Source organism: Balaenoptera musculus, chromosome 15 (genome assembly GCF_009873245.2).
Source record: "Balaenoptera musculus isolate JJ_BM4_2016_0621 chromosome 15, mBalMus1.pri.v3, whole genome shotgun sequence".
NCBI classification, from domain to species: Eukaryota; Metazoa; Chordata; class Mammalia; order Artiodactyla; family Balaenopteridae; genus Balaenoptera; species Balaenoptera musculus.
Window position 1 is genome coordinate 43,629,293 of NC_045799.1, and position 285,392 is coordinate 43,914,684.

The window sequence follows — 285,392 nt, forward strand, 5'->3', positions numbered from 1 at the left end:
CCCTTAACCCCATCGGTTAGGAAACGGCCACGGGATTCTTGGTGGGCCCCGCCTCGAGGTCAGACCGGACGTGAAAAGCTGGGACGGCTGGCGAGGACGCGGCGATGCAGACCCCAGAAGCCGCCGCCGGGATGGCGCGCTAGCTCGGACTCGCTGCGAAGCGCCTTGCAGCAACCCCCACCCCAGCGGCCGGAAGGGGCGGGATCCAAGTCACTTCCGCGCGCGGCCGAGGAGGGAGGCGGGGCCTGTTCGTCACTTCCGCGCGCCTGGCCGGAGGCAGGGGGGACGGGACCCAGGCAGCAAGGCGCGCGGGCGCCATGAGCGAGGCGGATGGGCTGCGGCAGCGCCGGGCCGTGCGGCCGCAGGTCGTCACGGACGATGCCCGGGTCCCGGAGGCCAAGGGCGGCAGGTAGGCCGGGCCCGGAGCGGGACCGTGACCCCGAGGCGGTGACAGCGGCGAGCGCCTCGTTTAGTCCCCGGGGACCTGGCTTCACGGGAGGAAGCGGGCTCTCGCCGCGCGGTGCACCTGCGGCCCTTCGGTCATTGCCCGGCTCCCGGGCCCCCCTTCCCCCGGCCCGGCCGCACTTTCCCGTGGGGACTTCTGCGGAGCAGCCCGGGGCGCGCGGAGAGGGCCTCCGCACCTGCCCTTCTTTCCGCGCCTTCAGGAAGAACGGGGAGCAGAAGGGACGTTGTTGGGCAGTTTTTGTGAGGGTCCAGCCTTGCACATTTTCCTGGTAGGGACGGAGATGCATAGGGTACTGTCGTTGTTGGTGCCTAATAAAGGAAATCTCAGGTCTTTGGTCTCGCTTCTTTTACCACCCTTCCGGAATTTAAATATGCTTTGCTTTGTTAGCTAAAAACTGAAGCATAAGCCTTTAAAATTCTTAAAATTCTCCTCTTAACTTTATGCCCTGAGTGTCCTAACTTTGGATTTTTAGGAAGAACCAAGAGGCCCCACACAGACCAAGCTCAAATTGTGGAACTGATTGACTTATATGTTGATAGAAATATTGGGACTATTTCTTGGAGTGCCAGCGGGTGTGGTACATACTGAATGCGGGACAGCTTTTGCCGAGAGAGACCGAATTTATTCCCTGATGATAATGAGAGGAACACATTTGAAGGAGAGACATAGCAGAGAGGAGCGTTTGGGCTCTAGAAAGGAGATTCATGGAGAGTTTTCAATAATATGAGTCTCGGGATCAGTGGAAAGGTCAGATATATGTTCTGTATATAGCCCTCACTGTAGGGCGATCAGCTTTCCTGGTTTGCCCTGGACTTTAGGACGTGGGACTCTAAGTGCTGACCCAGGGCAAACCAGGACAGGTTGGACGCCTTTTTGACTGTGGGTGTTGTGAAATCATCTGGTGATTACTTAGGAGCCTTTAGAGTAGACATGATCCGACTGGCAGTGCTGTGGTCCAGAAACTGTGCCAACACCGAGTCTCTACGCAGTCATGCCCAGGAGACCAGGAAGCAGCCAGCCCGGGTCTGTCTGGAGGTGCAGGGCATAGAGTGCCCGAGGGCACTCGTTCCATGGGCCCAACTCTCAGCTGGGCTCCCCCAGGCACTCCAGGCCCCAGGGCAGAGTTAATTCAATTGTTTTTCAGTTTCTCTGGGGGTTTCTTCCTTGATGGTAGGGTTAATCGAATGTTCCAAAGTCCTCACCTGTTGCTGGTCTTTCCCTGGGTGCCTTTTGCACTGTGTTGATTTAAGACATTTTCTTGGCTTTCCTGTGTTTCCCTCTTTCTCTTCTTTGCTCTTCTTCTGTATCTTTGTAACAGTCTCTTTCCTGTCACCCACCTTCTTTCCTATGTGTATATTGTAATTCTTTAGTTTTTTCTTATTTTTATCATGCAGTTCTTCTCTATTTTTCACTTCTTTGTGGTGGTTTCTAGTAGTTCATCTGATTGTCATCTTGAATTACCTTAAAAGTTGAGGGTTCACCCTAAGACGGGAAAACGTTGTGTATAATGGGTGAAATAAAGGAATCTGAAGGAAGTAGAAACGTGATGATGATAGAGTAAACTTTAGACGTGCTGAACAGAGTAAAGGAAGCCTTGAAGGACATACTGTTCAGTTAACAGAAGCAGGACAATAGATTTCGGTGGACAGGACATTGAATGATACCTTGCTCAGTCTCCTGACTCTTGGCATGAAAGGTGGCATTAGCTGTCTTTTCCTGATGAGGTCGTTGAGGTCTCTGTGAGTGACGTGGTTTATGTAAAGTTACAGAGGAATGGAGTCACAAGTGACATGAAAATGAATGAAGGACAGAATTGGCCGCTGGACAGTGAGAAGCATTGAGAAGAGTTGTGTGTGACTCTCAGGTTCCAGGTATCACCTTGGCACCTTGGGTTCCAGTCTCCCCTGGATTTGGGCCTAACAGGTTTTCCATAAAAATCACAGGTCTTTTTTGATCTCACTGAGTCTGTTGGTCAGGACTTCTTTCTGCGACTCAAGGCCCTGATGTCCTGTGTGCAGAAGTGGTTAGAGAACGCCCTCCGCCGCATTTGGCTGGTGCTGCAACAGGATTTTGTAAGTCGTGGCTGAGCCGATGGTAGTTGTCAAATCCTGTTGCGTCACTGTGATCGCTCTCTTGCCTTAGAGACTGTAGGAAATTTCAGGGTGCAGGTGTAGAGGTTGGGGCAAACAAGTTGATTTCCCAGATGGCACCTGGGAGGGAAGTTGCTGGCCTTCCGGATGTGTCAGCCCAGGTTGGGAAGGAGAGTAGGATGGGCACGTGCAGCACTTTGTCGGATGAATGGAGGGTCCTTTATTTGAGTGGACGCAGGGCAGGTGTGCGGTGGGGGCAGCCGTGCAGGAGAGGCAGAACTGGCTGACTGTGAGTTCACAGGAGCTGGCGGTGAGATGGACCTGCCAAAGAGTTAATGAACCTTGGGCTAAAACAACCATGTGCCCAGAGCCTGGGTGGGAAGCCCTCCGACCTCACCCCCAGGACCTGTGCACCCAGCAGTTACAGGCTCAGTGCCCAGGGGAGTGCAGCTCTCGCCTGTGCCGAGAGCTCGTTGAGTCCTGTGTTTCCTCGGCTGCATGGCTCTGCCCAGTGGTTTCTCCTGAAGTTTCTGGGCAGAGCTCATGGGTTTCGAGCCCTCCCCACCCTCTGCCCGACCTGCCGTACTGTTCCCCTGTGTGCTTGTCACTCCCTGGCGGGCCGTGTTTACACCAGGATGCACGGAGGGCGGGAACTTGATGGGGCCTGGCATGCCTGCCGTGTAGGGAGGTGGTCATTAAATGCTTGTGGGCTCCCAGGTGGTGCTGTCTGATGTGGCAGCCACTTGGCCACGTGTAGCTACTTAAGTCTAAATTAATTAAAATGAACCAAAATTAAAAATTTAGTCCCTTTTTGGTGTTATGGAGCGGGTTTGAGGGATACTGGGGCTGATGAAGGAAAGTGATGTGACTGTGGGGTGGCAGCAGCCCCATGAGCTTCGTGGGTGACACTGATGGGTTTGCGTGTGGGGGAATCTCACGGGGGAGGGGATGAGAGGCTCCCGGGTCAAGGCAGGTGGTCAGAGAGCTCCAAGGGCAGGAGTGGGGTGGGAGAGGCGAGGCTCTGTTTTATCGGTGGGTAATAGCTGTCTGGTGAGGTTTCACAGAGAATGCAAAGCAGGCAGGCTCTAAATGGCTAAAAATTTGTGTTTGGGCTATTTTTAAAGTAATTGGATACGTAAAGTTGGAGTTTGGCGCTGATGGGCCTTTTGAGCTAAGGTGTCTCAGCCTGCAGTGAGGAATTAAACTGCCTGGGGCCGAGCTGCTGTTTCTAAAACTTGACCCTGTGCAGAACTTTCCAAAGGGGCTGGCCGGCGGTCAGCCAGGGTGTTGATGGACTTCTTTCACTGGGGAGGGGTTTGGATCAGGTCAGCGGTGTCCGGCCGCACATCAGGCACAACTGGGGGGCTTGAACCTGCCAGACAGAATCTTGGGCCTTGTTTACAGCTGCCCCAGGGGAGGTGCCCCCCTCAGGAGCACTGGGCTGGGTGGCCTCCAAGTTCTTCTCCAGTTCTTTATACTCTCATTGTAAGAGGGGGCTGGCTGGGTCCCCAGCAGGGATGGGCTGTGTGGACACAGGCCTTTGTCTGAGTTCCGGCCGCCTTTCTAGCTGTATGCAGTTGCCTTCTGTCCTGGCTGGACTCCTCGTTTTCTCCGTCGTAGGAAGGGGCAACCAGGTCTTCAAGCACGCTGCCACAAACTCTAAATCACATTCCTAAATTAAGATTTTCAAATGTACACAACAGTGTAGAAAAGGAGAGTTAACAATATAGAGTCCGAGCTAGATGGGAAGGCTCTGTTTTATGTGGAATCGTGTTCGGCAAGGAAAAGGGGCGCTTTGGCCAGTGTCACCGTTTTCGTTGGTGAGTTTGCACAAGGCAGCTTCCCCTGAGGAGCAGGGGCCGGGGGTAGGGGGATTACATCAGCCCCCTTTGCAGGACGGCCCGTCCTTCTTTGTGGGGGCCCTGCGGAAGGGTTTGTGCGGTGCCGTGTGGCCCGCTCTTTGGGATTCCACTTTTAAAGGAACCACAGGACCAAGTCATTCCTGCCCTGCGCCCTTGCAGATGCCCTCTTGCTGTGCAGACACTGGCTGTGGCCATCACGCTGACAGACTGGGCACCGAGTGAGTGATGCATGTCCCAGCCTCTGAATGGGCGGTTTGCAGAGTTGGTCACTGACTTTGTTTACTTTCTTGACATCTTTGTTGAGGTGTAATTCACATACCATCAGTCACCAGTTTAGAATGTCCAATTCAGGGGTTTTTAGTTTATTCAGAGAGATTTGCAACAGTCATCACAGTCTAAGTTAAGAATATTTTCATCACCGTTAACTTTTTTTGAGGTGAAATTCACATAAAATAAAGGGAACCACCTCAGAGTGTACAGTTCAGTGATGTTTAGTGTTGGGCAACCACCACTCTGGTTTCAAAACTTTTCCTCATCCTATGAAACTCCTTGTTCCCATTAAGTAATCACTCCCCGTCTCCCCTCCCACCAAGTGTCCGTTAGCAGATGAGCGGATAAACTTTGGCAGGAGGTGCTGACACGTGCTGCAGCTTGGATGAAGCCGGGCACGTCGTGTTGAGCGCAGGGAGCGGCTCACAGAGGCCACACTGGTAGCTCCATTTACCCGAAACGCCCAGAAGGGCAGACACGGTCAGCTTGTGCAGAGTGTTTCAAACGCTACTCCAGGCTCCAGGTCAAGGCGTCTCCTCCTGTCCTCAGCAGGTGGCGTTGCTAGCAGTGACTGTGGGCTTGGGGTCAGACCTGGCCCTTGGTCTCGTCCTTCTGGCAGTGGGCCGTTCTCCGGCCACCGTGCCCCATCTGCTTCCCTCGTCCTGGAGCGGACGGTACAGTTCCGCCCGGTCACCCTCCTGAGCACGTTGCATGGCACCTCTTGTTTTCACTGTCTTTGTCGTCACCCTTTTCGGGGCCCTTGCTCCTTGCCCGTCGCAGGCCTCTCAGGTCGTGCCCACCTGCTGTTGTGTCTGGTGGTCAGTGCTGATCTGTGCCACGTGTGCACTGCATATTCTCTGTTCTTGTACCCTTGACCACGTGAGTCAGTCACGATAGAAGAAGGCTAATGGGGTTTCGAGACCGGCCTGGGAGGGAGGGGTTGCCTGATTTTCCCTTCCTGGTCACCTGTCTTCTGCCAGGAGCCTGGCAACTCGGCATTTCATCTGCTGGGGGTGCGTCCTCAACCCCATGCGAAAAGGGGGTTAGGAACAAAACTCGCTTTTTGGAGGTTATTAGAGGGAAAATAGGCGCAGTTTGGGACACTCATTAGCAGAAGGGAAGTGTCAAAGGTCAGCACTGTCTCCTGTGCATGAAGGTACAGGTGCATCTCAGTTCTGCTTGGAGGTGTCCCGGCTCGTCAGGTACAGGTGTGCTGTCCCCCTCACTGTGGGGCACAGTCAGCCCGGCTCTCTGCTGCCGCATGACAAGGTCTGCTTTCCTCCAGGTCTGGTCCTTGTCCTGGCATCCTCCTGAGGTCTCACCAGCGGTGCCTTCCGTGTCCGTGTTTCAGCTCACAGTCTGTTCTCACTTCGTCCTGAGCCCTTGCCAGCAGAGTCTTCAAGGTCCGTGTTTCTAACAACAGTCAGTTCGAAGAAATCTAGACCTTTTCTATCCTGCTCCTCACGATTCTTTCATCCTCCACCTACAGCTCGATTCCAGAGCTACTTCCTCATTTTTAGGTATTTGTTATAGCAGCGCCCCATTTCCAGGTAGCAGATTTAGTTTAATTAGAAAACTGTATTAGGACTTCCCTGGTGGCTCAGTGGTTAAGAATCCGCCTGCCAATGCAGGGGACACGGGTTCGAGCCGTGGTCCGGGAAGATCCCATATGCCGCGGAGCACCTAAGCCGTGTACCACAACTACTGAACCTGCGCTCTAGAGCTGGTGAGCCGCAGCTACTGAGCCCACATGCCACAACTACTGAAGCCCGCACGCCTGGAGCTTGTGCTCTGTAACAGAGACAAGCCACAGCAACGAGAAGCCCGCGCACCACAATGAAGAGTAGCACCCGCTCTCCGCAACTAAAGAAAGCCCGCACGCAGGAACGAAGACCCAACGCAGCCAAAAATAAATAATAATAAAAAAAAAAAAAAAACAAAACTGTATTAGTTTTCTGTGGCCGCCATGACAAGCAACCACACACTTAATGTAAACAACACAAATTGATTCTCTCACAGTTTTGGGCTCAGGAGTCATGCACAGTCTCACTTTGCTGAAACCAGGGTATCAGCAGGGCCACCACGTTCCTCCTGGCAGCTCTAAGGACAGTCTGTTCCTCCTGTTTAGACTGAGGGCAGGATTCAAGCACTTCAGCATGCTGTCCATGTGTCTGCAGGGGGCACTCTGTCATTCTTTCATTTCCACCTACCCCCAGTAGAAGCAGAACGATTTGTTTTCTGCTTTATTTGCTTATTAAAATCATGAGTGTTCAGAACCGGGTAGGACTTTGAGGTTACTCTGCCGCAAACCCCGAGTCACAGTGGGGAACCGTGGGCTTCGGGGTGCAGTAGCTCACCTGAAGTGGCGTGGCTGTAGTTGGGACAGTTGGGGCTGGCACCCAGGCCCCCACATTTCTGCATTCTACGTTGAAACCATCTTGTCAAAAGTCAAGTGAAACATTGCCCTCACGTCAAGTTGCTTTGTTAAGTGTGAGTCCTGATTTTTTTCAAGTCAACTTTTTTTTGGTAGAAAAAGATTTCCCACTTTAGGAGCTCATGGTTTTTTTTTTTTTTTAAATGTATTTATTTATTTATTTATTTATTTATTTATTTTGGCTGTGTTGGGTCTTCGTTTCTGTGCAAGGGCTCTCCAGTTGTGGCAAGCGGGGGCCACTCTTCATCGCGGTGCGCGGGCCTCTCACTATCGCGGCCTCTCCTGTTGCGGCCTCTCTTGTTGCGGAGCACAGGCTCCAGACGCGCAGGCTCAGCAATTGTGGCTCACGGGCCCAGCCGCTCCGCGGCATGTGGGATCCTCCCAGACCAGGGCTTGAACCCGTGTCCCCTGCACTGGCAGGCAGACTCTCAACCACTGCGCCACCAGGGAAGTCCCCAGGAGCTCATGATTTTAATTTGCTTTAAGTTACTCTTGATTTCAGGTGTTCAGTGAATTTGAATACCCTGATGCAAGGAAACAGTGATCCTGGTCAGTTTATTTCTTAGCAGGAGGCTTCACGTGCTCTCTGGTCCAGGGTGAGTGAGGATGTGTGTGAAGATTGTTGGAGAGGAGTTTCAGTCCCCAGTGGTCATTTGTCCCCACGCTTTGCTAGAGGTCCCAGGGCACTGTCAGGTCTCCCCACGACTTTCGCAGTAATGGCCTGGAGGTGTGATTTTGTAGGTTCTCTAACTGTCTGTATCTGTCAGGCTTCTCCCAGGCAGAAGAGCTGGGGTCACCTCTTGAGCTCTTAGAGGTGCGATGCCCAAAATGGATGGGGGTTGGATGCTCAGGATGTTCTGCTTCTGTTTCCTTTTTTTTTAATTACTTAATTAATTTTATTTATTTATTTATTATTTTTGGCTGTGTTGGGTCTTCGTTGCTGCACGTGGCCTTTCTCTGGTTGTGGCGAGGGAGGGCCGTTGCGGTGCGTGGGCTTCTTATTGCAGTGGCTTCTCTTGTTGCGGAGCACGGGCTCCAGGCGCGTGGGCTTTAGTAGTTGTGGCACTTGGGCTCAGTCGTTGTGGCGCGTGGGCTCTAGAGCGCAGGCTCAGTAGTTGTGGCGCACGGGCTTAGTTGCTCTGTGGCACATGGGATCTTCCCGGACCAGGGCTCGAACCTGTGTCCCCTGCATTGGCAGGCGGATTCTTAACCACCGCGCCACCAGGGAAGCCCTGTTTCCTTCTTGAGTTTGTCTCTGAGCGTTGCTTCTTTGAGTCCAGGTGGCCAGAGGTGGTGGCTCAGGGATGCTGTCTTCCCCGTGGATGAGGGTGGCTCCTCGCCTCAGTGCCACTCTCTCCTCTGTCACTTTGTGCCCATCAGTTCTTTGGGTTTGCCCACTTTTAACCTCTGCTAAAGGATCCAGGATACAGCTTAGCAGACTACCTGGGAAGTAACCGAGAAGAGTGTCCCACACGCTGAAAGGTTAACAAAAGAGCAAGGGCATGGAGTGCAGACACTGCTGACCTTCAGTCACTGGCATGGAGGTGGTGGCGGGCAGGCCGGGCGGGAGGGCTGCCCCTGCCCAGAGGGCCGAGACTGCGGCCACTCCGCCTGAGCCCTGCCCGGTGCCTTCGTGTGCTTTGTCTCTGGCAGCTCCTTCAGCGGCAGAGTGTTCCGAGCCACCTTCCTGATGCTGGCTGTGTTCCTCACCGTCCCCCTGCTCGGCGCCATGATGCTGCTGGACTCTCCCATAGACCCGCAGCCTCTCAGGTGAGCTGCTGCACAGCTTGGGGGGCTGGGGGTGCTGCTTGACAAAATATAGTAAACGGGCTGAAACGACTTCTCGACTGATAAACCAACCTGCTCTGAAAGGTAGGTTATTAGGGAAAATAGAGATCTGTGATTTCTTTAGTGCCTGTGTTTCATGTTAAGTTAGATGTTGTACAGTATTATCCGTGTTACTGTTTTAAAAACAAAACTGTACAAACCAAAATTAAAAACCAGAAAAATCCCAAACAAGAGAAGCTTAAGTGTTAGAGATGATTAACCTGAATTCATTTGAAGTGTCAAAAGCACACATAAACGAAGGTTAAGTTCAAGTTGCCTTCTTTAAATTTTTTAAGTAGCTGATTTTTTTTTTTTATTGATAAGTGCTGTTTGTTCAGCAGTCACAAGTATGTTTGCTGGAATAAGGATTTATAAGTAGCTGATTTTTAGTAAATCTTGTAATTACTGTTCTATTTTTCCTAACTTACCCTTTATCAGTGGGGATCTGTGGGTAATGCAGTCCGTTATAACTTGAAAAAATAGTATACACCTCAGGGTCTCGTGAATGTATTCACATTTGTAATTACAGTCACGCAGAGCCAGGCTCCTCTTGGTGTGATTATTTATGACATCAGGGGCTGTGCAGTCTGCTTCAGTAAGTTCCTTTTTCCCCTCCGAACCACCCAGGGTCATGAGGCTGTCTGAAGTTTACTGTGAGTGAGTTCATGTAAGACTTAAAAGCTTCAGATAAGAACCCTGTCTCAGTATAGAGAGAATCTAACAGGTACAACTGAATAACACGTTGGTGGTTTGTGAGTGAGAGTTGAGGCTTCATAGTGGGTGGTGTGTTGGGCGTCCTCTCCAACGGGCTCCCTCCTGCCGACCCCCTCACTGTGTAGAAGGATGCGGCTAAGCCTGCCCCAAATGCAGACTGCCTGGGCCTTTCTGGATAATCCAGTTGGCCAGGCGGGAGCGTGAATTGTGTCCACAGCTGGGGATCAAAACCTGGGCTGGGGAGCTGGCCTTGGAGAGAGGAGGCAGCGGGGAGCAGGTGAGCATCCGGCGTCTGAGGGGACGGGGAGGATTAGAGCTTCCGTGACCGAAGACCTGTGGTCTCAGTAGAGGTCATTTATTGTGCAGAGTGGTGAAGAAATTCGGGGAAAGAAGGTGTGAAGTCCTGACAGCCTGGAGGGGAGCGAGGTCAGGAAGGCTTTGAGGTTGTGCAGAGTGAGCCCTGTCTGTGGAGTAGATGTGCCGGGTGAGGAGAAACCCAGAGAAACTGGTGTGGCTGACGGGCCTCTCCAGGGCTCAGAGTTAGGGAATGACTGGCTCCCACATTGGGGGTGTGGGCCCCCAAAGCCAGAACGAAGGCAGAAGGCTGGCAGATGGTGAGAACGGGAACGATCTGAGGTTTGGGGAAAAGTGCTGATGACAGCAGCAAACAGGACTTTTGTAAAACTCCCTTCAGAGCAAAATGAGCAAGGAAGGGGGAGACCCACCGACTGGGGCGAGCGGTGCAGTCTCAGTGCTGGTGGGGCTCAGTTGGCGGAGGTGTCCTGGGGGCTCTGTCTGCAGGGGATTCAGGAAAACAGAGGACAGACAGACCCAGAGGGTGCAAGGCCAGGGGAGACCCTTCCAGGGTGGCTTGTTATGCAGTTGGTGGCAGTCCTTAGGGAGCAGAGTCACCGGGAAGGCTGCCAGACTTGGCCAGATCCTGCTGTGCACAGCAGCCTTCTTTTCCTCGTTAGGAAGACTGGGGACTAGTGGACACGACACACGTGACATCCCGATTCCTGGAGGGTGTTGCCCAGTGTCCGTCAGGGTACATTTTCCATGTGGAGAGATGGGAGCACAGTGGTTGTGGTCACCTGTGGTTGGCACGGGCGCAGGAAACTTGCATCAGCTCAGTGGTCCTCACGGCACAGGAGCGTCTGCTCGTGGAACCAGAGGGGTTGGGGTGGCTCAAAGGTTTCCTGAGCACCTCTGAGGAGCCCAGTGTGTCTCCCTACCGAAGGGGTCAGGGGGCATGGGACACTGTCTCTCTCCTTCCCCTGCAGGTCTCCCGTGGGCCTTGCCTGAGTTTTATTTTTTGTGTTTCTATTTGCTCCTCACATCCCTGACCACCTGTAGCACTTTGTTGCTACGATTTATTTATTATCTTTGAGTTTTACAGTTTCACCCTGCTAATAAAATACATACTTTTGACAGTAATGGTAATAGCTTTCAGTTGCTAGAAGAATTACTATTCCTGTTGGTTTTTTAAATCATAGCCACAAAAATCTCTTCTTTAAAACAGTGTTTTTTATGTTAAATTTTACAGGAACTGAAAAATATGGTTTAAATATGGCAGAAACAGTCCTATCCTTTTATGAAAAATAATGTTTCTGTTCCTTTCTGGATGGAAGCTGAGTCCTTCCACAAAGTGGTGGGTGGAGGCTGCGGTGACCACTGCTGAATTGGGGCCCATGGGCCGTGTCCTGGCCACATGCTTGTGAGACACATTCACAGCTCACAGTCGGGGGGACATTTCATCAGTTCGATCTCGGAAGGAAGACGAAAGAGTGATCCTGATCAGATGGAACCATGGGGAGAAACAGGATAAAATTGGAAACTGAGCGTAAGTGGTGACTGAAGTTAGGGGGAGTAGCACGAGTGAATAGGAGTTAACAATTAATGAGTCAATGCGAGTCCACGGGACCTGGGCCGGCCCGAGGTGCTGGGCTGGGCCTCCTGGTCTGCTGTTCCCTGATGCTTCTGCGCCCAGCGGCAGATTACTCAGGCTCCTTGGGGGCAGGGACAGCGCGTGATACACTGAGTAGTTTGATGCTGCAGCCGTTCCCTGAGGACTTCCTGAGTGTAGGGAACCCGGCAGCGTCCACGTGGGCAGAGGGAGGTTGAGTCTCAGGGGAGGCTTCTCTGCCACTGCTCTGTGTGCTTGTCTGTTGTTCCGTTTACACATGTACCTGCGCCTCGGGAGGTGTGACCTTCCCGGGCAGAGTTTGAAGCCAAGTGTGTTGCAGGTCATGGTCCTGCTCTCCCCCTTTGGAAATAAAACTCCTTAGTTAACCCAAGAGTGTATTTTTTTTTTTTTTTCCAAGAGTGTATTTTTGAAAAGCAGGTAGAAAGCCATAATTGGGAGGCAGCAGAGGGTGAAGCGGGGGGATTTAATTTGGGGGGAGTTGTGCTGTGTCTTGAGTAGGGGGCGGAAGGGAGTGAAGAGCTCTGCCTGGAGGGGGATGGGGGTGGAGAGTTCGCACATCGCCACCCCCCAGCCACCCACCCCCCCTTGGTTGTCCCACTCTGGTGGGCGAGGTGGGGGAGAAGTGGGAGCTCTCCCCCATTCTTCCCTCCCTCCCTCCCACGGTACTCCCTGGGAGCCTCCTGGGTGCCAGGTGTTCAGGATACAACAGGGAAAAAACACAACAAATTCCTGATCTCGTGTGTTCTTGTGGGGACAGACAGTCGACATAGAGAAGTGAGAGCTGAAAAGTGCTGCCAACAAAGTCGAGTGGGGTGGGGTCTGTGCTTCTGGGGGCGGTGTTGGGCGCTAAATTGGGTGGTGGGAGCAGGCTTCACTGAGAAGGTTATGGGGAGGAGGCAGCAGACTTAGGATGGGAGATGCCTGGTGCCCTCAGGGACCAGCAGGGAGGCAGAGTGAGGGGAGGAGAGGAGGCTGTGGCCGGACTTCAGGGCGAGGAGCTCATGGAAGACCTTGGCTCCGGGGGAGAGGGCCCGTTGCAGGGGTTTGAGGGGCGGATGCCGTGATCTGACTGTTTCCCAAGGTGCAGGGGGGCTGCTGGGTTGCGAGCAGACTGTGGAGGACAAGGGAGGAGGTGGGGAGGGAAGATGGTGGCATGGACCAGGCTGGCAGCAGAGGACCTGACTTGTACAGGCGCCATCAGCAAGAGTTGCTGACGGGTTGGGAGAAACGGCGTATTTGCCTGTGGATGGAGAGGGGAGAGCTCCTGGGGCTGCTTCTGCGTGCGGGGAGGGGTCCAGGCCACAGAGGGAGCTGGGGTCCCCCCGAGAGTGACAGGCGGGAGACAGGTGCGCGTGTGCGGACGCTGGGGCTGTGGCGCCAGGCCCAGCCGTCTTCTGTCCCCTCTGTGGAGTGGGAGGTGAGGCTGTCACTGTGAAATGTCCACTCCGCTCCCTCTGTCTCAGCGGGACCCAGATGGCCTGGCAGGCCGGGGGAGAATAAAGGCCTGGGTGTGTGAACCGGAAGGTGGAGCAGGTTGGATGGGTGGGCGGAGGCCCGGTGGCCTCGGGTGGCTGCGCGTGTGGAGTTCTTGCAATCAGCCACGCTTATGTTCTCAGTTCTCTTTTGTGCTATGACCTGTCCTGATATCCCAGGAAGTTCTTTTTCTTAACTTGTGCTTCTGGCAACTAAGGATGTTATTGGAACGTGTGCGCTTTGTCAAAGAATGGGGAGTTATGCGTGTAGGTCCTTGTAGGTCCTCTGTAAATACTTTCTTCATGTACTTTTATAGACAAATCCCTATAATTGCGTTATTTTACAGCTTCAAAGAACCCCCGCTCTTGCTTGGTGTCCTGCAACCAAATACGAAGTTACGACAGGCGGAAAGGCTTTTTGAAAATCAGCTTGTTGGGCCAGAGTCCATAGCACATATCGGGGGTAAGTAGACCCCTGGGACTTGGCGCTGTCTGTTGCCTGAGTGGGGTCCTGTGGGGGCAGCTCTGTGGGGAGCCCCGGGCAGCCTTCTTGGCTGCGGTCGTGTGCGTGTTTGTCTACCAGATGCCCTGCGGGAGCCTGTCACCTCTCCGAGTTGCAGGCCATTTTAGTGCTGGGTGATTTTGAGTTCATGTCTGTGAAGCATTTTATTCTGCTCAAACTGTTGGACCCTTTAAAATGAAAGGAGAAAGGAAAAAATGTGGACAAACATTGGTGTTTAGTTCATTTATCACATTGGGTAGGTGTTACTTGATAGGACATTCCTAGCACAGATTGTCTTTGTGTAGATTTCATTTTTGAAAAGAACAGGAACCATTCTCAATATTTCCACTTTTTTTTTAAAGCTCACTTTGGTGGGTACATTTAAGGGTAACCATCTGCTTCAAACTTGCCCAAACCTAAGAACTGGAATAGGGTCTGGTTCTAATTCTTGAGTCTGTAGCAACCTGGAACAGGTCTTTTCTGTCTGTTAGAGTGAGAATTAAGCTCAGGAATCAAAAAATATAGTTAATGAAAAGGTTGCTGAGGGTTGAGGCATGAGGATTTCCCAGCCACTTCTTACCTCGGCTCACTGGCCGTCTTTCCAAAGCACGGTGGAACGGCTGTGGGCATGGACGGCCAGTGTGCTTCTGTTTCCTTCCGAAGGCCTGTCAGGCCCACGCCTCCACCTCTGTTGCTGTGGACCAGCCCCTCTTTCCCAGCCCTACTGTTTGGCTGGCCCGAGGACTGGGTGTTTCTGCAGTTGGTGGTTTCTCTTTGGCAAAGTCAGAATTGTTCAGGAGGGATGGGCACTTCGTGATAGAGCTTCATATTTCTCTTAAAAAGATTTTGATGTTTATTAATTTCACAGATTTTGTGTTTTTGGTTAAAAAAACCAGTATTGACATTTAAAACTGGAACTTTGAGGAGTTATAGTGATTTTTAAAAAAATCTCTCAGAGGATGCTTTTCTTGTCTTTTCTACTTGGCCTGATGCCTCATCTTGCTCTGTCATCACGCCTCCCTTTTCTCTCTTAAAGGAGCTGCTTGTCCTTTGGTGATATTTCTGGTTACCCCCTGCAGGTGTGAACCGCACAAAGGCCCCGGGGACCCACTGCTACTGGCAGTGGAGGGAGGCACTAGCCTCAGGAGGTGCCGATGAACATCCTTTAATTTTTTAAATAGACTTTATGTTTTAGAGCAGTTTTGGAGTCACAGCAAAATTGAGGGGAAGGTACAGAGATTTACCGTGTATCCCCTACCCCCTACTTGCCCCATTATTATTATTTTTTAAAATTTATTTATTTTATTTGTTTATATTTTGCTGCATCGGGTCTTCGGTTGCTGTGCACGGGCTTTCTCTAGTTGCGCTGAGCGGGGGCTACTCTTCGTGCGGTATGTGGGCTTCTCATCCCAGTGGCTTCTCTTGTTGTGGAGCACGGGCTCTAGGCGCGGGGGCTTCAGTAGTTGTAACATGCGGGCTCAGTAGTTGTGGCTCACGGGCTCTAGAGCGCAGGCTCAAGTTGTGGTGCACAGGCTTAGTTGCTCCGCGGCATGTGGGATCTTCCTGGACCAGGGCTTGAACCTGTGTCCTGTGCATTGGCAGGCGGATTCTTAACCACTGCGCCACCAGGGAAGCCCCTTGCCCCGTTATTAACATCTCCCATGAGATGGTACATTTGTTTTAATTGATGACCCTCCATTGACACATCATCATAACCAGATTCCACAGTTTACATTAGGGTTCACTCGTGGTGTGTACGTTCTATGGGTTTGGACAAATGTTTAATGACATGCATTCATCATTATAGTATCATACAGAGAATTTTTACTGCCCCTCCAGAAATTCTCTGTGCTCCACCTCTTCATGCCTCTCTGCCCCCAGCCTCTGGCAACCACTGGTCTGTTTCCTGTCTCCTTAGTTTTGCCTTTTCCAAATGTCTTAGAGTTAGAATTATACAGCATATAGTCTTTTCAGATTGACTTCTTTTACTTAACTGATATGCATTTAAGGTTCCTCCATGTCTTTTCATGGCTTTATAGCTCATTCCTTTTTATTGCTGAATAATATTCCGTTGCCTGGATGTAGCATAGTTTATTTTTCCATTCACCTACTGGAGGACATTTTGGTTGCTTCCAAGGTTTGGAAATTATAAATAAACCTGCTGTAAACATCTGTGTGCAAATTATTTTGTGGACTTAAGTTTTCAGTTCATTTGGGCAAATACCAAAATAATTGCTGGATCATATAGTAAGAGTATGTTTAGTTTCATAAGAAACTGCCAAACTGCCTTTCAAAGTGGCTGTACCATTTTGCATTCCCCCCGAGCAATGAATGAGAGTTCCTGTTGCTCCACATCCTCGCCAGCATTTGGTGTTGTCAGTGTTCTGGATTTTGGCCATTTTAATAGGTGTGAAGTGGTATCTCATGGCTGTTTTAATTTGCAATTTCCTGCTGACATATGATGTGGAGCATCTTTTCATGTGCTTATTTGCCATCTGTATATCTTCTGTGGTGAGGTGTCTGTTTAAGTCTTTGGGATATTTTTAAAATTGGATTGTTCATTTTCTTATTGTTGAGTTTTAAGAGTTCTTCATATATTTTGGATACAAGTTCTTTATCAGATGCATCATTTGCAGATATTTTCTCCCAGTCTGTGGCTTATCTTCTTATTCTCTAGACGGTGTCTTTCTCAGAGCAGAAGTTTTTAGTTTTGATGAAGTCCAGCTTATAAATTCTTTCTTTCATGGATTATGTCTTTGGTTTTATATTTAAAATGTCATCACCACACCCAAAGTCAACTAAGTTTTCTCCTTTTTTATCTTCTAGGAGTTTTGTAGTTTTGTGTTTTACTTGATCTAGGTCTATGATCCATTTTGAGTTAATTTTTGTGAAGGGTGTGAGGTCTGTGTCTAGGTTCATCTTTTTGCAGGTGAATGTCCAGTTGTTCCAGCAACATTTGTTGAAGAGACCATCTATACCTCATTATATTGCCTTTGCTTCTTTGTTAGAGATGAGTTGTGGATCTATTTCTGGGCTCTGTATTCTGTTACTTTGATCTATTTGTCTGTTCTTTTGCTATTACCACACTGCCTTCATTATTGTAGCTTTATAGTAAGTCTTGAAGTCAGGTAGTGTCTGTCCTCCAGCTTTTTGTGTTGGCTATTCTGGGTCTTTTGCTTCTCCATATAAGCATTAGAATCATTTTGTGGATATCTACAAAATAGCTGCTTGGTATTGCTTTGAATCTATAGATCAAGTTGGGAAGAACCTCTTGACAATGTTGAATCTTCCAATCCATGAACATGGAATATCTCTCCTTTTATTTAGTTCTTTGATTTCTGTTATCAGAGTTCCATGGTTTTCCTCATCTAGATCTTGTACATATTTTGTTATATTTAAACCAAATACTTCATTCTTTTGGAAGCTAGTGTAAATGGTATTCTGATTTTAATTTCAAATTTCACTTGTTCATTGCTGGTATGTAGGAAACTGATTGACTTTTGTATATTATCTTTGTGTCCTGCAACCTTGCTATAATTGCTTATTAGTTCCAGGAATTTTTGTTGTTGTTGATCCTTTGGGATTTTTGACATAAACAATCATGTCATCTACAAGTGAAGATAGTTTTATTTTCTCCTTCCCAATAAGTATACCTTTTATGTCCTTTTCTGGTCTTATTGCTTTAGCTAGAACTTTCAGTCCAGTATTGTAAAGGAGTGATGAGAGCAGACATCCTTGCTTTGTTCCTGATTTTAGTGGGAAAGCATCTAGTTTTCACCATTAAGTATGATGTTAACTGTAGGTTTTTTGTAGATATTCTTTATCAAGTTGAGGAAGTTACCCTGTACTCCTAATTTGCTAAAAGTTTTTATCATGAAATGAGTGTTGGATTTTTGTCAATGCTTTTTCTGCATCTATTGATATGTTCATGTAGTTTTTCTTTAGTCTGTCGATATTGTGGATTACTTAACCGATTTCAAATGCTAAACTAGCCTCGCGTACTTGGGATAAATCCCACTTGGTTGGGGCGTATAATTCTTTTTATACATTGTTGGATTTGATTTGCTAATATTTTCTTGAGGATTTTTGCATCTTTGTACATGAGAGATGTCGGTCTGTAGTTTTCTTTTTTAATTTATTTTTATTTATTTATTTTTGGCTGCGTTGGGTCTTCGTTGCTGCGCGAGGGCTTTCTCTAGTTGCGGTGAGCGGGGGCTACTCTTCATTGCAGTGTGCGGGCTTCTCAGGTGGCTTCTCTTGTTACGGAGCATGGGCTCTAGGTGCGCGGGCTTCAGTAGTTGTGGCACGCAGGCTCAGTGGTTGTGGCTCGCTAACTCTAGAGCACAGGCTTGGTAGTTGTGGCGCACGGGCTTAGTTGCTCCGCGGCATGTGGGATCTTCCTGGACCAGGGCTCGAACCCATGTCCCCTGCATTGGCAGGCAGATTCTTAACCACTGCGCCACCAGGAAAGTCCGGTCTGTAGTTTTCTTGAAATGACTTTGTCTGGTTTTGGTATTAGGGTGATGCTGGCTTCATAGAATGAGTTAAGAAGTATTTCCTCTGCTTCTGTTTTCTGGAAGAGATTATAGAAAATTGGTATCATTTCTTCCTTAAATGTTTAGTAGAATTCATCAGTGAACCCATCTCAGCCTGGTACTGTTTTAGAAGGTTATTAATTATTGATGCATTTCCTCAATAGATAAAGACCTATTCAGATTGTTTCTTTTCTTCTTGTGTGAGTTTTGGCAGATTGTGTCTTTCAAGGAATTGGACCATTTCATCTACATTATCAAATTTGTGGACATAGAGTTGTTCATAGTGTTCCTTTATTATCCTTTTAATGTCCATGGGGTCTATAGTGATGTTCCCGCTTTCATTTCTGATATTGGTAATTTCTGTCTTTTCTCTTTTTTGTTAGCCTGGCTAGAGGATTATTTATTGGGTTGGCCAAAAAGTGTGTTTGGGTTTTCCGTAGCATCTTACGGAAAAACCCAAACAAACTTTTGGGCCAACCCAGTATTTTATTGATTTTTCAAAGAACCAGCTTTTGTTTTGGTGATTTTTCTCTATTGATTTCCTGTTTTCAGTTTCATTGATATATGCTCTAATTTTTATTATTTCTTTCTTCTGCTTACCTGGGGTTTCATTTGCTCTTCTTTTTCTAGTTTCCTAAGATGGAAGCTTAGATGATTGATTTTAGTTCTTTTTTCTTTTCTAATATATGCCTTTGATGCTACAACTTTCTTTCTAAGCCCTGCTTTCTCTGCAGCCAGAAAATTTTGATAAGTTGTATTTTCATTTTAATTTAGTTCAAAATGTTTTCTAATTTCTCTTGAGATTTCTTCTTTGACTTATGTGTTATTTAGAAGTTCACGTTGTTTAATCTCCAAGTATTTTGTGATTTTCCAACTCTCTTTCTGTTATTGATTTCTAGTTTAATTTCATTTTGGTCTGAGACCAGACGTTGTATGATTTTTATTCTTTTAAATTTGTTAAGGTGTGTGTTGTGGCCCAGAATATGGTCTGTCTTGGTGAATGTTCCATGTGAACTTGAGAAAAATATATATTCTGCTGTTGTTTGGATGAGGTAGTTGATATCCAGTTAATCAGTGATGCTGTTGAGTTCAACTGTGTCTTTACTAATTTTCTGTCTGTAGGATCTTTCCATTTCTTTTTATTTTTTTTATATCGAAGTATAGTTGATTTTCAACATTGTGTTAATTTCTGCTGTACAGCAAAGTGACTCAGTTACACATATGTATACTTTCTTTTTCATATTCTTTTTCATTATGGTTTATCCCAGGACATTGAATATAGTTCCCTGTGCTGTACAGTCAGACCTTGTTGTCCATCAGTATCTGTCCATTTCTGAGAGAGGTATGCTGAGGTCTCCTCCCCTAATCATGGATTCATCTGCTTCCTTACAGTTCTGTCAGTTTTGCCTCATGTATTTTGATGTTTGTTTTTAGGCACATACATGTTAAGGACTGTTATGTCTTCTCTACAGTTGACCCTTTGTCATTACGTGGAGGCCTTCTTTATCCCTGATTGTGTTCCTAGGTCTGCAGCTGCTCTGAGATTAATAGAGCTACTCCAGCTTTCTTTTGATTAGTGTTAGTGTAGTGTATCTTTCTCTGTCCCTTCATTTTTAATCTATATGTGTCTGTATATCTAAAGAGGGTTTCTTGTAGACTGCATATAGTTGGGTCTTGTTTTTTGATACACTCTGACAGTCTCTGTTTTTTAATTGGGGTTTTTCTACCATTGATGTTGAAAATGATAATTGATATACAGTTGACCCTTGAACAAGTCAGGTTTGAACTGTGTGGGTCCACTTACACGTGGATTTTTTTCCAGTAAATACATTCTGCAGCACTACTCGATCCGCAGTTGCTTAAATCCACGGGTGCGGAACCTTGTGATGCAGAACCTCTCGAATGCAGGACCTGGAGGGTGTGAGGGCTGACTATAAAGTTATACAGACTTTCGACTGTGCACAGGGTTGACACCCCTAACTCCCAGGTTGTTCAAGGGTTAACTGTAGTTGGATTACTATCTCCCATATTTGTTACTGTTTTCTATTCATTGCCTTTGTTTTTTTATTTCTTATTTTCTCTTCTACTTTCCTTCTGACTTTGTAGTTTCAGCTGAACATTTATGATTCTATTTTCTCTCCTTCACATATCAGTTATACTTATTTTAAAAACTTTTTTTAGTGGTTGCCCTAGAGTTTGCAATATACATTTAAAAATATGGAGCATTTCATGAATTTGCACATCATCTTTGTGGTTCCAGTTCTAGTGTATGTGCTGCTGAAGTGAGCACTTAATTTTACACCGAGGGCCTTCCTAGCAGTTCTTCCCCTTTGGTTGGGTGTAATCGGCTTCAGCAGCAGACACTGACATGAAGCAGACGTGAACAGCCCCAAGTGCTGAGTGTCAGCCCGAGGGTCCCCGCTTCTTTGAGGGTAGAAAATCCTGTTTTTATCCCTTACTGGTGTCTGCTGTGCCCTGGATCCAGCCTCAGGGTCATGACCATGCTGGTTCTGAGGCCCCCATGGGGTTTATCGCTGCACGTGTTAAGACTTTTGTCCCCAGACACCACTTGCCTTCATCTTCAAAACTGCCGTTTCCTCTCTGGAGATAAAAAGCACAGACTGGCCGCCTCTGTTGTAGAAGGTTGTGAGAGCACAGTTCTTAGGCTAACCCAGTAACACCCTTATTCCCTCCTATCTTTAAACAGATGTAATGTTCACTGGTACAGCAGATGGCCGAGTCGTAAAACTTGAAAACGGTGAAGTAGAGACCATCGCCCGGTTTGGCTCAGGCCCATGCAGTAAGTCAGTGACCCCTGACATGTGTCTCTTCCAGGCACCCAGGAGGGTGCCAGGAGGAGCTGAGTTCCCCAGAAGTCGGGTCCTTGGAGGAGGAGAGCCTGACGGCCCAGCTAGAGGCTGCCTGGGCTCCTCATTTGCCACCTGTGCTTGCAGTTTCCCATCCAGCTGTGGCCGTGGCCCTGCCGGGCCCCCACACCCCAGAGCTGCTGCAAGAGGTGTGGGCTTTGTTCCTCACGTGCTAGAGCGCATTCCTGCACTAGCCCCTCAGGAACCTCAGCCCTGCATCCAGAGTGAAATACCCTTAGGTCACTCAGCTTTTAGAAACTCACTGTTTAAAAACTGGTAGCTCCCAGACTTATTTGTTATCTTTTTTTAAGAGCTAGAATGTTTTTCTAAAAATGATGCATTTTTATGGTGAAATGCGAACAACGCGGAGAAGAAAGTAAAAATCACCTCAGAGTCTTCTCAGATGTAACTGTTAACAATTTAATGAATAACTTTTCAGATTTCTTTCTGTTCATGGATACTCACACCCACACATGGTTTTATGTGATGGAATCATACTCTACATTTGGGTATTTAACCTGCTTTTTCCCACTCCGTATTTTGCCTATAAGTGCCTCTGCAGTAAGTGCCCTGCAGTATACACCTTGAGGAGCACACCCTGCAGTAAGCACCCTGCGGTGAGCACCCTATAGTAAGCACTCTGCAGTAAGCACTCTGCAATAAGCACACTGCAGTAAGCACCCTGCAGTAAACACCCTGCGGTAAGCACCCTATAGTAAGTGCCCTGCAGTAAGCACTCTGCAGTAAGCACCCTGCAGTAAGCACTCTGCAATAAGCACACTGCAGTAAGCACCCTGCAGTAAACACCCTGTGGTAAGCACCCTATAGTAAGTGCCCTGCAGTAAGCACTCTGCAGTAAGCATCCTGCAGTAAGCACTCTGCAGTAAGCACCCTGCAGTAAGCACCCTATAGTAAGTGCCCTGCAGTAAGCACTCTGCAGGAAGCACCCTGCAGTAAGCACTCTGTGATAAGTGCCCTGCAGGGAGTGCCCAGCAATAAATATGCTCTGCCACAGGTTTAAAAAGAGTATAGGTAGTAGAACAGGAGAATGGATCTAAGCAGTAAAATAGGAGCTTTCCCTTTATGACGGGTGGAGGGACCCTGCCATGTCCCTGGATGGGCACAGCATTCAGGTCCAGCTGTTGGGCTTAAATCCCACTCCTGAGGTTCTGGGGGATTCAGGAGTGGGGCCTGTGTCTGCTGACGTCCCTGAGTTAACTGTTTGAGTCTCAGGATGCTGATGTGAACTTGATTCTTGGGTATCAGTTGCTGTGCTTATGTCCACATCCAGATTCTCGGGTGGTCCCTCTAGACATGCTGGACAATTGTCCTGAGCTCTAGGGGGGCTGGAACACGGGGGGCCGAGTCTGTCTCTGATGCCATGGTCTGTTTTGTTCTCTGCAGCATGATGCAGGTTTAGGACGGGGTGGAGGAGGTGTTTGGACACTGAGGGGCCACAAATCTTGGACCAGCCACTGATTCCTGTCTGTTTGTTTCCCTAGAAACCCGAGATGACGAGCCTGCTTGTGGGAGACCCCTGGGCATCCGGGCCGGGCCCAACGGGACCCTTTTTGTGGCTGATGCATACAAAGGGCTATTTGAAGTAAATCCCTGGAAACGTAAGTGACAGTAACTTGTTTCCTTCTATGATGATTGCCGATCTTTTAAACAATATGTGCATTTATTTATAAATGGATTTAGTAGAATTTGTTCAGTACAGTCTACTGGAGACCCTGATGTTTTTCTTACTCACTGAATGGAACTGAAAATATTACCTGCAGATACCAGCCAGTATTCACACCGTGTGGCTCCTCACTTATGCCTGCTTGTGGCGCATTCCCTCCTTTCCCCTGGCCTTTGTGTTTGAGCCACAGGATCTCAGCAGGACTCATTTTGAGGATGTTAGGCTCCTCTTCTTAACTTTACTTCTCTGTGTATTTCTCTGCTTCTGGTCTCGCTGTTTGTTTTCTGCCTCTCTGTCTTTTCATTTTTCCTTCCTCCAGCTCCTTCTCCTGTTTCTCTCCCCTGACTGGGCGTGATGTCACCTCGGTCAGTGCCACAGTATTGCTGTGTGCGCTTCAGCGGGAGGTTCATGCTGAGGGAGGAGTTGCCATCGGGGGTGGGGCACCGGGCCCCCGGGCGGCCCCTGCTCTGCTGGCTGTGTGAGAGTTACTCAGCCTCTCTGCCTGCTTTCCTCACCCACGGGGCAGGCATGACGGGAGTGCCTGCCATGTGGGATAGTTGGGGGGGGGTTAAATGGGATTATATGTGGGAAGCGCTGAGCGCTCCCTGAACGTTTGTGCTACAATCTAAAAAGATTTACTATGATTCCTGCTTTTTAAATTTAAAAGCAGATGAGGTGAACCTTCTATAATTCTCTCAAGCAAACAAATAGGAAATTGCCTTTTTAACCTAAGATTCTTAGCAGATTTTTAAGTCAGTTGGTCTTGATAAAAGGAGTTCCTCATCCTTAGAGGGGGGATTCTGCCTTTAGTGGAGCTGGTCTAAAAAAAATTCATCACCTAATAGAAAGAAAGGAAAACACTGATTTTTACTGTAAGAAGGAATAAATCTTCTGTCAGGACACGGAGAAGCTCATTTAGTTTCCTTTTAAATCAGTTAGGCCGATCGATATTTTGAAATTATTGAGATACACGTTCTTAGAATACAAGCAAGTGTCTCCCCTTCTTTCCTTTTCTTCCTCCCCCCCTTCCCTCAGGTGAAGTAAAACTGCTGCTGTCCTCCGAGACACCCATTGAGGGGAGGAAAATGTCCTTCGTGAACGATCTTACAGTAACTCGGGACGGGAGGAAGATTTATTTTACGGATTCTAGCAGCAAATGGCAAAGACGAGATTATCTGCTTCTGGTGATGGAGGGGACGGATGATGGTCGGTGAGTGTTCCTTCCGGATCTTCTCCTCAGGGAGGCCGTAGACAGGCAGGGTGACTTCGCAGAGCTTATTACATCCCGGAATTGTTGGGGTGTTTCTGAGCATAGTACTCAGCTTTTAAGGGAGGATCTTACTGTCTCCTGGAAACAGGTGGCGGACACAATGAAACAGCGAGATGTTCTCACTTTCTTCTTTGGAGTAATGAAGGTAGAATGGCCAGGCTGTCTGAGGGTGTGGTCTCGCAGCCGGGGGAGACCTCACAGGTGGCCTCTGAAGGGGACTCCTGTGAGGCTGCAGCCACGGTGGCCCTCCCTGGTGCTGAACTAGTGCTCAGGTCAGCGAGAGAACTGACCGTGGGCTTTTCTGGAGGAGGGTGCCTGGGTCTGCCCTGGACAGGGATGGGCCTGCAGGGCCAGCCTGGAACTGGTCTGAGCAGAGGATGGGGGCCCTGCTACTCTTGTGGAGGACGAGTCCCCCTCCATAGGCCCTGGCCCGAGGGCCCAGACCGGGAGCAGGGCTCCAGCCCAGCAGGGGCCCCCGGACACCCTGTGTGACCCTCCGCTGTTGGCTCCCGCAGCCTGCTGGAGTACGACACCGAGACCAAGGAGGTGAAGGTTTTGCTGGACCACCTGCGGTTCCCCAACGGGGTACAGCTCTCTCCTGCGGAGGACTTTGTCCTGGTGGCGGAATTGACCATGGCGAGGATCAGGAGGTGCGTGAGCTGATGTCAAGTCCACCGGGCTGTGGGCCGGGCGGGTGTGAGGTGTCAGCTGCAGAGCCTGCGACGCAGCGGGTGCCTGTCCTGTGTGAAGAGAGAGTCATCTTCCCTCTCCCTTCCTCAGCCTTCTTGCGCGTCATGGGCTGGGAGAGTCTTGATGGAATGCTGACTGCAATCCCGATCCTTTTCCCTGCTGGTGGGCCTGGTCCGGCCCTGCTTCCTGCACCTGCTTCTCGCTGGGCCCAGGGCTCTGAGGGCTTCTAGGAGCAGCCGTGACATCGTTCGTGATGGACGTGTTTACAGTTGTATCCATTCGGTTATTGGGACCAAGACCAATTTGGTGCTCGGCTAAAATTTTTCCTTCAATTGGGGGGCTGCCACTCATTGCCTGCTTGGGTGAATTTTTCAGGTTCTACGTGTCTGGCCTGATGAAGGGAGGGGCCGACCTGTTTGTGGAGAACTTGCCTGGATTCCCGGACAACATCCGAGCCAGCAGCTCCGGGGGTTACTGGGTCGGCATGTCGACCATTCGCTCCAATCCTGGGTTTTCCATGTTGGATTTCTTATCCGAGAGACCGTATCTTAAAAGAATGATTTTTAAGGTAACTGTGAAAACTATTGATTTCAAAAAACAAAATGAAAATGCATCTAATTATGGGTTTTTTGACCTTTATGGGAGCTCTGAAAATTCTAGTTCTGCTTATAGTATTTGGTGCTTTTAATGACTTCTTTAAAACACATTTTATTCTTCACCTTGTAATGTAAATGTAAACATTTGAGCCCTCTGATTTTTTCTCCTGGTTTCCTTGTCTGGGTATTTTTATCGTCACCCTCCCCATCATGACCTGTTGGGGCCTCTGCCCTGCCTGTCCCTCTTGCTCTCCGCTCTCCCCCAGACCCCGCCCCCAGCAAACTCAGCTCTTCCTTGAGTGGTTGCAGGTGCCCCTTCCTCCCGCCCCGCTTCCTCCTGCCTCCTCGGAGCCTCATCACCCCTTCATGGGATTCTGCCCGTGTCCTTAGTTGCAAATACTAAACTGTTTGAGACTTAAGGTCCTGGAAGGTGCTGGGCAGCAGTTGCTGAGTCTGTGCGGCACGTAGCCCTGTGTCTGTGCCCTGCCAAGGGCTGCGGGCACCTTCTCAGTGAGGCTGGCCCACGTCCTTCAGTGTTGTTCCGAGTTCGGCAGGTCACTGTTCAGAAATGACGCATCATCGGCTGCAGAGTTACATCTGTTCGCTGGGGCCTGGAGGGGGCAGAATGGCAGAGTGGGCAAGGAGAAGGGTTTTGAGGACGGCCTGACCAGCTGTGGGGCCCTGGGCAGGGGACGTGGTCTCTCTGCCTCAGTTTCTCCATCTGTCAAGTGGCAAGAATAATAGCACTTCATTAGGTGATGGAAAAATTTAATGAGAATATGCAGATGATGCCCTTAGCTGAGTGCTTGAAGCTGGTACCCATCAGAGGATGTGCTCTGTCCGTGGTGATCGCATCTCTCCCCTGGTTGATAGGATGCGTCTCTGCCCTGGTGGGACGTGTGCTCCATCAGAGCAGGTGCTTTTTCTGTTGAGTTCCCTCCTTTATCCTCAGCGCCTAGAACAGTGTCTGCATCAGGAGCCAAGACCGTGCGTGAGAAAGAGCCAGCGGGGTGGGCGTGTTCTCGGACATGGGCGTCCTGGGCAGGAGTGGCCCGGCGTCTTCATGTGGCTGGGAGATAGATGGTGGGTCTGGGGCAGGTGGGAGGTGGGAGAGGACCAGAGGCCTTGCAGACTTGAAAAGGAGGTTAGATTTTCTTCAGAATGTTGTTGAAGTCTTTGAGGATTTTCTTTTTTTAGTTTTGAGACAACATCAGACCTAAAAAGCAGCAGGAAGGGAACAGAGAACGTCTTTCCCTCAGCTGTTTGCAGGCAGGTGGCTGACCAGTCACCCTCGGACGCTCTAAGCACTGTTCCTATAGCAGGGACGACCCCCTTGGGACAGGATATCCCGCGGATACGGGTGACCCTCCGGTGCACAGACCCAGCTCAGGCTCGCCAGTGGCCCAGGGGTGTCCTTTGTAATGGGACTGTGCCCAGGGTCGGGCTGGCTTAGTCGCTGCCTCTCCTTGTCCCCTTCAGCCTGGAGCAGCTCCCAGACCTGACCTTCAGGATCCCAGGTCAGCTCTGCTGCAGAATGTCCCTGCCTTGGGCTGCCTGGTGTTTCTCACGGTCAGGTTCAGGCTGTGCCTCTCCGGTGCCCTCAGTGTGACCTGTCGGGAGGTGCCTGGTGTCCACTTGTCCCTGCAGTGCCCGTCACCTCATCCAGTGGTGGCTGCCGGGTTTCCACTGTGAAGTTACTCTTTATCATTTGTAATTAATCATTTGTAATTTATCATTTGTAATTAATTGTAGTGGGGATAGTTAGTAAGTGTCATTATGATCTCGGGGTTGATGGTTTTATCAGTGATTATGATCGGTTAACCATTGTTGCTTACTTTGACGCTCACATTGTCCGGCCGTGGCCAGTGGGAGCCCCATCCGTATGGCCCCTTGACCTTTGCATGTGTCCCAGTCGTTCTTGGAGTAGTTCCTGCTTCCTGGCCCTGCACATTGTTCACGCTCCTCTCGTTCTTTCCCTGCCCCGCTCTGGGATCAGCCGTTTCTCAGGGATCCTGGCTCCTCCGAGAGGGAACAGGTGCCAAGTGTGCTTACTGACGGGGTGTCGCTGCTCCCAGGCCCTCGTGACAGAGCTGGGGGTGTGTTTTAAGCTGCCAGTTTTCTTACCGTCTGTGTTTGTACTTCCCTTCTCTAAGGGTGAAAAACCTGGGTCTCATACTCCTTCATACCTATGTGATCAGATTCCCCAGTTGTCCCTGTCTGTAGCCATTGTCCCCTGTCACGTGGCCTCAGCTGTCATGTGGCCCCCGCATCACATGGCCCCGGCTAGGGCTCTAGCACCCATGCCAGCCCTTTTCCCTCCTCCCAGCCGTGTGCAGGGGCCTTACCTCTCAAGGGCTCATGGCCTGTGCCAGGTCACCCTGCTGCAGGACACCATCTGCCCTGCTTGGGCCCTGACACCCTGCTTGGAGCCATGGCCCTGTCTTTTCTCCAGCGTGGACTCTCCCTGCTCAGACCGACTCTCTGGTCTGGGCCGCCCCTGCACGCACCTACCCTGCTTGGCTCCACAAGCCACTTCTTGACTGAACTGTTCAGGTGTGGGGTGTGCCAATATTTTAAAAAGGCAGCTGCAGTGCCGTGTGGAAGCGAGCCGGTGGGGAGGTGGTCCAGCGGCCGGGAGAGGTGGGGGGCAGGGTGGGTGGGACGTGCACAGCAGGTGACGAGAGCCACGGTGCCCGGCCTGCGGGACTCCACGTGGCCCGCATCACGCTCCCCTCTCACTGTGCTTCCCTTTCAGCTGTTCAGCCAGGAGACGGTGATGAAGTTTGTGCCGCGGTACAGCCTCGTCCTGGAGCTCAGTGACAGCGGGGCCTTCCGGAGGAGCCTGCACGACCCCGATGGGCAGGTGGCCGCTTACGTGAGCGAGGGGCACGAGCATGACGGGCACCTGTACCTGGGCTCCTTTAGGTCCCCTTTCCTCTGCAGACTCCGCCTGCAGTCTGCCTAGGCCCGTCGTTGCCCTGCGCGCCACCCCTGGGCCAGGAGGTGCGTGGACACACCCTTCCCACCTGCACCTGCCGGTCCGCGGAGGTGTGGTGCAGCCTCTCGGGACACCCTTACCTGGACTTGGCCTTGCATCTGCCGTGGGGGAGATGAGTCCACGTAAAGCCCTTTTCTCTTCCAAACCTTCCCAAGTGCAGTGATTCTTTAGGACCCGGGGACTTGGTGCACTTAACAGGCTTCAGGCGTGGGGATGGAGCTGTGGGTGAGTCGGCTGGCGTCTCGCTTTTGCTGCTGGCTGTGTCCCGCCAGCCTCGATGCCTTTGTTGTTAAATGGGTGATATCTGTCTTTGTGGGAGGGGATCCGGGAGGGCGCGGAGAGCTCAGAGCAAACGTGTGTGAAGCCTCGGATGGGCTGTGCAGGCGAAGAGGGCACGGCTACGTTCCCCAGAGTCAAGTGAGGCCCGAGCCTCGGCCCTGGGCGTCCCTCCTGTGGCTCCCACCCTCCTACTGCACCTGGCCCCCTCCCTACCCGGGTCCCCGCCAGCGCTCTGAAGGCCAGGACCCTGGGTGTGTGTGGAGGAAGAGCACGTTGATTCCAGCAGCTCAGAGGACTCACCGGCTTCTCCATGGACAGCCTGACGTGCGGATCAGAGGATGGGGGGTGAAGGTGGGCGCTGGGCACCAGGAGTCCTGTTCGTACGCCTGGTTCCTCACCCCAGACCCAGGTGTGAATAGTGCACGTGCTGGGGTTGCGTCTGCTCTAGTGTTACAAGCCTGACGCTGCTGTGTGTCCTGACGGGTGTGTCCACACATGGTCCCGGTTGTGGGGTGATCCATGTGATTATGGTAATTAAATGGACTTTTCTGCTGATTAACCTCTTGATGGTGTTGCCTGGGAATTTCTTCTGTGCTTTAATCTACTTTAACAGTGAGTGAGGTCTTGTCCTCTGCCTGTCGTGAGGGCTGTTCTGCTGGGGTCATGTTTAGATTTGCTCGGGGCCTCCCCTGTGGCCGCCTGCCTCCCACGCTGACTCAGTCCACATGACACTGCTCTCCTGTTTCCATTCTGCAAGGTGGGGCTGATGTCTGCTCCTTCCTTTCCCACGTATTTGTGAGAACACGTCAGGGATTGTGTCTCTGGAATTGTCTTTGTGACTTGAAAAGACGGTATTTTGACTAGGGGATGACATTGAACGTCAAGGATGGCCGACATCGTGGTGAGACTTGAACCGTTTGTGTCTTGTGCTGGTTCATAGCTCCTTTCCCCTCCCTGCTCCTCTCCATTTTAGGGGAGAGAGTCAGGATCTGATGGGGGCTCATTCCGAGTTGCCTCCTCGGGGCCAGCTTTACGCACAGCCGCATACAGCAGAGTCAGACTGGCTGCATGGCCGTGATGTGACCTGTGTCCTGTCAGGTGATGTAACTTCATAGGAAATGCTTTTTAACAGGCAACAGTGCACCCGTGTATCGAGTCTGCAGGAACAGTAAGGTGAAACCTGACCATTCTGCCTTGAAAACACACAACCCAAGCACGCTGACCCTGAACGTTTCTTCTTGGTTGGGAACTGAGGGCTGCGCTCTCAGTGCAGAGAAGCTGGTAGCTTTTCACAGTTTTCAGCAAAGGTGTCTTTTTTTTGTTTTGACTCAGATGTTGATTTTCTGTCTCAAAGTGTCATTTCCTGTGTTTTATCTGGTAATTTGCTATGATGAGGTGCAAAATATAGCCTCATTAAGCTTAAATATATGATAGGTTTTTGTTGTAAACATGAAACGGATTTGCTCTAATGGGAATTACTAACAGGCTCTTAAAATTAAATCAAGTGATTCATTCACTGTGTGCTTCTTTGTCATCCGCTACAAAAACTCCATCAGGACTCAGTTGCTGCCTTTTATAGGACGGAGACCCCGCGTTGAGGTTTTTGTCATCAGCCTTTGCTCTGCCGTGTTGAGTTTTCATGTGCACTGACCTCTTTGTGATATAAGGAGACGTGGCCGCGTCTCATGGGGGAACCGAGGCTGGGGAGGGACCTGCCTAGGGGCACAGGCGGCTGGAGGCGAGGAGGCAGGGTGGCTGCCCAGTCCAGGGGTCAGACCTGCGGATGCCTATGTCCCCGGGCACCGAGGTGGGACAGCAGCGGGGCTAAGCCTTGCAGGTGGTCCTCTGGGTGGCTGTGTTCCTCAGGGCCTGGCCTGTCTGCAACCCGGGGCGGGCTGGGCTACATCTGGAGTGGAGGCCCTGAAGCTGGATCCCAGAGTCTGCACGGCTGGTGAGCAGGGGCGGAGGGCCTGGCGGGGAGGCTCTGGAACACAGAGCAGGGCAGGCCTGTCTGTCGGGAGTTTGACTGGTTTTGGTCAGTTTGAGACCTCAAGTGTTTCTTCTTCCTGGTCATAATTCTGGTACTGTATGTCTTAGAATCCTGTATCCTTAACTTTACATTTTCCCAGTGACAGTGAATGAGATGAAGGGGCAGCTTCCCACTGTCAGAATCATTCCCTCTTAGAGCAAAGCTGATAAGTTTTAAAAAACAGGTAGAATTGGGTGGCAGCATGGGACTTCAGGCCACCACTGGTTGACATCCACTCCCTGTGGTAAGTGACGCTGTCACGGGCACAGGGGGAGTTGGGGGCAGGGGTGCCGTGAGGCTGCTCCCCGTCACACCTCTCCTTTCTCACACCACGTGAGGCCTGTGGCGCAGCGTCCGGTTGGTCTCACAGTTGTCAGGAGACACTTGGCCTTGTGCTCTGGTGCGTGTTTGAAAGTGAGGATGGAGGGGACCTCAGAGCTTGCGTCCCCTGTGTCAGTCATGGGGGCCCCACAGGTGTGTCCTGAAGCGTCTGGCCCTGGTGCTGGACCCCAGTGTGCCTGCCGTCCTGCTGATGGATGGGGTCAAGCAGGGGCTGAACTTGCTTGTGTTCACGAGAGGGCTGCCTTCAGGGGCTTTCAGAGTCTTGAACGAGTTCAGCATCGCGTGGCATAGTGGCCGCCACTGCCCCTGAATTAGTGACCAGGAGGTGAGTCAGGGCCACAGAAATGGAGGCGGCTGTGGAATTACCGTGACTCTCATCGCTGCAGGAGCCAGAGGAACTTCACTTGGGGGTTCGCGTTTGTCACGTTTATGACAGCGAGCTAAGTCGCCGTATGAATTTAACGCACATTTTCTGTTTCCTGTGAATTACCGAGTCGTTCTTTTAAAGGTGACAGCACGTTTTGCGCTAATGCGCTAATCCGTAGTTGGATGAGGACGCCCGGGCTCACGGTGCAGGCGTCTGGGTCCCCTCCTCCCGCTTGGCCCAGCCTTGCGCCGCCTCCACTGCGAAGGCCTTCCCGCCTTCCCACCCACGGTGGTGCCCCTGCCCAGCAGGTCCTCCACCCTGCCTCCCTCTCTGGGCTGGGCTGTGGGGTCTGCTGGCTCCGTCCCTGCCCACCTGCCCAGGCGCAGCTGCCGAGCCTCAGGCAGCAGAGAACATGGGGGTGGGATGCGCAGAAGACAGCGCAGCTGGAGGTGGGGGGCCGTGGGGCTTTGGTCTTCAGTACGGTTCAGTGGTGAAGCCCCCCAGGGCTTTGTGGAGGGAAGGGGCCCTCCTGACTTCCCCATTCTCCCCTTAGCAGGTCAAGCAGCAGGCATTGCTTCGAGGTGATCAGTTCTTTATTCAGGTTTATTCCTAACTATTCACCCAAGAGGTCACTGATGGCCTGGTCCCTGCCCAGTGCTGGAATGATTATTCAGATGGAAAGGTGGCCCTCTGGGCTTTCCTCGAGGGCCTGGGACCTTGGGGCAGTGAGGTGGGAGGGCCCCTCGGGGTCGAGAACCCGTGTAATCCCCATTGGAGGACTCGCCCTGTCTGTGCAGACCCTAAATCTAGGTGCACAGTGTCGGGGAGACTAGTTAAGTTTGGAAGGAGACTTGATGTGTTCAATCCAGCCGTGGGGGGGCTCTGCGCTGACCCCTGGCACCGCCATTCTGCTCTCAGGAGATGCTGTTTCCCAGGGCCCACGACAGCAGGGATGGAGCTGGGAGGCGGGAGTCAGTGACAGCGGAGGACAGGCACCTCGAAGCTCTGGAGCCAGGGGACCACCCAGACTTCAGAGTAGCAGCTGAGAGTCTGAAACGAGGGTGGCCTGAGGGTCCCCCTTTACGGAGGCTTCCCACCCCGCCAGGGCGACCCAACCCGCAGCAGAGGTGGGTTCCCAGCGCCACTGCCTCGGGCAGGTGTGTGTGTGTGTGTGTGTGTGTGTGTGTACACATGTGTGCTTGTGCTTGTGTGCTCACGTGTGTGCGCCCACGCATGTGCATGTGTGTTTTCTTTACTGAAGAATTCCCTCTCTGCCCTGATTTTATTTTGAAAAATTTCAAATCTACAGAAAAGTTGAAAGAATAATTCAAAAATATATACTCAACACATGTATTTACAAATTACCAAATTTTGCCACATCTGCTCTCCCCATGTGTGTATATAAAATTTCTCAATTATCTACAAGTTTTCTTTTGCCCTCCCCCCACCCCCAAACCTGCAGTGTTTACTCCCTGGAGATGTGCCTGTGGGCGCGAGGAGGGGTGGTCGTTTGGGAAGTCCTGGGGGGCTGCCTCTCGCTCTCCCGTGTCGGGGGTGGGCGTGGGCGCTGCTCAGGGTTGGGATCAGGAACCTCGCAGGTAGAGCAGTGCCGAGGGTGATTTCCGAGGCTGCGAAGGTGGCTGGGGGGTGGTGAGCGGTGGGGAGGCCAGAGCCCTCTTACCCGCTTCAGGGTGCGGTTGGTCTGGAAGCCGCAGTCGTCCAGACTCGAGTGCCTGGTCTTCTTGCAGGTGGTTCTGCTGATGTCCAGGTCCAGCATGAACTTCAGGCCCTTCACTATCTGAGGGGATAGAGGGCGGGCCTGGGTCACTGGGCCCAGGACATGGTGAGAGATGGGGTGAGCTGGGGGCCCACCTCCCTCCCCCCAGGCTTGGGCATGCGCTCCTGCAGACGGTGGAGACTGAAGACCTCAGTCCCCGGGTCTGGGCCCCTGGAGTCCTGACACTGGCTACTTACACCCGCGCAGAACATCCTCCGTGATAGGGACAGCATCCTGCTCTGAGAGTTTGCGGTTGCCAAAGAGAATAGAGACAATAAAGTCACCCCCCAGTCCTGTACCCAGGGGTGACCATTATCGTGAGTCAGCATGTGGGGTGGTGTCGGGCAGCACACATCCTCGGGGCTGTGGGTCTCTCTCCCCAAGGCCAGCTCCCCGGTCAGTGACCGCAAAGCTGGCTGACCGGCTGCACTGGGCCCCTGCTTTTTGAGAGTGGCTGCGTCCTGTCACTGACTGTGTCCTGTACCCTCACTGACCTGTGTTCTCGGGACCCAGGACGAACCAGGCCTGGCTGCCCCGTGGTGTCCCCGTGGGAGGGGGAGCACTGAGCTGCTCGTATGGGGCCGCTGAGAAGCGTGGGGACCTCGCAGGGTGGGACACTCCTGCAGGGACGGGGCAGTGGTTGGGGGACATGGCCAGAAGTGCTTTGGGGCCGTGGAGCAGTGGCCTGCGGGCAGCCCGGCGGGCGGGCAGCCCTGAAGGTGGGCGGCGGGGCAGCTTGTGCCCCGTGGTAGCCGCCCTCCCCCACATCCTCCCTGTGTGCTGCCTGGGAGGAGCCTGGTTCAGTGAGAGACGGCGCCGGCCTCGGTGCCTGACTCTGGTGGCCCCGGTCCGGTTCTAGGTGGTCAGACCCGGCCGCCTTGGGCAGTCCTGAGCCCGGACCCCACCTGGACGAGGGCTCTGCTGACGTGCGACTCCCGGAACAGGAAGGCGTCGTTGCTGCAGTTGTTGAAGCTCTCGGCACTGTGTCTGGCTGCCCTGAGGACGTCCGGGTCGTTGGTCTTGATAGTCTTGGGAAATCCTGGCTTTACACCCGAGTTAAGGATCTGGGAACAAAAATCTGGACGAGAAACAGAACCAGACAAGAACATTACTGTGGGGGGGTCCTTGGTCCAGGGATCACGCCTCCTGCCTCTGCTCCCAGTGTGGCGCCCGGCCCGTCCACCCCCTCGCCATCCGCCCACCCGGCCTGTTCTCCCCTCCCCTGGCCGTGTTCCCTGGCGGCCCGTCCATCTCTCGCCCCCCAGTGCGTCTGCCCTCCGTCCCCGTGGTTGCCCCGTCCTCAGCCGAAGACCAGTGCGGTGGGCGGCACAGAGGTGGATAAGATGTGGTCCCGTCCTGTCCCTGCCCGCATGTGTCCCTGGGTTCTGTCCTTTCAGAACCCAGGTTGTTTTGAACAGTTACAGGAGCCTGGACACCACTGCCCGCCCTCAGGCCTGGACCCTCTGTCAGGATGAGCCCTGGTGCTCCGAGAAGTCGGCCCTGGCCTTTGAGGCTGCCCTCGGCTTCGAGCCCTCAGCTTGTCCCCAGCAAGTGGCCGAGGGGAAGTGCTCGAAGGCCGTCCTCCGCCCCCAGGACTCTCGAGCGAATCCGCCCAGCTGCCAGGTCCCCGCGGCGCCCATGTGCTGCCTCCTTTGGGGTGTTTGGGCAACAGGTGGGTGGTGGCTTTTCTAGTTGGTGTCTCAGGGGTGACTTGATTTCAAATTTATGTTTCTCAGTTTTGCTGCAGTGGTCACAGACTACTTTTACATTAAAAACTAAATTGGGGGGGAGGGAGAATGGGAAGAGGGTTTGGGTTGTAGGTTACTTCTCTTTTCTAAGAACTCCCCAGATTTTCCTGAAATCATCTTGTGCCAGAAGTGACCCGGAGCTGAGCCACCCCGTGGTGTCGGCTCAGCTGTTTTCTTTCACTGAGTCGCGTGGAGAGTGGGGTCTGCGCCTCGTGCACGGCCTGCATCGGGGTTCAGCTGCGTCCTGGCCGGTGTGGAGGGTCCACTGCCCTGCACTGCCCTGGAAGGTCACTCTGCCTCCCTTGGCCGTGACCTTGGGGAGCACCTGTGGTGCATTCAGTGGGGGTGGGGTCAGCACGTGGTGGACCCGCTGGAGCCACAGGAAGTGGAGACTCGTGGACGAGCTTCCGGGCGTTGAGTGTGGGAAGGAGGGGTCCCGTCCTCACGGGGGACTCGCTGGGACTGCAGACCCAGGGTGCTGGGTGTGGGCCCCGCCGTCTTGAGGACACACGGTTCCCTGGTTGTGAAGAAGTCTCGACTCGTGGGAGGAAAACGGTGGTGTGAGGTCGGCAGCGCTTGGGGGCTTTGTTCCTCAGGGGCTGGATGGGGGTGTCCTGCTGGAGACAGGGCCCCCCAGCCACGGGGCTGATGGACTGAGAGGACCTTCACCTCAGCTGGGGGTGGGGGTCAGGGTCAGTGGGCTTGCTGGGCTGGGACCCAGGCATCTGGCAGGACGGCCCGTGTGCGGCTATGTGTCCAGGAGCCTGGGCTGGGGTCAGTCCAGTATGCTGGGACCTCTTCTGGGGGCCGGCCTGTACGCGGGCCACAGCAGAGGGTGAGACACGGCACACGTCAGCTCAGCTCAGTGGGGAGGTCTTGCCAGGGTGTCAGTGAGCCCATCAGCCTAGAGCGAGGTTTTCGGAGGAGGCTGGTTCCACCGCCGCCTGAGGTCTGCCCAGAGCCCTCCTTAGAACTGGACGTCTGCTGTGGCAGTGGGCACACGAGACCCCCACCGGGTGCGAGAACCAGGACGGCCAGAGCCGGCCCTGTGCGGCCTCGCTGAGCGTTCTCCTCTCCAGGTGGGTGGAGCGGAGGAGGGGGCTCTGGCAGTGGGCAGAGAAGGCGTGAGTCCGGTCTGGGTAGGGTCTGCGGAGGGCCCATGACCCTGGGGGTAAGCCGCTGGCGCTCATGACAGCCTCTTTGTAAGAGGGGCTGGCACTGCCCGCCCAAGCGGGACCCCTCCTGGCAGGTGGGCCCCAGCTGGGTCCCTGGGTCGAGATGGAGCTCTGGACGGCTCTGTGAGGCCCCCTCAGCTGGGAGGCCTGCTCCACCCCCGTGAGAGCTTCCCAGCAGGTGAGGTTGTCGCTCATCCCCCACGAAGCTCTGTCCCCAACGTCTCTGAGAATCTCCTTTGCCATAATCCGGCCCTCACATGACGTCCCCGCAGACTCTGGGCTGGGCCGTGGCTGAGGTCTCTGGACGCAGCAGCTGGGTTGGTCGGCTGGCTGGGCCCTGAGCCCGTGGCTCTGACTCTGGTGCTGGGAGGGCTGCTGGCCTGCTGTTGACGACAGGAAGTCCAGTGTGGTTTTCTGTTTGGAAAACAGCTTGATTTTTGCTTGTCAGCATAGTCCGAACAGCAGACGGGAAGGACCACCTGGTGGGCGGTCCAGTCTCCCATGTGTTTGTGGGTCTATATCCACGGCTATTTTTTCTTTGTACAAATTACATATATTCCTTTTTCTGATTATAAGCTTACTTGTTTGGTAGGAAACTTGAAAAACACAGAAAAGTACAACAGAAACATTAGAGCTCACTCTCAGTGTTGCAAAGGTAACCACTGCTACCTGTTTTTTAAATAAAGTATACTACATTTAATTTCGCTTGAACTTAACATGATTATAATAATGAAGTGAAACTAGGTGAGGCCAAACCTCTGATGAATGTCTCTGCCAAACGTGTGATGTCAGTTCCTAAGCGATTTCGGTAAAGTTACAAAGAGTTTATAGGAAACATTGAAGTTGGTTTATTTTTACCTACATTTCCTAAAATATAGGCTTCAGTTACGTGAGGCTTCATCAGCAGAGTTATCTAAACAAACAGTAGAACCCCATTTTTAATTTAAAAAAGTTGAAAAGTCAAACTTATTTTCAGAGCGATTCTTCAGAATGTCCACAGGGCAAGATTGGTGCAGAATAAGCCCAAAGAGGGGCTCTCCTTCCGGAAGAAGACAGGCAGCCGGGGGTGGGGGGGGCCCTGGGCCCCAGCCAGCTAGCCCTCTCCCACCACTGCCAAGGGGGCCCCCGGGCCGGCCGTGGTCCCATCTACAGGGAGGAAACAGGCCTCAAAGGAGTGCAGGGCGGGTTAAACCTAGGTGTGAAAGCCGTGTTCTTTTTCTCTTTTTCTCTCAAGAATTATTTCTCGATGGGTGCTGTGGGCAACTCCAGGTTGGGGGCAGGACGGTGATCCGGCAGAAGGGGCTCAAGGAGGGAGCTGGGGGTGGGGACCAGTTAGAGGGCAGAGAGCAGAGCACGAGGCAGACCTGACCGCCCTTAGCTGCAGGCTGGGTGCGGGGGCCAGAGTGGGGGATCGTGACTCACACCGGTGGCAGGTGGTGGCCTGGTGATGACTGAAAGGACAACCAGAAGGAGAGGTTGTGAGGAGGAGCAAACACTCTTCATCACACGCGCTGGGGTGAGGAGGGGCCGGGCGGTGCAGAGAAGTGAGGTTTCCAAATGAGCCGGACTCCCTCCCCCATCCCCTGCCAGGCGGGGCGTGGAGGCTTTGGCCCAGAAAGGCACTGGGAAGAGGGAGGCGGGCAGACCCCGTGGTGAGGGGTGGGCTGAGTCAGGAAGGAGAGAAGAGGGCCCCTTACTGCTCTTGGGAGAGAAGTAGCTCTTCAGCTGGTCTTGAAAACAATGACTCAAGAGGGCAAGAGATTTGGCAAGAGATGGGGGGCCGGAGACTTGGGAAGATTAGGGTGACAGCAGCGCTGTGCTGGGTACTGAGCGGGGGGTCCAGCCGCCCCCGGATGCACGGTTGGAAGAGCACCGGGCGAGCACAGTGTGCAGGGGCACGGGGCTTGGAGGGAGGACGGCAGAGGCCCAGCTTTCCTGGGGCCGGAGCAGACTCCCCGGGGCGGAGATGTGAGCCCCTGTCGTCTCAGACCTGGGCGGTGGAGCTGGCCCTGGGACCGAGAGCGTGGGCAGGAACCAGTGCGGGACCTGCCTCTGGAGGATCCTTCCCACCTGCCCTGGCACAGCCGGGACCTGCTCCAGGAGCCAGCACGCTTGGGATCCCGCAGGCCCCTGGGCTGCTCAGGCTGCACCAGTGGACTCCCGGCCACCCCCTTCTGTGAAATCGCCCCAGGCCCCTTGGACACCCCCTGATTCAACCTGATTCAAGGGAGTCAAGGAGTCTCTACTCCCCTGGTGATCAGAATGGGAAGCAAAACGTCAAGGTAACATTCTGATGTTTCTTGCTGAAAAGTGTAACTTTCCATCTAAATCACAAGTGATTCCTACTCCAGCTCCTGTCCTGTCCTGTCCCTACACCCCCTTCTTCAGAACTAACACCGGCCCCACTGATTTCGGTGGCCAGACTCTGCACTTGCCCTCACCAGTTGGGGCACTCAATTCCCTCCACTGGTGTGTGGGCACTTCACAAACATCGAGGGGTTCAAGGCAGATGCACAGTTGAGCAGGTGGAGCCGGAGCTTGGGGGACATTGTCAGCAGCCCTTTGGGTTGCGGCAGCAGTTAATTGTTTCTATGCAGGTTAAAGAGGATGGAGTCTGCCCTCCAGTCACCACCAAACATGCAGCAAATGTCCCAGGAGAGGACAACAACTTCCTGACAAAGAGCAGCTGGTAAAATGAGCCAGCAGCAAATGGTTTTGGTAAACGCCTCTCAACTTGCTTTTCTGAAAAATGAAGACGTGGGATGACGTCCCGTAGGAGGCGCTGGAGCCTGGGACGCTGGCTGTGCGTCCACGGATGCACCGAAACCGGGTGGGGGTGCTGGGCCCTTTGGAGAGTCCGGTGCCTCCGGCCGCGCAGCCCCTCCCTCCCTGGTGTGGAAGGGAGAGGGGGCTGCTCAGGCTGCTGGGGCTCCCCACCCCTTCCTGTTTCAGGAGTGTCTTGTGTGTGGCCGGGAGGTGGGGGGACCCGAGAAGGGAACCAGGGTGCCCAGGAGCCGAACGCGGAGGCCCCTGCTGGAGGCCACCCCGCCGTGTCCCCGGAGGTCTCCTTGTGGAGGCTGCTTCCCTGCCAGCATCACGGGGCCCTTGTCATTGTCACGGGCGGGGTCCTGGAGCGCACACTAGGAGGGCTGTGCCCACAGAGCGGGGTGCTGCTGTCCACTGCCCGCCTGGAGGTTCACTCCGAGCCTCGCCCCCTCGCGTGACACCAGAACTCAGTGCGCTGGTGGTTGCCCTTAATTGCGTGGGGCCACGCCCACCCGGCTGTGCTCTGGGGGCTCTGACTAATGAGTAGCCCCGTTCTGAGAGCATAGGTGTCCCCTGGCACAAACAGGATGCTGGTTAGTCCCCGCCTTAATCCACTGGGACATGGCCAGAGTGAGTCCCAACTCTGCCTCTCAAAGGCTGTACAGCCTTGGGGAAACTGCTTGACCTTTCTGAGCCTCCGTGTCCTCATCTGTATAATGGGGTGATGATGGCACCAACCCCACAGGGTTGTGGTGGAAATACAGGAGACCATCCACAGGAAGATCTTGTCGATAAAGGACATGCCATAGTGTCATGATTATCAAATGTGCGAAATGGCTGCAGTGGGGCTCTGAGGGCAGATGGGTGTCCCCACTGGAAAAAAGAAACCTCAAAATGCAGAGGGTGGGTCAGTGGCCCTCATGCCGAGATGCAGCAGTTCCCCCCCACCCCCCGCCCCGGGATGCAGGCCGGCGTGGGCCTCCCTTGTGGTGGGTGGTCTCTGGGTCCTGCCACTGGTGACGATGGCTGGTGGACCCCAGGCCCTGCCAGGCGGCCTGTGATGGGAAGATGGGCCCCTGTGAGCCCGACTGGGAGGGCTTCCCAGGAGACATGAGAGTCAGGTTGAAAAAGGGCTTCCATTTTCAACCGAAGGAAAAGTGGCTGAAGAAATCGATGTAGCAATTTCCTAGGTTCTGAAGGGCTTGGGGAGGGCGGCTGCCGGGCTCAGGTCAGCGTAGTTGAGCGCCAGGGGTGGGGAGAAGCCAGGTGCCCAGGTGGCGACACTCGGGGCCCCCGTCCTCCCACCACGGAAGGCTCTAGGGTCTGTTCTCAGGGGAAGGCCGTGGGGCTGAGGGGCGGACTCGGGTCTGGGGCTGAGCTGTCTCTGCTCGACCCCCAGACCGGGGCCTCCAAGCCACTCACTCGAGCCCGAGGCCCTCCCTGGGGCCGTCACCTGTCACCTGACGGAGGCAGCAGACAGGATCTGTGTGGCGCAGGGACTGCGGCCAGCAGGGGCTCAGGAGCAGGGGTGCGGGCGGGCAGGCAGGTGGGCGGCTGCCCCCCACCCCAGACCTGGGGCATTGCCTACCGTGGGCCACCGCAGCCAGGCGCCTCCAGGGCCGGAGGGGTGCAGTGGTTTACCCATTTCATGGACAGTGGGACTGAGGCTCAGAGAGGCTCCAGGTCCCAAGGCCTCTGCATGTGGCTTGGACCCTGGACCCTCCTCCATCTGGGCTGCGGGGCTGAGAGCAGGCCTGACGGGGGAGGGCCGGGCCAGCCAGAGGGCTGTGTCAAGGGCAGGCCGTCTTCCACCTCCCGAGGGGGCAGGTGCGGGACTGGGTTGGAGAGGGTTTGGTCCAGCACCAAACCCCAGCAGAGGGGAGGCAGTCCTGCCAAGGAAAGGAGGCCAGCGTCCAGCGCCTCCTGGGCCACGCAATCCTGCTTCTGCCCCGCTTGTTAGGGGAGGAAACGAGGCTGGCAGAAGCAGCTTAGGAAAGCGGGACAGAGGGCACGAACGTTACATCCCAGTGCAGTGGAGATGGCGGGCCCCTCACTCAGGCTTTCGGAGGGAGTCACTTCCCTGGTCTGAACATCCAGCCACTTCCCTGGCCTGGCCTCCTCGGTTGGGCACTAAGGGGGCCCAGGAGGACAGACAGCTCCCGGAGGAAAGGACCCGTGAGGCTTCATGGTGTGAGCTAAGACCGCGGCTGGGGGAGGGGGCAGAGGCAGGATGTCCTGTCCCCATGGTGCCTGAGATGGTCCAGAGCCCCAGGAGGTGTCACCCACTCCCGAGGCTGTGACCTCCAGGGACTGAGAGGCTCAGGCTGTCCCCTGGGCACCTGCCTGGGCACCCCCGACCTGGTCACCCGTGGCCAGGCTCCGGACCTCTTCAAAGAGGGAGGAGGGCAGAGACCAGTTGCTACCTGGGGGCTGTACCCCTCACCCCCTGCTGGTCACTTAAGCCCCGGCTACCAGCTTCCTCGTGCGCATGGGGGCAGGTGCTCACGGGCTGTGTTACTGGGCAAGTCGCCTAACCTCTCTGTGCCTCATTTCCTGGCCTACAGGTGGCGGCTTCCCTCGCCCTCCCCCCAGCTCTGGCCTGGCTGGAAGGATGAAGACTTAGGGTCCCCCGAGCCAAGTCACAGGGCAGCAGCGGAGGCAGGAAGGGTGCACCATCAAATAGAAACGGCCTGACCGCTACCCTGTGCGCTGTCTCCGCAGAGGGGCTGTGGCGGGCCTCCCTTAGGTACTCGCAGACCCCTGGAGCGGCAGGGGACAGAAGGCACTTCCCCAGTCCCCAGACACCCCCAGTCCCCCTCTCTGCCGAAGCCTGCTCCCCACAAAGGCAGCTGCTGTGAGGTCCCCTGGAACGTGCCTTGGGAACGGGGTTGGGGGGCAAGCTCACGGCGCCTGGACAGTGGGGAGGCCCCCTCTTACCTTGTGAAGGGTCCCCCGTGGCACCCAGGACCAGGCCACAGACGACCAGCAGTACCCCGGCAGGACGCATGGCTGCACGCAGGGCTGTGCTGGGCAGGGGCGCCGGCAGCGAGGTGCTGGGGCAGCCCCGCCCCGCGAACCGCCTGCCTGGGGTGCGGGTGGTGGTTTCTTGCTCTTCGTCTCCACATCTTGCAGCTACAAACTCAACCGCTTCCTTTGTAAAAGTTTCCAAGCAGCGATTATTTGCAGGGGAGGGGAGAAAGAGGTGAGAGCTGTGAGCAAAACTTCTGCGATTTTCTACCCTTGAAACACATGGAAGAGACGTTGCAGCAGAAAAATGAGCAGGAATTTTCAGAAGCACACTCACTTGGGGTTCCTTCTCCAAAGGGTATGCTCCTCAGGCCTAGATTCTGGGGTCTGAGTGGCTCCCTGCAGGAGACTGTGCTCCTGCTGGCGTGAATTAGGCAACTCTCCCTGGGAAGTAACAGGAAAACAGGGTGCAGACTGCAGTTCAGAGGATGACTATTGCCAGGCCTGGAACTGGGTGAGGAACAGCGTTTGCTGATGAATGATTGATCCTTGAAACTTTTTGGCTCAGAGCTGGCAAAGGAGAGGAACAGTGTCTGGCCTAGAGGTCCCGGCACTCTGCCCAACCTCTAGGCCAGGCCCACGGTTAGGAGTGGGAGCTCTGGAGCCAAAAGGCTTGAGGCTCTACTTCTGAACACCTGGGCCACCTTGGGTGGAGGTCTCCAAGCCTCAGTTCCTCAGGTTATGCTGAGGATTTGGGGATGTCGTGAATGTAAACGGCCACTGTGCCTGTGCCCTCCACCAGGCATGGCAAGGAGTTGGGCTGCCCCTGTGCTCACGGCCTTGACCCTGCAGTACCTCGGGGGCCGGCGGTCACTCCTGCATGTCCTCAGTGCAGAGGGTCATTCCCACTTTCAGAAGCTCCGGGGGTTGGGGAGCTCAGAGCGGTTATGGGACCTGCCTGTCACTGCACTGGTCTCTGGCCCTTGGCCCTGTTGTCTGTGAATGTGGGTGATGGTCCACCTCGCCGCCCAGGCCTGGGGGCAAGCAGAGGCCCAGAGAGGAGGAAGGAACTGGCGTTAGAGCAGCGTTACAGGCCCCCGGGGAAGTGTGCATGTGTGCACTGGGTACGTGTGTCATGTGTATGCGTGTGCATCCAGTCTTTACATGTGTCTGAATGTGAACATGTGGAAGTGTGTTTTTCGGAGTGTGAATGAAAGGTGTGTATGTGCTTACACGCAGATGTGTATAAGTCTGTGTGAGTGTGTTTTGTATGTATGTTGTGATACTGATTTTATGTGTCCACTGGGCCTTAATCGCATGAGACAATTCCTTGTGATAAATCTCTTTATACACACACACACCCTACTGCCTCTGTTTGTCTGGAGACCACTGACCCATACATTTGTGCAGGTGTCTGTGCCTGTATGTGTCTGTGTGTGAGAGTGTACATTGCTTTCGAGTCTGTGTGTTCATATGTGTCTGTGTCTCTGTGCGTGTGTGTGACTGTGTGTGTACGTGCACTATTTCTGCCCCATCCTCGGCCTGCTGGGGGTCGTGGGCTCTGCGCTGAGCCCCACTCATTCATTGGCGGGTCTGTTCATCACTCACCCCTCCTGCCACCCCTTCCTGCTTTAAGTGTGGTCCCCTGCCCAGTGCCCAGTCAGCAGTCCCTGGGCCCTTGATGGAAATGCAGCTTCTCAGGCCCTGCCCGTGATCAGGCTCTATGAGTGGGGCCCAGGAATCTGTTTTCACAAACCTCCCAGGAGACTTTTTGTCTCCCGGCCTCCACGCTGTGCCCCCTGCTGGTTGGCTGGAGCCGTCCAGTTCTCAGGCTGTCCTCCCCCCGGCCGAGGAGCGAACCGGACACCTGAGCTGTCCTGCTGCTTCCAGGTCCCGAGCTTCCTGCCTCGTGCAGCCCGTCTTGGCCACAGCCGGGCCCAGGGAGCCTGGGGCTCCGCCAGAAGTGTTGCTGAATTTGTTCTGATGACAGCAGCGGTGATGGGGAGAGGGCATGTTCCAACACTTGCTGTGTGCTGGGCACTTTTCTCAAATCCCCACACCATTTGACAGTCGAGGAAACTGAGGCACAAGGGGGTGAGAAGTTGAGGGAAGTTCTGCAGAGTTGGGGCCCAGGCCCAGCGCTGTGGTCCCGGCCGCTGCCCTGCACTCCCTGCCCCCCGCGCCCCCTGCCCCCGGCCTGGGGCCCCAAGCCTGGGACTGTCCGTGCCGGCCACGCTGGCACTGGCCAGCCTGCAGATGCCAGCTTGGCCATGGGGGTCCCTGATGGTGGCCCGAGTGAGCTGACATCCTGTCCAGCACGACTGTTGGCGAAAGCATCACCGAGCCCTGCAGAGCAGGAGTGTGGGGGGCCTTGGAAGGAGTCTAGGGCTGTGTGTGTGTGTGTGTGACTTTTGTGCACCCAAACAATGTACAGAAGAAGCACAAAAACTGGTTGTCCCAGGAGAGGATTATCCGATGGGCTTCTGAGACCTTACGCCCTGCGTGTACTTTATTTTCTAAAGTCCACGGTGGTTGTCTGAGTGGAGGGGCAGGAGTGTGCTTTTTTGGTCTGGGAAGAGCTGCTGGGTGGCGAGCAGACTTTGTCCACACGGTGGCGCTGTGACCCAAGAAACGAGCAGGTCTCGCCCGGCGTTTCCCACGCTGTGGGCTGGGGGCTTCCTCTTCTGCTCTGGGACCACCACCGCGCCCCCACCCCCGCCCCGCCCTGCTTCCGTCCCTACATCTGCTGTACTGGTGATGGATTTCAGCAGTCCTCGGCCCTCTCTGGGGAAATGCAGTTCTCAGCGGGGGTGGGAGGGACCCTGCAAATCTTCGGCCTCGGGGCCCTTCACTCTCCCCAGGCTGGGCCTCCTCCTGGGGGATCTTGGTGCTTGTGCGTGTGGGGTTCCTGCACCCAGTGCCGCCCCCAACCATCTGTCATGATCTCACATTCTACACGTGGGGGGCTGCATGTGTCGGCATGTCCATCTCCATGGGGTCTGGGGCGCCCCTGGGAAGAGCCACAGGCTGGGGCCTGGAATCACCCTAAGATGCTGGTGCCGTGTCTGGACTTGATCTCAGCGGGGCTGTCGGTGTGGTGGCCCCTGGAGTGGCAGGTGACAAACCCCTGGATCAAACCCACCCTGAAGCTCATGTGCTGCTAGATTTTCCAGTTGTGAGTTCCCATCCAGTCTCTTGCTGCTTAAGACCATTCTAGTTGGATTTTCTAGGTTTGTTTCCCTTTCCCTCAGCATAAAAGGCCCCAACTGACAGATGGGAAACAAGTTTGTGGCTGGGTCGGTATCAGGGGTATGTGCTCGCCAGTTGGGAGGCTGGAGAAGTTGGTAATGCTATTGACCAGGAGAACTGAGAACCTTTCCAGTGGTGACGGGAGCCTGGATCCACAGGTGCCACAGGCACAGTGGGGCTTGGTTCCTGGATACTGCACACAACCTGCCTTACCTGTCTCAGTGCTGTGGCTTCTGCCCAGAGGTCATGTAAAGGCCTGGCCTGGCTTCTGACACCCGTTACCTAAGGTTGCCAGTTAAAATACAGGGCACCTTGTAAACTTGAATTTCAGAGAAACAACAAATAAATTTTTGGTATAAGTATATCCTAAATATTGCATGGGATGTACTTATACTGAAATCATTCATTCTCTAAAGTCCAAATTTTCTGTATTTTTATGGGCTAAACCTGGCAGCCCAACCCTTGCTTGGTCTGGTGACCTGGGTGGAAGGACAGAGTTGCCAGCTCTTTACACGTGATTCTTCTGTGTGGATCCGGGGGCTCTCAGCTCAGGGCCCCGGTGGGTCAGCCTGGTCAGCTGACCACACCGGCCAGCCCTGGGTCCTGGTTTGGAGCAGCACCCGGTGTGACGGGACGGGACGAGATTCCGCTGCTCCTCTTGCCCTTACGCTTTGCGGGTAAGAAGCGTCCTCAGGGGACCTGATACTTGGTCTCCTGGGTGGGCCGCATGCTGCCCCGCGCTTGGGGACTCCGCGAGGGCTGCGCTGCTTGGCCTCCCGCTGTGTCACCCAGACAGCGACTCACGCACGACATCATGTTGCGGCAGCGGCTTCTCACGGAGACTGGAGCTCAGCCTGCACAGCTGTGTGTACCGCCCTGAGAGTGAGTGGCTGAGGCCCGGGCCTGGGACCAGGGGGCTAGCCCTGAGGGGCTGAGGGCGCAGCTGCCCCCTCTGCTGACTGCTTGGTGGGCACAGGGCACCGCCGGCCCCACGGGGGGACCTTGGTGCTCATCCTCCAGCCGAGGGGGGGGGTCACGCCCTTTGCCAGGGGCAGCCTGAACCCCCGGGGCTCCAGGCAGGACCTCTCTGCAGGCCCATCGCCGCTCCAGAGCTCTGGCTGCCCTCACGCCCCAGCAGGCCGCCGCTCTCCCCGCACCATCTTGTTTGCTCCCCAGGGACTCATCCCTACTGTCTCCACAGAAGGGATATTTAAGTTGAGCTCTGATGACGGGGTAGGAGTTTTATTGGCAGGAAAGGAGGGGGTGAAAGCAGAGGGAGCATCGTGACCAGAGGCTGGTGGGGGTCGGGCTCCTCATCAAGACAGCTGTGCTGCTCTGTGTGGCCGCAGCTGGGGATAGAGGAGCTGGCCCAGCCTCATCGTGCGGTCCTGGACCTCTGGGTCCTTCTTGGGGCCACCTGAGCCTAGGAAGGTTTGCTCAAGGGGAGCAAGTGCTGGTGCTGACAGAGAACTTGGCTCTGCCGCTGCCAGCCAGGCCCTTGTCCAGTGGCTGTTTAAGCCTCACGCTGCAGGACAGTGGCAGTAGAGTGACCTATGACCTGGCATTGGAGAGCCAAGGGCTGTGTGCAGATCTAGACTCTGTGTCCACCTGTATCGTCCCCACCCGCCTGCTGAGTTTCCATGGGCCGCATTCTCTTCCAGTGGGTTTTACAGCCAAGGGCTGTCAGGGTCTGGAGTTGGGGCTCTGGAAACTCCTGGAAAGGCTGGAACTGGAGGATGAGGAGGAAAAGACTCAGGGCAGGATGTCGGGTGCTGGAACCTGCTGTGACCCCAGGACAGGGACACGGGCTGCTGACCGCCGAGGGGAGGCGGCTCTCTGACCTGTTTTCCCCCTTCACATCTTTCTTTCTGACTAAAGCTGCGTTTTCTGCTCTTAAGGCTTCACGTGATTACATTTAGCCCCCTGCCATACCCCTGTGTTCTGGGTAATCACCCCACCTCGAGGTCCTTCCTCACATCTGCAGTGTCCCTTTTCCCTGAAGAGTACCGTAGTCACAGGTTTCAGGCTTAGGATGTGGGCATCTCTGGGGCCATTGTTGTGTCTGCTTCAGGAGGTGTCAGGAAGAGGAGGGCCCTGCAAGGTGGTGGGCCAAGAGCTGCTGAGGCCTCTGGGGGCCTTGGCTCAGCTGTCTCACAGACCGCCTACCTTCATCCTCCTCCTCAGGAAGGTCTCACGCGGAGTACCGCCCCTCCAGCAGACCTGAGACAATGGTTGGAGCACTTGGCATATGGGGGGGTCCCAGTGAGACACGTGCACTCGTGGACAACAGCCAGACCACACGTGACCGTGGCACTCTGCCCACTCCCTGCTGCCCCTGCCCAGGAAGCCAGACCACAGCCTCTGCTGCAATCATCCCAACGGTCAGGCTTGGTCAGGAGCTGCCAGCTTCCCTAATTTTTGTCCCCGTGTTCAACTTAGCATCAACCAGAGAAGAAAGCCGAATGTGCCCCCAGCCAGGCCTGCGGGATGCCCCGCTTCTAGTTGCCTGCCTCCAGCCTCCCACGTCCCCCTCCCTGCACGCCCGTCTCTGCCACGCGCCAGTGGCTGAGTTCCCTTGCTGTCTCACGCTCTGAATAGGGGAGATAGCTTTTGCTTGTTCTCGTCTGGGTGGTCCTTGTTTACTTCCAGGCCGGGAGACGTGGGTGGGGAGTGGGACGGGGACACAGCCTGTACAGGTGGGCTAATGCACAGGTTCTTGCTGGGCAGCTGGGGATCTCAGAGCCAGGCCCCTGGAGGGTGGGGAGGTGCTGGGTGGTGGGCTGAGAGCAGCCCTCAGGGTGGCTGGAGAGAGCGCTGTGAGGTGGCGCTCACAGTGTCCCCCCAAGTAGCACGGCCACCCCGCCAGGCACTGCGATGTGGGCAAGGCACTGAGAGCACCTGCCTCCGGCCGCCGGCAGCTTCCAGGTGGGGTCCTGGTTCCTACGAGGGCCTCTCATTAGAATAGCCCCACAAGCTTGGCAAAAATGCAGACTGTTTGTTCCTGAGTGAACACTCACTCTGTGGATCTGGGTGTGGGGCTGGGAATGAGCATCTTCAGAGCTCCTGGGGGCCCAGCTAGACCTTGGAGCACAGCTGGGTCTCCACGAGAGCTCAGGCAGACACACCGCCCGCCCCACGGCCCAGGTTTGTCTTCCTCCCTGCGTCCCTCCTCGTTTCACGGAATGATTGCGGATTTAAATGCGTGAAGATGGTATCAACTACAAATTGGCACTTGCCGTTGGCACTTGCCACCTACCTCTACAAGGATTAAGTCAGGTGCTGCTGCAGCTGCTGACTTTCAACACCCCCTGAAAGGAGTTCAGGGTGGAGAGCAGAAATGAGGCCCTCTGTGCTCTGGGAAAAACTGGCAGAACAGGTCTTCAGATACATATTTTCAGGAGCAGATTTTATGAGCCCAATTCTTGTATCTCCTCATATCTAGAAAAGCACTAGAATCCTTCATGGTGACGACTGCTCCTCATGACTAGCAGAAACCTTCTGTAAAAAAAATATGTGCTTGATTGCATGTACTCCCCTTGAACCAAAATCACACATATACTGACCTTCCCCCCACCTCTTTGGGGCAGTTTCTCAGAGCTATCTGAAATGCTGTCTCCCGGGCTGCAGTCCTCATTTTGACCCAAATAAAACTTAGCTCACAACTCTCACATTGTGCATTTTTTTTTAAGTCGACAGTGGCTTCTCTGCCTTGGTCCCCCTTGGCATCTGACGACCCATTTATTGCTGTTAATTAGGCACCCGGGCGTACCTTCCCTCGGGCGTCTGTAACTCTCGGGCCTCGTTCGTTTGGCTCCATGCTGATGCAGATAACCCATTTCACTGGCTTTCCTTCTGCCATTAGTTTCCGTAGCCCTCGTGTAAAATTTCCAGATTGTAATTTCCCGATTCCAAGTTGTGTGGTGAGCTAGGGTTGGTTTCACCGCCTCCCTTGCCTTTGTCTCATCCTTGGTGAATTTTTAATTGTGCAGGTGAATCTGCTGAGGTGTTTACCCTTCTGAAACCCCTGGGACCAGCCCAAACCAGGGCTGGCTGGACTTACATGTTGTGTGTGTGGTGGGTGCAGGTGTCACAGAACCAGGAATCCAGGGTCAAAGGGACAGTCATGAAAGTTGGTTCTCACTTGATTTCTTCCACAACATTTTAGTAGAAAAATTTTCAAGTTTTTTCAGAAAAGTTGAATGAATTGTTCTGTGGACATTCACATGCCACCCCCTAGATGCCACAGTTAACTTTTTCTGCATTGGCTCCATCCATCCATCATCCATCTATCCATCCATCCATCCATCATCCATCCATCATCCATCCATCATCCATCCATCATCCATCTTACATCCATCCATCCATCCATCATCCTTCCATCCATCATCCATCCATCATCCATCCATCATCCATCTATCCATCCATCCATCCATCATCCTTCATCCATCCGTCATCCATCCATCCATCCATCATCCATCTATCCATCCATCATCCTTCATCCATCCATCATCCATCCATCCATCCATCATCCATCCATCCATCTATCATCCATTCCTCCATCATCCATCCATCCATCCATCCATCAATCCATCATCTATCATCCATCATCCATCCATTCATCCACCCATCATCCCTCAGTTCCTCTTGCTGTTTTTGCACATTAACTACAAAGTAGCTGCACTTCAGTTGATGTTGAATCCTGGGGACCCCATGCTGCCCAGTGACCACGTGGCCTCAGTTTAAATTCCCCTGGAAACAGGAAACCTGCTGCCTGCTGTAGCCCAGTTCCACCGCTCCAGGTGAACCAGGTTCCCTTCTGTGCCAGGGGCCCAGTGACAGGCTCCCTTTCTCCCAGGTGTGACTCTTCAACAGAAGGCACTGAAGGGAAGCAAGAGGTGGAACCCATGGGGATGTTAGAGCCCGGGGCTGGGCCCCTCCCGGCCTCTGGCCCAGGGCCTCTGGCCCAGGGCCTCTGGCAGGCCCAGAACGTGTGGGTCTAACAAGCCCGTAGGCGAGGCTGATGCAGCTCATCCAGGCTCCACTTTGAGAACTGCTGATTTAAGCTTGCACGACTCAGTGGAAGTCCAGTTATCCCTAAAATAACTGCTTAGTCAGAGTCTCGGGTGTCCTTTTGGAATAGGTATGGAAACATGCTTCTGGCCCGAGGCTACCACTCTTTGACCCCCGAGGGAGGCCAGGCCAGCCCCTCTCCTGGGCCCCCGGACACGCCAGGCTGCTGGCCGTGGGGCGGGCACCTTCAGGGTGGCGACTGACTCCTTCCTGTCTGGGTGTGTTTCAGGCTGCGTGTCTCTGCAGATCTGCCGCCAGCCGCCCCAGCGGCCTCTGTGGCTCTCCTCAATGCCTGGGTGTCCATGGCTCCACTGACCGACAGGAGATGGGGTCCTGGCTGAGTCCCCGCAGAGGGACATCATCATTAGAGCTGGATGGGCCGTGGCACCAATAACCTTTCTTTGCTTAAGTTATTTCCTCACCACCCAGAGTAAAATGTCCTGTAAGCAGGCAAGTGTGTGTCTCTGAGACCGCCTTTGCCTTCTGCGGACTGCTGTCTTTCACACTCTGTTGTTGCAAGTTAAGTCATTAAAGAAGGAGTAAACTTGTGCTAATTGCTAATGGCTTATTACTACCTACTATGACTGCCAGGCTGGGGATGTGTGTGAATTTCATTAATTTCTCCAGGCTTTTGGGGTTTGGCTTGAACTCAAAGACCCTCCATGAGCAAACTCTTGTAAAAGCTTTAATTAACTCTTGCCGGTGTCAATATGTTTTATTACCTTCTGCAGCCCACAGGCTCCCCTGTGGCTAAATTACTCGGATGTTCCCAGCCGCCGTCATGAAGACCGGTGCTCTGGGCAGACGGGAGTGGATTGAGTTGCTTTATGGGCTTCAGCTCAAGGGCAGTTCCTCTCCATCAGAGATGATGGCGGGGGCGAGTGGGGGGTGTCTTCTGCTCTGGGGAGTCAGAACTTGTTGCATCAGAAACCGAAGGGCTGAGCTTAGACTGACATATACACACTGCTATATATAGAATAGATAACTAATAAGGACCTACTGTATAGCCCAGGGAACTCTACTCAATACTCTGTAATGACCTATATGGGAAAAGACTCTAAAAAAGAGTGGACATATGTATATGTATAACTGATTCACTTTACAGTGCAGCAGAAACTAACACAACATTGTAAATCAACTATACTCCAAAAAAAATTAATTTAAAAAAAAGAAGCCAAGGTGCTGAGCTTGGAGATATGACCTTGGCCATGCCCTTGAAGGCTACGTGGGGTCTGGGACTCAAGTTCGGGTCTTGATCTTCGCTTGGAAGCTGTGGGGTGGAGGGCGAGTCACCCCCACCTCCGGCTCCCTTTCCCTCCATTTGAAGGCGAGGGCAGGAATCCTGCCCCTAGACGGCCAAGTGCGGGGGCATCTTCACAGCCATAGGTGTATGCAGAGCCGCTGACTTCCACTGGCTCATGGTCTGGGGTCCGTGGTTGCCTGGCCTCTCAGGGTGGGAGCCAGGGGACAGACGTTGTCAGCCTGTGGCCCCTGCAGCAACCACCTGCCACATTCCACCCACACCCGCAGCCCCTGCCTCCCTGCCCACAGGACCAGAAGGGCTGGGGGGTGACAAGCCCAACCTCACCATGACTCCTGGGTGTGGAGGGGGTGGAGGTCTGCACGATGGGGGCACCCCAGCCTGCCAGGCCTGCATCCCCGTGCCACTGGCTTCCCCTTGGCTCCAAATCCAAATTTATCCAAACATTGATCTTTGAGGCTTGCTACTTTGATTTGATTGAGGTAATATTTACATGCAGTGAATGTAAGATCGTAAACGGATGATTCCATGAGCTTCCGCAGATACACACAAGCGGGTATGGGGCCCCGGGTTCCCTCGAGCCCTGGCACTAGTCCGCTGGCTCCCCAGGCACTGTGTTCTGATTTGGTCCCCAGAGACTGGCCACCTTGAGCTCTGCATGAGGGACTTTCCCATCCCCCTTCTTTTGTGTCAGGTGATGTCCCTGGGGTTGAACCCTGTGGTTTGTGTGTCAGCGTCTCCTTTCCTTTTACTGAGGAGTAGGGTTCCCATATGTTTGTCCATTATTTGTTGATGTGTGTTACATTTTGTCCAGGTTTTGGCCACCATGAAAAATGCTGCTATAAATGTTCTTGCACGATGCCCTTGTGTGGTTGTTGATTTTGTTTCTCTTGGAGGGTATTGTTGAGTCGCTGGGTAGTGTGTGTTCAATTTCATGAGAAACTGCCAGGCTGTTTTCTGGCCGGACCGTTCTTCACCCCCAGCAGCAGTGCTGTCAGCACTTGATACTGTCAACCCTGAACTTTAGCCATCGTGGTGGGTGCACAACAGCATCTCCTTGAGATTCTCATTTGCATTTTCCTGAAAACTGATGGTGTTGGGCTTCTTCTCATCTATTTATTGGACAACTGTGTATTTCACTTTGTGAAGCATTTGTTCATGTTTTTTGCTCATTTTAAAATTGGCGTGTCTTCTTATTGATTTGTATTTCTTTATATCTTCTGGGTAGAAATCAATAGTCAGGTATACACATTACACAAGTTTCTCCTGGTCTGGGGCTTGTCTTCATAAGCAGAAGTTTTTCATCTTGATGAGTGCTTTCTACTTTTGTAGTTGAGATGTATGTAGACTCTCTGAGCTGGGATTGTAAGTTTAGTTTTTGTAATTAGAAAATTTCATTATTCCCTGAAATATGACACAAATGAATCTATCTATGAAACAGAAACAGAATCATGGACATAGAGGACAGACTGGTGGTTGCCAAGGGGGAGGGGGTTGGGGGAGGGATGGAGTGGGAAGTTGGGGTTAGCAGATGTAAGCTTTTATATATAGAATGGATAAACAACAAGGTACTACTGTATAGCACAGGGAACTATATTCAATATCCTGTGATAAACCATAATGGAAAAGAATATAAAAAATAAAGTATATATATGTGTAACTGAATCACTTTGCTGTACAGCAGTAATTAACACAACATTGTAAATCAACTATACTTCAATTAAAAAAAAAAGTAAAAAATTTCATTATTCCCATGATACACCCACCGCTCACCCCAAGGTAACTGGCGTTGGCAGCCTCACCTGTATCCTCCTTCACCTTTCCCCATGCTGCAAACACACACACGTGAGATTGCCCTTTTTTTTTCACTTAGGTGGGCCTGGACTCCACACTCAGGGACTGTCCTTCTTAGGTCAGAGCACAGTGGTTCATCCACGGAGGCAACACAGATGGAGATCTGACGCTTTCTTTTTCATTGCTGCTTAATATTCCAGAGAATGGATGTGCCATGGTTTATTTAACTCCTCTTTTTTTTTTTTTTTTTAAACAAGGAGAGAATCTTTTTTTTTTTAAATTAATTAATTAATTAATTAATTAATTAATTTATGGCTGTGTTGGGTCTTCGTTTCTGTGCGAGGGCTTTCTCTAGTTGCAGCAAGTGGGGGCTACTCTTCATCGCGGTGCGCGGGCCTCTCACTATCGCGGCCTCTCTTGTTGTGGAGCACAGGCTCCAGACGCGCAGGCTCAGTAGTTGTGGCTCACGGGCCCAGTTGCTCCGCGGCATGTGGGATCCTCCCAGACCAGGGCTCGAACCCGTGTCCCCTGCATTGGCAGGCAGATTCTCAACCACTGCGCCACCAGGGAAGCCCTTAACTCCTCTTTTTGAAGACTTTTATCTTTTTATTTTGCTGGGAATTCAGGTAGTTTCCAGTTTCTTGCTGCCTCAAACAATGCTGGGATCCGAGCACACAGCTTTCACACCACCTCACCATGTCACAAGCCTTGGAAGCTGCTGCCTTTTTCCTGTGGGATAAATTCCCAGTGCGAGATCGTTGGGTCATTGAGTGTGTGGTTTTGAGACTTGACAGATCTGGCAGATTCTTCCCGCCAAAGACTGTGGGAATTCACAGCAGTGGGTGAGGTTCTGTGTCCCGTTCACAAGCACTGGCTGCTGTCACTTAACGTGTATGTCAGTCTGATGGGCGATGACACTCTTACTCATCCCCCTGCAGCCCAGTTGTGCTTTTCTATGAGCTCATCTTAAAAACCGACTTGCACAGATTATCTACGGATTTCTTTGCTGTTCAGAAATGTTCTTTTTCTTTCTCCCCATTTTGTCTTCAACACTCTCCCTTCCTCTTCACCTTGTCCTTCTCAAATGACGTGTTTCAAACATTTTCCAAACAGTTCCTAGGAGATCTTTGGTTCTCATTCAGTGATTTCCCATCTTTTGAAATGGATGTGACTCTCCCCACGTGTTTTCCTCCAGCCTCGGGCCCTGCCGACAGGCCTTGTGGCCGCTTGAGCTCCCTGGGAATCCAGTGCGGAGCTTCTGGGTAAGACTTTGATTGCGGCTGGCTTTATAGGAACCGTCTCAGTTTTGTAATTGTGTCCTAGTGTCCTGGACGTGGTTTCTTTTTAGAGGACTGATCCTACCCGCGCCGGGATCAGATTCATCCTGACTGAATCTGAACCTCCCTCCGTGGTGACTGAGCTTGCTTCTGAGCCTTTCTTCCTGAGAGTGGGTTTTGTGGCTGGAGAGCCAGCTCCTGGCCCCTGTGGAACCGGCACTGCCGGCCTCGTTGTGGCGTGGCTCCATCCCGACCACCGGCAAGGCGTCTACACCCCGGGAAGGAGGGTGCCCTTAGAGCCCAGGAAGTGGTGTGCATGAGGGGGCCACAGCCTCGTCCAGAGCAGGAGGATCACGCCCAGGCCCTCTCTCCTCCTCCACTCCAGGGTGCTTTGTGGAGACTGGGGCCAGGCAACCAAAGCATGGACATACTTTTCAAAGCGTCAAAACCTATTTGACTAGGGTTTGAGCCTTTCAGCATTTCAACTGTCCGTACATGTCCACGTGTCAAGTGAAAGGGCCTCCATGAAATTAATTTCTTTCTCTCTCTTTTTTTTTCCTTTTAAATATTACCCAGAGCACAGGGCCTGCACACGTACAGCACTTTATTATTATTATTTTTAAAAATATTTATTTATTTATTTATTTTGGCTGTGCCGGGTCTTAGTTGCGGCACACAGGATCTTTAGTTGCGGCATGTGGGATCTAGTTCCCCGACCAGGGATGGAACCCGGGCCCCCTGCATTGGGAGCTCAGAGTCTTACCCACTGGACCACCAAAGAAGTCCCTCTTTCTCTTTCTTTCTCTCTCCCTCCCTCCTGCTTCCTTCCTTCCTTCCTTCCTTTCTCTCTTCTTTCTTTTCCTTCTCCTTCCCTCCCTCCCTCCCTCTCTCCATCTAATAATGCTCTATGTAGAACATTTGAATTATTATACCACAGAGTATAATGAATAAAAGAAAGCTTGCAGACTTCCCTGGTGGTCCAGTGGTTAAGACTCTGTGCTTCCACTGCAGGGGGCACAAGTTTGATCCCTGGTCGGGGAACTAAGATCCTGCATGTCGCATGGTGTGGCCAAAGGAATAAAAAAAGAAAAAGAAAAAAAGCTTGCAAACTTGCACATAATCTCACTATCCTCAGATAATCTCCCACACTAGCTTTGTGGATTTCTTTCAGTGATACACATACATTTATATACATATAATATATATATTAAATTTTATATGCATTTAAAATTTGGCTCCTATTATGTATGCAATTCTCTCTTACTTAACATTATATTATCTGCATTTAACTATGTCATTAAGTATTCTTTAGAAATGTAATTTTTGGATAAACTTTTTATTGAAGTATAATATACACAAAAGAGTGCACACACCATAAATGTGTAGCTCAATTGATTTTTCCCATGAAAATGTGATTTTTACACTACAAAGTAATCTGTTGCATGTAACCTATCTTAGCAGCCTGTTGTTTGTAATTTTGCATGATGATAAATAGCTCTGTAACAGACCTCCTTGTGCACAAATCTTTGGGTGCATCCTGGGTGACTGATTTTTAATTAAACATACACGATTGTAGGACTCACCCTCCCAGACTTCAGACTCTACTACACAACTACAGTCATCAAAACCACATGGTCCTGGCACAAAAACAGATACATGGATCAATGAAACAGAATAGCGAGCCCAGAAATAAACTCACACATGTATGGTCAATTAATCTATGACAAAGGAGGCAAGAATATACAATGGGGAAAAGACAGTCTCTTTAGCAAGAGGTGCTGGGAAAGCTGGACAGCCGCATGTAAAACAACAAAATTAGAACATTCTCTAACACTGTATACAAAAATAAACTTAAAATGGATTAAAGACCTAAATGTAAGACCTGAAACCATAAAACTCCTAGAAGAAAACATAGGCAGAACACTCTTTGACATAAATCATAGCAATATTTTTTGGATCTGTCTCTGAAGGCAAAAGAAATAAAAGCAAAAATAAACAAACAGGACCGCATTAAATTTAAAAGCTTTTGCACAGCAAAGAAAACCATCAACAAAACAAAAAGAAACCTTTGGAATAGGAGAATATATTTACAAATGATGATTGACAAGGGGTTAATATCCAAAATACATAACCAGCTCATACAACTCGACCTCAAAAAAAAAAAACAAACAACCCAATCAAATATGGGCAGAAAACCTGAAGAGAAATTTTTTTTCCCAAAGAAGACATAGAGGTGGCCAGCAGGCACAAGAAAAAATGCTCATCATTGCTAATTATTAGAACCATGCAAATCAAAACCACAATGAGGTATCACTCCACACCTGTCAGAATGGCTATCGTGCTTCGTATGTGAGAAGATTTTAACTTATTTAATTTCTTTAATTGTTATGAGAAAATTTGGGCCATCATTCTTAGTAAGGTTTTCAAATTGAGTGTAACTTACGTTTGGAAACGTGCCCAGTTTGTGTTACAACTTGATGGGTCTTCCATGTCACCATCGCCCAGGTCAGCCCCACTACAGTCCCTTGTGTCCCCACCTGTGTGTGGCTGTTTGACCAAATACTTATCTGCACCTACTGAAATGGCCTTGTACTTTCTCATTATTCTTTTAATGTGGTGAAACACAATAAGTGATTTTCAATGATAGGTCAACCTTGCATTTCTGGAATAAACCCAACTTGGACATGCTATTACCCTTTACGTATATTGCCGGATTGGATTTGCTAATGTTTTCTTTAAGATATTTGTGTCTATGCTTATGAAAAAGATTGACCTCTAATTTTCCGTTCTCAAAATATTCTTTTGATGCAAAATCAGTTTTGTCAGACAGAAGGTAAAAGGTTTAGCCCTCTGGAAGGCAGCTGGTGGGGAGGGGAGGGAGTTGGTGGTGGCTCAAGAGCTACAGATTCTGGCAATTTTCACTGAGATTTAGTAGGTTTTCTTGCACAAATATTTTTTCAATTGCTCTATGCCCTTAGGGCGGTTTCCAGAGACTTCAAAACGGTTATTATTATTTAAAAATACTTTTCACCAGTTGTGGCTGTCTCACTACAGACAGGTCTGCAGGGCTACTCCAGACGTGGACTATTTCGTTATCTTTGTTGGTAGGATTTCCACTATTAGCGCTTTTCTTATTTTGCATTTCTTTTCTCTCAGGTGAGACTTCTGTGTAATTTTGTCAGCTCTGCTCTGCAGTTGACTATTTCTCTCTCCAGCTCAGTCTATTCTGCTATTCAACCCATGGAGTTTTAAATTTCAATTATTATATTTTTCCTTTTCAGAAATTCCACTTTGTACTTTATTAAAACTATATGGTCAGTTTTGAGAGTCTCTTGTTCCTTTGGTTTTTATCCGTTTCAGCATATTTTTGAATTTGATAGTTCCCTTTCATTTTCACAGTGAGTCCTCTCTCCTCACTTTTTGTTGTTGTCGTTGATTCTAGATTGAAATGGTTTGTTTCCTCATACATATCATGATTAAAAAAATTCAAGTTTGTCTGTGGGGATTCTTTGTGGCCTGAATTTAAAATACCTCCAGAAAGGATATACGTTTGCTTCTGTCAGGAGCCTGGAGATTGTGAATCTGGGTCTGTTGTAACCTGGATTTTCAGCTTTTATTTTCCACACAGAGGCAGTGTGACTTCCATCCCCAAAGTCCTGGGCGTGTTGTCTTCTTGGGGGAGATTCCTTCCCTTTTCAAAGCTCCCAAGTCTCTGTCCAGCGTCAGGGATGCTCAGTGCCCCCTTGCGGGAAGGCAGACCTCCGGCCTTGTTCTCTGGCAGGTTCTGCGTTGGACAGGCCAACCCCTCTGCCTGGCGGGTGCCTGTGGGTGACCCTCCACCTCAGCAGACCCGGGGTCCAGTCTGCTTCACCCCCTCTGCTGATGCACAGGCTTGCATCCTGGCATCAAAGCTCAGCAGCTCTGTGACTTTGGGTTAGTTTTTAAAAAACGTCTCTGAACCTCAGTTTCCTAATCTGTAACGTGGCCACATAGCAGTACTCTAATGGCAGTTAAATTATTTCTTTCCTTCCCTTTCTCTCTTCTTTTATACCCATTTTCCCTCACTTAGAGTAACTATTAAGCCAAGACCACTAGAAACCCTGAACTGTGTATTAAATTTGATTGAAGCTCTCCTTGCAATATAATAACGGTTCTTTGAAAATATTTCACCTCTTAATCTGTTCCGCTGGTGTCTTCTTGCCTCTCTGATTTGCCAGGAGGGCAGAAAACCCAACAAAAAGCTTCGACATAAAAAGTCTCTTGGTAGCTGGTGTAATAAATCTTTAACCGGAATTCAGGTAACTCTCACCTTTGAGCCACGATGAGGAAGAGGGGAAGAGCGGGGCAGAGGGACATCCCACGCGGCTGCCACCCTTGGAAGGCGTTCTCAGACGTGGCGTTTAAGGTCTGCTGGGGTGTCTTCAGGTAGCTGGAGCTCCCAAGACTGGGGTGTCATGTCCTTTGAATATTTCTCGAAAGATAAAATCCTCTGACTGCCCGTGTATTTCAAGTCTTGTGCATGTAATGAAAGCCTTTGCTTCCATTGCCAGATGCTCTGAAAGGGGGTAAGATGTTAACTCACAGTCAGTAAAATTCCCTCCTACTTTCACCGTGAAAGATCTGGGATCTGGGATCCCGCCCAGCTGAACTGTTGGGGCTGCATGGCAGTCACAGCTGTGAAGGGTCCAGGAGGTTTGTTTGTCACCTCTTCTGGGTGGCAGGCCCCTTGCTCCCTTTTCCATCAAGCCTTGTGTTCCTATAAGAGATGACACACATGACGACTGCTCTCTGGTCCTGGGTTCACTTGCCTGTCCAGAAAGGCCCCCTTCTCCTCTGCCAGGTGGTGCCTCAGCTCCAGAAGCAGCCCCTCCGGAGGCTATGTTGCTGTGCCCAGAGGCTTCTCTGCTTCACGAGTCTTACTGGAAACCCTCCCCAAGGCACGCTCGCACGTCGGGGGGCCGTGGGCTGACCTTGGAAGGACAGTCCTGCTGCTGTAAATGGCACCCGAGAAGATGCCTGGGGAAGATTTCACTGGTGTAGGCAGGAGGGGGTGATGCAATATGCAAAGGGATGGGGGGGTGGGACCCATCTATCCATCCGTCCACCCATCCATGCACTTAGGTGTGGATTTATTAATTTCTTTTCTTTTCTTCAGCAGGCATTTGAAGGCTCTAAGCCTGGTGCTGGAGTTACAAACACAGGACACTCTCGTGTCCTGCTCTCTCGCGGCCAAGAGTGACATGAAAACAGAGATTCATTACACAGTGTGAAAATCACCAAGGTGAAGTGCATGCGGGTGGAGAGGAGGGCAGAGATTTGGGAGCGGGGCTGGGTGACCAGGGGACGCTCCAGAGTTCACCTTCAGGCCAGGTCTTGGACTAGGGGGCTGAAAGGGCCGAGTTACCGTCCCCATGAGAGTCCGGCATGGACGAAAGTGTGGCCCGTGGCAGGACGTCCTCCAGGTGGACGGGATGACAGGTGCAGGTGCCGATCACCCGGGGCCCCGGGGACCCGGCTATGGGATTTGCACTTTATTCTACAGGAGCTGGGGCCTTACGAAGGGATGTGATAACAATCAGAAGTGCATTTTGTAAAATCGTTCTGCAAGGCTCCTTGGTGGACGAGGCAAAGAGGCCAGATGGGAAGCGACTGTCCAGGCAGGAGGTGCCGATGCTGAGCCGAGGGGAGCAGTGTGGAGGTCGGCGGCAGCTGCTCCCCGGGAAGAGGCTTTGGCAGGAGGTGAGGGAGAGACGTGGACGGAGGTGAGACAAGGCTCAGGGGCTGATGCCGGGGCCACCAGGAGATCCGGAAAACAGGCCGCAGGTGTGACGGGTGGGCTGGGTGGGTAATGGATGTTGGTATTGTTCAGGTTTAGGGGTCTGTGCACATTCAGGTGGGGAGGTCTCACAGACAGTTGTAAACACGTCTGAGCTCAGGAGGGAGGAGTGAGAGACACGGGGGTGATGGGCAGCACAGACACGGGGGTGATGGGCAGCACAGACATGGGGGTGATGGGCAGTAGCCACAGAAATTCTCTGACGAGGTCCTAGCTTATTAATTAGCATCTCTATAGCACATCACAGTGTTCGTTCATATTAAGCTTGTGGTGAGCTCAAAACGTAGGACTTTTCCATCAGAACTGCCGACAATTCAAGTCTCTGCCATCTCATTCTTGGACGACTGACCCTTTGAGTTCAAATGCACGACCTCACGTCTGGTTATCTCTAGTCTGACTCTGGCCTACGGGGCCTGGCTGACATGCTGCCCTCTGAGTCCTGTGGCCCCTGCCGCCACGGTGCAGTCCCACTGGCGGGGCTGTTGACCAAGCAGGGCCCTGCGGCTCCTCTGGGTGTGGCCCTGACCCCTGGGAGCTCCTGCCTGCAGCTCAGCACCTCCCAGTTCTGTGCGTGGGGCACAAAGACGCCACCTGCTTGAGGGGCAGTGCTTGTTGTCATGAGGTCCCTGAATGAGTGTGTCAGCAGAAGTCACAGGTCATGTGCCTTGGCCGTCCTGGACGCACCCACCTGACTGTGGTTTCGGGCCCCCTTTCCTGTCCCTGGAAGAGTTTTAAACTGGAAGGAAGCTTAGACGGCCCGCTGTGTTGAGGGGAAAACAGAAGTCAGAAAAACCCCCGCTCTCTGCCGGGACTGTCTCAACCCAAATCACAAGACAATTTCTTTGTTATTTGTGGAAAGATGGTGAGGAATTTAGAGAAATGGTATAAGTGGTTAAAATCTTTTACTTCGTCTTTCTTAAACATCAGATTTTCAAAGAATGGCAGGCAAATTAGAAGGGAAGAGCAGGCGTGTGGGTGGTGTGTGGGAGCCCAGTTTGAAGCTGTGATGTCTGTTCCCCAGCAGCACACGGGTTCCAGGTTTAGATGCTCCCCAAGATTCGCCCCAGTTTGGGGCGTTCGACCTCGCCAGTCCTGGCCTGGTTGTCGGGGGCAGGATGTGCAGTCAGGATGGCCCGGAACCAAGAGAGCTGTGGAAATCCAACTGCCTCTGCACTTAGCGGCTAACTTCTGTTTTTTTTTTTTTTTTCATAGGTGTAGAGGATCCAGCCCTAGACTGCACCTTTGCTTGGGGAAGGTTTTTTTTTTTTGTTTATTTATTTATTTATTTATTTATTTATTTTTGGCCGTGTTGGGTCTTCGTTTCTGTGCGAGGGCTTTCTCTAGTTGTGGCAAGCGGGGACCACTCTTCATTGCCGTGCGCGGGCCTCTCACTATCGCGGCCTCTCTTGTTGCGGAGCACAGGCTCCAGACGCGCAGGCTCAGTAGTTGTGGCTCACGGGCCTAGTTGCTCCGCGGCATGTGGGATCTTCCCAGACCAGGGCTCGAACCCGTGTCCCCTGCGTTGGCAGGCGGATTCTTAACCACTGCGCCACCAGGGAATCCCCACGGCTAACTTCTTTTACATTAGCCAGGGGCAAGGAAAAGTTTGTTTTTTTAAAAAATTGGGGTAGAGTTGTTTTACAATGTTGCATTAGTTTCTACTGTACAGCGAAGTGGAGTTCCCTGTGCTATACAGCAGGTCCTTATTACTTATCCATTTTATACATACTAGCGTACACATGTCAATCTCAATCTCCCAGTTCATCCCCCCTCCCACCACCCCCCTCCCCGCTTTCCCCCCTTTGGTGTCCATACGTTTGTTCTCTACATCTGTGTCTCTATTTCTGCCTTGCAAACCAGTTCATCTGTACCATTTTTCTAGATTCCACATATATGCGTTAGCATACGGTATTTGTTTTTCTCTTTCTGACTTACTTCACTCTGTATGACAGTCTCTAGGTCCATCCATGTCTCTACAAATGACCCAACAAGGAAAAGTTTTGTTGACAAGGAATATCTCCTGTGGTTGGTTAGCAGGTTAAAAAGCTCTGAGTCCGGCATAAACAATTTCTCCTTCAGTTTGCATGTCACGCAGACCATGAGATGGACAGACAAGGCCAAAATTGATTAGAAGTGAGGAGCAGCTGCCCCTGTGTGGATCCTCAGGGTGTCCTTCCCCTCCCCTCCCCCACCGGCCCTCCCCCCCCCCACCCCAACCCCATCCCATCCCATCGCCTCTGCCTGCCGGTCCACTCACCTTGTCTTGCCCCGTCCACCGGGACCCGGGCAGCGGTGCAGCGTCAGTGCCCTGGCCCTTTGGGGGGCCACGCCCCTCCTCCTCCTCCTACAGGTGAGGGTGGTCAGGATGGCCCCCTCCCCCAACAAAGCTGTCGATGCTGCCCGCCGGGCCGTGGTCCCCTGTGGTCAGAGGGCCGCTCAGCCTCGGGCTGCCTTTTTGAAGGGACCTGAGCTCCCGATGGACACTCCGGCCCAGTGCAGGCAGGGAAGGGCTTCGGGAGGGCCTTGGAGAGAGGGCTCTGGAGAGAGGTGCTGCCTGGGAGCAGGGTGGGTGGGTGGGGAAGGTTCCAGGAGGTGCTCCTGTGGTCAGAGGGGAGGCATGCGGCGTGGGCCCCGATGGACCAGCGTCTCCTCCGTCGTGCCAGCTGGGTTGGTTCTGTGTGGCCTCCACCCATCACTCCGTGCAAGTCCTTCCTGAGGGGTCGGCTCAAAACAATAAACACTAAGTCAATGTGCTCGGGGCATTTTCACCTTTCTTGGTCTCCAGCTTTGTGAAACAGAAAGACGGCCTTGGCTCTTCGACAGCTCAGGCTTTCCCTGGGAACAGGAAGCCGTCTGGGTTTTGGCGCTGGAGGGGTGCTGGGCGAGGTCCCATGCCAGTCCACACTGTCTTTATTTCTGTAGCTCTACAGTAATGCTCATCATTGAAAATAACTGTATTGTAAAGATGAAGTGCATTTTAAAACATGTTCTGCTCCAGAGGCGCTAAAGACACCCCTGACAAGAAGATGACTAGGAAGACAGTGAGAGGCTTCTGAGCGGGAGATCTGAGCCCGATTCCTCCCTGTGGTTCCCTGAGCAAGAACCAGGGGTCCCCCAGCCTGGGGAGGAAGACTGTGGTCCCCACACAGCAGGAGGCTCGGCCAGGAGCCAAGTCTGCTGGAGCTTGGTGCCAGGGACGACCCTGGGAATCTGGAGGCGGCGGTAGAGAGAGACCAGGCGGGATGCGCTGCAAGAGACACTCCACGTGACACTCCCTACCACGAAATCAATGGAGGAGCAGGGTCTCGATGAGCTGCTGGGCGGGGCTTGTCCCGCCCCTGTCCGTGGAGTGCGCCCTCCCTGCTCTCAGACGCTGGTTGCTGTCTCCAAGTCACTGTCTTGAGACGAGGGACAGTACATCAGTAGCTCATTCTGCAAACCCCCCTGTAATTAGCTTGGGTGACTTAGTGAGGAGGGAGATCCTTCTGGGTTGCGGGTCCACTGGGCTTGTGTGACATCTCAGAGGAAGGCCGTTCATTTCTCCTTGAGCATTTTCGTTGACCCAGAGCTTCGTGTGTGGGGAGCTCAGCATGGCTGCCGAGGGCACAGCTGCAAGCCCAGCTGGCCGGAGCCAGGGGCCCATGTGGTGGCGGCCATGGTTTCCATCCCCGGGCTGTCGGAGCTCCCTGTGAGCCCTGGTCTGCAGAAGAACAGGAACATTTGCAGTGAGAGGCAGGTGGTTAGATGGCCACAGCCCTGATCCACTCCAGAGAGTCTGGTTTATGCCTGTTGTCCTGTGTCATTATCCGTTGCAACCCTTTTACTTACTCAGTGCCCTGATTTGGATAATAAGTCACACAGTATCCTCCAGATGGGTAATATGTGTCGTACATGAAGAGTCCTTCTGTGTTAAATGGGTGAACACCCAGGTAGGAATGTGGAGTAAAGCCACAAAAGGTACTGTGTATGTGCAGATTAAAACAGACAGTCAGTTCATGATGGAAAATACCGTTAATGAAAAGGAAGGCAGCATGAGGAAGTATTTTTTGCCAACAATTGGAAAGCTTTGCAAACAAGTATAAACACACAGAGTCGGGACTTCCCTGGTGGTCCAGTGGTTAAGACTCTGTGGCCCCAATGCAGGGGGCACGAGTTCAATCCCTGGTCGGGGAACTAAGATCCTGCATGCCGCATGACACAGCCAAATAAATAAATAAATAAAAAATAAACACACAGAGTCTTGCACGGGTATGGGGAACGGGACCTGTCTCATCTTCCTGTTCGTAGCAGAACTTGGAAGACTCCTTCTGGAAGGTGGCTTTGCACCTTGTGGGAGAGGGTTTCCACTTCCAGGAATGTGTCTTTAGAGAATATTTTAGAACAAGTAAAATCACAGTTGTTCACTGCAGTCTGGTTTATAGAAACTTGGAAAGACGCGAAGTGCCCAGCAGGGAGGAAACACTTAAATGTTACTGGCTGATGGTTAGCAAGACCCACTAAGCACTCGGCAGAAATGGTCCCCTTTGGCCCCCACCGCAGCCTTGTGAGGTAGGTACCCACATTGTCCCCACCTTACAGATGAGGTCGCCGAGGCACAGAGCAGTGAAGGGGCCTCAGCCAGGGAGCAGCAGAGCCGCCTCTGGATGTGGGCAGTGTGGCCTCTAGACCCAGATCCAGACCATCTCCCCCAGCACAGGCTGCTGCCCGTCCAGTGGGATGGGCGGTCCTGCCATCAGACCTGGGGTCGATACTTAACGACTTGGAAAGTTCAGCATGAAATGGGTGGGGGCATTTATAAAGCAGGGTGGGGCTGAATCCAGGGAACGCGGTGACCCTGACTTTGTTTATTCGCACAGTAACTGAAGCTGCTGCTCTGGGACCTGAGACAGATGGGCAAACACCACGCAGACCTCCCTGCCTCGTCGGCAGGACCCAGTCCAGGGGCCTGGCATGTCTGTGCCCGTGGGATGGAGCCAGCACTGGCGCTCTGGGGCCCACATTTATCATTGTTTTTTAAACATAATTTACACAGAGTAAAATACACAGATCTTTCAGTCTGATGAGTTTTGTAATTTCATACATCTGTGTAAGCATCGTCCAGACAAGACAGAGAAGGTTTTCCTCATTTCAGGAGTCTCCCCGTGACCCTTCCCACTCAGACCCACAAACCCGCTCCCCACCCCGGGGACGCCCGTTCTGATCTTTCAGCACAGGTTGCTTTCCTGTTCTTGGCCTCACAGGTGGTGGTGTTTTTTGGGCTCCGCCTCATCCACGCTGGGGCCTGGGTCCGAACCCTCCTTCCAGTTTCTGAGTTGCCTCCGTGGTGCTGAAGAGCCTGTGCACATTTGTTTGTGGACACAGGTTTTCTCTTCTCTTGGGTGAACGCCCAGGTGTGGGATGTCAGGTTGCAGCCTCGAAAGGGGTTCGACTTTATCAGGAAGTGTCAGTTTCCAGGTGGTGCTGTTGTCACACGTTCCCAATGACACGAGCTCCCCTCGGTCGGCACTTTGCCAGCGTTTGACAATGTCAGTCTGTTTTTCTGTGCTGGGGGGGTGGTGGTGGAATCTTGCTGTGGTTTTAACTTGCCCTTCCTGGTCATGATGACGCCTAGCTTCTCTCCTGTGCTTGTTGCCATTTTTCACATAATCTCCTGTCAACTCTCTGCTCAAGTCTTTTGCTCTCTCTTTCTTTCTTTTTTTTTTTAATTTTCATTTATTTATTTATTTATTTATTTATTTATGGCTGTGTTGGGTCTTCGTTTCTGTGCGAGGGCTTTCTCTAGCTGCGGCAAGTGGGGGCCACCCTTCATCGCTGTGCGCGGGCCTCTCATTATCGCGGCCTCTCCTGTTGCGGAGCACAGGCTCCAGACGCTCAGACTCAGCAATTGTGGCTCACGGGCCTAGTCGCTCCGTGGCATGTGGGATCCTCCCAGACCAGAGCTCGAACCCGTGTCCCCTGCATTAGCAGGCAGACTCCCAACCACTGCGCCACCAGGGAAGCCCTGCTCTCTCTTTCTTAACGTCCCTGTTCAACCCCTCGTCCTGCTCTTCACTGGATGAGGTAGGTGGATGCAGAAATCAGTGGTGAATTGGTACTGACGGCAAGAAAAATTTGGAGAAATACGTTAATTCCAGAAGCTGGGGAAGTTCTAGTCCAATGCTGTCTTTACCTTCTCTTTAGCCGTTTCTGGTTTTTCGAGGCCTCTCTCAGTCGGGAGTTATTCTGTCCTCTTCATGCTTCTACAATACACCTGTGGGACCTCTGTCTGTCCACCCACACATCTGTCCACTCGGTGGCCTGCTCGGGGGGAGGCAGTGCCTGGGCTCTCTCCCTGTCCCTGCTGGTCTTGGGATGGGACCCTCCTGGGCACCCCTTTGGTCCTCCCAGCCCCTGCCCTACTGCAGGCTGCGACCAGCCTCATATAGCCCGACACGGCTTGGCTCTGTCCTCTCGCTCCGGGGGTCTCCAACCCCCGGGCTGTGGACTGGTACCGGTCCGCGGCCTGTTAGGAACCGGGCTGCACAGCAGGAGGTGAGTGGTGGGCGAGTGAGTGAAGCTTCATCTGCCGCCCCCCATCGCTCCCCATCCCTCACATTACCCCCTGAACCATGCCCACACCCTGTCCATGGAAAAATTGTCTTCCACGAAACCGGTCCCTGGTGCCAAAAAGGTTGGGGACCGCTGTCCTGCTCGGTCCTTCTCTGATGCCTCAGTGAGGGACATCCTGGACCCATGTGGCCCCCACACATCCCACCTGGACATCTGGGGCAGGTCAGACTTCCAGGGAGCCGAGGGGTAGATGAGGGGGTCGTGAGACTTCTCACCCGATGCCCCCCCGATTGAGTGTCTGGAGGCCTGGGCTGCGGCCAGGCAGCGAGGTGGACTTTCCCTTCCCTCTCTCACCCCCGTCCCTCACCCCTGCTCCTGGGATTACAACCCACACGCCCTTGACTCAGACTCTGCTTTTGGAGGCTGCAGGCTGAGGGAGTCCAGAATGTGGTGCCTGATCCTGCTTCCATGTGGAAAGCCCTGCAGTGGCTGACCTTTAGAACAAGATGCCGTGTTACAGTGCGGCTGCTGGGCTCCCCCGGGGCCAGCCCCTGCCTCCCTCCATCACCCCTGCTTCTCCAACAGAATCCAAACTCCCCTCAAAAGGGATGCGCAGTGAATTCCGCTTGGGCTGCGGGTGGCAGGGAGCTCAGGAAAGTCTTCCCAGGAGAAGGATGCTTGAGCAGCCTCTTGATTTGTGTCTGTGGAGTTGTAGGGGTTATAGTATAGAGGTCATGGTATAGGGGTCATAGTGTAGCAGTTAGGGTGTAGGGGTCATGTTTTAGGGGTTAAGGTGTAGGGGTTATAGTGTAGAGGTCACGGTGTAGGGGGTCACTCTATAGGGGTCATAGCGTAGGGGTTATAGGGTAGGGGTCATAGCGTAGGGGGTTATAGTGTAGAGGTCATAGTGTAGGGGTCATGGTGTAGAGGTCATGTAGAGGGGTAGGGTCTAGAGGTCACGGAGTAGGGGTCAGAGTATAAGGGTAGTGTGTAGGGGTTATGAGTACAAGCTTGGAAGTCAGACTGTGGATTTCAGGTCCAATTCTGCCCCCTCCTAGCTGTGTCAAATTACTTACCTTGGTCAAATTACTTACCTCTCTGAGCCACAGTTCCTTCATCTGTGAAAACAGGTTGTTGCTCACATCTACGGTGTAGGATTGCTGTGGGGTTTAAGGGATGGCTGGTGTGCGGTGCCTGGCACTTGGTGACTGGTCAGTCAGTGCTCTTTGTATGTGCTGAGTGTGTTTTCTGAGTGGGTCCCCCCAGGGCCTGGGTGTTGAGGCCATTCACTCACTCAGTAGAGTATGTCCTCCTAAGGATGGAGACCTGTGTTAAACACCCAGGAATTTCTGCTCTGCTCAGGAAGCCTGAGGATTGAGCAGATGATAAGAGTCATGGGCTGCGATGAACGGTACTCCAGGTGGGGTCTACAAGAGAGTCTGGTGTAGCCCAGAGGTTCTCAAAGTAGGGTCCCCAGAACAGCTTCAGCATCACCTGGATATCTGTTAGAAATGCAGATTCTTGGAGCTCATCCCAGACTTGCTGGATCAGAGGCTCTGGGCTGAGGTCTCCCAATCTGTGTTTTAACCAGCCCTCTGGGTATTCTGGTGACCTAGAAAACCCCTGGGGGGCAGGACAATGCAGCACCCTGCCCTAAGGACCCAAATAAGATGAGATGAGGCTTGCTTCCCCAGTAAACCAAGTGTTCCTGCCCTGCGCCCATCCTGATTTCCACCCTTACTCTTGGGATGGCCGTTGACTCGTCACATCTCTCAGGCTGACCTGGATACTCTGTCCACCCTCTGCCTCTGTCCTATGTCTGCCATGTGACCCTCGCTGGAGGGAATGCACTGGAATTTCCCGGGGCTGATAAAGATGACAAGACAGCTGCTGCTACTCTTTGGACAGAAAAGCTTGTCCCCATAACCAGCAGGGCCAAACGTAAGGGAGAGGATTTATACCTGTGTCTGTCCATGGGTGCAACGCCCCTAACGCAGATACAGTCTCTGGAAGTCTCCATAAGCTTCGTCAGCCCAGGCTGACCCTCAGTGGCTGAGGAGAGAGGAGGCCCCGGAACCAGACCCTGAGATGGTTCATGGGCAGGTGATTTTTAAGGAAGTGCTCCCAGGTGAGGCTGGCAGGGAGTGGGGGGGAGGCGGGTGGGAGGGGAGAGGCTGCCAATGTGGGCTGACCCCACGGGGAGATCTGTCTTGCCTGGGTGCCACCTGTCTTTGGCCACGGGAGCACAGTAAAGAGGTGACCCTGGTCTTCTCTAGGGAGACGCTGGTCATCTCTTATCTAATTATTGCCCATCCACCTCACCTGCCACAGTGACGCAGGCTAGTGGACAACTGTGAGGATGGTCCCCAAGGCTGAGTTGATTGATGCTCATACTTGATTCTTGGGGAAGATAAACCAATAGCAGGTACAAAGATTTAGGTGGATGATGTCTTAGTAATAACAATAAAGGGCAGGGATGCTTCATCCCCCTGTAAGGCGCCCCAAACTGACACTTACCTGCTCCTTTACAAACAAACCACCAGTGGGTGTTTGTCCAGTAGAAGGACCTTATTGCATGTTGGTCACGACCCAGAGCATGTGTTTCTGGAAGCCCCCATAGCCAGGTGGCATTAGCAGATGGTTGGAATCGTTTCTGAGTTGGGAGGCGGCCAGCCCTGGGCTCCTGTGGCTGCACCATGTGTGATTTCAAAAGGAAAACCCAACAAGGATCTATGCAGTCACTGGATCCGGGGCTCGTGGCCGTTCAAGCAGCATGTTTTCCGGAGAGGTTTTATCATTAACCTTTGATTTTGCACGTACATTCAGGCCGTCTCGTTCAAACAAGGGCAGTAAAAGACATATTTCCAAAGAAATCGAGGACTGTGTCTGGGGGGAGAGGACAGACTGGCAGATGGGAAAACTGCTGGTTGGGGTCACATATGCCCAGATTTTCTGCAGCAGGAAAGCACCCCCGAGGGTCATCTCACTCGGGCATTTCGGATGTGTTCCCGGGTCCTGGGAAGGCGACACCGAAGGGGCTGGGCTAGGGTGGGTGGGGGAGAGCTTTCACTTTATCAGAGGTGCCCATTTACAATTTCTACAGGTGTGCCTGCCGTGGACAAGCCGTTTTGACTTCAGTGCATGCAGGACTTTGCCTGAAAACATAGTTCTGCTACGAAAACGTTAGAAAAGCACCGAGCTCATTTCCTCATCTCCCTTTGCACCGACGAACCAGAGGCACAAGAGACTCAGCAAAGCACATCACTGGTTGCCCTGCGAGACGGGGTCTTCAGAATCCCTGGGCCGCCTGTGTTGATACCCACCTGCGTTTAACCACCGAGTTCTAGGCTCCAGGGGTGTCCTGCAGTCTTCTCTCCTCCACTTACCTGGCACAGGGAGGTCCCTAGGGCCAGATGTCCAGATCGTCCTTCACTCCCCGTCTTCCTGGTTTATCTCTGCTGGCTCTTCTCTCAAGAAGGGAATCCACAATTTCTTATGCCTTTGGGCTCATTGCCCGTTTGTTTTACTTGAATTTTAGAAACCAGAGAGGGTAAAACAGTCCTTACTTTCTTCACCAGCTCCCCCATTGCAGACCCCGAGCACCATTTCAGAGGGAAGTACGTCCTGTCCGTCTCTGAAAGACAGTCCCCCGGCTGGACCCCTGTCAGTGGCCGAGCCCCCATCTGTGGGCCTGCGGTGCCGTGGGGACCCCTTGCTGCTGCAGGACGTGTGGCCAGCGGCTCCCAGGCCAGGGGCTTGGAGCCCAGCGTGGAGGGGACACGTGGGGCCGGGTGGAGGAGGGGAACCAGTTTCTCCCTGGAGGGTGAGGCGGCTGAGCGGGGACCAGGACAGCGGCTGGGGGATACAAGGTCCTGTAATATTGCGTTAACTCAGCCTTCAGTCTGATGGGTGAGGCCCTCTTGGTGAAATGTGTGTGGCTTAAAACCGAGACTGTAAACCAAATAGGAATTTGGTTTGCTTCACGAGTCAAGATAATTGTACTTTGAAAAATGTTTTCAACATAACATTAATTTTGACCTTTATGGGAAGTGTGACATAAGTGTGTTTTTAAAATGGTATTCATGCGTGACACATTTTCCATTATCACCTTATCAGATTTTCTGAGTTGCTGCCGCAGTAGATTGGTCAGGTGTTTAAAATAAGCAATCAGTTATTTTTATGCTCCTGCAAGGACAGGTTATAGTGGGGATTGAACGGAATTTTCTTTTTTTTTCCTTCCAGGAGCCTCAAGAACAAAGGCCATGGGTGGGTGGTGGGTCCTGACACCAGGACCCGCCGGCTGGGATGGAGGGATGGAAAGTGAGGGAGGGGACAGCAAGGCATCGGCCCATCGGTGTACTCCTCACTCCTGCCCCTGGAGGGACTTGTGACGGGACCTGGCAGCACTTTCCTGTACCCTTTGATCTAAGATCTCCTTGTGAAATACCTAAAACGCAGGTTGAAGATTTTTGTGGATTCCTGCTGGAGCCACTGGCTTCCTGAGCTGACTTTCCCTTCTGCCGGAGCTGTCCCAGCCCAGGGACTGAGGGGCCCAGAAGCTGGGCTATCTCCCTCCAATCCCCATTTCTAGTCGGCTAAGGGTTCCTTCTGGGGATCCACCCTCTGTCCCTTCCCGCCGGACCCCACAATAGGAAAGCCCTCAGGCAGAGTCTCCAGGGCCCACAGGGGAAGCTGTGGATGTGCCAGGAGCCAGGAGAGCTGGGGTTTGTGGCCAGGGCACCCTAGGTGCCATCGTTCTTATGGGACAATTTGGAAACATGGTGACCGGTGTAAAACCTTTGGGAATTAGTGTGGAGCAGAGTCTATTTAGATGGGAAAAAAGTATATTGTCTGTGCTTCGAGTTAATTGGGGGACTCAGGGACTAGAGGATTGGGATAAAGCCACGTGATCTGGATTCCCGTTTAATAGAACAAGCACAAGCACTGCATTGTTCTAGCCTTCTGCACTCATTTTTCAAAATCACTTGGCAGCAATAACGGCCTTAACTGCTGAATAATTATGGTTACTGAAAATCTAAAATAATACATTATAAACTATTTAAAGCAGTAAAAGAATTCACACTATTAGGAGCTTGGAGGAAACTAGCAATCTTTAAATACCTCAGTAAACAAAGACTGTATTACACTTTGTAAGCACAAACATTGCAGGAACTGCTTTGTTCGTTTCAGAGGAGAGACACCAAGCACTGTTTGGTATTCGGATATTTGCCCACAAGTGTTTAGGTGCTTCGTGGGGGAAGAGAACCCGAGATCTTTCCACTGAGAGGCGGTCTGGGCCCGGCGCGTGGGAGGTGGTGGTGTGTCTGGGGGGTGTGGGGCGGGAAGAATGGAGCTGGAATCCAGCGGGAATTCTTTCTGTCTCATCTCACTGTGTGCACTTGCATCCCTTTCCCCGTCCTTTCACAGCCTGGTTTCCTTTTCGGGAATTACATTTTCTCCAAGGGGCCAGCGTAGGAGCCAGTTCACGCCAAGCCGCCAGGTATTCCCTCCGCAGTGTTTGCATCTCGAGTCAACAGTGGCTGCTATATCCACCCCAGTGATGGCAGCCGGGAGAGATCACCCACTGCAGTGAGTATTCATTTCTCTCCTCGTCCCCGGGGGGCCTGTCCCCCGCCTCGCCCCTGGACCTATGGGCTTCTGATACCTTCCAGTGAATTCTCTGGGTCGGAGCAATTCTTACGAGCACTGAATTCTGGCTGATATACTTCCCCACCACCAGCTGCTCTATAACTCGCGGCTGTGACGGTCCTTCCATCCTTCTCACGTCTCGTCGATGCGATGCACGCGGTCTGTGATTTAGGTTTGAGGACTCACGTCATAGCAGATGTTGCCAGGGGCCTTCCCTTACCTCTGGAGCTCATGCCAGCCAGACTCCACCGCCAGCACCTATGTCTCTCGGCCCCCTGGGCTCAGGAGCCCCAGACGTTGTAGGGCAGAGACAACGGTCCCTGCTGTGCCCTTTCTGAAGTCCAGTTACTAATGCAGCACAGCAGCCATACTGAAATTAATGGTGTGAAGCATGATGAAGCAGCGCTTCCCACCATTAATTCCTGGGCTGCTGTGCTGCATTGGCAACTGGAACGGGGTGGGGTGGGGTGAGAGCTGGGAGCAGGGAGGGCACCCCCGGTTCATCCCAGGACGAGCAAGGCCAGGGGTACATGGCACCGAGCAGAGGCCCCCGGGTGGGAAGTGGCCAGGCTGGGCTGGGGCTCAGAAGCCACCCTAGGGCCTCTGGACGTTTCTGTCTTTTCTGCAGCGGGGAGAGGGGTGGCAGCTGGAAGCCAGCCTGTGGCGGAGCTCCATGGTTCGTTACAAAAGTGCCAGCGTAAACAACTGCACCCAAGGAGCCTATGTTTGGTGTAAACCCTGGAGCAACTGAATTCCTGAAGTTCAAATCCACAGAGACGCACATGTTACTCCCCACATCTGTCCCTTCACTGGGATGGGAGCTGCACAGCTGCCCTGGGCTCTGTCACATCTCAAAGGGGGGAATTGTCCACCTGGAGAAACCATGGTCTGAGGGCATGTGCCTGGCTGCCCTTCAGGTGTCGTGCTCAGCCCTGGGTGGGCGCACCAGCTCTCACGCGGGGAGAGGTTAGGGGGGCGTCCATGCCCCCGGCAGGGATCGCAGACGCTGTGGCCCGTCCGAGGCAGGGCGGGAACAGACCCCAGAGCAGAGTCCCTGGTAGGGCCAGTGCCGTGCTGGACTCCAGGCCCCATGGGCCAGTCAGGGGCCCAGCGGGGCATGGAGGGTCCTGACGGTCACAGGCGTCGGCCCTGGGGTCCAACAGGAGTGGATGCAGGGCCAGCTCTCCATGCATTTGGGATGTTGAGTAAGACTCTTGAGACCTTATTCTCATGAGCAAGTGGGGTGATAATTGTCCCCAAACCACAGGGTTGTTGTGGGGCTTCCAGGGGACCTGTGGCGTGCCCTCAGGTGCACAGTGTGTGATGGGTGCAGCCGTCCTCACTAGTGGTTCCGTTCCTGCTCCTTCAGTGATGACAGGGGCTTGAGGGCAGGATGTCTGGACACTCCCTGCAGAGGAGCTCCATAGACCCCGGGGCTCCTGGAAGCAGTTTGGAGAAGAAGGCTTTGCCTGACTCCCTTGTGGACGAGGGTGGTGGCTGGAGCCCAGAGGTGAGGGACTGTCCCCACCGCTGGGCTGGGGACCGAGGCTGTGGGTGTTTCTGAGGCAAGGGCTTGTTCATCCCGCACTGCGCATGGAGAGACCCTCAGAGGCTGGGACGCGACACGCCTTCACTGGGCTGTGGCCGGCGTTGAAATGCATCCCTCTGGTTTCCTCCTTTGGGTTAAAGAGTTGGCCTTTGACAATGTGCAAATTCAGCTGCCTTCTTTTGTTTGGATCTAGTTCATCCATTCATTCAAATATATGTTGGGTAGCTCTTGTGTGCTAGGAAATTTTCTGGGTGCTGGGGGAGAAAGTGGTGAGATAAATGGACAAAAATCCTTGTCTATGAAGAGTTTCATCCCAGTGAGAAAGGAGGAAGACTGTGGACAAGACAAATAAGAACAGGGTATAGGTTGTTGGGAACTGGCGAGTTCTAGGAAGAAGAATAAGGAAGGAGATAAGAATTGATGATGGGGGAGGGAGGATGGGGGAGGGACAAGGGCGGCGTCCAGGCAGAGCAACAGCAAATGCAGACGGCTCCCCGGCTCCGTGTTCCGTGGTCCTGGTACGGGCAGACGTGTGGGGGGAAACAGCGGCTGAGAGTTCAGGGCAGTGGACGGTGGTGCTCTGGGTGGCGGGTCTGGACAGGGTCCTGCCCTGGCCGTGGTGAGCGTGGTGGGAATGGCTGCTTTGCCCAGGAGAGTGACTGCTATGTTGCCCAACCTCCCCTGCAGAACAGGGCCAGGAAACATGAGGCCACCCACGTCCCTTCCCTGACCACTCAGTGCCACAGCCTGGTGGGCTGGTGTCCTCCCCATCCCGCCTCCCATCTGCTCCGGCTGCGTCTCTGGTGTGTCTTCCCAAACAAGCCTCTTGCACTCACGTCCTGCCTCAGGGTCTGGTTCTGGGGAGACCCAGCCCGGGTGGTGTGTTCTTCAGGGTCTGACAGCAAAGCCGGGCACCGTAAGCATCACCCTCGTGGCTCTGTGCACGCGCACAAGGCCGTGACTGTGGCCTCGGGTTGAGGGCCCCTCCGCCACTCAGGTGGGCGCTGGGAACACAGCCCGTCCTCACAGAGTGAGGAGCCCTTTGTGCTCCTTGCCGGCCTCACACTTGGGAGTGTGAACTGGGCCAGTGTGAACTGTGAGCCCTCAGCACCCCCGTCTCTGCGCCGAGCTGCGGTCTGCTGGGGGCGGGTGGTGGCTCTCGTGCGCTGTCCCCAGGCACGGGGACTTGGTTAAGTACACACACTCGGTCACCTCACTGTGCACACAGGTTCTCCCGAGGGAAATACCTTAGGGAATTTTGCTTTAGGCCACAGAGAGCGATCTGGTTTGAGTGGCGTGAGCAGAGGTTGTTTAGAACTAGAACCTTGCAAAACGGGCTCTTTGGTGGGACTCTCGCCCCTCACTTGGGATGTTTCCGTCCAGGAAAGGAACACCTCTGGCCTCTCATTTCCCCCTTGCTCCTTCCTCCCCCGGTGATGAGGGGCACTTTATGGGGTTGGACAGTGTAGGGAGAAGGAATCCGGCCCCTTCTTGCCTTGGTTTTAGGGCTGTGCTTCCCTGCAGGGAGCGGCTGGTAAGCACAGGGCACCCTGCCCAGGCCGAGGGCTGTGCGCTCAGCGCTCCGGTCACTGGTGGTGAAGGGCCTCTTCCAAGGCTCAGGACGCGGAAGCTTGTCCGCGCACCTTGCACCTTGGCTGCATCTCCAGGATGGGTGGTGCTGGTTTCTGACGACTAGATTGGCAGTTGATGTGTCTCAGTTGGTTATGAAATTGGTCATTAGTGTGACTCTGTTGGTTCTGAACTTGAGTGGGAAACAGAGGCACACGATCCATGGACCCCTCTGAACGTGACCGCGTGAGCTTTTCTTGTGGCTGCTGCACACGGTGGCAGCCTGGCTGGCTTCTTGTGACAGGAGAACACTGGTGGGCGACCTTCATTTCCCCCGGCAATGTGCGCTGTGGCGGGAACGTGGCAGCAGGTCCTGCCGGCCCTGCCGAGGCCGGGCCACCTCCCGGTGACCAGGCGGCCCCCTCCATCAGCCTCGGAAAGTGTCGCTCCTGTTCCACAGCTGCAGGGGCTGCTGGGCGTTACTGTGAGCCCCAAGGTGTGAACAACCAGAAATTTTGGAAACTTTTCCAAGGAACTCCTCCAGGGCATGGACAATTTCTCCCATTCATGGGGTGGGGCTGCCCCAGGAAGCCAGGAGATGGGCCCCAAGCCATCCATGGCATCCTCCCCTCACCCAGCCTGGAGGAGATAAACTGTAACAGCCAAGGCAGAAACTCAACAAAAGTAACCAAAATTTTGATGTAAATGCCATTCTGGAGAACTGATTAATATGTCAAAATATTCAGCTCCCAAGGTATGTCATAAAAATAACCAGAGTTCTTTGCAATTTCGTGATTTAACATTCAAATGAATGATCTAAATTCCATTCCATCAACTCCTTTTCAAACCTGTCTCCTCTTTCCTGGGGTTTTGGGCAGCTTCTTTGCTGGACCCTGAACTGGTGTGGGCAGGAATTCCTGGGGTGGGGGGAACAATGGGTTCTGGAGAAATGGGGGGGGGGGCAGGCCGTATGTTATCCTAACAGGAGAGGTTTGCCTTTGTACAGCCCTGTCCTTTGTTTCCAGCGCAGAGAGCAGGCCAGGGACAGGGTTGCCAGGCAGTCACGGCCCCTGCTCCTGACGGGAGCGGGATGACCAGTGTGAGGTCAGCCTCCTGGTTCGTCCATCCTGGCCGAGTCTCCCCGGAAGGCAGTGCCTGAGACATACAGAGCCTGCTCTCCCCTTTTATGGGGGTTGGGGGTGTGATCCCAGGGATACGAGGCAGTGGGGGTGGGGAGGGAAAGGGGAGCAAAGGTGAGGGCCTGAGCACTGGGTGTGTCGGCCCCTCAGAGAAGCCTTAGGACCCACGGTGGAGGAGCAGGTACCCCACGTCCCATTGCCCGTGGCTCCAGTTACCATCCTGCCTCTGCGTCTTCAAAGAACTGTGAGTCTGGGCATCAGACGCCCCTAACCCTAACCCCCTGTCCCCCCGCACGGCCGTGCCTTCTAGCCCGATAGCTGTAGGGAACCTGGGGAGGGCAGGGCGGCGAGGGACAGAGGCCCCCGCAGCAGCTAAGACCCACCTCCATGGTCGGGAGCCCCCAGTCGGGGGGCATCTGGCGTGGCGCTGCTTACACGTGGCTCTATAAGGACACTGATGGAGACTGGTTGGGAAGCAGTCAACCCACAGGATGGAAGGAACCCTTGAGAATCAGTGGCTCGCGGGCGCCGCTCACGGATGGAGTTGACACGGGTACCGTGACCCTGGCGTCCCTGCTCGTGGAGTCCGGGGGTGGGGGGAAGGGCAGGGTCCTGGTGGTCCCTTCATCTCGGGGAAGCAAGGGGCGCTTTCGCTGCATTCGAGCCGAGGGGGAGTCCCGGGGGCGGGAGCGCCCTCTGCCCACCGCGCTCTCACACCCGCACCCACGCAAGGCAGAGTCAGGTCGGATTTCTTATTTGATCAGCCAAGGGCACATTTCCCCAGGAGCGTGGGGGCCGAGGGGTGGGAGGCGTGAGGTGCTCCATGTAGACCAGCACCCCCCACCCACCCGGCCCGCACGCGGGGGTGGGGCGGCTGCAGGAACCCCGAGGGGTCCTCAGAGAGTCCAGGGGTGGCAGCTGAAAAGGCCAGCGGAGGCCGCACTGTAAGAAGAAGCCTGGGGCTGAGCCAGGGGCTCTGATGCCAGGCCAGAGCCTAATGATGCTGCCCTTCGGACCCCGGGCCCCGGCTGGTGGATGGACACCCCCATGCCCGCCTCACCAGACCGCCAGGCCCCAGCCCGGGGGTGTTTGCTAATTTTTCACTCTATTTTCTTGCCGCTCGGGCGGCCTCAGAACCCTTCCCTGCAGCACTCCAGGTGGCTGGTGTTGGTGTGGCCGTCACGAGCTGCCCTGCTGTCGCTCAGGGGAGCTCTTGTTGTCTCTCAGCAGAGGAAAAAACCAGAAAAAGCATCCATGAGCTAGAAATAGAAATTGAGGCCACTAAGCAAATGTCCAATTATCTTTCGAGATGGTGCCCAAGTGCCGTCTGCCTGCTGATCTGCAGCCTTTTGGAGCAACCAGCTGCCTGTCTGGGCAGTGACTGTCTGGGGATGGCAGCCGAGGGGTAGCCGGGCTTAGTGTCCTGGCCGGTGTACATTTCAGTGCATTAATGTGAATAAAGCACGCTTGCTTCCACGTGCAGCCAGACACATTTTATCAGTATCTCTCTTTCCTGGGACACTTTCCTGGGACACATTTTATCAGTATCTCTCTTTGCTGGGACACGAATATTCCTGTACTTGTCTCACCCCAGTGCCCCAGCCTGCACATTGCAACGTGAATGGCGGAATCTGTACAGGGCCTGTGACCTGCCTGCCTCTGGCTGTGACGCTGCCTCTCTCCCTTAGACACAGCCAATTAAATTGCCATTTTGTGGCGAGGAAGCGCCCTCCCAGGAAAATTAGCAGAGAAAATAGGCAGCATCACCCTCACTATACTCGCGAGATGAGGATGGGGTGGCACAGCGGGGCCACGACTGGGGAACCAGCGCGGTTGCTTTGTGTTCACTGAGAACGAGAGCTTTCGGGCTGTGTCTCATCCGCTGGCCTTGCAGCATTAGGATTCGGGCTCAGCGCCCTCGCAGTCAGGGACCCGGGGCTGGGCTCCTTCCTCACCTGCTCAGAGAGGCTGTTGCCCTCCCCAAGAGACTTCCCGAATATCTGCTGTAACAGCAGGTGGTCAGCTGCGGTGTCTGCCCCAAGGAACGTGACTTTATTGCTGGGGTCCTGACCCCAGCCCTGCAACATGTCTTATAAAGGTTTTTGTGTGGTTCCCCAGTTCAAAGGTCTGTCTGAAGGATGCTGTTTGGATTTCAAAATATTGGGTTAAAATTTCTGGGACAGCTAAATGGAAGATTTGACACGGGGCCTGTTTTTAAAAGTCTGAGCTGATTGCTGCTGTGGACACATGATCCCTGCCATCATTGCTACAAATAACTGGTAAAGCAAATAGCCAATATTTGTTAAGTACACATGGGCCAGCCTGGGTCACAGAACTGGCCGAGGTGGCCTCATCTGGCCCCACCAGACAGCTCTCTAAACAAGGCATTAACTGTGTAGATGATGAAGTTGCGGCTTGGATGTTAAGTCACGATTCAAATTCAAACATATATGAGAGGAAGACCCGGAATATAACCCAAGTGTCTGGCTCTAAACCCAGATTCTTAATCACCCCATTACATGCCCCCCTTCCCTTCCAAGAGTTGAAGATTAAAGGAGTCAATACACACAGCAGCTAGGTTGCTGCCCAGCATACCCTGACCACTGAATAGATGTCAGCTCTTTCAGCATCCCTGCCACCGTTGTTGTCCCTGGAGTAGCTAAGGGGGCAGAGAGTTAAACCTGGTCATTTGGCCATACGTGGGGAGAGCCTGGCTGCGAAAATGCCAACACAGAGGGAATCATAACCCTCCCCCATCCAAAAAGGGGAGAACACAAGAAGAGCTGCCCAGTGACACTGGGTTCCTGGAGGCAGCCATGCCTGATATCCACTCCTGGAGTTTTCAGTGCTATGTGCCAGTAGCACCTTTGCTTTCTTTCTGTTTAAGCCAACTCGAATTGGGGAGCCCTCGCTTGCAATCAAAAGAGTTCTAACGTGTTCAAGTAGAGACATCCTCATCTTCCCTGCAATTCCCACAGCCTGTGTCTATCATTTATCCCCTTAAGAGCCGTATTTTCTAAGTCCGAAATCATGATTAATGCCTTGACAAAGAGTTTCTTTTCCTGACCTGAACATTTCATTACAGGAATTTAGTGGTTTATTAAAGGGTCACCTTGGTAAAAGAGCCACCATCCCCTGATTACATGCACCGTGAATCTGGAGCAGCTCAGCCCCCTGGCCACGGCCATTGTCTCTCTACTTCCTACTGCAGGGACCCATGTGCTGGCCGATTTTACCTTCCTGGCTGCAGGCATAAAGTCAGGGTCTGCATCTGACTCATTTTTGTGTCCCCAAAGGTGGCTTACATGTAGTCCCATAAAAGGCAGGTTTTTCAGTAAATGTTGATACACAACGTTGGTGTGGTTTTCTGGGAACTTCTCTTAAACCACCAAATCCCAAGACGTCAGTAGATTTTTTAATCTGCTTTTCCAGACCCCAGAAACACTGCAAAATTAATTAAAGGGACACAGTTCATGCTTCCCCAACACACAACTTAAGCATCTGATTTGGAGCCAAAAAACATTAACCTCTAATTAACTTATATGCTCCTGACACCCATAATGTTGCGATGATGCTAATGCATGAGGTTATTAATTATATCTAATTATTCAGTGAACGGATAGCAAATACCAGCGGAGATGAAAGTCTGTGAGTGATTAACGAGAAGACTCCAGTTTGACAGGCTTGGAGCTGCTTAGCGGCAAGAGGATTTCTGGGACACTGAGTGGCCTTCACGGAGGGGGAGGGTACTCACCTGGCCTCCCCAGAGACGGAGACTCGAGGCCTGGAGATCCAGGCTGTTTGTGGGCTCAGAGCTTGCCCTGCCAGGTGGGGGTGTGCCCACCTCTCTTTCCCAGAGCTGGGGGGCCCCGGGCCCCAAGCCCAGACCTGCCCATGGTGGGCAGGGCTGTCCTGGCCTCTTAGCAGGTGGGGGCTTAATACACAGTGACTCAGGAGTTCCTGGATGCTGCCTGGGCCTTGAGTAAGATACTGAGAAAGTCATGGGCCGGAGGGAAATGTGGACTCAATGTTAATTTGGGGATAAGCAGCAGATGTGAATTCTCACCTGGGCGCTTGCACCCTGTGGTACACAGACCAAGGGGAGAGATTTCCAGACCTTCAGTGTCCACATGCTGGCCTCCTTAGTCAATCAGGGGACACACAGGACCCGTGTCCCTTTCCCCCCTAATGGTGCCCACTGACCCCTCATCTCTCCTATTCTGGAAAGCAGGGCCACCGGAAGATGGCAGGTGAGCGCGGGGACCCTTCCCACCTGAAACCTTCTCGGTCTGGAGAAGTGCTGGGAGGGTCTGCATCCAGAGATGTAGGCAACGGAGCGTGGGGCTGGTGCAGACTACAGCCAAAGCCACGTTAGATGATCTATATGAAATGGACACATTCCTAGAAAGACACCAACTGCCCAAACTGACTCAAGAAGAAACAGAAAATCAATAAATTTATATAACAAGAGATTGAATTGGTAATACAAAAGCTTCCCACAAAGAAAAACCCAGAACGAGATGGCTTTCCTGGTGAATTGTTGACAAGTATGAAGAAAAATAAAGTGAGCGTTCAGTTTGGGCAAAGAGGAAAAAACAACAAAATTGTCCTTAGAAAAGGCAAGACAGGAAATTAAGGACAATAAAAGCAGGACCTGGTGAATTTGAAAACAGAAAGTGAGGAGTAAAAAGTAATCTCAAGTTGACTTGAAGACACACGTGTGTGGATACTCACAAGCTCCCATGTGTGCGTTGCCACACACACACGTATGTACACGCACAGACGTGCAATAAACTCAGCCTCATAAGAGGACAATTCAAAATGAGAAAGTGGAGAAACCACAGATGCAGAAAAAACGTTCAGATTCAAACTGAAAAGGATACTTTGCTTAGCTCTATGTAAATAAACTTGAAAACTCATGGAGACTGGATGATTGATTCCAGAAGACCCAGGAAACTAACAGGTTGGTGACCATGTCCGAAGCTGAGCAGTTGTTCAAATGACCCTCAAGAAGCATCGGCTGTGAGAGGGGCAATGGCACACTGGTGCACGCCTGCATTTAGTGTGTGCAGCTGCTGCCGTAAGCTGCATACATGTGCACACAAGGCACCATTGTTTTCTGGGCACTTGGGCATGCAGGTGGGAAGAAGCTGAGTTTCCACTGCACATCCTTTTGACCCATCTGGCTGATTTTTACCATGCTCTTGTCATTTTCTAATGAAAAAAAATGGGGAAAAATAGTTTCACAAATGCCAAAGAGGTCTCCCCGTGCCTATTATTAAAAACACCCCCAGATACAAGCCTGAGGAAAACTTGGGATGTCACCCGAGGGTGCTGAGTGTCCTGACTGGTGTGTAGATGTTGGTCTCCTGTAATGACCCCGCGTGTCCCACTGGCCAAGTACTCTGTTGGCAATGATAATACCCCGGGCTTGTGGCCCAAAGTCTCTTTTTGCCAGTGGCGGTCCTAACCCATTCTTTTACCACGAAATAATAAAGTTGTCTTGGCAGAATGGCTTCTGAAATGAGAACAGTGGTGCATGCCCACAGCTGTCAGCCTTTAGCAGAAATTTGTCATATTATACAAAGAATTAAATTCATCCTCCATTAAAAAATACGACTAAAAGAATTAATTAATTTTCAATGTAATGACTGAAGCAAGCAACTCTTGCATAACAATGAGGGTGTCTGAACTTCTGATGAACTGTTTAAAGTGTTTGAGTGTAGCTGAATTCAATTCTCTGATGATAATTGCAAAGATCCGAGACTCCCCTAAAGGAGCCTTTTGGTGAAATACTCTCCAAGGGAACTGATCTTGAGACTAATGAACAAGGATGTCAAGAGTCAGAGGCCATAGCAGACTATTGTCTCTGTGGCCCCCATGGTGACCTCATGCCCCATTAACCTGGGGCTTGGCCAGGAGGTTGTTTAGGGTTGGGCATTAGCAAGTGTGAGCTTGGTAAGTGCTTGCATGTTGGGGTTTGTCTTCCTAGGACTCTGCGTCCTGGAAGCCAGCTGCCATGTACGAGGGCCAGTGGCTCGAGGCCACCTGTCATCCGGAAGCCCAAGCTGCCCAGTAGAAGGTCAGATGGAGAGAGCTCTGTGCCATCCGTTCCCGGCCGTGTCAGCTGTCCTGGCTGAAGCCCCGCGGCCCAAGTGTGTACTAATTGGAAGGAAGAAGTGTCCAGCTGAGCCCCGGCTCAAATCCTTTATTGTTGTGTAAGCCGCTAAGTTTTGAAGTGTCTTGTGCAGCTTAGACAAGGGCCAGAGGTCCAAGCTGAGACGCACCTTGAGGAAAGGGAGAAGATGCAGGAAATAAATACACCGAGAGTGATTATGCTGTCGTTGTAATGCAGTCAGAGCTCCGACTGCTTCACAAGGACTCTGGGGTACAGTGTAGCAAAGATTCTTATGATTCAGGAGTGGTCCCCATGCCAGCAGCACTGACATGCCGGGGCGGCTTGTTCATTTCTTAAAAACCCCAAACCTCGGGCCCTGCCCCAGCCCTGCTGAATCAGAACCTGCCTCTCCACGCGATTTCCAGGTGCTCCACGGGCACATTCACGTCTCGGGTTCTGGGTCGTGAGCCCCGGGGATGCCATGCTCTGGGTTGCGAGCAGGTCGTGACCATCTGCACGCAAATGTATTTGGAGATGTCAGTCTCCCTGGAGGCTTTTGCAAGGGAGTGATTCATCCACTGAAGGTCTCACTGCCCCCACGCATGGAATAATCAGCCCTCGTGTTCCCAACTACCAGTGTACGTTTCCAGGCCATGTGGCAGTCATCAGAAAAAAGTCAGTAAAAAGAAAAAAGTCTTTGTTCACTGTCAATGCAGAGGCACTGTATTCACCAGTGACCGTGAAAGTGACTGCCTGAGAGGAGCCTTGGGGAGGGGGGACAGTGGCAAGGGCGCAATGTCTCTGAGCCGCTGGATCAAGCAACTGGAAGGCTGGCCCAGTGCCTTCTTGAAGACTGCACGGAACTGACCCCCATCGTGGGTCAGAACACAACGGCCAGGCCCTCCCCTTCAGACCCTGCGCCAGGGACCGGGGTGTACCGGAGAATCTGCACATCTCAGGACACCACAGGGTCTGCAGTCTTGGCAAGTGGTTCCAGGACCACCCTTCCTACTTTAATCTGAGAAGTAAAGACATTTGATGGTACCAAGCAGCGGTGTGCTGTGAACCAGCAACGTGGGACAGAAATAACCCACAAAACCCCCTGCTTTGCAGCGTCTCCTCATTTCTGCAGTGTAGACACTCTGACCACCGCAGACTCCAAGCCACCAACAGTTTAACACCCAGCTCCCTAAATTGAGCCTGTCCGAGCCCTAGAAGCCCGGTCGGGGAGCAGGGTTCTGTGCGGTGCCTCCGCGGAAGGGGATGCTGCCGCTTTTCCAGGCAGGTGCCTGCTCACGGGGGCGGCTGGCACACCCCCCTCCCCTCCTGATGACAGCCCCCCGGGCAGGTGGGATGAAGGGATTCAGGGCTAAACTCCCGCCCAGGGCCAGGACGGGTCCTATGTCACGGATGGCGCCCAGGGTCTCTGGGGCGGCTGGCCCTAGGGAAGATCCCTGGCGCCAGCATCTTTTCACAGAGCGAAGAGCCTGGGTCTCTCCCTGGAGCTCCGTCGCCACCTGGCGGCGGGGTCCCCGTGTGTGGGTGCAGGCGAGGGCGCAGTTGCTTCTGGGATCCAGATGGTGCGACCTGGGCATGTGGTGGGTGAGCTTTGATCCACAGGAGATGGAAGCCACGTGGTCCCAAAGAAGTCCCAGGAGGCCTGTGCCCTGTGCCCAGCCGCCGGCCCCTGGCCTGGTCTCCGGCTCCCCTGCCTCACGGCTGCGTCCTTGAGGTGCCTTTGTGTCAGAGCGGTGCTGTTGTCCCAGGCTGTGCTTTACAGGGACCAGAATTGAGACCAGTCCCAGTTCCCGCTTGTGCCACTGTGCTGCCTTCCTCTCTCTCTGGTGGTGATGTGGGACGTCACAGGGTCAAGTGTTCCTGCCCTGGCCGGGCGTCCGGGCTGGAGGGCCTGAGTGCCCTGTCTAGCAGCCTGACCTGCCTTGGGCAGGATGAACCCCAGGAGCCGGACAATAACGGTCCTGCTCCTCCTGAGAGTCCGGGGTTGGAAAAGGGACCAAAACAGGGGAGTCTTTCTTTCTAAAAGCCTTTTAATACCTTCTCAAAACCCCAGCTTTCCAAATAAATATATAATACACAACATTATAACATTAATATATAATATATTCATATATTATATAAAGTAATAAGTAATATACAGTCCCAGCTTTCCAAATATATAAATAATAAAATATAGTATATTATGTTATATTATTCAATATATTAATATATTGCATATATTATTATTTATATATATTTGGGAAGCTGGGATTTTGAGAATATTTTAAAAGCTTTTAGAAAGGCAGACTCCCCTGCTTAGGGAGAAATTTCCTAAGTTATAAGAAGAATGTTCTCTGTAATTTTGCCCAGAAAGGATCACATTAGCGGTTTGGTACCTACTTCTCTACAGCTGTTCTCTCCTTAATGACTAACATGTGCCCATGTCCTATAAAGTGGCAGGACTCTTGCAGCCTCGGGTGCCCTTGGCCACGAGTCTCAGACCGCTTCCCAGAGGCGTTTGGGCTCAGACACCTCCAGGCTTTGAAGGGCCGGCGACCTTGTCGGATGGATACTCTGCAATGTGTTTACGGTTGTCTGATGAATCCCCGCTGGGAGACCTTCTGCATCTCATTTCTCACTCACACGCGCCTTGCTACTTGCCGAGCTCACCCCCAAATCCAGAGGGCCTTATGGTGGGCCGGCGGGAGGTGCCGGGCCACAGGCTGGCTCCAAGGGTTCCCTGGGGGGCACACCCACCTGGAGGAGATCGGGGGACAGTGCTCTGTGCCCCATCACCTGCCACCACAGGGACGCTCTGTCCTGCCCTTTGTTCAGTTTTGCACATTTGCTGTTTTGCTGTTGTTGACCATCAGGGACTCGAAAGCCACCCAAGAAAAGCCCCAGTTATGTTTGGACCAAGAGATGTGATGTCAGGGGGACCGGCAGAGCCTGGGATGAGCTGCACCCCCGCGCCCCCCGCCTGTAATCACATCCTCATCCAGTGCATCCCCAAAGGCCCCAAGCCCAAGCAGAGCCGTCCTTGGAGACACACCTGTTGTTTCAGTTACCATGGCTTCACAACAAACCAGCCCAGACCTTAGCAGCTTTAAACAACTGTGTTTATTGACCGTGTGTGTACCTGTGTGGGTCAGGAATTTGGATGAGCACAGCCCTCTCCACGTGGTCTCCAGCTCCTCAGTGGCAGGCGGCCGGCCCCCTGTGGAGGCCACGCCCCAGGAGAGAGAGGCGGCTTAGCCTCCATCGTCAGCCTCGCATCCTGTGAAGGGTGCGCGGGACAGACGCATCTCAGTGCTGCCACGTTTAGAAATTCATCGTCCAGGCCACCGTTTTACAGAGGTGACCTCAGCGGTTGCACAAGCTGGACACTCAGGGACAATGCTGCTGGGCCGGGACTGAACAGGCTGGGGCTGGGGACTGTCCCAGGGAGGACTCGGGGTGTCCTGGATGATCCTTGGCCCACCCGGGCCCTGGCGATACCCCGGGTGGAGGGGGACGGCTAGGGGCTCCAGGCAGGGGAGGAAGTGCATTTGACAACGAAGGGGCCCCTGTTGCTGGTGGGTCATCAGTTCCTTCTGACCAGGAGCCCAGCCGGTGGCAGAGGATGAAGAAAGCGTGGGGTGGGGTACGGGGGGAGCCACACAGCCAGGATCGCAGCCAGGGCTCTGGCGTCAGGCTCCATCGTGCAGCTGGAACCAGGCAAGAGGCAAGGCTCCCTTCAACCCCGTCCCTTAGCCAAGGGGGCCTCCCCGTACCAAGGGCCTTCCAACAGCGAGCCTGAGGCCTTTCTGCTGGGGAGGACAGGCCGGGGCCTCTAGCAGCCCTGCTGGGTGGGGAAGGCTGAGGACCGCCTCTTCTTCCTGCGTCCAAGGAGCCGGTCATGTCTCAGATGAAACTCGGGGGTGGAGGAGGGGCTTCTGTGACTGCAACTCCCCAGTGCCTCGTTCAGATGTGGCTCCCAGAGCCAGGGTTCAGTGGTATGCCCTGAGCCAGGCTGTAAAACTCCCCAAGGGTCTTCCTCTGATTTCCCCTTCCTTCGGGAAGTCCTCCGTGACTTCCTGCAAACAGGGTTCCAGCATCTGCCCTGAGCACCCACTGTTCCAAGGTGAGCGTAAGGCCAAGTCCTCCAGGCACAAAGTGCCGTCTGGTCCACAGCGGAGGCCAGACCACGTCACAGGCCTTGCTGGGCGGAGGGCACAGGACCGTGGTTCTGATGGGGGTGGGGACTGGGCGTGAAGGGTGTTGTGCCCTGCACTCCCCAAGGGAATGGGAAACTGAGCCCTCAGCCCCTGGCTCTGGTCATGTTGGCAGAAATACGCTCACCCGCGTTCACCGCAGGACAGTGGGGCTGTAGGCTTGGCGGCTCTGTTACCCTAGCATGTGGGAAGGAGGCTTATGTGGCTTGCACCCCGAGCAGGACGGACACTTGTGGGGAGAAACTGCAGCCTGGGCTTGGAGGAGGGGCTGGGCAGTGCCCTCCTGAGGAGCCTCATCGCCTGGGCTGGGCGCTGCTACTCGCGGCGGTGCCGAGTTGCCTGGCTCCTGCCCTCACACCCTGTCTCCACAAAGAGCTGCCCGGCCAGAGCAATGGGGGCAGCTTCCCCGGCAGAGTCTGGGGTCTGGGTGACCCCACTGCAGAGGCACCGGCCTGAGGAGCCCCTGCCTGCTTCCTCAGTGTAGCCCCATGGTCCCTGGGCTCCACCTGGGGCCCTGCACATCCAGGCTCACTGCCATCATCTGAGGGAGGTTTTGGGGCTTGGCTTCTGTTTCCACTTGTCACACGTCCTCGTGTAACTAAAAGGTACTCTCTTTGCGCAGTTTTGGTTCAAACAGAATATGACTACTGTTCGTGATGGAGAAAGGGGGGCGGGCACCAGCACGCCCTCGTGCTGACAGTTTAGAGAGTAAGGCAGAGGCTGGGGTGGGTGCGAGGATGCTGGTGGGAGGAGCGGGGGAGATGGGACGGGGGGAGCGTGTTAATACAAGAGGGTTTCTGAGCGCGCTCCACGCCCCCAGCGCTGGGGGGCTGGGACCAGAGCCAGGACTCGGCCCGCAGGGCCCGCCTCCAGCCCAGCAGCCGCCCCGTGCTGAGCCCAAGAGGCTGGAAAGGGGGCATGTGTGAGCCATGGCCCTACCTGGACATGGGATGTTTGGACCCTTAATTAATTTAAATGTTCCTTAATCATCCTCAGATCATCAACCCTGATGAGGGTTGGTTGCCATGGCCACAGGGCTCTGGCGAGCGAAGGGCCCTCCGCACTTTCACGTCAGTCACTTGGCCTACGTGAAGCTCAGGCAGCTCTGCTCCCAGCTCCAGGCACCTCCAGCAGTTACCGGCACCTCTTCCTTCGGCGACGCCCAAGGATCCCTGGTGCTCCCTGGTAGGAACCAGTCACGACAGGCCATCATTCAGTGTTTCCTCTGTACCCTCACAGCAGTACCACCAGGGATGGCAGAAGAGGAAACAGAGGTTCACAGAGGACCAGTGACATGCGCAAGCCTAGTTATGACTGTCCAGGCCTCGTGCTGGGTGAGGATGTGGTGATACTGGGCAGTTCTGTAGTGTCAGGTGCTGGGCTCGTGTGCAGTATCCCAGCAGCATTGAAATAAGTGCAGGTAATCATCCTGGCTTTTCAGGTGAGTGAGAGGCTCAGAGAGGGTGAGTAACTTGCCTCAGTTCACGGAGCAAGTGAGGGGCTGAGGTGGGCTTCCTGGGTTGCCGGTGCCCACACTTGGGAGCTGTGGTTTGCTGTGGTTCCTGTGTCTTCCTGGAGCAGGGATGTTCCCCCTTCCACGCCACCGCCCACCCGCCCTGTGGTGTGGCCCTGACGGCCGTGACACTGCAGCAGGAGGCAGGGAAGGCGGGTGTGTACTCCACGCACGGGTGCACCCGGGCCTCACGCACAACCCAGAGCGTGTTTCACGGCTAGACGCCCCCGTTGGGACCATCCGAAGCCTCAGCCCAGCGGCTCCTGCAGAATCTCCTTCCAACGGGGGCTGAGTCTTCCAGGCTCCTGCCATTGCACACGACTGTTCGGGACCAGGCCAGATATGTGACGTGTCCCCCAGCAGCTGCGGACGTACCGAGGGCACACGGGGGGGCGGCGAATGCCTGATGCCGTCAAGAGTGGCGCCGACAGCTGGGCCCTGGTCTCCATAATGAACGTCATGAATGTCGCCTGCCCTGCTGTTCCCGGCCTCCTAATTAGAGCGAGGCGTGGTCATCTGTATCCGCTGCAGCTTTTCCAGATTGTTTTTCACCCGTTAGATGATTACGGCTCACACATGGTCAGACGTTTCTTCTGGGAAGTTAGGTCTTCAGAGTGTGGAACTGTCGCCTCACCCCCTCTTCCATGTTCTAGGCCAAACCCGTGAGACTTCAGGAAGCCCGGGAGCCCTGGGCTAAGAGCCGGTCTGCCTCCCCTGCTCAAGGCGTGTGCTTGTCCTGGGCTTGACTGGGTTGTAGACGTGCAGCCCTCTCTCCTCTACTGAGAGGATGTCCCTTTGTTCACAGGGACAGGTCTCCCGAAGACCCTCTCCTTGTGAGAAGTTCTGCAGGTTACCCAGGTCCGTCTCAGTCAGGGGCTGCTGGCTGCTGCAGCAGAAGGACCCCAAGTGTCCAGAGTCTTGAGTACAGAAGTTCGAGCTCCTTCGCTGAGCAGGTTGGCAGGTGGCTCCCTCCATCTGAAGCCTCCTCCCAGGAGTGCGTCCTCCGTGTCCTCCATCCCAGGCCTCATGGTCCGTCCCTGGATCCAGATGCAGAAGGGGAGGTGCGTGGGGAAGGCACAGCCACTTCCCCAGTCCTGGACCAGACACTGCTGGCCTCGCTGGCCCACGTCCTGTTGGTGGGAACTCAGCGGTTACCGCTGCCTGTAAGGAGGCACCGTGCAGTGCGCTGGGTGCCCGGGAGGGAGGAGGGGACACCGCAGTGAGCAGGCCTGGGGCGCAGGTGTGCGTGAAGAGGGCGGGCTCACGGGGCGAGGGACAGGCCTGCTCTCAGCACCTTCCTTGCATGTCCTCCTTCTTCATGACCTGCCGGGTAGGAGCTCGTCCCGGACTTGGTGGTCTTCCCCGATGTCTGGCCATCTCCAACCTGGTTGTGCATCAGAATCACCACAGTTTTCTGGAAACACAGACGCCTGGGGCTCAGCCCCACAGAGGCTGATTCACAGGCCCAAGGTGGGACCTGTGCACCTGCATCTGTAACAAGGCCTGCAGGTCTGGCTGTCCCAGCCCCAATGCTTGGGAGTTGGTTCTGCCCCAGGTCCAAGGAGAGGCGTCCACCACCCACATAGAGGCAGTGCCGCATCTCAGGGGAAGGACAGGGCATCCACTCCCGGCCCGGCTGCAGCAACAATGGGTTCCTTCTCCTGGTCCTGCGGGGGCTCCGAGGGCCCCTGGGCAGGGTGGGGAGGATGCACCCGTCTTGGGGAGATATGAGCCCGGAGATGTATGCGGGTACCGACGACGTCCCTGTGGGGAGATTCGTGTCATCAACATCCCTGCAGAGGAGAGAGCAGACGGCACCACTGCCCCTCCCGCCGCCCCTGTGGTGACCACCCTCTGGCGTCCAGGTCTCCTGGCACAGAGCCAGTCAGACTCGCAGCTGAGGACCCTGTCCGGCTGCCCAAGTGTCCTCGCTGCACAGATAGCCCCGCCCATGTCACTGCCCTGGGAACAGGCTCTGCAGAGACAGTCACTCCTTCCTGCTGTGGTGCCAGGAGCACACTTTCTTCTTCTCCAAGATTCAAGGAGGAATCTGTTATCTCAGCGTCACAAAGCCGAGCACCTCCACAAGGTTTCTCTCTCTAATTTTATTTTATTTTATTTATCTATTTATCTATCTATCTATCTATCTATTTATTTATTAACATATTTTTTGGAGTATAATTGCTTTACAATGCTGTGTTAGTTTCTGCTGTATAACATAGTGAATCAGCTATACGTATACATATATCCCCATATCTCCTCCCTCTTGCATCTTCCTCCCTCCCACCCTCCCTATCCCACCCCTCTAGGTGGTCACAAAGCACAGAGCTGATCTCCCTGTGCTATGTGGCTGCTTCCCACTAGCTATCAATTTTACATTTGGTAGTGTATATATGTCCATGCCACTCTCTCACTTCATCCCATCTTACCCTTCCCCCCTCCCTGTGAGCTCAATTCCATTCTCTATGTCTGCATTTTTACTCCTGTCCTGCCCCTAGGTTCATTAGAACCATTTTTTTTTTTTTAGATTCCATATATATGTGTTAGCATACGGTATTTGTTTTTCTCTTTCTGACTTACTTCACTCTGTATGACAGTCTCTAGGTCAATCCACATCACTACAAATAACTAAATTTTGTTTCTTTTTATGGCTAAGTAATATTCCATTGTATATATGTGCCATTCCACTGTATATATATTCCATTGTATATATATATGTGTGTGTGTATATATCTTCTTTATCCATTCATCTGTTGATGGACACTTAGGTTGCTTCCATGTCCTGGCTATTGTAAATAGAGCTGCAATGAACATTGTGGTATGTGACTCTTTTTGAATTATGGTTTCCTCAGGGTATATACCCAGTAGTGGGATTGCTGGGTCTTATGGTAGTTCTATTTTTAGTTTTTTGAGAAACCGCCATACTGTTCTCCATAGTGACTGTATCAGTTTATATTCCCACCAACAGTGCAAGAGGGTTCCCTTTTCTCCACACCCTCTCCAGCATTTATTGTTTGTAGATTTTTTAACGATGGCCATTCTGACCGGTGTGAGGTGATACCTCATTGTAATTTTGATTTGCATTTCTCTAATGATTGGTGATGTTGAACATCCTTTCATGTGTTTGTTGGCAATCTGTATATCTTCTTTGGAGAAATGTCTCTTTAGGTCTTTTGCCCATTTTTGGATTGGGTTGTTTGTTTTTTTGATATTGAGCTGCATGAGCTGCTTATATATTTTGGAGATTAATCCTTTGTCAGTTGCTTCATTGGCAAATATTTTCACCCATTCTGAGGGTTGTCTTTTCATCTTGTTTATGATTTCCTTTGCTGTGCAAAGGCTTTTAAGTTTCATTAGGTCCCATTTGTTTATTTTTGTTTTTATTTTCATTTCTCTAGGAGGTGGGTCAAAAAGGATCTTGCTGTGATTTATGTCATGGAGTGTTCTGCCTATGTTTTCCTCTAAGAGTTTTATAGTGTCTGGCCTTACATTTAGGTCTTTAATCCATTTTGAGTTTATTTTTGTGTATGGTTTTAGGGAGTGTTATAATTTCATTCTTTTACATGTAGCTGTCCAGTTTTCCCAGCACCACTTATTGAAGAGGCTGTCTTTTCTCCACTGCATATTCTTGCCTCCTTTATCAAAGATAAGGTGACCATAGGTGCGTGGATTTATCTCTGGGCTTTCTATCCTGTTCCATTGATCTATATTTCTGTTTTTGTGCCAGTACCATACTGTCTTGATTACTGTAGCTTTGTAGTATAGTCTGAAGCCAGGAAGCCTGATTCCTCCAGCTCCGTTTTTCTTTCTCAAGGTTGCTTTGGCTATTCGGGGTCTTTTGTGTTTCCATACAAATTGTGAAATTTTATGTTCTAGTTCTGTGAAAAATGCCATTGGTAGTTTGATAGGGATTGCATTGAATCTGTAGATTGCTTTGGGTAGTATAGTCATTTTCAAAATGTTGATTCTTCCAATCCAAGAACATGATATATCTCTCCATCTGTTTGTATCATCTTTAATTTCTTTCATCAGTGTCTTATAATTTTCTGCAAACAGGTCTTTTGTCTCCTTAGGTAGGTTTATTCCTAAGTATTTTATTCTTTTTGTTGCAATGGTAAATGGGAGTGTTTCCTTAATTTCTCTTTCAGATTTTTCATCATTAGTATATAGGAATGCAAGAGATTTCTGTGCATTAATTTTGTGTCTTGCTACTTTAACAAATTCATTGGTTAGCTCTAGTAGTTTTCTGGTGGCATCTTTAGGATTCTCTATGTATAGTATCATGTCATCTGCAAACAGTGACAGTTTTACTTCTTTTCCGATTTGGAGTCCATTTATTTCTTTTTCTTCTCTGACTGCTGTGTCTAAAACTTCCAAAACTATGTTGAATAATAGTGGTGAGAGTGGGTAACATTGTCTTGTTCCTGATCTTAGTGGAAATTGTTTCAGTGTTTCACCATTGAGAATGATGTTGGCTGTGGGTTTGTCATATATAGCCTTTATTATGTTGAGGTAAGTTCCCTCTATGCCTACTTTCTGGAGGGTTTTTATCATAAATGGGTGTTGAATTTTGTCAAAAGTTTTTCTGCATCTATTGAGATGATCATATGGTTTTTCTCCTTCAGTTTGTTAATATGGTTTGTCACATGGATTGATTTCCATATATTGAAGAATCCTTGCATTCCTGGGATGAACCCCACTTGATCATGGTGTATGATCCTTTTAATGTGCTGTTGGATTCTGCTTGCTAGTATTTTGTTAAGGATTTTTGCATCTATGTTCATCAGTGATATTGGCCTGTAGTTTTCTTTTTTTGTGGCATCTTTGTCTGGTTTTGGTATCAGGGTGATGGTGGCCTCATAGAATGAGTTTGGGAGTGTTCCTCCCTCTGCTATATTTTGGAAGAGTTTGAGAAGGATAGGTGTTAGCTCTTCTCTAAATGTTTGATAGAATTCGCTTGGTGAATGTGAATGTGAAGCCATCTGGTCCTAGGCTTTTGTTTGTTGAAAGATTTTTAAATCACAATTTCAATTTCAGTGCCTGTGACTGGTCTGTTTATATTTTCTATTTCTTCCTGGTTCAGTCTCGGAAAGTTGTGCTTTTCTAAGAATTTGTCCATTTCTTCCAGGTTGTCCATTTAATTGGCATATAGTTGCTTGTAGTAATCTCTCATGATCCTTTGTATTTCTGCAGTGTCAGTTGTTACTTCTCCTTTTTCATTTCTAATTCTATTGATTTGAGTCTTCTCCCTTTTTCTCTTGATGAGTCTGGCTAATGGTTTATCAATTTTGTTTATCTTCTCAAAGAACCAGCTTTTAGTTTTATTGATCTTTGCTATCATTTCCTTCATTTCTTTTTCATTTATTTCTGATCTGATCTTTACGATTTCTTTCCTTATGCTAACTTTGGGTTTTTTTTGTTCTTCTTTCTCTAATTGCCTTAGGTGTAAGGTTAGGTTGTTTATTTGAGATGTTTCTTGTTTCTTGAGGTAGCATTGTATTGCTATAAACTTCCCTCTTAGAACTGCTTTTGCTGCATCCCATAGGTTTTGGGTTGTCGTGTTTTCATTGTCATTTGTTTCTAGGTATTTTTTGATTTCCTCTTTGATTTCTTCAGTGATCTCTTGGTTATTTAGTAGTGTATTGTTTAGCCTTCATGTGTTTGTATTTTTTACAGATTTTTTCCTGTAATTGATGTCTAGTCTCATAGCATTGTGGTCAGAAAAGATACTTGATACGATTTCAATTTTCTTAAATTTACCAAGGCTTGATTTGTGACCCAAGATATGATCTATCCTGGAGAATGTTCCATGAGCACTTGAGAAGAAAGTGTAATCTGCTGTTTTTGGATGGAATATCCTGTAAATATCAATTAAGTCCATCTTGTTTAATGTATCATTTAAAGCTTGTGTTTCCTTATTTATTTTCATTTTGGATGATCTGTCCATTGGTGAAAGTGGGGTGTTAAAGTCCCCTACTATGATTGTGTTACTGTCGATTTCCCCTTTTATGGCTGTTAGTATTTGCCTTATGTATTGAGGTGCTCCTATGTTGGGTGCATAAATATTTACAGTTGTTATATCTTCTTCTTGGATTGATCCCTTGATCATTATGTAGTGTCCTTCTTTGTCTCTTGTTATAGTCTTTATTTTAAAGTCTATTTTGTCTAATATGAGAATTGCTACTCCAGCTTTCTTTTGATTTCCATTTACATGGAATATCTTTTTCCATCCCCTCACTTTCAGTCTGCATGTGTCCCTAGGTCTGAAGTGGGTCTCTTGTAGACAGCATATGTATGGGTTTTGTTTTTGTATCCATTCAGCCAGTCTATGTCTTTTGGTTGGAGCATTTAATCCATTTACATTTAAGGTAGTTATTGATATGTATGTTCCTATTACCATTTTCTTAATTGTTTTGGGTTTGTTATTGTAAGTCTTTTCCTTCTCTTGTGTTTCCTGCCTTGAGAAGTTCCTTTAGCATTTGTTGTAGAGCTGGTTTGGTGGTGCTGAATTCTCTTAGCTTTTGCTTATCTGCGAAGGTTTTAATTTCTCTGTCAAATCTGAATGAGATTCTTGCTAGGTAGAGTAATCTTGGTTGTAGGTTTTTCCCTTTCATCACTTTAAATATGTCCTGCCACTCCCTTCTGGCTTGCAGAGTTTCTGCTGAAAGATCAGTTGTTAACCTTATGGGAATTCCCTTGTATGTTAATTGTTGCTTTTCCCTTGTTGCTTTTAATATTTTTTCTTTGTACTTAATTTTTGATAGTTTGATTAATATGTGTCTTGGCATGTTTCTCCTTGGATTTATCCTATATGGGACTCTCTGTGCTTCCTGGACTTGACTATTTCCTTACCCATGTTAGGGAAGTTTTCAACTATAATCTCTTCAAATATTTTCTTAGTCCCTTTTTTTTTCTCTTCTTCTTCTGGGACCCCTATAATTTGAATGTTGGTGTGTTTAATGTTGTCCCAGATGTCTCTGAGATTGTCCTCAATTCTTTTCATTCTTTTTTCTTTATTCTGCTCTGTGGTAGTTATTTCCATTATTTTATCTTCCAGGTCACTTATCCGTTCTGCTGCCTCAGTTATTCTGCTATTGATTCCTTCTAGAGAATTTTAAATTTCATTTATTGTGTTGTTCATCATTGTTTGTTTGCTCTTTAGTTCTTCTAGGTCCTAGTTAAATGTTTCTTGTATTTTCTCCATTCTATTTCCAAGATTTTGAATCATCTTTACTATCATTACTCTGAATTCTTTTTCAGGTAGACTGCCTATTTCCTCTTCATTTGTTTGGTCTGGTGGGTTTTTACCTTGCTCCTTCATCTGCGGTGTATTTCTGTGTCTTCTCATTTTACTTAACTTACTGTGCTTGGGGTCTCCATTTCTAAGGCTGCAGGTTTGTAGTTCCTGTTGTTTTTGGTGTCTGCTCCCAGTGGGTAAAGTTGGTTCAGTGGGTTGTGTAGGCTTCCTGGTGGAGGGAACTGGTGCCTGTGTTCTGGTGGATTAGGCTGGATCTTGTCTTTCTGGTGGGCAGAACCACGTCCAGTGGTGTGTTTTGGGGTGTCTGTGAACTTATTATGATTTTAGGCAGCCTCTCTGCTAATGGGTGGGTTTGTGTTCCTGTCTTGCTAGTTATTTGGCATAGGGTGTCCAGCACTGTAGCTTGCTGGTCGTTGAGTGGAGCTGGGTCTTAGCGTTGAGATGGAGAGCTTTTGCTGTTTGATATTATGTGGGGCCAGGAGGTCTCTTGTGGACCAATGTCCTGAACTCGGCTCTCCCACCTCAGAGTGCTCAGGCCTGGTGAGAGCACCAAGACCCTGTCAGCCACATGGCTCAGAAGAAAAGGGAGAAAAAGAAAGAGAGAAAGCAAGAAAGAAAATAAATAAATACAATACAATAAAATAAAATAATATAGTTATTAAAATAGAAAAAAATTATTAAAAATAAAAAAGTAATTAAAAAAAAAAAAGAGAGAAAGAAGGAAGAGAGCAACCAAGCCAGAAAACAAATCCACCAATGATAACGAGTGCAAAAAACTATACTAAAAAACCAAAACAGAACAAAACAAAAAATGGGCAGTCAGAACTCTAGGACAAATGGCAAAAGCAAAGCTATACAGACAAAATCACACAAAGAAGCATACACATACACACTCACAAAAGGAGAAAAAAGAAAAATATGTATATGTAAAAAAATAAAAAAAGGAAGAGAGCAACCAAATCAACAAACAAATCTACCAATGATAATAAGCTCTAAACACCAAACTAAGATAAATATAAAACGAGAAACAAATTAGATGCAGAAAGCAAACCCCAAGTCTACAGTTGCTCCCAAAGTCCACCGCCTCAATTTTGGGATGATTTGTTGTCTATTCAGGTATTCCACAGATGCAGGGTACATCAAGTTGACTGTGGAGATTCACTCTGCTGCTCCTGAGGCTGCTGGGAGAAATTTCCCTTTCTCTTCTTTGTTCACACAGCTCCTGGGGTTCAGCTTCGGATTTGGCCCTGCCTCTGCGTGTAGGTCGCCTGAGGCTGTCTTTTGGGAAGTCTGAGGTCCTCTGCCAGTGTTCAGTAGGTGTTCTGTAGGAGTTGTTTCACATGTAGATGTAGTTTTGATGTATTTGTGGGGAAGAAGGTGATCTCCACGTCTTACTTCTCTGCCATCTTGAAGGCGCCCCTCTCTCTTTAATTTTAAGTGCAGTTTTTTCCAAGCGGAGCAGGTGTCTGCAGCTCTGGGTTCTCGGAGGATGCTGGCAGGTCCGACCTCAGTGGGGGAGGACAGCCAGGGCCTCCGTCACAGAACACTTTGAACGTTTCTTTTTAGGTGGGCACGTGGATTCTCAGATGCAGAGAAAATCCACACTCTTGGTTCGGAACCTGTCCTGTGTCGCTTTTTCCTTTGTAGGAAGAAGAAGCGCCCTGTCTGCTGAGAGGAGTTCTGTTCGGCCTCTGAACCTCAGTTTCCCTGTTTGTGAATCAGAAAACTAATTCCCACCCTCCTGCATCACAGGGCCTTTCTCGAGAGGATCAGATTTAATCAGAGTCAACAATCTATGTACAACACTTACTGCTTCCCAAATGACTGATGCTGAGGGAATAAACAAACTCATAAAATAAGATGTCCGTCCTCGAAAAAATCGTAAAATTCAGAGGAAGGTACAGTTATGTCAACAACCAGGATGCAGGGCTGAACTAGTGATCACGAGGCAATCACAGTCCCGGGACCCCATCTCCATGGCAGGCCTGCTACCCGCCTTGCCCCCACTTTAGTGATGAGGGTCCATCACATGCCTGCAAGGGGGCGGCAGGACCCAGCCTGTTCTGCTGGGACTGGAGATGGTGACCCTTGGGAGCAGGCACTGTGTCTTCTGGACCTCCTTGTGCCTCAAGCCCAGCAGAGTGCCTGGCACAAGGTCAGTCTCTGAGTTTTCTTAACCATGTAACATACCATACACACAGTGATGTGTGTAACAGTTTGAGAACCATGGCCCCCCAGCCCGAGCTCCCCTCTGCTGACTGCACCCCCTCTCTACTTTCTTCCCATCATCTTTCATCACCTAAGGAAACATCACTACAGTTTGGATTCTCCTCCTTTGAACCAGATCTAAATGGACCACGACAGGCATCTTCTAAGACGTGTGTTTTCTGCTTGCTGCTGTCTTGAGATTCAGACAGTTGACGTTCCCTCCAGGGCAGGGCTGATGGCAATGGGTCCATGAATGCTGCTGAGTGAAGGCAGCGGGTGTGGGGGTAAAGACCCCGCGTGCCCGGCAGAGGAGGAGGGGGGAGTCCTGGGCTCGCAGGAGCCTGAAAGCCAGGCTTGGTGACAGCTGCACCCCCTGGACCTTTGAGGATGGGCCTGACTCTGCTGGGTGCCTGCGTGGGTCAGGAGGCAGCCAGGGACTCCAGCCAGACAGGGCACAATGCCAGGGCATCAGCAAGGGCAGGGAGGGGGCTCGGGACTCCTGGGGAGGAAGCAGGACTTCATTCCCTGCAGACACTGCTGCCCCCACCACCTCCACCATCAGAGGAGGCCCCTGCCCAGAGGGGGGACTGAGCTGCCCACACCCAGGCCCCCTGGTGAGCTCTTGAGTCACCGGATCTCGGCATTCCTAGGTGGGGCCCTGAAAGTGGTCATCCACAAAGTCCAGGGACTCTTCCTGCTCTCTGCCTTGGCCGTGTCCTGTCCATCCCCTCAGCCTTTTCCTGTCCATGACCTTTCCCAGGACGAACGTCCACCAGACAAAAAAATTTCACAGCCCTTCACCCAATTCAGTCCTGTGGCAAGAGCTCCATCCCCAAGGCCAACAGAATACGCGTGTCTTACAAAACTTGCTGAGACCACATCCAGGGAACGAAGACATTACAGTAGGTGACTGAGAAGATGCCCACTCTTCCCCAACTTGTCCCATCTACAAATAGTTTGAGTCCACATATGGATTCTCTGGTGTAGACAGACAGCAGCCCAAGTCACTGTTTATTCTTCAGCTGAATCACGAGTTGGACTTTGGTGACCTGAGGTGTTACAACCGAAGGCCCGAGGGAATGGACAGCTGAGTGTCGTGCTGGGATTTTGTGAGACACCCCCCGCCTCCCACCCAAGATGTGCAGGTATTTTATCTATTGTCCATCCCTATCTATCTATCTATCTATCTATTTATCTATCTACCAACCTACCTACCTATCATCTTCAAACTGACCTCAAATGACCTGATTCCAGTGAAAACACAAGCCCAGTCCCCTAGAGGCCATAGGGGCAATGGATACCCACCCTGGCACTTAACTGGCCCCTACAGAGCACCGTGAATTCAATCAATCTCTGCTGGTCTGTCGAGTGCCCAGTGGAGGCTGCATTCAGACACGTGAACCTGTCTCTCTGGCAGGTAAGTGTGGCCCCAGCTCACTGGTTGCTGGAGGGGAGTGTACCTCTGGGTGGCAAGGACACTGGGCAGTGCTCAGCTAAAGGAACAGTCATCTCGGTGTCCCTGCACAGCAGGGCCTGGGGCAGTGGCAAACAGGAGCCTCGGCCAAAGGCCAGAGCCATCCCGACGCTGCTGCTGGGCTCGGTGGAGGCGGGAAGCCTGAGCCGTTTCAGGCCACGCACGGCTCCCCCCTGGAGAGCCCGGGCCCCCTCACCCTTGGGGTGTGTCCACCTGGGGCTTCTCCCTGGAGGCCCCCACATTCTGCCCCCGTCACCCCAACCACCCTTCCTGATCCTGCCGTGTGTCTTTTCCATCCAGCAGAAGTGGGAAAATCTTTAGACCCCTGTGATTCCCCTGCCCTGTGACTCACTCAAGACACCCTCTCTGCTACGAAGACCCACAGGGAGCCCCGCTCCCAGGGGTCACCATGCCCTGCCGTGTGGGACAGCTGTACGTGCGCTTGTCATTGACCCTGGAGCCTGTTCCAAGGCTGCCGTGGGCCCCACCTGTCATTCCCGCAGCTCCTTAAATGCCCTATCCATCCTCACCCACGTGGAGCTCTGACCCCTTCCCGTGGGTCAGGGAGATGACAAATTCATGCTTGTCTGGCGGGGAGCCAGCCGTCCGCAGGCCCCGGCTGTCTGCGGGTTCGCCGTCCATCCTTGGTTTGCTACCAGGCACAGAATCTTCAGGTGAGATTCCCAGGGGGTGAGGCCCCGCCCTCTGTCCCCCTCCGGGCAGCTCAGCACATCCTGAAGACCAGGGAGGGGCTTTCAAGAGGTCAAGTGGGCGACATCACAGCCACAGCCTCACACCACGTCCGGCTCCACCCGACGCTCCCAAGGTCATTGACAGCAGAGCACAGACGTGAACCTGGCCTCTAGTTGGTTAGAGACGGGACAGGTGTGTTTCCGAGAGGTCAGTGTCAGCTCAGGGTCTGAATCTACACTTAACTCTTTATTGGCAAATTGGGTCAACAGATGTCAACACCCATGGCAACAAAGGCAGGTGGACTTTGAGGGGACAACACAAGATTGTCCTCAGGGCTGGGGCTGAAGCCAATCCACAGGGGCCCCTGGGAGGCCCTATAAAGCCTCAGGGGCCCTGGAAAGGCAGCTCAGTGCCATGACCACTGGGCATTCGTGTCCGGAAGTGGTAGCAGCTGTTGGCCTACGGGAAGGCAGCTCATGGATGATTTTAAACCTGGAAGCTGCCCTGAATGAGAGGTGGCCTCCAGCATCCGGAGAGGCACAGGGTGACTGGCAGGGGTGAGGGACACCCTGCCTTGGCTTTTGGTGTCAGTGGGACCCCGTTCCCAGGCAGCTGTGTGGCCCCACTGTCTGTGGCATCTCTGGCAGCCGCTGATGGCACAGTGACCGAGGGATGTGGCCTCCCTGACAGGGTTCCCCTTGGGATCCGGGGTAGTTCCCTGGGGAGAGTTGGAATAGCTGGGCAAGCGGGGACACCTGGTGGGGCACGACACCCGGTGGAGCAGGATGCCCAGGGAAGCAGGGGCAGAGAGGGGCCTCGGGGCGGCAGGAGCCCAGCAGCCTGTGGCATCTGCAAGGATGTGGGCGGACCTCTGCTGTGCAGAGGAATCAGACACCCACCTTTGCCAAGATGACACTTCCATGGAGGTTGCCTCAGGCCCCCTCCCCACTCGCCCCACCACCCACTGGCAAAGACGGGCTGCGAACATAAACCAAAGTCCTTTCGGGTCCCTCAGAGTCCTGACCCACTAACGTCTGGGCACAGATGTGATTCCTCACATTTTTGGTAAACCACGACTGAGGCCACGTGCCGTAAGGGGGGGTGACGGGTTAGGGTCTGACCATCTGGGTGGCAGCTGACTTTGCTGTTTCCGGGGAGCATGACTTTGGGGAACTTGCAGGCGCTGGGTCTCCGCTGCAGAAAGTGTTTTGACGAGAATGCAACGGGCGCAGCGCGGACGCTGTGCCTGCGGTTCCACCAGGCACCTTGTGGCCTGGGGGGGTGGGTGCCGGGCGGGGCCTGTCCTCACTCTCCAGATGACACAGGTGGTGCCGGGCGAGTTACCTGCTCTCACCCTCAGCTCTGACTCCCACCTGCCGGGGCTCTCGGGACTTTGTGGGAAAACTGGGCCCAGGGCCTGGGGCAGGGCCTGCCTAGGGGGTGCCTCGTCTGCGGCGGCTGCAGTGACAGTGGGACAACGTGGTCCTAGGGAGGCGCACGGTGGCCCCAAAACACTTAGAAGATGCCGTGTGGACAGTGGCCACCCACAGAGCCACTGCCCTGACGAGGCCGAGCTGGTGGCGGCGCTGGGCCGCGCCGTGTCCACCTGTCAAGTGAGCTGCGGGGCTGCACGTGGCCGGTCAGTTGTCCTCGGCCAGGCTGGACCTCACCCCCTGCACACTCATGGCCACAAGGCACCACGTGTGGTCGTGGTGCGGGTCCTGGGGAGGCCTGGAGGAGCCGAGAGGATATGGGGAGGGCTAAAACTTTTAAACGGAGGCCGGGGGGAGACAGGAAGGGGGTCCAACAGGAGCCCAGAGGGGCTGGCGTAGAGCCCCCTGCTGGTGGTGGAGGAGATGGGGGAGAGGACATAATCAAATCCAAAGATAGGCAACTTTGGGCACCTCTTGAACTAAAAATGGACAATTTAGGACACATACAAAGACCATTTCACACAATGGCTCACGATGAATAAACCCAAGAGATTGGGCTGAATAGACGGGAGGGCACAAACCAGCCAGTGGACGTACCCTCAGGGCCTGAGTGACCGTGACCACCCATCTCTGCATGCCCGCGGCCGGGCCTGGCCTCCCTGCTGTGCTCACCGGCTGTCCAAGGAGGTGGCCTAACTAGTCACCCTCCCCTAGAGATGAGGTCCAGAGAAGTGCGCCCACCTGCCCAGGATCACACAGCTAAAACCCAGATTGGTTTGGTTCCAAATCCGCCCTCTCTCACCAGGTTCCTCTGACTCATCCCGGGATGTCTGGGCATCTTCCCTGTGTCCTGCTTAGAGCGTGTTTTTGGAGCATCCATAGGTGCAAGTGCCTGATGGATCTCGGGTTTGACCCAGGAAAGCAGTGCTAATAATTTTCAGAATATTAGATGTTTAAGGTCGAGGAGAAGAGAGGCAAGTGAGGGGATCAAACCTGAGTCCTTATTCCAGGACAGTGGTTCTTAATTTCTGCTGCACTTTGTAATCACCAGGTTGTACCCCTGATCAATCACATAAGATTTCTGGGGCTGGGACCCAGGCAGCAGGGATGTTATAAGTGCTGTGGGTGGAACCACTGCCCTAGAGAGACAGCCTCTGTGTCCACTGAAGGTATCGGGATAATAATATTTACTAATGTCTTCAAGTGGGAACGTCAGAAGCTGGGGATGTTGTGATTCTCATTTCAGGACACCCTGCTACTGCTTCAGCAGCTGAGCCCTGGTGGCTCTGCAGCTACTTTAACAACAAGGAAAAGGTATTAGTGAAACCCAAGGGTTGATATTAATCAGAAAGAAAAGTCTTAAGCAAAAAAGCTAAAAGATAACTTTTGTTAAATAATGAACACTCGTGAAACAGCAATGAAATGGTATTAAAATGTCTGTGATTACGTATTTCTCAGCATTCATCTGATAACTGAAGCAGCATGAAGCAATAGTTGCACTTAAAAAAAAATGACAAGAAAATAGCTATTCATTTAGTTGACAGAGAAGGTTCGTGTCCTCTGAAAGATCACTAGTGTCACTGTCATCACCAAGGTGAATGTCAGCACAGGCGGGTAGAAGCATCCCCCTGCGCTTGTCCTTACACTGAGGGGGCGTCTTGGCTCCTTGGCCTGGAGTTCCTGGAGAAAACCTTGGTCCTTCTGGGAGGAGTCTGGGGAGGGGCCGGCCTGCCCCGGGCCCCAGGTCAACGAGGCCCCAGGATTGCATATTGCCGCATGGTGGCTGTGGAGTATGGACACATTCCAGAGGAGGCCTGATGTTCCTAGGCTGGGGACAGCGTGGAGGGAGTGACATTCTGGGCCTGGGAACGATTCTGGCTGTGCATTCTCAGGGATGGACCCCTCTGGAGAGCCGTGACACCTGGGGGTCCTGCCAGCAGCTGCTCTGTCTCTCTTGCCGCCCACCCCATTGCCTTCCTGCGGGGGAAGGCACGTGGACTGGGGAGCAGTGCCAGAGGAGTCAGGTGGGGCCACAGACAGAAGAGCACGTGTCCCCTGCCCTCTGCCTGTTGCACCATATTCCATAAAAGTAAACACATGTTCCTGTTTGTCTATTGCTAATGCTATGGCATTCCAGGCACTGGCACCAGCGTTAATCCACCAGAATCCATCCAGAGACAGCCGCGAGGGTCGGGATCTTTGGAGTGTCCGTTTGGAAGGGTTAGCAGTGCCCATCTGTCCCATGCTCTGCACAGTGCTGTGAAAACGATATGAAAGGGTGAAAACAAAAGGAATCCATGGGCAGAAGATCCCAGGGCTTTATGGCGTCATTGGCGATGACTTACACTGTACAGCATCACACAGGTGTGTCTACCTGTGTGTCCACCCTTGCCAGCCCCGCTCCTCTGCACCCGCACACAACTGGCCCAGGCTCTTCATGCGATGCGCCCGGGGAGGCTCATAGGTGGTTGCTCTTGGAGAGGTAGGCGATGAGGGCCACGGCCACGCCCACGTAGATGCCGGTCCCAATGGTGATGGAGAGCACGGCCAGGAAGAGGGCCCGCCGGGAGCTGGTGCTGGCCTGGTGAAAGTCCCCCTTGGCCACGGCTTTGTTCGTCTGCAGCGGGAGGAGGGAGAGGAAAAAGGGGGTCAAGATGAGCAAGGCAAACCGAGAGGGGACTCACTGAGGGGGAGTTGTGCAGGGAAGGCGGGGGGGCTGTCGCTCACCACTGCTCCCCCCTGCCCTGCAAGGCAGTCAAAGCTTAAAGGAAAGAAAGCGAAGCCCCAGGGATACCCAGGCCGGCAGTTGTCAGCTGAGCACCAGCCACAGGAGTCCCGGGTCTCGGGCACCAGGACGCGAGGGCGGGGACGTCACAGCTCAGCGGTCCCCTTTTGCCCGGTAAAGATACGTGAACAGTTTTCTAAAGTGTGTTCACACTTACCTCCTCCGATCCTTACAGCGTACGGCGGTGTGGGGAAGGAAACGGGAGTTCTCGTTACCCGGAGAGGAGCCCGAGGCATAAGCTCCTTCAGTGGACTGCGGATACCGAGACTCCACTCCCCAGCCGGCGGCGCGGGAATCTGCGTGCCCAATGCCCCCTCCCTGCCGTGGCGGGGCCGGAAAATTCATCCACCAGTGAAATAACTCGAGGTGAGACCAGCGCCTCTATTTCTGGTCACCCGATTGCATAGCGAGGTGTTAGTTTAGTGAGATTCGGGGTCATGACCTCGGGGTCATGAAGCAGATGGGAACGTGGCGGTTTCGGGTGTTGTGTCAGATTTGGCGTTTTGTGGTGGAGCCCACCTTCACCACGGCCAGCCCCCTCCTCCTCGTCCCCTCGACAAGGGAGGCCCAGGGCTGTGGGGACCATCGTGTGATCCAGCTGTGACATCACGGCTGATGCCCCCCGAGGGATGGCAGATGAGGGTGGAGGCCAGCAGGGCAGGTGCCCCCGGAGCGTCATGGGGCGCTGAGGAGGGCTGACCCCCGGCAGGGCGGGGTGCTCCTCGTCAGGGCAAAGGCAGAGCTCACTCCCCGTGTGGGACGTCCTGACCCCCTCAGGACCCATCTCCAGGAACCGGACTCTCACCGGATCCCGTCTCCGTGCGTGTTGAGTGTATTTCTACTTTTTGTGGGCAGGATGGGAGGTGGCATCCTGTTTACTCAGACACCGAGGTCCCAGACTCAGAGGTCACCAGGAGATGACTTTCCGTCCTCCGCAGCTCTGCCCCTGACCTGATGAGACGTCGGGTGGAGAAGGGCCTCTGGTCCGCTCGTGTCCTTTTATTTTTTCCTCTAACTTCTGGTTCTTGAGGGCCAGTTTTATGTCCTCCTCCCCAATTTTTGGGCTTGGAAGTGAGCCTGGGGGTTCCCTGTGGACGATCTTTGATGAAGCGGAGTGAAGAGAACGTGAGCAGGAAGCTCCCAGGACAACAGTAGCTACGTCTCAGCTGAGTTCACCCCAAACTCTCCAGGGCCCTCCCTGCTGGCCCCCTCTGTCAGGGTGGGCCCCCCAACCCCAGCCCAGCCGGGGCTCTGCTGCAGGAGCCACGCACAGACAGACAGACAGACAGACCGGGAGGCCGGGCCGGGCACTCGGACCACGCGGGGAGCTCCCGACTCCGAGGGCTGCCCGTCTCATCTGGGTCCACGCACGCACTCGGGACCCTCAGTGGCTGGAAGCCCCGGTGAGCTGCTTATAATGCCTGCGTCGACTGGGCTCCCCGAGGGCCGCCCTGGACGGCCTGACCCGCGGGCGTGGGACCGAATCCGGGCGCTCTGTCCTCTCTCCTGACGGGTGGGCTCACTGTCCTCTGCTGACCTATATCATCCCCAGCCGGGCAGCTTAAATCAAGAACAAGCCGCTAACCTCTCCCAGGTTCCGGCGTTAGGGGTTTGGGAGCCCCTCGGTGGGTGACTCTGCCTGGGCCTGGAGGGGCCTGGGCTGCAGTCTCTTGACGTCCTGGCTGCGTTGTGGGCTGAGGCAGGAGCTCACAGCGTCCCCCTACCGGGACCCGCCCGCTCCTTCCTTGCGGCCCCACAGCCCTCGGGTCCACCTAGGGTCCCCTCCCAGATGGCAGCCTGGCCTCACGGTCTCTGGGGACCAGCTCCTGGGGCCCCTGCACAGAAGCGGGGCTGCGGCTGGGGGTTGGCTGACGTTTGCACAGCTGAAAGGAAACTCTTGTGAAGAAGGACGCACACACAGGACGACACAGTGGGTGGCCCCTCCTTCCAGGAAAAGCAGAATCCCGGGGGGTGCAGCCTTGGGGCAGTGACACATGGGGGTCCCACTGAAGCTCATCCTGAGGGGGTCCCCATGGGCAGCTTTCTGTCCGTGTGGCCTCTGTGACCCCAGAGGCCGACCCCAGGGCTGCCGCATTGGGCAGAGGGAGGGGCACGGCGTGTGTCACCGGACAGCCCCTTGGACCCTGTCTGCAAACGGCTGTCCCACTCCCCACAGGCTGGGAACATCCCTGTGGCTGGCTTTCCTTCCCTGCCCTTTTGGCCAGAGATCACCAAGTGAAGTTCGTTCCTTTCTTTTTTGAGGTCTTTTGCTCAGAAAACAGAAAGTGCAGGTGACTGGCCTGGTTCTGAGTAGCATCTTCTGCGCGCCAGGGGCTCAGAGGGACCCAGAGAGTGTGCCGTCCACCCTCATGGACGCTGCTTGGAGTATAAGTCACAGGCGAGGGAGAGAGTCTTAACTCAGGTCGAAGAGCTGGAGGTCAGAGTCAGGGAGTGCCTGGCCCCCCGAGACACCGCTCACTGGGCACTAGGTGCTGCCACCGCCCTGACCTGGGGAAACGTCCTCCAACCCACCCAGGACGCGCTGAGCTCACACATAGCCCACTGGGATATTCCACATTCAAACATGCACTCTGGTTCTTCAGGTAAATAACTACCCTCACTCACCTGGTTTTAAAGTTATGTAGAAAACCCAACTTTAGGGCTTCCCTGGTGGCGCAGTGGTTGAGAATCTGCCTGCTAATGCAGGGGACACGGGTTCGAGCCCTGGTCTGGGAAGATCCCACGTGCCGCGGAGCAACTAGGCCCGTGAGCCACAACTACTGAGCCTGCGCGTCTGGAGCTTGTGCTCCGCAACAAGAGAGGCCGCGATAGTGAGAGGCCCGCACACCGCGATAAAGAGTGGCCCCCGCTCGCTGCAACTAGAGAAAGCCCTCGCACAGAAACGAAGAACCAACATAGCAATCAATCAACCAATCAATCAATAAATAAATCTTAAAAAAAAAATAAGAAAACCCAACTTTAAATTCAAGAGCAAAAGTAAAATATTGGTGCTAAAACTCATGGAAACACTGACTCCCTCCCTTGAATGAAGTGTTATTTAAATGGAGGAAATAAAAATCATATAAACAGAGGACGCACAGCTGGGACCAACGTGCTTAGGCCAGAATTGACCATCAGAGCCGTGATCCAGATACAGCGTGAGGTCCGTCCCAGGTGCTGCCCCCGTCAGCCTCTGAGGCTGGGACGGCCACTAGGTCAAGCACCCACGCAGAGGAGCCGGCCATCAGAAGTCGGGAAGGTCCTCAGACACATTTCAAGCTCATTTTGGGCAGGTTTCTAGGGTGAGAAATGACCAGTTTGCAGGGGAATGAGTCAAATTCACATCCTCAGCTGCCCTTATCCTCTGACACTTCCTCCCTCTGTGGCGATTGAGAGCATTTAGGGGCTGGTTTCATAGCAGGGTCGTCTCCTGGTCTGACAGGTGCCAGGCCCCCTTTCTTCTGGTGCTTTTGGTGCGTCCAGTCTGGCCCCGACCTGCGCCCATCCTCGCCCCCTTCCCAGTGCGCGCCCCTCCCTCCCACCTGAGGCCCGGCTCACCTGAGAGGTTTGTCTGGCCCTCGGCTTGGGGGGCCCAGGTCCTTACTCCTCCCTCAGCCCTTTCCTTCCTTCCTTCCTTTGCTCACCTGCAACAGCTAGAGGTTTGACATCACGACAGACAACGGCCCAGGATGGCGACAGGGCCGCACAGCCGCGTTTGCCAATTTCCAAAACGAAAGCGGAACCGAATTAGAGGTTCTGAAGCCCTCCATCCGTCTGCCCCCCGAGGGGACAAAGGTCCGGGTGTGTGAAGGCAGGGAGGGGATCTGAGGGACCAGAATGCGAGTCCGGGTTCTCTCCACGAGGGGCGTAGGCGCCGCCTCCCCCTTCAGTCCCACTGAGAGCAGCTCCGACGGGACACTGGGCATCTGTCTTGATGTGTGCCCCCTGCATGGAGGGCAGGAGACCATTCCCGCCTGGACAATCCAGAAGGCGGGGGAGGGCTGGGCAGCAGCGTCAGGGTGGGAGCCGGGGTCAGCGCTCTCGGGGGGGGGGGATGGGCCGGCCCTCCCGTCAGTCAGGGGAGGAGGAGTGGGTACTTCCTAGGGCAGACGCAGGCTGCCCAAGCTGTCGTATACCGTGTCCGACGGAGCCCAGCGGAGGGGCAAGCAGACCCCCGAGGAAAATTCCAAACTCTAGCCGAGGATGCAGAGTGTGCGAGTGTGTGTGTGGGGTCTGCAGAGAACCCGCCAAATGCCTGGATGAGGAAGAGAGCTGCACACGCTTTGCAGGCATGGGGCCCCCATGGTGATGTGAGTGGGTGAGACTTTTCTACCCCCATCTGTCTCCACTCGCCATGCCTCACCCCAAAGCGGCAGACCCCATGGTGGCAGCCTGGGGGTGGGGAGAGACCACACCCCTCCTTCCCAGGAACGGCTCAGGCATACCCCACTCAGTACATTGTAAAAGAACAGTGCTACATGCCACCCAAGAATGGCTCAAAGGGAAGAGAGACACAGTGGAAATCCACACTCTCATCTGGTCCTGCTGAGAGTGTGAAATCCTGTCACTACTTGGGAAACGCAACACTGCTTACAGCTGGACATATAGACACACACACGATACAAGTGTTCCACTCCCGGCAAATGCTCAACAGAAACGATGCATTTGTGCACCAAGGACACCTACAAGCATGTCCGTAGCCATACCGACCATCAGAGCCCTGACCTGGAAGTCATCCCAACATCTAACCACAGTAAAAGGATAAATGACAATGGTACCCAATACGGTGATGAAATAAATCTCAGGAACATGATGTTGAACAGAAGAACCCACACACAGGAGTCTACTGCATAGAGTACAAAACAGGCCAAAGTCATCTACACTGTTGGCAAAGGAGCCAGATTGGTGGTGTCCTTGGGGAGGGCCAGCAACTGGAAGAAAACACAGTTAAAAAAAATCTACTTTTACACCCTAAGATGATTTTAGAAATGATTCTACCAAGAGTTAAATGAACAAATAGGAACCATCTATAAAGAATAAAAAAAACCCATTTCGTGAAACTAGTAAAATCTTGATATCAGAACCAGAGAAGGAAAGTAAGAGAAAAGGAAAGGAAGATGCTGATTCCCTACAAACACGGATGCAGGTGAGATTCAGTGAGCGAGAGCCGGCTTCCTCTCCATGCTGCTCTCTGCCTCTGCATTTGCTGGGCCTTTTTGATCGTCCTTCACACCATTTTCACCCCTAACTCATCTATTATATGTCCATGGGGCTGTCCCTGCCCCCTGAGGTGGGGAGGCCCCCGGGGGGCCCCCAAGTCTCCATCCCAGGCTCACCACGGAGCATTGCAACTGCAGGTTCGCGGGCTCCGCGCAGGACCACTCAGTGAACTAATGACCGAGGCCCAGCGGCCTTTCCTTCCAGCTCTCGAGGGCAACACGCTTTGGTCAGAAACATCCGCATGTCCAGGAAGCCCTCAGCTGATAATCGCGGGTCTTACTCAGAGTCTACGAGCTGATTAGGAGGATATGCGTCAGGCGTAGCCGAGAAGGAAGCGTTTACAACCACAGCTCCTTGCTGCGGTGGCTCTGCCAGGCACCCTCAAGGACCTGGAGGCCAGTTTGGGCAGGACGTGGTGCCTGCATGATGGAGGGGAGGGGCCCGCAGTCCTCGGGAGTCCAGGAAGGAGGAGAGAGAGCAGCCAGGAGGGTGGCCGGTGCCTGCCGGGCAGGGGAGCGCTTCCACGATGGAGGCAGTTAACCTGTGCCGCCCCGTGTGGTGGCCACGAGCCACCTATGGCTACTCAGCACTTGGGATGTGGCGAGTGTGACTGTGAGTTTTAATATCATTTAATTTTAATTAATTTAAACATAAGTAGCCAAACGTTAGGGGCCACCATGGTGGGCAGCACAGATCCAGGAGAAACGGGCAGAGAGTCCCACGGGGAGCGGGGAGGAGAAGAAGCCTGGGGTGTGGTGGGCGGGATGAACCCAGAGGAGGTGGAAACCCTGCAGGGCAGTTCAGGCATCAGTGCTGGGGGGCGGGGGGTTTCCCTGCGCCCGGGAAACTGCTCCACACACACCTGCCTCTGTGTGTTTACCTGTGAATTTATTTTGGTAGCTCAGTGTCAGGTGGAGATGAAGGAGGTTGGGGTGACCCTGTGAGAAGGCAAGGCCCATGAAATCTGCAGATGAAGGGGGGCCTTTGGACCCGGGGTGTGGAGTGGGCGTCCTGGTCTGGGGTCTACTGGCATCCCTCGCAGATGGAACCTATCAGGGGCTGGTGCTGGGCCCCAGGCCTCCGTGACATGTGGCAAGGTCCTGCGCTCCATCCCTGCTGGGGGACACCTCCCCCGGCCCCTGGGAGATGATGCTCCCAGGGTCTGGTCCTGGACTGAGTTTACCACAAGCTTTTGCCCAAGTCCTCGTTTCTTTTGGCTGTAAAATACCCGCTGTTGTTTGAGTTTCAGGAAAAACATGACTTTCTCTGCAATATAGTCGTCCTTTGTTTTTCTTTTTTTTTTTTTGCCGCGTGGCTTGCGGAATCTTAACTCTCCGACTAGAAATCGAACCTGGGCCCAGGCAGTGAAAGCGCTGAACCCTAACTACTGGACGGCCAGGGAATTCCCCTTGCTTTGTTTTTCTTACGGTAGCTTATTTTAGGTGCAGGAATCGCTAAGGTCGGAGGAGTCCACATCCACGTCTTCCACAGACACGTGGTTCCGCTCTGGTCGAGGAGCTGGGTCCCGGCACAGCCGGGATGGCCTCGGCAGAACACAAAGGCTGGCGCCAGACCCCCCACCTCTGAGGAGTGTGACAGACACCCTCTCTACCTCCACAACCATCTCTCTGGAAATTTATAGCACTCTGGGTATCTTATGGCTCATTTTTCCTCCTGCACCAATATCTGTCGGGCTGGATTACATTTCTTTGCATCATTGCAAAGCTTATTTCCCTTATTTATGACTGTCTATGGCTTGCTGTGTGCTGACAGGTACACGGGGCTGCGCTGGAGGAGGGGCCATGTGGTGGTTTAGCAGGCTTCATGGGGAGGAGGGAAAGCCTCTCAGGCCACGGCTCACTCAGACCCACATGCACGCTTCTTTCCTTACGTGGTTTAGCTCCAGGAGCATTTTTATGACCTCCCCTCCCCCTTTTAAAGCAACCTTTCTATTTTAAACCATGAAAAAAAAATAAACCTTGTGGGTTAGGTCTGAATGGCAGACAGATCAGCTACGAAACAAACGTACCCCCTGTGCTTGGGTAAAACCCGATGGGAGCACAGGCTCCCCTGGGTGCTAGCACCAAGCCCCCTCACCTGGCCTTAGCCTGGGTCACTGCAGGGGGGGCAGTTACCCGTGATGGTGTCTGAGGGTCCCTGTCATCAAGGTCATTTTGTAGGGAACACAACAAAAACATCAACAGGAGCAACGGCCCCTGTGCCATCCTGCGCAGAAGCCTGAGTGACCTTGACTCCATCCTCCAGCTGAGGTTAGAGGAGCCCCAGGCCTCGCAGTTCCTGAGAGGCCCCGCCCAGGGCTCCCCTTCCCACAGTTCAGGCCTCCCCCCTATGCTGGCCACGGGGCTCTGTTGGAGAGAAGCCTGCCTTGGTTTTCCCCTGTGACTAATCAGTATGAGCTCACGTTTAGCTTCATACAGGCACAGATGGATAATGCAAAAATAATTATACGTATGGAAATATTTCTATATATAAAGATGTAGACACATGTATTTCTACATATAGAACTAACTAATAACATGCAAGTACACCCACGTGTATTTCCTATTTCCTAGCTCTGTTACTGAGCAAACCCAGAATCAATGACACCCCAGTAGCAACAAGCACACTCAGTGCCCAGATAGTGGTTTCTAAAACCATTTTCCAATAAAAGGGGCCAGAACTCCATGGGGAAGTGGCTGATTTTAGGACTCAGGCCGCTAATATACAAGATGAGCCTGGGGTGGCATTCTATAGTACAAAAAAGGGAAAATATTCTAAGATCAAAAGGATGGGGGCATGTCAGGGGGACACAGGAAATGCTCCCTATGGCCAAAGTGACAAATAAATAATGTAGTATTGGATTATAAGCCAAAGTGTAAAATAAACATCCAAGGGTCCATACTGATGTAAATAAATGATTGGATGAATCATTTCACTGGGGAGAATAGACAAATCTCCCATATAGACAAATTCCAAATAATCTATGTATGTCCTCCGCCCTCAGGGAAGTAAAGCACAAGTCCCACCCTTTGAGGGTGGGCTGCGCAGTGACTTCCTAGGACAGAGGACGGAATGGACGGCGGGAGGAAGAGTGACCTTGCCGTGAAGAAACCCGACGAACACGACCACAGCCAGGCGACCAGGGTCAGCATCCGCAGTGACAGGTCACGTTGATGGGATGCAGCACTGACCTTCACCTCCATGCTCCTCCTCCACAAACCCATAACCCCAGTCTAAGCAGGAGGAAAGCATCAGACAAGTCCCGATAGAGGGACATCCCACACTGTACCCGACCAGGTCTCCTCACAACTGTCAAAGTCATCAGAGACAAGGGAAGCCTAAGACGTTGTCACAGCCCAGAGGATCCTGAGGAGGCCTGACCGCCAGGTGCTGCGTGGATCCTGGATGGGACCCAGGGGCAGAAAGAGGGCATCAGGCAACCGCTAAGGCGATCTGGACAGAGCACTTAGAGTACAATGGTGCAGCGACACTGGCCTTTACCTGGGACAGACGAGCCCCACGTGTGATGTTGATGGGGGTTGGTGGGTGACTGGACTCAGGGAAGCCGCCAGCTCTGCACCCCTTTGTCCATTTTCTGCAGCGCTAAACTGGTCTGAGATAAGCCATTTATTTAAAAGGCAGGGTGTGGATGGGGCAGGTGAGAGGCCTGTCTGGTGCAGGGGCACGTTCCCGGGCTCCGTCCCTGCGAGCCTGGGGGGAGGCAGGGGGAGGGGCCCCCACACCTGCTCAAACCCAGCACTGACGGGAACTCGCTCGGCCCTTGAACTACTTACTCGCTATTTCTGAGTGTCCGATTTTACTTTCCTCCCTAAAGCAGTGTTAGTGTCTAGTGGGTGTTGTGACAATGTCAGCACAGGACACCCGGACTTACTGCTCCACGTCGCGCTCCATGCCGACAATTTACTTGCCTGGTCTTACTTCCTTCCTTCCTGACACCACAGAGAATGACTGTTGTTAATACTGGTTTCCATAAACGTACCCTTAATATAACAATGTGTTAGGAAGATGTTCAAACACACAGAAAAGATAAAAGAATCTGCAGTGATCATATCAACCCCTTCAGTTCACTATTAGCATTTGGTTTATGTTATTAGGTTCATCTATCCAGCTCTCTATCCATCCATCAACCCATCTTTTTTCTTTTGGATGCATGTCAGGGTAAGTTGCAGGCACTCCCTGCTAAGCACGTCTGCATATGACTCCATTGATGGAGAATGAGAGATGGGGGAATTCAGGTTCGGTGTCGAGTGACAGAGCACCTGCCTCCTGGATCCTAACAGGTGCCCACGAATGGAAACTACGCCATCATTTCATTCTTTATGCAAAAGTCCTGCTTCCTTTCTGGAAACAAATAAGGAGGAGATTAAAGATTTTAAAACCCAGGAGAGGAAAAAATCAGACCTTTCTCTTTAAATACCCCTCGGGGATGAGAAAAAATTTTTAGGAACAAAAATGAAGGTTTGGGCCCTTTGGACCCAACAGTGGACGCAGGCTGGCCGATGTCTGCCCCATGTGTGTGGCCGCTTTCACCATGTGTGTGACACCCCCGGGCACATGTGTGGTGGCTGGTCTGCGCCAGCGGAAACCTGTCAGGTGCTGGGTCGGTGCCTCTGCAGAATCTGTGGGCGCCCCATGTTCCCTGCAGAAGAGCCCCCATGACTGGGCTTTGTCTTGTGCACGACAAGCTTCCTCAAATTGTTACATGACGGGTGATGTGATGGTCCTTTTATTTTCCTGCCAGTTCATGTCACAGAAAACCAATCGCACGGCAAACAAAACACCCTTGTTTTAAAAAGTCTTCCCATGACAGGGCCACTAGATAATCACGAATTATATTGCTCCAATGAAATTAAGAAAAGCTTGTTTCTTAAGAAGCAAAGATCTAAGTAAAGAATGAAAAAAAATTCAGTGTTACCTAGTAGACTGGAAATTTGGGAGAAAATCTGAATGCTTTAAAAGATGAATAATTAAATAACCGTGTTATATCCCTATGGTGAGACATCAGGTCACCACAAACATCACTAATCACATGACAAGTACTCATGATATTGGTTACAAAAAGGCATATTTTAAACCCTAATCTTGCCTATACAGAGAATAATGCACACAAAAAGGACTGGACGGAACAGACCAAAGTCTTAAATGTAAATGCTGAGTCTCCCCCTGTTTCTTCATAGTTTAATTCGCTGTCCAGAATTTCAGTGCCGGTAAACAGGAAAAACCTGTTGATCCCACAGGTGTCATTTCCCATCGGGCCGATGCCTCGGTTTACCCTTCCCAGTGTGTGCAGCCTGGGGAGTCAGTGTTGATCGTGGGGAGGAAGCCCCCCAGGGCAGTGACACCCAAGCTCCCCTCAGCACAGCAGGTGCTGGGACCCCCTGAGCCTGATGCCTGGTGCCTGGGTCTGGGGGGGAATCTCTCTGCTCCAGACTTGCTCTCAGGCCTGATCTGCAGCTTCTGATGGCTGATAAACCCACACGGTCGCTGAGCTTGGGGCTGGAGGCCCCTGGCTGGGGCCTGGTCCGGGCCCCGTTGGAGATGAGGCTCTCCCTGGCTGCCTGTCAGCCCCTCCTGAACCTGCCCCAGCCTCGCGGCCACGGCGCCCGCACAGAGACGCCGTTTGTGCTGCTCCCGGTTCAGACGTTGGGATGCTGTGCTGTCCTTCCCGCGTGGCCTGGGTTGGGCTGGCGTGGGGACCCCGCCTGCTCCACCTCTGCTTCTTGGGCCCTGGAGCCCCTGGTGGGAACAGGCCTAGAACGAGGGCAAGTGGCCCTCCGGCTGGGTTCAGAGCTTCTCAGTGCCAAGCCTGAGAACGTGGCCTTTGACCTTCGACATTTCTGGGCTGCCCTGAGCGTCTCTCATAAATAACCCAGTGTGTTCGCTCAGTGGACTTGGGAAAGGAAGGGTCATACGCCCCAGGGGAGCCTTTCTCATCAGACCGGGAGTTCTGGCTTCACACTTAATCCACCGTTTATCTTGACAGCTGCCCCCGTCCCGCAGTTCCCTCGGCTAGTCTGTTGGTTGGTTTGTTTCGGCAGCAATCGCACCTGCAGATATTCATCCAGTGGAGAATTTAAAAAACATACACTTCTGCTTTTACCTTCCACCATATCGCTGCTCTTAACGTATTTGCACGTTTGTCAGTGATTGTCATTCCTTTAAAAAATCCACTTTCGCACCTGCAGCAGCAGGTGAGGGCCACCAGCAGGCTCCCAAGGCCTTGAGGGCAGAGTCCTTGGCCGTGGGCGGCAGGGCAGTTCTGCAGCTCCGCCGTGATCTCTGTTCCCTTTTAGGGCCTGTCTTCCCAAGGCGGGTCAGGAGGGTGTGTCTCTCAAGCCCTTTGACAAGCCTTGGCAATTGGCTCCCACCTCTCAGTCATGGGAGGGAAGCGAGGGCAGGTTCTGCCTCTGGCTGAGGTACTTAGGGTTGGGAACAAGGGGATGCCAGGGGTGGCGTCAGGAGGAAGGCAGGTGGCAGTGGCGTAGGGGCTGCCAGTTGGGTGGCAGAGCCCGGTTGGGGGGCAGCCACTGGTGGACCCACAGATGGTGAAGAGCCAAGATCCCTCGTTTGCACGTCGGGCTGTGATGACATCTGCCTAGACCCGAGAGGAAAGGTATGCTGGGTCTGGAGGTGAACTCGACCAGGGGGAGACAACTTCCAGGCCTGCCTATTCACCGAATTTTTATAATGGCAAGGAGCTTGCTGCAGGCCACCAAGCACATCACGTTCACATTAACCGTGATCCATCCTTTGCTCCCGAGTTTCTGGAGGGGATGAGGACCAGAGCAGAACACGAAGAACCACCAGAAATGATGGGGAAGATTATTCTGAGCTGTGGAAGGCGATGGCAACTTTATTGACCAAGAAGAAAATAAGAAACTTCACAGGAGCCACGGTGTATGCTCCAGGGCCTTCTAACATGCTATGGCTTCTGACACATTTATTCCAGAAGTGAGGAGACAGTTGTGAGGCCCTGTCTCCCAAAGCCCGGGCGTGTCTCCCACACCCTCGTCCTCTTGGCTACAGGAGACCTGCTTCCTTGTGAAGGCACAGCTGTTTGCTGCCCTCTTTCCCCCAAACACTCACAAAATATCCAAAAGAAAGGGCAGCGTCCTGCTGTTCTCCCCAGCTCACCTCACCAGCGGCCGAACTACCCTCTTGTTGCCTGGACTCCTTACAAAGCACAAGAGAGGGGACCCGAGTCCCTGGGACGGTTCTGATAAAATCTCACTGAGAAGACGCTGTTAGTGATCTGCACACTGTCCCTGTGTGATAATGTCATTAAGTTAGGTGCTTCGTCCAGGCAGCAGGGGCTCCACTTGACTGGAAAGGTTTAAAACGAACTGATTTCCAGTGATCTCCTCACTGCCCACCCCTCCCCACCCAGGCTGGCAGTGCCACCCCAGCACACATTTGGAAAATGAAGGGCTCTTCTGGTCTGGTCTGAGCGCACAGGATAAGACCACAGGGATGTGTTGGGTGGTCAGGGTCCTGGCTGGTGAAACTTCTAGAAATCTAAGCTCTTATCAGAACGTTGGGTCCTGGGTTTCAGAAACCGTCAACACCGCACGCTGCCATCAAAGACAGGCGACGGTGGGGTACAGGTTAGTGTCATTACAACTCTTCCAAGGGCCCCTGAAAGCAACGCTGACCTCTCCGGACAGGGTTCTGCGTGTTGTCTACGGGGGGAGGCGCCGGAGACACCAGGAAGCACCAGGGCTTTTCATGCCATTTTCGCAACTTGCTCCTTTGCAGGTGGGACCCCCAACGTCCAGACACCCCAGAAGACCTTACACCGTGACTGGTGCTCTGAGGTCTGTCCAGCATAATTCTAACCAACTTGCTGTGTTCCTCCTCGTCTGTGAGGCAAAAACACCTCCTTTCTTTGAAAATAACTGTTTTGGTAAATTCTTTCGAGACCAAGGAATGTTGAAGTTGAGGCTGATAGTCCTGGGGGCCGGTGAACGATGGTGCTGCTTTCTGGATGAGACCAGGAGGCCACGTCTGCAGGCGCGGGTAGCTGCGAGGCCCGGTGACCCCCTGCTGGACCTCTGCCCCCACGGCCCGCACCCCCGGGGAGATTTCAGCTCCAGACCCACTGCAGCTTAACTTCTCCCCCTCATGGCTGAGCTGTGGGCCGATGCCAGGTCATGGTTGCAACCTGACCTGGGCCCACTGCCCGGAAATTCTGAGTCTGTTCTCTGATATCCCCAAATGTCGATTTAAAGCCACCTACCCCACATCTCTTCCTGGGTTTCCAGCCTTCATTGACTTCACAGACAGAGGCTCCCTGGGCTGGCCTTTAGGGGCATATTTAATTCTCAGCATCACCCTGTGGATGACATGGGGCGAGGGTCCGCGACGTCCCCCGGTAAACCCTTCTCCCTTCATATCAGCAGCCACGCTAGTTACTCTTCTGTACCTTAATCACGGCTCTTTCTTGCTGTCCTCTTATCTTTGTAGTTATTCTTTGTCGCTCTTTATGGCATTTCCCTTGAATTCTGTTTGTCTGGTGTTAATATCACTGCAACTGGTTGCTTCAGAACCACTTACCCTTCCGGCCAGGAGATTCCACAACTCGGGGGTTCTAGAAGCAATGGGAGAGAGGTAGTGCTCGCAGCGTGGGTGGCCCAAAGAGTATGAAGGGAACTGGTTCTGAAGGGTCAGCACAGGGGCTTCCAGGAACCGACATCTCAGGGGCGTGGGTGCCACTGCAGCTACAGAGGGGGTTCTGCTGACCTTGAAACCGAGGGGCTCAGGCTTCCCCAACCAAGCTGACCCGCCTGGTAAACCATCTTCCGTTCACAGGAGCCCTGAGATCAACCCTGGCTGCTTCCGGCTTTCCTGGGTTGTTCCAGTTTGGGGCTGTGACCAAGGATGCTGCTGTGAACAACCTCTGTGGCCACGTGGGTGCATTTCTCTTGGGCAGATGTCTAGGTGCAAAATAGGGAGATGGATGTTTACACTTATAAGAAAGTATCACAGCATTTTCCACTCCCAACAGCGGGGGAGGGTCCCAGCCCGTGGACTCAGTGATTCCAACGTGAACTTGGTTCTGTGTGTGCCACTGATTTTCCTTTGTGCTCCCCTGAAGATGAATGATCAAAAGCCCGTCTCCTGGGCTCCCTGGTCCTTCGTGCACCTTCCTTTGTGCACGAACGACAAAGGTCTCTGTTTCATTATGGATTTGTTGCCATTCTTTATAGGGTCTCCATGTCACTGTTTTTATAGAGGGGTCCCCACCAACAGGTGAATAAAATGGGAGGTGGAGACGTGGGGCGTTCGGGCAGCTGCCCCTGGAGCGCTGGGCTGGGGATCAGCTTCAGATGAGGGCCAGGGCCGCACAGGGGTGCGTCAGGCAGAACAAGGGCGGGTGAGGGGCTGGGTGTCTCCCTGTGGGCACAGCAAACTTGGCCACGGCGGGTCATCCCCTTTCCGACGGATTCTCCTGGTCTCTCTGCGCACACACCATTGTCCTCCTTTGCTTGGAGGTAGAACACCTAAAACCTCTGAAACCCCAGGCTCCGGATGCCAGAGCCCAGAGGAAAGCATCGTGCAGTTACAAGGCACGGACACCCTACCAGGTCCATGCACTTCCACGTGCCCTTTGTGCACTGACTACAACCTTTACGTGGATGGCTTCTGTTCCCTCTGCTATAAATCGATGGGCCTTGAGGGGGCGACCCCCACTGATGGCCCCCCACCAACACACAGGCCAGGAGGAAGAGCCACATGGGGCTCCGAGTGGAAGATGCTCCACTCCACCCAGACTCCGGGTTCATGGCCCGTGTTCGCTTCAGAAGAGCCCTGGCTGCCCTGGAAAGCTTCCCACGTGCCCTGGAAGCCGGGGCTAATTCCTCTCCTCTTTCCTTCCAAGGGATTTTTACGTAGGATGGGGGCTGAGCAGCTAAGGACGGCCTGGGAGCTGGAACAGGCAAGCTGTACCCACGACTCGCCCGTTTCAGCTGTTCTCACTCAGTTCCCTGGTTCCCAGCGGGGACCACTCCCCTCTCACTCGCGGGTGTAAGTACAAACCATCAAAAATGGTTTAATGTCCACAATGTACACCCACGATATGAATAAAAGATCTAAAGATACGCCACAGCTGAGAGCACCATTCTTCCATTTTTTATCACTACGTCTGCTCTCAGGCCCCGAGGATCTCCGTGCCCAGTGACGTGAACACTTTATCCTTTGTGAGCCTTTATACTGTCTACAGGGGTGTCCTGCTTCCGGGGTGGGCCTAGAGTCCTGAGGGGCCCCTTCCTTAGGATTCCTTCACCTCGGCATCAAACACAGGCTCACAAAGGTCCCTTCCACTTTGGGAGCAAAGCATCTTGCTGTTGAGAATCTAAGGTTTTCCATTTCTAAGCCTGGAGATGAAAACCAGTGTCAGCTCCGGGCACTGGGATTGGGGAGATGTCATGCTTTTAGCTGTTGGAAGATCCACCAAGAGAAAGGCTTCATAAGAGCAGGGAACACCATTTTGCTCAAAGGATGTCAGAACGTGGAGACACCTGAGTCCTGGCCCCGTGCAGACCCCACCCCGATTACAGAAAGATGCTTATGAGGGGGCCCAGGCAACAAGAGCTGTTCAAGGTCTCCAGGTGATTCCAACATGCAGCCAAGGAGAGAACCATTGATTGCATAGAGAGATGGCAATTCCGGGGGAGTCAAGTCTCCTTGCTTTCAAGGAATTGGTCCATTTCATCTGGGTTATTGAGTTTACGGGCACAGAGCTCTTCACACTGTTGAATTCTCTTATTCTTCTCTTAACATCCAGGGCATCAGTAGAGATGACCCTTTCTTTCCTGGTATAGGTAATCTCATTCTCTCTCTATTGGTTAGCCTGGCTAGAGGTTTATTAATTTTATTGATTTTTCAAGTTTTATTGGTTTTTTGTCTTTTCAAATCTTTTCAAATAGCTGGCTTTTGATTTTGTTCATTTTCTCTACTGTTTTCCTATTTTCAGTGTTAGCTGATTTCTTCTCTAATTTTAACTATTCCTTTCATTCTTTTTGCTTTAATTTATTCTTGTTTCTCTAGTTTCTTAAGGTGGCTGCTTAGGTTCCATCAAATGCATATATTAGGCTCTTTTTCTAATATATGCATTTGATGCTACAATTTTCCCTCTAAGCACCACTTTAGCTACATCCCACAAATTTTGATGTTTTATTTTCATTTTCATTTAGTTCAGAATATTTTTAAATTTCCCGTGAGACATTTTTGACCCATGGGTTATTGAGAAGTACATTTTTATTTATTTATTTATTTATTTTTTATTTATGGCTGTGTTGGGTCTTCGTTTCTGTGTGAGGGCTTTCTCTAGTTGTGGCAAGCGGGGGCCACTCTTCATCGTGGTGCGCGGGCCTCTCACTATCGTGGCCTCTCTTGTTGCGGAGCACAGGCTCCAGACGCGCAGGCTCAGTAGTTGTGGCTCACGGGCCTAGTTGCTCCGCGGCATGTGGGATCTTCCCAGACCAGGGCTCGAACCTGTGTCCCCTGCATTAGCAGGCAGATTCTCAACCACTGCACCACCAGGGAAGCCCGAGAAGTACATTTTTAAAGTGCCAAATATTTGGGAAATCCCCAGCTATCTTTCTGTTACTGCCTTCTATTTTAATTCTTGTGTGGTCTAGAATGTACTTTGTATTTTTTCTTTAAAATTTTTAAGGATTGTTTTTTTGGCCCAGAATACAGCCTATCCTGGTGAATGCCCCCTGTGCTCTTCAGAAGAATGTGTATTCTGCAGTGTTGGCTGATTAACAGTGCTGTTCAGGCCATCTATATATTTACTGATTTTCTGTCTGCTTGAGCTATCAAGTACTGACAGAGGTGGCTGAAGTCTCCAGCTGTAACTGTTATCTATTTCTTCTCTCAATTCTGTAGTTTTGCCTCATATCTCAACTCTGTGGTTAGTGCATTCACTTTACGTTTACGATTATTTGTTCTCAGAGAATTAACCCCTTTATCATTATGCAATACACCTCTTTATCCCCCATAATATGCCTTACTCTAAGGTCAGCTTTGTATGACATTAACATAAGATACCCCAGCTTTACATTGATTTGTGTTAGCATAGTATATCTTTTTCCATATCTTTACTTTTAATATTTACTTTTAATCTGTCTGGGCTTTATATACAGGTTTCTTTAAATGTAGACAGTATACAGTTTATAAGTAGACAACATATAGTGGGGTCTCCTTTTTTTAAAAATCAGTCTGACAATCTCTGTGTTTTAGCTGGTGTGTTCAGACCACTGACATATAAATGATTATTAATATAATCAGATTAATATTTACCATCTTTGTACATTGTTGTATTTGTTTCTATTTTCTTTCTTTTCAGCCTTCTCTGTTTTTTTTTTTTTAAATGTGGACCATTTTTAGGGTCTTTATTGAATTTGTTACAATATTTTTTCTGTTTTATGTTTTGGTTTTTTGGCCACGAGGCATGTGGGATCTTAGATCCCTGACCAGGGATGGAACCCGCACCCCCTGAATTGGAAGGCAAAGTCTTAACCACTGGACCACCAGGGACGTCCCCGTCTTCTCTGGTTTTAATCGAGCATTTTATGTGATTCCATTTTATCTCCTCTATTGCCTTATCATTTATACTTCCATTTAAAATATATATCTCAGTTGCTAAGCCTACTTTCAAATAGCACCATATTGTCTCAAGCGTAGTGCTGGTACTTTATGATGGAATATTCCCAAATTCTCCCTCTCGCCTCTTCAACACTGTTGTCACTTTTCACTTTTACATATTCCTTAATCACCCAATGCACTGTTACTATTCGTGCTTTAAACAGACAGCGATCTTTTAGAGAATAAGAAAAATAAAAGATTACATCTCATTTTTATTTATTCATTTTTTGCTGCTCTTCTTTTTTATCAATGTAGATCCAGTTTGCTGACCCATATCGTTTTCCTGCTGCCTGAAGAACTTTAATATTTTTCTAGACCTCAGGTGTGCTGGCAGTGAATTCCCCCAGTTGTTTGTTTGGGATTGTTTTTATTTATCCTTGACTTTTTCAGGATATTGTCCCTGGATATACACACAGGTTGGCAGGTTTTTGTTTATTTGTTTTATTCTTTCAACACTTTCAATATTGAGTTGAACTGCATTCTTTGTTGTGTGGTTTCTGATGAGAAGTTGGCCACAATTTTTATCCTTGTTTCTCTGTAGGTAAGGTGTTTTATTCTCCTTGGGGAATCTTCAAAATTTTCTTTTTGTTTCCTACAGTTTAAATATAATACATCTAGGTCTTGTTGTTTTTGTTTTTTTGTTTAATTCTGCTTGATGGTCTCTCTGCTTCTTGGAACAGTGATTTGGCGTCTGTCACTAATACTGGAAAACCCTGGCATATTATTTCTTAAAATATTTCTTCTTCTTTTGGTATGCCAATTACACATGTTAAACCATTTCCTATGGTCTTGCAGTCCACAGTTCTTGGATGATGTGTTCTTGTTTTTTTTTTTTTTTCACTTTTTTCAATTTGTGTTTCAGTTTGGGTAATTTCTTTTGGCCCATCTTCAAGTTCACTGATGCTTTTCTCAGCTGTGTCAAGTCTACCAACAAAATATTCTTCATTTCTGTTACTGTCTTTTACTTCTAGCGTTTCTTTTACAGTTTTTATCCCTCTGCTGACATTACCCAGATATTCATGCATGTTGTCTACCTTTTCCTTTAGAGCTTTTGACATATTGGACACAGTTGTTTTAAATCCTCTGTTTGATAATTCCAACATCTGAGTCATAATCAAGTTTGGTTCTAATGATTGCTTTGTCTCTTCAGACTTTTCTTGACTTCTGGCTTGCCTTGCAATAAAGACATCTTTATAGGGCAGTAGATATTAAAGTAAATAGGCTTTAGTGTGAGAATTTATGTTAAGCTGGCAAGAAGTGGAGCATGTTTGAAGTTTGTTGTAGCTTTAGATACCTCTTTGAATGTCTTTATTTTTGTCTTTCCTCTTGGCTTTGGGGCTTCCCTGTGTACTGTGCCTCAAACAGAGTATACATCTCATGCCCCCCAGCTCACATCCATTGTTGTCATACTGGAAGCTTATACTCACATGGTGGAAGGGTATGGGGGAGGGGAAACTCTGTGACCCTCTAAGTCTTGTAACTGGAGTGCACAGTGGGCCAGGGGTGCACTCCACAAAGAGGGATGAACTCCACGGTCTTTCCGTCTCTCCTCCAGAGTAGGGTTGCTCCCCCCGCCCCCATCAAAAGCCTGCCAGAGACCACCCTGCAGCACTTTGCTTTTAGGATAACAAATGAGATGCATGTTGAAGATTAACAAAAGCTTTAAGGTGGGTCTCTTTTGTTGAGGTAGTTTCTGTTCCTCTCCTGTACACACACATAGTGTAAGGCTGTAGATATTTGAAGAAATATGTTAACTTAGCTTATCTTAAAAATCATTTAGAATATTTAATGCTGTCATTTAGCCTTACCATCACAATGCTGTTTGCTTTGCTAACTGAAGATTTGCAAGACTCTCAGCCCTTCTGTCTTCACTAGGCAATGTCTTTATCATCACTGTCATGTGTGCCAGTGTGTATTTGATAAGTATAATAGCTTTGGAGTAAAAATGCCCTTTACTTTTTACTATAATAATGTCATGACCTCATAAACTATTAGAAGGCATTTTAGGTCTCAGAGGTTTTGTTAATTTGATATATTCTTTCTGAATATAGTATTTAGGTAAGAAAGTTTTTCTCTCATTATTCATTTTCCAATGAACCTAATAATATAAACATGTTATGTGTATACTTTTCTTTCATCCCTGTAAATGCAGCTGCGGCAGATTATACTTTCCCTGAAATGGCTGCTGCAGTGTTTTCCATCCCTCATATTCTTCTAGAGCCTTGACCTCTATGTTTCCTCCCATGGGTCTGGGTAGACCTTTACCAAGGCCTCAGCCAGCAGGGTCTGGCGGAGGTGATGCTGCATGGCTTCAGAGGTTGGGTCATAACAAGGTCTCATGATCTGCCCTGGTATTTTTGGGACACTTGCTTTGGGAGCCCAGCCGCCATGCTGTGAGGAAGCGCAAATTAGCCCACATGGAGGGACCACGTGGAAAGGCCAGGTAACGGGTGCCCCTGTGCTCACTCTGGGCAAAGTCCGAGCCAACAGCCAGCATCAATTACCAGACATGGGTGTGAAGATGCGGCAGATGTTCCAGGCTCGAGTGACCCCAGACATCGAGGAGCAGAGACAGGCCTTCCCCATGGTGCCTCCCGGATCCCAACCCAAGAAACCATGAGCACAATGAAAAGGTCATTTCATGCCACTAGGTACAGGGCAGTTTTCTTTGCAGGAATAACTGGATCAGCACCCAAAATAAAATGCAGAGGTTTATCAGAAAACCAGGAGCAGGTGTGGTGTGCAAAACACTTTCACTGCAGAAGCAGGAGGAAGTACGGGGAGATTGTGAGAGTTTTCTCCCCAAGGCAGCAGGATTCACCCCTTCTGTAAAAGTCTGAGGGCATTTCTCTGGGGAGGCTGGGGTTTGTACCTCTTATTTCTTGGTATACTTTTAACGAGTCCACTTAGACACAGGGCCTGAGTTTCCTCATGTGCAGACCTTGATGGTGTTCCTTGGCCTCTGCAGGGTCTGAATGAAGAAGGCTTGGGTTCACTCCTTCTCTACCTCGGTGTTGCTCAACTGGAAAATCTACCCTCTGTGAAGTTAGACAAGAAAGTGAGGCTGGGTCACATAGCGTGCGATTTGGCATAAGGTGTGTTCTGGTCACTGTCTAGGAGACGATCCTTCTATCCCTGGAGATTTGTAGTCTGATAAGCTAATGAAAGTATTGTAGCCAGTAAGGGCTATACTATTATACAATGACAACACGATATTTATCTGACTTACAAACACTGAAAATAAGTACAAGGTATGGGTAAGGTCCTTAAATTGTGTGTGTGTGCATGTGTGTGCACACACATGCATGGCCTGTTTATGCTGCGTAAAGACCAGCTCCCATGAGATCGTCTGTGGATGGGAACACACGGAGGGCAGACAGAGAAGGGAAGGGGAGAGCTGTCTTGGGCCGACACACTTTCTCTCTGGTCTTCTTTTTGTGCGTGTCTGTCCCTTTTGGAAGCCTCAATATTCTTGCCACCTTCTTCTCCATTGTAAGAAACAAGCAAAATCTCTAGGAGAAAAGTGCCTTTCTGGCCGGGGAGTCAGAAACAACAGACTAGTCTGAACTTTGCTCTTCCGTATTTCCCACCCCTTCCATACAATTCCTTTTGGTGGGTCCCACCTTCGGGTCAGGTACAAGCAGGCCAACCTCTGTCTTATTTCTCTCATCACCTCCTAGAAGTGTAATATGTAGTTTTATTTGCCAATTATACCTCAATAAACCTGGAAAAAATGATAAACTCAAGACCACAGCCTCCCTCTAGACCCTCTGGCAGTTCTAAGTAACAGGGGGCTTCAGACAAGGGCCCTGGGCTGGGGTATGACCTGCACTCCCAGCTACGTCCCAAGGTCTCAGTCTCCTCCTGCAAGAATCTAGGACTTTGCAGAGGCCATAACTGGAGGAAAGAAGTGTGTCTCTTTCCTCTGCATCATTTGATAATTTTCTTTGCTGTTGTTTCCGGAAGACGCCCCAGTCACTTGGCTACAGGGGACTGAGAGCTGACGTGCAAAGGGGGAAAAAAAGAGCGAAGGAGGAGGGGAAGGAGCAAGAGGGAAAGAAGAGACTCTTTCACGAAGAAGAAAGGTCACTGTGGCTACTTTCAGCGTGTAAAATATTCCCTTAGCTTTATTATGTGGAGGACATTAGCATTACGCACAGCGGGAAGGAACATTTTAATACAGGGCATCTTTTTCCAGCTTCAAAGATGAGAGTAAAATATAAAGGTAATGAAACTGCTGTTGGGATGATGTCTTTTTCTCCTTGGGGCTTTGTGGGTTGGCAGAGATACGGGCTGGTAGGAGCATAATTTGTGGGTCAGAAATGACCCCAGAAAGAGAAGGAGACAGGCTGAGTCCTTGGTGCCAGAGAGTCCCAGCGTTCTGACCTGCAGAGACACGCAGGACCACCTTTCCAGCCCCACTCCAGGACCACCCCTCCGGCTCCCCCGGGACCACCTCTCTGGCTCCCTTGGGACCACCCTTTTGGTTCCCCTGAGATAAACAGTCTTCCCCTGGGGCTGGTGGCCACATTCACAATCAGGAGAAATGCTATATTTCAGTGAGAAGTTGGTGAAAATCATGATGAACCTGTTTCCCACCAAGCCCGTGGATGTCCCGGACGGCCTGCCTGCCCTCGTGGGGTCTAGGCAATCCCCCCAGAGGAGGGGGGCAGGGAGGGGAAGACGATCCAGGTGTCCGAGCTCCCTGGGCTGAAAGGACGTCCAGGACTCTGGGGACAGGAGGAGGCGGGGGTGAAGGTGGGTGGAAGTGGGTGCCTATCTCGGGAACGGCGTGTGGGAGTGACTGTGTCCTGTGTCGCCGCGCAGCCGCCCAGGAGGGGAGACCCTGGAGGGGAGGAATCGGCTCGGCGGGTCCACGAGCAGTACGTGCGGGCTCATCGGGGTTCCAGGTGCTCTGTCCCCACGGAGGTGTCCTCCCAGCTCTGTCCCTCGGAGTTAGGGTGTTGAGGTGTGGCCGATTAAACAGATGCTAAAACATCAGCGAGGAAGTTGCCTCACCCACTTAAGATACTAACGTCGTTAAGAATTTGATAAATGCGTACAGCTCATTGGCTAATTTCGACTATATGCTTTTGTTTATTAAAGGAGGCCACTGAAAGAACTCCTTTGAAAATAAACCACTAACTTCTAGGGGACAGAAGTCCTTGGGAGCAATACTGCTGCAGTGTAAATATCTGAGGATCCACGCTCTTTAGGACTTTACCCCACGGTTCAAACTCTAAGCTATTGTTACCTTCTGTTCATTGCTTTCCCCGACATGCCCGTTGGGTTACATTAATCTCAGTGTAATAAAGAACTCTATTCTGAGCATTTAAATGGGTGAAGCAGGACTCCTCCTCGACAGCAGCTTGTCAGTTAGGACTTTAACCGTGGGTCTGTCGTATTTATTCCCTGACCACCTCCAAGAAGGACCGAGGAGGGTTGACTGTTTCCCGAAGGCCAGCAGCCCTTCCTCATCCCATTTCCCCGTTGCTTCCCAAGGTCTCAGTGGACTCGTTGCTCTGATCACCACAGAATCTCAGCCTAGGAACTTGGATGAGCCCCTCTCACAGCGCCTCTTTTCAGCCAAGAACGGGCGGTTTGGGGAAGAGCTCTCTTGGCCAGGCCTCTGGTTCCTGGACCTGCTCCCCTGTCTCTGTCTTTATGCCAACCAAGCAGACAGAGTGTGTTTACTAAACTCCTGTTCAGGCCACACACCATGAACACCACATCCTGGAAATGCAGCCAGACTGCAGCACCCCCATGGCCAACGTGCTCCATCCACAGACCACCATGAGCTGAAACCCTTCAGCCAAGCTTTCTGACCATGACAAATGATTATTATAATCCTATGCTGGGAGCTGAGGGGGAAGAGCTCTGAGTTTAGATATATTTAGAAATATAGCTAAAGCTGATTCTGCTTTAAGTCTTTCCCCTGGCTTTTGAATTCTGTTAAGTTACTGGGAAATAAAGTTAATCATCTTGCAGGTTAGTGAAGGCTGTGTCAAGAGCACTTTTATGTCCTGCTGCCCAGGCCGTTCTTCGATTTTACAGCTTGCCGGGAGCCCGGGGCGTCCCATCTCCTCCCGTGCCTGTGGGGAGACCAGGGCAGCAGGTGGGCCCCAGCAGAGAGTCACAGTCTTCCCGATTAGATGGCGGGGTGTTTGGGGGCACATCTGATTCTGTCCTGGTGCCAAAGGGCTAAGTCCTCTCTCCTGAGTAAAGACAGCACACCCACACCCCCAAGTCCTTAGCTGGAGTCAGATGGCTCCTGTCTGCTGGGGAAGGGCCGCCCTCTGGGGAAATGAACCCGGTTATTCCGGGCCTCCCTGGCCACAGGTGGTGACAAGGAGTACCAAAGAATTTTCAGAAAGAATTGGCCTTTCTCATGACAGGCTCTCAGGCCAAGAATGGAGGTGCCCAGAACACCCTGAGCATCTCCAGGTCCAGGCCCGGGAGCAGATTCCAGACACTCCTCCAGGAACCGTGCCTGAGAGCCGGCCCAGGGCAGAAGCAGCCCTTTGACCACGGAGCTGAGCTGCCAGCTCCTGCCCCTGCTGCAGCTGCAGCCGCAGGACAGACACACTTCTGGGAGGCAAGGCTGCAGAGGGTACTTCCCTGCACCCCGGGCTCCGGCCTCCGGGGATGCCACAGGACAGCTTCAGGAAGAGTGGCCACATGTACTGAGGGGACCTGCAACCCTCGGGGCTCCGGCCTCCTTCAGACTCCAGAGAGTCAGCCGAACTCTGTGCCCCACCCCCCATCCAACATTCACGCATAATAAATCACCCCCCCCAACATTCACGCATAATAAATCAAACCTCACTGTGATCGGTCCTTGCAAGACACCCCGCCAATTACCTGAAAATCATCCTGAGAGCCAGAGCGATCAGGTGTACCCTCTGCGGCAGAGCGTGACTCAGGTTCCCTGCTGCGAACTCAGGCTCCCAGGTCTGATCAGCACTTGCCCCCTGTGCGATGGGACAGGCACAAACGCACTCCCAGCGCCCCTGATGGGCAAGGCCCAGGAATCCTTACGTGGACACAGATGGTTCTGGATGAAGATTTGTTCACTTACAAGCTCCATTTTGGTTTTCAAACCCTGCATGTCATTTCCAGAGGAATGCAAGGCACTTTATACACCTCTGAGGACCAGGCAAAATGATGCAAAATCATCTCAGGAATGCAGAGAATCATTTTAGAATCGAGCTCTAGGGGCAGGGTCTCAAGAGGGACTTACCACATCTCCACTGTGTTTAGATTCCCGGGAGGACCACAAAGTACTGCCAGTCTGTTCTTGGTACTTTTTGTGCCTGTAAACCATCCCGGACACCTTGGACGCTCTTGTGGCTCTTGGTGACCAAGGAGGGACCCCCAGACACCCAGTCTGGTGGTGGTGGGCAGTGCGGGCCTGGGATGGGGGCGGTGGTCTTGGAGGGAGGCAGGAGTGGCAGGAAGCTGGGGTGATGGCAGAATGGGGGTAATGAGGAAGCTCTGGGGTTCAGGCTGGCTTTGAAACCCCCATGCAGTTTGGATGAAGCAGGCAGTGCTGGGGCCTTGAGGGGTGATGTTGTCCATGTGGGACTGAGATGGGCAAAAGTGGACCCAAACCGTGGCACTTCCTGGAGAACCATGGATGTGCCGGGATGGGGGATGGGGTATGGGAAGGGTCCAGGGCCAAATTCACCACCTGCATGTTGCTGTCTCCCAGCGCAGGGCCAGTTCTAAAGGATACTTTCCGCCTACACGTCTTGCGGTTTCCTGCATCCCCTAAGCAATCTGCGTCATGTCATCTAAGAACTCGCTGCTTCATCATTTATCTTTGAATTACTTTTGAGGCAGCTCTCCCCAACCAGCTCATGCTGAACACGTGGGGCTCCTTCGACCCCACCCTTGTGTGTGTGTGGACATCACCACAACGCAAAGCTCAGATCAAAGTAAACACGTGCTGCAGTTGTGTTTCAAGGACTCCTTCCTATTTATATGTATCAATCATTTAAATAAAATCAAAGGTTAGAAATGAAGAATCCCCTGTCTAAAAGGAGAGAAGGAAAAATAAGAATGAGGAGCTTTACACACATGCTCTGCAGGTCACAGTACATGCTGTGCTCAAGGTAATTTTCCAGCTCTAATTTCAGCATCTTCTAGGCTCTATGTCTGGGATTCATGCAACCCTCAAGTGCCAGAAAATGCCAAAGCTCATCAAGGAAGCAAGAAAAGAGGGGCCCTGCTGAGAGCAGCCCGCCCAGAGTCTTGAGCCAGGGTCCCGTCCTCTCGCTGCACCAGTTTTTATAGCCAAGGTGCAGGTGTAACGTCATCAGTACTTTTAACTCCCACGTATAGCTAGCTGGCCCCATGGGTGAGGTAGTCCAGTGAGGGGTCTCTCAGTGAGAAAGACTAAATTCCATTATTGTCAACATCAAAACATCAGAGATGTACCCCAAATGGCCCTAATTCCCACGAGAATCTATGATGTGCTCATCAACCAGTGACTCATCACAACTGTTCCTGAATTTCTATGTTCTGTTGGCATCACTATACTTGTGAGTCCAGACACAGGAGGTGCTGTCCTGCCTGTGAGGTGATGCTTCGTGCTGCAGACAGTGAGACAGATCAGTGGCCTGGCCTTCCCTGTGGCCGCATCCAGGGACGCTTGTGGTGAGACTGGTGTCTGTCATGGACCAGGGCATGTTCAGCTAAGTGTGTCTAGGCTCTGGGCAGGCTGGACTCAGCCTTCAGAGGCACAGCCATGGAAGCCACGGGGCCACTGCGCAGAAGCAGGAGCTCCTGGGACTGCACCTTTTGTTTGGTCCTCGGGATGTCATAGGACCTGTGCAGAGCCTCAATCTCAGAAGAGATGTGAAAGAAAAGACCAACCATGCTTTTAGGGGCTATGTCCTCAGAGCTTTAGATACATCATCTAAAAGCAAAAAGATCACGCATTTGCAAACGTAATTTGAGGTGAGCATGAGGCCAGAGGGAAGAATGTAACACGTGCTGGGATTTTAACTCTGGATTCCCAGGCACCGTGTGGGCTCTGCCCTTGGACGATCAACGCACGGGTTTCTCTTCTCCAGACAAACAATCACAAAATCAAGATACTAATTACTGAGACAATGCATAAACTATAACTGCAAAAAATCCATCTAATACACTCCAGGGAACAGAACAGATATGATGCATTTGTTCATCTATCCACCAAAACAAGCTGAGATCAGTGACTCAACTCCAGCATGCATTCCAGAGGAAGAAAAATAGATCAGAAATCTGATTTGTCTTGGCTGCACCGGATCATTAATATTTATACAGAATTGTTTAGATCCAGAAGTTGCAAAACAGCTCTCAGAAGCTACAATCAGCATATCAAATACACATATGGAGAGGGAGATAGAGATGGGGCAGGAGAGAGCGAGGGAGGAGGAAGGAAGGGAGGGAGGGAGAGAGAAGGGGGAGGAGGGAGAAGGCTGAGGGGAGGGGGAGGGTGGTCACTCCATGACCATTAAGCTGCGTTGCATGTGTTCCTGATACAGGTTAAAATATATCCATCTGATATATTGGGCCATCCTTCTAGTCATGTTTATACCCCATTTCTGCAAAGTCAGTGCCATTCCCGCGCCTGGTGGGGCTCCTGCAGCCTAGCCGCCCCCTCACCATAACCCTCGGGGGGAGAGGTAGGCCTGGTCCAAATCCTTCCCACCCCTCTCCCCCTTGGTAGAATCTTTCTTCCCAGGTGGTCCCATGGCTCCTGCTTCTCCACACCCCCTGGGGCTGGAACGGGCTTTGCCAGGTCCTCCTCTGTGACTCCAGCAGAGTTCACTTTAGTACTGAGTGACCCTGCTAAACCGGATGATAACTCCACCTGTTACAGGACCCGTGACTCTCACGTGTGAAGTTGGGTCTTGTGCTAATTCTGAATCTGCTAGTGCTTACAGACGCAGTCACCGGGCGGTACTCAACTTACTATAAATCACGGGGCATCCGAGAATAATGAACTTGAGGACAAAAGAGGTACATGGTGACATACATACAACATTTCCTCCAGACCTATGGATGATTATAAACCACACCACTCAGTGTGTGGAGGACACAGGGTCCAGTTTTATGTAATGTACCTGTTCTAAGCACACAACTTTGAAAAAAAAAATGAGCATTTCAAAAATCTGTCTTTGTTTGTGACGAGGTTTAGCTAGGAGAACGTGGAAATGCCGGTCTCGCTGGTGAGACGAATGGTTAGAGATGGACAGGTGACGGCTCCTAAAAACATCTGAGGCATCTGCCAGTCAAGGCTTTGTTGTAACTAAGCTCCTGGCGGATGGGAGGGTGGAGGGAGGTGAACGGACCCGTCTTGCTCCATCTGTCTCATGCGACCCCAAGGCTGCGCAGCAGAAATCCGCAGAGGCCCCGCAGTGCCTGACACACGTGTCTGCTTGCTTCCTTGTGAAAGGATTTTCTGCTCTGAGTTGACACTATTCCAGAGCATGCTGCTTCCGTGCCGTGTCTTCTGACCACCCTTTATGCTGTTGTGTTTCCCACCCTTCTTCTCTGGCTTAAAACGCTCAGTTAATAGATGGACTCCAGTTTGCGTTCAAGACTCTCCGGCCCTGCCCTGTCTTCCCTGGCCCCCCCAGGTCACCTCTGTCTCGGTTGCTTCCTCCTGGGGGGAACCCTCAGCCTATGACTGGTGGCAGCCCCTCCTTGGTGGGCAGCTCAGAGGAGGGAGCTCGGCACTGTCTCCAGGGAGCCCAGAGGAGAAGGGGTTCGTGCTGGTTGCTCACAGCCCTGTGTAGGGCGCGTGCCCAGAGCGTTTAGCAGCTTGACTTGATCTTGAGTCATGGTGACTCCTCCCAGCTGGGTCTGGACACCCTCAGGAGATGCCACGTTTATAAGCCACATGGTTCATCTTTACGAAATGACTGAATAGAACACGGGTGTGCAGGTCTCTGCGTCAGACACACATGCAGCCGGGACTCGGCGAGCCCCTCGAAGGGCCAGGCCCGGGGCTTTCCATCCTTTATTCACACGGCGATGCCAGTTCTGAGTCTGAATAAGGCTCCCATGGGCTTTGTTCTGTTTGTCCCATTGCACTAGGCCAGTCACGCAAAGAGCCAGGGCGAGTTCCTGTCAGCGCTGGAAGGAACGGGAATTCAAGTGACAGAAAATCTAAGTTCCTCAACCCAGCCTTCAATTTTCTAATTAAAACACATTCCTGTTGTAAGAGGAACACAGTCTCTGTAGAAGAAATATAGACTTCTGCTTCTGATGATACCACTAGTGACCCTTCTGCAGAAGACAGCTACAGATTCTTTAGGAAATATTAATACTTTGAAACGCTGGTGCTATTCATAAAATTCATAATCTGACTCTTAATTCCTTTTTCTCATTTAATTATAGTTATAAGAGTGCAGTTAAGAAAGGAAAGAAACATTTTAGGAAATGAAATCAAGACATAATAGACGCTCAAATGTAGAAGATGCCTGAGGCCGATGCAGTGCACAGAGCCCTCAGGCCTCCCGCGCCAGCGCAAGCTCCAGACCCAGGGCCTCGGGGCAGCGGGGGTGGGCTGGGGAGTCGGAGAGGGTCTTCCAGCTCCAGTCTCAAGCTCACACCTGCCCCGCTGGTGAAGGTGCCCAGGTAAGCACCCAATCCCGTCTAGAAGGCTTCTCTTCCTCACTGTAACACGCTCCAAGCAGGTGGGGACAGAAGACTTAGAAGCGAGAACTGTGCTTCTATTTTTGTTTGCAGATAAAAGTCAAAGTTATATTGCAGGAAATTTGATTTGAAGTGTTAGAAGCACTGATATTTGCATCATGTATCCATACTTGCTACCTCTCTGATTTCTATGTTATTTAATCCCTTGAAACTTCAGTCTTTTCATCCATAAAATGGGGATAATAAATTCGCACCTTTCAGACTCATTGCCAAGATTAAATAAGATAAAGTGGGCACATCAACTAGCTCACAGCCATCGCGCAGCAAATTTGGGTTCCTTTCTGTTCTCCACATCATTCAGAGCATTGTTTCCTGGGTGGACCCACCAAAACTACACACAACACTTTCCTCTATAAAAAGTGTATAAAACTTGCCTGCATCGGGAGCCGGATCAAATGATTAGCACTGGAGTAAAATGAAGCTGTGGACAAACGCTGCACTCAGGCCTCCACACTGAGGCCTGGGGCCAGGCCCACCATCAGCAGGTCTGGCCTTAGGACGCCATCGCCTTCACTGACCCCTGATCCCATGGCCACAAAGTGACGCGATGGCAGTGCCCTGTCACGGACTTCCCATGAGATCACGCGTGTGCAACTGCTCAGACTACGGCAGCATCAGGAGTCGGGGGAGGGCTTGTTCAAAAGCCGTTTCCACGCCCCCTCTCCCCCCCCCCCCCAAGTGGCTCTGATGTAGCGGGTTGGTGGGCCAGACAACACGCCTTTCTAACTGAGCTGGGGGTGTCGACACTGCTGGCCAGGACCACCCAAGAAGGCAGGTGTGCGGTGTTCAACGCAGGCCAGGGCCCAGAGGTGCAGGTGCTGCCCACCTCTCTGACACTTTTACCACCACTGTTACTGCTACTTGAGGCCTTTTTCGAATCATAAAATCTGTTGGAGAAAAGATCCCATGTCTCCTTCCAGGCGTCCCTTGACCTGGGGACCCACGTGTGTGCCGACAATTCCGATTTCCTGCGTCTACAGTCAGGCTGAAGAGGCACGAACAGAAGGTCTGGCAGGCTCAAGGCTGGGCTGAAGCGCCATGTGCCAGGGGCTGCCAGCCTCCTGGGCCTGCAGTGCAGCCCAGAACCACGCTGACCCTGAAGGGACCCGCGTGCCAGGGTCTCAGCCGCGAGTTCCCGTGGAGGTGTGTCCACCGAGGGGAAGTCCACGCTCACAGCACAAGAAAAAGAGGGACTGAGAGCCAGGGACCCCAGAGCCCCTTCTCTAATTCCAACAGCAAAGGCAACCCCGCAGGCCTCAAAACGCTGGCTCTTCACCCCTGAGAATGTGACCAGTGGCCTCCACGGAGACTGTTTCATTTGCTGTTAACAGATGATCAGAATCCTTTCCCATCAAAGGTATTAAACATCCTGACTCAGCAGGCCCAGGTCTAGGAGGTTCTTAAGGTGTGAAGGGTAACGTTACTTTCTGAGAAGGAGGATCTCATGCCAGTCTCCTCGACTGTGGCTGGAGTTTTATTATATTTACCATCTTTTAGACAAGGATGCTGTGCACGGCTTGCCCTGCTCCAGAGACAGGCCTCCCCATGGGTACGTGGAGCAGCCGAGACCAGGGGTGACTTCTGCATCCCGGCACGTAGACAACCTTTCCTGGGCGCGCCCCGCCAGGCCCCACTTATCCAGGGCTCACCTGGCCTCTGCCGGCAGGTGACAAGTGACACCAATGTCCACTTGCATCTCTCTGAACAGGGAGCATCTGCCCTGTGGAATCCATGGTGAAAATATTAGTCTCATTCTACAACTTGGCAATCAAAACAGAGCTCTGGCTTGGAGGGCATCCCCTGGGGGTGATGGGGTTTGTCAGCAGGCCAGGCTGGGAGGCTGGGGGTGGGCCGCCCCCTTCACCCCTCGATGTGTCAAGACTGGGATGCAGGGGGAGGCTGATGTGACACTTGGGCCCTGGTTCCTCTGGGCTCTGTCCTCCTGAGCTTCCTTCTCCTGGTGAAAACCTCTTGCCTGTTGGCAGCGCGTTAACCCAGGCTCAGGGCGCAGCTGAGACGGGGCTCTGGGCTCTGGGCCTGGGGTCTTCTGGGGACACCGTCTGCACATCGAGGGCATCTGCCCATGCGCTTTAGTCTGGGTCCCGCTGTGCGCCCCAATCCTTGGTGCACGCAGCGACCACGGCCACTGCTTGGGTCTGGGAGATCCCGGCCTCGCTCTACCCACAGCTGCTCAGGCCCCTGACAGCCCGGAGTCTTGCTCTGAAGCCTCGGCTTGTGCCCCCAGAGCAGAGGCCTCTGGCACGTGTGGGACAAGGTCACAAAAGAGAAGCTCAGACAAATCCTCCAGGTCAAAGCTGGACGTGGAACAGCCACCTGACCCAACCCCAGCGGTTCAGGACAGTCCCCATCATCCCTCCCCGTACCCATCCATCCTCCAGAGACGGGACCTCAGAGCAGCGGCCCCGCCATGTCCCCCTGGAAGGGCCTCTGGGGCCTCTCAGTGTCCCTGTGAAGAGGTGCCTGCCCTCAGGGGGCCACCAGTGGGTCCTCTTCTCCCCCTGCTCCTCGTGGGGTCAGGAAAGGGGGGGCAGGGGACACAGGAACACGCATAAAGGGACTCTCCACTCACCCAACAAACCGAATCAGTACAGACAGCGGCAAGAAGCAGTGAGAGGCCAGGGGTCTGTTCTCAAGCCCAGAGGAATCAGTGCTTCAAGCATGAGACCTGGCCGGTAGGACCGAGAGCCCTGGACGCTGGAGAGGGAGCCCGGTGCCCTGAGGATGCGGAGGGCTCTGGGGCCAGCGGAAGGGGCTGCCTTTCTCTCCCGTCTGGTGGGGATGACGGGTGATGCTGAAACTCATGCTTTAATTGGCAAGTACACATCTTCCTTTGATTAATAAAAACGGGAATGTAGATGATTTCTGAATGAAGGCTCCCCATTTGCAAGAGGAAATCTTTCAAACCTGGGCTCCGTGAAGGCACATGGAGGACGTTTGCTGTGAAAAAGGCCTGGGAATCGACCCTCTTAAAGCACGGAGGGCACGGTTACCCACCAAGACAGGCCGTTTCCTCCAGAACCTTAGTTTGGGATAAGCACACAGGCGCTGCAAGACTGGACTCTATTTTACGTGTGAGCCTTTCACAAAGAAAACCAAACCCGCTTTGCCTCCGTTCCCAGTATGTACCAAGTCCGCGCCCAACACGGGGTCAGTCCCGCTGGCGTGGAGGGCGGGCTGCCAACCTACTGCTTTCCCAGTGGCCGCTGTCAGAGGATGCGTCCCGGGCCTGATGGGGTGAGGCTGGGCCGCCCCTGCCCGGTTCCCCCAGGTGGCCCTCCGCCCCCGAGCGGGCTCTCCTCGATGGCCTGGGTGCGCCAGCCGCGTGCGCGTGATCCACGGGGAGGCCTTACCTCGTGGGACAGGTAGAAGGCGGCGATGCCCAGGGGCCAGAAGCAGCAGAGCATGGAGAAGACGCTAAGGCCCAGGTGGTCCCGCGGGGGCATCACGAGGAAGTTGTCCTCGCTCTCTGTGTCACTGGAGTAGTCGCTCTGCCGGAGAGATGGGGAGGGAGAGCGGGGTTACCAGGGGTCTCTCCATCATCCCCCGAAGCGGGGGGTCAGGCCTGGCAAGCCCTCCTGGCAAGTGTGTGTCCCCCACAGGAAGAGAAAAACCCTGAGGATGGGCTCTGGGTAGTTCCACGGGAGATTAAACCTCACAGACCCGCGGATCTCTGGGATGGGGTGCGGACAGCTGGGTGAAGGGTTGACCGTCGGAGGACGGGGCTGGGTGGGAAGCGCACAGGCAGAGTTGGAGTCCACTCTTTGTTCCAAGACTTCAAGCTGGTTTCAGGACGAGGCAGGGCAGGTGTCGGGGTCAGCACCTGCCCTGAACCCCCTTCTTGCCTTAGACTCTGATCTGAGTAAGGACGTCACTGGGCCTGGTCTCAAGCCTGGGTGTCCCTCCTGTTTTGGTTAATCAAACACGTGTAAAACTGCCAATCAGAGCCTCTACTCAGCCTGTGCTGGAAGCTTCCTGCTGGACTGTTTGTGTCTTGTCTGAGAGAAAACAGGTGAATTTGGAGGGGCTCACCCCAATCGCAAACAGCCACTTTCTCCAGGGGCCCAGGATGGAAGTGGGTGATGCACTGTCCACACAGTACCCAGCCGCCCTCCGCATGTGTGGGCACACACACACACACACACACACACACAGACACAAACACAGATACACACACAGACACACACGTACACACAGACACACACACAGATACACACACACACGGACATACAAACACACACAGACACACACACAGACTCACACACATACACACAGACACACACACAGATACACATGCATGGACACACACACGCACACACACAGATACACAAACACACACAGACACACACACAGACACACAAACACACACAGAGACACACAGACTCACACACATACACACACAGACACACACAGATACACACACACACACGTACACACATAGACACAGACACACACACACACAGACACACACACACAAACACACACAGACACAAATACACACACACAAACACACACAGACACACACAAACACAGACACACACATGCATGCACCCCATGGGTCCCAAGCTCCCAGGCATCCCTTCCCATTGAGGACCAGCTCCTTCCTGCAGGGCAGGCTCTCGCCCTGGTTGGTCACCGTCCCTGGGGTCATCTTTCCAGGACCCTGCAGCCTCCCGTCCGCTGGGCCAGGTCTGTGGAATTCCTGTCTTTCCTCTGCAGCATCACCTCCCAAACAATAAAGGGAAAGGGAAACGCCCATCAGGGAGGCCAGAACCTTCAATCTGGGTGAAGGGGGCCAGGCAGGGTCGCCAGGACGAGCTGCCCAGGAGGCCCACGGTGTCCGCCCTGGGAGCACAGCGCTCGGAGCCTCATGGCTGGGCTGGAACAGCCGAGCTGCCCTTGATGGCCCTCTGCACGGGGTCTGGGGAGGGGACCCTGAAGCGACAGTTGCAGGGCAGGATCCGAGGCCCCCGAGAGACACGGAGGACGGGGCCGAGGGACAGACTCCCCAGAGGATGTGCGTCATGCGACGGGTCTGGCTGCACCCAAGCGACAGCTCTGTCTGTGGCTACTTGTTCAGGCTTTTGGCTTCTGTGGTTTTTTGGTTTTGTTTTAGTTTCCTAAGGGCTTAAATACCTGGACTGGCTGGATTCTGACTCCACATCTGGAAATAGCTGCTGCGGCTGTTTCTCGTGTTATTTCTATTTTACAAAGGACACTGCTGGGATCTGGGTGGTTACAGTGTCCCCAGACCGCAGAACCGTCTGGCCAGTGGCCGCTTACTCCAGACTTCTGTGCTGTCAACTGTCTGGACACCAGCGTCTGGCCACCAATCAACCCCACTGGCCTTAGTTCCTTCTTGCCTAAAGCTGGGGTGTCCTCTCTGTACCCCTTGGCCCCGGGATTTTGATAACCACTTCTCGACTGGTCTGTTGGTGGCCAGTGGCCAGAGTGGTCAGTGGAAAGTTCCCCAATCAGAGAGCAGCGTGGTGTGAGCTGAGGCCACAAACCACACAGGGCTGCCTGGGCATTGACCCCCATCTTTGGAAACAGCTTCAAATGTCACCACCATGCCTGTGAAGCAAAGGTTCCCCCCCAAAATCGTCACAGATTTTTCTTTAGCGCCTAAGGGAACCACATCTGTAAACTGCAAAGTTGTGGCTACATGGCACCAAAATAACTAGTCAATTTTCATTAAAATAGGTTTTGAAAAATTCAGACAAATGACAGGGTAGACAAAAACAGCCCAGCTCTCTGTACCATCTCCCTCCCATCCACGGCAGTGCTGTGGGTGCAAGTGGCCATGGGCATCGCACCACCAGATAGAGGAGAGGAGAGGAGGACCCTGGGGGCGGGTGGCGACGGAGACACCATCGAACCAAGTAGAGAAAACACACCACACACAGCAGCTGTTTCTGAAAATCCTCTTCGTGGGGCATTAGCTTAGAATATCTGCAAGGCAGGGCGGACGCTTCCAGAGACGTTCACAGTTCATGTGGTTGAAGGAACAGATGCTACGAGGGGGCAGAGCAGTACAGGGGCTGCCGTCCTCCTCCCCCAGCCCCCCACTGCCCACACAGTCTGCCCTTGTCCATGACCTCCACGGGATTCCCTGTGGAGCCTGCACGGTGCTCCCGAAAACACCGCTTCAAAAATGCAACATCACAGAGGACTCTACGTGGTCATGGAAAATGACGGCGTAAATGTTTATTCATTGCCCTGGAAAGATGCGTGTAATAACGGAGGGAAAAGCCAGGGTAGAAAGTGGAAGAAGTCATATTTCCTCCAGAAAGTCAGAAATTAAGATGCTTCTGGATGGCGGGCATATCAGTGTTTTTTTTTGTTTTTTTTTTCTTTTTGCATTTCTGGGGTATACTTTTTCTATAATAAGCAAGGTTATTGGGCAATGAAACTCACCAAGACACAGACATGCTGATAGGTGGGGGGGTCCCCCCACCCTTCATCCTCCCGTGGAGTGGGATCCCTCAGGGCTTCCCTGAGGCCCTGCTTGGAGACATTGCGTCGGGGGCCCAAGAAGCAGCTGGCGGAGCAGGATAGGAACTCAGCACAGCACCCAAGCTCCCTGAGATGCAGGTCAGACCCACCAGGTCACTGAGGGTCAAGATCAGAGGCCTCAGCCCACGGAGCCCACGTCTGTGTTGACCAGCAAGGCACCACCGCCCCACAGAGCTACTTAAATTACCCAAATCAAAGATGCCCGACGTAGTTCCTCAGCCACCCTACCACCTGCCAGGGGCTCAGGTGGCACAGGTGGCCAGTGTCCATCACACGGGACAGCACACAGATTGCACATAGCAGGTACCAACAGCACACGTGTTGAATGCATGAAGAATTCCCAAGTGCCCTTAGCCGACACGGACAGCACCTGAGAAGCAGCCAGCCCCCAGGGTTTGCCCCGAGCGCATGGGAGGAACCGGGCCCTCATTCCACGTGGGCAGTCAGCCCCGCTGCCCCAGGCTCCTCTCCTTCCTGTGAGCCTTAGGGTCCTAACCGTCCATTCAGGTGGGACCACAGTGGGAGGATGGTGACTCGGTCAGGTTCAAGGCTGTCTCACCCAGGGCAGCTGATGAACAGAACCGAGGACAAAGGCAGGTGGACACAGGCCCCCATCCTCCTCATGTCGGTCACAGAGCCTCCAGATGTTCTGGGGGTGCAACATCCCGTCCACATAGGAGGAGTGAGGAGTGTGGGTGAGTTTTGCTGACACCTGGAGCTTCCACAGCCACAGACGGAAGTGCCTCTCCTGACCACTGTCTGGGTTGTGAGCCCTGAGTCCTTGCAGGGAGGGCACTGGGCCATACTCCCTCACCTGCACTGTCGAGGTAACCCCACCGGTACACTTGTGTCCACTTGGGAGTCTTCCATGGGCAGGTGAGCTATGGAAGCCCAGATCCCTCAGCACTCGGCAGAATCCTCTGACCCAGGCTACCCTGGCACCTCAGGCCCACTGGCTTCTCCTTTACCCGGAATCAGATCAATCAAAACCAGACTCTGCAGGGGACCCACTCTGTGTATTTTACACAGGGGCACAGATGCAAAGATGTGCAGGGGTCTGGGGGCTCAACAACATGGAACCTGGAGGACATATTTTAGTATCTAAACATGCTGTGCCCTAAATTCTACCGGGGGGCTGTTACTCAACTTTCCTGAATTAATTTAAACACCGTTTTCTCACCAGCTATGGTCTTCAATCCGATGGTTGGGTTACGATGACAGGCTCCCTCTAAGACTTGGCCTTCTTGTGATCTGGAAGTGCTCAGGGGTCCTGAGGACACAATCCTACAAAACGTTCTCAGGACCCGTCTTAGTTTAGTTCCCCCAGAAGCAGATCTTGAGTCAAGGACTGTGTGCACTTGTTTTCTTGGTAGAGGACCACGGGAAATGCTGGCAGGGAAGAGGGGATGTGGGATGTGGCCGGACCAGAGCCAATAAAGGGCGTGTTACCAAGGCAGGTCCTCTGTGGGCGCCTGGAGCCTGGTCCCTCTGGGACCTCAGGGGCCATGTGGTGGAGGGAACTCCTGGGGAACCGCCTCCTGGCAGTTTCGGCGAGTGCCTGGGGGCAGAGGTTCTCCCACATTGCAGGGAAGGCTTCAGGGCCCAGAGAAGGTCCTCAGGTGGGCAGAGGCCAGGTCAGGGGGCTTCTCCTGCAGGGGTGATACCTGGGGGTGGGCTGAGAGCATCTGCTGCAGAGGCTGTGGAAGAACTGGGGGGTTAAGGCACCCTAAAACTTCAATCAGGGCAAGACCACCACACTCAGCGCACGTCTGGGAGGGTGAGAAGATGGGGACACACAGGAACGTGGACATCCAGGATGATGAATCCCATCTACCTCCAAATAAACAGGCACAAAGAACAAATACACATCGTGCGTTTTCAAAGACAGAAGACCTCGTTTAAAATAACACTACACGCATCAGGTAAAACCAACCTGCATGTAGCAAGCAATCAATCTATGTTGGAAATTATATTATTATTTCACTCTCATGTTTTTTTTTCACAGTGTGGATATATTCAGGTTGTTCACTGGACTTCAGATTTTGTCCAAGAAATTGTGATTCCCCTCTGAAGGCCCCTTGCTCAGTAAGGACGTGGGGGTAGCATGTGCAAAGGCCCTGGGCCGGGAATGAGCACTGTACACACGCAGAGCTATAGGGAGTGAGGGGACTTGGTGTGGGAGAGGGGCCCCCAGCAGACCGTGTGGAGTGCGGGCCGCTTTCCACTGCTGTGACCAGGTCTTATCCCACATCAGACAAGAAACCAGGAAATACACACAGACACAGCCCTCCAGGACCAACCACAGGTGTGGGTGTCACAACCGAGACCAGCCCTGGCATGTCGATTTATCACCTGCGGATCCAGTTTCTAAATGTGAATCCCTGCTTCAAACCTGCATTATTTCCACGTGTGATATTCTGCACCTAAGAGCTACATGTACAACTCTATAAGGTGATGGTCGCTTCTTTAGATCTTCTTGCTTCCCCTTTATGTTAGGTTTGCCAGAGGGTAACCTACGGTTTGCAGATGGAAAGTCCAAGTTATTGATAATTTTGGCACCGTGGGTTTGGATTGGTTTGAACTAGGACTTGACTCTCAGAGTCACGTGAGTGCAGGGTCAGCATCTGAACTTTCGTGGCCTGGGTGCTCTGCTGGCCTCACCTGGTCCAGGTGGAATGATGCTAATCCTCACTTAGAGAAAGGAGAATGAAAACCACACTAAGATACTATGTTTCACCTATCGAGTTGTCAACGATGAAAAAGCACATCCAGCCATCCTGTCAGTTAGGCTGTGGGCACACAGGCTGGCTGGATGCAAACTGGTGACACCTTAGGAAGCAGATCTGTCGACATGCAACACAATTAACTACGTGCTGAGTTTTTGGTTCAGTAATCTCAATTCTAGGTGTTATTCTGAAGATTCACCTCCAATAATAGAAAAATACATATGCTCAAGGTTATTCATGGCAACCTAGTGTGTAATTGCAAAATATTGGAAACAACCTAAATGCCCATTCGAAGGAGAGCGGTTACATAAACTATGAGGCATCCAGTGGTTACATAAACTATGAGGCATCTACCGCATGGGATAAAGAGCAGGTGAAAAAAGAGTGTGTGGTCGTGGTGCGAGCTGTTTGGGTTGGATTGAGGATGTTAGTTTCTATCTATCTATAAGTAGATAAAAAATAAGTATGTCTGTGTACACACACATGGTTACACAGATGTGTTTATGTACCAATGTGCTACATGTTTCTCCTGGCTCGGTCTGCCGGAGGGCCTGGGAACAACGCGCCCACCCCCAAGGCGATGAGAAGACCCAGCGCCCGGACGTTGGAGTCTAGACACGGCTCTCCAACACAAGGAGCCAGGGCGCTTTGGAGAAAAGGCTGATTTCAGGGTCAGGGCCGTCAACATCCGAGACAGACCTGGGACAGCTCTCTGCACAGGAAATAATGATAAAATGGCTAATGGATGACAAGCTGTGTCAAAAGGACACAGAGCCAACCAGAAGGGGTGTCTGCTGTCAAATCTGTAACAAAGTGAGAATAAACACACAGTAAACACCATAATGGATGGACAGGAACACGTAAAGTAAGAATCAATGGTCCAGCCTGAAATGAAGTGATAAATGCCTACAAATAAATACGGGGGAAGGGAAAACTCTTCCCCACAGCTGAATGCCAGCTAATAAATACAGAAGGAACGGTGGGGTTAGGAGCTTGTGAAGGACGTTAAGACCAGTAGGTGAACAACCAGTGACAAGCAGGATGGCCCATCCTCACACAGCACCTCTTGCAAGACACTGATCAATTCCAGAGAAACGTGGCTCAGCCAGGAGACACTTGGCAGGCACCGCCTGCAACACGGGATGGAGTCACCACCGGTCACGGGCACGTGCACCAGGGACACGCCAGCGACACGACATGGGGAGGCAAGCGTCTCCTCCGCAGCGGTCCTGCCCAGAGTGCCGTCACCTGAATCCAAGCAGCAGGATCACCAGACGACCCAGAGGGAGGGCTCCCCTGTGAAATAACTGACCTGTACTGTCCAAGCATGTCGAGGGAATGAGGGTGGTGACAGAGAAGCTTCCAGATTACAGAGGACTAAAGAGGCACAGCAAGAAAATGCAAGATGGGCTCCTGAACTGGATTCTGGGCCTGACTGTTTTTCCTTTTGCTATAAAGGACAATATTGAAAGAACTGGGAAAATGTACATAAGGTCTATAGATGAGATCACAGTATTGTAACGATTTTAATTTCCCGACTTTTATAATTGAACTTGTTTTTAGAAAATACAACTGGCTCATTTAGGGGTAAAAGGACATCTTGTCTGACACTTTCTTGCGAAGAGCTCAGGCAAACATATGTACATTGACAGAATGGTAACACATCCATGGTAAACTGTCAAGACTGAAGGAAACTGGGTGACAACCATATAGGGATTCTCTGTACCGTTCTTGCAATTCTTCTGTCTGAAATTATTTCGAAAATAAAAAGTCAAAAAACCCCTCACACATGTGCCATTTTAGGAGGAAAAAAATTATACTTTAAATTGAATTTTTTTCTTTTGGGGATTAAAAATTGCATACACTTTTCCCTGTTTTTTCATTATGCTTTAATGGAAACACTGTGAGCGTTGCAGGGAAAGATGAAAAAAATATCAAATTCACTCTTTTCATGACACATGAATAATTCATTTTACACTGGTATTTCATCACGTTTGTCCTTTTTATGTTTCCACAGAGAAGCTACTTAGTAGTGTTGGATGTCACACACTTGCCCTCAGGAGCTCAGAGACCTGCGGAGCCAAAGGCGACTTCTGGAACAAAGCTGGGGCATTGAGCAGTCAGAAGGCTGCGCGTGCCCACCACCGGGGCCCAGGTGGCAAAGGGCTCCCGGGCGAACCTGGCAGCGGGTGGCTCACTAGGGCCCACAGGGATGCTGCCCTCGGCTGAGAGGCGAGGAGGGTGGAGGGCCCAGTGGAGCATACACCTCCTAGGAACAAGCTATGGGGATACAACGTCCACCCACCCGTCCTCACCCATCCGTCCACCCACCAGAAAGGCCCTGATTCCCGAGGAAGTGCAGGAGCTACTTGGTGCCACGGGAGGGGCAGGTGGGAACCACGTGCCTTCCTCTTAGAGGCTGGCGGCCACCTCCCTCCATGGACCCTCACCTGCCCTCCACCCTAGGCTCCAGAAGCCTCTCTGGCTTGAGTGGGAGTCACGTCTGTGCTGCTCCGGTGAGGGCAGACTGTGGATCCCCCCGTCTGGCTTGTCTGACGTCTCTTCATCTTCTCATAGCATCAGGTACTGGCCAAAGGCACCAGCCCCTGTACAGTGTGAGGCCCTTGGAGCTACGTCTCCCATCTCTGCAGCGAGGAGAAAGCCGTCTGCCAGACACTTGGGAGCAGGGACCCCAGAGCCCGTCACCCTTCAGCCCCTCGCCACTGATCATGGCCACTGCCCTGCACATTTGCATGCGCCTATGGCCCAGGTGGGCTCCCTAGTTTGTAAGAATGAGAATATCTTCTAAACCAAGGGCTGCCTCTGTGCAAGATCCCATTACAGAAAACCTCTGGCTGTATGTCAAGGCACTGGCTGGGCTGTTCTAGGTCATCAGATACCAGCCGTGTTTTTAAAAATCACTAATTTCCCAATTTTCTTTACTGTTCTGAAATATTCTGCTTTATTGAAAGGAAAGCACGTATTTAAATTATATATTAGTTAGTTTGAAGATTATAGAGTATTAAAATTCACTAAAGATGGCCTTACACAATATGTGTATGTATGTATACATATAGATTATTTCACTCTGTTTGTGTGTGTGTGAGATGTGATGTCACATCTAAAAACTCTTCAACTAAGTCTAGGTCACAGAGATGTATATGTGTATACATACACACACACACACACACACACACACCCTTTGAAACAATTTTAGACTCACATAAAAGTTTCAAAAATAGAGCAGAGTTCCTGTAGGGGCTGCAAAGACAGAACAGAGTTCCATATCCTTGACCGCCACCCCTTACATAAGCACGACCCAGCACCTAAATCAGGACACCGACTCTGTCCAGTGCAAAACCCCTGACCAGCCCCCTCAGCATGAGGTCCCGAGGGTCACCAGGCTGCTGGGGGCGTCAGCAGTTCACTCTGTTTTGTTCCTGAGTGATTTTCCACGATAGGGAGGTGCCGCTGTGTGTTTGTCCGTTTGTCCACTGAAGGGCGTTTCATTCCAGTTTTTGATTCTTACTAATAAAGGCTGTGACGCATTCGTGCAAGTTTCTGTGTGAACATAGGTTTTCATTTCTTTAGAGTAAATACCCAGGAGCGGGGTTGCTGGGTTGTTTGGTGTTGGTTTTTTTACAGGAAAATGACCAATTGCCTTCCAGAGAGGCCTTCCCGCTTCTGCCTCCTCACCAGCACTTGGTGGTGTCAGTTCTTGGCTTTCCGCCATCCTAAGGGCTGTGCGGTGCTCTTTCATCTTGGCTTTAGTCTGCATTTCTCTGAAGGTAGTGATGTTGAACATCTTCGTGTGCTTATTTGCCATTTGTATCTCCTACTTGGTGAAGTGCCGGTTCTCTCCATCACGTGGCAGCTGGCTCCATCCAAACTCTCCCGCAAGTCCCTGTCGCCCTTACCTTAGCTCCGCCTCCCAAATGTAGACGCTCTGCCCGCCACGTGGACTCCAGGGGTTACGAGAAGGGATTCAAAGCTGGCAGATCAGTGGTTGGCCTCCTGTGGGCACGCAGCCCGTGCTAAGGACAGCAGATGGGGCTGTTACGGGGTGACAGTTCCAGCTGGAACAAAGGACAGAGCTGTGAGCCTGTAGGAGCACACTGACCTCCTGTGCACACGGCCCGAAGCCAGGACATAGCCCAAGCCTCCAGCAGCTACCCAGCAAGGAGCTCACCTGCCTCCTCTGTGAAGCTGCACCAGTTGCTGCATTTCTAGAAGAGAGGTGTAGAGGATCTCAAGCCATTCTCATCTACCCCCCGCCACCCTGAGGCTAAGCGTGAGGCAGTGAGGACTCATGGAAAGAGACTGGCTGGGGGAGGGGGCCGGAGAGAGGCCGCCAGTGGTGCAGGTGCCGCCTGGCAGCGCTGGCCGGCCTCGGGGAGGGAGGGTCCAGAAAGGGGGTCAGGGAGCTCCAGTCTGCTTCACAGGGGGCAGATCACCTCTGGATTATCCATTTCTCGACTCATTTCAAGAGGGATTCAGAGCGACCAGGATGGCGAGGAGAGTAAAGCGATGCCCTACCGGGAAGAGGGGGGACCCCGGGGAGGGCAGGGCTGGGGGTGAGCATTGTCTCCATGTGTTAAAGGCCATCCTTAGAAGAAGGAGAGATGGGTCCTCGGGCATCCAAAGGGGTACAAGAGGCGGCCCATCTCTAGAGAGGGAAACGTTTCCAGAAAGGGTGAGTCTTGTACCTTCTCTGTCTGTGAAGTGGGTTAGAAGCCGCCTGGACCACTGGTCAGCGGAACTTTGTCCTCACGGCTCACACAGTGTGGTCCAGGGGCTGCAGTGTCGGCCTTGCTGGGAGCCGTCAGAATACAGATGCCCCAGGCCCCACCCCAGCCAGCCGGGACCTGCCCACACGGAGGCTGCCAGGCTCAGGAGAGGGTGTTTGGACGGGGAGTCACGGGGGATGCTCCATCGCTGGGGTAGGGGGGGGTGTCTCTCCACCGTCGTGTGTCAGGAACGTCCCCGGTTATCTGCCCTGCTACCTATCTCTGGACAAGCGTCCACTTCAGCAAGTAAACAACAACAATGACAAACTGACTGTCACTCCTTCTGTTCTCTGTCCTCGTCCATAAGAAGCACCTCTGACTACGTCCCTGTGACACGATGCTGGTCCTCCCCAGAGGGATGGCGCGGCTGTCACTGGGCGCTTCGCTCCCGCTCGACCCCACGGACACACTGAGGACCGGCCGGGGGCTGAGCAGGGCTGTCAGGGCACCGGCTCCTCTCCTCCCTTCCCCCTGCAGTTATGGGGCAGTTCTGTCCGGCTAGAATGACCTCATGATTTCTCTCTTTTCTAATGAAACGCCAATGGCCCTGTGTTCGTAACAGTCTTCATGTCGTGCTTTCTCCTTAGTCCTTATTTGGAGCCTGTCTTTGTTTTTGTGGTTTGTGGGAAACATGGTCTGCTCTTGTGTTTCAGCACAGAGTCAGCTGCTGCCAGGATGCCCCGCACGGAGGCCCTGGGGCTGCCGCAGGGCCTACGGGGCGCCAAGTACCAGAGGCCCGGGTCCCGCGTCTGCTCCGTGCACTTGACGTGGGAGACTTTTTAAAGCACCTCATTAAAAAAAGTCAAGGTCACATAAATGCTCACCAGGAAGACCTCAAGGAGTCTGGGTGCTCACACAGGTAGAGTCTGGCTTCATTTCTATTGAGAAAAGCATGACACTGACCAGGAGGGCTCTTCTGACAGTCATTTATTTACTAAGAATCCAATCAGCACAAAGGATCATTAGGTGCCCACTCGGTGCTGAGCTTGGGGGTGTATCCAGGAGCTTCTGTCTCTGCTCCTTTCCCAGGAGGCTAAAATCCACTCATCCACAGCCCCCGGGGCCATGGGGGCACCGCCCATACCTCAGGTCCCGAGGCCAGGCTGGGCCCCCTCTGTGCTTTGTCTGAAACCCCCTCCTTTCTTGACACCCTGCCCCTTGCTCCCCCGCTGACCGGCTGGTCTCCCAGGGGACGTTTCCTAGTAAATCACGTGCTCATGAATCCTCGCATTGCGTCTGCTTCTGGGAAACTCAGCCTAAAATGGCTCGGCCGTGTCCGACACGACAGAAAATCAAGTAAACACACACACACATAAAAAACGGCATCTCAGCACTGCGACCTGGATGCTGGCGAGAAGGCAGCCAAGTGAAGGGGAGGAGAGAACACTCTGGGTCCAGGGGGGGCTGCAAAGCCGCCTGGGGGCTGGGAAATCGAGGGGGACCAGGAGGCTGGAGGTGGTGGGGACAGAGCAAGAGGCGAGGCGACAGGGGTGGGTGACTGCTCACGGGGCCCCCGTGTGTCTGCATTTTATTTAACTCAGTTTGGGTGATCTGCTACCTAATGATGTATCAAAGGGATCAAAGCAAAAGTACTAGAAGAGGAGACACAGTAATTGACTAACTTACCAAAGGCTTGAAAATCTCCCTATTTTCTAGAAGAAACACGAGAGGAAAATCCCATACAATCTACCATATTGAACCACGTCCAGATTTCACCCAGCCTGGGCCAGCAGAGTACGGGATGGTTTGCTGTAGAGACAGGTATCCTCTGGGATCTGACCTCAAGTTACAGCTGTCCCCCCACTGCATCCCTGACCCTCCACCACCAAGCCTCCCTGAAACACCACTGCTTTCTCTGCTAAATCCTTCCTGAATCTGCATTTTACAGTGTAGACCTCTCTGGGTAACGTCTTATGTAAGGTTATGACTCCAAGCAACATGTTCCGTTTCTAAATATACTTCTTTCCACTCTGAGGAATGTTCCCTGACTTCTCAGTTTTACCTGTTTGATGATTACACAGACGTCCCCCAGACACCCTGGCGGTTCTCACCTTTCCAGACTTGTCCACACGGCACCACTGCAGGCTGGCGTACATTTTGCTTCATATGACATGAAGACTTACAGGTGCCTCAGATGAACTGTGCAAAGGGAACATTTTCCAGCTAACACTGCTGTCAACAGCACGCATGTCCTGCTGTGTGGATTTATTCTTTAACTGGACAAAGGCTGTTTTCCTAACTTGGCCTCGTGTTTCTCCGGTGACGGGGCTGTGGTGCGCAGTGTGTTTTTCATTATCCAGGAGGAGACAGTCTTCCTTCTGGGACCCTTGCCGACACCCAGGCCAGGCCAGGTGGGACCATCCTGCTTCCTCCCACTTGTGAAGGGGGACAGCACCCTCCCTGGAGACAAGCCTGACAGGAATCCTCAGCATTTTGCACAATGAGACCTCTTTCTGGCCTCCTCCGTGTCTGTTTCCTCCAGGTGAGTATCAGCACCAAGCACCCACTGCCCGGGGCCCCGAGGAAGATGTGCAGGCTCTCCATCCGGAATGATGGCGTCTCCTTCACCTGCTAACGGTCTGAGCGATCTGATGATCCTCGCACCAGCCAAATGCCTCTTGTTACAAAAATCTAGCTTAACCTCAGCCCACGAGTGCCAGCCACCTGCACCGCCTCCCCAGTGTTAGTTTCTTTTTGCATCTCAGAATTCACAATGCACCCAAACTACCTGACCTGTGTGTCAGTCCTGGGAGCTTTTCCTTCTGTTTTTAGGAAACGCTGTGAAATGGTTTGTTAGGGAAAAAATGGAAAATATTGGCAGTCATGAAGTTGGGCTCATCCTGGATTTCTGTGGTTATTCTGCCATTGTTCCCCAGCAGCAGGACGGACAGAAAGCTGAACAGACCATAATATGGGGGCGACACTTCCCACGATTCCCTTAAAAAGGATGTGGTCATCACCAATACTTTGAATTCAAAGGATGTGCTTCTTCTAACAAACTTGAATGCTGATGGTCACTTTCTGATGACATTATGATGTGGTAGGTGGGAGATGGTTTTTGTTACCATGGGCCAAGGTTAAATGGCATTCCCTGGGCTCCAGGCCAAGAAGAGCGTTTTCTGCACGTGTGGAGGTCACTGAACGCAGGAGTTAGCGGCAGGCCCGTGAGGAGACACGTTTTATGCACCATTGAGCGAATTTGCCCCTCGGGGACTCCAAAGGATCCTCTTGGTACTGGGTTTTGTTCACATGAGTATTGCTTGAAATAGGTGGACCTTTGGCTAAGCTTGGGGTAACTTTATTAAACCACAATTTGGTTTAGAACCAAATTTTACTGGTATTTGTTCAAAACTGAGTATGGAAGAGATTCACCAAAGTCATGGGCCCTCCTTTCACTGTTATTCAAACCGTATTTACCGTGTTAGCGCATTCAGCTCACAGCTACCTGTAAATATGTAAAAGCTGATTTCATTACAATAATTGTAGTCTTACAACGATGAAAGATTCCAGTTCCAGGTGGCCACAGATACACAGACGGCTCTCTCCCACTTGCAATTCTGAGCAGGGGCTCAGAAGCCGCAGCCGAGAGATCAGTGTGAGCTTGAACAAGTAAAAAGGCTTTTATTTCCTTGGCATACAAATTTGGTTTGATGTCCCAACCCTTCTGCTTATCGGAAAGTGTTTCAGGGAAATGTGACGAATGATCCCCTTGTGTTCTTATGACAGATGGATTTATTACTTCAGAGATTCTCTCCTCATCAAACGGCTATAATTACATGCTCCAGTGCCTTTTCCTGGCACATGTGAGATGAGAATATAAAGCTATTGATTTTTATTTTGTAAGAAACATGCCGCAAGTCCCACATTTATATGAGAGTTTTCCTTGACATAGAAAATTAAACCGGTAAATAGCACACTGCTGTTCCAATCATGTTTATATTTCACACAATCTTTTTGAATTTGTCTTTGGAAATCATAAGTATGTAGGACGCCCTCAAAATGTTTACTTCGGAAAGGTAAATTTAATTTCCAGATGAGAAGTTATTCCCACAGGCCTCTTTACAGGACGAGGTGTTTGCTGCAGTTTGAACAGTGCTAGATAAGATGTGACTATAAGGAAATAAAACAGATTTCCTGTGTGAATGATCCACGCATAGATCCAAAAAAAACTGGAATATCTAAATACATTTCTTTATTTACAGACTGTCTCAAGGGAGGAAAATGAGTAATTTAATTTCCTAATGCTGTAAGTGGATATATGTCATATTATTTAAAGGTAATTAATTCGATTAAAATTGTTAACCTAACCACAAGCCATCTGTGGGCATTTGAACATATTCTTGTCCATGTCTAGTGCCTGCTGGAAAATGCATCTAGCACTTCAAATAATATCCTGCAAAACTTCTGGTATAACAGAGCCAGGAGGCAGGCAAATCCTGTCCCTGATAAATGACTGAACAGAATTGTCAAAACAGCCTTGTCAGGGCACTCTGCACTGGCCCAGGGCCAATGATAAACTGAGGGGTGTGTGCTTACCAACCACTGCTAAATTCTGAGTCAAAATAGTGTGAGTCTGGGGTGTTCCTGCTCTGGGCTGATCCAAATCCACCACCAGCTTGGCCATGAAGCATTTCTGCTAGGGTGGGGCTACCCTTGGAGACCAGAAGCTTCACTGCTAGAAGGAGCTGAATTGATTGGGGAGCACAGGGTGGAAACTCCAGTCCCAGATACAAATTGGAAATCTTGCAGCTCTCCTAAACTATGGCTCTAGTCCTGGTTGGGCCAAGTGGCAGACAGCAAGATAACTCAAGAATTTAACAAGGAGCTCCTGGAAAGGAGAGGACCACAGGGGCCTAGGGAGCTCTCCTCACATCCCAGGCTGATGTGAGGCTATGCAAATGCATATTTGCCACCAAAAGGCAGTAAGAAGAAAAAGAGAGACAACAATAACAAAACCAAAAAACATGTAGAAAACAAAAATCAAAATGGCAGACATAAATCCAACCATATAAAAAATTACAGTTAATGCAAATGGATTAAATACTCCAATCAAAAGACAGAGATTGTAAGACAATCTGTAAGACAGATTAAAAAAACAAGACCCACCTATGTGTTTTCTATAGAGACACACTATAAATTCTGAGACAAAAATAAACTCAAAGCAAAATGATGGAAAAAGATACCTCGTGCAAACTGTAATAATAAGAAAGCTGTAGCAGCTATACTAATGTCACACAAAATAGACCTGAAGACAAAAAACATTATTAGACACAAACACTAGCATTTTATAATGATAAAGTGGTCAATATTCCAGCAAGGTATAACAATTATAAATGTACATGCACCAACCAATAGAGCCCAAAATACGTGAGGCAAAAACTGACAACACTGATGAAACGACCAGGAAGATAAGCAACAAAACAGAAAACGTGAACAGCATGGCCAACTCAACTCAACAAACATTCATGGGTTCTTCACACAACGACAAATACAAGTTCCTTCACAAATGCACAAGGCACATTTCCCAGAACACACTGTACGTTAGGCCACACATCACATCTCAATAAACTTAGAAGAGAAATTATACAAACTATGTTCTTCAACCATATGAAATTAAATTAGGAGTAAATGATAGGAAAAGCGTGGGAAATCCCTGAAATTTGGGAATTAAACAACACTTTTATAAATAACCCATAAGTAAAATAAATAAATCACAATGCATATTAGATAATATTTTGAACTAAATCGAAAATGAAAACACAACGTATCAAAATTTATAGGAGGCAGTTAAAACAGTGTTTGAAAGTTACAGCTTTAAATACATATATTACGAAGGAAGAAAAATCTCAAATCAATAACTAAGAAACTAGGTAAAGAAGAGCAAATTTAGGCCATAGGAAACGAGAGGAAAATATCATAAATATCTGAGTGAAAATCATTGAAATGGAAAACCGAGAAGCAAGGACAAACCAATGGAAACAGATGACAGATATTTGAAAAGATCAAGGAAATGTATAAACCTTTGGCTAGACTGAGCAAGGCAGAAATGGAAAATCACCAAAATTAGGCATGAAAAGAGGAGACATCACCAACTGTATAGAAAGTGAGAAGATTTAAATGGAATATTATGGACAATGTCATGCTGACAAATTAGGTAACTTGGATAAAATGGGCAAATCCCTAGAATGACACAAATTACTAAAGCTGAGTCAAGAAGAAAGGAAAACCTAAAGATTTTCTTTAAAATCATAGAGAAATCAGGTCTGATCAGTAATCAAAAATCTTCCCACAGAGAAGAGCCCAGGCCCAGATGGCTTCACTGTGAATATGAACGAATACCTGAGAAGAAAAAGTACCAATGCTGGGCACAGTCTTTCAGAGAGAAGAGGAGGGAACACTTCCCAACTCATCCTATGAGGCCAGGGTCACCCTGACACCAAAGCCAGAAAAAGACAAGAAAAGAAAGCTGTAGTTGTCAAGGACCAAGACCCCTCATGGACACAGCAATAAACATCTTTACCAAGTTGTTAGCACATTAAATCCAGCAATATTTAAAGAGGAGTAAACACCATGACCATGGGGGACTTATCGCCAAATGTAAGGAGAGTTTAATATATGAAAATCAGTTAATATAATAGGTCACATAAATACAATAAAGGACAAAAATTCCCAGCATTTGGCAAAGTTAAACACCCATTTTTTTATATTAAAAAAACTCCTGTTTGACCAAGTCTTGACAAAGGCTGCTCCCTGCACCTGCTTAAGAGCCTCAAGAACTTGGTCCTTAATCTGAGTCTGAGCACTGACCCCGAACCAGGAGCGAGGCGAGGACCCCCACTCCCCACCTCTGTCACCAGCGCACGTGAGGGTCCAGCCCAGGTAGCAAGGCAAACAAACCAAACCCAAGCCGGCCTCCCCGCCCCACCCCAGAGCAGCCTCTCACATCCTCATAGGACACTAAGATTGTGTTTAAAACACTGCCTATGATTTTCTGAGTGATTTCAGTTTCCTCTGGGTCCACTCTTCTATTTTTGTTCTTCTGCCTCATTCACGCTTCGGGGTTTTCGTCAAATGTTTGCGAGTCCTCCCTGCTCTGTTCCTGTGTGTGAAGGAGGCCTCTGCAAGGTGCTACCCTGAGTGTGAAACCCTGTCTCTCCCAATAGGTTTCCGGTTTTTCATGGGAGGGCAGTCTCAGGGCTTGGACAGTCCAGGTGAGGGCTCAGACGTGAGGAGGTGGCTGTGTGTGAAAGAGCCGTTCAGGGACCACAGAGTATCGCCATCAGGACACAGGAGTCTGACGCCAGGAGAGACACCTGGGACCCCTCCAAGCTTCCACCTCTCATGTGCAGGGTTAGGGACAGAGCTTGTCGCCCAGCGTGGCTGCCGGGATCAGACGGCAGGGTGCGCAGAGGGGCTGGCACAGGAAGATGCTCCAGAAACATGCGTCACCTTCCGCTTTCTTCCCGTGTCACTATGTCCCAGTGATGACATCCCATGTACTTTCCAACGGATGCTGGAGGCTTGGCTTTGTCACAAAAGGGTGACCATCAGCCTTTCAACATGCAATGAGGCCCCTCCAGCCCTGACCTGCACCCACTTCATTTCATAACTTTAAGCTCAAATTTTATATTTTGCAGAACTGCTTTATTACTTGTGACTGAAATCTCTCTGCTTGAGTTTTGTTTGTGTGAAAGGAGACGTGATTTCCTGCGGTTTGGGGCCCCGTGAGCTGTGGTTTTTAGCTGCGGTCGGGAACCAGGAAGAGGCCCCAGATCGTGCACCCAGAGCGTCCCGAGGCCCCCCCGAGGAGGCCCTGCCCGGTCACCCTCCATCCCCTCCGCGCACCCTTGAACTCCCAGGCCGACTCTCCGCTGTGACGGGCTCCCACTCTCCGGGCAGCGCACAGCAAATGCCGTGGCCGAGGCCTCTCCACAAGATGCTTTCAATCAGCTGCAGATCCGCTCACGCCAGCACCACCGCCCCAGAGACAAATGAAGCTGCAGGGCCTCCTACAGATGTGCGCCCGGTGAGTGGACCCGTCTGGACCAGGCCATCTCCACTCCGAGTGCTGGGCAAGCCTGTCTGGGCAGAGATGGGGGCAGAGGAAAGGCCCCGGTGACAAGGCCCTGCTCCTACCAGGGCAAAGCTCTCTGAAAACTGTGATTTCCAGGAAACAGAATCGATCTGCTTAGACTGAGTGAAGCCATGGAACTCCCCAAGGAGTCAAAACCACATTTTCCCTTTTATCGGAAGTAGAGCTGCCTTCTGGGAAGAGCCCCACATCAATACGGACCATGTTTTTTTATTTGAGTTACAATACGACCATGACTGTTCTCATTCTGTTCAATTCGATGATCTTAAAAAGTGATGCCTGCTCTGTGGGAGCTGCTGCAGTCCGGGCCCTGTGGTTGGCATGTTCCTATCCTGTCACCCTGAGCAGCCCCTCCCACACCGACTTTGGTCTTGGCCATGTGACTTGCTTTGGAAGATAAGATGTATAACGTGTGCTCCACGGCAGAGACTTGAAAAGCCCTGGCTCCCTGCTCACCCCGCTCTCTGCTCCCAGAATCCCCACCACGGCCGCCACATGATGAGAGGCATGTGGTCCTGTCACCTCTGTCACCTGGGCCAATAGCCCAGCCCACATTCTCAGGCTCAGGCCAGTGGGGGAACCCGGCAAGCCCAGCAGAGCAGCCTCCGTCCAGCTGAGACCCCTGCAGAATGCTGACCCCGAGAATCACGAGCTCACAGGGCTGTTAGAAGCCACCGATTTGGGGGAGATTTGTTACACGGCAAATGCTAATGCGTACATGCCCATTATTTTTTCATGGAATGGGAAAACAGAACACTTCCTGCATGTAGGATGTGACCAGAGAGAGGGGAGGCCTGAAGCCCACATGAGTTACAAAGGAACAGTGTAGGCAAGAGCTACCTCTACATTTTCAGTCTACTAAGTGTCCCACACTTTTCATTGCTGGGGATGTTATGTGTTGGAGCTGATTTCTAAGAACATGTGACAAAGCTGAAAATCCTGTGCCAGCCAGCCTGGCCAATGGGGGGCTTGGGACCCTCTGGGCACAGAGAGGCCCCAACCCTTCCTTCCTATCTTCTCCAGACAATGGCAGGTACCACTTCCTGAGCATCTGTTCACTTGTAATGCTGCCCTGATTCTCTCATCCTCTTCTATGACAGGCCCCTCGTCCTGCTCTGCAGCCAGAGCAGCTCTGACGATGCACCCCTACCTGAAACACCCCCATCCCCCCGGGATCCCCTACACACGAGCCTGCACGGCGGCACCCCTGGAGCTTCAGATAGGCTGGGCTCCCAGTCTCGGCCCCGCCCCTCCGTGGGGCTCCTCTTGACCCTATTACTGTCCTTCCTGTCTCCAAGCCTCTGGGTTTGTGTCCCCGCCTGAAATCCAGTCTCCCCGAGACGGCAGTGAGGTCCTCAGGGACAGGATCCCGCGTCCTCTTGGTCCTGCCTTCCCGGCCCCACCAGGTCTAACCCCTCGCTGTCCCCGCTGATCTAGGTTGGACACCTCTGTGTGTCATCTGTTCACGACGTCCCTTTGATTCTCACCCCCTATCCCCACGAACCTTCTTGCCGGAGGGTCTCTCTCTCCCCGGCCAGGTGCAACCGGTCGCCTCCTCTGCAGCCACCCCTGAGCCCCACGTTGAGCTCGGGGGCTCAGCCTCTCCTTCGGAGGCTCTCGGAGCAGCGGGTTTCCATCACTATAACTCCCGCGTTTCGCTGAAATTGCATCTTTGTATGTCTGCTTCCTAAACTCCACGTAGCATTTACACTTTGGCTTTAGGCAAAACCCCAGACCTTGGTAAAAGTGGACACTGAACAGAGGCTCCTGAATGGCAGCTAAAGCACTCGCCCAACTTTCTCAAATTTCAGCACGGCCCAAGCTCACCCCTGCTCTGCCCCTTGACGGGGTCCCCGGGGTGTGCTGGTCTTCCCGACGGCCTCCGACAGCTGCCCTCCACTCCACTCCCCGTCAGCTGGTTTCAGGGGCTCTGTTCACAGGGTTTGCTACAAAAGCACACTTTGTTTTCCGTTTCTGAATATCTGTTTGAACTAAAACCATCACTCCAGCTGCTCTGGTTCTCGTTTTACCTCCGGTCCTGACGCCCCTGGTCTCCTGGGCCCATCAGTTCCCTGTGACCTCACTGACCTTCTCCCCAGTCTGGGCCCCCATGGTGGGGCTGAGTCTACTCCAGACACCCTCCCTTGCTCTCTCCTGCCTCTCCCAGCTTGCAGGCAGGAAGCCCCGAGCTTGCTTTGCCCTGAGCCTCCCCTGCTGAAGGGCGGCCATCCGTCACGGGGAAGGTCACAGCGCTCAGGCCTGACCACACCTGCACACGGACCACCCCCCACCGCCCCCGATGCTGGCTGTCTCTTCTAGGATGGTCACTTTCCTTAGTCACCGCCCTGAGGGTCCTCACCCTCCCCCAGCTCCATGACCCTCCCCCACGTGGGCCCTCATCCCATCCTCTTCCACCCAGAGCACTTGGACTTGTTAACCTTCTCAGACAAGCCTTGTGCGGACTGCTTGAGAAAGACCAGACTTCTGCCTGGACGTCAACTCCTGCCCCCACCGCGCCCCCCGGCATCCTCTGCCCTGGACGTTTCCCTCCGCCCACAAAACGTTCTCACCTATCAAAGTAGGAAACAAACTTCCTTTCCCTCTGACCACACGCTTCCTCCTAAAGGTCTTTCCCTCCCAACTGACAGAAACCGGCCCTTCTCTCCCTGCCATGCATGTCCTGGAGAAACCCCCTCTAGCCTCACAGCAGCAAAATGACTGCCCCCCGGTTTGGGTGCTGGCCTCCTGGGCTCAGACCCCTGCAGCCTCACCCTCGCCCTCCACGGGGGCGGCCGTGTGTCACACCCTGGCCAACACGCACGTTTCTGGGCGTGTGATCCGACGCCTGTGCCTGCCCTACGGGAGACGGGACCCTGCAATAATTCAGCTCGTCTGCCCCCTATGCTATCAATTTCAACTGTTTCTTCCAGCAGGTTTCAGCTATTCCAATGATCCTTAGTAGACACCCTGGAATGTCAAATTAAGGAAACCACACGTAGCAGCAAAAACATCCCAAATTGTCCCCACACGTGTACTTCCAGCCTTGTGTGGCCCTAGGACCATGAGCCCCCCTCCCCTGCTCGCTTTTGCCAGTGACCGGTCTCCCCTGTGGGCGGGGTGTCAGCAGAGCCCCACCCCCTGCCAGCACTGTCAACCGTTAAATCCATCTTAGCCCTGCCCCGACGGCTGTGACCTTGTGGCCCCTCTGACCAGCATCTCTGCTGAAGCCCCCTGGGTCCTGGTCCTCACCTCTTTCTCCGTCCCCGCATCTTCCACAAAAGTTCTGAGTGAAGGGCACCCAGAAGGCTTTGGTTGCCCTGCACTTTCGCACACTGGCTTCACGCCCCGACTTCTGCCTGGCACTCGTATCACCCCCAGAGCCCCACACCCTGCTCCCGAAGGCCCATGACAAACACACGCTCTGACCTCCAGCTCCTGGAACTCCTCCTCCTCCTCCTCCACGTCGTAGGAGAGCGTGTGGATCTTGATGTCTTCGGGCGAGAGGTCGAGGAACTTGCCGTCGGGGTACTCCAGGCTCTCCTTGGCGGGCGACCGGTCCTCGATGAAGGTGGTCTCACAGCAGTCGGCCGCCACGCTGTCCCCCCAGGGGTGCAGCACGCCCTCCGAGTAGAGGATGATGTTGGGCCGGTAGAGGGACTCCACCGACTGCTGGAGGGTGTTGGGGTCCAGCAGCTGCTGAACCGGTTTGTTCCTGCTGCCATCCGGGGCGGCCGGTGCCGCGTTGCCCACCACCCGGCAGCTCTGGTACTGGGGCGCCGGGTACACGGACACCAGGCCATCCCTGCTCTCAGCCACGAGGCTTCGGGTGTTGATCAGGCCATTCCTCTTGCCGGCCTCGCCGAGCTTGCTGCGCACCAGCCCGCTCTTCTGCTCCACGACTCCAGCCATGGCGCTGTCCTCCCGGCCGGGCGTCGGGCTGGCGGGCTGGACTTGAGGGTCACGCTTGCCTCACGGGGCCCATTTCTCCTGGGGGAGGAAGAAACAGAGATGAGACAAGAAAATCACGCCTGAAAAGCTGCTCATCAGCCAGACCCTGGTTGTCTCAGCGTTTCTCGGTCGCCGGCGTGCACAGCCGCTGCTCCGAGCCCACCTACTCTGCCGATTTACACAGGCTCCATGGGGGCAGCGGCCAGAGGGAGCCAGAGACAGACTCCTTGCATCTCTATACTCTAGTCTCTGCTCCAAATGAAGGCGACTCTGCAGGAATTGGAACCACTGCCGCTCTAGAGAAACTCATGATTTCAGCCGACCTCCTGAAACCCACAGGCAAGCCTACCCTCACCAGCCTCGACCACAGGGGAAGTGGGACAGTTCGTCCAACTCTCCCAGGCCCACGGCTCCTCATCCCAGCAGAAAACTCACACCGAAGAAGAGAGGGTTGACTTACAAAGATCTTGTGACTTAGTACTAATGGAACAAAGAAATAAAGCAACTATTTTAATTTTTGAACTTTTCAAACAGATTTCCAACAAACAACCAACCTACGACCTCTTGTGAATAAAATTTTGACTAGAGGGACATTAAAGTTTTATATTCTAATAAATTCAAGGATTTTTTTGAGTAATACATTTTTATCTTTATCATCTTCATTCAGTTTTTTTTTGGTTCAGTGTATCTTAAATATTGGTCTATTTTATTTAAAAGTTTTTTTCCAAAGAACTAAGTTGCTTTTGCATATAACTTACAATAAAATACCTCTGTGTGATAAAAACAGAAGACAAAAAACAAAAAAAACGCCCCACACAGATTTAGAAATGATAGGAAGACCTACATGTTAGTGCTGTACAGGGACTAAGTTCCCCGGCTGAGGAAATCTCACACACACATTCTAGTATGTTCTTTCCTTGTGTTAGAATTATCTCAACACTCACACTTGCCACTGGCCTTCAGCAGGGTCCCAGGAAGCAGACTGGAAATTTCCTTGCTTCAGTGGTGCTTGGCTTAGAGAAACATCAGTGTATCTGGGATACAATTAAGAAGTCTTCTAAACTGTTTCTCCCTAGATCATGTTCCTTTCTAGGGTTTCAAATGTTAAAAAAGAAAAGAAGATACCCAAGCTTAAGATTTTGGGAGACAGCTTTTCCTCTTTGCAAATTAATAACTAATATGTAGGAAAACATTCCCTCTTGGGGCTTTCGGGTGCTCTGGTTTTCTATGAGATTTAAGAATTTTCTTACATTGTAACTGCTGGGTTTGGTGGTAGCTACAGAAATCCAAAATTTCAGACTGAGCAGAGGAGAGAGAGAGAGAGAGAGAAGACACCCTTGCGACTAGTTGGAAAATAGCAGTTTAATTGAGTCGACAATTGACCGGTCGAGGGCAGTATAGGCACTGGGAGGTGTGGGTGTCACCATTGTGACACTGTGTCACATGTCCGAGAGCAGGACACAGTACGGGCTCTGCTGCCGTGGTTCTAAGAAGCCCTCGGCCCTGGGGGCCAGTCACAATCCAAGAGCTAAAACCACTGATTCTGAGCACCTGCGTAGCATGTCCTATGTGTGCGCATCGCCTCGGTACCCAGTCACCTTCCAAGCTCATCCAGGCGTTTCTGGTGCAAACACCCAGCTTCTCTGATCTTCACCCTTCCACAGCGAAGCTTCTGGGCCCCTCATGCAGGGCTGGATGTACCAACAAGACCAGAATAACCTTCTTGAAACTCAGTTAGGCTTCTCCGACTCAGCTCCTGCCTGGATTCGAAGTGAGTATCTTACAAAAGACATTTGGTTACATTTATTCAAATTCCTCCTCCTGGACGGAGCCTCCTGTTGCAGCTCAGCCAGAGTGACCTTCCCTTCTCTGGTGTGTTCCTGGCAGCTGGGCTCCGGTTTCTCCTATACCTCCTTGTGCGTCCTTCTCTGCCAGTGTGACAGCTACTCACGTCACCTCCTCCTCAGCCCCTGCCCTTCCCAGAGCCTGAGACCAAAGAACCACGGTTCCTTCGCCCCTCTGGTCCTGGTACGCAGCAGGTGCTCAATGAACAGTCTCAAGGGTTATGGGATTGGAATAACGCTACGTAGGGATCTCCTTGAGCTGCACCAGCCTCAAAGTGGGTCGAAATCGTGGCATTTTGAGGCAGGCGAAGCTTAAGTCTCCACCTAGAGTCGGCTTAGAACTTGCAGCATTAGCGCCACCTGGGATTCTGTCAGGAAGGCACGGTCTTGACCACCTGGAGCTACTGAGTCAGAATCCGCATTAACACGACCACAAGGGTTATTTTGCACCTTGAAGGGAGGGGCCCTGCTCTGTAGTGAATAGTGTGAGTTCTGGCTGTTGGCTCGATTTTACAGCTATTTACTATCCTTTTTTTTTAGTATTAAAACAAATATATCCAGCAATTTACATTCTTCATCTTTTGGTTTTTTTTGGCCGCACTGCATAGCTTGTGGGATCTTAGTTCCCTGACCAGGGATTGGACTTGTGCCCTCGGCAATGAATGCGTGGAGTTCTAACCACTCGACCGCCAGGGAATTCCCCAGCAATTTACATTCTTAAAGAACTTTTTTTTCTTCTTGGAGTGAATTTTTCCAACATTGAGTATGATATATTATGATTACACCTGAGGTAAAGGGGCTGAAATGAGTGGAATTTTATTTTTGTCACTTCAGCATCCTTCAATACTATTTCTTCTAACACAGACTGGCTTGTCATTGTCTCTAACCCCTAATTCCTATTTGTTCATTTCCTCTGTGTTTACTTCCACCCACTCCTCCCCGACGACAGCCGTTCCCGAGCCCGAGTTTAGCGGCTCTGAGATAAAACGTCCTGTGCCAGAGCCTGGGGTCTCCTCCAGCATCCTCACGACGCTTACTGGGGTCTTACCCATGATGGTGCCATTCCTCCAAGGCTCTTTATAACACACATAAAATTATGTAATATAATTGGTTATATTATATAACAAATGATACTTCATTTTTTTCTCAGTCCATGATATTCAGAACCAGCAGCTGCAAAGAGGAAACCCTTTGACTCGATCTTTATTTCTGCTTGAACAGCCTCCGCTCTGTCGAAGATGCTGCCTGCCTTCTGTGAACAGAGATCTTCCTGGGCTGCATCAAGTGCTCCCAATTTTGTCCTCCGGGTGAGGCCCTGCAGTCTGCTTTTACGAGTCTGGCAGAGGAAGCCGGTCACTCGTGCTACAGCTGCTGCATTACTGATGCTGGTGGTCGGGGGAGGGGAGAGGATGAACAGGGGTCTCCTGGTGCCTGAGCTTCATTCCCTTTCTCCTCCTTCCCTCATTCTCTCTATCAGAACCACAGCCCAGAGAGCCCTCCCCGCCACGGGTTTGGGTGAACACCAGGCAGGTAAGGAAACTGATGGTGGCTGTGAAAGAAAACAGACAGAAAGCAGACAGGCAACAGCTGTACAAATTCTGCTTTGTACAGAAACACACTTTTCTTCACTTTGAGGCTGTCAGGATATAAGAGGACGAAACTAAGAGTCAGGAAACCAGGGATTTGCCCTCAGTTTTGCTACTTCCTGTCTATGATCTTTAGCAAGCTGCTCGTGGAAGAGGAATTACTGATAACGCAGTTGAGCGAGAAAAGCTTTAAGGTCCCTTCCGCTCTATGATTTGTACCTCATGGCCCATGAGTCTTGGGGTTTTATGGGGTCAGATGGAGCTTTTCCACAAGGTGGTGAAAAACCTCACACTGACCACAACAGGCTAGGCTTCAGTTCAATAAGGTGTATATTTGTCAACTGCTTACTGTTGCAAGGCACTGTGTTAGGTGATCGCTGAAGACAGAAAGATGACTTCCCAATATTAAAAGCCAAACCAGTGAACAACAATTACATAAACCAGTGTAACAGTAGTTACACAACGAATGTGTCGGAAAGTCACATCAACATGAAACTGAAATCTAATGTTTCAGAATGAGCTACAAGGAATGGAGAGAATGGTAGACATCGTGAAGAACAACATAAATCAGGATTGGGAAAATAATCAGAAGCAACAGAATTTGAGACTAGAAAGAGATGTGAAAAGAACCCAGGAAAGAATTAGAAATAAAAGAAAAAGTAATTTCAGAAATCAAGGCTAAGCCAGAAGGGACACAGGAGCGAACAAACACAATGGATTGTCCCTTAAAAGAAACAGAACATGGAAAACAGAAAAATGTTTTAAATTAAAAAAGCATGAATACTTCAATTTATATGAAATTCTAGCAGAGTGTTGTGTTGTGGAAGCAATCAAAACATTGTTTGAATCAGGGTTGGAAGGACGATTTCGTGCAAAGGGCACAGGGCAGTATCTAAGTCGATACAATGACTCAGTATCCTTGTAGGGCAGGGGTTATGACAGACGTTTGCATTTGCCAAAGCTAATCAAACTGTAACACCAAAGACGTGCATTTCACTGTGTGCATTTAAAGTGCTGACACTATTGTGAAAGACAGCAATAAATGCAGAATAAAGGCAAAGAAAGTACAACATGCATATAAAAGGAAATCTCGGAGAAGAAAATAAACAATGGAAAACAGCAAACACTAAAACTATGATTTAAGAAAATGTTCCCGAAGTGAATGTTGAACGGGTTCAGTCAGCACCCAGAGAAACAGACCAAGAATGACTAATCCCAACGTAAGTTACAGTCACTCTACTAAATGTTAAAGAAAAACAAACAAACATAACACCTTTGGTTATCCAGGAAAAAAAAAAACCTGGGTCACTCAAAAGGATAAGAAAATCAGATTGTCATCAGGCTGGTCCACAAAATGCTTTAGAACAGAAGCCAATGGAGTAACACACTGAAGATGCAGAGGCAGGGAGACTTGAGTCAAAGGTTTTACATCGACTCAAACTGACCCCGAGCTTAAAGCCAGTGGGTGAGCGGACAGGAGGAGTGTGGGTCTCACGAGGCCTTCCTGTGGAATCCAGATGCTACGAGCTACGATGAACGACCAGAGGGGCGGGCGTGAGGGCTGGCAGGGGTCAGGGGCTACAAGTGGGACAAAGACAAAGACGACGGGCTTTACACGCCTCTCGTGGGAACATGTGCCATCACCCATGAAGCCTTCTTGCCAAACAAACACAGCACAACACAACACAGCTTTATTTTCATCAAATCTCTACATCTAGCTACCAATTAGGAAATTCAGACAACAGAGGAATATGTCAAATGACATCATGGGTGTATGAAACCAGCAAAATCTGGAATGTGGACAACTCTACAGGAAAAATAACCCAGGAATTGTAAGGATTGTCAAACAGAGAGAAAGAGTCTATGGATTAAAGAGACTTAGAAGAATTAATTGCATGTATTAATTTAATTTGGATCTGATTCAATTTTTTGTATGTATATATATATGTACATGTATATATGCACACGTGCCCATGTATGTACACACAAACACATGCATATACTTACACATACATATTCATACTAAATGACTCTCTACGTTTATACACACATTTATATATGTTTATGTATTGAGACATTGGAGAAATGAGTACACTGGCTGGAGTTCTTGTAATTTTTTTAGGTATTGTTAATTTTTGGAAGGTGTATGATGAAGATTAAAAAAGAGCTACCTACTTTTAGAGATTCATACTGAAGTATTCACAGATGAAATAAATGATTCAATGTCTGGGATTTGTTTAAACATCATCTAGAAAGGGAAGAGCTGGGTAGGGTACAGAGAACACAAGGTCGGCTCTGGGTTGATAATCAGTGAAGTTGGGTGTTGGGTACATGGAGTCCATTATCCAAGTCTCTCTACTTTCACGTACGTTTGAAATTTTCTATAACAAAGAGTTTTTAAAAAATCAACAGATGAAGATGTGTAAGAAAGATGTTCCAGGCAGAGGGAACAGCATGAAACAAAAGCCAAGAGGCAGGGACACCTAGCAGAGGGGCCAGGGGTCAAGTGGGAGGAGGGCAGGGGCTTTGATTGGAGGGTCTTGAATGTCATCTGCACATGAAACATTTACTGTGATAAACTCTGGGCGTTGTTGAAGATCAGCTCCTGAGTGGATGTGGTATCACGGAGGCTGCTCGGGCAGCGGGGGTCTGTGGGCAGCGTGGGGAGTGGGCCCAGGGGACAACGGGGACATGGCTGTGATGCAGCGGGCACCCCTCTCCGCTCAGCTGCTCCAGGGCAGCCAGAGGCCGATGACTGCAGGGACCTCAGGGTGGCACGAACCAGGAGACTGTGGTTGCGATTTTGCCTCTGACAAATGGGTTGTAAAGAGGCTATTTGAGTAGCATGGGCAGTGGCCGGGGGATTCCACAACCGGCAGCCCCTGTGCTGCTGCCACCAGACAAGAGGGCTTCCTGGGGGACACAGGGGCCTGGAGAGCCTGCGGGGACGCCCGGGAGACACACGATCCTTCCCGGGTAACTGACGCATCCGTCCCCTCACTTATTCACCCTTCCAGGCTGTGGGTGGTCCCCAGTGTCCACAAGGCTGTACTCCAAGAGGGTCACCTGGCGAGGATCTCTGTGTGTTTCTAGAGCTGAGTGGCCGTGTGGCCCGAAGCCGTGGACACAGGCCCGGGGAGGGTCCTGGGCGGGTGTACGTGCTCCCCGCACAGCCCTGACCTGGACGCGGGGGCCACGTCCCCCCGAGGGGAGGGGCGGCCAAGCCCGGGCCTCCGAGCATCGCATTACGCTGCCTGCTCAGTGCAGCATCTTCCTGGGAGCCCAGGGTCACTGGCGGGGTGAGCGGGGCTCGCGCAGGAGGAGGTAAAGGCGACAGAGTGGCCGGACTCCTATGGCTGCTCAGGCCAGACAGGACGACCCACCTGAGAGCATTTCTGAACAATTCACAGAAAATAGTTGTGAGCAGCCTGCAAGGCTGAGGAGCCGCCCAGGAAGAGGAATCAGTCGAACAGGAAGGAGAAAGATGGGGTGGGGGGCTGGGAGGAGCTGGGCGTGGAGCTAGTACCCCCATCCATTTTTGATTGGTGTTTTGCTTTGTTTGGTGTTTGACTTCTTGGCGCTTCTGTTGCGTTAAACTTGGTTTCAAAATCGCTCTCCACACGGCTCATCCGTTTGGTCCCCCAAGTTCAAAAGCCCTTTATTCCTCCCCCTCCGTTCCGCCCAGTCACCGATTCTGTTGATTTTCCTCAGAGATGCCCCTTGGATCCTGTGACCAGAAAGCCCCCTCGGCGGGTGGTCGGGCAGGGGGTCTCAAGGCCAGGCCTGGGCCCCGCATAGTGACTGGGTACACGGCCGCTAGCCTACCCCTGCTTTGCCTATGCCTCACCCAGTTTCCATGTTGCCATGTCTCATTTTTTAAAAGATGCTGAAAATGGAGATTTTATGAAAAATCTCCCAAATTTACTCCTGTTCACTCATTTTTGTACAAAAATTATGAACGGTGCTCCTTGAGTCCATGAGATTTGCTTGGCAAATCCCTCCCCAGGGCTGCTGGCAGGAGGGTCCGGATTATGCTGGGGTTTCTGAGCCCGTCCCCACCCCAAGAGGCTCTCCTGTGCCCGCTCCCATATTCCAGGCCTCGGGTTGGGCCCCCGGCTGCGACTGCCCCGTCCAAGCTCACCTCCCACCCCCTAACCCCACACACCGAGACTCAAGATGCCCAGCTGTCTGCTCTGAACTGGCCTCTGCAGATGCTGGGCCCACCTCTCCCACCACCGCCACCCCTCCCCGCACCCCCCAAAAGCTGCCCTGACTCCACAAACGGCCTTGGCTTGGACGTCACCTCCCCTGTGGAGCAGAGTCTGGCCAGGCCTCTGACACCACCAGCCACGCTGCCCTGAGATGCACTTTGGACAGGACCCTGCCTCCAAGGTCTGGAGCTCCTTCGGGTCAGAGACCAGTTCCACCCACTTGCAATTCTGATGGCGAGGCCTGGGTCACTCATGGTCCCCACAAACGCTTGATGAGTAACCAGGGCTGTTTGCCAACATAGGCCACAACCGGATGCTCAAATACGGTGACAAGAACCTCACTGATGAAGACAAAAATCATCCTTCTTCCTCAGTCAGGAGAAATTATTTGCTTGGTCACTAACTTGGAAAGACAGGTAACCTAAAAGCTCTCCGACCTTAGACCAAGTTACTGAATGCTAGTGGCTTTTCTTGATTTATAAATAAACTTTTCTCTTAGGAAGAAGCCATTCCAGCTGGAAATTCTGTGTCATAAGGGGAAAGCATATTCCTACACTTTTGGTGTGAGGGTTGGACGTTCATCAAGCAACTTCCTGGAACTTCCTTTGGCATAAAGATCTACCATTCTGTTCCCACGCAGGTGTCCACACAGATGCCAGTGGGAAAGAGCAGCAAATGTCTATGATCCGGCTTAATCCAGGCAATGACTCCCACCTCATTCCTATTTTAATTAAAGATAATAATGCCTAAAGATAATAGAAGCACTGTTTTCCTATGACTCTGCCCATCGAAGGCTTTCTAAACCTGGACCAGCAAACGCCCCCCAACCCCAGTGACGATCCCCTCTCAGTACAAGTGGAAACCACCCCGGGAGTGGGGAGTCAGGCTCCCAGGGGACAAAAGCCAGCTGTCCAGAGTGGACGGCGGCCTGAGCAGAGGTGGCCTTAATCCCCAATGCAACGTCACCTATAAAAGTTTCAAAATAGGGAATTTGAACTCCTGCCCCCCAAACCAGGGGAGGAAGCAAGTCGGCAGGAATCTAGCACCTAGTACCTGGCGAGGCGAGCATGCGGGGGCACTTCCGTGCATCCACCGAGAGGCTCTTGGTGGGCACCGACGGTGAGCGGGCAGTGTGCTGGGCACGGGGGGTGGAGAGGGGGTGCCAGAAGGCCATCTGGTCTGGGCGCTGCACACAGCGCAGGGGAAGATGGTCTTTGAACAAGCATGGAAGTAAGCCTGGGGCTCCAGACCAGGAGAAGCTGGCCTGGAGGGAATGAACACAGTACCTGGGTCTGGGGATTCAGAAAGAGCCTCCTGTGCAGATGTCACTTAGGGGAGACGTGAAGCTGGGGCCGGAGTTGGGGGCCAAGGCCGAGGGGACATGTTCCAGGCTGAGGGGACAGGCTGGGAGAACAAGGAGGCAGGGAACAAGCTGCTGGATGGACAGAGGGCTGGGGAGACGAGAGTGTGGGAAGTGCGTCCTGACAGCCCTGGGGTGCAGCGAGGGGCAGGCTGGAGAGGAGGGGCCCAGGTGGGCATCTGAGAAGCTGGAGGCAGGGATCCCGGCCGCGGTCCGGGCAGCTGGGCCTCAGGACGGGGCGCGGATGGACTGCCAACTGATAAACTGGTGGTCGGTTCCGTAGGACAGTCTCAGAAGGCGGGATCATTTAAGTTGACCCTAAAAGATTCTCTCACAATGAGCTGGGAAACGATTAGGCTTCCTGACCTCTGAGGCCCAGAGAGAGACCCCGACTCACCAACTCTTCACCAAGAAAATGAACGCCCCCAGCGGCCTCAGAGATTCAGCCTGGGGCCATGTCTCAGGTGGTGGCTTTCAAATTCTACAAGGTCCAAAGTCATCACGGCTGCTGATCTAAATACAAACGGAAAAGATGCTCCAGCGAGGAAGAGGAACAGGTGAGATTTGAACCAGGTACGTCTGACTCCAAGGTGTACTGTCTCCTTGCTCAGCTGGAGTGACACCCACGTGTCACCCAGAAAGTTGGGGAAGCTCGTGAGACTGTGGACTCCAGCGTCAGCCCTCACATCTGAGGGGCGTGTGGTGTTTGAAGAAGTTCTGTTGCTCTCTCTTGTTTTAATTAGTAATTTTGTTCATTAAAAAAAAAATAACAGCATTATTGAGATATAATTCACACACCATAAAATTCACCTGACTTTTAAAGTGTACAATTCCAAGGGATTCAGCATATCTGCAGAGTTGTGCAACCTTCACGCCTATCTAATTCCAGAATATTTTCATCACTTCCTACACAGCAAGCAGCCACTGCCCCCTTTCCTGGCCCCTGGCAACCACCAGTCTGCCTGCTGTGCCTACGGACTTTTTTTTCTTTTTAATTTACTTTTGGCTGTGTTGGGTCTTCGTTGCTGCACGCGGGCTTTCTCTAGTTGCGGCGAGCAGGGGTTATTCTTCGTTGTGGTGCTCGAGCTTCTCATTGCAGTGGCTTCTTTTGTTGTAGAGCATGGGCTCTAGGCACACGGGCTTCAGTAGTTGTAGCACATGGGCTCAGTAGTTGTGGCTCGAGGGCTCTAGAGCGCAGGCTCAGTAGTTGTGGTGCATGGGCTTAGTTGCTCAACGGTATGTGGGATCTTCCCAGACCAGGGCTCGAACCCATGTCACCTGCATTGGCAGGCGGATTCTTAACCACTGCGCCACCAGGGAAGTCCTGTGTCTACGATTTGATGACTGTGGACGTTTCACATAAACAGAATCACACATGTGGTCTCCTTGACAGGTTTCTCTCACTGAGTGTCATGTGTTCAAGGTGTATCATGTGTATACGTGTCAGTGCTTCCTTCCTTCCATGGCTGAGTGGTCATCCGTTGTGTGGCTGTATGGCATTTTGTTCGGGGATGGGGGGTGTTCTCACTGAGATACTGTGTAATACTGGACTAATTATGACTGCATCTCTCTTGTTGAGTGGTTGATAAAATTCAGCTTTCTTTTTCTGGCAAATACATAGAATAAAACTGTCTTCAAAACAGAAGAAAGCAAAACAAACCCTCAGTCTGTGCCTCTGGAGTATGGGAAAGGCATTTCACATACAGCCCAGAACACAGAGTGACAGATGCCACAGGTGTGCAGCGAGCAGAGGCGGGGCCTCCCCTGCATCAGCTGGACCAGAGAAAGCCCACAGGCAGGCAGGCCACGCAACCTGCTGATGGAGGGAACACCACGGTCTGGGCCTGTCTCCTCACTGGACAGAAAGCTCCGACTTTCTGTCGGAGATGCAGAAATGCAGCAGGTGCTTCAGAACAAGGCAGCCCAGGCTGCAGCCTCAGCCCCGTCTCCCTCACCAGAAACAGGGTTTGAGCGATACTGAGCTCCATCTGCATCTCACCCCACTATGCACATACTCCACCAGCATCCTCTATTATGAACACGGCAGAATTATACATGGACCTCTCTGTGTAGAAACTGGGATTATACATTCCAGGTTGTATTTTTCTCAACCTTGTTTCTAATGTTTCATAGATGCTCTGCTCTGAGGAAATAACTAGGAAATAATCAAAAGAAAGTTTTGGGAAGCAGCGTTGTAAGTGTAATAATTTCCAAACACAGGTATGAGCAATGAAGTAAAGACAAATGAAGAACAACACCTTCTTCCTATGAGTTGTCCTTTTCTCTGAGCCTGTGAACAATGCTAGATTTTGAAAAAAATCTGTGTCTCCTGCCCCACCCCCTCACTCATCCCACCCCCACCTCCACAGGAAGACATGAGGCCCTGCACTGCTGGGCTTGTTTATGTGTGTGTGTGTTGAGGGGGAGGAATTTCACAAAGTAGTACCTGATGTCGTGCTTCGGTGGCTAATTAAGACCCTTATGTGCCAAAGATCTTGTGCAGCAACAGTCACATTTAACACATAAAACCACCTTTAGAGCAGCATCTCTGAGGCAAAAGAGAATAGAGCAAAGTAGCTAGGCAGCTGATGGGGAAAATGAAACTAATTAGCAGATTCGTTTAGCGCGACACTTGGGACACGTGACAGGCCTGGATTGTTCCTCACACAATCCGCCCTCATGCAGCTCAATCAGCAAACGTCAGGAGGGCACCAGATGCGGGGTCTCCCCTAAACCCCAACACTGTCAGACGCCTTTTGTGTCAACAGCAATACTTCCCTCCTGCTAAGCAAATAATAGATGCGTTCCCACCAATGCCCAAGTGTCGAGAGAAGAGATCTGCTTGCGAATCCTTATTAAAACAATTAAAATTTGCCTTTAACACAAACACACAGAAAAGCCTGTGATTTGGCACTGGAGATAGTTAATGAAGCATTCAGAACCAGATCAGTTATTGTTATTTAACGTTTAAATGGCATGTAACAATTGCAAAATGCTGTATCACCCCAACTCATCACTTCTGGTGGCCTGGAACTTCCTGCTCACACAGCAGATCCAGACTCCTGCCAGGAGCCAGTCTCTGTCACAGCACCTCTGGGAAGAGCACAGGAATCTGAGTCTGATTCATGAACGTGAAGAGGAAATGCTGTGATATCGGAAGTGAGAAAACCTGCGTATCAGGGCCTCTGCTGCCTGTGAAAGTTGTGTCAACTTCCTTTAGCTTTATGGGTCTCCATCTCAGTCTTAAAGATGTCCTGAGAAGAGCCTTCCACTCCAATAGCACCTCCATGTCCACCTTCACAACCTCCAGGTTTTCATCACCACCACCATCACCACCATCACCACCATCTCCACCATCACCACCATCACCACCATCTCCATAGTCTCCACCATCACCACCAGCACCCTCATCATCAACATTCTCATCATCAACATCTCTACCCTCATCATCACATTCTTCATCATCACATCACTACCACCACCAGGAAATGGCAAACTATAGCCCACAGGACTAATCCAGCCCGCAAGCTAAGAAAAATTTTTACATTTTAAATGATTGAAGGTAAGAATTATATTCCATGATACATGAAAACTAAGAAATTCAAAAGTCAGTGTCCATAAATACAGTTTTATTGAACCCCATCCACGTCCATTCGTTCACATATGCCTCTGGCTGTTCTGCACTAAAAGAGAAGAGTTGAGCACCTTTAATAAGAGGCCATATGGTCTGCAAAGCCTAAAGTATTTACTATCTGGCTCTTCACAGGAAAAGCTGACTGATTCCTGACCACAACCCCTCCCATGCCACCACCACCACTAACACCACCACCATCAGCACAAGTGATGCTGTCACTACCATCACCATCAAGAGCAATGACACCCCACCCCCGCCCCCCATACCACTTTATGGTTCGAAGGTGTGGAGACCACCCACGTGGTCAAAGAATCCCGTGAAAAGGCTGTGAATGAGGACACAGAATCAAGCAAGAATATTCTTCCCCACCAGTGAGTGAGAGAGACAGAAGCCTTGCAAGTAAGTATTCTTGTCCCTGAGATCTTGTGGGTGAACCTGCAGCCACAAGCCTGCACTCACACCCTGAGTCCTCACACCCCGAGTCCTCACCCTCCGTGTGCCTTGAACACTCAGCTTGGAGTGTCTTGGGCTGGGAACTTCCTCCCCAGCCTGCCCCAATTCTTGGCAGAAGCAAATGAAAATCCCTTCTGGAAGAATGTGCTAAAGACGGGTCTCAGAAAATGTTCACAGATGCTCTGGAACCTGAGTCTGGGATGAAGCACTTGAGGAAATAAGCCCCAGTCAGCAGGGGCAAGCAAACGCTGCACGACCAGGATCACACTGGCTGCAGGTACTGACATCAGATACAAGGTATAGAATAAACATGCTTACTGTGTTTGAAAATGCAGGACTTAGAACTTTAAAAGTAAAAAAAATTACATTTTTCGAAATTAAAACCTCAATGGACAGACTGTCCACTCTGGCATTAAAGTTGACGAGCTGCTCCAAGGGATTCTCTTACTACAAAATAAAACCCAGGATTAGAACACACTCGGAGGCGTGCTGGTTGTGAAGCAAAATCACCAAAGATCACTGCCATTCCATAAAGAACTACTGGGATGGGCAGGGTTGCACTGATTTAGGATGACAAATGCAACAGTGACAGTGAGTTATGCAGCCTTGGTAGAGAAACAAGATGATGAAGTTGATACTGGGCCCCTATTCTTGGCTAAGACTCTTGATGGAAGTGGTCTCAGTGCAAGCACACACTACAGTCACCTGGAGGCCTTGTCCAAGCATAGATTCCCAGGGCCCCAGCAGAGTTTCTTATTCAGTGGGATGGGGATGCAGATCCATGGGCCACACTTTGAGATCCACTGTTCTGTAGATTCTGACATAGCATCAAGTAAGTGATGACCCCTAGCCACAGGCAGAAATAGAATCAAAACTCTAGGGTGGAAAGCCCCCCAAATTTAAGCACATAATAAGATCAAGCAATGAGCTGACAATTAAAGTTCCCTGTACACAAAGACTGCATGCCCCTGTGAGTGAGAATCAATAGAAAAAAAAAACCAAACACTTTGGACAATCAAGGACTTCAGATATTGGAATAGTAGGAAGATAGAACAATTGTTTATAAAATATTTACAGAAATATTTGTAGAAATGTAGAGTTATAAAATTATAGAAATAATTTGTGAAATATTTATGAAAGAAATAGAAATATTTAAAGATGAGCAAGTCACAAGAGACTATCAGAAATAAACAGAAAAAATAAAAATAGTTTGAATTTTAAAAAGTGAAAATATTTACTGTGTTAGAAAAACACAACAGAAGAATTAAAATAGCAAAATAGATGCAGCTGAAAAAAAAACCAACAAGAAGATGCATCTGAGAAAATACCCAGAATGCATCATTAAAAGAAAAAGAGATGATAGAAAAGAGAAAATATTGGTTAAGAGTGTGGTGTACAGAATAAGAAGGTTCAACTACTTCTAGTAGAAGTTCCAGAAAGAGAGAAGAAAGGGCAGATAAACACAGGAAATGCCACACGGACATGCTGTAGTCAAACTGATAAACGTGAACTTCAAGGAGACCTTAACAGCAGTCACAGGAAAAGGGCAGATAATTTACTCAGCAACAAACATCAGAATGACAACCGACATCAGGTAACAGAGATGGGCTGAGAGCTTCAGTGTATCAAAAGTAGCTGCCAACTTTAACTGTATGCAATAAAATCGTCTTTCAAGAACAAAGTGAGATAAGACAGATCAAGAAAAGAAGAGACTTAAGCCAAAAAGAATTCTAAAGGATGCACTTCAGGAGGAAGAGAAACGATGCCGGCAGGTAGCTTGGGAGGCAAGGACTGGTGAACAGAGAAACCAACACCACATTCGTGAATCCAAACAAATAATGAGGATATACGACCCCTGCCCCTAAACTGTGAGGTTCATCTAAAAAATTTAAACACTGGAAAACAATAGTATGTAAATCAGGAGGTGGGTGATACTAAGATCCTTTCAATGTTGCAGAAATGTCTTAAATTATTCAGTTTTAGACTTAGGTTAAATATGCCTGGGTAAATTTCAAGGATAACTACGAAATGAATAAAAATAGTATACACATTTCAAATCAGGAGAGAGAAAAAGTGAGTAAGACTGAAAAAAATAGAGCAGGACAAAAATAAAAATAAAAAAATTGAGGTAACTAGTGAAAATATATCAGCATTCACAACAGGCATTAATTAGTTGAAAATGCCAGTTAAAATGGATTTTTACTCAGGGTTTAAAACAGTATCCAGGGCTTCCCTGGTGGCACAGTGGTTAGGAGTCCGCCTGCCAATGCAGGGGACATGGGTTTGAGCCCTGGTCCAGGAAGATCCCATATGCCATGGAGCAACTAAGTCTGTGTGCCACAACTACGGAGCCCACGTGCCACAACTACTGAAGCCCACGCGCCTAGAGCCTGTGTTCCACAGCAAGAGAAGCCACTGCAATGAGAAGCCCACACACTGCAACTAAGAGTAGCCCCTGCTCACCGCTGCTAGAGAAAGCCCGTGCGCAGCAATGAAGACCCAATGCAACCAAAAAAAAAAAAAAAAAAAAAAGAATGGAAAGAAAGAAGTAAACTTGTCTCTCTAAAAATAAATAAATATACAAAACAGTATCCAGACATATGTTATTTATAAGAGACACACCTAAAGCATAAGGACGTGGAAGTATTGAAAGCAAAAGGATGAAAAACATGTATATGAGAAAAATCCTAAGCAGAAAATAAACCTGGCACAGTTTAGTGAATCTAAAACAAAGTAGACACCAAGGAGTAGGAAATGCCACTACATAGCAACATAGATAATACATAGTAAGAGGTTCAACTCACCAGCCTCAACGATCAACTTCTGTGCACACAATCAATTCATATCATAATCTACAAAGTGAAATTGGTAGAATTACAGAGATAATGGGATATCTTCACCACCAGAACAAGAGACTTCAAAACACTCTCTAAATTATGTTAAGAAATAGACCAAAAATAAAAAAGACATGGAATATTCAAAAAGCAACAGTAGCAATTTTAAGCAATGAGCATATATAAAACTCTGCATCCAGCAATTAAAGAATAGATTCTTCTAGGCACATGTATTTTTTTTTCTCTGTTTCTCCTTAGTTTCCCTTCCTTCCCTCCCTCCGTCCATTCCTCCCTCCCTTTCAAAAGTAGATCAAGTACTAAGCCATGAAGTACCAACACATTTCACATAATTAGTATCTTATAGACGATGTTCTCTAACCACAGCACCGTTGATATAGCAGTCAATACATTTAGTAAAAACCACTCTCATTTGGTAGTGAAGAAAAAAGAAACACTTTCTTAAGAACCATTGGACCAAAGAAGAATCATAACAAAATATAAATTTATTTAGAACTGAATCACAGTGAAAAAACTACATATTAAAACAAACATGGGGGCTTCCCTGGTGGCGCAGTGGTTAAGAATCCGCTTGCAAATGCAGGGGACACGGGTTCGATCCCTGGCCCCAGAAGTGGGATATCCCACATGCCGCAGAGCAACTAAGCCCGTGCGCCACAACTACTGAGCCTGTGCTCTAGAGCCTGCATGCCATAACTACTGAGCCCGTGTGCCACAACTACTGAAGCCCACGCAGCCTAGAGCCTGTGCTCTGCAACAAGAGAAGCCATGACAGTGAGAAGCCTGTGCACCTCAATGAAGAGTAGCCCCCACTCACTGCAATTAGAGAAAGCCCATGCGCAGCAACGAAGACCCAACACAGCCAAAAAATAATAATAATAAAAATAATAAAAAATAAATAAAAAAATAAAAAATAAAACAAACTACATATCAAAACCTAGCGATGCAGGTGAAGAGATACTTAGAGGAAAAGAGATAGCCTTAAATGCATATATTGGGAAAATAAAGGCTGAAACATAATGAGTCAACATCCAAATAATAAATTAGCCAAAATAATAATAAAGTGAAAGAATACATGTGACAGGTAGTAATAAAGATAAGAGCAGAAATAGTGAAATAGAAAGCAGAGGCACAACACAGGGAACCAGCAAAGCCAAAGTCTGTTCTTTGGAAAACCCTCTGGTGGCCCTGATGAGAGGCTGGGTGCCCGTGACCAAGCCAGGCTTCTGACTCTGGATGGAGATCTCATTAAAATACTACTGAAAGAATAAGAGAGGCAGAGTCAAGATGGCGGTGTGGGAAGACATGGAGTTAGCCTCTCCCCACAACTAGGGTGCCTGCTGGCCACTGGTGGGGGACTCTGACGCCCAAGGAGACAGGAGGAACCCCAAAGTGAACTGGTAGGATGTAGCGGGACTGAGGAGGGTGGAGAAGTGGAGGCCAGACAGGATGAGGAGAGGCAGGCAGGAGGGACTCTATGGGAAAAGCGGGAGAGGAGCAGAGGGTGATTACCTGGCCCACTGGGGTCGGGGAGCCTGCTGAGCTCCCAAGCTGGTACCCCACCTCCAAAGCCCCATCCAGGCCGTGTGGGTCCTGGGGGCATAGGAGAGAGGCTGGGGAGATCAGGAGAGGCAGGAGGGGGCCCTCTGGGAGGAGTGGGAGAGGACCCAAGGGTGATTGCCCCACCCACTCGAGCCGAGGAAGCCTGCTGCGCTCCCAGGTGAGGTCCCCTGCCCTCTGAGACCAGGGGTGGGGGGCACACCTGGGCCCCGTCTGTTCCTTGAGCCCAAGCCCAACCCCCTACAGCCCCCAGGGGCTTTTCCAGCGCTATGGGTCCTGAGAATTGGCCCTGCCCACTGCCCAAATCTCGCCGTTGCTTAGGCCCTGCCATCCACAGTCAAGGCCTTTCCCCCTCCTTTGTTTTTCTTTTCCCTCCTCTTTTCTACTATTGTGGTACTGATGTACCTTCCAGTTTATTCATCTATATTTTTATTTTTACATTCTTTTAACATATCTTATAGTCTCCTAGTCTAATTTTATTTTTTACTTTGTTATTGTTCTTTTTTTTTTTTTTGCTGCCCCACACAGCTTGTGGGATCTTGGTTCTTGAGCCTGGGGTTGGGCCAAAGCTCCTGCAGTGGGAGCTCTGAGTCGGAACCACTGGACTAACAGAGAACCTCAGACCCAAGGGAATATCCATTGGAGTGAGGTCTCATGGAGTTCCTCATCTCAGCACCAAGACGCAGTTCTACCCAATAGCCTACAAACTCCAATGTTGGAAGCCTCAGACCAAACAACCAGTAAAACAGGAACACAATCCCACCGATAAAAAAAAAAAAAAAAAAAAAAAAGAGATGGCAAAGAAATATGTCACAGATGAAGGAGCAAGGTAAAAACATACAAGACTAAATAAATGAAGAGGAAATAGGCAATCTACCTGAAAAAGAATTCAGAGTAATGATAGTAAAGATGATCCAAAATCTTGGAAACAGAATGAAAGCACGGTTTGAGAAAATACAAGAAATGTTTAACGAAGATCTAGAAGAACTAAAGAACACACAAACAGAGATGAACAACACAATAACTGAAATGAAAAATACACTAGAAGGAATCAATAACAGAATAACTGAGGCAGAAGAATGAATAAATGAGCTGGAAGACAAAATGGTGGAAATAACTGCCGAGGAGCAGAATAAAGCAAAAAGAATGAAAAGGATTGAAGATAATCTCAGAGACCTCTGGGACAACACTAAACACACCAACATTCGAATTATAGGGGTCCCAGAAGAAGAGAAAAAGAAAGGGTCTGAGAAAATATTTGAAGAGGTTATAGTTGAAAACTTCCCTAACCTGGGAAAGGAAATAGTCATTCAAGTCCAGGAAGCACAGAGAGCCCCATACAGGATAAACCCTAGGAAAAACACACCAAGACACATATTAATCAAACTAACAAAAATTAAATTCAAAGAAAAAAAATTAAAAGCAGCAAGGGAAAAACAAAAAATAACATACAAAGGAATCCCCATAAGCTTATCAGCTGATTTTTCAGTGGAAATTCTGAAGGCCAGAAGGGAGTGGCAGGATATACTTAAAGTGATGAAAGAGAAAAACCTACAACCAAGATTACTCTACTCAGCAAGGATCTCATTCAGATTCGATGGAGAAGTCAACAGCTTTTCAGACAAGCAAAAGCTAAGAGAATTCAGCACCACCAAACCAGCTTTATAACAAATGCTAAAGAAACTTCTCTAAGTGGGAAACACAAGAGAAGAAAAGGACCCACAAAAACAAACCCAAAACAATTAAGAAAATGGTAATAGGAACATACATATTGATAATAACCTTGAATGTAAAGGGATTAAATGCTCCAACCAAAAGACACAGACTGGCTGAATGGATACAAAAACAAGATCCATATATATGCTGTCTGCAAGAGACCCACTTCAGACCTAGGGGCACATACAGACTGAAAGTGAGGGGATGGAAAAATATATTCCATGCAAATGGAAATCAAAAGAAAGCTGGAGTAGCAATACTCATATCAGATAAAAGAGACTTTAAAATAAAGACTGTTACAAGAGATAAGGAGGGACTACATAATGATCAAAGGGTCAAACCAAGAAGAAGATATAACAATTATAAATGTTTATGCACCCAAAAAAGGAGCACCACAATACATAAGGCAAATGCTAACAACCATGAAAGGAGAAATTGACAGTAACACAATAATAATAGGGGACTTTAACATCCCACTTACACCAGTGGACAGATAATCCAAACAGAAAATAAATAAGGAAACACAAGCTTTAAATGACACAATAGACCAGATAGATCTAATTGATATTTATAGAACATTCTACCCAAAAGTGGCAGAATACACTTTCTTCTCAAGTGCACACGGAACATTCTCCAGGATACATCACATCTTGGGTTACAAATCAAGCCTTGGAAAGTTTAAGAAAATTGAAATCGTATCAAGCATCTTTTCTGACCACAATGTTATGAGATTGGAAATCAATTACAGGAAAAAAAACTGTAAAAAGCACAAATACATGGAGGCTAAAGAGTGCACTATTAAGTAACAGATCACTGAAGAAATAAAAAAGTACATAGAAACAAATGACAATGAAAACACGATGACCCAAAACCTATAGGATGCAGCAAAAGCAGTTCTAAGAGGGACGTTTATAGCAATTCAATCTCACCTCAAGGAACAAGAAAAATCTCAAACAATCTAACCCTACACTTAAAGCAACTAGAGAAAGAAGAACAAAGAAAACCCAAAGTCAGCAGAAGCAAAGAAATCATAAAGATCAGAGCAGAAATAAATGAAATAGAAATGAAGAAAACAATAGCAAAGATCAATAAAACTAAAAGCTGGTTCTTTGAGAAGATAAACAAAATTGATAAACCCTTAGCCAGACTCATCCAGAAAAAAAGGGAGAAAATGCAAATCAATATAATTAGAAATGAAAAAGGAGAAATCACAACTGACACTGCAGAAATACAAAGGATTATAAGAGAGTACTACAAACAATTATATGCCAATAAAATGGACAACCACAAAGAAATGGACAACCACAAAGAAATGGACAAATTCTTGGAAAGGTACAATTTTCCAAGACTGAACCAGGAAAAATTAAAAACTATAAACAGATCTATCACAAGTAATGAAATTGAAAGTGTAATTAAAAATCTTCCAACAAACAAAAGTCCAGGACCAGATGGCTTCACAAGCGAATTCTATCAAACATTTAGAGAAGAGCTAACACTGATCCTTCTCAAACTCTTCCAAAAAGTTGCAGAGAGAGAAACACTCCCAAATTCATTCTATGAAGCCACCATCACCCTGATACCAAAACCAGAAAAAGATATCATAAAAAAGAAAATTATAGACCAATATCACTGATGAACATAGATGCAAAAATCCTGAACAAAATACTAGCAAACAGAATCCAACAGCACATTAAAAGGATCATACACCATGATCAAGTGGGATTTATCCCAGGGATGCAAGAATTCTTCAATATATGCAAATCAATCAATGTGATACACCACATTAACATATTAAGGAATAAAAACCATATGATCATCTCAATAGATGCAGAAAAAGATTTTGACAAAATTCAACACTCATTTATGATAAAAACTCTCCAGAAAATGGGCATAGAGGGAACCTACCTCAACATAATAAAGGCCATATATGGCAAACCCACAGCAAGCATCATACTCAATGGTGAAAAACTGAAAGCATTTCCACTAAGATCAGGAACAAGACAAGGATGTCCACTCTTGCCACTCTTATTCAACACAGTTTTGGAAGTCCTAGCCACATAATCAGAGAAGAAAAAGAAATAAAATGAATACAAGTTGGAAAAGAAGTAAAACTGTCACTGTTTGCCGATGACATGATACTATACATAGAAAATCCTAAAGATGCCACCAGAAAACTACTAGAACTAATCAATGAATTTGGTAAGTTTTCAGGATACAAAATTAATGCACAGAAATCTCTGGCATTCCTATACACCAACAATGAAAAATCAGAAAGAGAAATTAAGGAAACACTCCCATTTACCATTGCAACAAAAAGAATAAAATACCTAGGAATAAAGCTGCCTAAGGAGGCAAAAGAGTTGTACTCAGAAAACTGTAAAACACTGATGAAAGAACTCAAAGATGACATAAACAGATGGATAATATACCATGTTCTTGGATTGGAAGAATCAATATTGTGAAAATGACTATACTACCCAAAGCAATCTAAAGATTCAATGCAATCCCTATCAAACTACCAATGGCATTCTTCACAGAATTAGAACAAAAAATCTTACAATTCGTATGGAAACACAAAAGACCCCAAATAGCCAAAGCAATCTTGAGAAAGTAAAACGGAGCTGGAGGAATCAGGCTCCCCGACTTCACAGTATACCACAAAGCTACAGTAATTAAGACAGTATTACTGGCACAAAAACAGAAATATAGATCAATGGTACAGGATAGAATGCCCAGAGATAAGCCCACACACATATGGGCACCTAATTTACGACAAAGGAGGCAAGAACATACAATGGAGAAAAGACAGCCTCTTCAATAAGTGGTGCTGGGAAAACTGGACAGCTAGATGTAAAAGAATGAAATTAGAACACTACCTAACACCATACACAAAAATAAACTCCAAATGGGTTAAAGACTTAAATGTAAGACCAGACATTATAAAACTCTTAGAGGAAAACATAGGAAAAACACTCTTTGACATAAACCACAGCAAGATCTTTTTTGACACACCTCCTAGAGTAACGGAAATAAAACCAAAAATCAAAAAAAAGGGACTTAATTAAACTTAAAAGCTTTTGCACAGCAAAGGAAACCATAAACAAGATGAAAAGACAACCCTCAGAATGGGAGAAAATATTTGCAAATGAAACAACAGACAAAGGATTAATCTCCAAAATATACAAACAGCTCGTGGAGCTCAATATCAAAAAAACAAACAATCCAGTTAAAAAATGGGCAGAAGACCTAAATAGACATTTCACCAAGGAAGACATACAGATGGCCAAGAGGCACATGAAAAGATGCTCAACATTACTAATTATTAGAGAAATGCAAATCAAAACTACAATGAGGTATCACCTCACGCTGGTCAGAATGGCCATTATCAAAAAATCTAGAAACAATAAATGCTGGAAAGGGTGTGGTGAAAAGGGAACCCTCCTGCACTGTTGTGGGAATGTAAATGGATACAACCACTATGGAAAACAGTATGGAGGTTCCTTAAAAAACTAAAAATAGAACTACCATATGACTTAGCAATCCCACTACTGGGCATATACCCTGAGAAAACCATAATTCAAAAGGAGTCATGTACCAAAATGTTCATTGCAGCTCTATTTACAATAGCCAGGACATGGAAGCAACCTAAATGTCCATCGACAGATGAATGGATAAAGAAGATGTGGCACATATATACAATGGAATATTACTCAGCCATAAAAAGAAACGAAATTGAGTTATTTGTAGTGAGGTGGATGGACCTAGAGTCTGTCATACCGAGTGAAGTAAGTCAGAAGGAGAAAAACAAATACCACAAATATATGCTAATGCATATATATAGAATCTGAAAAAAAATATGCTAATGCATATATGTATGAGTCTGTCATACAGAGTGAAGTAAGTCAGAAAGAGAAAAACAAATACCACAAATATATGCTAATGCATATATATGGAATCTAAAAAAAAAAATGGTACTGATGAACCTAATTGTAGGGCAGGAATAAAGAGGTAGACATAGAGAATGGACTTGAGGACATTGAGTGAGAAGGCAAAGCTGGGGCGAAGTGAGAGTAGCATCGACATATATACACTACCAAATGTAAAATAGTTGGCTGGTGGGAAGCAGCAGCATAGCACAGGGAGATCGGCTCGGTGCTTTGCAATGACCTAGAGGGGTGGGATAGGGAGTATGGGAGGGAGGCTCAAGAGGGAGGGGATATGGGGACATGGGTATGCATATCGCTGATTTGCTTTGTTGTGCAACAGAAACTAACACAGTATTGTGAAGCAGTTATACTCCAATAAAGATCTATTAAAGAAAAAAGAATAAGAAAGGTCTTACTAGAAAAGAAAGTAGTAACAAATACTTAAAGAATTTTGAAAAGCCACAGTAGAGCTGAAAGAATGAAGGGACGGGGTGGCCGAAGCCTGGAATCCGAGGGGACATGGGTGGTGGCTGAGGGGACGGGCACACAGGCTGACACCTGACTTTCCATTAGAACAACGCAGGCTGGAAAGACAGTGGGGTCGTGCCCTCAAAGTCGGGAGAAAAACTTTAAGTTATGCACCCCAGCAAGCCAATCATTCAAGTGTGAGCAAAAACAAAAAGGAAACCAAACAACAACGGTAAATATTTTCAGCACTCAGAATATTTACCTCGCACATGCCCTCTCTAAATAAGTTGCTCACACATTTACTCCAGAAAAAAAAGTGATCGTGAAAACCAAAGAAGTGGGTAATCAGGGATAAAAGAAACAGTGAATATCCAGAAATGAATAAAAAGAAATCCCTGTATAGCAGCTTTCTTGCAGCAATCTGTTTAATTTATAACAAACATCTGTGGGCTTCACAAAGGCAAGTTATGTTTGTTGTGTTGTTTCCTCAACAACAGGAAAGACAGAACAAACACGGTGCTAGAAGACACCCGTGATGCTGGAAGAAGCCACAGGGTTCTTCCCTCAATGTTAAAAGAAGGTTATTTAGAAACTGCAGGAGAAACACACAACCAGAAAAACTGTGCAAGAGTTCCATGTGTCTAAATACGAAGAAAACAAAATTTCTCACTATTTTGGGCAGCTATGGAACATAAAAGGGTAGAACCCCTTTGACCTGGACACTAAAGACTATTTCTTCTTCTGGTACAGGAGGTCTGATACTGGCAACTAGTACAGAGGAAATAGTATTTTATCACTACAGCTTGAGTTTACAGTCAGTAATATTTATAGAATCATGATGATAACTTTAATAATTTAGTATTTGGAATCTACATAATTAAAAAACAGATTTTAAAGGTTACCAGTCCCGACCAAGCTGTCATCATCATCATTTTGGCCAAGAAGTGCTGGGCATTTCCTAAATGCCAGGCACTGCGCTAAAATCTTTATAAGGATTATCCTGTTTAATTTTCAAAATAACCCCTTGAGGTAGGTATTACCGTTATCCTCATTCCATCAACGTGGAAACTAAGCACCCAGAGGCTGAGTACCCTGCCCTCACCTGCAAGCAGAGCCAGAGTCACAGCCGGGAAGCCTGATTTCAGGATCTGACTCACAGCCACTAAGCGAGATGCACTCATCCCAGTGTAAATTCAGGACACAGCCGAGCTCACAGGAAGGCACATGGTACGAGGGAAGAAGAGTGGGCAAGCGTGCCGCCCACGGCCTCCTCTTGCCTGGTAGGAAGATGGGAGATGGGGGTTTAATCACGTCCATTTACAGATACAATAGTAACAGACAGAAGAACTCAAAATTACACACCAGAAAGGTTGGGGGAGGTGGAAGGAGATGGGCAGTAATATTAGTGATCTTCATTCTAGCCTTCAGTAAGTGAAATTCTCCCCTGTCAAAGCAGGGAGTCCACTGGACAGAATCTAAAGCTAACAAAGCAAGAAAAAACCAGATGCACCCAGCAGTACAGGTGTGGTGATGGCTATCTGGGGAGCAAGATGGGGGTATGACTGATGTGTTAGGACTCAAGGTAAGAGGTCTGGAATTTTCATTGCTATTTTTGTCTACTACTTAATATTTTACTGTGTCTTTGTTATCCTAGCCAAAATAACCACAAAAATATTTTTTAAATCACTTATTGTGGAGAAATTGGAACCCTTGTGCATTGCTGGTGGGAGTGTAAAATGGTACAGCCACCATGGAAAACAGTTTGGTGGTTCCTCAAAAATTAAACACAGAACTAGCATATGATCCAGCAATTCCACCTGTGGGTATTTACCCAAAAGAACTGAGAGCAGGGTCTCCAGGAGATATTTGTACACTATGTTTGTAAGAGCATTAATCACGACAGGCACAAGGTGGAAGCAACCCACGTGCCCATCAATAGATGAAGGACAAGCAAAATGTGATACATTCATACAATGGAACATTATTCAGCCTTACAAAGGAAGGAAATTCTGACATGTGCTATAACACGGAGGAAACTTGAAAACATGATGCTAAGTGAAATAAGCCAGATACAAAAGGACAAATATTGTATGATTCCACTTCTAGGAGGTACCTCCTGGTCAAATTCATAGAGATAGAAAGGAGGATGGTGGTTACCAGGGGCTGGGGGATGGGGAAGGGGAATTATTATTTAATGGATATAAGGTTCAATTTGGGATGACGAAAAAGTTCTGGAGATGGATGGGGGTGATGATTGCACAACAATGTGAATATACTTAATATTACTGAAGTGCATATCTAAAAATGGTCAAAATGGTAAATCTTATGTAATGTGCATTTAACCACATTAAAAAAATGACTTTCTTCAAAAAAGGAAGCAACGACTTTGGCGTCCAAGCCAATAAGGTACAGTAAATTTGAAGCTATTTGAGTTTAATATAAATTAGTTCTTTTACCACTTTCTGGAAAATACAAGAACCTTAGAACATGTTAATTCAGATTACAGTCTCCCAATTTGGTACTATTATTGCCCTTATTTAAAATCATATATATATAGTATATACAAAATATTATTTAAAAAATATATAATTATATTAAGTATATATATTTAAACGCTATAATACTTTGTTATGGTTTTGTGCAGTCAATATTCACTTAAATTTGCTCACATACATAAAGATACACTCAGGGAAAACCCTTGTCATATTTCAACAAGTCTCAGTAGCCATTGATAGTAAGATGCATCCCTATTTCAAAATTTCGGAAACTTTAAAGTGTGAAGACCGTGCATGTTAGAACTGGAGAAATACAATATTAAAGAGAACCTCAGACTGCGACATCTACCCAGAAAATCCTTGCGGGCGGGCTGGTTACTAGATGGGCTTCACCTGCAGTAGTTATATCCTGTGCTTTGTGAGGTGGTAGGGATGTGTGTGTGTGTGTGTGTGTGCGCACACACACGTGTGACTGCGCAGGGGAGAGACAGAGGGAGAGAGAACTTGACTGTGCACCCAGCAGACCAGAGTTTCATGAGGAATAAAGTTACCAAAGGATCAAAGGAGCCACACAGCGGCCCCTCCATTTCCACAGAGAAGACACAAACAGAAGTGGGCTGTGGATTGGCTGTTGCTAGGATCCATTTCATGGAAAAGGGTAAAAAGAAAGCTGTAAGAATGACATGCTTCTTACCGTCCCAAATTCACAGAAATGAATCCAGAAAGAGAACACGGCCAGGTCCTCGTTCACATCGTAAACCGTCTACAAAAAGACACTTAGGGGGCAGCACGAGATCTCAGGGACCCACAAGAACAGACTGGGAGAGGGGTTTGCTTTTTCCCATGCAATGGGGTATTACTAACCCTCAGATTTGCTAAAATACACTAAAAGCATAAAACCAAAAAATGACATTCCCTCACATTTTCCCCATAACGAAGGGCTTCTTTAACCCGGAAACACACTTTCTTTATTACAAGGATTCAGAAACGGAAGCACAATCTCACACTGGGTCCACGGCCCACCTTCTAATTAATTAACACAGTAAACGCTCAGGCTGCTTTCTGGACCTTCGTGTGAGAAGCACAGGGCCAGCTCGGCCTGAGAAACGTGCGACATCAGTAGCCGAAATGCATCCACCAGGGTCTGCCTTAGAGAGAGCAAGTCACCTTTCAGCCCAGGTGTGGGCGACATCTCAGACTTGTTCCCCGCTGTGTATTTTCAGTCCCTCTGCCAGTCTGGCGGCTTCCACACACCTAGCAAACACAACTGGAGTAAGGGAGCCCGCTGGGCCGGCCTGGACCAACGACAGAGGGCAAAGGCCTTAGGAGGCCGGGGTGGGGACCTCATCGCAGGTCACCGGCTGCTTCATCAATCTTGTTACCTCGCAGCAGACTGGAACCGGCTACTTCTCAGGTGAATTCCTCAATGTTCAGTGGACGGGGCTTTACGAGTGAAGATGCAGAGTTCAGGGATGCTCAGGTCGTGTATGTGGTGGGTCACACACGGGACGCGGCAGGAACCAGAGGCTGGGACGCAGGCAGGGCCAGGGGGGCAGCTGCTCCCCCGACAGGAGCTTCAGAAGAGCCGAGCTTTCCTTCAGAACAAGGGGTTTCTCTTTGACGAAGACATTTCCCTGAAAGGTTAGTTAAGTCCCAAGACGTGAGATAAGGGAAAAATCAGCCCTGCTGGTGATACAGTGTTTCCACCAGGACACGGAGAATTCCTATTAAAAATTCTTGTTTCTGCACAAGAAACCCACTGCAGCCACAAACCTGCCTCCGCCTTTGCTTCTGAGTGATGCCCTCTCTCACCAACGGCCGTCCCAGCCCCGCTGCTTGGACACAGGTTCCTGTCTGGGCTTCTCCGCAGTGTCACCCCCATCACTGCCCCCTCCCCAATTGCTCCTGAGAAGCACTGAGCACCAGCCCCGATCCTCAGGACCCTCGTCCTCTGAGGATGCTCTCGAGAGCCTACGCAGCCCCCCTTGACTTGTGGCAGCGGCTGAATACGGCCAATTTCATTTGATTCCAGGCTGTGCTCCTGCTGGTCTTAGCTGGCGGGCTTCGACACAGTGAGCCTTAAAGTTAGAAAAAATAGGCACTGAATGAGGCTGGATCACAAACCAGCACAGGGACCAGGATAATATTCCAAGTGACAGATTAGAGGCTGAACCCAGAGCACTTGCCCCACCCGTGTTTCTAGCCTATTTCAGTCCTGGTGTCACCAGATCATCTCATTTCTTGGGAGCAATCTGCTTTCTCCATTGAGAAATCTGCTTTCTCCATTTCTCTTTTGGGTAAATACCCAAGGGTGGAATTGCTGGATCATATTTCTAGCCTATTTCAGTCCTGGTGTCACCAGATCATCTCATTTCTTGGGAGAAATCTGCTTTCTCCATTGAGGCAGACTATGCATGCAATGTGTAACCTCCTGCAACAGGGCATCTGACCACATTGCATAGCAGCAGATTCTTCAAAAGGCAGAGCTGAGCTGACAAGAGAGCAAGGGAAATATTCAGGGGCAGAAATGTTAAAGACAGACGTGAAATACAGAGTCTGAAACACAAGCTGATGCTGCTGCCTCTCTCGGGAGAGGCCCGTCTCGGTAAACAAGGCTTGGGTTGTAGTGGTCCCTCCGGGAGGAGTAGGGACTGAGGCCCCACATAAAGATGGGATCATCGAAGGATGACACATGCAGTGAAAGCGCTGCCTAGAATCACTGCCCAACAGTACAGTGAGGGCCTGAGACTGTGGCACGTTCTCTGCTGGAAACTCCACATCATGCAGAACTGAGGTCTGAAATGTTATCATGCACGTGGTCAGGAAAACCCTCAAGCTGAGAAACTCACATTTAAAAATGGTCTCGAGTCAGGGATCCCCGGGGCACCTGCCAGATGCACCTTCCCCTCAGTAAACCCTTAGCTAGAATTTTCAGAGTTCCAGTGAGATGGATCACAGTATAAACATTTAAAATTTACCAAGAAACAACCCACCATGTGCCTGCGTCAGCGGATGGAGCTGCCTCCCACGAACTTTGGATAAAGGACAGTAAGAAAGAGGTGATACAGTAAGTCGCTTTCAAGATGTTCAAGGCGTACAAGGAGGCACTAAACCCACACAGACAAAAGCACGCTATCAAAAGAGTCGAGGCAAATTGGAATTTCCTAAAGTAAAAATATGTATTGAATTTAAAACACGATGGAGGAGTTAATGAGCACACGGGACTTATCTGATGAGGGAATTAAGGAACAGTAATATGGCAGTGCTGTTACTGCCTGTACTCAGCATACGGTGAGAAACATGAAACACAGATGAGAAGGCAGGAAGATAAAAGGAGAAGGTCCCTTAATCACCTGATAGAAATACTGCAGGAAGAGACTGGGATTCCAGAGAACGTTGAGAAGGAAAGAGGCAACATCTAAAGAGATTTGAGATTTTATCAGAACTAGTGAAAGATGTAAATTTGCAGATTCAGAAGCACATAATGCAGGTGATTCCACACCTATACATCTTAGAGTAAAACTATACAAAAAATATGATCCTGACAAGAGGAAAATATATAGATTGTCTCTAGGAAAAAGGCAAACCAAGAGTAGATTTCTCAACGGCAGCTATAGAAACCGTAAAAAAATCAAAAAAGACCTCAGAGAAAGTGCAAAAACACTCTGGACCTAGAATTCAGTAACTAAACTATTCTTCACAAATGAGAACAAACTGCATTTGGCCAAAGACTGAGAATAAACCACCAACAGATCTTCACTGAGAATAAACCACCAACAGACCTTCACTGAAAAGGCTACTGAAGCATGTTCTCCAGACCAAAGGAAATTGATCACAGAATGCAGAAATGAGATGAAGACGTAAGGAAGGGAGAAATGTGACCAATCATTAACAAGCATTGACTACAGAAGATGACAGCAACCATGCAGCAATAATGATGAATTCTGGTGTCACAAAGGAACAGAAATCCTGAACAATCATGCAAGGCACGAGGAGGATTCTAAGATCTTTATATCATTGAGGAAAAGGACGATGACAGCACTGACTCTAGTTTGTACATTAAGGAATGCACATTAAAATCTTAAGAGTCGTATCTAGCAATATGAATAAAAATTATACCTTTAAATAAGTTGAGGGAGAAAAAAAGAATAAACAGTTCACAAGAAACCAGAGACCCAGATTTATTTTAAAATGACAACTAATTGAAGTTGTGTGTGTGTGCGTGTGTGTGTGCACGTGTGCACTGAATCGCTGAACCCCTCTGGGGCTGAATAAAACATGTCTGCAGCCCAGCTGGTCATAAATTCTGAGCGACTGGCATCTGTGCCAGGGGTTTCTGCAAAAATTACAGGGACCCAGGGACATCACACAGTAAAGTGATACTCCGGAGAGAGATTTACACCGCAAGCCTTTGGAATCCTTCATACATTTTATTTATGGTCTTTTTACGTCGTGTTACTTTCTTAAGTCACAATGAATGCATTCTGTTTTGGGACTTGGCATCCCGGCAATTGTGTTTTTATTTCTTATTGGCCTGGTGGCAATACTCTTTAAGTTAATCTTTAGGCTCCTTACTTCTACCTCTATTTATTTCCTTTTTCCTTCAATTCTCACAAGTATTCCAGAGCGTGCCTGGGGGTAGGTGGTGTTGGGAGCTGGAACAATCATGTCTTTTTTTTTTTTTTAATCATTTTGAAGAACTGTATCTATTTAGCTTCCAATTCCTAGTCTTGTTTTAACCTTTGTGTGCTCATTTGGTTTTTGTTTTTATTTTAAATTTCAATCTTTAACTTCTAGGCTTTCCTCTTAATTTTGTTGCCTCTATGTTTTAGATTTGTTTTAACATTTATTTTCAATCTTTTTCATCTCGTTGACTTTTTTCTTCCTTGAAGAGTTAAGTTATCTGACAGCTAAATATCATTCCTGATTCTAACTTTCCACTTCCCCACTGTTAACCATTGGGTCACCTCTTAACCTCCTTCTCACCTCCCTAGTCTGTTTTATCCCCTCCTCTTCTCAGGCAGTTTTCTTTCCTTCTTTACTGGTCTTTGCTTTTAGGCCCACATGTGCCTCAGGGAGACCCAGACCCTTCTCTCTTGTTATGCCTGAGCGGCCCCTTTGGGCTGCGGCTCTTACGAGGGATCACGGCTGGCTGACCTTCCTGATTAGGGCTTCCTGGATTTGAGGGAACAGCGCACCTCCTGCCTAACCTCCGCCCTTCTTGGCGCTGAGCTCCTTGCTTGGGATCCACGAGTTCTGGGCAAACCATCCACAGTGCGTCCTAGACCAGGAGGAGACAGACGGCCTGCACGAGGCCAGCGCAGGCTGCTTCCCTCCTGGTGGAGAAGGCTGGCCTGGCTGTGGGCGCCCTGCTCACACCCACCGGGGGCTCACTTTCTTTTCTCCAGCAGAGGGGTCCCCAGAAGCCACAGGAGGGACCTGCCGCCTCGCTGACACCTGCCCTGTGTGCTGAGCAGGTGCAGCGAGGGGCTTCCTCTGGGTCCCATGGCCCCCTCCCCTGGGGCTCCCATGCTCACAGCCCTCCGACCGTGGCGAGTTTGGGTTCCTGTTGGTGCAGAGGGCCAGGCTAGGAGCAGGCTTCATACAAAGGGGCGACCTAAGGCCTGAACTCTGAACAGCATCTTTCAGAAAAGCCCCGGCTCTCAGCAGCCAGGGATAAACTGACCCTGCCTCTATTTGCTTCTCCCTCAGGAGCCACCGGAAAATAAAGACGAAGAATCAGGAAAAGTTCTTGCGTTCCTCGATTTGCAGATGCGGACGGCCCCTGCCCGTGTGCCCGCGGCGCTCATCACGGCAAGCAGCAGAAGGTACCCTCTGGTCCAGGTGTCTGGTGGGATGTGGAAGGAGTCAGTGGCCCAGGAGTGGCCTCAGCTCCGTGGACCGAGGTGCCGTGACCTCCCTGCACACTGGACCTGGTTGCCAGTGGGCTGACTCTTGACAATGAGCTGGGTGGGTCTGGGGAGAGCCGCTCCCTGGAAGTGAGGTCACCAGGCACCTTTGCTGCAGGCAGGGCCATGCCTGGACTGTTCTCTTCTCCAGCTATGACCCGTTGGGGCTTCTGGATCAGGACGTTTCCTGCCAGCCCTTAATGTTACACGACTTCAAGAAACTTGAATTTTGGGAAGTTTTTTTTTTTTTTAAAGGACCGCCTTTATTTATTTATTTATTTATTTATTTATTTATTTAAGAGCTGCTGTCATGCTCTCATGTCTCCGGGGACTTTGTTTCTCCTAAACCTGGCTCGGTTTCCGGACAACTTGACTTGTGACCCTGCTTGTGTTTTTCTTTCCTGCGCCGTGGAAGTGCTGCTCCTCGGACACTGGGCGCGTTCGGGATAAAGGTGTAACTTTACCTCATCCCACGTGCCCTTGGTCTTACAAGTTGCCTGGATTGACAGACCCCACCCCCCGCCCCCAGCACGGCTGCATCACCTAGAAAGATTCCCCCCCCGGAGGTGATCCATCAGCGGAGCCTGGTGTGTCACACTGAACAATGCGGGTAGATTGGGGCCAGGGTTCGACAGGTGGGACTAATCACACCCCCTCAGAGTCAGCACTGAGACTATGTCACAGCCCCTCTTTTATTTCTGTCGTCCTGGGACACATACTCTGGACCGATAAAGGAAGCCATCTCCTTTAGCCATGTTGTTTTAGACCCAGCCTCTGGTTCCCCCTGTGCCACAGCATTTAGCAGGAGGGAAACTTCGAATGACACGTCACCATCCACAGACACCTAAAACCTTGCTTCAGGTGCTGTGGGTAAGGCTTGCCCTTACCTCCCATGTTGGGCCTTCGGATCTCCTCAGAAGCCCCAGCCCACTTTGCTCTCATGTCCAGACCTGCTCCCGTTAGGAGAATGCAGAGCCCTGCAAGTCAGCACACCACCCCAGCCAGCTCAGTGAGGCAGAGGGCGACACAACAAAATGGGTGGGGGCCGCCTGGGATCCCGCTGAACTCAGCTTTTGTTAATGATGCTGCAGCACCGCCAAAAAACAAACCCCAAGGTGTGACATCTGGCCTCCTGAACTCCACCCGAACCCAGCTGGGAGGCTGAGCGAGGGGGCAGATCTGGGGCATGGATGTGCAGGGACCAAGCTGGTCCTGCCCCCCCAAACCATGGACCAAGCAGAGGCTTTCCTGCCTCATCACCTCCACCTCCAGAAACAGCCCCCGACAGCCTCTTCTCCTCCAGACCATCTCCCCGAGGCATCCCTGACGGCCCCCTCTCCTGCTCTGCCCCCAACCCCAGGTCTCCCCACCCCCATTGCCAGGCCAACCTCCTCCGTCCAGCCCTTAAATGCTGGGTTTAAGTCCTTCCTCCCTTGTAATCTCCCTGTCGCCCCTGGTGCCAACTTCACCCACGTGCCACTGCCCACCAGACCCCCTAGAATCCCCACCAGGACCTCTCAAGAGCGTCAGACTCAGTGCACACCAAGCCCTCTGCTGGCTCTCGTCCCACCTGCGTCCGTGAACAGCCACCACCTGTTCACCTGTACGAGCCCCAAACCTGGGAGTCTATTTTACCGCCATCTGCTCCTCACTGAGTCAAAATCAAGTCACTGAGCCATCCTGCGATTACGTCTCTGACCCAGGAAATAGGTCTCTGCGATTATGTCTCTGACTCCCGCCACCTCCCAGCTCCTTCCATACCCATTCCTGGCCAGGGCAGCTGCTGGTGACACCCTGTGTAAGTCCCGCCAGTGACACCACTCCCAGATGCAGACCAAGGCCTGAGAGGCCCAGTACACGGCAACCCCTGTCTAATTCTCCACCTCAACTCCGACCACCCCCAGCTTTCCGTGCTCCAGCGCCACTGGCCTTTTTTCACTTCCTTGGAGTAAAAGTTACTCTTCATGAACTACAGATTTCAAGTTTGGGTCTTGATCCACTCTGAAGAAAACTGCAAACTTAAGAATTTCCATGCTTCACAATGGGAAAAATAACCCCCCGAGGACCAGCCCCCTAATAGCCTCACAGCCATAGGTGGGGACCTAGGGGCCAGGTGGAGACTGGTCAGCCCACAGGCGGTCTGCATGGGTTTCCTCAGTTTGTCTCAGTTCCCTCTATTCCCTACCTTCCTCCCATGGGCTTCCTTGAACAATTTTTTTTGTTTACACGGTCCCTTTATACATGGCATCTTTATCTGACCCTTGGACTAGAAATGCTACAGCCTGCATTGCACTAAACAGGCCACCAGAGACCCACAGGCCAAGCATGTCTGCAGCAGGAGCTGCTTGGGCTGGAGGCCGGTCTCTTCTTTGCAAGGATCAGACCTGCTGAAAGGAAGAGTTCTTCAATCCACTCAGCCAGGAACACAGGCGGCTGGACGCTGTCCTTGGTGCTGGACACACATCGTGGCCACGCGAGGAAGCCACGTCCTCGTGAAGCCCACGCTCTACCTGAGGGTGGGAGGCAGACGTGAGTGACGTGGGTGGGAGCTGTAGACAGGCTGGAGCAGGGCAGGGGGCCTTGGAGTGGGGTGGGGAGGCACCCAGGGGTGTGTGGGGGACACTGCGCGTGGCAGTGCATTGTTGCTTCCAGGAGAACTTTGCATCTCATCTCAGGAGCAGAAATAGACAAGCTGCGCATGAGCCTGGGCTATTTTTACCGCTTGGACACCGTGAGTCATGCTGCTGACGGTGTCTCCCTCTTTGCACTGCTGCTGTGAGCTCTCGGCCAGCTCTGGACACCATGATAGGATTTGGGGCACTGACCTCTCTCCTGGTCCTGTCTCACTTTTTCCCTAATTTTTTCTCTTCGCCTCATTAGTATCACCTAGGATGGGCTGGATAGTTGGCAAATCAGTCTTGTTAACTGCCATGCATCCTTGTCACGCCCTGGGTGATTGAGGCTACGCATAACCCATCCTGTAGGTTCCCAGCCATCAGCAGCCCTTCCTCCTTCAGGGAAGCCAGCCCCGCTCCACGGCCCGCAGGAAGGAGCAGCTCAGAGGAGGGGACAGTGTGGTTTGCTCACCAGCTTTGCTTCAAGGCCACAGAGTTTCTGAGACCCTGACCATGAATCTGGGGCAAAGGATGGTTCATGCATCCGGTATAAAGGGTCCTTGAAACTTGGAGCACAAGTGTGACATGCTTAATGCCCTGACTTCTGAAGAAGCATGGAACAAGCTTTATCAGAGTTAATTTAATATCCAGAGAAGACCCTAACTAGTCAGAGTTTAAAGCAGAATAAATATAAATACTGATAAAACTCTTGGAGGTGCTTTCCAGACACCCCAGAAGCATGTTTCTTTGTAATACGGTTGCTGGCACGCTCTTCTTACTTCTATGACCTTTGATTTTTGTCACTTTTAATGGCCAAGGACAGCCCGGCAGGTCTTCACGCCTTCCTGACCAAGTGGTGTTGTACGTGGGGATGTATGTTTGATCTGGAAATGCAAGTTACATGTTCTTAAGAGATTCTGGATGGGATGTCCATGGATTGACACTTTCTCTTAAAAGTCACTAAAATACCTGCCGAGGCCAGTGAATAGTTGTTTCAAAGTCACATTCTTTCCCAGCTGGCTCTGCAGGAGAAGATTCCTTTGTGAGCATCCGGAGAGGTTCTGTCTCCTCCAGATTCACTGCCCTCTGTGCCTGGGAGATGATTCTTCCTGAGAGGCTGTGATGCTCTGTGAATCAGCAGTGACATTATGCACAAGCAAGGCCGCTTCCCAGGGGGACACTGCCTCCCAGTGACACCCCAGCCCCTGCCCTTGCTGGCCTCTGACAGAGCTCACCTCGTGAGCAGGAGACAAGCACATAATCCCAGAAGTGCCACCGTCTCAGTGGGGCTGCGACTCCACATCTATGGTGATGCCCAAGGTTGCCGGGCAGGCTGGAAACAAGGACCGGAGTGTAAGCAGTTTATTTGGGAGGTGGTTCCAGAAACACCGGGCAGGTAGTGGGGAGCAAGGCACACACCAGGAAGGTGTGTGCTATTAAGCCGCTTCTGATGCTGGCGGCTGGGCCCCATCCTGCCGGGGAGCCCGGGAACCGTGCGGAACCCGCAGGCAGAGTTATCCCACCCGAGGGGCCTCTGTACACCAACACCCATCCACCACTGGTCAAGGGTCGCTCCCGGCCCTCGCTCCCCAGCCCTGGTGCAGGCTGAGGGGGCTTCCACTGCTGGACAGGAGCGGCGGGTAGAAAGTGGCAGGTGTTTGCTGTAAGGAGCTTGGGCTCCCAGAGGTGAGGGTGCAGAGGCACCTGCACACGAGACTCCTGGACGAGACCGCGAGGCCGTCTTGTTTACCTCCATGGGTACACTCGAAGTGTGATGGGTGGTAACAGGGGGGCAAGGTGGGCAAGCTCCTCACAATTGGCCTGTCCCCACCATCCTGTAAAGTGGGTGCTGTTATTGCCACCACCCCCTTCAGGAGAGGGAACTGAGGGGCACAGGCAGAAAGTCTGATGGTCAGACAGCTGATAAGTGCGAAGTGGACTTTGAATCCAGTCCATCTGGCCTCAGAGCCCCGTCTCCAACCTCTGCTCTGTGCAGCTCCCCATTAGGAAGGCAGCCGGGCACAGAAACGGACACGGCTGGGCTGTTTACAGCCTGGCTCAGGGCCTGGAACAAACTTGAAGGCTGGAATCTGCATCACACAGACGACATCTTAGCTGTCACCCAGGGCCGGTGCCGAGGATGATGCAAAGTCAGCTGATGTGCCATCAAAGTACCACAGACACAGGGCGGCTGAAACAACAGACATTTATCCTCTCGCAGTTCTGGAGGCTGGAATCCGAGACCAAGGGGCCAGTATTTCCGGCAGGGGTCTCTGCCTAGTCTGCAACGGCCTCTTCCTCCTCGTGTCCTCCTCACACGGCCTTTCCTGGGTGCCTGCACTGCAGAAGGGAGACCTCTCTCCTCCTCTTTCAAGGCTACTAATTCCATCATGAGGGTTCATCTCACCCTAATCACCTCCCAAAGGCCCCACCTCCAAATACCATCACAATCGAGGTTGGGATTTCGACATATGAATTTTGGGGGACACAAACACTCAGCCCGTAACACGATTAAATAATAATTTTGAAGAGTTTTAGTATATTATCTATAAAAGCATATTCAAAGCAAAGCGTAGGTAGTACTCCATAAAGTATAAAATAGAATGTATAACATACTTAAATATATGAAATCTGCAAGTATACTATGTACCTAGATCAGTAGATACATACACTTCTCTTCCTAAAAGCTCCAAATCGTTCCAGATGTTTGCTAGCTTGAGGAAATCTCATTCTTTTTCAGTTTTTTACTGTTTGTGTGGTAGAGTTGGTAAGCCATCTGTTTCTGCTTTCCATTTTCTTCACTAATTAGAAAATGCTCCTGTGGGTCCCACCCGGGGGTCCTGAGCACATGTCCCGACTGGCAGCGGCAGATCACGAGTGTAATTTATTCCGCTTTGTGGGAAATGCATCTCCCCCAGCAGCGGCTTCTAAATAGAAATCCCACGTCCTCTGTCCTGTGCTCCTCCTGGGGCAGCACTGATGTTCAGATAGACACACTGTTACGAGTCAGCATCTTTAAAGCGGTGCTTACCCAAGCATCTCACGGAGCCAGACGGTGAAGCCGTGTCTGAAGCATGACGCCCCACGGGGCCTGGACACGGAAGCCGCCTTTCTTACATCCTATAAAAATTCCATGCTTCTAAGAAAATATGAGCCAGCAATGAGATAGTAAATGACGAAAGTTGTATTAGTGCTACTTGGAAGAGAGAAGATTCTTTAGTAAGCCCATAAAAGCTGGATCTAGGGCAAAAAAATCTCAAAGGGATTTTTCAGGGGTAGGGGATAAGGAGAAATTGAAAATTAGAAATAGATAAAAATTATATCTCTCAAAAGAAAAAAAGAGTGAGGGCTTCCCTGGTGGCGCAGTGGTTAAGAATCCACCTGCCAATGCAGGGGACATGGGTTCGGGCCCTGGTCCGGGAAGATCCCACAAGCTGGGGAGCAACTAAGCCCGTGCGCCACAACTATTGAGCCTGTGCTCTAGAGCCCGCGAGCCACAACTACTGAGACCACGTGCCACAACTACTGAAGCCTGCGCGCCTAGAGCCCATGCTCCGCAACAAGAGAAGCCACCGCAATGAGAATCCCACGCACCACAACAAAGACCCAACGCAGCCAAAAAAAAAAAAAAAGAAAATTTAAAAAAATGTAAACCACCTCATTAATAATTTTAATCAAAAAAAAGAAAAAAAGAGTGAAAAATATTTTTAAATATCTTAAGTACAAAAGCAGACAGATCATTTTTTCCTCGACTCTGTTGGGGGTATTTTAACTTAGTGTATGGGGACAAGATGTCATAGGTGGAAAAAAATCATCATTTTCACTGCAGATTCAGTAAAGGAAGGAGTAAAACTAGTATTTACTTGCACTGTGCTGAGTTCTCTCACGTTCATTAACAGGTGATCACCTCGCCGACCCCAGCATGGGACATGATGCCCACTTTATGGAGGAGGAAGCAGATGGCCAGAGAAGCCGGTTACACACCTGGTCAGGAACAGAGGCAGAGTTTACACCCAGGTCTGTTGGAAGCCCACCCTCATTCCATCACATAAAATACCACACTCTTAGAATCAAGAAGAATAAAATACATTTAACAGAAGAAGCTGAAATGTGTACACCAAAAACTATCAGACTCTATTAAAGAAATTACAGAACGAAGTAAAGGCAGAGGCATTTCACGTTCACAGATTGGAAACAGCGCTGTCGCGATGGCCACACTCCTCAGGTCAGCCTGCAGTTTCCATGCAACTCCATCAACACAAAGCTGGGTTTTTGGCAGAAAGTGACAAGCTTACCCTAAAATGCACACAGAAATGCAAGAGACAGGGTTCCTCTCCTGCTGCTTCTGCAGCATAGGTCAACCTAAAGGTTACTGAATATAAAATAGTAACAATCCCATTTATCGGGCAGTTACTGTTAGCCCAGGGGTTCATATACCTCACCAAGGTGATCTTGATCAATCCCCCCAAAAGTTTAGGATTACACAGAATTGCTCCTATTTTACGCCTGAAGAAAGTGAGGGCCAGGTTTTAGGATTTGGCCCTAGTTCTGCCTGAGTAAATCCCCACTGGATTGTCAGAAAGGAAAGTTCTCTACCGTGTTTCTTCCAACCTGACCGACACTGTCTGAGGCTGGGATTGTCAATGGGGTGAGTCTCACCCAAGCTGCCTCCTGGTCCCACCCCAGGTGACACCCAGGCTTGCTGTCCTCAGTGAACCAGTTAGCCGAGGGGAATGGAAAGATGTGGGCTCAGATTATAAACTGGGTTATGCCTGGGACATAAGTGGAGGTGGGGGAAACAAAGGATGAGTGCCTTGTATCTCCCCAAAAGGAGGTGATGGGGAGGGGACCCCAAAAGGCAGTCAAGTAGCTGAACTCCAGCAAGTTGGACAGCAGTCAGGGGGGTCTGAAGGACGTTTCCTGCCCACAGACGCAGGCCTGTCATCTGCAGCGTCTCAGAGGGATCCCCCCTCCCTCTCCACAGGTTAAAGAGTTGAGTTGGCAAATCCCATCCTAGCAGGGGAGCTGCTAGGACCCGGATACATGGGTCCTTTGCCAGGTCAAATCCTTGTCTTAGTTTAAATTTATCCAGTGTAAGTGTAGTCAGTACAATGTCAATGACCACAATCATAGTAGGTGCATGAGTGACTGTTCCAATAAATAGAAACTCTTTCTAATCGATCGGTGTTATGTAGCAAATGAGAACTGGCATTTCTGGGACCTTGATTTGAGCAGTGTACACCATTCCTAACAGGGGCACCTACACAGACACAGAAACTTAGCACGCTGGGAGGGACCTCACACCTGCCCGTGGGATAAAGGGCATCTGTGGGTCCACCTCGGAGGGGGAGGAGCGCTGCCATGTGCCCCCAACCAGGGGCGTCAAGAGAGCCAGAACCACATGGTACCACGCTGGGGTCCCCTCCCCAGCACACGGGGGCTCCCCTGCACAGCCACTCTGGCCTTCTGTACAGCAGAGGGGCCAGCGACCAGACTGGGGCCCCTGGTCCTCCCCGTGGCCAGTCCTGGCAGGCCCTGCCCTGCCCACTCCCTCCTGCCACCTGCAGGAACCGCTCACAAATGGGCGATGTCACACCTGCCACCGTCTCTCCACCGGCCACCTCTTATGTCACTGTTTTGTGGTTTCAGGGTCCACCCAGCTCCCCGGCTTCTCAAGGGCTTCCCTCCCCTCCTCACTCACCTGCCAGAGCATCAAGCCTCCACCATTGCCCCCAGCACTGAGCTCCAACCCACGGACCTTGACATCTCTCACCGTCTGATCACCTCACACCCCAATCCCACAGTGTGATCTCTGATGCATCGTTACAATCCCACACTCACACACACAATTCCCTTGCCCTTGTGCTTTCTTGGCGAAGCCCCTGCCCGCCTCCAGCCTCCTGACCCCCCACCTGGTAAGTGAAGAGGGTGGTTGAGACCCCCCAGCCTTGGCCTCCGTGGCCTGAGAGCTCACAGGGCCGAGCCAACGGTGTCTGTTGCTCCTTATTCCCGTTTCCTGGGCTGATCCAGAGTCTCCTTTCCAGACTCCACAAGCCAGGATGACTCCTGATGCTTCCTTCATCTTCCCTCTCTTGCCTCTCCCCTGGGTGGGCTCAGCCAGTCCTCAGGCTCAGTACCTGCCACATGCTGGTGGTGTCCACACTGACACCCACCATGCCCCCTCTGAGCGGGCGGGCGGCCTGGCACTCCCAGGGGGGCCAAGCCCCCGACTCCCGGAGCCTCGAGGCAGAGCCCGCCCTCCCTCCACCCCTCACCCAGCTCTGCACAGCTCGGACTGCCCGCTGGGATTCAGGTGACTTCTGGGCCTTGGACACCAAGCAGTGAGCAAATAGGAGCCCTGCCTCACGGGCGTCCAAGCCCCTCAGCCACGTGGTCCTAGACCTGAGCCGTCCTCCATTCGCCTCTTCCTGTCGTGACCCCAGCAGTCCAGTCCCTCCCAGGAGTCCCTGGCCATGTCCTGCACGCCTGCTTCCCCTTCATGGACACAGCAGAGTCGGACCCCTCAGGAACCAGAGCCTCTCGCTCCTGCTCCAACCACCTGCGAGGGTCCCGATGGACTCAGAGCACAGCCTGGCCCTGGCCCCTCCGCCTGGAGATGCCCTGCGGCCCCGCCTTTGCCTCAGCATGGCCGGCTCTCTGCGTGGGTCCATCGGGACTCAGCTGCTGTGCCCACACCCTCTGCGCACGTCTTGTCTCGGCTGGATCCTTTCTGTCCTTAGGATCTCAGCCCTGAAGTCGTTTTCTTACAGATGCCAACCGTGTCCACCACATAGATCGTTCCAATGGCCCGTCTGCCTGTCACGTGAGCCTGCTTCCTCCACAGTCTAGACTGCCTGCCTGTCCCCACGCCACCCAGGAATGCACGTCCTGACAGCTGAGGCCACGTGAGGTCACTCACATCAGAGCCTGGCTCATAAAAACGCTCAGCTCTTGGCAGGATGAAAAAGCAGTCTTTCTGGAAGGCTCCAGCCCACACTATCCCAGGTGACTGATTCACATCCACGATCACTTCACACCTGAGCATTTGCCTGAATCTGCTCGTTCACGATTCACAACCAGACCAGCCACTGCTGGGCCTGAAAGGAGGCGCTGGTCACTGCTCATCCTGGACTGGTTGTGAGTGGGCATCATGCCTCTGCTACGGGGCCCTGGCTTCACCTTGTCCATGACCCGGACTCAGAGGGGACCAGGACAGAGTGCCAGCTCAGCAGAAGTGACCAAGGAGGTCAGACCAACCTCAGCCCTGCATGGAGACTCTAGGGAAAGGCCGTCTGAAAACCTCCAGAACTTATTTTAATATAAGAGATTACTGTTTCCAAAGGATATTTGATTTGGGGGAAAATCCAGTTAAAATAAATCCACTTAAACCAGGAACCAACTTTCACGGCAGTGTGTGCACACGTGGGTTTCATGCCCCAAAGGGAACTCGTCGTAGGAAGTGAGTTCATTTAACCTTTAACAAGGTTTACAGATAATTATGAATGTGCGAATTCTCAGAGCAGGGATGATCGCGTGGTCAGGTTTACTGGTGTAATTAATTCTTCCAACAAAACTGGTTTCACAGCAACTGGAAATAGGATGATTTTTGCAAAATAGTCAGGGTTTCCCTAACTTTTGTGAGGACACCTCTGTGCTTCCATAGCCTTGTGTTACAAAGGGCTCCACCTGCCCTCTCCTGGCACCTGTCCTCGACGGCCACCCTCGTCTGCACGGCAGTCAGGCCCTGAGGAAGTCCAGGACCGCCTGGACTGGGCCCCCTCTGCTGGGCCAGGGAGGCGGTCCGGGATTCCCTGGGATTTGTCTCCTCCCTGGCTCTGCCCCACACAGAGGGTCCAAGTTTACAGAGTGTCCGGTGGGGCTGCTGACTTGGCATCTGCCTGCCCCTCCTCTGTGCCCACCTGAACCCCGGCTGCCCAGCTTCCCAGCATCACCTGGCTGCCCCGTGCATAGCCCACTCTCGGTTAAGGCCCCATAAGAGGCAGCGCCAGCCCCCGGGAGCTGACCCGACTTTGGCTAACACCGCTGAGCGCTGCCCCCTCTCAGCTCAGGTAATCGTCAAGACAACACCAGGGGCAACTGGTGCCTCCTCTTCATTCATAGGGAAACCGAGGCACTGAGAGGTTGAATAACTTTGCCAAGGGCCAGGTGTAGGCCAGGGCTCAGACCCGGGCAGGCGGACCACGGAGTCCCCAGCACAGCCCCTTTGCACCACCACCTCCCTGCCACCATCCCTCCGGCCCAGCCTCTCTCCATTTCCCAAATGCCACAAGCAAACCCCATCCCGAGGGCTCATAGGCAAAGCATAACTGCTATTTTAGGTAAAATAACTCTATAAATAAAAATCAAGAAGCTGCAAAGACAAGCCTTATATAAACTCTTCCAGGAACTGTTCTCTTCCCCCCGTGTGGAAACAGACCAAACCACAGAAGGACCAAGCACAGCAGAAGAAACCCCATTGCTTCCGCCTGCCACTGGTCATCACGGGAGCAGAACGGAAAGAATCCGCTTACCTAAAAGCCTGGGCCCCAGATTTGCCCACGTCCTCGCCCGACATGTGCTCTCAGGCTCCTGGCTGCCCACCTCCCACCCTGCCACCCCTCTGCTGTTATCTGTGGGCACAGGGGAAGCGGACCCACCCCTGGGGACCACGTTCAGATCTGCCAGCTGGACGAATCGGGGCCTCCGGTGCACTAGAGGGAGGGCCGCCTAGCGAAGAACAAAGCATTCCACGAGGTGTCTTCACACGGTCCAGGCACGTGGCTGTCTGTGTCCCCAGAAATGTCCTCTGGCTTGCTGTCCCCCCGGGTGCCCCCAGGAGCAGCTCCTTCCAGAAGTGACGTTCATGGCGCCAGAGTTTACTGTTCAGGGTGTGAGTGTGTGTGTTTCTGTAAGTGGATATACCCATGTGTGTGTTGGTATGTATGTGAGTGTGTGTCTACGTGAATATGTCTGTGTGTGCATATGCATGTCTGTGTGTGTGTTGGTATGTATGTGAGTGTTGTCTATGTGAATACGTCTGTGTGTGTGTGCGTGTGTGTGAAGGAATGGGGAGGGAACGTGACATTCGTCTGCTGACAATATTGTCTTCTAAGAGGAGCTGGATCTCCAGTTCTAGGTCAGGGCACCTGCAGGGGTCTCGGCCTCCACAGGCAGCTCAGACTTGCCAAAACCATGAACAGGGCTGAGTCACTGCAGGAGAAACGATGACTAACAGAGAAAGGCTTTTTACATGTTACCCGGGGATCAAACGCTGGCCCTTTCGTCCCAGAGCCGGCAGCACCCTGGTGCATCCCTGGCCAACGCGGGAGCCGTGCTTCTAGCTGAGAATCCTGGTGGAGGGTCTTCCTCCATATTTAATTCCTGTTCTGCAAACCCTCACATCTGCTCCCACTCAGCTGGTCGATAAGGCACCTGGGCCCAGAATACAGAGCCCTCAGCGATGGCCGACTCAGTGGAGATCCATCTCTCTAATCAGAGCCAGTGTGCGCACGGGGTGGGCTCTCTGCACCCACGTCCACGGGTTGCAGCACAGAGGACGCCGGGCCCCCCCCTCAGCTGGTCCCAGAGCCCGCGGGATGGTCTGGAGCCTGGATGATTATCACCACCTCGCTCTAGTGCTAATCCATCTGGTCTACCTGTTCTCAACCCGCTCCAGGCAGTGGAGCCACAATTAGGTCACCAAGGGACACGGAGAGCTGATGACAGGGAGGTCGCTCGGCAAGGCACTGTTTTGAGCACTTTGTGTGAGTGAAGAAGGAGCGACGTCTACCTGGCTGCCAGGTCTGGTGCCGGGAAGGCAGCAGCTCACGTGGGGCAGGGTCCCCCACAGGGGCTCACGGTTCCCGGCTGAGTCACTTCCCACCTTTCCTCTCTGCAGGGGAGCAAATGGCCTGCTGAACTCCCATCCGACGTTTGCTCAAGGGCTGCAGTGTTGAATTCACTACAAACATACATTTTTACGTGGAGATATTTTCAGCCCGTCTTTTCTAGCCACACGTGTCAGTTATTACTTGCTATGTAACAAACACCCCAGAAGTTAGCAGGTTAAAATGGCAGCTGTTTTATTTGCTAACAGTCCTCTGGGTCAGCAGGTGGGCTGAGCTTGGCCACTTGGCTCTTGGCTGGCCTTTCCTGGGGGTTACTCATGAGGCTACAGTCACTGGGGCTCCACTGGGGCTGGGGAGCCCAGGACAGCCTCACCGGCATGGCTGGTGGCTCCTGGTAGCTGTTGGCTGGACCATGTGCTGACCTGGGCTCCTTCACAAGCCTGGCAAGGTCCAGAAGAGTGAGTCCAGAAGAAGCCTGGGCTTCTCAGAACCAGCACATCACCTTCCCACTTCACTGTGTTTGTCAAAGTCAGGCAGGCGGCCAGGCCACATCCAAGGGTGGAGAAATAGACTCCCCCTCTTGATGGGAGGGTGGGGTGTCACTGTGCAAATGGGGGGTGTGGGGAGGTGAGAGGAACCTTGTTGCCCATGTTTGCAAACAAGCTACTGTACCTCCCACCAGGCAAGATATTATGGAAGGAAGAAGACATGCATGATTCCTGCGTGTGCACACATGCATACATGGATACAGTGTGTCTATACATGTGGACATGTATTCATGTGTTTATTACGCCCGCTGCCTGCTAAGAGGTGCGCTGGGCCCTTTGTGAGACATTCTATCACTTTCTTTGAGAAAACAGCACTGGTCTGAATTTGGAAGTGGAGAGAGCAGCACATTCTATTTCTTGACCCCAAATGCAGGCTATGCAAGTTTACGTAAGGTGCGTAAGCCGACAGGTAATTGTCGTCGGCAGGCTGGCATCTCCCACTAAGCAGCGGGGACCTTCCATCGGCTCAGACCAGGGACAAGGGGTACTGTCCTCCTCTTCCACGCCCCCACCCTCTCCCACCACCTCAGCCCTTCATCACCTGCCCGCCCAAAGTGTGACCTGGGACCAGCGGCATCCTCATCACTGGACACTTGTTAGAAATGCAGAGCTCAGGCTCCGACCCAGACCTGCTGAGCCCGGGTCTGAACATCTGCAAATCCCCAGGTGTTTTGTGTGCATTAGAGTTTGGCAAGCATGGCTTTAACAGGTGTTTCAGTAAGAAAAGCCAACTCAGCTGCTCCTTTAACATTATTAAGCTCAATTTGTATTCTTTACGTTATTTGTGTATAAACCAATTTTCAACATCCCCTGGTGAATCTACTGTGCAGCCAACTTTGAGAAGCACCTGGACCTGGGCCGCTCAAAGTGAGGCAACATCAACAGCTTGGTGCCTGGCGGGGACGCAGGGTCTCCTGCCGTGATCCGCTGTCCCAGAACCTGCATTTACCAGCCCCCAGGAGATGCGTGTGGTCACTCAAGCTGAGCGGCTCTGCTTGGCCTCAGTCCTGGCTGCCTGGCTCAAGTCCAAGGTTTGCCATCTCCCTTGTATCCACCTGCCTGCCATCCATCCCACACACACTACACACAACTTATCACGAGCAAACCACCGTGTTCTCTTGTGTTCACAGGTACACATGATCTGGTCTTCCTATCCCACCCCTATCCCTGTCAACTCCTCTCGTTGACAGGTGGGCAACAGTCACTGGCTGAGTGGAGAACCCACCACAGGATATCATCTTTGCCCACCTTCACCTGGAGGCTGGAAAAGTTAAATCCTCCTCCTCATCCCAGGCTTTCTTGTAACCAAGAGTGGTCACACACACAGCTCTGGCCAAAGACTGCTGTGGGCAAATGTCTTCTGAGGGGCTCTGTCCACCCCTCCCACCTCTTGCCTTGATCTCAGATGTGATGTCCAGGGCTGCAGCAGCCATCTGGGAACCAGGAGGTGGTAGAGATGCAGCCCTGACTCCACTGAGGTGCCGACTCAGCACCTCCCACCTCCAGGCTCGTATCATGTCAGAAAAATAACCCCCATAGTTCAGCTCCCGTGCCCCTGGTTTTCTGTCATTGTTGCTGTTTCATTTCTAGGTTCATAGGTTAGAACCTGTGTTCTAACCTAGACTTAAACAGGCCTTTTTATTTTGCACATAAATAAGGAAAAGAAGAAAATAAGAAGTGAAAAAGCAGAAAAGTTAGATCCAAATCAGCTTTGCCACTGATTTCTATGTAAATCTGGAGAAGTTAATAGACCTGCGAGGACATGAAACTTCTCCATTTTTTCTCAGTTGTCCCTTTTATCTCTTCAGCGAAAACACTGGAGAATGATGGAATTGAACAAAATTCCCAAGACCTAGAATTCACTCACGTAATAACTAATGTACACACGTGTTGTGCAAAATTGGCGCTATTAACCTATGCCCCAGTTTCTGACTATGGCCCTAAGATAGCATCACATTCCAGAATATACTTTTGAGAAACAATGTGACTTGTGACTCACACATAGTTGATGGGATGTGGCAGGAGTTACTCCTGAGGCTACATCAGAAGAGTCCACGTTGGGCTTCCCTGGTGGCGCAGCGCTTAAGAATCCGCCTGCCAATGCAGGGGACACCGGTTCGAGCCCTGGTCGGGGAAGATCCCACATGCCGCAGAGCAACTAAGCCCGTGCGCCACAACTACTGAGCTTGCGCTCTAGTCTGCAAGCCACAACTACTGAGCCCACGTGCCAAACTACTGAAGCCCGCATGCCTAGAGCCCGTGCTCTACAACAAGAGAAGCCACCGCAAGGAGAAGCCCGCGCACCACAACGAAGAGTAGCCCCCGCTCACCTCAACTAGAGAAAGCCTGCGCGCAGCAACGAACACCCAACGCAGCCAAAAGTAAATTAAATAAATAAACTAAAAAAAAGAAAGAAAAAAAAAAGTCCACGTCAATTATTTGCTAGTAATTAGAACCTTAGTGCTCCAATTAATATACTTTTTTTTTTTTTATTGTGGTAAAACTACACGACATAAAATTTACCACATGGACTATTTTCAAGTGTACGGTTCAGTATTGTTAAGTAGATTCACATTGTTGTGAAACAGATCTCCAGAACTTCATTTCTTTTTTAGGACTGAACCTCCCCGCTTCCCCTACGTAAGTTCTCTCTCTACTTCATCCTTTATTTGCATTTTCATAGTAATTCCAAGAAAGAGGTGGGTAGGCGCCTTCTCCATTTTACAGATGGGAAAGCACCAGAGTCGGGTGGCCTCACCCACGTCCCCTGGGCTCTTGAATGGCAGGCTTCTGGGTCGTCTGGTACCCACCCCACAGCTCGTGCCCAGAGGTGGGGTTCTCCTGAGCATCAGAAGCAGCAAAGCAATCCTTTCCACAGTTGTGTTTTTGTTTTTTTGAGGTATAATTGACATATAACATTGTTACTTTCAGGTGAGCAACATATGATTCGATATTTGTATATATTGTGAAATGATCACAATAGGTCTAACTAACATCTATCAATCACCAGGTGCAGTTACAACTTTTTTCCTGTGACAAGAACTTTTAAGATCTAGGCTCTTTCAAATATACAATACTACCGTATTGTTAACTATAGTCACTATGTTGTACATTACAACCCATGACATTCATTTTGTAACTGGAATTTGTACCTCTTGACCCCCTTCACTCATTTTCCTCACCCCAGCCCCACCTGTCTGTGGCAACCACCAATCTCTTCTCTGTATCTGTGAGTTCAAAGTTTGTGTTTTTTTCAGATTCCACATACAAGTGGGATCCTATGGTATTTATCTTTCTCTGTCTTATTTCACTTACCATAATGCCCTCAAGTTCCATCCATGTTGTTGCAAATGGCAGGATTTCCTTCTTTTCTATGGCTGAATAGTATTTCATTGTGTATATATGTGTATATTTCTACAGCTATATATATCACATCTTCTTTGTCCATTTATCAGTGCTTCCATATCTTGGCTATTGTAAATAATGCCGCAGTGAATTCGGGGTACATATATCTTTTTGAGTTAGTGTTTTCATTTTCTTTGGATAAACCCAAAAGTGAAATTGCTGGATCGTATGGTAGTTCTATTTTTCATGTTTTTAGGAATCTCCATACTGTTTTCCATAGCGACTGCACCAATTTACATCCCCACCAACAGTGCACGAGAGTTCCCTTTTCTCCACATCTTCAACAGCACCTGATTTATTGTCTTTTTGATAATAGCCATTCTGACAGGTGTGAGGTGATGTCTCATTGTGGTTTTGATTTGCATTTCCCTAATGATTGGTGAGTTGAGAACTTTTTCAGGTACTTGCTGGCCATCTGTATGTCTTCTTTGGAAAAATCTTTATTCAGATCCTCTGCCCATTTAAAAATAAATTTATTTATTTATTTATTTTTGGCTGCATTGGGTCTTTGTTGCTGCGTGCGGGCTTTCTCTAGTTGCGGTGAGCAGGGGCTACTCTTCGTCATGGTGCGTGGGCTTCTCACTGCGGTGGCTTCTCATTGTGGAGCATGGGCCCTACAGTGTGCAGGCTTCAGTAATTGTGGCACGTGGGCTCAGTAGTTGTGGCTCGCAGGCTCTAGAGCACAGGCTCAGTAGTTGTGGCACATGGGCTTAGTTGCTCCGCGGCATGTGGGATCTTCCCAGACCAGGGCTTGAACCCATGTCCCCTGAATTGGCAGGCGGATTCTTAACCACTGCACCACCAGGGAAGCCCCCAAGAACCTCTGCCCATTTTTAATAAGATTTTTTTTGTTATTGAGTAGTATGAGTCATTTATATATTTTGGGGTATTAACCCCTTATCAGACATATAATTTGCAAATATTTTTTCCCAGTCAGTAGGTTGGTTCCCTTTCATTTTGTTAATGGTTTGCTTTGCTGTGCAGAAGTTTTTTAGTTTGATGGACTCTCACTTGTTTATTTTTGCTTTTGTTGCCTTTGCTTTTGGTGTCAAATCCAAAAAATCATTGCCAAGACCAATGTCATGGAGCTTACCACCTATGTTTTCTTCCAGGAATTTTGTGGTTTCGGGTCTTACATTCAAATCTTTGATTCATTTTGAGTTAACTTTTGTGTGTGGTGTAATATAGCGGTCCAGTTTCATTCTTTTGCATGTGACCATTTAGTTTTCCCAACACCACTGATTAAAAAGACTGTCCTTTCTCCCTTGCATTTTCTTGACTATTTTGTCATATGTTAATTGATCATATATATATGGGTTTATTTCTGGGCTTTTTATTCTGTCTCATCAATCTATGTGTCTGTTTTTATGCTGGTATCATACTGTTTTGATTACTATAGCTTTGTAATGTAGTTTGAAGTCAAGAACCGTGATGCTTCAGGACAGTTCAGCTGGTCAGAGTATGAGGAGGGTGAAAACAGTGGGCTCCTGCCAGGCTCACGCATTCTGGCCAAGAGGGTGGGGAATACAAGGAGGTCAGGGTGGGGAAGAAGGATTCGGAGGAGAGAGAGGTGCAGGTCAGGACTGTGCTCCCAAGATGTTTTCTAGGGCTGAGCTGAACTCCAGTAGAGACAGGGTACCTCTGATTTGTGCCCCCAAGAAACAACTTGAGTTCATCTTGGCTTTACTCTCCAAGAAAGGCACCAGTTTAGTCTTAAGGAGAAAGGGAAGCAATGGGCAGAGTCTAACTCACTGAAATATATTTTTGAAATATCTGAAGCTCCGAATACAAATTCCAGGAAGACCAGCATTTCTGGGCAGTATCTAAGGACATTTCTATCTTCTGGGAAAAGCCTTGTGCCCAGAGCGGGAAGGAGGTCTCGCTGGGCAGCTTGCCATCCTGTTTAATATATCTGGATGTTCTCTGTGCCATCCGGGGCCTGTGGCATTAGAGGAAACAGTTTCCCCTCTGACCGTGGTGTGTCATGCAGGAGATTTCTAGTCTCCTGGACAGCTGCAGGCACACATCCTCCCAGCTGGGCCACAGCTGGCTTTCTGCTCACCCTGGGTCACTGTTTGGTGACCTGCATGGACGCTCTCCTCCCAGGAAACCACCACAAAATACAGAAGGACAGATGACCCAGCTACGTTTGTCCCACTTGGCCGCTATTGCAGAATGGAACGTCTGCATCTGCGTGTCTGTCCAGTGATGACACAGGACGGGCAGCTGTCCTGAGTTTTACACCAAGCACAGTGCCAGGTTGGGGGTGGGCAAACGTGACCTTGAAACAAACACTAAACGAACAGATCCCTGAAGGGTCCATGTGCAGGGCCCTTCCTCTGGCGACATGAGGCTGCAGATCAGGCTGGGAACCCCCGGGGTTCACCCCATCAAGTTTGATCGGGACTCGCAATCAAACGGAATGATATACACATTTCCCACCATTATCCTCCCTTCCTGCCTGGGAGGGAGATGCAGTACGGGGCAAACAGGAGAAGCTCCTGTGGGTTTCCCGGAATAAGCCCTGGAGAAGCTGCAGATGACCTGTGAAAGCTTCAGTCCGGCCCTTCAGACTCGACTCCTCCAAGTTCATGAATTCGCCTCGTTTCACCTGGAAACTGGACAGTGGGGTCCCCTTGGTGCAGCCAGGCCAGTCCTGGGGTGAGGCACCGGCTCAGATGGGCACAGCAGCTCCACCTGAGAGAGGATGGAGAGCTGGGCCACTGCCCGGGGAAGGGAAGCTGAGGACCGCGTCCCTGCAGGTGGGTCCAGACCCCAGGGGCCTGGAGCCCCTGCCACCCGTGATGCAGGAGGGGTCCTTCCTGCCAGCTCTCGGCCTCCCTGGGCCCGGCTTCGCTCACCTCTGATCCCACAGGCCCCGTTTCCATTGAAGAGCTGCCAGCTCCCCCGGCACCCAGGACCCACTGCGGCCAGGAGGGCAGGAGCCCATGGGACTCACCGTCCCTGCCCTCCTGGCCGGTCAGGGCTCTGCCGCCGCCATGTCCATGGTCCAGAAACTCCCGGTCACCCCAAGTGCCCCTCTCCTCTTGTGCTCACCCACTCCTGAAGCAGGCCCACGTCACCCCCATGCTGCCCCCAGCCTCTGGCATGCATGCACCCACATGCCCACAGGCCCTCGCCCCAAGGATGGAGAGACGCCCACAGGTCTGGGGACACGTTTCCGAGAGGTCATACGATTTCTCCCGGAAGCTGAGTGGATAAGCCAGGAGCACGGATCCTGAGGTCAGGGTGGCTGCAGGAGCAGAGGCCGCACTCCCATTCTGCAGACAGAGCTGGGACACTCAAGGCTGGTGGGGAGACCTGGGCTGGAGGCGGGAGCTGTGCCCTGGGAAGGCCCTGGGGAAGGATCTGCCGGTGCCTCTCTGACAGCAGAGAGGGGTACAACCATAACTCCCATGAGGAAAAGCTGTTGGCCCCTTTCCTCCTCCTCCTCCTCCTCCTCCCCCACCCCATGTCCCAGAGCCCGAGCAGAACAGAAGAGCTGATGACAGACAGACCAGGGTCCCTCCCACCAGGCAGCGTTTCTCCAGCCCATAGTGGGACGTGGCTGCACTTCTAAATTGGACGAGGTAATGGACTATCTGAAGGCCACCGGACACCTGTGTGGGAGCCCAGGGCCCTGGAGCAGCTGGAGCTCAAAACGTGGGCAGCTCTATGTGGGCCACAGCTCGGGAGCCCACCCTCATCAAGGTCATCGGGAAGCCCTTTTGCTTGCACGTCTGGAAGCTTGGCTGCCGCAGTCCTGGGTACACAGAGCAGCCGGAGAAGGCAGAGCGGCTCCGAGTGGGGATGAGCTCAGAGCCAGCGGGATGCAGCCTGCGCCCCCCGAGGAGCTTCTGAGTCCGGGGGCAAAGAGGTGAACAAGAAGCGGGGGCGGAGGTGCCTCCAAAGCGTCCACTTTCCTGATGGAGCGCTGGTGCTGGGTACGTGAACACGTGAAAACCTCCCTGCTCTGGACCACGATCAAACACCTGTGGGCGGAGGGCACAGCCCCGCGTTCACAGCTGCACTGCAGCCTCTCGCCCAGCGGGCGGGACTGTCCTGCACACACACAGAGACAACTAGAATCCGGGAAGAAACTCATGTCTGTGACCCAAGAGCCTGAAGTATGTGTTCTTCCTGGAAAGGGACTTGGCAAATCACTGCTCAAGTCCAGCAACAGGGAAGGAAAGGGCATTATTCTGCACACTTTGAGTCCACAATACATTTTCCTCCATGGTTTTAGAACAGACTGTGATGTCCCCAAATATACCCAAATGTCCCTATTCACAGGTAATGCACCTGTAACCAGAACATTCAGATCAGCAATCCTGCCAAGAATATTGTGCAGAGGACTCGACAAGTGGGGTTAAAGGGGACGACAGAAGGTCTGGGATGCGGTCACATCAGGGGCCCTCCTGTTCTGGGTCGCTCGGGAGGTACGTGCTGAGTCCAAAGGATGTTAGGAGAGATGCCGGCAAGAGTCTTGAGATCTCATTCTGAGCAAAGGGAACACGGAAGTGGGTGCCCACGTGTCAGGTGGCACATTCCATCCACAGCTTTAGAAATATCAAGAGTGAAAGGCAGAGAATGAACTTAGAAATAACAGAAGAGGTGACTTCCCTTTACTTAAAATTGGCTTTTAACAGAAATCCATCTTGGTGATGGAGTGGGGCTATGACCCTGCACGGAGAACGGAGCCGGGTGTTCTGTGTCTCTGGGTTTAGTGTAGAAAAGCAAAGCCGTGAGGCAGTGAGCATGTTAGTTCATTCGCTCAGAGCCCGCGTTTTGAAGCTGCTTGTACGGAGGACACGAGGGGAGAGGAAGAGAGTAGGAGAGAGAAGTGGGGATGGGGTCGTGTGCAGGCGAGAGGCCCTGGAAGGCATTCCGGGGCTGGGCTGGGAGGGGTGGGCTAGCCCAGCACGGGGGCCTCTCCACTGTCTGCGTGCACACGGGGGGGGCACAGTCTGGAGCAGACGCCTGGCTCTTAAAACACATCTACCAATGCCTGAGCCACAGGCACGGGCCAGACCCTGTGCTCAGACGGTGTCTCAGACCCAGAGCGCACGGCTGACCTGCCTCATTTCACCTTTCCTGCTGCCCCACAGGACACAGCACCCTTACCCCACTGGAACGGATATGTTCCCTCTAAGGGAAACACTTGGGAAAGGGCCGAGGCAGAGATTTCAGATACTAAGGTTGGCTGCAGAAATGCACATACTTTATTTAAAGGCACTCTGAGACACTGCAGAAACAGAAGTATTGGTAGCAATCTTTGGTGGCATGACCTGGGCATCCGTGGAGTCCCTCTGATGCTAAACAGAGCCTAAGCCCAGCCCTCAGGGCTGTATTTCCCAGCCCTGACCTAGGACTTAACCGCGTTGGAATCCTCAAAAGCAAACCCTCTTATTTCAGACACTGCACAGCTGAGAGCCTGTGGCACCAAGGTGGGAGGACCAGGAACAGGAGAATAGGTTAGAAACTGCATATTGTACCTGAGGCAGAACGGTAAGTTTATGTCACATGCTCGTTTTTCTGCTTCCCTGAGCAGGGGTGAAGCCTCAACATATTTGAGGTAAGATTCTTTGTCCCCTTCAGAAGTATCTTTGGTTTAAAGTTGAGGCAATGGAATAAAACTTTTGTGTTTCTAATTGCCTGAAATGTTTGTTTGCTTTTTGCTTTTGTTTTGGACACTGACATTTCCCAACAGAAAAGATTAAGAAAGGAACAGATGGGAGGCACGTTTGAAAAGTGGTTACTCGATGAGGTCCAATGTGTGAGAAGTAATACGTTTTAAAACTATGAATTTAAACTAAGCAGGCCCTCCATGAAAGACTCAACTTGCAATCAATAAACACTCATGTTCCCTCCTTCAGAGTCACAGCCCCTAAATGTCACTGCAGCATTATCAGGAACTATGTTTAAAAATGACTGTGATGAGATCCATAAGATCCAACTGGGAACTAAAAACTCAAAATGTTTTACACTGAACATTGATTTGACCCGCAAGAGCAAAACCTCCACCTCTCTGGAATAATGTTAATTGAACTCCTCGGTAAATTCTTTTATGCAAGCCAATATGCAGAGTTCTCCCCTGGGTTGATCTTTAGGAAGCAGCTTTTATTTTTATTATTTTCTACACACGTATACTGTTTCCTGGTTGTGTTATTCTTAGTTCTAACGGTTCTCTTATTTGTTTTTGTTTTCCTTAAGTATTTTATTTTATTTCATTTTGTGCAATTTAATAGGTTATTTATCATAACACGGTTTAAGATGACTCAGACTTTTGATCAAAACAACGTTTGTAACTTAAAACGTCATGCATTATAAGTGGTGCTTTGTGGTGTGTTGAGAACCTGCTCTAAAACGTTTTATCCTAAAGAACATGCATCACGTAACTTTTATAATGTGATGTGAGTCTAAATCAAGTTGTGTTAGAGGTATCTTTCATAAGCCTTTCCCACACATGCCCTCTGAACCCACCCGAGGGGAATGCTGACACCAGTCAGGTGGCTCCTACGTGAGGACACAACCACGTGGACAGGTGCCCCTGACGTTACACTGACTCTTGCCAACAAGAAGTTGGGGGATGCAGGGGCAAGGATGGGCCGGGGCCCACACTGTGTCCTGAGAACCATGGGGACACAAACTTCACCCAGGGAGACATCCAAAGACTCTAACTAAAGTGCTCCTAAACCAGAGTCATCCCCGTTTTAAAAACTGGGGCAACCATAAACATTTTGTTTTCAAAATCCTGGAAGGAACATGGATGGAAGGAAAGAGAATCTCAGAAAAGTTAAGTGATCTCAGATCATTCAACAGGTAAGCAGCAAGAGCCCGGAGATGGAGGCCTGTCTTGGCACAGGAATGCCAGACGATGTCCTGGGGCGTGGCAGCCACCTGTGTCTCCAGACTCCTCCCCCCTCCCTCCTCCTCCCTCCTCTCTCCCCCCTGCCCCCTCCCTCCTCCCTCCCAGCCTTGGTCCTCAGGCTGCCTGATCTAAACTAAGCCATGTTGAGGGCACTGAACTGTAGCCCAGTGCCTAAAAGAGTTACAGCTCTTCCTGTTTAAAACATGGTTATAAGCTCTCAGGAAAAATCTGAAATTGCACAGAGAATGTAGAAAAATCACATTTGTTGAAACTACCAACTACTACCTACGTTACTCCAATTCTGCTGACATGGGCAGGATCCGGGTCAGCCTACGGTCAATGCTCAGAATATTTAATATTTGAACACCTTTCACGTTTTGTTTTTTGACATGTTGGCACAACGCCTCCAGTGCAGGGATGCTGGGCCAAAGCTGTGGTTCCAGCGTCGCTCCCTATGAGCACCTTTCCCCCCAAACGGCCTCATGTGACTTCCCACCGAAGGACCAGGCCTTTCTGCTTCTCATTAGCCCCAGGCTGTGCTTATGCTGACAACCCAACACCCCATGCTTCAATCTTTGCACCTGTGCCCCCTCAGTCTGAGGGTGCTGCTGCTGATGTGAGTCTGGCGAGACTATAGGTCACAGCCCTGCGACCGGCCCGTTTGGCCGTGAGGATCCCCAATGTGCACGGGCCCCACAAAGGCCAAAAGGAGGAGCTAGGGGTCACTCTGGTTTTATTTGGGGGAAGGAGGACATAAAGGTGCTGGCCTACAGGATGGTTATTCATATCACAAGAGGCTGGCCAAGGATGCCATTAAAGAGTGCACCTTATCAAGGTATTCAAAAGTTTGCCAAATCCTCCAAGCACGTCGTTGACAATTTTTAGGAGCAGCTTTTCTGTAAAAGAATGTGCGGAGGTGTGCAGAGTGAGGGGGGGGGCACGTAGGGATGGGGGTCCCCTCCCACGGCCTCTGGAGGCCGGTCCCAGGCTCCCTTCTCCAGCCAAGAGACTCCACACTCGGAACGCATCTGAGGGAGCAGAGTCTCCAGATGTGACCAGGTGATGATCAAACGTTCTCTCATTGAGAGATGAAATGTCAGCACTCTCACGAGCTTCAGAATAGCACCAACTAGTGTCTCCCATAGAAAACTTACATAAGAAAACATCTTTTTATTCTCTTATAATAGTAATAACTCCTGAGAAAATACGCGTTAGAGCTAATGAGAAAGGGAGGCAAGTCAGTGCAGCACTTTAAATTTCTGCCAATGCGAAATGTGGAAGAAATGAACTGCTTATGATTTAGGAATTGAGTTTTAAAGTTTTTTTTTTTTTACCAAAAAAGAAATGTTCTTTTGCTTGTATCGGTTCAGCTGGAATCTGTTTCTCCCCTGCACGTCCGCTGGCACGAGTCAAATGCAATTGTTTCAGATGTCTCTTTTCTCAGGGTCTGAATTTCCCTCTCCTCCTTCAACCCCCCTCTTTGTGCCTGCAGGAATGTTAGCAGGTTTCTTTTCTACCCCCAGATGGACAGGGGGGCACCTTCGTTTCTATTTTAACATCACCTATTTCTAATGGAATCATTCAAAGAAGTTGTTTCTGCTGATGGTTATGTGAAAACGAAATGAAATGTCATCAGCTGGAGATTCATGGGCCGCATTTAGCAGTGAAGTGAGCTGGGAATAAGTTTCCAAATCCTTCCTCAGACACGGGCCTCCCAAACTCGCAGGAGGGTGGTAAACAGGAGGGAAGGGCAGCAGGGTGGATGAGGGGCACACTGCAGGGTCAGTGCGTTGTTCTTCCCCTCTGTGAACCACTGACATTTTCCACTGTAAAATACTTTAGACATAGATTTCCCCAATTTTTCCTTTATTTAACAAGGCCCTCTTGATTATGACGATTCCATTTTCATGCAGTAGGTGGGGGCAGGGTGGGAGAAGGCACCAGATCAGTGACAAACCACCGTTTGCTCTAGGCAAAGGGGCCCTGGGGTGTTGGAGAGAGGGTGGGAGGGAGGTGGGGGACTCACCCTCAAATGTCTCACAGGCCCACACCTGTGGTCTGATCTCCAGAAAGACACTCCACGCAACCACCAGGCACACAGCATGCGATAATTCATCCGAAAATCTGCTCCAGCCACTTCCTGTCTTAGCCAGAACGGACATTAGCCCCCATCGCCGGGCTGGCTCTCCACTCTGGCTGCTGTGAGCATTTAGGGAGCCAGACCCCCTCAGGAGACCACATCCCAGCACCAGCGCTGACTGCCCAGCAATCTCTCCTCAGCAAGGAAAAGTTGGCTGGCTCTGGGGTTTGTTACAGGCCGCTCGCCCCACAGGCTGCAGTTCTGCGCAGGGCAGAAGCCGCTCCCTTTGGGCTCTGACCAAACACACTGGCCAGCAGGAGGGGGACCCACAGATACACTGACCAAGGTGCGCGCCCCACTGCCTGAGCCTGATTCTAACTGCAAATCGGAGCCACCTACCCCCAGCCCCTAAATCTGCCAAGCCCTCAGCCAGTGTCCGCTGCACCAAACCCGAAGCCGGGAGGTGGCCCGGGAAGGCGCAGACAGGAGTCCGGCCAGGAGCCTGGCGGCGCCAGCGCATCTGACGCCGCAGAAGGGCTGCGCGCACCTGAAGTCTGGGTGATAGGTGCCCACGCCCCTGCGTGCAAGGGGCACCCAAGCAGACGAAGGCGACGAGAAGACCCCTTTCTCTAGTCCTTCAGGAAAGCCAAGCGACCCCGCTGGCAGCCTCCCCAAAGCAGGGCTGTAAGCGCCCACTCCACTGGAGGCTTGCAGAAAACGCATCGCGATCAAAGCCCCTTTCCCCGGAAAAATGCCCCATTCTGCCTGTAATCCAATTCCCTCTCCTCGCACCTGGAGAGCGCGCACTAAGAGGCAGAAATCATACCCAGGGAAATTGTGACCAGAACTTGAACCCCAAACGCATCCACTCATTCCCCTCTCCGCGCTGTGGCTGGCGGCTCCCAGGGCTGCGGGCTGTCGCGGCTGCCAGGGACCAGACAGCGCGCGGAACCGAGGGGCTCCCAGAGTCCCGGTCTCCGTCCCGGTCGTCGGTCAGGAGTCCCCATCCCCAGCGCGCTCGCACCCTCGCCTTCCTTTTTCCCTCCGCTCGGCGAATCGAAACCCGCTTCCCTTCCCTGTCCCGGATGGACCTCGGACCCCAGCTCCGCGGCGGCCCCGCTCACCAGCCCCAGTCGGTCTCCTTTGGGTCGCTGGAGGGGGTCTCCCGGACCCTCAGAGCCAATGCCCGCCGCGCGCCTCCACCGACCCGGGCAGCCCCGCGCCGCCGCGCTCCCGGGTTTTGGTCTCAGTAGCTCCCTCCGACTTTGCACAGCGGCGCCTCCGCGCCGCCGGGGCGCCTGGGGTGGCGAGGCGCCAAGCTGCAGCCCGGGTTGCCGGCGCCCGGCCCCTTCCTCCACATCTTCCTCGTCCGCTCCGCTCTCCCTGGTGCCTGGCGACCCCGCGCCTCCCCGGTCCCGCCGCCCGGACCACCTGAACTCACCCCGGAGCCGCGACGCCGCCGGTTTGCGCGCTCCGAGGCGGAGCCAGGACGCCCTCCCGCGCGGGGGCCGCCTCCCTGCCGCCCGCCCGCCCGCCGCCCACCCGCGGCCCCCGCCCCGCTCCCGCCGGCCCCTCCGCTGCCCGCGCTGCCGTGGCGGTCGGGACTCACCTCCCGGACAAGGTGACCCGCTAGTGCGCCCGGTGGCGGCCCGCGCGTCTCCGGAGGCAGCGAGCGCGCGGGGCGCGGGGTGTGCTGCGCCCGCCTCTGCTCCCGGCTCCCTCCCACGCCGCCCGGCTTTCTCCCTTCCGCCCACTCCCTGCCGCTCGGCCCTGCGCTCGCCGCCCGCGCCCCCGGCTGCCCCGCGCGTACTGGAGCGCCGGGCGCGGGGCAGCGGCGGCGGCCCGGCGGCTGGAGCGAGCTAGCGGCGGCGGCGGGGCGGAGCCCGGCCCTCCGGCCACCAGGAGAGGAGGGTGAGAGGAGACTCCCGCGGCGCGCACCCGGCCGGCGGGTGGGCGAGGGGCGCCCGGGGCGCGCCGCTCGTCTCGGCTCCCGAGCCTGGAGACACGCGTGCCGGAGGCGGCGGCCACGGGCTCTGGGGATGGCAGGAAGGAGGAGGAGGAGGAGGAGGGAATGGCTCCGCGCGAAGGCGCCGCCAACTTTGCCCCAGGCCGCCGGGCCCCGCGGGGGATCGCGTCTGGAAGGTGGCCTGGGCCCGGTGTCTGGGAATGTGGGTGACAGAGGCTGGGGGAAGGGGGCATCCACTGGGGACTAGGAGGGCGGATTTGCCGCCTGGTTCGGAGAAGAAATGGCTCCCCTCGGTCCTAAAGGCCTCCCCAGGCTCTGGTTCGTTCTTTCTGAGGTTCCCAAGGACCCACTTTATAGGCTTGAATCTCCTAGGGTCCTGACCAGCCAATCAACCCCGTGAAACCAGGCGCGGGGCCCAGACTCCGGGACCTCGACCCAGTGTCACACCGGTCTGATGTGCGTGCAGGGCTGGCCCTGGGCAGTGGGAATTGAGAGGAAAACTAGGTTGTCGGGAGAAGGGGGGTGGGCATAAGCCTGGTGAGGAGAGTGGGCAGTGGGGAGGGAACCTCCCAAGATAGTCTGCATTTCCAACGTTGAGGGAGGCGGGGGAAGTGGTGTTTTCAGTAGGGATTTCATAGAGAAAGAAGTGAGGAAGAAAGAAGTACCAGAAGGGAGTCAAAAGTGATTTAGGAAAAGAATCTGTGAGCCCACTTCTGTCACAGGCACAGAAGTGCCCGGTACCCCAGCCAGGCTGGCACTGGCTGAACCCTGGTGTTCATTGTCTGTTATGCCCCAGGAAACCCTCCTTGTTGCAGAGGCCTCTCCCTGCCTGGGCACCAACCCCTTGGCCCTGAGAAGGCACCTCTTCCTCTGCCAGGGCTCCTGGGGTGGAGTTTCCAGAGGGCTGGGGTCAGAGGTGGGACCAGAACAGCAGGTCCCTCCCCGTGTTCCCTTTGTGGGACTGGCTCCTGTGGGTCCTCAGCAGCCCAGAGAGAAAGCTCAAGTCCCAGTGCACCTGTAAGGGGGCAGGTGGGTGGAGGTGCAGGTCAGTGGAACCGGCACCATCTGTGCTCTGTCTTTATCCACCTGAATGCCGTCCCCCCTCCATCTCTGTAGCGTGGCAAAGCACAGCCAGGCTTCTGGCTCCAGAGCCCAGAGCTGCAAGGCTGTGGTCTGGAACACTCAGAAAAGGCCACGGTCCACTCCTCCCGGCTCGAAGAACTTCTCAGATGGGAGGAAGATGCCATCTTACCCTAGTAAACTTGCCACTGTCCCTGGATCCTTTCCGGATCAGAACATTCTCTCATCTGAACCACTGAGCTGAGCAGATATCATTGGACTCATTTGAGGTGGAGAATCCTTACTCCTGTTTATCAGATGAAGAAGCTGATGCTTTTTGAAAAATATCACCTGGGGTTTTCGCAGCCACCAGAGTTCGGGAGCAGCCTGACCTGGGTTCTCACCTCTCAGAGCACTTGTGTATCTAGGCTTTGGGTTCGCTTCGGGGCCAGTTTTGTTTTCTTCGTGAGAGAACACCAGCCTGGGGCGCAGCTGGACCTGCCTGTGCCTCCAGGGCATGGTTTGCAGTTTCAGTTGGACTTTTCATGATATACCAGGTGGGCCCTCATGAGAGCAGCATAACACGTGACCCCTGGCTGTCACTGGCTACCCGTGCACTGCTCCCTCCAAAAGTGAGGACTGCAGAGTGAAAGGAAGGGGATGCCTTCCCGGTGGCCTCCTGTGTGGAGTTCTGGGGCCTGCCTCTGTGTCACGTCCTTGGTACTTTGGAACGTTCCAGGCTGCTGCTTTGGAACTTAGTACCCCGGCTCTTCCCAGTGAAGTGTGGAGCGTGGGTACATGCGGGGGGTGGGGGAGGGTACGTTTCCTGACATTTTCTAAGGCTTTGTTTTCATAACACGCCTCACTCAATTTAGCCTTTAAACATTCCCATGGTCTTCTATTGTGGAATGAATATGGTGGGCCCCTTAAGTCACTGTGTTTTATTCTCATACAGCTCTTGGGCACATCCCAGGTACTGAACAAATAGTGACTGACTGCATTAGATGGGGGGAAGGGGTACAATTAAATGTCTTTGAGGAAAGAGGGTAATTTGGAAGAAAAGGGAAAAGTTCATGATGTGGAAGGTTGTTTATTATTATTATTATTAATTTCTCCCATGCCACTCACATAGCTTCAAGGTCTCCAGAAGTATGTTGTCTTTTCTAGACCCTGACCCTGAACATGCACACACAACTTTTAGTGTTTCCGCAATCCCAGTGGGTGTTACCGATCGTTGCATAAGAAGCTCGCCAGGGCCAGGAATCTCAGATGAAGAGAAGGGTGTCTCCTGCTCGTGGCAGATGTGGCAGTTCAGGGAAGGCACCCACGGCTCCTGGTGGGCACCTGGCTGGTCTGGGATGGTAGGTAGCTGCACGTATAGGGTGGTTTCTCTTGAGTCTGGATCCCTGGTTGTTGCTTGGAATTTTGTCATCACTGTTGTGCTGTGATGCCGCACTGAAACAGGAAAGCAAACAAGGGGCTGTCACGTACTGAGCAGAGGGAGACAGCAGAAGTCACCAAATCTCCTGGGTATCGGTAACCTTCTCGACAAGGCTTATCTCTTAGGAGAGATTACAGAACTGACAGAGCTAAGAGAGGTCTCTGGGGCCAATTCCTGTGCTGTGAACTGTCACTCAGTCACCAGCCAGCTGTCAGGCTTCTGGACAACTTTCAGGAGAAGCTATTAGTTCCCAGAGGCAGGTGACCAGATGAGAGGAAGCACGGACTGGAGGTCTTCAGGTAGGAGACGTTCCTCAACACGTTGTGTGAACTGAAAGGTTCCAGACACCAGGCAGAGCTTATGAAGTGCCCTGCCGTGCCCTGCGTGGTGCCGGCAGCTCAGCGGGGCTCCTTCTAAACCACCTTTAGATCAAATGTGTGAAATGCTCAGCCTTGTTACGCGTTGATTGTAATACTAACAATGGAGAGGGTGTACCCAATTTTAAGGCAATGTCATTCATCCAGTTTTTTCTTGTCTCCTCCCCAGATCTGTTATTAAATTGTCTTGATTGATGACATCCAGGAATTGAAAAGCTGCAATGTCTTATCACAGGAGAATCCTGTGGACTTAGAAGGACAGAAAGATGACCACTCAGATGTTCAGTGTAGACATGATAGGTGAGGCTCTAAGAAAAATGTGAATTGGTATCAGAAACAAAAGGAGAGAGATTCAAAACCTAGACAAAATTTTGAGGCAATGTTGAAGTGAGAGTTTAGAATAGGCAAAGACGCACCAGCACCCCAGATCATCAGAGCTGGAGGAATTCTTGGTGCTCTCCTGGTACGGCCCTCTGATTCTCAGGTGGCTTGAGTGGGGAGTGAAGCCCAGGTCTGGGCTACCGACTTTGCAGTCTGGCTCTGCATCTGTCACATCACTTTGGAATGAATCAAGGAGGGCGGGAAGTTAACAAATTGTAAGCCACCCCTGTGGTGCAGTGGACCAGTTACCCACTGCTGCAAACAAGCCAGCCCAGACGTTGTGGCTGAAAACGGCAGCCCTCTATTGGCTCACAGCTCTGAGGGTGGCGATGAGGGCTGAGCCGCTGGGTGGTGTCACCTGGGCTCCCTTGGGCATCCGTGGTCAGCTGCCCACCTAAGCCTTCCTCATGTGTCCGGGGTGGTTGGCTGTGGACTGGGGGAATGGGCCGCTGCTCCCCCAGGGCTGGCCCTGGGCTCCTCACAGAGCTGGTGGTGCCCAGCGCTGCGGGCCCAGTGCACACGGCTTTCCAAGCCCACATCACATGGCTGAGGTCTCCTTTACCAAAGCTGTCGCATGGCCCAGGTTCAGGAGGTGGGAGACAGCCTCCGACTTTTGATAGGTGGGGTCATGAGGTCCCGCTGGAGACAGGATGCATGGGGGTGGGAGGCATTTGGAGCTGTTTTTGCAATCAGCTGCGGCTGAGAGTAAGATTTGGTCTTAATGCACGTGACTTCACTGAATCTGGATCTGAGCTCAGTGGGGAGGCAGGAGTGACCCCAGGAGGTGAGGAGGTTGAGTGTTTGGCCCGGTGGTCTCGCCGCCAGTGAGTGAGGAAGGGGCTCAGATCCGGCTTGTCTTCAGCTCGGCGAGCAGCCAACCTTCACAGAGGGTGTGCGTCAGGGGCGGGCTGAAGGCTTACCACGGTGAGGGCTCAGCGCGCCTGGGGGTAGGTGTCTGCCACTCCTGTGGCCTGTCCTCACGCAGGGAGCCCGGTGTCCTCCTGTCTAATGAACATGGTTATAGTAGCTGCTGCCTGGCCGTGTACAGACGAAGACGTGCTCCGTGCGCGCGGTGTGTTTCCTGAGCAGGGACGGCGGGTTATTGTTTTAAAGACAGTTGGCAAGACTGCGGGACTGCTGGGGACCTTTGGCAGGGAAGTTGAGGGGAATGGCAAAATCTAGATTCTTGGCACAAAACATGCTGGTGCTGAAAGGCCTTCAGATGCCACACGAGAGGGGAGATTGATGTTTTCGTTCATCCAAGTGCTTCTTGTTTCAAGGGGGCCGAGGCTGAGTGAGGCCAAGTCAGTTGTCAGATCCTCCAGGTCCTTCTGTCTGGTCCCCTCTGCCCCAGCTCCCATGGGTCTTGCTGCTTAGGACCCACCCCTGCACATTTCTTGGTTTCTTATCCTGGGACAGCCTTCATTTCTCTTATCAGAGCGTGAACACGTGGGCTCCTGCTCCACCCTGCTCCAGACTTTAAAGTCAGAGTCTGGAGAGACGGCTCGGCGAGTGTAGGACCACGGGACACACGTGGGACATATACAGGACACACAGGACACACTTGCGACAGTGAAGCGGGCAGGTGTGGTGATGCTGTCCAGCTGGGATCGACGCTACACCTTTCCCAGGAAACAGCCCATACATGCCAGGCAGTCCGGGACCAACCAGGAAAGAGATCAAGTGCAAGGGCCCCCCTGTTCTCCATGCTATCGTGAACCCTTTCCGCTGGGGGTCTCCCACCCTCACCCATTCCCTCTCCTGATTTTGACAATTTATTTCTTCTTCCTGGACCTGAACACAGATTTGGCCTCACTTTCTCCTGGATACGTGATGTCAGGTGACCACACAGACTGTCACACCAGAGCCTCCAGCACCCGGCCCCTCTGTTGCCAGCAGGGCTGGTCCTCTGTTCTCCCCCTGACCTGCCTCGGCAGGTGACTAATTTCCATGATCCAGTTAATGATCCATAACCCATATCTATTATCATGACAGAGGACAGTATCAGAATAATCAGTGTCTTTAAGAAATTGTATTTTAGCTGGAAGCAGGAAAATAGGATTATTTCCAGGACTGTTGGAGGGAAAAATAATTAGGAAAAGCTTAGCTTTACAAAACCTTGCTTTCAGGATGGACTGTGGGGCCAGAATTTGCAGCATGTGTTCAGAAACACTAGCCTCAAAAAATGGATTCATAAATCCACTTTGATCCATGCACCAAAGTGGACAGTGCACCTCCTTCACTCAGTCGAAAGAAGACCGTGTTTTTCTTGCTGAACAAAAGAACTGTGTGTACCGGTGTGGCTCTAACATAATGAGAAACTGAGAGGCTGGGGCCCATGAAAACATTGCTGGTGCAACACTAAGCATGCAAACACCATCATTAACTATTAGCATGATTTCTGGCATTTCCCAAAAAGCCTACAAACTCATTTTTGGCTCAGGAAAATATATTTTTTGCTGCATGCACTTTTTTTCTGCAAAAAAAGAGAGAATTCTATGGCAAAAATAACCACTTCTGTAATTTTGCAGGATGTGGAACTGGAGGGAAAACCCCACGAAATTAAGCAATTTCATTTTTATGATTCCCAGTTTATCACTCACATTTCAAGAAAAGAATGCCTTTGAATAAAGGAATTCCCTCGGGCAAGTGCCAGAACCTGCCCTCTGTGCCCGGCTGTGCTCCCTGGGCGACTGTCATGCACATCAGCAGCTGGTCCTGCCCGGGGTGCCTTAGATATGGTCTGCTGGATGTCAGGACACCAGGGGACAGGATGATCTCCTCCTACAACAGGGGCCAAGCGTGGCCACGGCGATAACCCACTTTGGGGCTGGCAGCACAAGGAAAGAGTCCTCTCTGGACCAGGTGCCATGACCCCCTGGTTCAGGGCAGCATCTCAAGTTCCCGTGGCTTTTCCTGTGCTCTGGGTCAGGCGTGCGTCTCCACCTGCCCCTGGCCTGGCCCACACGCGCTGCACTGCGTCTGCCCACAGGCAGGCCCGTCTCCAACATCCCCACTCCCGGGACAGCACCTTGGGGGCCCATCCTCCCTTCAGGGAGGGCGTCGCCCTCCTCTGTCTCTGTTGGCCCGACCGCTTCCTGCCCGGAGCACCGTTCTGTCCTTTATCCACCTCACATGTTCCACTTCCTTCTGACCTTCTGTGCCGTGTCCTCAGGGTCCCAGCAGCAGCTGCCCCTGCGCTGTCCATGGTAAGAGCGGAGAAGCATCAGAGAGCAGCATGTACACACTTTGAATACTATGGGACATTCTTGTTGCAAAATTACTTATTTCCTAGAATTTATGTATATTATATGGCTTTTTCCTTCCTACACAAAAGTATTTGATAATTAAAAACTTAACTTACCCATTAAAATAATTGTAAAACATTTTGTGGAGGTTTTCATCCCTGTGGACTTTTGGCAGTGGCTCCTGGGTCGTGTGGTTTCCACGACCGGGTACTAGCCCTGCTCTCGGCTGGAGACCCCTCTGAACCCTCAGCGGGGACGCGGGAGTCTGCCTGCCACCTCCTACTGACGCATGCAAACCAGCTGCACCCAACAATAACATGTTTTGTCTTGTCGGGAAGCTCCCTTTATGCCCCCCAAAAGGCTACAGGTAGAAAAATACAATTTATTGCTTCACTGAAGACACTGAGAACACAATCTGCAATAGAAACGTGTCTTTTTCTTGCATGTCACCTGTCCCCTAATTCGCAAGACAAAGGCAAGTTCTGCAGAAGCAGCCAGGATGAGGGGCCCTGTGAGCACCTCCCCTGGACCGCCCCATCCTTTGGGCCTGTCCTCCTGGGACAGCGTGTGGGTGGAGGGGATGTGCAGGGTGGAGGCGGCAGGTTGGTGCCCACGCTGGTCCCAGGGACAGAAGCCCCAGCACAATCTCGGTGGCCAGAGGTGGGGGGTGGCATCAGGCCGAGGAGGGCTCCCCACGTTTCAGGGGGGCAGGCCTGCCCGTCCTTCCAAAACGAGCAGCCGTTTGTGCTGAGACAGTGCGTTCCTGTCCGTCTCCCTCCGGAATCTCCTCTCTGGTTATTTCTGCTCTGGTGCCTCCCGCCCCGGCCGCTCTAGGTCACCTCTGCTCAGCTCGCTTCCCTTCCGAGGAGCTCAGGGGGAAAGGAGCAGGAGAAGCCAGGTCTGTCCCGCGCCTCCAGGGTCCACGGTGACGGAGGCTGGCCCTCACCTCCCGGCCGAGCGCACGGGGAGTTTAAGAGCCAGGCCAGCGATGCTTCCCAGCCTTTCCTCAGTTCCAGCCCATCCTGGGCTACGGATCCATGAGCCCTCACGGTCCTATAAATAACCTATTCGCCAAACCAAGAGAGTGACCTGAGAATTACCCCGTGGCTTCCCACGCAGATGCTCACGACAGTTCCTGCCGTCGTCTGGAGGCTGCAATCACATCCCCGTCCCAGGGGCAGGTGGACCTTGGCTGAGGTGGGCGGCCTGGTGGTGGGAGCAGTGCCGGCCGGGCTACAGCTCCTTCTCTTCCCTCCCCGGGCTCTGCATTGTTGCGGGGCGCAGGTGAGCCCCGGCACTGGGCACGTGGAGGAGCGGGTCTACTGTCCACGGTGGGAGAAGGCGCTGGGCTGCACTGGGTACTGGGCAGGTCTCTGGACTCCGGGGCTGCGCACTCAGGCCGGGTCCTTCACAGGCATCACAACCCGCGTGCAGAGACGTGGTTCCTGGGCTGTTGTGTGTGAGGGAAGATGAGGGGGCGTGGCTCTGAACCACACCCCCAGGCCCGGTTTTGCCCCGATTCATTTGGCTTTTCACCTTCCTGGCAACTCATCCACTACTTACCTCCCTTTGCCTTGGTCTTTGGCCTTGAGCCATGTTCCGGTTTCAGACCTCAGCCTTTCCCACCTGCAGGTCTGGGGCCAGAACTTGACCGGCCTGCCCGCAAAGCCCTCTCAGCTGGGGGCACGGCCCTATTCCTAGAAGTGGGGATGGGCAGCCCTTGGAGCTCCCCATGGCCTTGAGGATCCCAAGGTCACATTTGCCAAGTGGCAGAATTGATGCTTGCATCGGGTCTCCCGAGTCTGGGTTTTCTCCAGACCGCGGCCTGTACCTGGGCTTGCTGACCCTGGAGGACTCCGTCTGAGGGGAAAAAAAAATCAGAGCAGGGAGAGGAATGAAGTACCTTGAAGGCTTTGCTCATAGAGCGGAAATGTGAGATGGGAGGCGAGGGGCAGGCACAAAACCTGCTCGTGGTCCAGATTCAAGAAGCAGTGACTCCATCCTTTCTCGGTGTTTGTGTCTGTAAAGTGGGGCTGCTTGTCCCCAGATTGTGCCTCACACCCCGGGGCACTGGAAGCCGGATGGGCCTGAGTCCCACACAGCCCTGATGCGATGCGAGGTGCCGCGTGAATAACTGGAAGAAATAGAAACAGTTGAGCTGATACCCAGGATGCTTCGGGTGTCCCCTAATGGCACTGTGTTGACTCAACATGAATTCTGCTCAAGCGGACGAGTGTTGAAATCCCTCTGAGCAGCAGCGAGTGCCGCCTTCCCTGGGCACAGGTCTGTGCTTCTCATTTAAAGTCATCCTGGTGGATCCTCCGTTGCTTGCTCCTGGCTCTGACTGTCTGTGCCGCTGATCGCACACGGCAGGGCCTGGCGCCGCTGCCACTGTTCCCATGGAGGGGAGGGGGGCTAAGTGACGCACTGAGGGCCCTCCACTGAGACGGCCATAACAAGTTTCTAAAGCCAGCAACTGTACTTTCTTCAGAGGACTCAGGCCACAGGGGCTGCTTGCCCTGCAAACTCAGAGAGCTGGACGTGCCTGAGGGTGGTGTCCTGCCTGGAGGCCGGTGAGGACAGAATGAGGCCTGAAAGTCCAGCTCCCCTGCTTCCATGCAGGACAAAGTCAGAGGTGTCACCCGCCCTCCAGAGCCTTGGGGGTCTGGCTGAGGCTCCCCTCTGTAGGACCCCCCTGAGATCCTGCCTCCCTTCCCGTCTCTTCTCCTGCTTCCTTCCTGACCCCCAACTAGGACTTGTTCTGTAATCAGCCACTTGCCTGTGGGTCCCCATCTCGGGGCCGATTCAGGGAGACCCTGCCTGAGACGCTGGGTTTCAGGACTTGCTCACGTTCCCGATAGTTTCTCTGGCAAACCTGCCCTGAGTGACCTCCAGTGCGCTGTCCACCAGCTCCTGGGCTTGGATTTCTCACTTGAACTAGAGTTTCTACCAGTTTTAACTTTCCGAGACTCTGCAACCAAGATCATGAAAGGAGGCTGCTATGAGGGGGTATATGTGTATGCTATGAGGGCTGTATATGTGCATGTGCGTGTGTGTGTGTGTGTGTGTGTGTATGTGTGTATGTATGTGTATGCGCCTGTGTGTGCATGTGCATGTGTGTGTATATATGTGCATGTGTGTGCCTGTGTGTGCATGTGTATGTGTATGTGCCTGTGTGTGTGCCTGTCTGTGTGTGTGTCTGCATGTCTGTGTGCACACGTGTGTCTGGGAAAGAGAAAGGAAGACAAACCCTGGGCAAGCACTCAATCTCTCCAGGCCTCAGGTCTAATCTGTAAAATGGGGGTGGTGACAGGGTCTCTTCACTGTGTTGGGAGGATTAAATGCCATATCACGTAACATGTTTGGCATGGGACCTCCCAGTGGCATTCAATGCACTTTAACCCTCTGTCCTTCATACCTGTCCTGCCTAGGTCATAGCCCTGCGGGCACCCGTGTCTGGGAGGAGTGCCCTCACGCTGCCTGGGGCCGGGAGCAGATGGAGAGACCCACCCATCAGGGGACACTGTCTGATGTTTTGCAAAGGGTAGCCGGGAGTAGGGGGGTGCAGGGCCCCTTCCAGGCCCCCACCTCAGGGGCTGTGGGCCGAGCGCAGGCACCAGGCACCGGCCTGCAAAGCGTGCGGGAGGCAGGATTCTGCTCTGCGGGAATGAGAAGATAGTCATCCCTGGAGTCAGTGGTAAAACAAAAGTGATGTCATTTACTCTTTTGGCTCTCGGTGGTCCGGATTTTGCCAGGGAGGGGCTGTCAGAAATTTATGACCTGTGCCTGCTCACTGGATGCCCGAATATAAGAGAGAAAAGGACAAAACACTTAGGGAAATTAGAAGCCATTTAGGAGATGAATCCCCAGGGGATCTGTTGAATTTCAATTGGCCGGGACAACTGCTCTTTTCTACTCCATTTTCCTGTCTCTTTCTTCATCCCCAGCCAGGCCATCCTCCTGAAGGGCTAGCTGAGTCCTCAGCCTTGACCAGCAGGAACCCCTGAGCGGCCACGGATCTGTGACTGGAGGAGGTGGGTCTGAATCCACAGAACTGTCCCTCCTCCAGGTCAACGGGCAGAGGGTGACGCGGTTCCCTCACACACATCGTGGTTCAGGGTGTCTCCTTAGATGCTGCAGAGGATACAGAGATGGTTCCAGCACAGCCTTTGCCTGGCGAGGGCTCATAATCTAGGAGGCTGGGGGCGGGGAGACAGAACCAAGAATGTGCAGAGCAAAGAAAGGCGTGCTATGAAGGAACGGCTGAGCAAGAGGACTGGGGGCCGAGACAGGGATGCTGTCTGATGCTCCTCCCACTGGTGGGGTGGCCCCAGGCCCAGGCAGCCCTTTCAGGCCCCTGGGGTCAGACAATGGTCTCCCCACAAGAACTATTTTATTAAACATTTGGTCTAAAATAATTGAAAACTAAGCATACCTGCAGACATAATGTTGTATTTTATTCCCATGTAGCTTTGTGAGCAATGTAAATATTTTCATGATATAAAAGTTTTTCCCAGAAAGAAGATTCTATCTTATTACATCACAAATATGCAGAGTAAGGGACTGAATCAAGACTTGATTTGGTGCCCAGACTCAGTGAGGTGGTTAGTTAGCTGTTGTTGTGGCTGGATTTGGAGAAAGCATTTACTAAAATCTTCCCAGTCAGCCTCGGAGCTGTGGTATCACAGCTGAGCTTTCTGGTGGCGGCACAGGCGATGCCTACAGGTGATGCCCACATGGGATGCCCAGTGGTGATGCCCACATGGGATGCCCAGAGGTGATGCCCACATGGGATGCCCAGAGGTGATGCCCACCACCGCCTCAGGTTCACCTCTGCTTTTTCTGCTCCCTTGGCGAAGCACTGTTCTAAACAGTCAGTGTGTATTCTCCTAGCCCACCACCTTCTACATATTTAACAAAATCAACATACTTTTACGATTGTCTCTAATCAGGTTCCTGATTTTAATTTCTAATTAGATGCACCACCAACATGTTGCATTATTTAGAACAAATCATTTGATTCACTAATACATTCATATTCTTAATATGTCTCACTTGTTGCAAAAATATCCGATTGATTCATTAAACTGTGCTTAATAGATTGAGTTATATTATAAATCATGCAATGGTTTAACATTAAAATAAAAATTAGTAGCTAACTCAGAGGGGCAAGGACGCTGCTTCTGCCTGGTCCCTTCTTTCATCGTGAGCATACGCATTGTCATCTACCCCTTCCTAAGCAGACAGACTTCCTTTTGCATGGATTCAAGCTTGCCTTCCTTCTGATTAATACTGAGCACTGAAACCAACAGGATGTCCTGCCCCCGTGTTACATGGTGCTGGGACCAAGCACACAAACCAGCAGACAAAATGACGGCCAGGTTGCCTGCTCCTGGGGCCCTGGTCCCGGAAGATGAGCCGCAGCAGAGACTCTGCTTTCGGGACTCCTTTGAGACCCTTCCTTTGCTGCACCCACCAATCCAAGGCTACTTCATCATACACTCTGCCCAATACCAACAATCACTTTTCAAGACTTGCCAAGAATCTCTGCACTCAGGCCCCATCACCAATGAGCACTGTCCGCTGACTTTGCCCTCTGAGCACCGACGCCAGCCGGGTAGGTGCCCCTTCCCACAGTGGGTCTCTGTCTACGTTCTTAACTGTGGGTTCCGGGTGGGGGTGGGGCAGGGGGTGAACAGAGCACGGGCTCTATGGAAACCAGGGCATCTCCTGAGAGCCGCTGGGGCTCGCCCTATATAACAGCAATTATTCCCTCCTAGACCTGCCCTTGGAAAGTGGGTTATGTGTTGGACATTTTTCAAGATAAATCTGAGTGAGGCTGGCAGAGGATCTGGAACGGCAGACAGAGCAGAGGTGGCCGAGAGGGTTGAGGAGCAGGGGCGTCGAGGAGGGGCAGCGGGTGGGGGGACAGTGCCGTGAGTGGTGTGAATATGGGTGAGTGTGAGTGTGCAAGCAGTGGGGGGAACGGCTGGGGTGGCGGGAGGGTCTTAGTCCTTGTGCCGCAGGTTCGTTCCTCGCTCTGCTGAGTCCACTGTCTCCACTGACACCTGGCCCGAGGCAAATGTATATTTAGACACAAACACGCATTCTGGGTGTGGAAGGACAGAAATGCATGGCTGATTTTCTGTACAAACTTGCAGGATTCAAAATGGCCTTGAAAAGCCAGAAGTTGGCCCCAAATTGAGAAGAATACATTTAGCAGGATGACCCTGGCTGCCACATTTTGAAAGGGACACTGAGAAGTGAGACCGGGCAGGAGAGGGTTGTCCAGACGGGTAGGATGCGTACGTGTGTGCTCTGGGGAAGGGATGTGACCAGGGGTGTTCAGCCCAAATGGGAGCTGACAGAGAGCAGGACAGCAGGTCCACATGACACATCTGTGTGTCTCCAGCAGGGTCAGAAGTGCCCCGAGTGAGGGGAGAACTGCTCCTGAGGGAGGGACTGCCCCAGCACCTCTGGTCTGGAAGTGCCCCGGGCAAAGCAGAGAGAGGGCCCTGTCTGCCACTTCCCTTCCAGTCAGAGGCTTTACTTCGCCCGAACACAGGGAGAAAGCCAGAATTCTGGAAAGGGAACCTGTGAAAGCACGCTCAGCCACAGGCAGTAGGGGACTTTGGTTCAAATCCAAGCTGTGTGACTCTGGACTAGTTGCTTAACCTCTCCGTGCCTCCATTTCTTCATCTTAGGATGTGGCTATGATTTCCAGTACTTTTGCCAGGAAAGATCGGCCAGTCGGCGGACACACTTGGTGACTGAGAGAAGGAAAACCTCGGTGACAGCAAACCTGTGAAGAGTCCAGATGGGGTCTCTGCTCCCCGCCTGGCACAATAGTAAACAAGCGAAAGGGGGTAGTCAGACTTTCTCCTCTCGGCAGGTAAGGCTTCCTTGCTGGGCTTGCAGCCTGTCCGACGACCCTGATTCACACTGCTGGTTGGAAGACCCAGTCTTCTGGTTTCTGGACCATTTTGACAAATACCCCCAAAGGGCAGGTGGATAGCATCTCAGTGTTTTGTGGGTAAAAGTTGACCCAGAGAACGTGGCTGAGTTGAAGACTCATATTTTTGCCCAGTGAAGGGAACTGATCCGGCCAGTTAGAGAACTGCTAATAGCCCTGGTCCTCAGCTCCCTTTTAGGAGAAATAACTAACCCCCTTCTTCCCTTCCGAAATGAAGCTTATAGATGGTATAACTCACATGCATACATTGTTTCAAATAATTCAAATTTCAAATCAATTTAATGCCCTAATCATAGTATGAAGGAGAGGTAACAGGTGTTAAGTTATGATGATCACATGCATATTTCAATACGTAAATTCTTGGGCCTGAACACACTGTAGGGAAATAAAGACCCTAGAGGTGATAGGCTCCGGAATGAAAACCAGCCTCTGAGAGACTGTTTGCATTTCCTGGGAGGATAAGGGGCTCACCTTCCCTGAGGTGGGGACAACAGGCTGGGAGGACACAGGCGTCCAGCATGGAGGAAGTGAGGCTGTGTGGCCCCGTGGACGTGCTGGTCTGTGCACACGTGCAGGGTCAGTGGAAGTCCCCTCGTCAAGGTTGTTGAGACCCAGGATGGGCGCAAGAGTGACATGGGCCAAGGGCATGGATTTCTTGTCTGAAAACCCCACACGTCTGGGCATTTATTCAGCCTCCAGTAGTTAAAGGGAACTTGGATGCCATATCCTTTGACAGGTGATAAAAAAGAAAATGTAGGTAACATATCTGGTAGACCCCTGAGGAAATAACTGACCCCCAAAGAAAGAAATATATTTAGTATCTTATTCTCACAACATAGATTTTCTTGCTGTGGTTGAGTGCATGTGTACACACACACACACACACACACACATCTTATGGCAATTATATAAAATGTTTTTTAAAACTACTCCTTGGTGAAATCAGGTGAGATCCCTGCATTTCCTGTGTCTCTGCCAACGTGGCAACACCTGCTTCTAGGGCTGCTGAAGGGTCCTCCGTCTCCCCCTTACGGGGCGGCTGCCAAGGTCAGGAGGTCCTATGCAGAGTCATAGCCTGCAGGGGAGGGGGAGGGGGAGGGGGAGGAGGAAGGGAGGCACGGGCTGTGTTCTTATAACAAACATTTTCTGTTTCTAATGTAAAAACTGTGCCTATCCATTCAAATTTTCTCTAGAAACATGGAAAATTATAAGAAAATAAAATTCACTTAAAATTCCAATACAGTTAAGTCCCCTACATATGAACGAGTTCCATTCTGAGATCGCATTCGTAAGTCCAATTTGTTTGTAAGTAAGTCCAACAAAGTTAGTCTAGATACCCAACTAACACAATCGGCTATACAGTACTGTACTGTAATAGGTTTATAATACTTTTCACACAAAAAATACATAAAAAACAAACAAGAAATAAAGAATACATTTTTAATCTTACAGTACAGTACCTTGAAAAGTACAGTAGTCCGGTACAACAGCTGACACACAGGGGCTGGCATCGAGTGAAAAGGCAAGAAGAGTTACTGACTGGAGGAGGGAGAGGAGGTGGGAGACGGTAGAGCTGAAGGATCGTCAGCAATAGGAGACGAGGGCAAGCTGCAATTTCACCCACGCCTGACATTAGTGCCACAGGTTCTGCTTCCTTGCTGGATTCAATTCTACCTACTCTCTTGAAAAAAAGATCCAGTGATGTCTGGGTAGTAGCTCTTTTTACCTCATCACAGATGACATGGTAGCACTGGATTGAATTCTGAATGGCTATTGAAACTTCGTGTACCATTCTATGTTTGGGTCCTGTGCCTCAAAAACTAACAGTGCCACCTCAGATGAAGAAAATCTCCTTGCCATTTCCTGCGCCGTGAATCTCTTTGGTTCTTCAGTTACTTCTTCTTCCTCTTGTCTCTCTTTGTCCTTTCTCTGGGCCTGCAATTCCATCAGGTCTTCATTAGTAAGCTCCTCGTGTTGCACAGCAAGGAGTTCAATGAAGTCGTCCTCTTGGGGATCTAGCTCCAGCTTCTCACTGAGGGTCACTACGTTGCTGAAGACCTCTTTGGACTCCTCATCCACCTTCTCAAATCCATGAAAATCATGAACAAACTGCGGGCAAAATTTCTTCCAAACCCCATTCATGGTGACGGCCACACCCTCACACCAAGTGAAGTCAATGTTTTTTATGGCCTTGTAGATGTTATAGTCCTTCCAAAATTGTCTCAAGGTTGTTCCTGATTCGTCACTCACCTTTACTGCCTGGTAAAAAGTGTGATGTAAATAATATTTCTTGAAAATCGCTGTAACTCCCTGATCCATAGGTTGGATGGGCGATGTAATATTCAGTGGCAGATGCACTACTTTGACATTGGGATGAAAGTCGTCTATGAATGGGAGGTGGCCCGGAGCATTGTCGAGTAGCAAAAGAATGTTGAATGGGATGTCCTTCTCCAAGAAATATTTCTCTCTCTCTGGGATAAAGTGGTGGAAAAACCAGTCCTGGAAAATGGCCCGTGTAACCCAGGCTTTGGGGTTACTCTTCCACACGACAGGAAGAGAGCCCTTGGCTATGTTTTTAAGGGCTCTTGGGTTCTCTGAATGATAAACTAAGAGAGGTTTCAGCTTTATATCACCAGAAGCATTGCCACCGAACAACAGAGTTAGCCTACCCTTTGCTGCTTTATAGCCTGGCATCAACTTTTCCTCCTTACTGATGTAACTTCGGTCTGGTATCCTCTTCCAATACAGTCCTGTCTCATGCACATTAAAAACATGCTCGGGTAAATACATGCCTTCATCAATAATTTCTCGAAACATTTCAGGAAATTCCCGGGCAGCTACTGGTCTGCACTCGCTGCCTCGCCACTTACTTTTAGGTTGTGAAGGTTGGCTCTAGCCTTGAACCAGTGAAACCAGCCATGGCTGGCATTAAAAGATGTGCCCTCTGATTCTTCGCCATGTTTCTCCTTCAAGTCTTCATAAAGGCTTTTAGCTTTCTCTTGAATCACCATTAAGCTGAGCAGGACTCGACACTGATGTGATCCTGCATCCACACACTGAGAAGTTTCTCCATCTCCTCCATCACTTTTCCACGCTTCTTCGATATTATTGCCTACATCATCAGCACAGCAGACTTCACATGTTCCATGATCTTGTCCTTGTTCTTTAGAATCGTGCCGATGGCTGAACAAGTCATGTTATAAGATCGAGCGACGTCTACCATGGAGCCTCCAGACGCCAAAGCCACCGTTATTAAATGTTGATCCGTTCCACTCTTTTACCTCCTTGCCGAGTGTGTTTTCTAAGGGCATTGTGTGCATATGTATTTTATCCCACTACTTTTTTATTCAATGTTTGAACCAAAGCATTTTTTCATGATGTATAGTAAGAATAATAATTCTTATTATTAAAGAATAATTTGCCTGAAATTACTACAGAGTTTATTTGGTTTAGCACACCATGAGGTGCTGATTCCAAATCTCTTCTCTGTTTGGGGTTGAGGCCACTGATTTGGAACAAGCTTAAGGGGAAGCTTAGACCTTCCATGTGGATGCACATCTCCCCTCTTTTGTCAGTCGAGGCTTCCAATCTTCTGAGATGGGATGTAAATCCACACCTTGAAAAATCACTGTCCTAGATTATTCAATTAGCCATTTTTCTGTTTATTTTTTATCTTCAAAACTCTCCTTTATTTTGAATAATCAGTATTTAATGATTTGTTGGTGAAGTGATGCCAGCAGAATACAGTAATACAGATGCTCTTTAGCCATCCCAGTTCGGACACGAAGCAGGCAGGACAGAACTTATCAGGAAGTGTTGCCCACATACAGGAAGAAACACTGTTTGGGAAGCCAATTCCTGGAGAAAAAAATTCTGAGCCTGACCACATTTGGAATGAAATTAAGGTAAAAACTAGAGTCTTGCTGTATTCCATGATCCAAAAGAAACTACATCTGCCTGAGAGCAGAAGCCTCTGCTTTTCCAGGGGCAACCGTATCACAAGAGCTGCGGAAGCAAAACTCCGTCTTGCACATGTCAGGCAGGTGAGCGTGATATGAGGAACTGCCTGCTGAGGGGAAGTGGGGCCCCGAGCCTCAAGGTTTCCTTTTATGAGCCGATGTCACCTCTGCAATACAGGACTTCCTGGCTCTGAAATTCCCTCCAGCTCTGAAGACTGCACAAGCCTGTTGCTACTTGATAAATCTTGCAGCAGGACTTTGGCCAAAAGTAATAAAGCCTCACTTACAGAAGAGACCGATGCTCAGAGGGAAGGGGAAACATTTGTCCACTGCAATTACGAGGAGATGCTGGGCTTGGTGAGGAGGGGACAGAGCACTGCGGCTTCCGGCTGGGGCCCCATCATTGGGAGAGGAGTCGCATCATCCCAGAGGACAGAGAGGAAAAGCTGGGGCTGGGGCACAAAGCACAACCAAGAGCTCCCGTCCCTGAGCACCTGGACAGACCATCACAGTTGTCTTCACTTCTGGAAAACCACCATTGAAAGTGCTCCTTGCCAATAATTGCACGTGGACGACACAGGGGTGTGGAGGGCAAGGACCCACCCAGAGGAGGGTTAGCGGGCTCATAGCCCAGGATGTGTGTCTACGTGCACAGCGATGTCGAGTCACAGGCCAGCCTCCCAGCAGACATGGACCAACCTCTTCTCATTTGTTCAGAGGGGCATCTGTACCTCCCTAAACCCAGATGGTCATCCAAATTCAAATACCTGTCTAAATAGGTAAATCCTTGTCTAAATAGGCAAGTACCTGTCTCAACCCAGACACCCATTTCCAGCATCCTTGACAGCCAGGAGGGATCAGGTGACCCGGTTCTGACCAATGAGCGGTAAGGTGAAGGGCTGCTGCAGAATTTCTGGGGAAGGAGACTTCTTGCTGCCACTCCCCTCATCCCACCCCAACCCTATTTCCTGCCTTTGGACATGGGTGTGCAGAGCTGACCGTGAGGCACAAAGGTATTTGGGTGACAATCCAAAGCCCTGAGGATGGCAGAGCAGAAGGATGAAAAGAACTGGGACCACTGATGATGAAACTGAGCAGGACCCTGGGGCCCTCCCAGGCCCCAAAGCCCCTCCAGGTCCCCAGTTTCTTGTTTGTAGGAGAAAGCTCTCAGCCTCCTCGACCTTCCCTGAGTTCCAAAGGGCAGATTCAAACAGTGACTAGTTAGGGGAGTGAGAGAATACAGAAAGAAAGAGTAGTGCAGCATGGGGCCTGGTCCTGTTTCCTCCTCCAGGTACATACATAACAGTTTGATACATCTCTCTGAGTTCACCTACAGGAGCCGATCAGAGGATGGTCACACACCCTGCAGCCCTCCCCCCAAATTCTGCCTAGAAAAACTTTTGCCCCAAAACCATCGGGGAGTTTGTACTTTTTGAGCACGAGCTGCCCGTTCTCCTTTTATGGCCCTACAGTAACCCTTTCTCTGCTCCAGACTCCGACATTTTGGTTTGTTTGGCCTCACTGTGCGTCGGGCACATGAACTTGGGTTTGATAACAGTGAGACCATGGAACCCCTGGACACACGGACAGCCCTGACCCCTGGGCGTCCTAGGTTGTGAGGTGAATCGGCTCCGTATCTTTAAAGCACTTTGAGTTCTGTGCTCTGTTCCTTGCAGCCAAGCATATGCTACTTGACAAGATGTGCCTTAACTAAAGCTGCCTTTTTGAGACTATATTGAAAGAGTTTACAGTCTTCTTTCAATAAAGGATGCAGGAAATTTAACACATAAGGAAATTCAGCTTGTTATCATAAATAGACAAGCTCTAAGAAAATGACTTAGACAAAGTTAAAAGTATAATTACCAATAAAGTTATGAAGAAGGCCCTTATTCATAAGTGGACACTTCTCATTGGTAACAATATTTTCATACACATGCCATCATTTTGTGATACTCATGTTAAGAAAGACAGGGAGATGGCGAAAACATCTGATAGTCCAGGGACTTTTGCTTAGAGCCAGAAGTGCATATTTTTGGCTTGTGTTTGTGGGCCAAACATTTTTTTGAAACTTTAAATTCATTTTCTTTTATGAGTAGGTAATATATGACTCACAATCAAAAAACGCAAAGGGATATTCAGGTAAAAATCTCTCTCCATGGCCCCCAACCAGCCAATTCTCCTCCCTGGAAGCAAACAGCATCACTAATTTCTCTTAGATCTTTCCAGAGACAGGGGGCAGATTTTAAGAAGTGGTGGGCCAGCCCATCGATGGAAGAATGGATAAAGAAGATGTGATATATCCATACAATGGAATATTACTCAGCCATAAAAAAGAATGAAATAATGCCATTTGCAGTGACATGCATGGACCTGAATATTGTCATATTGAGTGAAGTAAGTCAGAGAAAGACAAATATCATATGATATCGCTTATATGTGGAGTCTAAAAATATGGTACAAATGAGCCTATTTAACAGAAATGGAGTCACAGATGTAGAAAACAAACTTATGGTTACCAAGGGGGAAAGGTGGGGATAAACTGGGAGATTGGGATTGACATATACACACCACTATGTATAAAACAGATAATAAGAACCTACTGTATAGCACAGGGAACTCTACTCAATACTCTGTAATGACACATATGGGAATAGAATCTAAAAAAGAGTGGATATATGTATATGTATAACTGAGTCACTTTGCTGTACTGCAGAAACTAACACAGCATTGTAAATCAACTATACTCCAATAAAAATTAATTAAAAAAAGAAGTGGTGGGCCAGACGTTCTCTGATGTGAGCTCTCAGCTCTGCCCTTGTAGTTCAAAAATAGCCACAGACAACACCTAACAAGGGGATTTGCTGTGTTCCAATGAAATATTTACAGAAACAGGTGGCAGGTGGGGTTTGGCTCACGGCTGACTCCAGAGATAGACTCCAGGATAGAAAAGGGCATTTGTCTAGTATTCTGCACCATCGATGTTTCACACATATTTACCTACTTTAGTCCTTGCAGCACTTCTGTAAAATAGACAGCCAGTTAAGAGAATCAAATACATCGTCCAATGCTGCCAGCTTAGCGAACGACAGAGCCACGGTTCAAACCCAAAGCTTGTAGCTTCACACCACGTTTTATGCTCATTTTGGATAATTCCTGTTCCCCACCCTTGGAAGTGACAGAATGCCGTAGACACCTTCATGATTTATTGTAAGAGGGACTCTGCTGTCTGCCCTTCCCACACACCTGCTGACACATCGCTTTGCCTGAGGAGGAAGGAGCACCTGCAGGCAGGTGAGGGATCCCTAGGCCGCCTCCCTCAGTCCCCACACAGCGGACGGGCGGCCCGTGGAAGGAAGCCGAGGTGCATGCACACAACATAGTATCTAACAGTGAAGCATCATTTATTCAGCCATAACGGCATCCGTGAATGTCTGGCTTATTACCAATTCCCTCCTTCTTAGTATAAACCAAGCTGCAGTGACATCTTTCTTCTCCTTCAGGAACAGCTAGGGCCCCATCATTCTCCCAAATGCCACACCAATTCACACTGCCAAGAGAAGTCCGATTTCTCCCTCTTTTGGGTGTGGGGAGGGTAGAGCCCGGGCTCTCATGTTTTACTTTGAGTCCTTTTATTAGACTCAGACACGGTGCCCTGGGCAGAGAATCTTACAAGAAGTGTCTCTAATTAATACACTTCAAGTTGTATTTTCTCCCACCTATGAAGTCCCTTCAAAGCTTCCTCAAGAAGGGAAAAGGGCAAAAGCAAAATGTTACCACCAGCGGCTGGGAGAACCCACCAGCCACAAGGCAAGGGCAGGAGGGGCAGCAAGAATCAAAGCAGGTCTCCCCTCCGATGTGGTCCGGGGTCTGTCCAGGGGGGCGGTTTACACAGCTTTACAGAAATGGCAGAATTAAGCCACCCGCGTCTGACTACTTATCACCTCTGAGATTTTAGCTCTTTCAGACTCAGCTCAGTTGCCCTGACCCTGGTGTGTGTGCCTGTGCATATGTGCCAGTGCATGTGTGTGTGTGTGTGTGTGTGCGTGGACATGCATGTGTGTGCACACGTGTGTTTGGGTTGACTCAACCATAGCGTAAGCTAGATGCAAAAATGTTTTACTTTATTTTATTTCATTTTCATATATTTCAAATATTTACACACCATGAAAGAAAAAAGAAAAATCTTTACGTAATGTTCAATCAATAACTGCTATCAATATTTGAAAGTTTTGTCAATCTGATGGATTATCATCATTAGTTTCATTACGATTTCCTCCTTTTCTATATATTTACTAGCCATATGAATTGCTTATTCTGGGAATTACCTAGTCTCATATTATATAAAAATTTCCCCATCTAGTTACTGTTATTTTTCTTGAATATTGTAGTGTCTTTTTTCCCCTACAATAAAGAAACTATCCCTTTGCCAATTACCCGTGCTAGAAATCACTTTGCCAATTAGGCTGCTTTAGTTAATTTTGTTTTATTTTGTCCATGAGCACATTTTAATTTTTTTGAAGTCAAATTTATCCATCTTTTTTTTTCTTGCTTCTGGACTTTTCTGTGTTGCTGAGAGGGTTTTCCTGCACCTCAAGGGTATACACACATTCCACTGAAGCTGCATTCATTCTCTCCCGGCCCTGCCACGCACATCTCACTGACGTGTGTGTTTGTAACTCTCGAACCAGAAGTTTTGTTGTATTTGGCTCATTAATCGATCCAAAATTTATTTTTATATGTAGAATGGTAGAAATCTTACTTTTTCAAAGTTGTATTGGTTTACTGTTGCTGCTGTGGTAAGTTACCAAAGACTTTGTGTCTTACATCACCAGAGTTACTGTGTTCCAACTCTGTAGACCAGAAGTCCAATGAGGCTCATGGGTAAAGACCAGGCTGTGGGTTGGCCCTTTCCTTCCGGGAGGCTCGGCAGGATAGGCTCTCACCTTTTCAGCCCCTGGAGGTGCCCATGTTCCTCCATCTCAGGACCTTCCCTCCGTCTTCAAAGCAGCACCGCCTCATCCTCGACCCTCGACACCAGCCAGGGCAGCTCAGCTTTCAAAGTCTCTCGGGATTGGTTTGGGCCCCCCAGGTGGTCCGGAGTCAGCTCCCCATTTCAAGGTCCATGAACTTAAGTCTGCGAACTTCCTTCTGCCATGGTAAATCATGGAGTCTAGGGTGTAGGTTGGGCGCTTTGGGGGTTATTATTCTGTTTACCACAAAATGGAGTGGATTTGCCAAAATTCAATGTATTGAATGATTCATCTTTTCCCCACTGTTGCACATCCTGCGTGTATCACATACGGATCTCTTCCTGGATTATCTGTTCTCTCCGGCTCAGCTGTTTGCTTAGGCCTGTGTCAACACCACACAGATTTCACTACCCTGACTGCCTAGGCTGTTTTCATATCTGGTAGGGCAAGTATCTCATTAATATTGATATTTAAAAAAATTCTTTCTATTCTTTTATATTCTCTTTTCCATATGAATTTTATAGACACCTTGCCCAGGTTCATTAAAAATTGCCACAGGATTTTGATAGCGATTTTTAAGTTTACTGATAGATTTAAGCGTATTTCCATTTTTACAGCACAGGGCATATCGGCATCTCTTTCTCATGTTTACATCCTCCCGTAAACGTAGACCAAGTCATGTGGGTATGGATTTTTTTAACCCGCTGTGTATGCATTTCTTAATTGGCTTATTCCTGGGTATTTTATTATGTTTTCACTGTTTTGAATGCCATCTCCTCTTCTCCTGACCATTGCCGGTGAGCAGCTCGGCTGGCTTTCCTACAGAGTTGTTACCAAGCCACCTTTGGTACCCTTACTTGTTCCACTACTCGGTCGGTTGATTCTATTGGAGTTCTTAAGTAGACAAATATTTGGAGTTAGAATTTCAGAAACACAAATTAAGGTTGTTAATCATTTCCTTTCCATTGTTTTGCCCTAAGGCTTTTCCACAGTCAAGAAAAAAGGCAGAGTTAAATAATTTCTTTAAGAGAATGTGCATTTACACCACTCTCAATTTATTCAGGAGAAAAACAGAATGAAAGCCAGGAAGGGGAAGGAGTGTTTTGGCTGGAAGGCCGGGGCCTCCCAGTGGGGAGGTGAGTTTGGTGAGTGAACACAGAGGGGAGTGGACTGAGGGGACACTCCTCCCTCTGCTCAGGGATCCCAGCACCCTTTGCCACCCCCCCCACCCCACTGCCTCCTAGGGGAATTGCTCATGGCTGTCACCCCTCCAGTTCCTAATGCTCCTGTTAGGAGCTCAGGGCTCCTGGGGAAGTGTTCTGACCTCCCCTGGGTCTGGGCTCTCCCCATGTGTCCTAGATGTGATTAGAAAAAGCATGGGGTGCCTTGTTCTGCTGTAGATCATAATAGACTATCAAGAACCCACGTGTTCTGAGTACCTCAGTGTTTTTGGAAAAGGTACAATTTCACCTTTATGCTCTTCTTTCTAGAAGAATGCTTCCTGGTTGTGTTTGTGTGACTCTGCTTATTACTGTCCGTTCTGCTTTTCATACATACACACACGGTACATATACATAAATTATTAGCAATAGTGGTTTAAATTTTCCTGCCCTCTATCTTGTTTTCCGAATGCATCTTTTTTATAGCAGCCTGTTCTTGTTTTATGAATGCAGTGCTTTTATGGTTCTCACTACTGATCACCAATGAGAAGTGTTTTTAGGTTGCTTTGTTCCTACATTTAACATAGTTTCAGTGGATCCATTTGATGAAGCTTGATTCCTCTCTTTGAGTGACAAAGTCCTATATTTCATAAATTCTCTTATGTATAACACACATTATATTTATATATAAGTATATATGTATATATAACTATATGGTATATGCTATTATATTCATATAAATACATAACATATTTATAACTATAAATATATATTATACTTATCCACCATAAACAATTTTACTAATTGGTCCATTTTACTATTGGTTCCTCAATCTTTATTTCTCTCTTCTTTCCTAGGCAGCTTCTTTTGAGCTAATCAAATTATTAGTATTTAATTTTCTTGTCTACTATAATTTTATTTTATTTTTTAGTGGTTGTTCTAGGAATTTCAGTATGCACTTTCATTTGGCACAGTCTACATATAATTAACGTTGCATCATTTCATATAAAATATTCAAATATTACAGCAGAATAATTCCACTTACCCCACATAGTTCATACTTTTTATCATATATTTCCTTGTAAATATGTTATAGCCCCTAGCATCATGTTATTATATTTTCTTTAAACATTCACGTGTCTTTTTTTTAGTTGAAATACAGTTAATGTACAATATTATGTTAGTTTCAGGGGCACTACAGTGATGTGACATTTGCATACCTTATGAAATCATCACCACTGTAAGTTTAGTAACCATCTGTTCTCATACAAAGTTATTATCATTTTCTTGACCTTATTCCTTAGGCTGTATATTACATTCCCATGGATTTATTTATTTTAAAATTGGAAGTTTGCACTTCTTCTTCATCTATTTTGTACCCCCCACCTTCAAGTATCTTTTAAGAAAATTATAAGAAGAAAAAGTATATAATCTTTATATTAATCCTTTAATTTAATATTTCCAATGCTTTCATTCCTTCCTCTGGATTCATTTATCCATCTGGTATTATTTCCCTCCAACCTGAATAATTTCTTTACTATTTATTATTGTGAAAGTCTGTTGGTAACAACTTTCCTCAGATTTTAATTGTGTGCATATGTGTTTATTTCACTGTCATATTTAAGGATATTTTTGCTATATATGGACTATAGATTGATGTATTTTTTTCCAGCACCCTAAAGCTGTCATTGCTCTGTCTTGATCCATGGCTATAATAAGAAGTCATGATTATTTGTATCACTAGTGCCACATAAATAATACATCTTTTTCCTCTGGATACTTTTAAGATGTACCTAAGGTCTGATGGTTTTCCTTGTATTCATTCTGATTGGGATTTGCCAAGATTCATTCATCTGTAAATTGAGGTTTTTCTCCATTTTGGGGGAAATTTTTGGTCATTACTTTTTCAAATATTTTTCTACCTCATTCTCATTATTCTCTCCTTCTGGAATTCCAATTACCCAAATGATATTATGGCAAAGATCATAATATATTTTGATCTGTTTATATTTTTCCAAACTTTTTTTTCTCTCTGTTCTTCAGACTGCATAATTTCTATTGATCTTTGCTTGAGGTCAATGACCCCTTTCTTTTGCAATCTATAAACTGCTTCTATAACCCAAAGGAATTTATAATTTATATGTTGTAATGATCAGTTCTAGAATTTCCATTTGGTTCTTTTTTTACCATTTCTATTTCTACTGAGAGTCTCTGTTCAATCGCTACTATTCAACTTTTCCTTTAAATCTTTCAATGCATTTATAAGCATTGCTTCAATGCTTTTATTGCTAATTTTTACATCTGTGTTAGCTTTAGGTGTGTTTCTACTGACAGCTTTTTTTTTTTTTCTACATTACAGATCATGGTTTCCTGCTTTTTTGTGTGTCTAGTAATTTTATATTGTATGCTAGGCCATTGTCTTCAGCTCTCTCAGCTGCTGGAGGGGAAGCCAGGCCTCCCTTGGGGGGTTGGCAGCCCTCCAGTCCCTCCTGTGATGTCCCCACTGCTCGTGCTCAGGTGCTGATTGTTGTCTATAAGGAGCTCTTCCAAGGAAGAAGAGTCAGAGTGCGGCTCCAGGGTCAGAAACAGCCCGGGTCTGCCTGCTGCTTCCCCCCTCTGCCAACGTCCGTCCTCACCCTCCACTTGGCATGAAGCTCCTGAAAGTGCCTTCCTCTGGCTGCCCCTGGAGAGCGTTCTTGCTTCTCCCTCGAGGAGATGGGCTTTACTGGACCAGTGAAGTGCTGTCTGCCATCCCCAACCCAGAACGCCCAGGATGCTGGGGTCAGTGGTCTGGTTGCTGGCAGCATTATCCGGCTGTGCCTTAAACTCTCAAAAGGACCATCAGGACTGAGGACTGGTCACTTACGCCAGGGTGTTACGCCAAGGACACTGGGGCTGCAGCCTCGGGGTCACCCAGAGCAATCACTGCCCCTGTGGTCACTCTGATCAGGCGTGGGCTCCATCCAGCTACTGGCATCACTTCCGGAAGATCTGCGGACAATCCGTGATTACTGAAGTCAGGAGAATTGGGGGCAAAACTTGCAGACTTGGCCTGGGAATTCCAGAGAGAGGGAAGAGACCCTTCTCTGAATCCTAGGATGGGTGCCTAGTTTAGGAGCCCAAGGAAAAGCAAACAGTGACTCTGTTACCATTCGCTTCAATGGAGAGCTCAGAAGTCCATTTCTGTAGCTTGCAAAGCCTAAAGTGCAGGTTTCAGATATTTGAGAGGAGGTATTCTGTCTGGTCTGATCCCCCCAGGCAGGCAGCGGGCGTCGTGGTACCAACAGCCGCAGGAAGGCTGAGAAGGTTCACGGGTTCCCACAAGAGCAGAGTCAGAAAAGGGGCTGGTGGGAGACCAGAGCCCAGCCTCCTGCACATTCTCTGCTTCTGTGGGACCATTTCCAGCCAATCTCCACGCTGTACACTGCAGGGAAGAGGCAGGATGCTTTTTCAATCTAAAATTAAAGATTCCATGTTAAAACAAAACAAACAAACAAAAAATATATATATATGGACTTGACAGGATGTTTTCTAGGATGCCTTCCAGCTCTGACAGCCTATGATTTTATCTGATCAAATGAAATAAAATTCATTAAATGCTAATAAACTAAACTAAAATTCAAGACTCTTAGCTCTGTAACAGGCATCAGGTCAAGTCTATTTTAAATATCAAAGCTCTCCTCCAGATCAGTGATGCTTCCACTTAAACCACACCAGTATCACCAGGAGAACGGGTAGGGATGCAGCATCCTTGGCCCCATCCCGACATCGGCTGAGGGAAGGCCCACTTGCAGATGAGTGTTTGTGAGGAACAGAGCTGCACTGCCATCTCTGGGGCATGGACCAGCGCAGACTGCTGCTCTGGAAACACTCGGCATGGCCGCGCTGGGTCTAAAGGTTAATAAATGTGCTTGGGCTCCAACACCTGAGAGGAAAATAAAAGACCGAAGCCCTTAGTACTCTGGTTTCCGATCATTCTGAGTTGGCCAAAGACATCGGTGTTTTATGGGTGAAACCCCTCCAGCCGTACGGAGGCCTTCGTGGTCCCATCTGCACGTGTATTAATGATTGAGCACCTGCTTTGTGGACGTGACCTCCAGGGGCGGATGAAAGTCTCAACTTCGCCCTCTGCGCTCAGCACACTTGAATCATTTGAGGGCTGAACTGTTCTCAGGTTTACACGTAGCAGCATCATTTTAATTTTCCTGTTAATATAAGAAGGCATCGTGAGCAATGGATACTTGAAAATAGGACCCATTCTGATGCATAACCAGCTTTCCCCCTAAAGACCTAACGGTGAAAACGGAGGCTGTAAGTCACGTGGTGAGCTGAATTCAAGTTCCAGCTCTGACACGTGCTAGTTGCAGGAGTTTGGGAAAATTACCTCATCTGCAGTAATAATGTGCCCCTTATGTACTTGCATGCATTTCACTGTCATGATGAAGGGAGGTCTTCCAGTAAAGTGTTTTAGAATCATCTGAGGTCAGTTCCCTAGAAGTGGAGCATGAGCACGTGATTTATGGAGGGCGGGCTCTAAAGAGAAACCTGCAGGGGAGTGAGGGAAGCAGGGCAGTGGGGTGCCCAGGGCAGCCCCATGGAGCAGCTCACGCAGCTGGGCCCTGGATGCCCCAGCCCAGTTAAACGTCACCAGCAGCATCTGCTAACGGTGTTTAGTGACCGTTAGCTTGAGAATGAAAGCAACAGCAACAGAAGAATTATTCACCCTAGGATGCTGAGATAATCCCAGGTCCTAAATTAACTGTATCAGCAAGAACATGTGCAAATTTTTCCGAATGTGTTTCAATCTGAGTTACCTGCTGATGAATACAAATAGTCTGGGTTACATGCAGGTAAATAAAAATAGCTCCACTTTGCATTTGCATCATATTTTCAAGTTTTTGAAGTACTTTCACACCTCATTTATTATAAAAGCAAAGCACAACGAGTCATCATTTTTTTTTCTGAGAAATATGAACCCTGGAAGGCTGGAGGACAGAACTCAGACCTGAAAGACAGATGGGGTGTAATGTGCTGTGTCCTCTTCTCTGGCAGAATCCCCCCATCCTTCACCCCCTCACTTGTAAAGTCCTCCCCACGTTCTGGTCCTGGTGGGTTTAGCCACCTCATGCCTGATCCCCCGAGGAGCCTCGTGCAGAACTCCACATGACCTCTGACCTTTGACACAGTCCTGCCAATGCAACTATTGATGCATTTTCTTAGTGGAGAGGCCTTTCCTGGCCCTGCTTCCCTGGCTAAGCAGACGAGCACCATCCAGAGACACAGTGGAGAAATCCACGGCTCCCTCTAGACGGACGCTCCCCTCCCAAGCCCGACCCGGGTCTCTGCTATGAGATTCCCAGTGTCCCGGGCTGGCAAGGTCTGCAGTAAATCCTGAGGGTCTGGGTCACTCTGAGGGCCGGATGCCACTCCAATTGGTCTTTATTTCTGAGCTGACCTCCAAATTCAGCTAAGGTTTTAAAAATACTATTACCACTCAAGTTTGTAGGGTCTTCCAGGGATCTTGCGTCCAGGGACTTCCCAGTTAAGTCCTCACCATAAATAGGGCCTCACCTGTGTTGGATCTTGGGGTCCTGGAACATTGTTAGTCACAGTGTGGTCTCCACACCCGCCTTGGGGGCAACATCTGGGGGTTTATCGGGAAAGCAGACCCTCAGCTCCACCCTGGACCTGCGTCTGAAGCAGAACCTACACTTTAACAAGACTCCCTTCCCCTGTGAGTCACGTGCACATCATCTCAGAAGCACTGCCCTGTGTCAGAGCTCTTCCGTTTTATTTATTAATTAACACATTTGGGTGAGAACCACTTTCTTCTGCGTGGAAGAACATGACCCTGCCTCCCTTGAGGCCCCAGGCCTGCTCAGCAGGATGTTTTGGGTTCCAAGAGGACTTGGTTTCTTTCCCTGGAATCCCTGGAGTGCCTGGTGCCCAGGCCACAGCCCGGCAGGCGGGACCCAGGGTTAGAGGGGGCGGAGTCCTCTTCTCTGGAGCTGGTCATCAACCCGACAGAGAACAGAAGTGGACTTGGCTCATCCTCCTGAGGTCAGCCTAGCCCAGGAGGGGCTGGATGGCAGCTAAACGACATGGCCGGGCCACCTGGCCCTCTCCTTGATGGCCAGGGTCCCAGCAGGCAACCCTGTGCTGTGAAGACGGCAGGAGCAGATCCCAAGCCTGGTGGCTGCTTGGGACAAATATGATGACGCTGCAGATGTGCCTGGGCCTCTGTCACCAGCCTTCCAGGCTGCCTTCCATCGAATCCTCACAACAGCTCATAGACGTAAATCCTATTGTTCCCTCCATTTTGCCAATAAGGACACTGCGGCTTGGAGAGGACTGGTCACCTGCCTGGGGTCGTGCAGCTGGCCGGTGCCGGGTCAGCCTTTGCACTTAGGGCCAACCCCAGGGCCATCTTCCACATGAGCTGTTTTAGGTGTACTTACAGCCAAAGATCTGTCTGTTTAAATAGACGGTTTAAGGGTAGACCCTCCATCCTTGGGCTGTGATGGCACAGAGCTGGAGGAGTTCCAGACCCCCACTGGCTGGAAACAGACCATGAAAGAGCCTCAGAACCCAGCCCCCTTCATGATGCCTGGGAGTCAACAGGGAGGGGTGTTCTCTGGGCTGGGGGGTGGGTGGGCCTTGAGGACAATGACCTGAGCTCCCCAGGTGGCATGGCAGTGGGGCAGGAGCTCGGCCAGGGCCTGGGCATCTCCGCTGTTCTTCATCCTCTGTCAATGAACACAGGTCTAGTTTCTCCTATCACTTCCTTCCGACTTCAAGGTCCCTGTCGGCCAATTGAGACTGAAGTAGATTTAGCGGAAAGGGCTTGGGCTCCTTGTGCACACATTTATTCCCCAAAACAGACAGCTAACGTCTCGGTTTTAAAAATTAGAAAAGCAGCCAAGGAGAGCTGCCCCAAATCATGAATAATCTGGTTCTAAGACTAGTGGGAAAATCTCACTCTGCACAGAAAGGGACTCAGATGGATCATTTTGGCATAAACATTACTTTTCAGCTCCAGAGAGCATGGCTCAGGGCGGAATTCTTCCTGTCCCCTGTCGCCTGTAAACCAAGGAAGGGGCTGGCTTCCTAGAGCAGAGCTGAAGGCTCACGTTCTTCTGGGTGTGATGTTTAATGCTGATACCTGGGTAGACTCGGTGAGTCGGGGGCCCAGAAGTTTTCTGAGCAAACGCGCACACGATGCGTAAAGCTTGGGGACGGGTCCGCCCGCTGGCGTTATTTGTTCCCGCATAATTGGCTCGTTCAGTGGGATGTGTGAGGCGGTTGCCATATGCCTTCTGCAGCCCCAACGGAGCTTTCTACTCCTGGCCGTGCAGGCGAGTGGGTGTGGACGTGTACGTGGATGTCACATGGGCTGCGCTCAGTTGAGGAGCTGTGGCCGACGTGTCCAGGGCCCACCTGTACCCCGAGTTCACCTGGAGCTGTGGTGGTCGGTTCCACGTGTCCTGAGCACCTCTCCTTGTGCACCTGCGGGGGTCTGCGTCCCTGCCTGTGGCTCCCTGCAGCTTTAGGGCAGCTGGCTGGGCACTTTCAGGGCATCCTGGAAGGGCCAACCAGGGCCAACCCTTGGCCAATGAGGCAAAGGAGTCATTGGAAAGATACCCAGGTTCCCTGTTCTCCAGAAAGAAAATTCTGAGGGTTTCATAGCAGCTGTCCCAGAGCATGCAGGCCAAAGGCAAGAGATCTCACAGTTCAGTGTAAGAACATTCTTCTTCCATTGAATTCAGTCTCCCACATGATATGATGGAAAAAGAGCTGGAGGATGCTTATAGGATTAACACGGTGCTTTATTCCCAAACCTGCTGTGTGTTCCAGGCTGCTGGTCCCAAGGTGCTGGGGTGTTTGTGCCATTTGTCCCCGAAGAACCTCCCACCAGGAGTTTGCCTGATCATCTCCATCGGTCATTGTTGTTACATCGCAGACACTGTTAGGGGGGCTCAGAAATTCACCATAATATGGCCCTTTTGATGACTTTTCCCACATCATGAAGTGGACGGAGGAAAGAAAGGGTTATGCTTCTAAGGCCAAACCAAACAACAAAATCAATCAAATTCAGGCAAAGAAAAATAGGACAAAAATCAAGAAATAAAAATGAAAGCAGAAGCTGGGATTTGGGAGCAATTGTGATCTTTAAAATCACCGTAATTTGGGAATTCCCTGGTGGTCCAGTGGTTAGGACTCGGCGCTTTCACTGATGGGGCCTGGGTTCAATCCCTGGTCTGGGAACTAAGATCCCACAAGCCGTGTGGCTAGGTGAAAAATAAATAAATAAATAGATAGATAAAATCATTGTAATTTATAAAGTTCCAAATAATTGGCTGTTGTGCCTGTCTTTGCCCATGCATGTGTGAGGACCAGGATGGGCAGGGGGGGCGGTGAGCTGCCTGCTTTGTGAAGTGCAGCAAACATCACACCCTCTGGGCTTTCTAGGACAGTTAGTTTACCTTAAAAAAAAAAAGATTTTTAAACTCATGGTTAAGGACTTCCCTGGTGGTGCAGTGGTTAATAATCCGCTTGCCAACGCAGGGGACAAGGATTCGATCCCTGGTCCAGGAAGATCCCACATGCCGTGGAGCACCTAAGCCTGTGCGCCGCAACTACTGAGCCTGTGCTCTAGAGCCCGTGAGCCACAACTACTGAGCCCGTGTGCCACAACTACTGAGCCCATGTGCCATGACTACTGAAGCCCTCGCACCTAGAGCCCGTGCTCCGCAAAAGAGAATCCACCACAATTAGAAGCTCGGGCACCGCAACAAAGAGTAGCCCCTGCTCACCACAACAAGAGAAAGCCTGTGCGCAGCAATGGAGACCCAACACAGCCAAAAATAAATTAAAAAAAAAAAATAATAAAACAAAAAACCAAAGAAACAAAAACTCATGGTTAAATAGGATTTAATTGATATAATTTCACAAATATTTTACTAATACACATATTTAATGCATTACTAATACTAATATACAAATATCCCTACTAATTACAAATGATCAAAGCACACATCCTTTTTCAACATTTTATTGATATGTAATGTATATATAGAAAGTGCACAGATTGTAAATGTAAGGCTTGATGAATCTTCACAAGCAGGACACAGATGTGTGACCAGCACCCAAATCAAGAAACAGAACGTCAGTAGCACCCAGGAGCCCTTTGTGCCCTTCCTCCCGCAGCTACTTCCCTGCTTCCTGGAGGGGGCCACTGCCCTGACTGCATAATGTAGATTAGTTTTTATATAAATGGAATCATACAGTACATCCTCTGGAATCTTACCCTGTGTACTCGTGTTCATTTAACTTTTGCTTAACAGGTATTATTTTTTGGTTTAGAAAGTGTGTTTACTGCCCCTACATGTTGCTGCTTCTCACCAAGTTTGGTCTGATTTCTGCCCTCTGTAACCTGCCACTGGGGTCTTCTCTGGGTCAGCACCAATGTCGAGAGGGCCTGGGGAGAGTCTTGAGCTTGTAACGAGGGAAGGAGCAAAGCCCCTGCAGCTTTGGAAGAGAGTCGCTGTGCAGATACCCTCTGGGCCTCCAATGGCAGAGCCCAAGCTGGTCTGGGAGCATTTGTCAAGCACTTCCCATAAACCCTGCTGGGTGTGGGACCCCAGAACTACGTGACCATCAAGACTCATAATTATGGCTCTACTAAGGACCTGTTTGTCATAAATCTTCAACAGCAATGCTATTAATAAAAATAACAATAATAAAATAAATCATCAAATGCCCTGAGCACATGCAGGACGCTGTGCTAAGAACTTGCCAGAGTTTGCCTTATTCAGTCTTGATAAGAGCTCTGTGAGCAAAGGGTTCTCATCCACGTTGCAGGAGTCAGGCCACATGGGCTGCTGTGACAAACACCCCCACCCTCGGGGCATGCGTTATACTCGAATGCAGTCAGCAGGAAGGCCTGTGATGCTGTCCTCTTCAACGCTTGCTCCGCAGAACTGTGGTCGATTGCAGAAATGGATGTGGTTCTTCCCAACTTGCCCATTAGCAGCTGGACACTACTCCCCACCCCTCGAATCCAGGTTGGCCTTGGGACGTACTTTGGCCACTGAGTTTGGGGTGATTTGTTATTCAGTGAAAGCTGACTGATGCAGTTGTTATGGGGGTTGGGGGAGAGTGCCGAGATCTCGGAGTGGGGTGTATGGCCAGGGAGCAGCATACACAGCTTCCCAGGACCCAGTCCCAAAGCCCCAACATCATGGCAAGGGAGGCTGGGAATGCAGCTTTGTCTTGCGTCTAGGTTTGCTGAATTACAGCCTCGTCACCACCACACCCATTTTATAGATGAATAAATTGAGGATCAGGTAAGTCAAACAACTTTGCAATATCACACACCCAGAAGTGGCAGATTTAGGATATGAACCATCTTATGACCCCAGAACCTAAGCCCTTTGTTGTGGTGCATGTGCTCATTGCTGCGTGGAGAGAGACACGTGTTCCTTGCAGAACTAGCTTCTACAGATGAGATGAGAAGACTTGATACAGACTGTGACTAAGCATAGGCCTCCAGTGCCCTTTGTCTACAATGTAACAGGAGACCTAACAATGCCCACATTTGTATTCCATACTGTAACTCCTACAGATCTTTTACAGGTATCATCTTCTCTGATCTTAACAATAATCCTGTGAAGTTTTTATAGTTTTCTAATCCAACGGATGAGAAAACTGAAGCCCAGAAAAGCTGCCAGCCAGTAAGGGTGGAGGTGGGCTTGAGACACAGGTCTTTCAAGTAAAAGTTCAACCTTCTTCCCTGTAAAAGTGAACTATGAATGAAATGAGAGCTTTGAGAGGAAAGAGGAAACTGTCCAAAATGTTTTATGTAGAAGACACAGTGGATGACATTGGCATGAGGATCTTTGGATCCACTGTCTGTGGATGGGGAGAGGATATTGTGGAATCATGACGTTGTTGTTTTCTTTTGCTTTTTTAGCCTGTAAATGTTATACAAATTGAGCTCGAAATTCCAGAGAAGCCGCGGAGAAGACTTCCTGGGCAAGAGGCGCTTGAGGTGTGTCTTACAGGAGGCGTCAGATCAGAAGGTAGGGGATCAAGCCAGAGTTGCAGGCAGGGGCTGAAGGAGGAGCACGAGGGGCAGGTGTGCGGGGTCACAGGCCGAGCGGGGGCCTGGCGAGTGGCCCCCCGAGACGCCCTCTTGTCCCACCACAGACCCTGGCTCACCCGTGAGCAGTGGGAGACCTCACCACTGTAGCTACATTTTATCACAGTGAGAACCGATGTGATAAAAAGCAACTCAGTTCAACCACCAGACAGAAGTAATATGGAAAATAAGCAGGGAATTCCTTGGCGGTTCAGTGGTTAGGACTCCACGCTTTCACTGCCGTGGCCCAGATCTGATCCCTGGTCAGGGAACTAAGATCCTGCAAGTTGCATAGCGTGGCCAAAAAAAAAAAAAAAAGCAAATCAGACCCATAAGTGTGATAAATGAACAATGGATGTGCTTAATAAACCTCCAGCTGCCTGTTGTTGAAACTTCAAATGTGTCATAAAATGAATGATTTTTCCACTGAAGCTTGGTTATAGAATTATGTTCGTGATATATTTCCATGTCAGTGGACATATTTCACAAAGGAAAAGAAAGCAAAACTGCCACAAACAGAAAGAGGTACAGATACTAAGAAAGAGGCATTAATCAAAGAAATTTTGCAATAATCTGGAGAATTCTTACACACACACCCTGTGGTGAGCTCATCTATCTGCACAAGAGCCCAAGGAAGCAGTGGTTGGTTTGATAAAAGTTTGAAAGGAAAAAATTATCATGTTTCCCATGAACCATAACATCAATCTCATGCTGTCCCTGAAAGTGTAACCTTCCAAAAGGCAATTTATGACTGGGAATTTAATTACTTTTTGACACCCTTCCCTGGACATTTGGTTGAAGCTTATTGCTTTGAATTGATAAGAGATTCCAGGTATCTTGTCCTGTTGTCCTTTCTTATGGCACAGAGTTTTTAAATGTTTTGCCATGCTGTCACCTTGCAGTTAATTGAGATTAAATTATCTCATAGGAGATCCACAGGAAGAGGACAGAAAGAATGGAGGGGAGAGAATGTTCGAAAATAAACATTTTCAGAGCCGGACAAGGTAGGACTTAGATCAAAATGGCCCACTGAGTGCTGTGTGTGGGACATGAAATAAGATACAGTGGAGAGGCTTTTAGAAAACTAAGAATAGAGAGATATCCTAAGTGTTCTGGTTGGTGGTGGTCATCATGGTAAGATAGAGAGACAAGTGGGAATCTGATTGCCGTCAGGATTCTTTTCATTGACAAGCAACAATGGAGAAATACACCCAAACGATCCCTGAGGTGGGAAAATAAAGAAGACCATGAACCTGAAATTCTATAGCTCAATGTGGTCTTATTCCAATGGAAGGGTTAATAAAGATTATCTAAAATAAAAAAAATTCAGAAAATTTACCACCTCTTTAAAAGATCTCTTTTAAAAAAGATTCGTTCTTTAAAATGATTACAGGGAGTACTCCAGAAAGAGGAAAATTAAACTCAACACTTTTAAAAGGGATATAAGAGGCAAATAAGAAACATAGAAACCTCAATTTTTTTGGTACAATTAAAGTTAATTTTTTAATAAAAAAATAAAGGAAAGCAAACAATAAATCTATGATTAAAATCAACAGGCAAAACATAGAGGGAATTTTCTCAGTTTGATAGAGGAAACCAATAAAAACCTACAGTTGGCATCGTGTTTAATGGTGAGACTGAGAACTTTCTCCTCTGAGCTGTTTCTACTCCCAATACTTCTGACACCAAATGTGTGAATTTTTCCCCACAAAGACCAATTCACCAACTCTCTGGACATCAATTAGGTGTCCTACCATCCAATTCAATTCTGACAGCAACTACCCAGAGTCTGTGTAGACCCCAAAGGGCCAGGGCTCAGACTCACTTCAGACCACAGCTTCAGGTCAGGTTCTGTAATTTGCTAGAACAGATCACAGAACTTGGAAGCCAGAAGGAGGGGTACACCCTCGTGACACATGAATGCCTTCACTAACCTGGAACTTTTCTGAAACCCGGTTGTTTAAGGGTTTTTATGGAGATGGCATTTGATGATTGATTAAATCATTAGCGATTGGTGATTGAACTCAATCTCTAGGCTCCCTCCCCTGGAGTTGAGTGGGGCTGAAAGTTCCAGCCTTCTCATCGTGCCTTGTCTTTCTGGTGACCCTATCCTGAAGCTGTCAAGGGAATTGCCAAGGGTCACCTAGAATGAGAGCCATTCCTATTACTCTAATCACTCCGGAAATTCCAAGGGGTTTAGGAGCTCTGTGTCAGGAAACAGGGACAAAGACCGCACATATATTTCTTATTGTATCACCCCTAAGAACAGGAATGAGGCAAAGAGGTCCACTCTTACTATTTTCAACATTATACTGGGGGGTTTAGGTAGTGCAATCAGAGAAGAAAAAGACATAGAAGACCCACAGAATAGAAAAGAAGGAAAACCATCTTCATTCACAGACAGGATCATCACATGATCCTCTGTATAGCAAGTCCTCAGGAATTCACACACATTTAAAAATCTACTAGAACTGATAAGTGAGTTTAGCAAATTTGTAGGATACAAGATCAATATACAAAACTAGATTGTATTTCCATGGACAATCCACAATGAAGTTAAGTGAACAATTCCATTGACAATAGCATCAAAAAGAATAAAATACTTAGGAATAAATTTAGCACAAAGCACAAGACTTGTATACTGGAAACTATAAAATATATATAAAAATTTTAAGAAAAAATTAAGCATCGCTAAATAAATGGAGATACAATTCATGTTCATGGATAGGATGACTCAATATTGTTACAATGGGAAATCTCATCCAATTGATCCATAGATTCAATATAATTGCTATCAAAATACCAGCAGACTTTTGTAGCAGTTGACAAACTGATCCTAAAATGTATATGGAAATGTAAAGCATCTGGAATAGCCAAACGATTTTTAAAAAAATGAATAAAATTGGAGGACTTAAGTTTCTCAATTTCAAAACTTCCTGTAAAGCTGAAGTCTTTAAGACAGTAGAAGCTGGCATACAGATAGATATATAAATCGATGGAACAGACTGAAAGTCTACAAATTCATTGTACGTTCACGATCAACTGATTATAACTAACATATCAAGGCAATTCAATGGGGAAAAGGATAGTCTTCAACAAATCATGTTGGAAATATCTTTAAAAGATCAATTTGGATCCTTTTATTTTTCCATACAAAAAACTTAAGACAGATCATAGACAAAAAATGAGTTAAAACTATAGAGCTCTTAGAAGAAAATATAGAAAAAGTCCTTAGGACATTTTATTTGGCAATAAATTCTTAGCTATGACACAAAAAGACTGATCCATAAAGAAAACTTTGATGAATTGAACTTCTACAAAATTAAAAACTGTTTCACTTCAAAAGACATTATTAAGAAAATAAAAAAAACAAGATCAGATCATTTTTCTGGCAAATCATATATCTTGTAAAGGATTTGTATCAGTATATATAAAGAATTCTTTACAACTCACTTCTAAGAGGACAAATAGCATAATAAAAGCGGGCAAAACATTTGAATAGACACTCCACTAAAGATGGGTAGATGGCCAATGGGCACATGAAATGATCATCAGTTATGGGGGAAACACACCCTAAACCACAATTAGATGTCTCTAGTGTAAGACTGACAGTAACAAGTGTTACAAGGATGGCGGCGGTGGGGGGGGCGACTGGAAACCTAATTAATTGCTGGTGGGAGTATAAAACGACATAGCCACTTTGGAAAACGGTTTGGCAGTTTCTTATGAAGTCACACATCAATTTTACATATGACCCAGCAATTCTATTACTAGGCATCTATTCAAGAAAAATGAAAAGATAGGTCCACACAAAGCCAAGTGTGCAACTGTTTATAGCAGCACTGTTTGTGATAGACAAAATAGAGATGACCCAAATGCCCATTAACCGGTGACTAGATAAAAATGTTGGCTATCCATACACTGGAATATTCTTTGACAATGAAAAAGGGTGAAATACTGACACGTGCTACAACACAGATAAACCTGGACACATTTTGCTGCGTGAAAGGAGTCAGACTTCAAAGACTGCATGTTGAATGACTCCATCATATGAAATGTCCAGAAGAGGCGGGTTAGCGCTTTGCTGGGGCAGGGACTGGGGTGGGATGGATAGAAACAGTCGTGTGGGTTCTTCTCACGGTGATGGACATGTTCTTGACTGGATGGTGGTAAGGGTTGCACATCCCTGTAAATGTATTAAAAATCATTGACTTTTAGTTTTACCAAGGGAAAATTTTATGGTGTGTAAATTATACCTCCAGAAATCTGTTAAAAATAGAGACAAAATGCCATGTGAAAAAAGTGTTTGCAGTACCTACAGTAGGCAATAATATTCATAAAACATAAGTATCTAAAAATTGGTAAGAGAAAAAAAATCAACACAATGAAACATGTGCAAAGAGTGTCAACAGGAGAAACAAAGAAGGATAAACACCAAGAGGCTGAGAAACAGGTGGTAACATCCTCAAATTCACAGTCACCAGAAAATGATGGCAGCCACGAGGTGTCACGAGATTGGTAAAAAAAAAAAAAAAAGACAGAGTAATGAGGATTTATGTTGGCAATTGGTTCTGAGAATTAGGTGCCCTTATTCACTGCCAGTGGGACTGTGCTTATGTTTACACACACACACACACACACACACACACACACCTGATATAAGAGGGGGCATTTCAGAGGGAAGCAGGCACCAGAAGACAGATGGGAGGAAACCCCCTGCCCCAGGTGTCCCGTCCCTGTCACTGTGTTCCCACAGAGCGTGACCCTGAGCATCTGCAGCGCCCCCATGCCTCGGCTCTGAGCTCGAAGCAAACCTGCTGGGACTGTGTGTGGAGCCCAAGCGTGCAGGCTGTCAGCACAATCATGTTTATACTTTTGTAACAGATGTTGAAACAGGGCTCTTCCTGCACCAGAGCTGACTGAGGGGCCAAGTCGACAGATAGGAATAGAAAACTGCTGGTTAATTGGCTCACTGAATTCTGATTATTAGAGAATCCTATATACGAGTAAAGATACTCATGCAGGAAGTGCACTGCCCACCCCACTCCCTCGCGAGGGAGTTTGTCTAAGGGTCCCAGGGCAAATGTATTTGTTGTATTTGTATTGTTCTATTTATTATAGGAACTGCACATTTTTCCCCCTTCACCACTGTGAATTACTTTATTGTTAAAAACAATCTAATAGAAAAAAAAATAAGACAATATAATAAAAAGATTGCATTCATAAGAATAGCAAAATTATAAAATGCTAGTACTAAAGCGAGAAGCCATATGCAATTATTATATCTCTGGAGCTACTAAACTTTTGGACAATCTCCAAGAAGGCCTGAAAAAAATGAAGTTATTTACCATGTACTTGAATAAAAAGACACAATATTTTCACAAGGTCATTTCTCCCAAGATTAGTTTATAGATTCACTGCCATCCTAATTAAAACCACAACAGTAATTATCATGACCTGGACAAGCTAATTCTAGAATTCATATGGAATTCTAGAATAATCAGAATAGATTTCAAATCATATATAATGAATGTGGACTGGACCTACTAAACTACATAATGGTTGTGGACTTGACCTAATAAATTATATAATGATTGTGGGCTTGACCTACCATCTATCATGAAAACCATGTTGGGATATTTGGGTTCTGTTTCGTTAGAATCCTACTTAACGCCACTCATAAAAACAAATTCAAGGTGTATTAAATATGAAAACTAACAAATCCAGCACTATCTCTAAATTAAAAAAAATTAGTAAGTACAAAGTAAGAGAACATATATATCAATGGGGATAAAGAAAGCTTTCTTTAAAAGTGCATTTAACATAATTGTTATAAAAGAAAACTAATACATTTGACAAGATCAAAATTAATGTTTTCTCCATACCTAAAATCAACATAAAAATATCCTAAAAGATGAGAGACAGAGAGAAAATACTTGTGGCGTATATAACAGAGTGTTAATGTCCAGAATGTACAGTAAAATTCTAATTAGATTCATATAAAAATAATTCAATAGAGAAAGATACTAACAGGCAATTCAGGGTAAAGAAGATGGGAAACAAATCAATCTCTTGTGTCCCTGTAAATTGACGTATAGTTATTCTAGGAAGGAATAGGCAATACTTTAAAAGAATGTGGTCGATCTTTATATAATGATGTGGACAGTACCTCTATGATAAATAATTAAATAAACAGTTACATGAAAAAGTCACAATGGAAAATAGTAAGTTGGTTATGATACCAATTACCAAAACCCAGTAAACAAAACTCCCAGATGAACACACGCTCCAATTCCCCCAAAGAATCTGTGTAAATGCATAAAAAAGTCTAGCAGGATGCTCAACAAATTGGTTACAATAATGAATTCCCAGTGTTTCCTTCTGTAACTTTACAAACTCGAAAACACTGCTGTTTTGGGCTCCTGAGTGTGATGAGCGGCTGCCGGCGGTCAACCACCCGCCCGTTTTCCCACCTGTTCTAGGCGGGACCACACTTGGTCCTCATCAGGGAAGTGGTCGGGAAGAAACGTTGCTGGGGAGGTGGTTCCCATGATCATCGCAGCAGCAGACGCAGAGTCCGTGAGCACTTCGTTCACCTGTCAGGAATGAGAAACCAAAGTGCCGCCCACCTTCCCCGGGTGGAGCAGCTTTGCTGCGATGCTCACCATCTTATCAGCCCCACAGCCTCTTTTTTCCCATTTCCAGCTCGTCTCGGTTGTCAAAAATACGAGGAGGTTCACAGCACATTCTCCTCACAGGCAGCTGGGTGTGTTCCCAGCAGGAATTGGCTGGACATGCAGAGAACAGGTTCCCCTGAGCAAGAATCATTCTTTCCACTATTACTGAACCCACGAGAACATAAACGACAACACAGTTTAACCCCCTGACTCACAGCAAATAAAGCACCTCCTCAGATGTCAGGAATAAAGCCATCACCAGGCTCCTGGCCACACCAACAAACAAAAGATAACCGTGCACTTTGGCCCAAATTGAATGAAGACATTCTTCCAGATTTTAGTAAGGCATTTGCTTTATGAAGGTGGAAAACCTGCTTTTTCTTTTCAGTTACCTTCCATCAACTAAAACAAAGCTAGAAACAGGCTTGGGCTCAGGGCACAAACTCACCTCCCTTTGTAAAGCCCTGAAGAATTCACTAGGCACGTGTGCCATGCACCTCACCTTCGGACCTGAACACGTTCCCGAGAGGTGGAAAGCTCTAGAGGAAGAAACTACAATTTACAAACCTTTGGCGATTTGCCCAATCACAAACCTTGGAAGCACCAAATCAGGAGACTAAACCCCGGTCTGTGGCGTCATTCCCTTGCAGGGCCCTCCTGTTGCACTTGAACTGTCGTTCACTCACTCCTTTCGGGTGATGGCAGGAAGAAGGGGAGCCGTCAGCCTGGTCACACCTGCCCTGTGCCTTCCCGGGCCACACGCACGACTTCCCGGGCTCCCAGGCAGCATGAAGTCGAGGGGCTGAGACCTGGCAGGGCAGGGGCTGCAACTCCCCATCCACGTCCCCTCCGCCACCTCTCTGTACCCCTGAAAAGACATGGGCATCCCTGCTACCCAACAGATTCCATCCAGGCACCAGGTTCTTTGCTTTCTCTGGCACCAAAGAAGTTAGTGCAGCATCCTGCAGGGATCAGCGCCCCAGGCAACCTCCAACTAATGAGGGTTCAGGGTCAGAGAATAAAAGCCTCACCGCCCCCCCTCATGCACAGTCCTGCCGGGGGCGGGGGGCTCTACGTGCTCCTCAGAGGGTCCCGGGGGAAGTGAACCCCATGGCCCATCACAGTGGCTGCCCTTTGAAGCATCCTTCGTTTGGCTTTTATCCTTTCTCTGTCTCACTCCTGTTGCCTGTGATCATTTTCCAAATAAAGTATCAGCACCCAAATCCTGTCTCCAGCTCTGCTTCGGAAGAACTAAACCAATACAATGCATATGCTTTTATCTTGTTCATGTGTGTTCTCCAAGGGCCCGGAGTAGAGTGGATGTTTGTCGAATGACTTTTATTTTTATTTTTAAAAATTTATTTGTTATTTATTTTTGGCTGCATTGGGTCTTTGTTGCTGCGCGCGGGCTTTCTCTAGTTGCTGCGAGCGGGGGCTACTCTTCATTGCAGTGCACGGGCTTCTCATTGCAGTGGCTTCTCTTGTTGCGGAGCACGGGGTCTAGGCGCACGGGCTTCACTAGCTGTGGTTCGCGGGCTCTAGAGTGCAGGCTCAGTAATTGTGGCTCATGGGTTTAGTTGCTCCGCAGCATGTGGGATCTTCCCGGACCAGGGCTTGAACCCATGTCCCCTGCCTTGGCAGGTGGATTCTTAACCACTGCGCCACCAGGGAAGTCCCTCGAATGACTTTTAGTTACAGCAACTCCCCTTGAATCGTGTGTTTCTAAGCAGTGGGTGAAGTCAAGTTAAATGACGGCAACAATAAAAACAAAAATTAATGATAAATCCACCTATTTCCCCTCTTGTGGGCTGGCTGCACAAGAGTACGGGAGAGAGTCACATCTTGATATTTTTGTTTCAGTTTCTGTGGTTAAATATCTAAGCCACATCCATACCTGTGTCCAAAAGCAGTACATGAAAATCGGCGCCTAGGCTGTGATTTCTTTTTCACAGATTGTTGGGGTGGGGTGGGGGGTAGGTTTGACATCCTGAGGCATCATCATAAAGATCATTGTCGTCCCATAGTCAGGTCCTTCCCTGGGGACAGCCCAGGTCCCATGGCTGCAGGGTCCTGTCCAGGGTGCAGGGAATCCAGGGGCCAAAGCCAGGAGCTGCTTAGCTTCCCGCCTCCCTCTCTCCTCCCCCTCCTGTGATCCCTCCTTCTCTCCTCATCCCTCTCCCCTGGCCTTCTCCTCATGCCCATGGAGGTGTCTGGGGAGCTCTGGTTTTCAGCCTCGACCTGCTAGCTGAGGACAAGAAGATCTTGAGTGACTGGGGTTTGGCCTCAGGCACAGCCTGAGTGCCGGCTGTGCCTGAGACTGGGCTTGAGGTCTGGGGCACGAGCTCGGCCTGACAAGAGAGGGACACTCTGTCTCCAAATGCCTTTGGCCCTGCACATCCGTCCCCCGGACCTTACCGCAGGTGTGGCCTGGGGCTGCTCTCAGGACAGAATGCAGCCTCAGGGATGCCTCTCTCCCGTCAGAGCTGGATGGTCTCCAACGTGGGGCCTCAGGAGGAAATGGGAGCAGAGCTGCAAATTGCTCCCTGATTTCCCCTGAGCCCCAGTGCGGGGGGGTCTCTAATGAGGTGAGGTCCAGGCGGCCAGAAGGGCTCCTGTCTTCCCTGGGATCTGGGATGCTGTGGGCACTGGGGGGGTTTTCTGGGATCCAGGGGTGACCAGCCCTGAGCTTACTGCACGCGGTGGAGGGTTTGGTGCTTCCAGGTCTCTGTCCCTCGGCAGGGACGCTGGACACACTTGGGTCCCTGTCACACCCACCACGCTGGCATCTGGCCTGGAGGGACCTTCCTGGGAAGAAACCCGGGTGTGAGCCGTGGCTAAGAGACCCTCGCGGGCCAGGACCAGCCGAGACTCGCAAAGCCCACTGAGAAGGGCCGTAAAGCCATAGCTTTAGGACAGGTCCTCGTCCTCGTGTTTCCTCCACACTTGGTAGGTCAGCGAGAGAGATGACATTGATCAGAAAAGAGCATTAAAACCAGCCACCAAATCGGTGACTAATGAGAAAGCAGCTAAGGGCAAAATTCCATCAGCAATAGCCCTGCTGCACATCCTCTTGTCCCCCGGTCCCCGTGGAGAAGGAGGAGGAAGCAGAGACGCTCGAGCATCCTGGCAGATGCTCTGCACTTCTGGGCAGGGCGCGGGCACCCTTCTGCTAATGGGAGGTGCTTGTCTGGGTGGAAATGCTCTGCACTTCTTGTTCCTTTCCTCAATACACACAGTGAAACAGAAGTTAGAGGCAGGGTATCTGAGCGCTGATGTTGATTGGAAGCCCCACAGCTCATATCAGCTGCTTCAGCCACAAGCAAGGCCCAGAGAACAAAGGAGAGTCCCTGGGGCGGCCCCCCACTGGCTGTCCTGTTCAGAGAAGGTTGGCTGTCCAGGGTGAGACTCAGTCTTGATTCTGGGTTAAGGGAACAGTGACATCGATGTACTTGTCACCCCTCAACTGTGAGACACATCTTTAAGAGCCGTGAGGAGATGGGCAGTCTGCCAGACTCCGCTTGCCCAGTTCCACTCTGGCTCCTCCCTGCACCGGTCCTGCAGGGTCTGCACTTCCCACAGCCCTTTGCCAGCTTGTCCTGGCTGGTCTGGGCAGTGGAAGTTCTGGTGGGTGAGGGGAGGGCAGGAAGGAGGGAGGAGCAGGGATTTCTCATCTCTCTTTGCTTCCTGTGGGACCCCTGGCAGTGACCCTACACCCTAAGAACCTCTCTACCCATCTGGGTGCTCCCTCCACCAGGAGGCAGCTGTGCTCTGACTGGGGACCCTCAGATGCATCCCGGCAGCATCACCACCTCTCTGGGTCCCAGGTCCCCAAGGGTGTCCTCATGTGGCCAGTCTCTGGGGCTCCGCACTGATTGGCTTCCCAGCTCAACCACGTTCATGCAAACACACCCCACCCTGCAGCACCGACGGAGCCCCCTTTCCATGGCTGCCCCCACCGACAGGCAATGGGGATATGTCTCTGGTTTCTACTTTGCAGCCGCTGGTCTCTCGAGGGTAAGGTACTCACATGGGGTTTTGAGACAGTGAAAGCCAAAGCCATTTCTTCACAGCACGCAATGCCCATGAAGGTGATCTTATTATTTCAAGTGCCTTGCTTGAGTGGTGTCACTCTGGCTATATATTCCGTTTCTTGAGTAGCTGGAAAACAATGCTTTAGGGTTGAATGATGCAGAATTTTAGTATTAAGGATAAGGATTTCTTAAGCGTGCATGGCTTAATCACCAAGACTTTTTAATTCTTTCCCAACATCAGAAAATTTCTTCATTTAGTGAAGAAATCAACTAATGTGTAAAGATATTGAAAAAGAACATAAAGGGATGCTTCCGCACACTAAATATGATCAAAGAGTAGATTAGAAACATCTGCTTCTCTTTTTCCAAAGTGAAACACTCTTGTGTCCAGCTTTAAAGGTGAAATGTATTTTTATCTTCAAGTCTAGCTGAGTCAAAGGAGACAGTACAGAATCTTTCCAAATTTCTGGTCCATATTTTTACTGAAAGACCTAGAAATGTCTTCTCATTTAATAAAAAGAAAGAGTAACAATTTGATTTGGGACTTGACCTTTGACTCAAATTATCCATCGTTAAAACTGGATATTTATGCCTTGGTTAAATAATACAAGCAGTATCATCCTGTTCGTGCAATTATTGCTTTTCTTGATTATAAGCTAATACACTTTATTTTTTAAATTCATCTTAAAACTTTAAAGTTTATTTATTCATTTATGTCCTGGTGGAGGCACCTGGGGAGATGGAATACCTGGGGAAGGGTTAGGGTGGAGAAGAGAGAAATGCCAACCTCAAACACTGTTGTGGGCATGCGTGTCTCCTGGGGGGACAGTGAGGAAACTTTCTACATGTTTTCTGTAAGAGAAGTAAGATTTTTGTCTGAGAGTCAATGGATCAAACCAGCTCAAAATGGGTGACATCGGAAAGACTTATGCAACATCTCTAGAGAGATGGCAAGACAGATTGGCTACATGTCAGATATTAATACAGATTTTTAAAAAAATGTGTTAATTGGTAAAGAGAGGGAAGGGTAGTCAGCAGAAAATATGTGAACACTGAATGAAGAGTTACAGAAGTAAATTTTGAAAGTGTCTGTCTATGGACTGCCTGAAGACTGGACGAGGACTCCAGCTTTTGACTCTTCTTGAATGATCCAAACAACATTTTCTTCTGACTTCATAGCCTCGGAGTAGCCATCATATGGTGATTTTGTTTTCTCTTGTCCATAGAAACAGAATGTGCCAGAGACACCAAAGTGAGCCATCTGGTCAACCTGAGGAGTCCATTTTCCATTACAGTTTCCTCAATAGTATCCTTGTTATACATCTGTACCTGGTGAGCTGTGCCAGTGTGGGTCTACCCTGATGGGCAGGTTTACATTTCAAGAGCTGATGGATCAGGTTTCTGATCCCACAAAGCTGTTGAATGCCAGGCACAGTGAAATGCCATTTGACAGACAGCCTGTGGGCTGGGGAAGGCAAAATTGACCCCAATTTCATTCAAATTACAGGTCAAGATAGAGGTTCCTCACAAACACTCAAACCATGCCCTGGGACCCTTATCAAAAACCTACAATAAATGATTCTCTCTGCTTCGTCACACAGGGAACAGTCTTCACTCAGTGTATGAATCAGACTATCTTACACATTCTGTCTTACCCCAGCCCCACCCAAGGAGCACATCATCTGCAAGAAAACAGCAAAGTAATCTTCCTTAAGAATAAATTAAAAGCTCTCGGTCTATAAATCACTTGGAAATCTGGCAGGGCCAAGCACACCCCAACCAGAAATGAGAACACAAATCACCCTCTTGGAGGTAGAGTGTTTCTATTACTGCTGGCCAGCGTCCTGTGCTGTCATATATACATGGCACTACATCATTGCGGAGCCCAAGCCAGCAGCCGGCTGGGGCTGGGGCTTTTCAGTGTGGGGAGCAGCCTTCTGAGCCCCGGCCAATGGGTGGCAGGAGCCCGAGTCTGGTCCCTCCATCAGGAGGGAGTCGGTGGGTTCTGCCAACGGAGGAGGTGGAGGAGGTGGCCAGTGTGGGGAATGGAGAGATCCACGGTAAAGATGGGCCCCTCATCTTTAAGAAAAAAATACTTATGTAGGTGTCTGAAAATGTTTTCAAAAGAAGGTGCCTGAGACTATTGTGTAATTCTTCTCCCAGGTGCTTTCTTGGCCAGATGTTCACTCAGAAGATCCAGGTTTAGGGAAAGCAGACAAACGGCCCAGTGGAGGCGGACGTGGGACAGCTAAAGCGGGTCTCTCTTGGTCCTTTTCCAAGATCAAGGACCGCCCGGCAATCATGGTTTCTGTTTCAGGGGGCTCTGGGATCTCGTGAGGTGTTCACTCCAAAGATTGTCCCCCTTTTTTTCTTTTTAAAGTGTCAATTTCTTTATTTATTTATATTTATTTTTGGCTGTGTTGGGTCTTCGTTTCTGTGCGAGGGCCCTCTCTAGTTGCGGCAAGCGGGGACCACTCCTCATCGCGGTGCGCGGTCCCCTCACTATCACGGCTTCTCTTGTTGCGGAGCACAAGCTCCAGACGTGCAGGCTCAGTAGTTGTGGCTCACGGGCGCAGCCGCTCCGCGGCACGTGGGATCCCCCCAGACCAGGGCTCGAACCCGTGTCCCCTGCACCGGCAGGCAGACTCTCAACTGCTGCGCCACCAGGGAAGCGCCCGATTGTCCCCTCTTGAAGGTATCATTTCCCTTCCGGCCCCGCCAGCACCACTGGGCTCTGGTTCTGCATCTCTGCGGGGATGGGGAGTGGTGGTTAGGGTTCCTGGCTTTTGTGTCCACAGCACTGAGACCCGGGGGATCTCTCAGGGCTGCTGGAGGACTTAGAAGAGGGAAATGTGATGCTGGAAGCAACCAGGAGGAGACAGACACTCTCCTGAAGTAGGGGAGAGGTTCTCCTGGACTGATGGGGCGGGTGAGGGTCTAGGAGGCAGTGGCCAAGCAGAGCAGGAGGGTCTGACCTCAGGAAGGTATGTCCAGGTGGGTGGGGGCCTCCTCTCCCTCTAGTGGCAATGGGCCCGGGACCGGAAGTGGACGCGGAGCAGGTAGATAATTGATGCCGAAGCACCTCTCCCCACACCCGGACCCTTCCAGGCAGGTCAGACTCCAGACCATAGAAACACAGCACTTTCTTGTTGGAGGCACCCTGAGATTAAATGAGGTGTGTTTCCTGCCAAACCAGTGGAATGGGATCCACAGTCCAATTAAGTTGGAGGTCACAGACCCATAGCCCCCTTACCTAAAGCTACCAAGAGTTTGAATTTTGGGGGTCAAGAAGAGAACAGCTCTTTCTGGCTCCTTTCTCTGACATGGGGGAGGGATTGGGGTGAATGCAAAGGGGGACTGACTGGAGTGGATCCCAGGGGCTACAGCCAGATGGTGTCTGGGCGGGGGTCCACCTTCAGAGAGCAAGGGGGTGTGTAGCCGGGGGCCTAGAGAGGTTTGGGAGTGATGCCATATCTGAGTTCACCCTGCAAGTTTCAGATGAAGAGGCTTCAACGGAAGGCCCATGAGAGGTGAGGAGCCGGACCATGGACCAGACCAGGGCTGGGGAAGGCCCGGGATCCTGCAGCAGGGGTGCACATTATTGTCCCTAAGGCCAAGCCGACAGGAGGGTGAAGAATGTCAGACGTCGGCTGTGGAGAAAGGTCATCGGGTGATGTTGTCATTGCAGGCGGCACAGTTACTGCCAGAACAAGGTGCTGGAACTCGGGGTGTCAGGGAGGAAACACCCAGTTTCTCTCTACTCCTAACCTCCCACCTCCGCCGCTCATTCTCAGCCAGAAACACAGCAGCCTGGTGACAGCCTCCTGGTCCACGGGGGTCAGCCTCTGGGGACAGAGAGCCGGCAGAGAGGCTGGGGAGCGTCTGGGGAGAAACAAGGAATGAGGGCAGGTGCTGAGGAAGGAAGGTCTGCAGTCCCGAGGGTCGTTCAGGAAGGGGAGCTGGGCCAGGGACCCAGTGCTCCTCCGTGGAGCAGGAGAGCCAACGGCAAGGAGTGGGCCGTGGTCCTGGGCTGGGCTTGCGGCTGTCACGGTCCCCCCGGCGTTTGCAGGGAAGCTGAGCTTATGGCTCTCCTACCAGCCACGTCCGCAGCAGCTGTATTTAAGTCTGTTGGATGAGCCACATACGTGACCCAGAGCCAAAGACTTGTCCTCAGCTGATGGCTGAGCTGGGGTCTGTCTCCTGCACTCCACGGCTCAGCTTCCTTTTTTAAAAAAATATTTTCCAAATTATATTTTTAATTGAGGTACACTTGACATATAAGATTATGTTAGTTTAAGGTGTTCAACGTAATGATCTGATGTATGTGTACACACTGTGAAGTGATCCCCACGGTAAGTGTAATTAACATCCATCACTGTGGTTACATTTTTTTCCTTTGGCTGAAGACTTTTAAGATCTACTCTCTCAGCCCTGAGCTTTCACTTCTGTTAAGTAGAAAAGATGAGCACAGTCCCCAGAAAGTCTATAAAGCAATTAGTGTCTCATCCAAAAGTTGTTCTAGCCAAAAGAATTACTAACCTCAAAGTACTTCAGTCAAAAGCAAAGAAGTTCAATTCTGACCTTTGTTACCCATAAGCATCAAACTTTATGGGAAGAATAAACAGAATGAGAGGGTTAGCACAAGAGAGAAGAACAGAATGAGAGCAGTAAAATCCTAAAACGTGGGCATCCAGCCTCAACAGGTCCCTCCCCTGCGGCCGGCAGCTGGGTGGCCGAGGAGACGTGGCCGTCAGGAGTACCCCTCCCACCTCAAAATACACGCCCAGTTCCTGGGACAGGGTAGCTTGCCCAGTGGCCCAGAGCTGGCTTCTGCAGCAGTGCAGGCATCTGCGGGTGACAGAGGGCCCGTCAGTACGAGCTGTGGGTCCGCAGAGGAGATGAACGGAGGGTTAACCAGACCCCATCTCCCACCACTGCTGTTCCACTTCATCACTCGCCTTGGACGAACGGCCAGAGCCGTGGTGGAGCAGGGCCCTGGAGAAGGGGGTCTGTGGGCATCCTGGCAAAGTGTGGGTTCAACGACCAGCCTCCTCCCAGGAAGCCAGGGTGCTGGTCTAAGAAAGAAAGTGGGTGTGGGAAGAGCAGCCAGGAAGGGGTGTGTGTGTGTGTGTGTGTGTGTGTGTGTGTGTGTGTGTGTGTTTCTCTTACAGAGAGTTGAAATTTGAAGGAAACGAGCAGGAAAACTGTGCTGGGACGGAGATAAGTGTTCCCATTAGGATGCCAGGAGCTGGTTGGCAGTGAGCCCAGTGTCTGCGGGAGGAAGAATTCAGCAGGGTGTGAGCGTGGCTGGTCTTCCTCAGGTACCACAGGGCCTTGCTCCCTCACCCCCGCACGGGCCTGGGGAAGCCACTTGCGCATCTCCCACAGCAGCTCCCCTCAGGTCCGCTCAGTCTCATCAGCTGTCATCTCTCACCCAGCAGCTCTTTTCTTGCCCCAGAAGAGGAGGCTTTGACCCGAACCTGGTCCACAAGAATCTGATGGCTCTGAGCAGCTGGAGAGGACTGGACTGGCCCGTCTGGGTCTGAGTCAGCAGCATGTCACTCCCCACGCTCAGGAGGCAAGGGACAGAGCTGAAGATGCAGGTAGAGAGGCCAGAAGAAGGCAAAGCCTGCGGCTGGGCATCAGGAACCCAGGGCTTGATTCTGGCTTCATCCTTCTGACCCGGGTCATGTCACAGCCTCGCTGAGACTCGAAGATCGACATCTGTAAAATGGGAGTGAGGCTACCTTACAGCAACGGGAGTGACCACATGGACAACTGTTGAGGGCCTGAGTCACACCAGACTCTGTTCTGGCTGCGGGATGTGGTAGAGGGCACGGCCGCCTGGGTCCCTGCTTCGTGGTCCTTTCCACACTGTACGTTTCCTAAGTTTTCACGTCAGGTGGAAAAGTGAGAACACGCAGGACAGTTTCTGGCATAAAGCACCCAAACTGTGGCTGGATCTGGGGTCACTGGCAGACCGAGGGCCTTGGCCAGGGGTGTCCTCGGGTCAAGAGGTTCAGGATGGTCCAGCCCGGGAGCTGGCTGGTGGCCAGTGTGCACAGGGATGTGGGAGGGACTTTGTGGCTCAGCGTCCTTGTCCCAGGAGTTGTTCAGACACTGCCAGGGAAAGCAGCTCCCTCCCCAGCGTCCTCGGAGTGGTCTCGGGGCCGCCATCATCCTAATTCTCAGGCCCGTTTTGGCACTAACCCTGACCCTGGCCCACTTCTGAGGATAACCAGAAGGGGGCTTGGCTACTCTGTCAGCGCATCAAAGGCCCCAAAGAACCAAGCAGCTGGATGGGTTTGGGTTGGTTGGATCCTATATCCTCGTGTGATGGAGCCTGAGCCCCAGAGACCTGAGGCCTGGAGCCGTCGGCAGGTAAGAGCACCCAGTGTCCTCGCCTGGGGGTGATGACGTGCTGACTCGGCGTGGACCACCTGCCAGAGGAGAACTGAGAAGGAGCTGGGGTCCTTCCAGGAGCAAGCGTTCACGGACCCCACGGCCATGCTGCCTCACCTGGGTCTCCTCCCTTGACCTCTCGGGACTTGGTGGCCGGTGCACGACAGTTCTCATTTGCCTATTTTGCTCCCAAGGGCTTTGCGTCAGGGAGGTCATCAAGGCAGCAGAAATCCGGGCGCAGATCCTAGACCAATACGACCATGTTCTCCTGCCTGCTGTGCTGTAACAAACGACTCACACTTAGTGGCTTAACAAACCAATGCCTTTGTTACCTCTGGATGTTTTGGGTCAGGAATCCAGGCAGGGATTGGGCAGGCGAGTCTTCTGTTCCCCATGGAGTCGGGGGCTCATGGGTGGCACTCAGCTGATGGCAGGGCTGGATGGTCCTAGAGGGCTCCATCCACAAGCCTGGTGTTGGGTGGCCATGCCTGGAAGTTGTGGCCTGGCTGGCCCCCTCCATCTCCATCATGTGGTCTCGGGGCCTCTCCCTGTGTCTCTCCAGCAGGGTCCTTGGCCTTCTTACTCCAGGACTAAGTGTTCCCAGGTGCAGGGTCTCAGGTAGAATCTGCAGGGCTTCTTAGGACCCTGCCCCAAAATCCCAGAACATCATTTCCACCACTTTCTGTTGGTCGAATAAGCTGCTAGGGTCTCCCGGATTCAAGGAGAAGGGAGGAGATGCATCTCTCGAAAGGAGAAAGACCAGCAGGCATTGGCGGGGGGTGGCGGTGGGGGATGGCTTGGACCAGCTTGGTGGCAAGCCACCATTGCAGAGTTCTAGAATGTGGGGTACAACCCTCATGAGACGGTTTCATCATGGGTAAACTGAGAGTGAGGGTTCTACATCCTGCAAAGTGTTGCTGACAGGCTTCTCGGCTGAACTGCTGGATGTTTGCGGCTCTGACTCACGGGGTCCCAGGATGGTCCTTTGAGGGGGTAGGGGGTGTAGTCCTGGGACAGGCGCTGGGCCCCACCCTGGCTCCACTGCCTTCATCGCTCTGTGCCACAGCTTTCTCAGCTGTAAAATGTACATAATGGTGTTGGCTTCATAGGAACATTGTGAGGTATGAGATAAATGAGATAAAGTCTAAGCACTTTCGCATTGCTGGAATATCATGGCTGCTCAGTCGATGTTAGTAGCCATTATTATCCACATGAATCATCTCTAACCCACACAATAGAAATGGAGGCGTTTTCTCCTCTTTTTATGCATAAAGAAGCTGAGGCTCAGGGAAAATAAAAGTCTCTTCCCCAAGGTCCCAATGCTTGTGATTTGAGAACTTAAACTCAGGTCAAGATGACCAGAGAGAATGATTTGGGGGCAGAAAATAGACTAAGAATCTGTTGGTGAAAGAAAGAAAGCAGAGAGTTTGGAAAGAGATGGAAGGGAAGCTGGTAAGTTTGGGGGAAGGTTGGTGGACAGTGCAGAGGTCCTGAGGGAGCTGTGGGCAGAGGGAAGGGGGGTGGCCACACAGCCCAGAGAGGTTCATGAGAGAGGAAACGGGTACAAAGCTGAAAGTGAGATCACAGGAGGAAGAGTATGGGAAGAACGCTAGAAGATGGGTGGAAATGGTTAAAACGGGGAGAAGTATTCATGATTCAACTTTTCTGTAGAGCAGATATTTGGCCTCGGCTCCTCGGGGATGTGTATCCTGTTGTAACTCACATAGATTAAGTTAAAATTCATTCATTTCCAAATGTTACAGTTTGTGGATGAATATAATTTCTTTATAGGACTCGAGCAGTAAAGAGTTGGACTCTCTGGGAAATAATTAGGACAATAATAAAAATTTTAGAAAGGTCACCAAAATTGACTCAGAATTAGAATCATGATGTGGCATCAGATGGCGCCACAGTTGGGACAGGACTTCAGTCTCATCTGTTTATCTGTCGTCCTGAAGCAGCTGATGGCACCTGGGACTTGGAACTCAGGGCACTCGCCTGAGGAGGAGCCCAGCTCAGGGGAGATTGGTCCATACACGACTGAGTGTGGGTGAGGGGGGGGTGGTCTTCCGATGCCCAGAAAGGTAGATAAGATAGATTGCCTTGTTACTGGGCCAGAGAGTTGCTAACTCAAACACGCACACGCGCGCGCACACACACACACACATTTGATATATATCTTATGTCCAAATTACGGACTAAAAATTATTAAGATAAACACAGGTTTCATCAGAATTAAAACCTTTTGCTCTACAAAAGAACTTGTTAAGAGGATTAAAAGACAAGCTAAAGACTGGGAGAAAATATTTGAAAACCACATATCTGACAAAGGTCTCATATCTAGAATATATGATGCTCTTTCAAAACTCAACATTAATTTATTTGGAAAATGGGCAAAAGACACAAAGAGACATTTCACCGAAGATGGCATACAGGTGTGAAATAAACACATGAAAAGAGGTTCAGCATCACTAGCTATTAGAGAGAGACAAATTAGGACCACGGTGAGCCATCACTACACACCCATTAGAATGAGTTAAAAAAAAAACTGACAATACTAAATGCTGTTGCAGATGTAGAGAAACTGAGTCGTCCATGTATTGTTTGTGGAAATGTAAAGTGGTCCAAACACTCTGGGAAATAGTTTGGCAGTTCCTTAAAAACAAACAAACTAACTAACTAACTAACTAAACTAAACATACACTTATCACGTACCTGTTAATTTCATTCCTGAGCGTTTATCCCAGCGACATGAAAACTTAGGTCAACATAAATTCTGTACACGATTGTTCACAGCAGTCTTATTTGTAGTAGCTAAAAGCTGAAAATATCAAAACTATCCCTAATAGATGGTGGTTAAATAAATGATGGTACATCCATACCGAGGAATAAAACTCAACAATAAAAAGGAATGAGTATGGTACACGGGACGTCTTGAATCAATCTGTAGAGAATTATACTGAATAAGAAGAGTGTTCTTCTTCTGATTTTGATTTTGTATTATAATTATATAAGATGTAACCCTTGGGGATAGCTGGGTAAATGGTACATGGGACCTCTCTGTACCAGCTTTGCAACTTCCTGTAAATCTATAGTTATTTCAAATAAAAAATGTTTTTTAAAAAAAGATAAAGACAGACAACTGAATAAAAAATATAGAAACCTTGAAAAATTACCTCAAAAAGGAGAATATTTTAGTGGCTAATAAACATATGAAAAGATAAACTGCCACTTTAGTCATCAAGGGAATATATATATATATAACATTTCTATATATATATATATCACATTTCTATATATACACATTTCTATATATTATATTACATTTCTATATATACATTACATTTCACATACATTTGCATTTCCTTGAGGACCAATGTGGTGGTATCTCAGCCAGTTGTTGAAAGGATGTGAAGGAAATCGAATTCTGACACATTCCTAATGTGAATTTTAACTTGTGAAACCACTTGGAAAGGTGTTTGGGAGTCTTCACCAGGACGGAACATACACATCAGAAATCCATTCCAGAATTATGCCATATTTACACCGAAGACATGTATTAGAATGTTTATAGTGGCACTTTTGTAATAGTAAAGTCAATAGCAGAATGGGTAAATTCACTCTTACCTCCCAGGTTGTCTTTCTTGCTGGACTCAGTCTGGGACTTGGGCTCACTCTGCATGTTGATACTGACTCAGAACCTTCCCAGGTGGTTCTTATTTGATGCTCTCTTCACCACAGCCTGGAGGAGCTGATACAGAGCGTTTGTCTATGGATTATTCTCTGCTCCTTCCTTCCAAGTGCCTTCTCGGTTCGCTAATGCTCTAGATGAAAACGGACAAGGAAGCCACTCCCCAGCCACTCTCTACACTCCCTTCCTCCACAGAGGTAATCAATTTTCCGACTTCCTTCACTGTAGACCGGTGTTTGTAAGCTTCCTGTAAATGCAGTCATTTGAAGTGTGTTCTTTTGAATCCAGCTTCACTGTGTCTGTGAAGTTGATCTCGTTGTCACGTAGAGCAGTGGTGTATTTTTTCTACGTGCTGGGCCAGCTTCCCACTGTATGAATAAACCATACTTTTCATCCATTCTAGTGTCGATGATGTACACGTGGGTTTTTCCCATTTTCTTGCCATTATAACAGGGTTATTATGAACATTCTTGTACATGCCATAAATGCCTGGAAAATAAGCTGCTATATCATGAGGTATATGCATGTTTAGATTAATAAACGCGGTTCAACAGTTTTCCAAAACGTTCACCAATGTACAGAGATGGCAGTGTGAGTTTGAGTCTCCACCTGCTCACAAACACTGGTCTTACAGGACTTGCTCTGTTCTGTTTTGGCCATTCTGACGCGTGTCTAATGGCCCTTCTCCTCTGTGATCGTCTGCACCTCCCTGAGGACTAAGCTATCAAGCCCCTTTCATGCGTGATGAGCCCTCTGGATGATCCCTTTCCGCCAGTGCCTGTTCAGCCTTCCACTCACTTTCCTTTCGGTTGCCTCTCTTTTATTGATTTGTAGGCGTTAACAGTCCACTCCACTGGCCTTATTCTCTGTCCCTATTGTCTGCCTTTTACTCATTCAATGATGTTTTCTAATGAACGAACTGCTAAAGGCACAGTCTGACTCAGCAATCTTTTCCTTTATTGCTAGATGTGCTTTTGCTCATGTTCAAGAAATCCTTCCCTCACTTGAAAGTGATCAAAATACTCTCCTACATTATTTTCCAGAAGCTTGCTGTCTTTCAAGGTTACGTTTTTAAGGAGAGGGAATGTTACTTTTTTTCCTTTCTGTAAATACGTACGCACATCTTGAAACACAGAAGGCAGAAGAACGAAAAGAAATGTCTGTGCTCTACACACACCGGGCACCAACGGTGAAGATCAGAGTGGGGTCGAAGCTATTGCATAAGCTACGGTTCAGGCACATTTAAAAAGCAAAGTGGAAATATGTGAAGAAGTAGAGAGCTCTCAGTATTTTACAAAAAGAGCAGTGGAATAAGTTCCTTTAGAAATAGAAAAACCAGTCAGCGTATCACCAAGATAATCTCTAGGCAACCAAAATCTTGTCAACTTAAAGCTTGCCTTACTTTAGAAAAGCTGAGGGCTTTGCTTATTGAAATTGAACAGAGCCCTGACAAGTGCGCCTGCACTTGTGGGAAAAATGCTTTTCAAAACATATGTATATATGTATATGTATATATATATATATATATATATATATATATATATATTTATGTATACATACACACACACAGACTTTGGCCTATTATCAAAGTTTCTACTAAGATTTTTTTGCCCTTGTTATACAGAAGAGGGAGGTGGACCAGACAAAGAAGCTGGCACTGATTCCCACGATTTCTGTCCACAGCCACACCCACATTGTGTCTAAAGGCGTCCAAGTTGGCTTCGTCCTCATGTGGACCCTGAGGCAAGGATTTGTTTGCAAACAGGTCACTTGGTCGAGGATCCCAAGAAGTTCCTGAAGGGGTGAGCGGATGAGAGATGGGACAGGGGACCCAGCTGATAAGAGGGTGCCTTATCCAGAAAGTCAGATGGGCCACTGGAGCTGCTTCCCCAGATATCTGGGAATTGGTGTGGAACATGCGTCTCGGGGTCATCTGCTCCAAGGGACGTGGGGGCCGGGGCATCCACCCACCAGGGCAGTCGGCCTGCGAGGGAGGGCTGTGGGGGAGGCGTGATCCTCCCGCACTTTCTGCTTCCTGGGACAGCGCTGACTCTGATGCCAGGGAACGTCCTCCGACGCTGGCATCCTTGGTGGGGATGGTGGCTTCTGAGCGTCTACTAGAGGAAAGGCTCTGTGGGAGGACTGTCCATCCCCTGGAGCTCCTCTGTGGTGGACAGACAGGGGCAGGTCAGAAACTTCCCCACCAAGAGAGGATCACGGGTGCTGTGCTTTTCAGAGAGATTTCTGCTGGGCTGTAACTTTTGTCGGATCTCATGAGACAAAGGACCCCTCAGAGCAGCCTCCAGACAGAGTCCCCGGGTGAGCTTCTGTGGTCTCAGCTGGGTGATCACAGGTAAAACCCGAGAGATCCAGGGCCTCCCCTGGATGCACGCCTCCGGCAGAACCCTACATGATGACAACAACAGAACAAACTACTGTCCACGTGCCAACGGGATTAATGTGAGAGACAGAATGTTTGAGTGAAAGAAAAGGGACAGTAAATGACTCAATTTATATTAGGTTCATAGACACCAGTCTATGGGGATGGAAGTCAGAATCACTTTAAGAGGGAAGGGTTGTGGAGAGGACCTTGGCCCTTCATTGATTTGTTGAATACATATATTTAGCAAGAAAAAAAAGGAGTAAGAATAAAGCAAAAAAAAAGCAAGTGTTTCTGTAGCAAGGTCACGACTTTCCACTCCCCACCCCAACCTGGCGCCTGCTGCCGTTCCACGAAAACCAAGAAAAAGCTGCTGGCGGGGAGGGCACGGCCCGGGGACCCAGCCCCAAAGACCTCACGGCTCTGTCCTCCTAGAACAGGACCACTCACACCGCGGGAGTCCCCTGTGAATCAGGTAAAATGAGAGGATCCCACCCGCGAATCCCCACGACTCAGTTCATATCCTGGATCCGGCTGCTACGAATCCCCTCGGTCCTCTCCATCTGCAGGGGGAACCCTTTCACCCCAGAATCGAGGCCGGCCTTGCGATTTGCTTTGACCAACAGAGTCTCTGGGCATCAGCCTTAGGCCTGGCAGCAATCACATCCAGACTCTGTGGGGAACCCAATCCCCATGCATTCAGGAAGCCTTGACTGGATGACTGGACCGTGGGGCCTTTGGAGAAACAGACTTGGGAAGGACAGGGAAGGGGGAGGCATGGAGTCTTCTCGAGCCTTCAGCCAACTGAATGCAGCCAAGGGAGTGGTCCCAGCCTGTGCTGCAAGGAGGGGGCACCACCCCGCCCCGCTCGAATCCCTGACCCACAAAATTGGGAGAAATAACCAGCTTTTGCCGTGTTGAGCCACTGAGTTCTGTAGTAGATGGTGGTATAGACCCAGGTAAGGGAAACACTGGCAAAACCTAGAGGCAGAGCATATGCCCACGTCCTTCATCACACACGTCACTGTGGTTTGTACTCTTCCCAGCTTGTTCTTGGTGCCAAGAACCCCTGTCAGGCCCGTCCTATCCCGGCACTGTCCCTCCGGCTCTCAGCTAACTCACCCCGGGTTCTGCCTCAGCTCTGAATGGGAACAGACTGTGCCTGGCGGGTTGTTGGCCACTGTCCTCAGATTTTCTCTGCTAAGTGCGTCTGGCCCTCCACGACTGCCCCCCACCACCCTGAAAGGAGGGCCCGGGGAGGGCAGGGTGAAGCCCTGTTCCCTTACCCCCTGCCTCTCTAGGGCCACACGCTGCTAGCCCGGCGACGCCAGTGCAGGCTCATACTGGGTGTGGTGGGCTAGACGTCTGTCCAACTAAAACCTAGATGCTGTATCAACAAAGACACACAGAAGAGTTCCTTGCATATAGTTTTTGGTACATAAACATGGAAAGCGTCAAAATTAAACTTTTCCCTCAACTACACCAAATAATCCGCCCTGATCTGCCTGGCTCTCTCTATGAAGCTATGTTTATGCTTCCAGAATTTGCATCCTCCTCATGGGCCGTTCCTGTGACGCTTGCAGACGCAGTGCTCACAGGGTCGGCGGGGCGGCAGTTGCCGCTGGTGGTCGGGGGATCGTCCCTACGACCTTCCCTCTCAGTGGGGCCTGGAGCCTCTGACAGTCGCTGGCCTTGGTTTTCACTGACATATTGACTTTCGTATTTTCTTCTTGCTGCCTTTAATTTCTCTCTCCTTGGATCAAATCTAGACCCAGTGCACAGTTGCTTGGAGACAGTATTTCATAATGCTGACTTGCTTACTGGATGGAGACACCCCACTGATGGCTGTTTGTGGGATGCGGGTGTGGGGCGAGAAGCGACTGGACCCTCTGCATCTGTGCTTTGTCGTCGGTAAGATGAGGGACGTGACAGTACGTGACAGTACGTCCTGTGTTTTCAGGGTTAAATGAGGTAATGGGATGAGGTGCCTCGCACAGAATGAGATTGCACCAATTATTCTGCATCATGACCGATATCACCGTAGCTTCCATTTCTGTCTACACATTACGACTCAGATTATGGCGGTGAGGGTCCACCCACCGAGCTTTTATCCGCGGGGACAGAGGGGACCACGATATTGGAAATGTCAGCTACTTTTTTTCAGGAAGAGAGAAAGATAGTGTTCAGGAGGGTTTAATCAAAATCAGGACCTTTCAGAGCTCCTGACTCCCCCATCCCTAGGATGAAGCGAGTTGCTCTTCTGTGGTGGGGGCTTCTGGCACTGGGAGATGCTGTGATTGATACCCACGGAGGCCGCAGGAACTATGGTTGTTTCGGTGGAAGAGGCAGTGATGTCCTGGGGACAATGTGGGCTCCTGTCCCCCTTGGTGTCAAGACTGCAGCCTTGGACATACCACAAGGAGGTGTGATTGGTGGGCATCCAAAGTCTTGAGTCACAGGGAAATGCCCTGTGCCATTGCATACCTCCCTCTGTTCAATCCTAAGCACTTTAGCTGGAAATCTGCCCAGAGACACCACAGGCTAAACTTGACCCACATTTGAGCCGTGTGACCTGAGCCATGATCACCTTGCACAAGTCATAGCTACCCGGGAAAATCAGGCTGTTGAACCAAATTATGTTCAGTCTCCAAAGAGTTGTTTAACTATTAGAATCAAGTGTTCACACGTTGGTAACAAAGATTTGGTAACAAGGGACTGTAATTTCTTCTCTTCCTCAAGCGTGATTCATGAGGATTTTTTTTAGAATAAGATACCCCCCTTGACTCCTGCAAAACAAATTAGAAGACACACACCACATCAGCCTCAGCACACTTGATCTAAACTCTGCTGCTTCTCTGAGTGGATGTTTGCAGATGAATGAGGTGATGTTCTTTAAAGAACACAAAGTCCCGTGCATTAAAGATGCAACCAAAATGGAGATTTTTTCAAATCAATCTTGGAGGATACGCTGTAGGGCCAGCATATTAGAGCAGTGCTGTACAGTAGAAATCTAAAACAAGCTACATAGGTAACTTTAAATTTTCCAGCAGCTACATTAAAAGAAGTAAAAAAAAAAAAGTGAAATTAATTTTAATAATATTAACGCCACATATCCCAAACCTTTTTATTTCAACCTGTAACAGATGTACAAATGTTAACAAGCTATTGTGCATCCTTTTTTCATAATAAGTCTTTGAAGTCCAGTGTGTGTCTACACGGCAGACCCTCTAATTGTGGACTCTCCACGTTCTGGGAGCTCAATAATCACGTGTGGCTTGTGGCCGTGCGGTGGGCAGAGCAGATTCACAGGAGGAAAGTGAGGGGGGGGTCTCAGCCCCTCCCCAGTGACTTCTAGGGGTGCTGTGCCCTCAGCCTCCCCAGCCCCTGCATCTCTGCTGCCCCTTCTGGAGCATTCTGCCTTCCCCTCTCACCCCAAGTCCCCTGACAAGCCCCTCTTCTTCCCCCAAGTCCTAATCAAGTGTCAGCAGCCCTGGGAAGAGCTTCACACCCTGGCCTCCTCCAGGCACAGTTAATTCAGCGTTCTGTTTGTGTGCTCGGCACTCCTTTTATATTAATTTGTCTTCAGGGCTTTCCCCCCCGTGCAGTGTGTGTCCTGAAGGCTGGGCTGTGTATTCTGTGAGTAGAAATGCTGACGTAGCCCAGGTGCTGAATCAATGGCTCCAGATCTCAATTTTAAGCTCAGGCCTTCGGAGGCTCCCAGGGCTGCCCTCTGCCCTCCTGCTCTCTGTCTGCAAAGGCGCTGGAAGGGCCGCGTGAGATGCCGTGTTGTCTGAAAACAAATGCATCTTTCAGAAAGCATGAGCAGATTCTGTCCAAAAAGAAGAAAAGACAGGATGTACATAGAAGGTTGTCTTATTTTGAATACGGGAGAGTCAAGGAGGTAGAACATGATGGAGTTGGTACAGGATATTATCAGGGTTCTAGCACTCATGTCCAGCAGTAGGTTCCCAGGATTTATTATGTTACTTAGAGTAAGTAACAAATGGTTCATTGAAAAAATAAACATACAACAGCCTGTATCCAAATCCACTCACCACGGAACTCACAGTGCTGGCCTGTTGGCTTTGACACTTTTCCACACTGACACCCTGTTGGTGGACCATCTTCTCCTTGTGCTGAATTAGTTCTGCCTGTGCCCTGCTGCTTTTCCTCTCAACGCAAGTATTTTTTCTCTTTATTCATTGTTTTCTGTGTCCTAGCTTTCCAGTACCATTCCTTCTCCAGTTTTCACAATTCTTAAACCCTCCACCCTTCTTGAGTTCTTGTGGCTGGACTAATAATAAAATTGACACAAGACTAATGTGTCCCATTAATATGGGGAAAAAAAGAAGCAAAATTTTTTTATCGGAGTATAATTGCTTTACAATGTTGTGTTAGTTTCTGCTGTACAATGAAGTGAATCAGCTCTCTGTATACCTATACCTCCCTCTTGGACCTCCCTCCCACTCTTCTAGGCGGTCACAGAGCCCCGAGCTGAGCTCCCTGTGCTATACAGCAGCTTCCCACTAGCTATCTATTTTACACATGGTAGTGTATTTATGTCAAACCTAATCTCCCAATTTGTGCCACCCCCCCCTTCCCCCCGCCCAAGTCCACATGTCCGTTCTCTACGTCTACGTCTCTCTCTATTCCTGCCCTGCAAATAGGTTTATCTGTACAAATTTTCTAGATTCCACATATATGCATTAATATACAATGTTTGTTTTTCTCTTTCTGGCTTACTTCACTCTGTATGACAGACTCTAGGTCCATCCACATCTCTACAAGTGACCCAATTTCGTTCTTTTTTATGTCTGAGTAATATTCTATTCTATATATGTACCATTCATGTGCAGGAAACTCTCATAGAAATGGGACCTAAGAAGTGGCCAAAGCTTTTATACTTTTTAGGCAAAGAAACAATACATTTGTGATGAATTGATAGGACAAAGACACAGGTTTCGGTGTCCGAATAGTGAAGAATTGAAACATGGGTTTGGGGCAGTGAATGAACAAGGTTGTTTATACAGCTTCTCTGCCTGGGGTCCCTGTCTCTGGGGATAAGGGTGTCCTTCTACCTCCTGGTAGAGGGAGGACACCTTTCACACGAGAGATCCATTTCCTGCTTCAAGGGGACAGAGAAGAGTTCAACGTGTCCCTCTTGCATTGGCCGTTTCTTAAATAATTTAATTTAAAATATTCAATATGCCGTCGAGGCGTACTTGGGGGTGACTTGCCCAGGGCCCCACCAGCATCAACGGGCCCATTTCACTGCGTGGGGATCTGAGGCCCAGACCTGCAGTGGGCGAGGGCCACGGACTGAGCCCCGGGCGCTGGGACCCCTCAGTCCCACCCGGTCACCCCCCTGAGAGGCTGAGGCTGGGTTGGGTTGCAGGCAGCGGTGGTCGCCCAGCGTCATCGGCACCATCGGCGGGCATCGTGGCCCGTCTGTTGGAGGAAGCCTGCACTGCTGACACCACACATGCCGTCTTGGAGTGATGAGGGGGTGGGTGACATCTCAGGGCAGAGGTCACAGCCCAAGAAGAGGGGAATTTCTCTCCCGGGCAGAAAGAAAAGGCCCTAGCTTTGCATCTGCTTTCAGTTTTCCCCGCAAGAAACAGTTGCTTTATTTTATTTATTTATTTTTTAAATTTTTTATTTATTTATTTATTATTTATTTTTGGCTGTGTTGGGTCTTCGTTTCTGTACGAGGGCTTTCTCTAGTTGCGGCAAGTGGGGGCCCCTCTTCATCGCGGTGCGCGGGCCTCTCACTATCGCGGCCTCTCTTGTTGCGGAGCACAGGCTCCAGTCGTGCAGGCTCAGTAGTTGTGGCTCACGGGCCTAGTTGCTCCGCGGCATGTGGGATCCTCCCAGACCAGGGCTCGAACCCGTGTCCCCTGCATTGGCAGGCAGATTCTCAACCACTGCGCCACCAGGGAAGCCCCCAGTTGCTTTATTTTTAACATGTATCCCCTGCGCATTAAAACTTTCTCTTCGGGGATCATTTTTTCCCCCATTAATCTTCTTCTGTGATTTGTGGCTTTTAGCTGTATGAAGACTCTGCAGCTCATGGTGGGGGCATCCTGCAGCCTGGCCCATGCCCCCCTTCTGAATCGCATCCTGCCCCCTCCTGAGTCCAAGGGCCTGGGACCCGACTGGCCCCGGGCAGTACTGCTGGGAGGTCTGCTCAGAACCCCGCCACCCCCAGGAGCCTGCCTCTCCCCGGGGCTCCCTGGGAGACATGGGATCTGCGCAGAAGGATGGTTTGCTTTCAACTGAGAGAGAAAGCGCTGGTCGGAAACGATCTCATCAACTCTTTAACATCCAGGGCGCAACGCTGAAGCTACTTACCACGTGCACAAAACTAACCCAGAACGCTCCCAGGGGTCCACTCGGAAAGCACATTTTCTAAACTGCTTTAATGGGAAAAAGTACACCAGTTCCAAGACTACTTAGAACTTTCACTTAAATAATGATTTACAGAGCTTTTAAGTTAACCTTACAAAACTCTTCTAAGGTTCGGGGACCTTTTCTCCTTTCAAGATAGCTTTTGGTAGCCATGGGGTTCAGGGCAGGCCACCCTCACATATGCCACATTGCCATGTTGATTATTTTGAATTAAATTTACTTTAGAAGCAGCCGGTACAAGAAGGGCACACTGACCCTTCTCTGTCCCCCTGAAAGTGGGAAATAAATCTCCCAGGTGAAAGGTGGTCTCCCTGTACCAGGGAAACATCTTTGTCACCAGAGATGGGGAACACAGGGCTGAAAAGGGTGCGTAAACAAACCAGTTACTTCTTCAGTCATTTACTGCCCCAGCCCAAACTTCTTTGTCTTGTCAATCCCTCACAAATGTATTGTTTCTTGGTCTAAAAGGTATTAAAACTGTCTGCTTTGGTCATGTCTTTGAGTCTCATATTTTTATGAATTCCCATACATACAAAATTAAAATTTGATCCTCTCCTGCTTATCTGTCTCAGGTCAATTTAGTTATTAGAGCAGCCAGAAAAGCCTAGAAGGGTAGAGGAAAAAAGTTCCCCCCACACACACACAGTACCTTATGTCTTCCTTATGTCTTGAAAGTTCCATTGGTCCTCACTTTATGTAGCCCTTCAATATTAATCCCCCCCTTTTTTAACATCTTTATTGGAGTATAATTGTTTACAATGTTGTATTGGTTTCTGCTGTATAACAAAGTGAATCAGCTATATGTATACATATATCCCCATATCCTCTCCCTCTTGCGTCTCCCTCACACCCTCCCTATCCCATCCCTCTAGGTCGTCACAAAGCTGATCTCTGAGCTGATCTCCCTGTGCGATGCAGCTGCTTCCCACTAGCTATCTATTTTACAATAGCCAGGACATGGAAGCAACTTAAGTGTCCATCGACAGATGAATGGATAAAGAAGATGTGGCACATATATACTCAGCCATAAAAAGAAACGAAATTGAGTTACTCGTAGAGAGGTGGATGGACCTAGAGTCTGTCATACAGAGTGAAGTAAGTCAGAAAGAGAAAAACAAATACCATATGCTAACACGTGTATATGGAATCCCCCTTTTTAATTAATAAACTCTTAATTTTGAACTAGTTTTAGATTTACCAAAAAATTGCAAAGGTAGTACAGAGGGGTCCCTAAACCTCTCATCTAGTTTCTCCTGTTATGAGCAACTTATATTAGCATGTTATATTTGTTCATTAATGGACCAATATTGATATACCAATATTAGTCACTAAAGTCTATCCTTCCTTCAGACGCCTTTTGTGTTTCAGGATCCCATCAAGGACAGCGTTGCATGTGGTCCTCATGTCTCCTTATGCCCCTCTTGTCCATGACAGTTTCTCAGAATTTACATGCTTTTGATGACCTTGACAGTTTTGAGGCCCACTGGCTGACTATTTTCTGGAATGTCTCTATTGGGACTTACCTGTTTTTCTCATGGTTGGACGAGGGTTCCAGATTTTGGGCGGGAGGACCACGTTGCATCATATCAAGGGTACATGCCATCGTGGAGAATCCATTCTTCTTGCCTTTTCCAGCTTTTAGAGGATGACTGCACCCTTGGCTGTGGCCCCTTCTGTCTTCAAAGCCCCTGATGGCTGGTTGAGTCTTTCTCACACTGAGTCTCTCTGACACTGACTCTTCCCCCTTCTGCCTCCATCTTCTATTTATAAGGAC

The 285,392-nt window shown here is 50.4% G+C and overlaps 4 protein-coding genes across 12 annotated transcripts; 2 read left to right on the top strand and 2 right to left on the bottom strand.

Annotated features, from left to right (window-relative positions):
• Nucleotides 1-250: 250 nt before the first annotated feature.
• Nucleotides 251-29,048, top strand: LOC118881085 (adipocyte plasma membrane associated protein). Of its 3 annotated transcripts, XM_036825519.1 has the most exons (10): nt 282-409; nt 5,974-6,091; nt 8,776-8,892; nt 13,410-13,525; nt 20,807-20,899; nt 22,469-22,585; nt 23,686-23,860; nt 24,436-24,570; nt 24,986-25,178; nt 27,962-29,048. In XM_036825519.1, exons 3-10 carry the CDS (start codon nt 8,813-8,815, stop codon nt 28,169-28,171), a joined length of 1,119 nt encoding a protein of 372 aa, XP_036681414.1. In that variant the 5' UTR covers nt 282-409; nt 5,974-6,091; nt 8,776-8,812; the 3' UTR covers nt 28,172-29,048. The 3 variants fall into 3 exon arrangements, with proteins under 3 accessions (XP_036681413.1, XP_036681414.1, XP_036681415.1); XM_036825518.1 differs by lacking the exon at nt 5,974-6,091 and having other exon boundaries at nt 251-409; XM_036825520.1 differs by lacking the exons at nt 5,974-6,091; nt 8,776-8,892; nt 13,410-13,525 and having other exon boundaries at nt 292-409.
• Nucleotides 29,049-31,810: 2,762 nt separating this feature from the next.
• CST7 (cystatin F) lies at nt 31,811-41,707 on the bottom strand. The gene is made up of 4 exons (XM_036824351.1): nt 41,625-41,707; nt 33,904-34,076; nt 32,903-33,019; nt 31,811-32,271 (listed from the first exon to the last, which is right to left on the bottom strand). The coding sequence occupies exons 1-4, from the start codon at nt 41,692-41,694 to the stop codon at nt 32,194-32,196; spliced, it is 438 nt and encodes a 145-aa protein (XP_036680246.1). The 5' UTR covers nt 41,695-41,707; the 3' UTR covers nt 31,811-32,193.
• Nucleotides 41,708-87,950: 46,243 nt separating this feature from the next.
• Nucleotides 87,951-97,555, top strand: LOC118881614. Its single transcript, XM_036826735.1, has 4 exons — nt 87,951-88,110; nt 89,486-89,601; nt 89,994-90,527; nt 97,344-97,555. Exons 1-4 carry the CDS (start codon nt 87,951-87,953, stop codon nt 97,389-97,391), a joined length of 858 nt encoding a protein of 285 aa, XP_036682630.1. The 3' UTR covers nt 97,392-97,555.
• A 5,367-nt stretch (nt 97,556-102,922) lies between these two features.
• Nucleotides 102,923-219,122, bottom strand: SYNDIG1 (synapse differentiation inducing 1). Of its 7 annotated transcripts, none has more exons than XM_036826827.1 (8): nt 218,965-219,122; nt 198,467-198,587; nt 197,635-197,723; nt 195,839-195,936; nt 195,573-195,730; nt 159,453-160,013; nt 137,259-137,396; nt 102,923-104,121 (listed from the first exon to the last, which is right to left on the bottom strand). In XM_036826827.1, the coding sequence occupies exons 6-8, from the start codon at nt 159,933-159,935 to the stop codon at nt 103,963-103,965; spliced, it is 780 nt and encodes a 259-aa protein (XP_036682722.1). In that variant the 5' UTR covers nt 159,936-160,013; nt 195,573-195,730; nt 195,839-195,936; nt 197,635-197,723; nt 198,467-198,587; nt 218,965-219,122; the 3' UTR covers nt 102,923-103,962. The 7 variants fall into 7 exon arrangements, with proteins under 7 accessions (XP_036682722.1, XP_036682724.1, XP_036682725.1 ...); XM_036826829.1 differs by having other exon boundaries at nt 197,635-197,742; XM_036826830.1 differs by lacking the exons at nt 195,573-195,730; nt 195,839-195,936; nt 197,635-197,723 and adding exons at nt 175,867-175,914; nt 184,687-184,861.
• Nucleotides 219,123-285,392: the final 66,270 nt, after the last annotated feature.

Excerpts from the sequence above, each read along its gene's own strand:
- LOC118881085 (XM_036825518.1), top strand. The coding sequence starts at position 318 with ATGAGCGAGGCGGATGGGCTGCGGCAGCGCCGGGCCGTGCGGCCGCAG. Across the intron at positions 13,526-20,806 it reads GTCCATAGCACATATCGGGG|ATGTAATGTTCACTGGTACA; the intron begins GTAAGTAGACCC and ends ATCTTTAAACAG. Across the intron at positions 24,571-24,985 it reads ACCATGGCGAGGATCAGGAG|GTTCTACGTGTCTGGCCTGA; the intron begins GTGCGTGAGCTG and ends TGAATTTTTCAG.
- SYNDIG1 (XM_036826833.1), bottom strand. The coding sequence starts at position 159,935 with ATGGCTGGAGTCGTGGAGCAGAAGAGCGGGCTGGTGCGCAGCAAGCTC. Across the intron at positions 137,397-159,452 it reads AGGAGTTCCAGGAGCTGGAG|AGCGACTACTCCAGTGACAC; the intron begins GTCAGAGCGTGT and ends TCTCTCCGGCAG. Across the intron at positions 104,122-137,258 it reads CCTTCTACCTGTCCCACGAG|ACGAACAAAGCCGTGGCCAA; the intron begins GTAAGGCCTCCC and ends CTCCCGCTGCAG.
- LOC118881614 (XM_036826735.1), top strand. The coding sequence starts at position 87,951 with ATGGCCACAGGGCTCTGGCGAGCGAAGGGCCCTCCGCACTTTCACGTC. Across the intron at positions 88,111-89,485 it reads AGGATCCCTGGTGCTCCCTG|ATGCAGAAGGGGAGGTGCGT; the intron begins GTAGGAACCAGT and ends CCCTGGATCCAG. Across the intron at positions 90,528-97,343 it reads AAGCCGAGCACCTCCACAAG|GAAGAAGAAGCGCCCTGTCT; the intron begins GTTTCTCTCTCT and ends TTTCCTTTGTAG.
- CST7 (XM_036824351.1), bottom strand. The coding sequence starts at position 41,694 with ATGCGTCCTGCCGGGGTACTGCTGGTCGTCTGTGGCCTGGTCCTGGGT. Across the intron at positions 34,077-41,624 it reads CACGGGGGACCCTTCACAAG|ATTTTTGTTCCCAGATCCTT; the intron begins GTAAGAGGGGGC and ends TTTCTCGTCCAG. Across the intron at positions 32,272-32,902 it reads CCAACCGCACCCTGAAGCGG|ACTCTCAGCTGCTACTCTGA; the intron begins GTAAGAGGGCTC and ends CCCTCGTTTCAG.